Source organism: Nyctibius grandis, chromosome Z, assembly GCF_013368605.1.
Source record: "Nyctibius grandis isolate bNycGra1 chromosome Z, bNycGra1.pri, whole genome shotgun sequence".
Lineage (NCBI taxonomy): Eukaryota > Metazoa > Chordata > Aves > Nyctibiiformes > Nyctibiidae > Nyctibius > Nyctibius grandis.
In genome coordinates, this window is record NC_090695.1 from 89,210,305 (window position 1) to 89,436,228 (window position 225,924).

General features: G+C 38.5%; 1 protein-coding gene across 1 annotated transcript; it reads right to left on the reverse strand.

The window, feature by feature from the left end:
* Window positions 1-33,945: 33,945 nt before the first annotated feature.
* SHISA9 (shisa family member 9) lies at window positions 33,946-217,344 on the reverse strand. The gene is made up of 4 exons (XM_068423748.1): window positions 216,648-217,344; window positions 209,576-209,703; window positions 53,933-54,088; window positions 33,946-34,316 (listed from the first exon to the last, which is right to left on the reverse strand). Exons 1-4 carry the CDS (start codon window positions 217,262-217,264, stop codon window positions 33,946-33,948), a joined length of 1,272 nt encoding a protein of 423 aa, XP_068279849.1. The 5' UTR covers window positions 217,265-217,344.
* Between the last annotated feature and the right edge of the window lie 8,580 nt (window positions 217,345-225,924).

Sequence of the window (225,924 nt, forward strand, 5' to 3'; positions counted from 1 at the left end):
GAAGTATAGCATAACAGCAGTGACTGGGAGCTTGTAGGCATTCTTTAATATTAATTTGAAAAGACTCTCAGCAAAGCAGTGGAGGGTCAAGTTCCTACGAAGTGAGGATATGGTTGATGAGTGACAATCACCTATTCCAGATAATATTCAGAGCTGGTGTGAGAAACTTCTTAAATAGTAATTTTTAATGCCTGTGACCTCCTCATCTTCCTGCCACCAAAGACCTGTTTATTACTCATATAATGGTCTTGACAGTGATGGCTCAGTCCTCTAATTTCTTCTCCCTAATGGCACAAGCAAAAACTATCTTACATTGATGCTAAGAGATCTCCATGTGAAAGCAGAATTCTGCCCATGGGCTATTCAGTGCAGAGTTGAGAGCTTGGATCCTTTCTCAATGTCCATCGCATTCAGCACTCCAGTCAGGCAGTAAGCACAACATACTATTGCACTGTAGAAGGACCATCAGGATGACTTTTGAAAAATGAATGTGCAACAGATCATCGCGTATTGTCACAATCTTCCTACACCAATAGTATGTTCAGCAGGTAAGCCTGAAGTATCTGTTCTCACCCAATTTTCAGTCCCTATATAGAACTGCAGAAAGAGCTTCAAGAAGAACTAGGGGTTGCCTATAAGATACTATAAAGAAAGTTTATGTTTTTCACAACCCCATTTTTCTTACCCATCCATCCTTATTATGCTCAGCATTTTAGTGCCCAAACAACTTTGACAGTTCTGCTATTCCAATTCTCAGGTAAAATCCTGTGTTATAAAGTTTCCTATTTTCCTGCACAATAGAGGTGCTTATTTAAATGCAATTTTCACTGTTTTGTTTGTTTGTTTGTTTACCAAAGTTATTTATCATGGGTTAATTACCATATGTTATTACCACAGATTGATCTTGGATATTCTTTTAGAGGCAGTAACAAGCATAGCAATTTTAATCATCATAGAAAAGTGCTTCGGTAATAAGTAAATGTAATATTATGATAGATTATTCCAGTGAGTTATGCTTTCCTGTCTATCTAAAGTAAGACAAAAATGTAAAAAAAAAATTTAAAAAGTTTTAACAGGGTAAAACATCTGAAATATTTAGTATGATAACAGCTTAAACAAAAAAAAAATCACTCCATATTAGCAATCTTGCAAGACATGATTTATCTTAAAAGAATCCAAACAAGTGGGATGGAAATCTTGTTTTTTTTATTGGCTCTTAGGCTTTTGTGTTTCTATTATTTAGCACTTTCTGGTTTGTGGACTGAAGATTAATTAAAAGTAGATTTTGGTTAATATGAACTGTTGAACTTTACAAACAAAATGGAGGAATTGGTCTAGTTTCTTGTTAAATCTTTAATCTAGATGTAATAAGTTTTCAAGATTTGTTACCCATTACAGCAAATAAATGTCTGTGAAGAGTTTACATAGTTACAGAAGAAACTGGGCATTAGACCAATTTGCAACTCCTTCCAAGGGCACCTTTTAGGTTATAGGCTTTACATTCTTACTCACCACTGTGAAAAATAAGCTTTGGCATAGAATCTTCTTCCTCACTGTCTAAGGTGGGTGTTAGCAAATCTACTGAAATTCATTACTCCCAAGACTTTCTATAAAGGAACAGACAATGCTTGTGGAGAAGTAGAGGATATCCCCATGTTCTCTGTGAGAGTAGATCTGGACTGGCTTGGGAAATGCTGGGATTTTCCTGTTAGGATTATCTGGCAAGGGAAGAGAAACACAAAGGCAGCCGCAGAGTCACATTACCTCCTAGGGTTAATCCTGACCTAGTGCCTGACTCATCACTCCTTAGAATTTTGTTTAGAGATAGAAAGTCGGTCAGAACTTCTTGAAAAATATGTTCTTTCCTTGTTACCAAATCACTTCAATTAAGACTCCTTTTCTGTAGTAGCCAACTAACAATAGTTATCAGAAGGGCTGTCTCTGTTTAAGAAGAAAATTCTGCCTTTCTCTCCTAGCACTTTCAGGTCTGATATTACTCTGCCATGACATAAAATCTTCCATTTTCTGCTGGGTGAATAAAGCAAATTCTCCAACTTCCATCAGAACATTTGCATGAATGCTGGCATATCTAATGTTTGACACATTTGTTATAAACAAAGTAGCAGATGTTACCTTACCCACGTATATTAGTTCATTAGAGAGCATATTTATTTCATTTTAATTTTTAATGTTAACTCTTATGTACACTTTTGCTGCTAAGAGAAAAGCCAGCATGGCCTTAAAGCTAATGCTTTATGCTCCATATTATTTTTCATGTTGTATTAGATGTTGGGTTTTTTTTCATGAGGCAGCAGTGCTGCTTTTTCCTTAACTCGGAGCAAAATAGTGTCCTTGAATGTAATCTTCTTAAACTGGATTTGCTTACAACTTACAGTAATGAAATGTATTTCTATGTTTGTTTTATATATACAAAAAGAAAAGGTTCAGAAAGAGGAGCAGAAGAAGCAGAAGGAAGTTTTGAGCAGGAAGCTTGACTAGATAACCTCTTGAGGTGCCTTCCAGCTTCAATTATCCTATGGTCTATCTGAGGTGGCTTACAAATACTAATGCTACAGGGAGACAATGAGTTAATGATTCACTCTTGCATCAAAGCTTGATTCCAGTCATCCATGAAATGGGTTCATTGGTCTTAGCCTGAAGGCACAGCTTTGATCCTGCAAGCTTCTGTGCTGAGGTAGTCATCTGTAGGGCTTCACCAAATGCAACTAGTCACCCCTCTGCACCTACGGCAATCTGGACATTAAACTGTGCAAGTTGTTGCACTCATTTCACTTAGAGTTTCTATCTGACCTTAAGCGAGTTCTTGAGGAATCAACCATGTGTTATTAGGACACCTGACCCAAAACTGTCTTATGCCTAAGAAGAATTACTTGGTTTCTGGGCTTGGAAACCCAGTGATGTCCACAATCTGTTGGAAGAAGTTGTACCTATGAGGTTGCTGTTTAAATAAGCTCCCTTTGAAGTGCAGTGCACATACAGTAATAGAAACCCTGATTCTAGTGGATGAGGTCTAATTATGACCTCTAAATTATGAGGTCTAGCTGTATTTTATCTTTAAAATATCTTTATGAGCCATCCATGTACACTTTTATTGCTAGAAGAATCTATTAGGAACAAATTAGTAAATAATAAAAATCAGCTTCACCAGAACTTACCCATTCAGTGGGTTAAAAAGAAACCAAACACTGTATTTGTACTTTGTACAGTAAAGCAGTAATTTTTCCTCTGTAAACTAAATAGTTTTCAAAACATAAAATGGATGCTGCTTTCTGGCCATGGCAAGTGAATAATGGTTTGGCTGCAGTGGTTGAAATCATAGCTTGTTTCCCACCCTCACTCCTGCCTGTTTGTGGATTGTGTGTGCATGCACGCCCTTTTGATGTTTTTATATTTTCTAATGGTTCTCAAAAGAGATTCTGAAACTGAGATTGTAGACATAGGTGTGACTATGCCTTTCTATGTGGGTGGTATGCTCTTTTAACTGGAGTTAAATGGAGTTAACTAGGTAATGGTCAGAATCTTCCTTCTCTGCTCAGCAGCAAGAAAAATAACATGATGCAAAGAAGGAATTTTGTTGTGCTGCAGGGAGGTCAATTACTGTGGGAATCACTTGACTACACGTTTGTGTTTTAGTTAAAAATGAAATCTTGATTCAAAGCAATCAGCAAAGAAACAAAACTCAATTAAGCAGAGGACTGCAAAGTGGAGAAAGGATATAAATCTTCCAGTATCTCTTGCACCTGTAAATACATAAAATACAACAGATACTTTTGCAACTCATTGTGTAGACAGGGACTTCAGAGGCAAGGTAGCATTGTATATTGGGTGCAACAGAGAAATTCTGGGGTTAGAACTTCATGAAATGCAAAACAAAGTTACCATGGAAATGAGTTTATACATCACTTTTCAAAATAAAAAGGTTTAATTATTTCAGGACTATACTGATGGTTCTTCTCCAGGAGGTGCATCTTCTCCTACATCAGCATCAAGGACAAAAGAAAAAAAAACCCTTATCATTTGTATTTTTTATTTCACCTTTGATTGATTTAGACAGCTCTTGACCAAACTATTCTATAACATGAAAATATTTTAATATCCTGTAAAATGAAATTGAAATTCCACCAGAAAAATACTTATGAAGAAACAGGGGAATGTCTGTACTTCTAACTTGAAACTGAACAGTTTAATAGTTAGAAATGGAAATGCTCTGAGACGCTTTGACTAAAAAGGGAAAAATGGGTAATAGAAAGCTGTGGTTTTAATCTGTTGCCAGAGAGCTAAGAAAAACATAATTACCAATCTAGTCAGCAGTATTTGTAATAATAATTTCTACTTCCTTCTGTTTCTTTTGTAAAGCACGGAAGGAAAAACCCTGTACATACCTGCGAATGGTAAAAGATGTCTGAGAAGTTTTAGAAACTGTCAACAGTTTTTGTATGATAACTATAACTGCTTATTACCAATCTTTACCCAGGAACAGACTGTACTTGTTTTCCTCATTTAGTAATTTTGAAAACAGGCCTACAGTTTTACATACTATTTTGCATTAGAGTGTATGGTTCATCCTATTAATGTTCTCTCTTCTTTTAATTACAGTTTTACATTTTTATCTATATTCTAATTTCCATGGAATTAGACATGCTAATCCATCCTTTAATAATACGTTTACATTTTGCTTCTTTCAAGATGGAAGTAAATTTAGGTGCATTTTAATTTATCTTTCTGTTCTGCATTTTATGAAGTTTGCATTGCTGATTGATATATTTTTGAATATATACATATATCTGTACTTATATAGATGTGTATCATAACACGCGTACTGAGGATCAATGAAACCTCAGTGTAGTTTTAAAGATCCTCAGGCACTATTTCTTTCAGAATTAATTATGGCATCTGTGACTGCAGGGTAATAAAAAACATTAAATGGATGTCTTAGGAACTATTGGTAGTGTAGCCACTCCTGGAACTACTGGAATGTATTCCCTTACAGAAGGGAATTGAGTATGGGATAGGTCCCTGTGCCAGGGCCACAATCACCTGCTCAATTTTTGCCAGTATTGCAGGAATGTCTTTAGCCAGCTCCTTAGCCCTGTTTTTGTATACCTTTCTGCCCCAAGGAGATGCATACTAAGTTTAACGAAGGGTGATATTAATAGTTGTACATACTCAAACCTTCTGTCTTCCAGCCATCAGAAACCCCCTCAGCGTTAATCACTTTAATAGGAGTTACGAAGCCAACAGGGAAAACATATGGACATATATTAAATGTGTCCCTTAAAGAAACAGAATACAGGAGCTTCCATAGGAGGTCAGACCTGTTGTCTGTGTGTTCACTGTGGCCATAGTTGCCACAAAGTTCAAGAAAACTATTGTGAGCCACTGGGTAGTCAGCTCTCAGGATAATAGTGCTTTCTGTCCTGAGACTAATTATTTTATATCTGGAAGTATCAGGGCTTGTATCCCCTTATTTTCTGTTTAGTTGGCATGCCTCATTAGAAACAGAAACCATGTGTCAACTACATGATTGTTTCAGTTAATGTGCTCTCCCAGTGGGGTTTGTGCTGGTATGTTCTAGCTTTTTTTCCCATTAATTGCTTTAGAAATACCAATATGTAAGGTATTAAAACCTAATTCAGCAAGGTACTTAAGCAAGTACCACCTTACATTTATATGTAGTCACGCCTATTTCTGCCAGAGTGCTCGTAGGTTTAATATCTTGCTGTACCAAAGCTAAAATGCTTTAAAACCCCTTTTGTGATGAGGCTCATGTTTAGGACGCAGACATCTTCTTACGAGTGTTTCTGTGGCATTTCCTGGCATTATATACCATCTTTTGTGCCATAGGTTAACATGCCCATGTGCAAGTTGACAGATATGTGTGCACATCTCACCTTTCTTAGCTGACAGGTTGGCATCTCCTGTTAAGCTGCTGGTGTGAGTGTCCTCTATGGAAAGGTTGAGGTTGACTTGGAGCAGTAATGTCTTGAGCTGCAAAATTCCTCCGAGTATACGTCAGTACTTAGCTACCAGGGAAAAGTATGAGTGAACAAAGAGCTGCAGATTAGAGGACTGTTGTGCAAGGAATATGTTTTCATATTTTTCAGACTCTCCTTTTAGACACCTAGCACAGCAACAGGCATTTGCGATTTGAATGTGCCTTGTAACCATTGGTTAGGCTCACAGAAGTGTGTTATGCTGAATCTGGTCTCCAGGATCTAGCCCAGGAAAGTGTGCCAGGACATTAGGTTGCTAGTTAATATGGTTAAAGTGTGGGATTCAATTGCTCCCTAAGTACTGGATGTTTATTTCCCTTTTTAAGTTCCACTGGTGATCTACAGTCCCACCTTTAATTTGAAGCTTTGCTTTCTCATATTCATTTTCTGCATTTTGCAAGCTTGTGCAGTGAGGGGCTTTTGCATGTTTTTCTTTATTTTTAAAGAAAAATTGTGATAAGAATAGATGGAGGGCACCATTCTCTTCCACAAAGGAGCAGGCAGCGAGATAGTTCTTGACAATTAAAACTTAAGACATAGTATTACAGGCTATAAAAGATAATGACCCATTATAAAATGCTTCAGGATTTGAAGACTTCACCTTTTCCTTAAGCCTCACTAATTGTACAGAATCAGACCCATGAAGCTGAAGCAGATCATCTTCACAATGGACAGGCTCTCCATTGCGCACTGACACAAAGTGCCGTGGTCCGTCCAGCAAGGTTCATTGATGGTGAGGTGAAATCTGAAGTACCTTTGAGAAAAATGAGTAGAAAATTAAATGGGAACTAATCTGTGTGAGATGATTGGGTGGGCTTTATTCATTATCATGTAATTGAGCTTTCCATGGGTATTAACTTGGGCAAAGGCCCTTCCTGGTGAAATGCTAGTTTTGGATGAACTTCCCATTTGCTAAAAAAAGGTCAACCAAGTATTTGTCATGGATACGTTTTGCTCAAAAGGGACAGTAGCTGGAGAAGGAAACCTAGAGAGTTCAAAGCAATGTTGAAACTGTCTCTACAGGCAAGAATCTCTGAGATAGGATGTTGGTGCAAAGATTAGGACAAGAGTGATTACTTTGTTGTTTATATGAAAACTGGCACAACCACATGCTGATCCATACTAGGGTGTTACAGTTACTTGTTATCCCTCAGTCTTGTCAGTATTTTTCCTAACCTGTCTTCAAGTCTGTCCTTTTCCTACAGCATTTCCCTATTGTAACATGCCTATATTCTAGTGATCTTGCTATTACAACAACTTGTAACGAAAAGAGGTTAGGAGGCAGTCTGTCATCAGAAACCATACAGAAGATTTACTGTTACACTGAGGAAGGCAAAGAACATCCTCAAGCCATTTATTGCACTTACTGGAGTTTTAGTTAATCATTCTGGAAATGAAAGGCACCTATGCTGGTGTGGTATGAATCTTTTCTGGGGGTACTGTTGGAGTTCTTTCCTACAGCGATGTTCCATATGAGAGTATTTCAGATAGCAGAAGGATAACATGCAGGAACACTTTACAGTGGTATTTGACTTTTCACTGTGTTGCATTTCAAAAACTAGTACATTTAACTCATCACTGCGTGTTAAAGGCAAAATACCCATGTCTGAGGGCTACTGAAGTTGCTGGAATTGTATCGATATTGCCATGCTGGTTTTGTGTCAGGGCTTTAATTTTGAAGTTGTTCTATTGTTAGGCCCCCATTTGCACATAGCTCTGGATTTCTAGTGTAAGAAAAGAAAGTCTGGAGAGTCTTGCAGTGACACAAGGTTTTCAGGGCACCTGAGGAGTGGATTGTGTCCAGCAGTGACTGGCATCTGAGCTGGCCTGCGGAAGGGGGAGCGTATGAGAGTATCCACAAGCCACTTCAGAAAAGCAATGTTTTGTGCTTAGAAAAGGGAATTGACCTTAGTTAGGTGGATCACTTCAGCTCAAACTTTCTCCTGTCTATTGTATTATGCAGTCTGTAGTTTAAGAGCCACAAAGATATGCTAATATAAATTTCTACATGTTGTATTTGAATTTGTTTTTTCCTTTTAACTTTTGTGTTTATTACTGGAAATGCATGGTGGTGGGTAGGAGAGGGTTTGAGCACTGGAATGCAGCTTCTAGTATGCACACAGAATCACGTAAATGTTATGTTGGACCTTGGTTTTGGATAAGTAATGTTGTAAGTATGATTTGTTTCTTTATAAAGAGAGCTTGTCTTTTCTGAGAAAAAGTGACAACTGCTCTGAGTATTTGAAACAGAATCAACTAATCCTAATTTTGAAACAGACTGTACTGTAACTTGTAATAACCTCTAGATAGTACATTACTGATAAACGTAATATCCATAAACTATTCCCATTTCTCTGTGCACTCTGCATTTTTCTAGCAATTTTAGGAGTTATGAAAGGCATGAGGTTTTGATTACAACATTATGGTCAGACACACATCACCTCACACGCACTTGCACCTGTCTTCCTGGCAGAAGCATGCTTTGTTTTTCCAAGGGATTACATTAATATCTCAGGCTATCTCACTTTGCTTTTAAAATTATTATCTAAATCTAGTTTCCTGTTCCTTCATTATATTGTTCTGTCTTTGATCACATCTATATCTGGGGAAAATATGGAATAGGAAAGATAGCGATTTAATTAGTGGTGATGGCCAGAGGGTATAACTGTCATCACCAGAATGAATGAATGTCTGCTTTCCAGTTGTAGCAGCAGAACTAGCAAAATAGTATCACCCAATTCATCTACCTGTTATTACACTCTGGGAATTCCCATGTGTGTTGATCACGTACTTACTAGGTGATTGATTAATCTGCAGCAAGACTACTGAATCTTTTCACAAAGGTTTTCAGTTTTTCCATTTGCAGCTCTTCTGTTTTGTCACATCTTGTTTCCTCTAACTTGGACTCTAGAGAGATCTGTACAACATGCCTATGCAGATTAGCTTTGTTGACGCACAAGTCCCCTGTAACTGATGTGTCCTTCTTCCATTCTGACTAAACTGCTGAATTATTTTCAGTGAATTAAAAATGAGCTCTGCTGTTATTTTCTTTTCAATAGGGATGTACGTTTCTAATTTCCTGTTAGAGAAGTTGTTTATTAAAAAATCTGTCCATTCATTATTTGTGCTTATGAAGATGGAGCACCTTCATATGCGGAACATAATTAGCACTTGGAATTGTTTTGATCTAGTTTTCTCTAGGTAAACTCTTAACTAATAGAAGATTTCTACAGGTGAGAAAACTTCTCTTTTAGATGCTCGGCATCAAAGCCTAAGTGAATTTCATGATTCATCTAGGTTTTCAGTGCAGTCTAAATAATTTGAAATACCTTTCTCAAACAACACTTTTCATGCGAATTTTGCTTGGGGTTATTTGGGAAGGGGAGGTAGCATGAAATGCAAAATATTTCATGAATAAATTAAATAACTGAAGCATAGAACTTCTCCCTCAGTTTGAGGGCTTTATAGAAAAGTAACATGCTGGAAAAAATCCTCTTCTGGTTTCACATTAAGATATGGAGAACTGCTGCAAGCATCCAAGAAAGGGTTCTTGTGGAAATCTGTCATCTGTCTCTGGTCTTTTGAGGTGGTTGCATTGGTCGCTCTGAGGTAGCTCTTTCCATTGCTGGTCTGCCCATTATGCCATATTCCACCTCTTCAAAAACCTAGGAAACAGGACCTCTTTCCAGATGAGGGATCTAGATTAGCTTCGGTTTCACTAAGAATGCAGGTTAGGATGTGGTCCACATACTAGCAATGACAGACCCATTCGTTTGAAAACTGGATACATGTTTTATCTATTACTGGTAATAAAACAAATCTGAAGTAATAACGCTTTGAAAACCCAATTGCATTTTCAGCTGCTGCATTATAATGCTCTATTTACTTTTTCTCTAATGTTACTTTTTCATCTTGTTTATATGCGTGTGTAAATTAAGAATAGAAGAGATAATGAGTATAATGAAAGGATTTTGAAGAAATTGTAATGATCAGTCAGGTTCTGAACATGTGAAATCTCAAAAAATTCTCTTTTTAGAAGACAAATATTTCTCTGACTACTAGAGTACTCCATTCCCTATTCTCTGTGTTCCACCTCATTTCTAAAGAGTAGAACAATCTTCTTTGTGTTGCTCTTGCTCTGCTGAAAGTTGATACGAAGCCAGATCCTTTCAGAAGGGTTACATTCATATAATAAAAATATGTAGAGAGAGAAACACAAACTCCTGCTCCAGGCTAGCCATTTTGGCTCTGTAGAACACATTTGAACATGAAAAACTCTGTATCTTCTATTTAACCATCATCTTAATTTAATTTCACTTGACCTAAGGAGCTGACAGCGTTCATCTTCCATATTGATTAACCAGATGGCTAACACTTCTTCACATGATAGTAAGGTGACAGATTTATATCCAGAGAACAAGTACTGATGTGTTTAATTTGCTTGCAAATTGAACTGATAAAGGTACAGATTATTTAGACCAAAGTAGGAAGTTAATTCTCATTTACTAGTCATTCTTGCTCAGACCATTGATAGAGACTCCAGACAATTGACAGTTTGGTGGATTTTTAATTGCATTTCCATAGATAAAGTAAGTAGTTTCCACATGAAGTGCATACATACTTTATACTTATGTATATATAAAATATATACACAAAATACATACACACACTTTGTGTACTCTTAAGACTTTCTTCAGATTTGTTTTTACTGATAATTTAATAAATGAGACTGCTATCAGATTTCTTCTGAATCTAGGTTATTCTTCTCTCATTCTGTATCGCATCTTCATCAAAGAGGAACAGGCATCTCCACTGATAAATGTGTACCTCTGTCTACCTATGTAACTTTCAAAACTTTGGATTTGGAATTAAAAAGAGCACCATCTGATCTAGCTTCAGTTAACAGTTTGCAGAATGGTCTTCCTTCTCCTCGCAATACAGAAAGTCTCCTATAACATGGAAATTAGCAAATGCAACTGAAATGGAAAAGTCTTTGAAATGAAGAGAGAGTAAGAATTATAATCCTTAACATATGCATTATCACTCTCCCCTTCTGTTTAAGCCTCTTTGCTGCAATAATCAAAACCACAGTTGCTTAGTCACTGATAAATCTACATCATATATTAATTCCATTATTTTCCTGCAGGCCCTAGAAGTACCTTTTGACCATGATATGGCTTGTCCAGTGATTGACAAGTGTTCTGATAGCTCCGTTAGCAGCTTTCTTGCATCTTAGGGGCTGAATTGCTGGAGGTACAAGCTGTGCAGAGAGAAAATCAAGCCTTATCAGTGCTTCCCAAATTCTTGTTCAGGTTTTTCCTCTTGAGCCTCTGCCTGCCTTTACTGATTTAATTAATGCTTCTGTGTCCCTAGGTTACATACCTGCTGACTTTAAATCTGTTGCCATTTATCCATTATTAAAGTAACATTCTATGCCTGATGACTTGGCTGACAGCTATAGAACTACTGCCAAACTCCCATTCCCATCAGAGATTCTTGGAAACAAGGATGTTGAAGATTTTTTTTTTAATGAAAAGGGATAAAATTTATCTAATACTTTAAAATCTGACATCCTGAAGCTCTTTAGAAGCTAATTAACTTACATTGCATTGACTTGGATATTGTCATTTCTCCTTTCATTCATGTCAGTGTTGCATTGGAAAAAAAACTCTTCTAAGAGCCACTTGACTCTGCATTTAATGGTGAAGTTAAGGAAGGTAACCAATGGAACCAGTAATATCTTTAGCCTTAAACTTGTTTCTCTTGCTCTGGCCATCTTGCTTTGAAGTTTAAACTCATGTCTGTTCTCAAATAACTCCCTGTCCAGGGGATGACCATCTGTCAGAATAAAAGGGGACTTGCAGCAAAATCAAGAGGAAAGCATTACCATCTCTATGAGCTTCCTGACATTGGGGAGAATCCATTGTACAGTCTGATCTGTGAAAGGGAAAGATCATGTCCACTTCTAAATAAAAAAATCCTTTAGCTAGTGTATGTTATATTAAAACAAAGATGTACAATAGTTCTCGTTAACCTCCATGTAACTCAACAAGCTTAATGACTGTTTCCTCCACACAGTTTCCACTCTGCTTTGACTAGAATGGGTTTTTCGGTCTTTTTCAAATCACAGGTTAGATTTTCTAAGAGAAGTGGACCTCTGCATAATAGATTTAAAACTGTTAATGAGAGAGTTGCTTCTCTTAATTATCTCTTCCTGAGCTTGTAGAAGCAGCCCATAGGCCCTTAGAAGTTTGTAGATCACAAGTAGAAAAGCTCTAGACTAGGATCCTACGGGACTAGTAGGATTGGTTTAGGAGACAGTATGTCCCTTTCTGTTTCCATTTCTGTACGGCTTTCTTCAGTAGTTCTGTACTAACGTTTCTCCACTCCTCCATTTTTTTTGTCTTTTTGTAACTGTAAGCTTTAATTAAATTTACTTTTACTATTCTTATTTTACTATTTAAGTGCTTTTTCCCCTTGACCCTGTCTTTCTGTTGGACTGCTTCAGAATTATCTCCTTTGTTAAACATTTGCTATCTATAATGATTTAATAATAGATATTATTCTAGATGTATTCATTCAAACATTACTATTCTGTAGATGGCACAGGTGTTTCTGTTGAAATTTTTATGCCTGATTTGATTTAATCTTTTTAACAATGTTTGTCCAAGATTTAACATTTAAAATGAACCTCAGCATCTGAAAACTAAGTTTAGGATCCCATCTGCCATAAAATTTCTTGTTTTAAACATAGCAAGTTTTGAAAGCATTGAAATCCCAAAATTATGACTTTGCTCGGTAAGATTGGCGTCAATTCCTTTTTTTTTCTTTTAATGATCTTAGATGTTTTTAAGCTCCAATTGTAGTTGTATTTATAAGTAGCTTTTATATTTTTGGAAGATGACACTATGCAAATAATCTGCTGTGATCAAAATTGTAACATGTAGAGTCTGAAGTACACTGAATAATTCCTGCAAGTATTGATATAAAAATGTCTTTGGCTTCCTTTTCCCCCACTATATTTGAACAAGTTGTGAAACAGGATTTCATAAACTTCTAAATAAATGTTTATTGTCATTACAGAAAGAGGCCATGTCTAGGTTTGAATAATGCAAAATGCCATTTCAGTTGACATCTAACAGTGTACAGTGAATGAATCCACAGTTTGCCATACAAATAAACAAGCAAACAAGTACAACTGGAATTAAAAAAGTAGAAAAATAAAATTTTAAGTTGAGCCCAATGTATATTCTACTGTAAATCACAGAATCACAGAATGTTAGGGATTGGAAGGGACCTCGAAAGATCATCTAGTCCAATAGAATCCTTTGATTCTTTTCAAAAGTTTGCTTGTATTTCAAAAAGGTTGAAAGAAGTCTAGATGTATATGAGCCACTTTACTCTTTTATGAAAAGAGTACCCTGTTCAGGTGCTAAGCATGCACATGGAGACAGTTTCAGATATTAATACTGTTATGTCAGAAGCTGGAGTCAATTGTACGTTTATTCAGAAAAAATACTATAACCAAATATTGCCTAGGTGTCAAAACAAAACATTAATGGGCAAACGCCATTTAAGAATAATGTTTAAACTCAGGTTTTTACAAAATTTCAGATTCATCAGTCTTGATTAAACAGAGCAATGAACATCCAAGTTTTCCATATAATAACTTTTCTTTTTTAAATTTAGAAAATTAAAATAAAAATACTTTTAAAAGTTTAAGTGCCTGCAGGAGAAATATTTCAAAATTATTGAATAAGTTTTCTATTATAGTGAATCAAAAGTAATCACATTTCATAAAGCAAATGCCCGAGTCTGCCTTTTTTAAATGTGAATTCAGTTCTTTCTCTGGTGGAGGAGGTAGGAGAGTAGTGGGAAAACTGTGTCCAGCTCAGCTAGTCTCTGTAGAAATTTAACTGTGATACGGACTGACAAGATAGCCAATATATCCACTGTTCTGTGTCTGCCACTGCAATCTCCAATATGGTTTTCTTGGGATGGAGTAAAATTTTTCTTGCTCTTTCAGCTTAGTCTTTGCTGCTGTCCTTTGTTATTAACGTTGTCCTAATGTCTGTATTGAAGGAAAACAGCCTTGATTTGTCTAGAGTCCAAGCTCCAACTGTCTGCTCCATACACAGATGCTAATTTTGGAAGAAGACAAACTATCTTTTTCCTGTTTGTTTTCATTGATAGTAGTTTGCTACATCTATTCTGCGCTGCTCCTTTGTTTTTGCCATGTCAAGTCTCCCATCATCTTTGTACTGTCTACCAGAGAGGAGGTTGCTTTCTCATTTCAAGATGCCTCAGGCCAGATTTCCTATTGTCAGGGTTTCATGACAGTTTCAGTGCTGATTTTTGCCTGTCTTGAGAGTGTAGTGGATCAGGTCCCAGTATGATATAGGAATGCAGTTCAGGTGGATCACCTCACATATTGGTCTTTTTTCATTTTGAGCAAGTAACTTTTGAAAAGGTTTAGGCATAATCCTATTGCTTTAGTTTCAGAACCAGGGAATTACATGTTGAACATTGCTACTCGCTTGGGTTTGCTCCAAATCAAGGCAACACACTGACAATGGCAGATTAAATTCCCTTCTGTTCCTCATTACAATTTTCAGTTAATAATCAACATGCTGAAGATGTGGCAGGCCTGGTTGATGCCTTTTAGCGTGAGTGACCTAGGTATTAGATTTCCCTCAGCACAAAGGGATGCGGATTTGGGAGGGTTCTGCAATTGTCTGTCTTCCTAAAAATCACCAGTTCTTCTGATGCAGTTTGAAGCAATTCCAAGACTGTATTTAAAAAAGGCTTAGGGTTCCCCTGGCAATAATGCTGGGTGTCAAGGCTGAGGCACGTTGGCAGAATGTAATTGGGAAACAGTTTTCTTTCTGCATTGTATTTCACTATGGCTAGTGTCATAAATCTATTGGTTTAATAATCATTCCTGTTCATACACACAATAAAAGGAGGTGTATCTGACTTGATCATTTTCATTTTAAGTTTTCTGCTTTCCAGCTTCAGCTGCTTCTTTTATCTTCACTTTGTCTCTTCATTTATATTCAGGGGAACCTCGTTCAAATCCAGAAAGCAATTACACTGTGGTGTAACCATGAATAATATTGCTGCTTACACATATTTAAGATAGCCCATTTCTTGACAGAGAATGGTATTATGTAGATTGATACTGTCTATTTTTTTTAATACTCTCTGACTTGCTATTGATCTTTATAGACATTTATGAAGTATCAGTCTTCATTGCAACCTTCCATTAAAACTGGAGATCATATTTTATCCAATGATGTATATTCTGCTAGTGCTTACAAAGCTGGAGAGTACATGCAAGCTGCATAAAGTCACTTACAGAAAGATAAAGTATGGCAAGATAAAATCATGGAGAGCCCATCTATGGATAGCATGTGGAAGTGAAAACATTTTATTAAAGGCAACCTTTCATCCTTTAAAAACACAGAACTAATACTGAAATCAAGGGGAATATCATGTATAAAAGCTCATAGGCTAGTTAGATGGCTGTAAATCATTCTTAGGGGACTGTTATGGCAGGCTGCTTACTTTTATTATTAGTTACAGAAGACAAACAGAAAAAAAAAAATCTTTTATGACCCAAGCGAACATGATTTCATGAATTTCAGTTGAAGAAGCTCCATCCAGGATCAGAATGCAGCTTTTCTTTCTGTCCAGTAGCCATAAAAAAGTTTAAGAAAAATCTCATTCTAAAATGAAAGTTTCTTCCTTACACTTTTTTTTTTAGCAATATAGCCCTTACCATGCATCAGTTTTACAGAGAATGAAAAGACTGATTGTTTTGGATGTATTTATGTATGAAGAAGTTCCTTCTTTGGATTAATGCTATAGAAATAGTTTTCCCCAGTAAAGAAGTAAAGATGTATATTTCCAATCTGAAAATAGGTTTGTTTAGACTAAGAAGCTACCACTGAAAAGAAAAATTAATACAAATTGAAAATTATACAGAAACAGGAACAATGTGTCAACAAATTATGAAAATTTATGAAGATCTACTAGGTGAACCCAGATCAGCTTAAGTTGCTCAGGCCTTTCAGAACCCACCACTTGTTTACCAGTGACTGCTTTTGTTCAGAAAACTAGGATTAGCTATTGATAGAGCTTGAAAAAAGGCTCTTCGCTTTACTTTCCCTTTTTGCAGTCAGATGCTTGCTCTTCCTTTTCCTTATTTTTTTCCTTTTCAGAATTTTTATTGAATGGCATTTTATTAAAAAAAAGAAAAAAATGGAGAGAAAATGAATATTTAGTAATATTGATAAGTCTGCAGTTGTCTTACAACTTTGTAGTTTCATTTGCTTAGAAGATAGTGCCCTTAGAAAAGGGAATTGATACATGTAGACATTAAAATCACTTAATATGCAAGCTAGTATTTCCTACTATATATTACTCTAACACTTTGTGTAAATAATGAATAAAATTAATGCAACATCAGATAGTATGGTAGACCACAGAATAAAAAATTTTAGGTAGTTCTTCTTTTTGGTTAGAACAGTTATTGCAACACAAGCACCTTGCTACAGAAGTCAGTATTAGGCAAAACTACTCTACCAGAAACTGAGCTCAGCATGCAGACAGCAGTTTGTTGTATTGGGTCAAGTAATCCAGCAAATTCAGATGCTATCCTTTGATTTCAATAACTCCACATGTTTCAAAAAGGTATTTTCTCAGCTAGAGCCCAGTGCCATAAGATGCTTATGAACATGTTCAGCTTTAAGTCCAGAGCCTCTGCCCTTAACTATCAGATAACTGTCAGATATAAGGCATGTGCTTAAATACCTTGCTGAGTAAGAGTCATCAGGTGTGAGCTAATCCTTATGGAGGTCAGTAGGAAAGTATCCATAAGGATTACTTTTGGGCATGATGCTACCCCTTCTTGAAATAAATGCCTCTGAAGTGATCCTGCTGGTATCAGCGGTGAAGCATTTTACTAGTTTTGTCTAGAATTTACAATGATTTTAAAAATACTAATCCAATTTATACTTCTTTTAACAATCACTGTTTCTCTTCAAGAGTCAAGCTCATGCATATAAACTCTTTCGAATTATGATTACCAGCATTATTCAGCAAATATCACCACTTTCCCTGTGAAATAGCTGAATAATTGTTTTACATTTACATTCATAAATAATAAGTGACCAGTTCTGTAGTGTAATGAGATCAACAAGCTATCTCTACGTTGCAGAGTAACTTGTAGGGGTGCTTTTTATATTTTATATATAATTGTATTCAACCAGGTCTAGACAGTTTATAGAGTATTGTTGTCTATGAATGGTAATAATAATACAAAATAAGGAGAAATATGACATTTATTTGGCATATATAGGAGTTTCTATCACCAGTACAACTGAGAATAAAAGTCCTGTTTAATAATACTCTTTCAAAACACCTCACAACATACTACTAGTAGAGACCGTTACATTGGTTCACAAAACTCAAGACAATTATTTTCATACAAACAGCAACCAGGCAAAACAACATCAAAGAAAGCACTGGCAGCAGACAGAAAATTAGTGGCCAAAACTTATGTGAAGTTCTAGACTAGGTAGTGATTACTTTTTTCAGATGCACATTTGCAGTCACATCTGTAATTTGTATTATTTAAGACAAAGTATTTCACATTTAGAAGATAAAGTACCTGGGAGGAAACAGTTCATCCTAGAAAACAGTCAGTAATGTTTGTTTTAATTTTTTAGAAAAGGCTTTAAGGGATAAACCAAAAATAATTACAGCTACTGCTAATTTGAATTTCCTGATGTGGTCCTCATTTCCAAACAGCGAACTCACTGTGAAAAGAATTAACATGCTTGGGTTTTTTCTGTTGCAAATATGAGGTACTTGCAATTAGATTTTTAAACAGTTTAACTTCATCAATAAAAATGTATACAGGCATGCTTTATTAGTATGACTTTGGGCTATGCTTTTTACGTGCACATCTGTACTGTTGATATAAATTCAACTTACATTTATTTTATAGTGCTTTTCTCTGTAGTGGGCTAATAGCAGTAGCCTGGATCACTGGAGTTTCCCGAACTAGTAAAGTCGTCTCTTCTGTCAGCCTCACTAGTTTTCACAAATGTCTCTGCTGCAACCAAGGGTTTGATGTAGGCAGCAGCCCAGAACTCAAAACCAGCCCAAAAACACAAATACTTGCAGAATTAACCTTCAAAGGGTTACCCGCAGGGTGCATGTGGACAACTAACAAACCCCAAACTAAACATATTACTGACATGTACTGTTACATGTCATGTACATGTACAGTGGTTACAGTGGTAATTATTTTGAATTTTCACATATGTATTATGATCTTGGCTTAGGAAAATAGGAAGAGAAAGACTCTAGGCCACCTTTTTTCATCCTGTCCATTGCAGAGTGATGGCAACATTTCCTCAAATATAATTTAGAGCTGTTTTTAAATTACAGACGTAGCAGTGCATAAGGTTTTCTTATTTTTTTTCTGTTGCATCCCTGTAATCTTTCTCAGAGGAGTCTTTGCTTGAGTAGGTGAGTCCATCTTCTGTGCTATCACAAAAAGGGGAGGTTACACTTTAAGTTCTTCAGTTATGCTTGGAATGTATCTTTTGTGGGATTTGGTTTTGTGTAATTTCTACATGCCAGAGCTGTAGGGTTTTGTGTTTGTGACATTGTTACAGTCTGGCTAATTTATTCTCAAATCCTCCTCTTTCCATAATTTTCTTTTTGTCTGGGAAAGCCCGCTGATTTAACTAATGAATCTAGTACAGATTTCTGAACAGCTGCTAATAATAAGAAAATTGTCTTGATGGTTATCCTCGAGTCTGGAGAATGAGCATGCAAGCAAGTTGTTGGGTCTTTTTTTTACTTTCCAGGATGTTTGGCTGGTTTGGAGAGCTCTCATGTCAAATCCTTTTTATCTGTAATTACAAAGCATTATGATTTCATCTTGGTGCCAAGGGACAGTAAATGACTGTAGGGAATGCTGAAAGCCCATTTATTTATCTTAAGGCCAACTTTTGGTCACAGTGACATCATTGCCTAAATTCTCAGTGAATTTATCTGGAGCTTTAACCCTATGCCTGCTTCCCAGAACTGACTAGAGTTTGTATACGAGCTCTGCTGGGAGCAATTGGGAATATATTCCTTTCCTTTCTCTCTTAAATAGTATGGGCTAGACTGTTGTTCCAGGCAACTGACAGTCAAATGGCAGATAGATTATTTTTATCCCCACTGTTTAAATGAACTAATACCACAAAAAAGGAACTGATTCATCCTAAATGATATAGGAAGTCCATTTCAGACCGGGAAACAAAACCTGTATTTTTGGAAGCCCAATCTTACTTCTTGGTTCAAAACCTTTCTTACCTCCCTTCTGTACACTTCTAGTCTTTCAAATGCTTTCTTGGGATTCAGAGGCATGATTTATTCACACTGGAGCTGTAAGGTGACTTGTAGAGGCAGGTTCTTTCCTTACCTCTGAGATCACATCATCTGTGCAGGATGTTATATTGGAGATCAGGATTTTGGCCTTTTAAAGGCTGTATCTGATTGCCAGGTAAGGACAGGGAATGAAAGAGCTACTGTCAAATGTATGAATGAAGTTGATATTGGTAATACATAATAACGTAGTTAAAATAGTTTATGCCTCAGGATTCTTTGTTTCCAGACAGTCTGTAGTGTGTCCGAATATGTGCACTTTTAGCCACTGTGTAAGTCTGTCTAGGGAACATTTTGCACTGATTCACAATTGCAGCATAAAATCACTGAATTTTGGGGAAAACTCAGTTACCTTTATGCTGCTAGCTACAGCTTTCATCTGCTGCTGCTAAAAGAAATGTGAGACTAAATGCATTCCTAGGAGAATAGACTTTCTGTCCCATCTTTGCTGTGGGACTTGAAGAAAAAAATAATAGAAGAGTTGTAATGGACTTTCAAAGATCATCTAGTCCATCTTTCTTCTTCATAAAGGTTCAACAGTATCTAAATCATTCTTGACAGAATCAGTTCAATGTTTCTTTAAAATCATTTAGCAATGGAAACTCCTCAGCCTCTGTATATAATCCATTTCATTGCTTGTCATTCCATGCCGTTCAAAAGGTTTTTCTTCTAATACTTGACTAAATCATCCTTACACCAACTAGATTTTTTTCCCTGTCTCCAGTGAGGGTATATTATTTTCCTCTTTTCAGCAACTCTTTACATAGATGTAATTATGTCTCTCAGCAGCTGTCTTTTCTCTAGAATAAAAGGAAGAAATACTCTCTAAAATAACAAAGTATTATCTTGGCTTTTGCTCTCTTCTTTATCTATGTAATTTCTAATCATCTGACCATTGCTGTTTCTCATTTCTTGAGTTCATTTATAAATTTCTGCATGTTATTTCAGTTAAAGTCTTACCCATATGAGTAGAAGGATTATATGACATTAGAACTCAAAAATACTTTTTGCAGAAAAGTTTCCTAGTCCATCATTTCCTACCTCATGTTTTCGCGCCGTCATGTTAGTAGCACGTTGCAAATGCCGTTGCTCATCTACAGTGGTCTGAAATAGCTTGGATCATCAAGACCATTTGAATTTCAGTCACGTCTTACGAACACTTGAAGTCCAAAATTGTTCCTTTCTGCAAGTGTACTCTGTAGTCTGTCCTTTAAGTCATGACTGAAAATACTCATTGGTACTAAACCCCTGGAAAATCTTACTCAATGCAACGTTTGCATTTCCCTGATTGCTATTATTTGAGTATTGGAGTTGGCACCCATTTTACAGTAGTTCCATCTACACAAGTTGTGAGGGAAAAAGTAGTTTGGGGAGGGCTACAGAGATGCTGGAGTTATGTGAAGAATCTTCCCTTATTACGTGATGAAGTCCCCTTCTGTTCCCACTCAGTCTTTCCTTCTCTTTTCCCCTCATACTTCTGAAGTGAGTTTGTGATTTTTTTTCTTTCCTGGCATCATTTATTTACCCTGTGAAACGCGCTAAAGACAATATGAAAATTAGATCCCTCTCTTTATGTCTGACGCCCTTTCCTCACCAATGCTTTGATCCCCCTTGGCTTCACGTTTGCACTTTTCTCACAACTGCTGTGATCCAAATAGCAGAAGTCTAAAATTGCTGTTGGAGTCTCTGCCTTCTCCGATTAGGATAATGCTAAAGTCCATTGAGATAAATGATCAAAACCTGAATCTTTAAGGAGTGGCAGAAGGATGTCAGCCTTTTAGAGCACAGTGATGTCTTGGGGAGGAGAGGCCTGGCTGAATATAATTAGAATCCTGGGTGCAATTACTGACTTTGCTGTAGTGTAAATTGAGCAAGTCCTTGAAACTCATTCAGTGTTAGTTTCTGTCTGCTAGGTGATTCTACTTCAAATATAAGATCTTTGGAGAAGTGACTGTATTTCTAAAGTATACATAGTGCAAGCAGCTTCATACTGCCATCCAAAACATGATTTATTGTCAGTAACTGACAATATTGTGTCTTCTTAAAAAAAAAAAAAAAAATCCTCTGTGTTTATTAAATATCAACGGACCAGGGTCAACATCAATGTTTCTACATGTCAATCCTTCCCTGCATTGCCAGTGGTATAAGCAGAGAAGCTGCAAACTCAGAGAATAGCCCAGATTGGAACGGACCTTGAAAGGCCATCTGGTCCAGCCTTTCATGGGAAAGGGAGCCTAGATGAGATTATCTAGCACCCTGTCCATGCATGTCTTGAAAACATCCAGTGATGGGGACTCTAAGACATCCCTGGGGAGGTTGTTCCAGTAATTGATTGTTCTCACTGTAGAAAAATTTTTTCTTATATTGAGATGAAAACTCTCCCGGTGCAACTTGTACCCTGCTGCCCCTTGTCTTCTCCATGTGGCTCCTTATGAAGAGAGAGCCTCCATCCTCTTTGTACCCACCCATACAGTACTGGAATACTATGTTGAGGTCCCCCATGAGCCTTCCCTTCTCCAGGGATAAGAGACTGAATTCTTTCAGTATTCTGTCTCCACTAGCCATGAATTATTTTATCCTCTTTTCAGTGACTCTTTGTTACTAATTACATAATCTGTACATAATACCTCTCTTCAGTTGTCTGTTCTGTAGCATAAACAGCTGTAGTTTTTTCATTGTTTTCCTCACAGTTTGTTTTCTCTACACCTCTGCTTATTCGTACTGATTGTTTCAGTAATAACTGATTATAATAACCTTACTTACTTTTTCTCTTCCCTGGAACTCTCCAGCTGACCCTTATATCTCTGGAAGTGTGATGGCCAAGGCTTGGCACAGTATTCTAGCTGAGGCTTTATTACATCTGAGCAGACTGGGAAGATGTGATTTTCCTTTTCGGCCTGTCTGATTTTCTTGACTCATAGTCAGTTTGTATACTGCTATAATTCCCAGCCCCGTGTTTTGCAGATCTTCTGCCTGAGCTATTATTCCAAAACTTGTGTATCTATGCTATTATTCCTACCTATAATATATAACAACTGTATGTATATGATACTGTGCATTGGTCCTCAGTGCTCCATCCTCTCTCTTTCATACCACCATATTATATGGTGAACACTTCTTGATTCTTATTTTGCTTTCCTTTTTTAAGCTGACAGGAGTTACCTGTAAATGTAAAACTTTTCCTTACTGACTTAGACAATGAAATACAAATGTATTTTGATATTTTAAAGTAAACTGTTGAAGAACGTTGCTTGATTCCTCTTTGTGGTTTATTAGAGGCTTACTGATAACTATGCTCTTCAATTATGGTCATACTTTTTACAGTAGGCTAATTTTACCCACATTTCCCAAATTTCTTATGAAAAGGTGACTCAAGCCAGAATCAGAAGTCTATGATATCTCCTGCTACTTGCCATCTTTTTGATTGAAGACCTTACCATTAGAAATGAGCAGCTGACTTTTAAGATGTCACTGAGTGAATTCAGGACAGAAATCTGCACCTCTGATGAGGATGCTCCAGGAGATGCTTTCAATGCTCACCAACAGAGTGCCAGAAGTGCCTTCCCTGCTAGCACCTCAGTCTGAAGTTTTAGATGAGAAACCTATAAAACAGCTTTCTGGCAATTCTTTCTCCTATTGCTGAAAGAATGAGATGAAAACAGATGAGAGCAGAGGGCTCCTTTCTCTATCACAGCTTCAAGCCTTACATACAGGAATATGCACAAGGGGTGTTAGGATTCTGTGTGTATGTGAAATAGTCTCCCAAGGGAAACTGGCATGTCATACAGCTTGAGAGACTGTACAGCTTGAAAATAGTAGAAAACATGATATGGAATAGTATGCTAGGAGATAAGATGCTTTTTATTCCCATCTGTGCTTCAGGGGTTGAATTGGCAAATTCAAAACCCTTTACTAGGCAACAGAAAAGATCAAGAAATATAGTATATGCATAGCAGGGCTTTGGTAGGAGGTGGTGTATGTCCTACCTGGATAATAGAAACAGGACTGAGGATTAATGTAGAGCATGTACTTTCCAAGGGTTTTTTTCTAAGATCTCATGCTATGTCCGTTTCTGCAGAGTCGTTATGGACAATGTTTTTTTGACCTGTAGTTAAAATGCCTTTGAATAAAGTTCTCCAAGAGAAGAGAGCCCTGACACTGTATTATTTTTCTGGCATTTGTTATTGTGTAGCATATGGATATGTCCCTCTGTGAAGGTTGTGTTGTCTGTCTCAGCTGCTATTCCACATTGATAAAAATACTGGTTCTCTTCTCACTTGTACATATTAACAGCTTGAGTGTAAGTGAACATATATACCACAAGTTCTGGAGACTTATGATCTCCAAGAGGGAAAAAATACCTCTGTTTGTTATGGTGTCTCTCATGTGGTTCCCTTGTGCAACTGACAAAGGGGAAATTAGTGGATGGTGTAAAACTTCTATAGTTATTAATAGGTAGCACTATCAATTCTATATATTTTTTCTCACTGCAGCCTTAGGCATCTCTTAAGTTTTGTAACCTTTCTCTTGATCTAGTGGACATTTTTTATAATATTTTTCCTCATTTTTTTGCTTGTTGACGGGAATATGGCCATTCTGATAATAACAAACCCAAAATCTACCAGCCAAACAGAAACAACCTACAAAACCCCAAAGCCAATGCAGAGGGGAGAGGTAAAAATAACGTTACGTCTTTATAGTAATGCCCTCTGCTTAAACATATTAATGCAAGCTTGCTTCTGTTAATGTTTGCCTAGAGTTCTATAATGCCGACAGCATTAACAGGAGGTGTTGCACATGGTGCTGTCTTGCCTGTGGTTTTCTCTTTTTTTACTTCTTCTTTTCTCATATATATATATATGTATATGAGGTGCAATACATGTTCCTCCCATTTTCAGATAAGACAATAGAAAATAGTTTTCAAGGCTACTATTACTGTAATATTTTACAAAGAATAGCTATGCAGTTTTTTATCTTATCTTTTTCTGGAACTGTGACCCATCCTAAAAGGTTACTGTTGAAGAGTGAACAAATATAATAGAACATACTGGACAGTCATTGTCACATTCCTATTATCAAAAGAAACTTGTTTAAAATAGCAGAATAACTTTTGTAGTGTATACAGGAGCTTTTCAAAGAAGATAAAGAGTGTCTAAGGCAGGAGTTTCTAAGAAGCTAGGCAGGAAATCACAAGGGAATTGGAACTGGGCCTCAAAATTCAGTATATTTTGATGCTGTTTATAGAAAGTGATAAGTTTTATACCTGCACTTCGACTTTATGCAGGCTTCGGTATCCTAACGGCTGTAGTATCTGTCTTTCACAAGGACTTCGAATGTGCACATTGAAGCCAACCAACAGCCTGAGAGTGGCATCTTCCCTACTCGTTATGAACTGTGTCAGAGTTACAAGACGGCTAGGTAGATGAGATCCTGGCAGGATAATTGCATTTTGCTACAAGGCAATGTTGCAGCCATTAGTTTGTTGAACTGCAGTCTCAGCAGTGACTGACGCTGGAAGATCTGTGCAATCCTGTCGTGTATCTGCTGCATTTCCTTTCCCATACCATTTAACTGGTGTCAAATTGAAAAAAATCACTTGCAGTGGAGCCTAAAAAATTTTGCATATTGAAGATTGAATGTGTGTTTGTGGTTTTTGGTCTTCCACACACTGACAAGCCTGCCATTAACTCAGCAATACAGGATCAGGGCCTTTGCTATTAGAGTCATGCTGCACAATGTTGTGTCTCTCGCTGTGTTCAACAGGGTGCCTTTGTTATAAGCACTTTTAGTCTTGTGCTTTTTAGATGCATCTCTTAGAAGAGAAAAAAAAAAAACAAACTCATAAATCACTGTTAGTAAAAACCAGAACAGCTTGCTCTGCATAGGCAGACTTGTGCAGAGTCTTGTGCATAATAGTATACACAAGCTGTCTTGGCCTTAATGGATCCTGTCAAGTTGCTCTCTATCATTCTTAGTATTATCATTCCCCAAGCAGTAATGGTAAAATACATTACAGCCTTAAAGGACACTTTTCATCCCTAAAGTTTAGACTGTCTGGTCTTTAGAATGTCACATTCTTTAGTATTTCATTTTCAAAACCACTAAAGTAAATTAGGGATATAGATCTTATATTCAAAAGTGATATAAGGCCCCTAAAATGTAGTGAGGCAGTTAGGTGGATTTTCCAAATCAGTGTTACCTTTTGATGGTGTTGCAAACACAAGTGTTTTAGGGAGTCAGGCTCCAAAGGCCAAGCGACTGATGTAAAAAATCTTGTAAAGTGTGTGTGTGCATACACATGGGCACAGAGAAAGAAGGTTTTCTTCTGAGACTACTACATCAGTATGGAAGCTGAGAGCCCAAGTGAGGTGCTGGGTGTGAGGGGATGCTCGGGAAGACTGCAGGAGTTCACTGGAGAATGTCAGTTTTGAAAATACCATGCAGTTCTCCTGACCTCTTCAAATGGGTGGTGGAAAGTAGCCACCGAACCATGGCATATGGCAAAGCCAGTACTGATGCCACAGTATTCCAGTCTATCTTTATCTCTTTCAATTGCATGATTTTTTTTTCATCTCTAGTGTATAAGGGAGTCAACAGGATGTCTCTGTGCTCAGTAGTCAGTGCTGTCTCCTGTAGAGTGTGTATGAAAAATCTCTGAAGTATAACACTGCCTTGAAAAGAGAAAAGTAGGCATTGAGCTCTCTCCTTACCCCCATAAGGACAAAGCAAAACCTAGTTTCTCTTCACCTGTGGCAGGGAAAAATAGCACAATTATGATATTTTTGCAATGTTTCTGTTGCTTAAAGAAATAGTAAGTAGCAGGTAAAGTGCTCTTTCCCGAGGGGACCAATTACTGTGGGGAATTATCACAGAATCACAGAATGTTAGGGATTGGAAGGGACCTCGAAAGATCATCTAGTCCAATCCCCCTGCCGGGGCAGGATTGCCTAGACCATATCACACAGGAACGCGTCCAGGCGGGTTTTGAATGTCTCCAGAGAAGGAGACTCCACAACCTCTCTGGGCAGCCTGTTCCAGTGTTCAGTCACCCTTACAGTAAAGAAGTTTTTCCTCAAATATAAGTGGAACCTCCTGTGTTCCAGCTTGCACCCATTGCCCCTTGTCCTGTCAAGGGATGTCACTGAGAAGAGCCTGGCTCCATCCTCTTGACACTTGCCCTTTACATATTTATAAACATTAATGAGGTCACCCCTCAGTCTCCTCTTCTCTAAGCTAAAGAGACCCAGCTCCCTCAGCCTCTCCTCATAAGGGAGATGTTCCACTCCCTTAATCATCTTCGTGGCTCTGCGCTGGACTCTCTCTAGCAGTTCCCTGTCCTTCTTGAACTGAGGGGCCCAGAACTGGACACAATACTCCAGATGCGGCCTCACCAGGGCAGTGGTTTATAGGGGTTATATATATATATAGGTATATTAATATATATAGGTAATTATACTGCATATATTATATGCAGTAACATTGGCAAAATCTCTCAAATAATAACTACTGTGATCAAAATGTTAGTGTAAGCCCAAATACCAGAGAGTGAAAATCAGGCCAACAGCTGCATGCAGCAAAAAAGAACATGCTTCTGCTCAGGGAGTATTAGTGGCTCCACTAACACACCTACTGCTTGGTAGGACTTGTTTCCTTGACAAAGTAACCCTGCCAATGACCACTGCAAAGGCTTGTGATTATTCCCATTTTTGAGTTCTAGTTTGTAGCTAAACCTTAGACTGAGCAGCAGCACTGCCTGACATTCATTTAGTATTTCAATTTCAAAACCACTAAAGTAAATTAGGGATATAGATCTTATATTCAAAAGTGATATAAGGCCCCTAAAATGTAGTGAGGCAGTTAGGTGGATTTTCCAAATCAGTGTTACCTTTTGATGGTGTTGCAAACACAAGTGTTTTAGGGAGTCTGGAAATCTCTAAAGCATGAATTCCAATTTGGAATTCATTCATGAGGGATGCACACAGCGCTTGGTGTGCTGGTTCAGAACTCTGCCAGTGCAACATCAACCCCTATGAACAAGCAGCGATGTGTCTTACAGTTTAAATGCAGGTGAAGTTTCTAAGTGAAGGAAGCTAGTGTTGACTTAAACAGAGAAGGTGCAACTGTGTGTGTAACAGTGTGAGTGTATTGTTAAAGTCCTAGATAGACAAAAAAATGAATCCTGCCTTTACTTAAAAGAGAAAAAAAGCTTTTTGCAAAGTGATTTTGTTTCGGGATGCAAAATTGCCCTCAAGTTACCTGCAGAGAAAGATAAGTACAAAGAGCCTCTTCAGACATCTGTGAAGGACCAGACTTACTATAACATTGCTTCGTACACTTAGGTACAAGTAGCATCTCATTCTCTTCTCGTATGTGAAACCAGACCAGTGGTCATAGATTGGGGTTCTAGACCTGTCTCAGCCTCAGGTAAGCTTGAATCCACAGCTTCTCCTTCCCAGAAAGGGACCCTAAGCTCTGAAGGTGAAAAAATGCAATGAAACTGAAGAGAACACCTTGCTCTTGAAGCAACACCATTATCTTGCCAGAAGAGCAAACCTGGGATGAGAAGGGCCTGTCCAGGGAGCCCTGGCTTATTCAGGCATTGTTTATTTGGCAGATTCCGGCATAAGAAGAATCCCTAGAACTAGGGTCAGGATTGATTTTCTTCCAGTGTCAAAAAGTGTAATTTGTTGTCTCTGGTGACAAATACACATCCGTCTTATGTTTTGCTAACCTGGTAGAGCCAGCAGAGCTGACTGAGATGTGTCAAATTCTTCATGGTGCATCTTCTGCAGAAGTGTTTACTAACCAATCAGCTGCATTTGTCTGACAGTAGCTTTTATGCAGATACAGGATATAACCAGTATCCTAATTTGGTCCCGATTTTTATTAATGCAGCTGGATGGGGAGGAAAGGCCTGGTTTAATGCTCATGTTCCAGATTGAGTTGGCAGGTATGAGGAGACACATCTTACTTGCAGGCTGAGCAAATTTGAGTCTGGAAATCTCTAAAGCATGAATTCCAAGAATTGTTTTTTACAGCCACTTTTCAAATTAGAGCTGTATGTTGGTGTTTACATTGAAAGTTTTCCCCTGGGGTTTTAGCTGTAATAGCATTTGCTGGCTCTTTTTTTCCCATCTGTAGGCTGAGATTAATGTGCTATTGTGTCACATTTTTCAAATGAATTGATTTAGTAGTTTAGCATAAAACACTTGAAGTTTATCTTCCCTCATTAGTCACACTCATCTGCCGTTGCCCTCCTAAACATGGTCCTACACAATGTATACCAGGAGAGCCAGCTGGGCTGATTGTGCAGCTTGCTAGAGCAGAGCGCAAGTGCTACAAGAGGTGTGCTCTGTGAGTAATAACCCAAGCTGCCAATGACATATTCACATTGCACTGTCTCTTTCTTCGTGTCTTCTAATGTCATCCCTTGACATTAAGCCTGTCGTTGTGAAAACACTGCTTATGTCTTGGGCAAACACTAGAGAAAAGCTTGAGTTTGAATCCTAAGCTGTCAGGTTAGACTTCTGCGCTCTTCTATGAGCAACCTAGCAGGAACTGCAGAATATGGCATGAAGGATCATCTTGTACCTCTCTCCTCTCCAGGTGGGCAGCAGCTGGACAGAGTGCTCAGAACCTGATAGGAATGTAATGTAAATGTAATGCACATCTTGTAAACCGGGGTGGTGTCATGGCTCCAGGTGACTTTTGGAATAATGCCATTATATGCTACGTCTTCTGCCAAACTACAAGTAAATTGATAATTCTATCTGCAATTAGAAAACCTCAGATTTTGTTCTGCCAAACCAGTCTAATTTCTAGAGGATTAGTTACCATGAATTTTGTGAGTAGTTCCTGATATTTAATACAGCCAACAGCATTAATAACAGTTGTACCCCTTTAGGACTTTGTTATTGAACTAATATAGGTTTTTTCTAATTTCTTTTTTTTTTTTCGATTGGGATTTTAATGTATCCTGGAAGTTATTTCGTACTGATCCTGTAATGGTATTTTAGGAGCAATACATAGAGCAAGTTGCTGTATAACTTGAAATGAACAGAACTTTAATTTAGTCCTTTTTTGGCTAAAAACAGCTTTCATACCCAAGCTAGCATGGTATCTGTACTACTATATATGTATTATATTTATGCTGAAATAAACGATGAAAGTTATCTGAAGTCATATATAATCTATAGACACAATAATTTGAATTTCCCATTCATAAAAATAACAATACTCACTTTATAGTAACGTGTACTCATCCTATTTTCACATTATCAGCACTGGATGATATATGAGATGATATAATCTAACATAATAATGCTTTCTGTCATAACTGTTCTTAGCAAAGTAAAATTATCCATGCAAATAGAAAGATGCTATAATTACAGTAAAGACTATATTTATCACTGGAACCTTCGTGTATTCAAGCATAGAGATCAGGATTAAATAAAGCGTTCAGGATTGTGTACAAAAGAGATTTGTGGACTAGAGTTATTTATTTATTACCCAAAATTCAATAACCATTCTGTAAGAATAGAGCAAAGCATGAATCTTTTCCCAGATCTATTAAAATCTGAAGTCTGAGTCCTGGAGACACTTTGTAGCTAGTGTGGAATGTCATGAAACCCGATCCTCTATTTATATGAGTCACCACATCTTTAGTTTGTGTAAGCTGAGGATCATGCTTAAAAGATTTAGTCATGAGAATAGATATTTCCAGGGTAAAGGGGTCTAATTTAGACTCCATAGCTCTGTATATGGAACATCTTCATTTCTTGGCAATACACTTTTTTGTTTGCAGTGCAGTGCATCTGTGTTAATATCGAAGAGCCTTATGGAAGAAATGCTTATGGGAACTCAGTGCAGTTCTTGCTCATGGTGACAAAAGGTTCAGGCTAACACAAGACAAAAAAAACCAAACATGCAGAGACACAAAATCAGAGGCAGGGTTTTTTTCTGGAGATTTTTTTCATGTATCTGGAAGAACAAAAGCCTGTGCACAGGCACTTCTACTAGCGAAGCTGTTGTCCTTTTTGCCATCCATGATTCCAGTCAGGAATTTGCTGATAGAAACAACACCTGAATTAGATGTGTTGGTGATGGAGCTGTAACAGTAAGCTGTGTGTACCGTAGGTTAGGCTCGTATTCCAGTGGGCTCCCCAGGCTTCCCTATGGATCGCAGGGCTGCCCAGAATTTTTCTGGTGCTGTGGCCACACTCTGCATGTCTCTCCTGAGCCCCCTGGCAGAATGGGGTTGTTTCTGTAGTTGTGCGTGAGGCAGGGAAATGCTCCTGTAACAGAAGTGGGGCTTTTACGGGCTATCGGCACCCATAAAGGCCAATATGTGAAAATAAAATGAAAATGTCACTTTTCTACTGTTTAAAATTGTTAAATCCAGCCAATTCTGAATTGATATTTTCCCTCTGATGATGTGTCATGTCTTCCTAGGAACCATACATTGTCTAAAGAATTTGCACCAAGTCATGCACTAAGTTGATTCTGAAGCTAGGCATCCTGATTCTTCATTTCTTCTTCTGAAATTGATCCGATATCATTGCAGCAAAGCAAAGAGAAGCAGCTACCCAAACACTTCTCTTCTGAGGTTCTGTTCATTGTCAGGTTTATGAGCCATTAGCAGTACTAAAAGCCTGTAAAGGACTGTCTGTTCCAGCAGACTTGGTACACAGATGTTGTGTACAGGTTTTTCTGTAATGAATGCATAAAAATTTTGAAGTGATATACACCAGTGTTTCATCCATTCTTATTGGGTAGTTCCAGTCCTGGGATATGGCTGAAGCTTATTGCAAAACTCCTGTGCACTCATGAGGACCAGGATCTGGCCCTGTGCATGCTTACCTTTTTTTCTTTCCTCAAAACTGTAATTAACTGATTAAGTGACACAAGTTGTGTGTACTGCTTGAAGGCTTACAGGGCACGTGGAGCTTTGCAAGGCTTGCGTGCCTTGTGTGTATTATGTCACATTGCATGTGACAGGCATTGCACGTAGGTAATGGATGCAACACGAAGCTGCTTTCCAAAGAACCTCTTGTTGACAAGGCTACCAATGGCAGAGTCAGATCATCATCTGTGCTGAAACGAACCCCACTGGCTGCAGTGAGAGGCTCCAGAAGCTGAGCTAATACTCAAAAATTGGCCCAATTATACAAGTTTAGGAATGAGCCAGCAAGTTGGATTCACATAGAATCAGTTTTATTGCCAGGTAAGAAATTCATATTAATATAGTGAATACATATGTTTACAAATAAACATTCTTAAAAAAACAAACAAACATTTTATTGTAGGAAGTATTATTGGTATCGTAAACTCTGTAGTTAACAAGTATTAACACGGGTTTACTTTCAGAACATACATTTACTAAAATATTTCCACATGAAATATGCTCAAGTTACACGAAACCTGTGTGAATTAGAGTGCAGCTGTAATGTGTATCTAAAGCATATGGATTAACAGCAACATTCCATAAAGGGTCAAATTAAGTCAGCCAGTTGTGAAGGCAAAAAAGTTTAAAGGAATAAAAGTAAGATAGTGGAGAATCCGGGTTGTGTGCAAAGTATTTGTCCCGTGGGCTTAGTCCACTTCTGATAGCCTTAAAACATAAGATCATACAATTTAGCAGCACACTTATGGAGAGACGCCGGTGCTGTCAGGATGCAAATCAATCTTAATATAGCTAAAAAATGGTCTCTCCGTTTAACCACATTTCAAATTCTTAGCCCTTGCATCACTGACTAAGAAAAAGTGCTGCCGGTCAGTTGAGTACAGTAAGAAATGCCACTTCCAATTCTTCTTACAACGTAACAGTTCTCACTCCTCCCTGCATACTCCTCCAAAACTAATCTCCAGAAGAACTGACAGCCGGTGAGAACGCAACTGTAGTAAGACAGCTAGTCAGGATTTGGCCAAATGGCTTCTTTTGGGGGAAGGGCAGGAATTTAAGTGAAAGACTGCATGCGTGGCCTGCCATCAGGCCACCATCCCATCTCAGCTCTGTTTATATCTCTGTGGATGTGCCGAAGCCTTTAGAGGCCCAGGACTGCAAGTCTACTACCAGTACTGAATTCAAGAGTGGTTTTACTCGTACGAACAAGGCATCCTGCTCATCAGAACCACAGTCAAGACCACGAGTCCAATTGTTTGTTTAGTTTAAACCCAGATCTCTTTGACGTTTGAGGCTAGTCTGTTAGCCACCAAGTAGTCCACCAAGAGGGAACACCACTATAGGAAGCCAAACAGTAGAGACAATATACCATATAACATTTAGTTGAACTACAAAGAACTACCATGGCTAAAAGCAAACACAAAATGAGAGACTAGAGGGAAAAAGTTTAAATTGGGAAAATGGAGGGGCTAACTAAATAGTCTTGACTGTGCAACCACTGCATGGAGATGTCGTCCAAGTTTCCCTTCAGGACAAACAGAGGAGGCTGAGCAGGGCAGAACCCTTGTCATCCTTAGCAAAACATGAGGAAATAGCTTAAAGGAACAGAGGGGTCACTTTGAGAAACAAGACTGTCATTGAACAATAGTAATACAGTAAAGGCACCACCCACGCTTAATTTCAGTCTGAAGCAGTTGAAGATAGGCAAAACATTTAGGTGAAGAAAAAGTCCTGACAGTCTGCAAAGTGAGAATTTTTGTTACCATCTGCCTGAAAACAGGAGGACTGAGAGGGAATATTCTGATGCCCTTATTTTCCCCCAGCAGCTTTCTGTGTCATATGATATGTCTCTTCTTATTTTGGAGGTTCCCAAAAATTTCAAATCAAACGAAGTAAACTGAAATAAAATCTTCTGCTGTTTGTTATCATCCTGCAGAATTCTCTACCAGCCAGAAAGGTCCCATATTCTCTTAATCATAACAGTCTTCATAAATTCCTTGTGAAGGAGTCTTTTTCCCTTATTGTACATATATTTTTTGCGCTTTCTATAGGATGGTGGAAAGTACAATAATAGATGTTAGGGGTTGTACCAAGATGCTTGCTCTTGGCTTTTCATAGGTCTCGTGATTATTAATAGGTTTTATACAAAATTCCTCTCTGAAATAATATATTACAGTATATTGTTCTCCCTTTCTTCCTCTGTCTCAAGGCAGGAACATCGTGTAAATGTTTAAGCAGACATAAAGTTTCTCTAGATTGTGCTACTTCTCATCATGGATTTTAGTTTCAAGTAAAAAAATTTAGTCACAAGGGTTCGTGTTCCATTGTGAAATACAAATGGAGTTTATAATTCAACCTTCAGTGTGTATTGCTGAACGGTATTAACCCACTCTTCGGCCTACGGTTGGCTGAATACCAAGAGTGTCCAGGTGGAAGTTCCTTCCTTCTGTTTCCTTTTTTTTTTAATTTTATATTTTTAAATTTATTTTTTGCCTTTCAGATGAGTGTTTGTGTTATGTGTGTCTTTGTGTGTGGTTTTTAAAGGATTTCATTTAAAAAAAAAAAAAAAAGAAAACAAACTCAAACAGTTACTTCTGTCTTGCTGTTAGTTATGAAGTATGGCTGCGGGCCCAAATAATGCTGGCTCCGGGTTGTCAGTGGGTCGCTTAACGTTGGGTCTGCCATACCATGCTTCCCCTTGTTTGTGTACGCTTGCCGTCTAAGAGACTGGTCGTTGGGATCCCAGGTCTTGTAGTGGGAATTGTAACCTAATGGGTGTGTGTGGATCTTCGCAATTTTGGATTTCTGCCCGTTCTGTTTGGTTAGGCCACTGTCGATCGTGTAAGCTCTGTCTTCGTCTAGGCGCACTGGATGGAGTGGCAGGCTCCCCTTGGCAGCCAGTTCTGCAAGATGTCGGCGTTTGGTGTAGAAGTCATCGTTGACTTTGTCAGCTAGTTTGATTTAAAAGGGGGAGGGGACAAAAAAATCAGTTGGACACAAGAAATATGTTACACAGTTTACAGTAGGTCATGCACAGTTACATCTGTGGACCAGATGCAGTTACAAGTACATCAGTAGAAGAAATCCATGCTACCTCCCACCCGTTATTTTCTCTCTGTAGTATATTTTTTGATGCCATTTTGCGGCTTTTCATATATGTTGACAAAAATCTGTTACCCTTTAACAAAAGACTGTCCCTGCCCCAGATCACCCAGGTTTTGCTGATATTTGCCTTATGGGGACAGGTCCTGTGAATCTTACCGCTGCTCATCTCGCACAGCACAGGAAGCTTAGGAAGTGTTTAGAAGTATACAGACTGTCTTGCAAATATTGGGGCACCTTGGGATGCCCTGTTGTATGAGAACACCTCCCTTTAAATGCGAATGTTTAACCAAGCCAGTTGTAAGGTGTAGTGGTGTATGAGGTGGACCTTCTTTCTGTTGAATAATGCCTCAGGGCAAAATGAAGAATGGAATCTGTTCCTCTAAATTGTTGGAAGTTCACCAATGCTTTATGGGGCTGAAAATACTTTGGGTTGCTGAAGGTTAGGTATTTACCCTGTGATTTTACAGACAATGAAAATCCTAAATTCCAGATTCTGACATCGTTTTCTGGGGCCAGTGCCACTAAGAAATACAGCAACAGCCCTGCCAACAAATACTGCATTGCAGTTCTCAAATTAGGATTTTGCCCTCTGTGCTCTCCTGGACAAGTGTCTTCCTGTGCATGCTTTTACTCAAGTTTGATTGTTGTTATTGCTGGCCTCGCTTAGAAGTATAAACCATGCTCGGGAAACTAAAGGCATTCTGCAGCGGTCCAGCAACTCATTTAAAATTTGAGACTGGGTATCAGGGGTTTAAGGTGAGCTTAACTGAATTTCATTTTTTAAGATCTTGCCTTTTACATAAAGAGGATTTATTTACCCCCTTCAAAAATCTAGATTTTGATTTAAGATAGTGCTAAATATGTAGATCAACTGACACAGTGCTGTGTTAATCAGCAGTGGTGTGCATTGAATATATGGTTGTGCCAGCCTGGATTTGACTTTTGTTGTACCCTGGCTAGATCCGTCCATTCTCCTTGAAGCTATGCCATGTAAGGCTTCTCTGCAGAAGTCTTGTACATGTAGCTGTCTGTACAGCTCAGCTCCTCTTGCCTTCATGATGAGTAGGTTTTTAATCCCCTGTACTGTTTTTGTTTTCCCTCTTTTTCTCTCCCCCCAGTATTGCTAGGAGGCTTCTGTTGCACTCGGAATTTTCTCTTTCTAGTTTTGAACTGGATCTTTATGCAAGGTGGTGAAATTCCCATGAGCACCACATTAATCTTCAAGATCAGGCTTCAGTTCTGCATTGCCCTTGTCCTGGCCCCTCAACAGTGAGGAATATTACCAAAAGCAGTTGCTGTTTATTGCCTCATGACATTTATTGTATAATGACTGTGCGACTGGACTTTGCTCTTAGATCCTTAATTTTGTCATTAAAGAGGTATTTCCTCTTTGATGAACTGAAATTGTTCGTCTGTGCTGTAAAATTAGGCTTTGTATGTTTTACCCGTCTCCATCTGTCCCTTTTTTTTTTAATCAATGAGTGAATGCTTTTCTATAGCATACAGGTGTCTTCTGTTTTAAACAAATCACAGAATGTAGATAATGGCCTATTCTAATTTCAGTACAGGATGTGCAGTTGCAGTTGCTGATAGACCTGTAATGTGTTACAGAGAACCTGCTAAGTTCCACTTTGATTTTGGGGCAGTGTTTCATTTAGAGATCTGTCATCTGAATAATCAAGAAGTTGTACCTATTTCTCCTTGGAAGAGGTTTTTGCAGTTCTAAATGTGGCTTGTCCTTTTAATTTGTTAATAATCACTGAATGCCACAAAACAGTATTGTATACAAGTTGAATAAAAACAGGAGGGAAATGCAGTCTATATTGCTAATTTCTCATATTGTTATCAATAATTGAGAGAAACAATTGCAGAAAAGGCATTGTAAATATCCACACAAGTATTTATTTGTATGACTTTTTACATCAAAGGCACTGCAAGTCAGCAGGTTAGGGGACCAAGCTGCTATATCTTATGACTTAGACATAGTCTTATATATATATTATGTAATTTAAATTCAGCATAGTTAATTATGTCCAGCTCCTAATATAGATAAATTTGTCTGCCTGTTTCACATTTAAATTGGTTTAATTTGCATAGAAAAATTAAAATCTAAGCTAATCGCCTGTAAGGATAGAGTAAAATTGTAAGTTTGTACTTCTAATTTGATCTTAGTTAACCTGCAGCAAGTTGTCTTACATAACCAAGATCTTTGATGATCAATTACAAGGTAAATAATAATTTCTGTTTAGAAAAATAACAGTGGTGATGCAGTTATGTAAATAATGACCAAAAATTGCAGACATTTGCATTACCTGATTTTTCATGGCATTTTCCTCTTTTGTATGGCTAAGTGAAGAAGGCCACAACAAGCTCAAGCCTCTTCCTTAGTTTCTTTTTACTTTTTCTTGCTCACACCTTTTCCCACTGCCAGCAATGGTCCTGGATCTCTGAATTTTGTCAGACATCAGGAATGTTGTACTCAGATCTCCAAACACATCAAGATTGATGTCCTCACCGAAGAGTAAATTGTATTACTGTTGCATATAAACAACACTCCCACTGTAACAACTAAGTGAGGAAGAAATCGGCCTCACAAGGACTGTGCCGATGACACATCTGTGAGATTGATTTTGCTCTTGTTTATGCCATGTTATATGTAAAATTTTCAACTCTTTTGTTTCTTATGGAAGATCATACAGTAAGTGAAATGACTAATTCTGTAAATATGGATACATTAAAGTTTCTTTAACTAATTTAGTCCATAGTCCTTTTCTAGGAACTTCTCAACTGTTGTCTGGAAACTGGGCTTGAAGAGAACAAACCAGGCTTTGATCCGTAAATCCTCATCCGCAAAGTCAACCAGAAAGCTGGCAAACATATGATGAGTGGCTGACTGTGCGAGTTTTGTGTGGCAGTGACAGTGTGGGAGAGCTGCTGTTTGTATTTGTCCTGATCAAACAATGGTTTGCAGGGTTTTGCCTGAGCATTTCTTATGTATGCCTAGGAGTTAAATGTTAACAGTGAAAGCCAGCCTCTTTATCTAATGTTTTAACCTCTTTAAAACAGTCATCTTTCAGCATGCATGCTCAGGCTTAACACATGGGCACATGTACCAGAATTGGGTGGGGGAAAATGCCATTGTAGCAAATTTGTAGCAAAAAAAGCATTGAATAACCAAATTGTTCAGTTGTTCAAAAGGGATTTTGGCAAGTCTTGAAGCTGTCCTCATTCTTGCATACTGACTGGATTATAGGTTTTATAATACCAGTGTGCTATGCCCCAGTGTGAGTGACCTGAGGCTAGTATAGTAAAGAAACAGGGTTTTTTTTACTTCTGATTTTCAAAGCAGAAAAGATTCAGAAAGGTAATGTGAGCACGGTTTTGTAACAAATATTTTATCAAGAAAAGCATATTTTTAGTATCCTGATGCTAGTTACTTTAAAAATCAACTGTGAATCTCAGGAAGTTAATTTTTCTTCTTAACCAGCCCCTATAAATATTTTGTGGACTTTAAACACGTAAAGAGACATTTTGGACTTACAGGGTGGATTTATTATGTGATCTCAGGTACATGACTCAACTTTCCTCTGCCTTGGTTTCGCCAGCTGTAAAATGAGCTGTTAGCACATTGGAGGAGGTAGTTAAGTGTTATGAAGATTAATTGCTATTTGTAGAGTACACTGAGTTTTCAGATGAAAGGTGCTACAGAAGTGCCTTTTGCATTGGCTTCTGTATATAAACCAGTTAAATAGGATTTAAAGATATCACTGTCATGTTTGCAAAAGGAGTAAAGAATTAGAATTGCAAAATTGCCAAATAACAATAGTAAAAGAAGGGCTTTAATTCTGAGTGTTATTCCTTGTGTTCCCTCCCTCCAGTCTTGGATAATTATACAAATGTTCTCAGTTTCAATATTTTTGTAATGTTTTTACTCCTTTAAGGTAATGCACCCACAAACTTAGTTACTGTTGTAGCTATTCTTCTGGAAAAAATGTTGAAATATATTTTTTTTCCAACTTAAAGCATGTGCCTGGGAGGGGGTAGAACTTGGGCTTTTGTTCCTGCTGTGCATGAAATGAATAACTGAAAAAATATAGAAACAGTGTAAGGATCAAAAGCAGGACTTCTCCCTCCCAGCTGAGTGCCTTAACTGTTAAGCTGAAGAGATGCTTTCTCTTCCTTTGTCTTTCTAGACTAATAAATCTTGAATTTTCTTCTGTTCCACAGCACAAGTTCATCTGAATGTGAATCTGGGTGGGGACCATCCTAGCAGAAGCTGGGATGCACCTTGCTGGGTAGGGAATGTAGATTTAAATCTCACTGAGTTGGAGCAGTTGTACAACCATGAGCCTACCACCTAAAAGGTGAATCACTCCATTCCTTACTCTTACCTGAATTCAATGATGCCTTAAAGCGGCCACAACTGCCTGTTTTATTTTGATCTTGTCTTTGCCAGTATTGGTGTCAAATGTCTCAGATTGGGACATTTGCCCAATTGGGACTTGCCTTATTCCTTGAATTTTGATTTTGAAAGGAGATGGCTACCGAGCTGCTTGGGATAGCAAGGTCATGGGAATGCCTAGGAAAATGTCACTGAGTTTAGGCTCACTTAGATGAGGTGGCTGGAAAGGGCCTTTTGATGGTATGTTTTGATTCAATTTTCACCATTCTGCCTAAATCTGTCACTAACAGAGGCAAACTTTGTTCTTCTGCTGATTGATGACTGGCCGTGACCAAACTTGGAAGTTTCACATTTCTTCATAATCCACAGTTACATAACAAAAGCATGTAAACCAGTGAGTCACTTACGGACTAAATACCAGGGATGAAAACATGTTTTCTTTAAAGGCAGTGGCAAAAAATCCTTGTGGCTGTAATAGGGCCAGGATTTCAGTGCACTTATTTGAGTGTGTGTTATCTGTGCTGAGAGGTGACCCTAAAGCTATGTAATATTGTTCTGCTCCCTAAGTTAAGTAGTTTTCAAGAAGGCTGTGTAACCACTTTTGGCATAGAGAGTTGTGTGAACATGCATTAGCGTTGTGTAATGCTTTCTTTTTCTTGTAAAATATTGCAGTTACAAGCATTTTTGTGTAGAAAGTACAGCTAAATAAGGAGATCTTGGGTAATTCTGAAGCAGGTTTTTTTTTTTTCCCCTCTCTCTTCCTCATTGACAATCCTCTTATCTTTGTGGGTCCATAAAATGGCTCTGAATTCTTACACCACTTCTTACAGCTATGAGAGAAGTGTAGAAACCTGAAAGACAATTATGTCCTACAGCTTTTCTGAAAGTAGTCACCTAGGAGCAGGAAGAAACCTCTGAAATGAGAGGGGAGAATCTACAAAGGAGTGAGCCATTATAAAAGCCCTAAAGACATTAAAAAAAAAAAAAGCTTCACTGAGAGCTTGCAAGTCACAGTCAGAAGACACAAAAATATATAGGGAACCCTGTTTCTCAGTAGATGTTTCACAGAATTGTTATCTGAACATATTTTAAGAACTATTTTGTGAATCGCAGAGCTTTTTTCTAGCCACAAAGAGACTGTATTTCAAATATAGGTCTAGAGATACAGAAAGCAAGCCAATGGAAAGTGATAGGGGATAGCATAGCAATGAAATGACTACAATGACACACCAGATAGCAGCCAATAGCCACTAACTGCCTATTTGTAGGTATTTTCTATGTAACAGTAAAGCTATCCATATGTAATATTTAACAGTTTTTAACAAGGCTTTGCTTCTACAGCCGTGACTTTGCTGAGATGTTAGTGTAGTTACGTGAAGCTATGGGAACCTTACACTTCTCTCTCTAAGTAATGAAAGTGAAAACTCAAGGAAAGACAAAAGGGTAATGAATTCTGCCTCAAAGACAACACGAGAATTTTGCCCAGGGAAATACTGGGATGCTGCCTTTCGTGGTGCTGTTGTTGATCCTGTCTGAATGTGTGATTGCTTATTAATTTGCTTTTCTAAGCTGATGTCTAAGACAATATATTCAAAGGCTTCCAAGATATAAGCCAACTCTGAGAGTTTTTGCAGGAGTTCCTGAAAATCAAAGAAGTATCATTTCTAGACTAGCGCAAACTTTTTCTTGGATGAAGGGAAAAAACTATCATGGTCTGAGTTCAGGTTATGTGTCCCCAGATATGAATTGGATCCAATAAATTCACTGAAAAGTGTGTTCCATCCAGTAAAGCAAATAACTAAAGACTTGTATTTTGAATGAAGAGGTTCACCAGGCATCATGGAGCATAGAAGAATTTGCTTTGCGTAACATGAAGTCTATTGGAAAACAGAATACAGCTAGATGTTGCAAGTAGACACGATTCTGGTCGTATAATGCCAGCAGTGGGTAGGATGATGTGATAGATCTGTATGTGGCCAAGAGGAAGGAATGTAGCTACTTCATGGTTGGTCACTAGCTGTTCTTGTCTCACTTGTTCTTGTCTCTTGGAGTGGCTGTGTATAAGGTGGAGCAATTTTAAACTATATTAAATTTTAAGAAAGGGCGAAGGCCATTTAAAATAGTTTTTGGATCCCTCCTTCTCCATTCTTGTATTGCGCTCTGAGAATGCAGAATTCAGCCTGTGGGCTGCAATGCATTGATTTCTGTCCTAAATATTTGCCTTTCTTCCACCAAAAGTTCTAGCACCAGTTTGTCTTTATTTAAGACATTCTGAAAAGGAAGATAATATTTTATGTCTGTGAATTCTTTCTTATTATTTTTATTCCCTATTACTGATAGAGGTAAAGAAAAATACATAATGCATAGAACTACCCATAAATTACTTTCATAGTTTTGGTAGAACCTACTTTTTGTGGCTCTGTGTTATTCCTCTCCTGGCCCCCTTTACCACTTTATCTGTTTACTCATTTCTTATAGTGATCTGGAGAGAGATCAAGCATGAAATAACATATCAACCTTTTCTTCTGCAGACATTGTTTGAAAGGAGCTTGTCCACCTCCAGACATAAGACTGCATTTTGTTTTCTCAGTGAAATAAAATTCCACTTTCACGATATGAGACATGATGAAACATAAATATGTAGACCGAAACATTTCTTCTCTTCTATCGATTACTTTCATGACAGTTTCTGAAAGGCTGAAGAGGCCAGAATATTTCTGGGTTTTGAAAAGCACTAAGAATGGTTTAGACTAGGAATGTAATTAGACTTGGTAAGTAGAGCCTACAGTCCCAGCAATGTTCTCTTTACCCACTACAGGCAGCGAAGGCTGCTGCTTGGCTGGGAACGCTGAGACAGAATTTGATTAACTCCTCAGGCACCAGAAATCATGTGGTACCTCATGTACAGGGTTGCAGTTCCCTGGAACATAAGAGTAGCCACGTTTGTGAGCAGAAGCACACCTCTTCTGACAACGTGCCAAAAAAGCACAGCACTGCAAAGCCTATTTTTTCTTTTTCTTTTTATAAACATTTATTGTGTAAGTTCAGGCAGGTTTCTCTTTGGATATGTAAAACAGCTTTTCCGGTTGGGCTTTGCATACTTGTCTGCATTGATTTACATAGTATTAAATTGCAATATTTATGATTCAATTTTGCAAAGTACTGCAGCGATATCATGATTTGGTTTTGGTTGAAATATTCCAGACACACACACATTCTACCTAATGTAGAGACCAATGACATGCGGAATACTTGTATCTAACCAATGTAAGAAAAACAGAGCTTTTCTGATTTACCAGAATCAATAGGTTCTGTCAACCTGGAGACAAATGGTGGCTACATCATGTTACTGTAAATGTTTTCAGGAGACCTGAAATCTGTTGCATGCAGATAGACAAAGATCACACTACCTTTTTATATCCTCAAGTGATTTAACATTTTAAATTCAAGCATCAAGATGTTAAATTGCTGGTTCAGTATCGTGCAATGAATGATAAACTTGAGAAGGAAATAAGATTGCCAGTTCTATTCTTGAATCAATGGATGAAATTCTAAAAGAAGTCTAAGAGAATTATGTATTCAAATCTCTGACTTTGGAAATGCAGCCAGTGGCTGTCCTGTAGCTGTAAATCTGTTTTTTCATTTTTTTTTTTTCCCTAAAGACCGCTAAGCTCATGTCCTTTCATGGCATCTACAATAGCAAATAAATATGAAAAGTTCTGCTGCGAAATATTTATTTTGTTCTATCTCATTTAGGCATATTTACCAGTTTGAGTTTTACTGGAAACCTTATATATGTTAAGAAAACTTGCCTTTTGACATAGAAACTATCTAAGGAGTCATGCTGTCATGCTTAACTTCTGAATAAAGCATGACTGCAGCATAAACTGATTATAGGAAATGAGGGTTTGGCTTGCTTTCTAAAAATGCTGTCCGAAGCCAAAGAGGTTAACACTTAGGAGATTTCCTTAAAAGGCTTCTTCCATTTCTTCCTTCAGTAATCTTGCTAGCTTTTCACCGGGTAGTTCTTAATGCTTCTCAAGCAAATCAGTTAGGACAAATCTGGTTGTGTCAAAAGTTTGCAGCAACATTTTCATACATCAACAATAATGTGAAATTGTTTGTAACCTTTATGGTCAGTGAGGACCTTCAGTTTGTTTAAGGGCAGGGCTTTCTAACTGTTCCAGGAGCACTACTTCACTGTATTTCTGCAGAAAAATTGTGCAGTCCTGTGCAATAACAGACCCTGCTACTGCAGTCAGAGTAATTCAGGCAGTCCGCATACAGCACTGTGCCTTGTTCCTGGGAGCAGACCGCAGACCGGGTGGACTGTCCTGGCAGGCTGCACACTGAGTAGTATGTGGGTCACACTGGAAAAAATTTCACAGTATTCTGCAATGTGATTCAGCATCTAAAAATGTGTGCTTGTTTTTCCTTAAGGTGTCAATTTATCTTATTTAACGTTGACTGAAAAAGCTGTTATATTCCTGACCGCATTTATTTGTAATAACTGTTCTTAGCATGAACCTAATTTCATTTTTTTCACGCATCACTGTTGGCATTCTTCTGCGTGCTGAATTTCATTTTCAGTTTTAATACTTTTTATTTTAGATATTTTTGTTTCTTAGTGTACTGCTGGTTATAACTCTTAAACATATGTCTGAATCAGCTACAAATACTCCTAGTTGTGATGATATAGAAAGCTGCATGAGAACACAAAAGGCCCAGTTCAGGTCTCTGAATACATAATTAAGACATGGTTTCAGTGCTGAAATAAACCTGCGTTTTTCTGTCTTTCAGCTGGCGTCATACTAGATTTACACCATTATTTCTGAATACGGGGTGAGGCCTGAAGGCTTTTTGAATTGTACTGGTTAAATGAAAATAGTCCCAGTGATGTAATAACTATTTTTTGCAGCAGTTATTTTTATTTGGTCTGTTTCTTAACTGCTATAATTCTAAAGAATTTTTAGCAATCATTCTGGATTGAAATTAATTTTTTTTTCCCAAAATTAGCTGTGGCATAAGTTGTTTCTATTAGAAAGTTATCTTTTTCTATTCTTTTTGCCAGAAGGAATCCTTTTCAAGAGAAAATTATTGTTCAAGTGAAAAAAAAATTTGCAGTAATTCCATAGTGGTGCTTGTACACATCAGTTCTGTTTTTTTCTTCTTTCCTTCTCTTTCGGTCTCCATCCTATTAAACTGCATGGCATTTGTGTTATTAAAGTCTTGTGCATAATTGTCAGAGGTTTCCAAAACAGAGATGTGTGTCAAACTGAAAAGAAATAGTGTTTCCTGGCAATTGCCAAACTTGCACTGTCAGAAGAAAATCCGTTTCATAAGGTTTTCATACAGATTGGGCAAACCAAAAGGCAAAGCAGAACTAATGCCAGCTCTGAACAGAACCCTCTGAGTAGCCTTCACAGAAAGCAAAAGCATTTGTGACTGACAGACAGTCAAGGAAGAAAGAGTAATGAGGCTCGCTTCAATGAATATTTAATAATGCGCACACACACAAGACTTCTGCCATATCGGAGTGTTCAGCTCCCACGTCTACCTTTTTTTCCAGGAATTGTAATCATAATCATCACTCGTGAAAATGAGAACCCACAGCACGGAGCTGCAGATCTTCCTCCCCTCACTGTGGCAGTTCCCTTGCAAGGGAAGGTGAACATTTCGCAGGAGCACCTTCCATAGACTAGAAAGCTTTGCAGACTTTCCCACTATAAAAATTGCCTGTTGTACTTAATATTATCATTAGGATGGGACACACTGATTTTTTTGTGGTGATTTTTTTTTTATGCTGTAGTATCATAGCTACTACATATCAGATTATTTTTTTTTCAGCTTCTTTTTTCCTCTTATCCTTCTTCAAATAAGCTGTCAGGGGAACAACTTTTGCAAAAATTAACTGTGTGCATTACAAACCATGTTATTGCTCTTCCTCCCTCCGTGCCTCAAGCCCTTTGTTATTATAGTATGGATGTGTAGGAGTAAAGCAATGATCTCTGTGGCTTTTATCTGTGTAATTTCTCTTTTAAACACATTTACTGTCTTTAGAACATCCTTTGCAGAAACAAAATAGCAGACAGATAACTGCTGCTATTTATATTATATTGTTAATAAGGGATTCATTCCTATCAGTTGTCTTACTAGTTGTCATTGGTATTCATGGGTAATTCTGAAGAACATCACACTACTGCTGATGACATATATCCATGTACAAAGCTGAAGAGTATTAAAGCTTCTCTGCTTTTAGTTTTTGAATTTGGTTAGAACCAAAGAAAGTATTATTTGTTTACTTAAGTACCCTTGACTTGCAACAAAGTAATCCTCATAACTGCTTAAAATTACCAAGCCTAACCTGAATGCATGTTCAGGTCGCAAACATTGTAAATGCAACAGACTTGAATTAAATAGTTTAAAGCTCTGTTGTCTGCATGGAGGCAGATTCTGGTGTACTTGAAGAAATAATACTTTCATACAAAAATAACCCCAATGTGAATCAGTAGAATTATGAGAGATAAAGTATGAGTATAGGAATTGACGTTTCTCACAGAGTTTGCTTCCCAACCCCCAAATTCCTAAATTCACTCCTGAATTAAGCATATTGATTGTAGAGGGATTTCAGGATTGTGCTCTCTGGCTTCATTCCATTATTCTTGTTCTCTTTGGTTAGTTCTTGGGAAAATTTAAATCAAAGCCCTTCCTTAAAATCTGCTTTTCATTTTCACCTTTTGAGTTTTAAAAATAAAAAATCCTGGATCAATCATTATAACCTGATTTATGTTTGAATATTGTCATGATGAAAGACTACTTAATAAGTAAAAGTGGTCCCTGAAAGCCTCTACTTAGAGAAACTTTTAATTTAATTCAAAAAAATTCCCTTCAAGACTTTTCCCTGGAATTCATCCAAAGTTGACATTTTGAAATCATTTAGAGCTTCACTTCCATGTGCTGAGTTTAGAACACTTTCTAAGCACTGCAGGTATTTAAAAATGATGATGAACTCAAGACAGATTCTCAAAATCTCTGTTAATTTTTTGAAAAGCATCTAGGGAGGGCTTCAGATCATGAGTGAAGTCATGAGTTTTGATAATTTGGCACCTCTGAGAACAAATTGCAGGATATCACATTGAGCACCTGTATGAAACTCTTATTGCAAAAATATTGCCGTAAATTACCTGCACAGCTAATAGTCTGAGAGGGAAAAATTAGTGGAGTTTGTTCAAAACAACCAATGCAATTGATGTGCAGGCTCCACAGTTGGAACTGTAAAAGTCACACTTCAGATTAAATCTGGACTTTAGCTGGGATGCTACAGTGTTGCTATTTATCTGCAAGTATCCACAATTGTTTTCATACCTTTATCATCAACCTTTACTCTTAAATAATCAATAAAAAGTTTGCATTGCAGAATGAGAAGTATGTTTATATGTAGATATATGTTTATAGTGCAAAAAAAAGAAATAGAGAAGGATGTTTAAGAAGGATTGCAAGTGAAAATGCTTAACATTTTTAGACTTTGTCTTCCCGTGAGCTGAGCTTTGTTTTTTATTGGTTCACTTTTATTTAGTAGTATAGCCTAAGCGTAAAGTTTCACTCTACTCATGTCTTCACATGACTTAATGTATCAAAAATCTTGTGCATAATTCATTAACATATCATAGAAATAGGTTTGAATAACCCATGCTTGATTTAGATTTACTAGTTTCCTTCCTGTGGCCATCACTGATCTTAATAGATGGAAATAAAGCTGGCTATTGTAAGCTTGTTACCTCTGAAGACTGCAGTCTTCAAAGACAAAAGACAAGCAAAAGGCAGTGAAACAAACCTGACAGAGTAGCATTCTGTAGCGGTCATCTGGACTCATGTTACCACTATTTTAGGTGTGCCTGTTGTGTGTTATAAAAAGGAGAAAATGACTTTTTGTTTCATCTTGATTCGTTACCACATAATAAGGATTTTAAAAATCAACTAGTTTCCAGAGAACCAACCTAATTTTTAGTGGAAGTGTTTGAGTTCTCTATGATGTATAACTACAAATGGGTTGTGGAGTGGCATTTATAATCTGAACTTTTATTACTTTATTGGTGACTGTTTCATTTTCACTGTTTTAAAATACATGCTGGTAACAAGAAAAAAATGGCTGTTTCTCCATTGTAGGGAATCCTGTGTGGGGAACATGGGTGGCAAGAATATCAGTTTCAAGAACAAGAATTAAGGATGCATAAATTTAAATTTGCTATTTTGGCATGAAAAATAGGTTAAGAATTTAATAGATCCTTATAAACATTCTTCATCCACCATAAAACCAGATAGTGGACCAAATTCAGACAAAACAAATACACTAGGTGTGAATCCAACCCAGAAAACTAAAAATCCTGAGATAAACCTAAACTAAATGGACCTGAAGGTCAGATTTCCTTTCTTTCACAAGTTCAAAGTGTTGCTAAAGTCTTAAAAATGAGACAACGTAGATGGAAATGTTTAAGAACATCTTATTTTGGTGTTAAAACTGCTTCTTGTAAAAGGTCTATTTGCAGTTTCCTCCCAGCAGCCTAGATGCCGCTTCTGCCGAGACCAGCGTATCCCCAAAGAGTTACCTTTTCACAGCTCCGTTTGTTTGCTAAAGGATGGCATGGGCAATGACTGCTTGGACGTCTGATTTCTTACAGCAGAATTCCCCAGCCACGGAAAGAATATCACCCTCTAGATTTTATAGCAAAATGTTGTTTCTTTAAAAGGCTGTAAAAGAATGTCAGTGATGCAGCCGATCTTGCTCAAGATAGTGAGGGTTTTCACAAACAACGTATTTATAATTAAAATATGGCTACCTCACTGGAAGAAGAAATGAGTGTGCTGGGTGATAAAATAGGAAAGTATTTTGAGCAAGACTCCCCGCATTTTTTATTTGTCTTTGACAGAGTGTCTGCAGGTATCAGAAGCAAATTTGGTAAATAACAGAGAAAATAATTAAATGATTTAGTGGAAGCAAGAAAAGGTCTTGAAAGTCTGCACACGCTGGGCAGGGTGTGAAGTTTGGGGGGTCTCAGCAGAAGACATAGGTGGAACAAGTGACACTGGCACTTCATCTACTTGGGAAACGGGAAGGCTGAGGGAACTGTGCTAGCAGGGGGGTTGGTAATGTGAGGCTTGCTACTGAGTGCTTCTTGGCTTTTCTCCTGTGCCTGAAGGAGGAGCAAGGATTAAAGTATAAAAGATTTCCTTAACAAATGAACACTCAAAAGCTTCAAATTCTCCAGCCATACTGGGCTAAGTAAATAATAATAATAATAATAATAAAAAAAGATACCAAGCTTTTATATCATACTTCCTTGAGACAGATCTGTAGTTCCAGTGTTGAATCAGGCAGATTGCCTAGTCTAGCATTATCCATGACACTGAACATACTTCTAGATATATGAAATCATTAACTGGATATGACAAATGATGCATTAATCTGTACTTCCGTGTCTGTTTTCGTGGTGTTAAATCCAAGGAGCTACTCCCATGTCCCAGATTTTTTTAATCCATTTTTGTGCAACTGCTTATGAAAATAGTAGCTGAAAATTTCTTTACTCTCTGAAATGAAAGCACAATTTCTTTTTAAGCCTTCCAAAGAAACATGAATATTTACCTGTCAGTGTAACACTGTGGTTGGTATGGGAAAGTGAAGTAACACGAACATATTGTGTCCAATAACTCTGTAGTTCTACTTTTTCTAAAAGTTGACTGTATCAACCCCTGTGAATGCATGGGTAGGCCTTTTTCCCTGTTATGATTTTCCATTTTTCCAATTAGAGTATTTCTTTCCAGCCCTCCCTGCCTTTGTACAGAGGCCCCTGAGGCAGAGCACAATGAACTATAGGGAACGGTACAGAATATCATCTTCTGGTGAGGCAGGTATTGGATTCTTAGGGGGCAGTTGTGAAGTCACTTCTGTTCTCATAATGCAGATCTTATGAGTTACAATCATTTCTATGGAAATTGAAGACCTGAAGTTTAAGAAAAGACACCACCAAATTTCACATCAGACAAGAGGATGGTTCAAAGATAACACCTTAGAGTTAACCTTGTGGTGATCTTCCCCTTTGGATCCTTCTGTGTGTGTAGATGTAAAGGACAAACAAACTGGACAGTGTTCTCACATGCTTCACCTTTTTGAGGGAGATGTTGCCTTGTGCATTGGCACACTTGTGGCCACAATATTTTCTACATAGTAACAGTGACCTAAACAGGAGATATTTATTCTTTGAGTGTCGTATTTGCAGAATCTCACTTCGGAGTTTTGCAGTTGCAAGCAGAGCTGGAGCACTGTCTGACGTTTCCTTTGGGATCAAAGAACTGTGAAGCTTCAAGAAATGCTGGGAGCTGTAGACTCAGAGATGTGATGGTGAGTCTGCTGCCAATTATATCCTTCTTCTAGCTTCACTGTATCCAATCAATTAGATCTGATTTCATCCCGCAGGAGACTACAACTCCCGGTGTTACTGAAGGCTTTCTGTGTCTGAGTTTCAGGGAGGAATTCTGTCCACTGTATTTTTTTTTTTTTTTTAGGCAAAAATTTTAACTGGCTGAGTTGTCTTGTCTTAAGTCATGCCCAGTCAGTTCCTCAAAGGTTTGTATGTGTGTGTATGAGAGGGGAAGAATAAAGTTTATAAAAGAAATATAAAATCATGTTAAACTGTAGAAATACTTGTATTCTCAGTTTTCACATGTATGTCTGTGCATCTTTCCAGCAGCTGAGTGATCTTTCTCCCAGTCCTGCAGGGCTTTAGAAAGTTGGGTTTGGGGTATTTTTTAATTTTTTGCAAGAAGTTCTAAAGAAAGTTAGTCACTTTGCACTCCCTGAAACTCGGGAAAGAAAATTAACTGTTACTGAGCCAGGCTCACAGAACAATGTGAGTGACTGAATAAATGTAACTAATATCTCAGGATAGTGAGGTCGATTTGAGCTCTGGGAAACTCTTATTAAGCAACAGGATGGACTCCAACTCTTACAGCTTAGCAGAGTGGAATTTGAAGTTGGATTGTTCATGCTTTCTGAATGAGCATCCAAATGATATGTATAAAAATTTTTGATGAGCTACCTTTGTATGTCCTGGGACTTGAATTTCATTAAGGTGTTCAGATACAAGATCTTCATCCACTTGTAGCTTTAGGCATGTCGGGATTGCTTAAATGAGCAATAACCATTTAAGCATGTGTTGAAAACACGGTTGATGAACTGCAAATAAGAATAATTTATGCAGAAAAACCTCTTTCTGCACTTTTCACATAAATAATCAAATACTGTAAAAGCACCAAAGGAAACCAGGATCATGTTGTCTCAAGTGACCAAAAAATTGAAATATCTAAACACTGGGTGTTTTATTGCCACACAACACTCAGTGACCACTCTTGGTGGGCTTGGTCTTAGAGCTTGCTAACCCTTTTCCCTCAGATACAGTCTCTGACATTCCTTGGTCGGACAGATTTAGCACTGTTGAAAAAAGATACTGGCTCAAAAATGGACAAATAACAGATGAACAGAGTGCACCTGTCAGTCAGGCTAGAGATTCTAGGAGGTGGATTGCTTATCTATTCTTTCAGGAAGTGTGTGTTGCTCTGTCTTGTTTACAAGGGGTCCTCTACCTTCTGCTGATTATTCCCTGGTGGTGTATGTATTAAGGTAGAAGAGTAAAATTCTGGTGCAGAAAGGAAAAGAGTAAGTAAATCTTAACTCGCTATTACCTTGTTGTACTCTAAGCACTCATCTGAGAATGTAAAATAGGCACAGAATGTCCCCGTGTTATTCAGAGACGTAAATGCCAGCAGGCAATAAGAGGAAAAGATGAATTTGGTCAGTAGCCGCTGGCCAGTACTTAAGGAATTCTGGAGGCTGCAACAAATAAAGGAACTCCTAACAAGAAATGAGGAAAATATACTCTTCCATAGAGTGCATAAGGGTTTGGCTGTGCAGTTTGGACTGGTTCACATAAAAATATTTTGCTTTTTAAATAAAATACATCACATTGGCCTTTTCAGCTCTCTTCTCCCCTGTCGTCCTGAATCAGACACTCTGCAATGCACACGTTGCATTGCATACATGCATGAACAGTCCAACTTCAAATTGCACTCTGCTAAGCTATGTGATTTGGAGTCTAGGGTGTAGCTTTACAATAGCTTCCTAGGGATCAGCTTGGCCTCCGCACCAAGGTATTGGTCATTCTCATTCAGTAACAAAGTGCAAATTAATAGCAGTGGCATTGTTGTCTCTTGTTTTCCCAAGCACTTCAGTCTTAGGTACTGAATTTAATGCAGGTCCTGAACACAATCCAGAACAGAGATTACTGTGACTTGCTGTTTTTCCATGAACTGAATTTTCACAGCATCCAGTCACCGAGGGATGAGTAGCTCACTTCTAAAATTAGACAGCCAAATTTTTAGGACATCTGTAGTTCAGAAGAAAGCAGCTGTGTGGAAATTAATTTAATACTGCCTCTGGTAAAGCATCACTTTCTCAGTTATCTAAACTTCTTACCACTTATGGCTGCATTATGATGAGTGATATTAATGTACTATAGCTATAGTTGCTACAAAGCAATAGGAATGCTTCTTCCTCCAGCCCCCATTAAAGAAGAGAATTAAGCACAGTGGACTACACCCGAACAACGGGATCATGCAGCGTAAGAGGCACTTAAATGAAATATGGTTTACCTCAAATGCATTGAGAAATATAGAACACATCCCTTATTAAATTTCTGTTGTGGCAAATGAATCCACCCTCAAGCCACTATCAATGAATGCAAAGGGAAATGGACTACCCACACTCATTAACCTGCTATGGGGATCAGTAAATGCGACTCTGAACGTTAGCATATGAAAAATGCCGTTGCTCTGTGACATGAATAGCAGGTCACGGTGAACTCAGTCTATGTCTGTTTGTTCAAAAGATGATGTCAGGTTAAATTTATATTGGTGGGCCTGATGTAGGCCGGTTGCTATTTCCTCTCAGAGCTCTCATAGAGCCAATATGAACTCTGCAATGTGTGGTCTGGCTAGCTTGATGTCAGCGTGGTCACAAACCCAGGCCTGGCTGGCATCATGGAAAAAACTGCTTTGTGATCTTGGGATGTATTCAAGAGGTGCCTCGTGGGAGGAATCATGGCCTTGAGAGTCTGAGAGTAGTTAAAAACTGAGCGTATTTAACTGTTGCTCCGTATGTCCAGACAGAAGGTGTGAATGTGTAACAGTTTCAAAATCTCTATTGTTTTCTGCTGAAAAGTTTGGATAACAATGCAGCACTTTTGTACTCTTCTTGTGAAAATTCACCTGAATCTAAAACTTGGCTAATGTGGTCTAAGACCAGTAGATCTACAGGGTAAAAAGAGAAAGGGGATAGGAAGGATAGGGAAAAAGCCCAGGAACATGGTGCAATCCTCCTGGAGGACAATGTCCCTAAAAGTTATGTTTAATTTAGTTTAAGATTCTGAGAGGCATTTTACAACTTCTGGAGCTGAAGTGCACAGTCTTTCAAGGCTGATTTATCTGTATAGTTATAATCTAGGTGCTTTAAGAACTTGTACTCAAGACACCCAAGAAATATCTAAGTTCTAAGGGGTTAGTTAGAAAGGAGGAAAGGAGTTTCTTTTGAGTGTTTCATCTCTCGTTTTATTATGCTTAAGTACCTTTTAGCTTTGATGATTGGCTTGACCTAAATTGACGTCTGAAAAAGAAGCCTGATATCAGTGCATAAATCTGTGATAGTAACCACATCATTACACAGTATTACCTTTTGAAGAAGGAATTGTAAAGCTACTCTGTCTATATTCAAAATTCAGCAGAAAGTTATTAACCCTTGTCTTTATAAACAGATTAAAAAATGCCACTTGTGAGAAACAAAAATGGCAAGCTAAAGCAAAGCTAAACTATTTGGGATGAGACTGTGATGTACGTTTTGTTAGGGGTCTGCTATCCTGAAGTTCAGATAAAGGAATGTCAGCTTGTGATGAAATATTTTTCTGGCATGATGAATACTAGATTCTTAAGTCAGAATGTTCTCAGCTCTTCCGCTGTTTTTCTGAGCCAAATAGCTCCGTCTGGAAATAGGCAGTGTGATACTGCTCTAAATTCATGGGGAAATGATGTTAACATCCATATGTGTAAGCTGAACAAGGGTTAGTGAGAAGCTGCTTATGAATAGACCACACTAGTTCTTAATTTATTATTGTGTAGAAGGGGCCTGAAATGTAAGGTGATAAAGGCTTTCTGTCTTCACATGGTGTGCAGCAGATATTTATAGCCCCTGGAAAGTATTATCAACTTATGCTTCCAATATGAAAATTATGTTGAAATCTTTACCCACTATTGTCCTTTTCCCTCCCCACAATTGTTTCTTTGAGGATGTTCCCCCATTTGCTTAAAATAATAGTGTGTGACATTAGTCAGGCATAGAAAATAGCCACCACTGGGACCTTTATTAGGAGCTTTTATGATGCACTAATTGTTTGAAATCATAAGGCCTCAGAATATTCCTCCAGTGACCTACTAATGCACATCCTGCAGAAAATGTGAAAGCGCTTGTTTCGGAAGCGTACAGCATCTTCTCTTTTAGGAAGTATTTAGCAGGTGTCTAAATTATATGCTTTAAATTTGGAATGTATGTGATGTTTTTCTCTCTCATTTGTGCAGATAGGTGTGGAAAATACATACTGAGAAGCATAGGTAGGCATATTCAGGGCATAAAGAACTAGGGCTGAACACTATGCATACAACATAGATGAAACTTGCTGAAAAATGGTGTACAGTAGGTATGGTGTGGTTTTGTATGCATATATAGACACACATGCATTTGATCACCAATTTTTACATGTGATTTTCTTATCACTAATTGTAGCCCCCCGTTAATTTTTCATAAATTTCCAACTAACATTATATTCTATATGAAATTCTATCATGAAGTAGTCCAGATGAGCAAGACTTTGTTTTTAGTTTTGAAGCAGAATGTCAGCTGACGAACAGCAAATGCAACATACTGATCTAAAGGAGAAGTCATGCATCATGTTGCTTACTTACCGACTGCCTTTAGAGAGGCGTACTTGTTAAGCTCTTTGCCTGGGGGCTGTTGCTCATATGGGTTTGTGATCTGTCCCAGGCTGGGATATGAATGTTGATGTGCCATCTGAGGAAGGAGGGGAGATGTTGGCATGACATTATTCATCTGTGGTGGATCTGTGTTAAAGAAAATCAACAAGCATTAAGAAAAAATAGATCAATCTTAAGGTTTTAACATAATTACCCAGAGCAGATTAGACAGGATATGTCATGAGATTCAATGCAACAAAACACTATTTACTATGAAGTGGGAGTCTGAGTACAGCAAACCTGTACTTCAAACAGTTAATGTCATGATTAAAGGCTGACGAATGATTGTAGCAATACGTGCTAACTTTTGTATAAAAAAGATCTTTGAACTAAAAAATAGGTTTTCAAAACAATTGAACACCAACACAAAGACTGAATTTGCTGTAGCATTAGGATACAAACCAAAACGTGAAGTTTATTCCAAGGTGGCTTGAATACAGGGTGGTAGTATCACTCTGTGCAGTTAAGTAGCCAGACTAATTTAAATTGGCTCAGGCAGGATGCTGCATATATGCAGTTACACTGCTTTTAATACTAGAACCAGCTCAGTTATTTGCACAGCATTATGTTGTGTTCTGTAGACACGCCCCTCAGTGCAGAATGTGCAATTTTGGCTCATGACTATCATTAGGTAATTTCTTCAAAGTTCACACTTTGTCCTTATGTTTTCTCCTTTTCCCTGGCAGTAGGTATCACAGTATCATACCAAGATAACATTTTCTGTAGCACACATACCTAAAAGCAGGAGCTAATTACTGGTTATGTACAGTTTTATACCAGCACTCACCCCACATTCATTCTGTAGTTGATTTGTTCCTTTATAGTAGAGAATACAGCCTGGATACTTTTCTTTCTAAGATATACCATAATGTATTAGTTGTTTTTAATGTTTGATTCCAGCCTCTAAGAAGTTTGGTCAGAATTGTAGGCTGCACTCAATTTGCAAACCTAAATTTAACAGATTTCAACATGCTCAGCATATCTTTTTTGCTGAGTCTTTCTCCAGGCTGTGTATTTTGAGGTATTTGGAGCTGATTGTCAATCCTAGAAACCTTATCATGACTTCTGAAATCACAGATGAGTGCATTTTTCTTCTGCAATGAAACTGTGGTGCTGAATTGGTGACAATACAGTAACTCCCACAGCATCAAGCATAGGCTTATGACCATGTAGAAAGAAAGCTCGGCAGTTAGGGGAAGGAGGCTTATTATGATGGAGTGAGTGGACCCACCCCCCCACCAAGTGCCCACAGGATCTGGCAGGAGCCAAATATCCCTGCAGTTTGCCAGGATTTTAAGGGAATTGAGCCACTTGGCTGTCCACAGCTCATTGATGAAGCTGACTGCATGAGCAGGAGCTCTGAAGCCAGTTAGCAGATTTAGTGCTGGGAGAGAAAAGGAAAGCTAAGGCGTTTTTTTAACTTTCTTCTTCACCATTGCTGGTGCCTGGCGCAGTCTCTGCTGTTCAGACTGAGGCTGCCCCTACTTCTGCAAAGCAGTGTGATCACATCCTCCTGCCACACACATATAACCAGGTCGGGAGGGCACCTGGAGGCAACTCAAAAAAACAGTAGAAGTGCTACCATCTAATAACAGTGTGATTCTTCTTGCTGTTACTGGTTATTAATAGGGAACAAACTGGTTGTGGATAGTAGGTAGAGCTGAATGAGAAATTATTTTCCCATAACAAAAGAGTTTTTCAGTAAGTGTTTTTTTTCTTTTACCAAACAAAAGAAATCTGAAGTTGAACTTTTTTTGCAAATATTGTATCAGATCAGGAGAAACATTTTGTTATGATTTCAAAATTACATATATATATAAAACAAGTTGGCTCACTTTTTAAAAGAGAAATGTTATTTTGGATTGAAAACCAGAAACTTTTCTGCTCCAGAATTCCTCAAAATGTATGGGAACACTTTTTGAATTTTTTTATAGGTTTACCTTGAAAGGGTAAGTTTGTAAGAAAGTCAGCCTTTTCACAGAAACAGTTGTTATTTTAATGAATTACTATTTTCTAATAAATAAAAGCTCTCAGTAAGTTTCTGTTCAGCTATGGTACTGGCATGTCTGATGTAACTAAGTGGAGTGACTCTTCTGTTATAGCAAGAACTCATGAAACCCTATTCCCTTCCCATCCTATCTCTAGAGTACAGCTGAGGAAAGCCTCTTACTCTAATGGCTTGAACCATAAAATACCTGACCACTCTTTCCAAACCATCCATATCTTCCCAATGTCTCTCTTTTCTGGTTGCACCTACAAGTACACTTTTGAGGAGAAATGCTAGCACAGCTGTATTTCGGTAACAGCACAGCTCTAAAGATACCAGCATGGGTGGGACCTTTAATATAAGGAAGGTGTCAGCCTTTTACCACTACATTCACGGATTTTTTTCCTGAGTAGATCTAAATCAGCGCTTCATAGATGCTGCTACTACGAAGTTCCCTTGTGGCAATTCTTGTTATTCAGTCTGTCAAAACATCATGATTTCACTGTGATGAAACTATTGTGAGCACCAGTGTTTCTACGCTCACTGCCAAAGTGACTTGCAGCTGTGGAGACTCGCAAAAACAATGTAAATAAGGTGTGGTTAACCAGGACTGTTTTTCTACATCTGTCTCTTACTTAGACCTATGATTTTTACTCAGTCATCTCTTTAAACATAGTGAGGAGAGTTACCCCAGAAATGTACTGGGGAAAAGTAATTAGGTGTACTTGTTTTTCATCCAGGTGTTCAGTGTCAGATTGTGTTGTTACTAGGTTGTGGGTTACTCATGTTGCTGGGATTTGGTTCTTTGAGTGTTTATGAAGATGTAAAGAAGTACATTTTCCATTTCCAGATCATCTTTCACTTCTTTTTTTTTTTTGTCTTGTTAGAAGCCCAGAACTCTCTTGCATTATGAATTTCAAGCAAATTAATGACAGTCATTCTTTCACTGCTGCACTGACTGCGCAGTGCCCCTCACTCATACCCAGATGCTTACACAAGACTAAGTCATCACGTAGAAGACAGTTCAAATTACTCATTCAGTTGGCCATTTGCACAAAGTAAATTAAGCAAAAGGCCAAACTCTGGCAAAGTGCATTGAACTATATAGAAGAAAGATTCCTATTTATAAAGAGACTCCCATTGGAATGGACTCCTAGGGCCTAAAAGGAAAATCTCAGCTTGATGCATACATCTGTCTAAATCTGAATCATACTAAATTTTAGTCTAACTGGCCATAACTGGCGAATGTTGCATTTGTTTGCAAGCTCACTAAACGGTGTGTGATCTGATTCCTTATCTTTGGGTTTCTAAAAATATGTGAGCAAATGGGATACATTGTTTTCTCCACACATAGTTAATGTAATGATGATGGGTAAATTCACCTATATTTGGATGCTATTTAGGAAATGTTCACAATTGAAGTAACAACAGTGCAATGCAAATTCTGCAGCAGGCAGGGCGATGGGGAGTGTAAGTCTAACCACCGGGGAGAGTCCAGGCTTAGCCGTGAGCAACGAGGAGGTTTTAAACAGGACTTGCCTTGCCTACCCTGGGGCAATCCCCATTTATAACAAAAAAAGCTATTGGCCTCAGCAGTGTTGTCTTATACTTGTCAATACTGCTTCAGTCTCAGCAGTACTGAATAGGGATTCTCTCAGGAAACACAGAAATTTGTCTGCAACTACTTCACAAGATCTCACTGTGAAATTTGAGATTTTGACTTTTTTTACTGAAATTGGAAAAAATAGTAAGTGTTAAATTTTGGGGAGCAAATAATAATCTGTTGGACTCTTCAAAATATTTTGGGGTAAAAGGGATTGGTTTCAACTGGAAGAAAGTTTAACCAGAAAAATCCCTATCAGCTTTATCACTGACTTCTAGTGCCAAGTTAAATCCTTTATACTTATAAACCAGATATTCTGTGATAGGTATTTGCAAATAGCTGGCTTCACTGAATGGGGACAACTTTAACGTGAAAGCTGTGGCTGTGCTGATACATTACTTTTGGCAACCTCACACTGGTCCATTGTCCAGCATGGTATTCCATATAACCAGCTGCACTGTGTCACTGCCAGTTTATGTATTTATTTTTAAAAGACAGAGAATATGAACATCACAAACAGTCAAAAAACTGTTTGTGCTGCAGCTTCTAGCATGAATAGTCAGACCTGATTAGCAGTGGTGATATTGTAAAAAGTTGCAATATTCACAACCTATCTTATTTTGTGCTGAAGCAAGGAAATACAATGCCAGGCTGCTTCCTGACCTCCCAAGACTTTGAGGAGTCATTCTGGACGTAGTGTTAGTAGATTGTTCTCTGTCTTCCTACTACCAGCACAAAAGGAAGAGTTTGAAAAAGCACGCTGGAGTTTACCACATAAAAGCTAGATGTCTGCTGGGCAGAAAATGACACATTCAGGAAAAAATTAAAACAAAAAAGATCTTCAGATGCTGAAGAGTACTTTTGACTGTTATAAGAGGTCTAGATGTAGAAAAGCTTGTGGGAGGCAAACGGAGCAGAAAATAAGAACTGGAAGGAAGCTGCACCAAAACCAGTTTATAGCTAGAGAACGTGGGTTTTACACCCCAGCCACCAACAATGAGCCTTTGGAAATGGCTAAGGCATCGGCTTCTGGTCACAGTCTCAATAGTTGAAGACAACTGATCATTATGTTATCTGTTTATTATCTTGACCTGTATCTCAGCCTGTGCAATTAAAACTTGTATCCAGATGTCGCAGCTAACAGCTTACTGCATTTTTCAAATGAAAATTCTTTTTTTGGAGTGTTTCCACCCCTCCTTGATTGTGAATTTTGGAGTTGCTTTAGTGTGTATCACAGTGACAACAGTAATGTAACTGGTTGCTGTAGTTATGCTGCACTCTATCCGATTAAGATAGTGTCATATCTAATTTATGGACTTCATTCAGAAATCAAGGAATGGGCATCTCAGCAATTATTAAATACAAATAAGAACCCAAAGTGGAAACACCTGGTACAACATGGCCACATGTATGAATGTGGTAAAACAAGGCAAAAGCCCCAAAACTGTTTGGTTTGTTTTCTGCATTGTTTATAGAATATATTGTGCTGTTTACCTAGTTTGATTATTCTTGTCAATAAGCTGCCAGGTTTACGGGAAATACTCAGGGTTAGAGGAAGGGATGCTAGCAGGCTGCTACCAATAACCTTGTTTGCTGTTTGAGAGCCAACAACCTGCCATGAATGTCCCTTAAGGTCAGCCACTATCCTCCTCTTCAGCCATGGGAGAGTGAAATCTGTTCTGTAGAGGGGATCTGGGGATTCGTTCCTTTCCGTAGCATGAAGTCAACAATTCGGTGCTTTAAGACAGGGAAAATGAAAAACTCCATAGGCACAGAACGGAATCTATTAGTAAATGAGCAGTTACAGGCATGAGGAAAAGAACAAAAGAGACCGGCGACGCAGCAACAAAACAGGAGAGGATGGGGGAAGGGCAGGAAAGCAGAATGAGATTTTGCTATAAAAGCCACCTGCAGACACACATACAAAAGAAATGAGAACAAGACAGACAAAAGAAGACTGGGAAGTCAAGGGGGAAAAAAGGGAAAATGCGGAGCAAAATATAATAATGGCTGAGCATTTTCAGATACTCAAGATAAAAAGATATGCCCTGAACTAACCTAAATTGAAAACAACAGCTATGAAAACAGGATAGACCTGAGTGATTAGAGAATAGCAGTATAAAATTGTTCCCCTCCCATCCATAACTGCACTGCCACCAACATGCATGTTTGCCTCTTTGTTCTTGAGTGTATTATACTTAATCAGAAGACTAACTCATCCAACATTGTAAATCCATGCTCACATTCCTACAAGCTTCATCAACAGAAATTGCAGGTGCCTATTTCTGAAAAAATCCCAGATGTGATAAAACCTGTGGGATTTTAACAACTTGATTATGCCTGTAAGCTAATTCCTGTCAGATCAGGTCCTTCCTGGGTAATAAGACTGTTCTCTGTTCATGGGACTGAGACTCTGTTGGGGTGAAACTCAAATCCTTGGCCTATATACTTGCTCTTGCCTCTCTGTAGGTCGTGCGACTGCAGTTGAACTGACCCTCCATGAGGTTTTGTGTGTGTGTGCATTTTCCTACACCTATACAACTTGAAGTTTTTTCTCTCTTTGTAGGTATTGTATTGCCATTGTTGTTGTCTTTTTATTTACATTCTTTGACCCTTCCTTCAGATTTGCATTAAAAGTTGTGGTTTTAAAGGATATTCTTATTCACATCCAGAGCATCATTGCATGCAGGACCATACAGGGCATGTTCTGCAACAGCTGGTACATCAAAATCAGGCTGCACACCCATTAGATAATGCACTGTTTGTGCACGTATAGACATAAATGTAATATGTGTGGTCCACCCAGTTTAGTAGCCACTCTCTGTCCAGTACTAGATGTGTGACAGGAGGGTGCAAGAGCCCCAATGGTATTTATATGCATAATTGTCTCTGAAAGGTGTGTGCTTATCCCTTACTTTAAGGGTTATGCCCAAAAACAGCATTGCAAGTTACGCCCCAACTGTGCTCGCAATCCAGCTTCTGTACCATTCATTATTTTATATGCTTTTTTTTTACACTTTTCAAATATTTGTCTCTTTTCTGAAGTAAATAATTTCACTCCTTTCAATCTTTCTTCATCTGGCCATCTTTCCAAGCTTTAATCATTACTGCTGCCATTTCTTAACACTTGTAGCCTTGCAGTGCAGCTTCTGAGATGACGTTCTACCCTCAGCAACACGTGGAGTTGTGTTATCCTGTATATAATGGTATCGTAAGTCATCCTTATAAGTCTCTGTCCCTTATGATATGCAGACATTTTTATTTTCTCATCAGTGATGGACAAGTCATGTGAGCAGTCGTATTTTCCCTAAATGTGATAGCTCTGAGACAACACATGTTTTTCATGGCAATTTATGCTAGCCAGTTACTTGTTCTGTTTGCACCGTATCACAAAAACATTCTTGTAACACAGACAACCTACCCGTCTAATCACCATCACAAAAAGGATCTGGGATGAGTGGGATGGCATTTCATCCAGCAAAAAAAATGTTTCTATTTAATGGAAGTGACAGTCGACAGTGTAAATGCCTGTCATCAAACATACTGTCTTGTGCCTTCCTCTGTCCTATCAAGTAACTGTAGGAGTTAGTCGCATGTAGCATGGGACTAAGAGTAGAGACTCTTGGTTCTCCATGGTGCCACTGAATGCGAGTGTCTCTCCACATATTGACATCTAGTGCTGTATGTTTTCTATTCACTTCCTACATGATTAACCTCTTGGCCTGTTTCTGTCTTCCATGGTAGAGGTTGCATGGTCTTTCACATACGGTTAGCCCCAGTGGATTTCAGAGGAGAACCTTTTTTCCCCAAAATAGAAAAATGCTGGATGCAGGAACATCTTCAGATTCAAAAATGTGGTAAACTCCTTATGACACAATGGTGGTGTGGGCTGTGCTGACAGCATGGAGCATAGGCAAGTGAAGCGTATCCCCCGCTGCAAGCGTTTATGAATCAGCGGGGTTCATAGTGCTGACTGACACCAAAATGCCTATTGGTTCAAGTTGAAAACTGGCAAGAGATAGGAAGGCATGGTAACTCTTAGCACCTTGTTGATCTAATTTGAGACACTGATGAACAAGGTAATTGTGGATGCAGTCTTTATGAGAAAGCATTACAGTAGGGAGATTCATGAGCTGATGTTCAGAGACAATGTCACTCATCTGGACGTGGAGAAGAAGGTCAAGGAGCCAGATCACGTAATCCACGGTGCTCTGCCCTTGGTGTACATCTTGGGAGGAACTGACTTTCCTCTGGCACGAGAGGTAAAGTGCAGAGACGTGTCAGTGAGCTGTGTAGTCAGAGTGCTGTTGTTGCTTGAACAATGCCCAATGACTGTGTTTAAATGGCAAAATTGCCAAGTTTCCTTCCAGTGCATTGGAATTCTGTGCTGCTGTCAGATGAAGGCAATGCTATCTACACACACTCGAAAACAGATGGACTCTTCATTTTCAATACTTTTATCTGAAGTGCAGATGAGGACAGCACTAATTTTACAATACAAATCCTCCCCCCTCCACCCCTTTAATTTTCTATCTACATCCTTTAGGCACTTACCTATGTGAAAGTCAGAGATTATATTTCTTTGAATAATGATTTTGCGGAGGGTTGAAACATAAAAGAAGGAAAATCAGTAATATTGTGGCCAAAGAGGTATGGGGCTCCACTGCCATCTGAGTCCAGCCAGGGAAATGCACACAATGTTCCTGTAAAAGGGCCTTTTTCTTACTGAATGTGCTGCTGCCATTTTATGTTTAAATCTATGGGAATTATTTACATATATAAGAATCTTATACCTGTGAGCTCTTTTGAACTCTATGTGGCACGTTACAAATGGGGTAAGAGACAACTGCATCTTTGTGTTAAATTCAAGAGCTGGTAACTGAAGCTTCCCACTGTCATCTAGATAAAGTCTTCGATGCTGTGAGGTGCTGAATTCTCTGTGGTCACAGTGATTTAGGAGATGGGCCCTTCATCATGTTTCAGGTTTGGGCTCTTTGTTTATGGTTAGACTCCAAGTGTGTAGGAGCAAAGTTCTATGAAATCAGTTGGCTGGTTTACTGCCATCCAGGGAGGGCGGGAGTGGAATATCACTGGCTGGAAGCCTCTCTTCTGATTTTCTTTTCCCTTGGGCTCCATGCTGTACCGTCGCGCTCACATTCTTGTAATATTTTCTGGGCTCTTGGTTTGCAAAAGTGCTACAGTCTGAGGTTGGTTTTCCATGTAGACTTTTACTATGTGACACCATATCTCCTTTTATGAAGGTTATTTTTGTGTCCTCTGAAGGTTTGCTTTTTCTTCATAATTACTCACAACTTGACAGACTTCTAATCCTCTGATAGGATTTGTGACGTTGTAATCTTCTCTAGAGCAACCCATTGTGGCTTCACAAACAGAGGATTATAACCCTTAGAAGGCAATAAGCAGATGAACTCTTGAGATATCAAGACCCTGCTTTCATGTCAATTTCCAGTGCTTGAGTTGTGGGAGGGCAGGGAGCGGTGCTGTGTTCTTACTCCCACCCACGTTTCTGGTTTCCTTCATCTTCTTTTGCCTCAAGTAGCAGAGTTGAGAAATTAATTAAACCCACTAGTTATACACACTTTGAGCACTCCAAATATCCTTAGCTATGCAAATTAAGAAAAGACAAATTCAGCAAATTTGACTTACACAACAGATTTTTTTTTTGCCCAGAAGAATGTTCTTTACACTTTCCCATAAGGTATGAGTCGTTTTACAAATCAAACACTTCTGTACCTTTTCATAGAAATAAAAAGAAAGAGTCTGCTAAGATATACCAGCCAGCTCAGATTCTTTATCTGTTTTGTCTTTCAATGAAATTACTCCTCTTCCAACAATTACAATACTTAATGGGAATATGCCTGTTCTTCTGATATCTAGTATTACTTCTACATGTTTACATGCCTTACTTGTTTATTGTTTTCTCTTACCGTAATGGTTATTGATGACCAATAAGTGTAAATTTTTATGCAGCTTGAATATATTAAAAATTCATTTACTTCAGGCATTCCACTAGTTTGTCTGTTAGCTGTCCCAGTATACCAACTGTATAGAAGGAAAAGGCTAGACAGTATAAAAATTATAAAAGCAAACATGTTACTGACTTCATGTCTTTGTTATTTACTGTTCTGTCTAAGCAGTAACTTAGTGATCTCCTGCCTATAGCTTGTGGGTAACAAACTGCCTGCAGGATTCTCACGTTGATTATGGTCAAAGGTAATTGAAGAGTTAAGATTTAAGGCAGAGGAAGAGTTAAACTTGGAAGAAAGTTGCTCAGCATTGTTCCCCTTCAGTCAGCAAAGGCTGGGGACAATTTCACTAGCTAATCATCCAGCTAATGTGGGGTTTGAGAAATATTTTACTTAAATATGTATCTCACCTGAGCATATCCCAGTGGCATATTCTATCCTGATATACCTGACCCAGCAATGGTGAGGAGTGTGTTTTTTCCTTTCTGGCATAATTTAGTTTATTCTTTTAGAGTCTCTCTACAGAGGAAAATATATCAGTGTGCTACAGTGAAGCTGTTAATATCAAGTTATGGATCTCTTCTTTCCTGATCCGCATGTGCAAGTCTTATTAATGTCGGTGCCATTTTTGTTTTGTTAGTCTGTGTTAAGTAAACAAAAACTCAGAGAAAAAACTCAGGAGGTCGGTGAAGAGTTAGAATTCCGGTCTCAGAGAAATAGCCATAATTTGTTATCTTTTAGCATAGTGGAGAACAAAATTTGCTGATTACGGAGTAGGATGCATGTTATCTTGTTGCATAGAACCACAGAAATACAAATGACTGTTTTTTCAAAAGATTATCTCGTTTATCCCATACTCCTCTCAGGAAGGATTACCTATACTCTTGATAGATGTTAGTCATGTTTTTAAAAAGCCTCCAGTGAGGGACCTCACAGCCTACCTGCACAATCTGGTCCAGTTCTAATGCTATTCTAGTGCTATCCTCACCATTAGAGAACTTGTCCTATTATGTGTTTTACATTTCCTTTAAGGCAGTTTAAGTCCATTAGTTCTCTTATCCTCCGAGGGTATGGAGAGCAGATGATTACTACCCCTTGTGCTGCGGCATTTTATGTATTTTCAAGTCTCTGCGCTACATAATAGGAATGCTTTCAATCTGCTCATATAGAATGATTAGAGCTCTCAGAAATCCAGCCTTTCTGAACACATCTTTCTTGAGGTTTGGCATCTCATGTCATCTCATATGTCTCACATATTGCAGGATCTCTACTTATTTATGCACCCTAGCATACAATTTCTTCGCTGGCATCAGCATGGTGTTGTTGATCCTAAAGCCCAGAAATCCTTTTCTGTCACACTGCTCTTTACCATCTCATTGCTATCCTGTGTTTGTTTAGATGATTATTCATATGAATAGAACATTGCATCTCATTTAATAGGGATGCACCTTATTTTTTCACACAATTTTTCCAGCTTTTTAGGATCTTTTGAATTCTAATTCTGTCCTTTAAGGCATTTGAAACCCCTTCCAGCTTGGTGTTGTCCACAAATTTAGTAAGTGTATGTATGCTCTGTCCCATCATCCTCCTCATTAATGAAAATATTGCACAGTATTAGAGACAGAATAAATCCCTGTAGAATTCTGTTCAGTATATCCTTCCATTTCAAAAAATATGAATCATTTAGGACTATTCTCTGAATGCAGTTTTTAGACCATTTTGCACCTACCTTCTAGAAACAGCTTCTGAAATATTATTAAAAATCAAGATTTATTATATCTACAGCTTTCCCCCATCCAAAGGACCTGTTACATTCTCACAGAAGGAAATTGCTTAGGTTTAGTGCCATTTGTTCTTGACAAATTTTTATTAGTTGTTATTCATGACCACGTTTTGACTGGATGCTGTAAGTTGTTTGATGAATTAACTGTTGATTTCTATTCCTTCCTCCTTTCCTTTCCCCTGTCCCTTAGTTCATGAATTAAATTATTACTAAGTGATTTCAATTGTATTCATTCTCCTCTTTTAAGGCTCGACAGCACACATTTTTGACAGTTTTACAGAACTTCATCCATTGGGTGAGTTCTTAAAGATAACGGCACTTAGAGGACTCGAGTCCTTTGTCTAAGTGGGCAGGATGAATCCTTCTGGGCCATCAAGTAGAAACATGTTCTAATTTTTCCAAGTGCTCTTGAAACCTGCCCTTCCTGTCCTTGGGTATGACCCTTGCCTTTTCTGATGCTAATTTCGGTTAGTTTCTTGAAACTATTGCCTTTTTTAGTGAATACTGAGGTACTGTCTTCTAAAAGGGACAATTTGATTCTTTGAATCTTCAGATGTTAGCTTTTAATAACTAAAAATTAAACAAAAATAAAGTATTTTGGTGTTAATCAACATCAAGCACTATATGAGCGAGCATTTATGTGAGCCACAGTAATTTGGATTGGCCCTTTATGTAGAATAGCTTCACGCTGAGCTGCTTAGTTATGGTGTGTTCCACATTGTTATTTCAATAGTTGTTAGATTCAAATTATTTTCTATTTAGATAATGTTGTTTTATCCAAATATATGCACAAGAGTTTCAGAGGAAAAAATTAGGTGAGACAGAAGATCAGACAAATAGCTTCTTTTGAAAAAGAAAATGCTGTCTTTGGTGGGGAGAAATGGTATATTCTTAACTTTCTCTTATTTTTAGCCCATCTCATTTGCTTTAGGCCTCTGAAGTGAAACTTGAAATATAATAATGCAGGCAAAGTAGACTAAGTATATCTTACACGAGTAAATTGTAAGCTGATAAGTGTCCAACTCCTTTTCTTTAAAGTAAACCACTTCTAATCATGCAGCCTAGGAAAGAGGTTATCATGGTACTTTGCAGATAGGCGGTCTGTCCAAAGGTTATATATCCTGTTTACAGAGCTTGACATTCTCACCAGAAAAAAAACATACATTAAAACCTCTCTGATTTGAGAAGAGGCACGCGTTGTCAGCTTACAAGGTTCACTCGTCTTTTTAGTCATGGCATCATTACCCGTGTGCGGCAGATGTTTAGGTTATAACTCTTGCTACATACTTAGCACTGGCCACAAACCAGTTACTTGTTTGTAACTTTCTCATTACTCAAATTTTTCCTTCTGATGACATTTCAGCAAGAGGTGAAATAACTATTTGTTTCATGCTTAGGCACTAGAGACAAGAAAAATAGATTTTAAAAAATACTTTCCTTTTTGCACTTAAAATTGTGAATTTCAGCACCTATCCTGAGAAACGGGAAGAATATCTGTCCATTTTTTTCCCTGGAATTATCACCCAGGTATTGACTAGGGGAAGGGACTTATTCCTAGGTTTTTTATTTGATTTTAAATTGCAGTTTTGTAAGGAAATGAACACCATAGTACCAGATGCCATTTAATTTTAATATTCTAAATAATCTTAAGAATCATTCAAAAGTATACTAAATGACTTCCTCCATCCTCCCATTATTTGATCCTCTCTACTGATGATGTACATATAAACCTATTGAAGGGAGTGACAAGTAGATATCAGAGTGGAGGAAAGGAAGGAAAGAGAAAATCTTTCCATAATTAGGACATAAGCAGTCCTGTATCAACAGGAACAGTATTTTCTTTTTTAACATTTCAGTAATGTTCCCATTTTATTTGGAACCTTTAAACTTAAAAGGCAACTGTGATAGCTGCTGTCTCAACCCCTGTGTTATTTTAAGAACCTCTTATGTGTAATTTCTGTGATCAGTAACGTCCATGCACATACACTGACGTGCAGCATAAAGATGACCTAGTTCTATTTTTGCATTTTAATGGCCTTTTGTAGAGTGGTAACTCTACTGTTAAAGGGACAATGATGAATGTATGTTTCAATAAATGAGGAAATCCTATTGCTTTGAAGAATGAAATGTCAATGGCTTTTAAAAGACTTCAGCCAACTGAACAGAGGAGATTATCCATCCTATTACAACCTTTTTGCCAAAATGCAAATATTTTCTTCTAAATAGTCTTTACAGAAAGCAGTTATCAAAATAACTGCAGTAGGCTAGGCATAGGTCACTCTGTTCCTCTGAGAATAAGGCATAATGGGCAACATTATCATAGGTGAGTTGCTTAGTCAAGAATACTTTTCAAGATATGTAGCTGACATGAAGGGAAAGCTGGAAAAAGCCTCTACCTGTCCAGTGTTGGAAACCAGAATGGATCAGTCACGTAAGGCTGAGCACGTGAGCTTGTGTGAAGTGTTGTGCTATGAGCTGTAGATGCACTACGCTTCTCCTTTTTAGTGTGTATGTAGAGTAAAACTGTCGTTATCAGTGCTGCAAGTACTACAGCTGGGTCTGTTTTGTCGGATCAGTGTCCCAAGGGTGTGTGCTCATGGCTTATGCACCGTCCTCTTTCATCGTGCCATGCTAGAGGTAAATCTGACACCTGCAGTTCTTCCTGACAGAGAACTGTACTGTGTTGCCAGGTTTCTCTGAGAGTCTTTTTTTATTGCCTATTTCTGTTCTACGTTATCCTAAGTTAGGCCTTTTTCTGTGTCTTCTCCCTATAATCTGTACAGGGAATGACTACTTGCCTGTGTGGCATCTTCAGCCATGTCTTCAAGTTTATAGCTGTCTGTGCTACATTTCCCTGAAAAACATCTGCACTGCAGGTGTCTGTACTATCTCAGAGAGGCAGGATTAGGATATGGATCCCTGAAAATATCTCCAGCCTAACTCTTTGGTCTGCACCTTATGCCTGGAGAGCCAAGATAACTGGCTCTGGAGCCATCCTCATCCCCTGCTCTGTCTCAGTGCCCAGATGTGTCACTGGTGCTAGGTGAGGTCTCTGCCAGGCACCACAGGCATACTGGCCCAGGCAGAGGTATGCTGACTCCAGAACAGCCTCTGGCACCACCACTGGGACAGAATCCCAGGCTGGTGAGGGGCCAGCACAGCTGGAGGTAACTCTACAGTCTCTTCAGAAACATAGCTGTAGCCAAAAAGGCAAGACAGAGAGGGAAGAGTGTCAGTACTCCTGTCCTCTTCCTGCTGGCTTATCTGGGGGGCTGTTGCTCACCCCAGCTCAGTACAGATTACAAGCACCATCTCACTGCAACCCAGCACTCTCCATCACTGAAAGCATGTGCAGAAGAGCCTCTATGTCCTGGCTGCCAATACCGCCCATGCTGGAAAGGTGGCTGGGGAAGGCTGCCTGGGTCCCTCGTTCCATCCCAAATGTTTTATCTTGTTCCTTTTCTTGGCTGCATTTAAGGAGACTGTTACAAAAGGAGGAAGATGTACTGTTGTCTCCACATACCACACAGGTTGCTCCCCCTCCTCTGAGAAGGTAAAAAAGATATATCCCAGTACTTTTTGGTTCTGAAGAATGACAATGCCAAGCTAGCATGAAGCTGCAGGAATCAGAGTACTTCCATTGACGTAGTTGTGTCCAGAGTGGTCACACCAGACACATTTCCTGTCCACTTTCTTTTCTCCTCTGTTCTCACTTTCGCGTTTCTGGCTTGAGAAAACAAAGTTACAGGCACGCGCCACCCTTCTGTGGCATAACAACAAGAAAAAGAGAGAAGATGACTATTCTCTTCTAATTGCTGCTAAGTCAATTTAAAATAAAAGGTGTCCAACTTTTATGATTATAATATAAATTCCCACAGTGTGAGTCTACAGCAAAGAAACTGGCCTCTGTAAACTGATTGTTGGACATTTTATTTTCTTGTCTTTGGAATAAAAAAAAAAAATGAAGTCTCTCAGCTCCTAGGTTATTCCTTTTATGGCCTCTATTTGCTTACTATTCTATTCATTCTTTTCTCTTACTCATTACAAATTGGTGCATAGTATAATTCGTAAGTTGAGGCAAAAGTGTGAAAATATAGATCTGGTATTTTGAAAGCTATCTTATTTAGGGTGAGGTTTTGATCAATGCTCAGACTAGCCTTTACTTTGTTCCACTGAAACTGAGACTTTTCAAGAATAGCAGAATTGGGCAAATTTAGAACATTTCTGAAGCTCTGCCTGAACGTATTTTATGAACACCTACTTTAATGGAGTCAGGCCAATATTTGGAAACTGAATTGCCGTAATTTAGTGTATCTTCTGTAGTGATACCTCATCACTGTTTAATTTACAAATGTGGTGCTGATAAATTAGATTCACAGTACCTTTTATATCCTCAACACAGTGCACGTTGGTGGGTTTATTTGCGTCCTCATTGCCAGCGTGCCCTAACCTCACGCAGAAGCCCATACCTCACTGAGAACATCTCACCCCATTGATCTCTTTTGACCTTCCTGATGAGACCAACTTCTTATTAGTTTCTCTTTCAGGGCTGTGTTTTATAATGTGGTCACTGGAAACTGACTGAGATCAACAACCCGTTTCACAAAATCCACTGAATAAAAATGAATTGTTAGATTAATTCTCAGTCCCTTGCATGTGCTCATGGGTTATGTTTGTGCTGATTCCTCAAAGGTGGAGTGGTTGTTATGCCATGACAGTTCTCTGAGCTCTGGTTCTGTCTTTCATTAAACCATAGGACCATTATTTTGGGTCTGGTATATAACCGCTCTCACTGGTATCTGTATTCATGCAGTATTATCTTTCCTAAATGAGGCAGGGTACTAATGATTGACATTTCTGACTTCAGGATTTTACTTTATTTAGTTACAATCCAAATAAAAAGCTGTTGTCTCGCAGCCCTTTACCTTTCATCAAGGTAAGTTGGATGGGTTTACTGAATGTGAGAAACCTTTCAAAACTGCACCTTTTCCCTCTTGAAAAATTGATACTCAAACAGAAATACAGGGTGTTGGGTTTCAATGATTTGTTACAGTGCCACTACATCACATGTAAGTTCCTTTAAGAACCACGATTAGCTGATACAAAATGATGAATGGGGGACGGGGACAGTTTATTTAGCAATGATGCTAATTAACAGTGCTGTTGAACTCAAGTGCCTCTTGGCATGGGAACAGCATCCAGGACAGATTTTGAGTGCCTGCCCAATGCTACCTGCCTAAAGTAAAACGTGTCAGGAGGCAAGCTGAATAGGGGACACAATTTATGTCCCTTTCTAATATGACCTTTTTTGTCATTTCTGTTTCCTTATTAGCTGGACTGTTGTCACCCACTGGTCTTTCACAGTTCAGTTCTTCATCTCAAAAATAAAGTACAGGCCCAAAAGGAAAAGTAAAACTGATGCTTCTGTTCTCAGACATTTCTAGTTATAACCTATTACTCTGCATGCATTATTTTTAATGAATTGCGGAATGCCTCTTTAGCTTTCTTAGAATGTCTTCCAAGAACAAGGCTTTGTGGACTCCTGCCAGGCACACACACATGATTTGTATGCTGTCCTTTTCTTTTCTCGTTGGTAGCAAAACTGTTTTGGAACAGCTTTCCTACACTTCCTTCCATTATGCCTTGCTCTAAAACTTATAAAAGCCGAAGTATCAACCTTCTCTGCCTTAGTGTCAAATCCAGTCAGGTGCTGAGGGCCCCAGTTTTCTGTGGGCTTTCATTTATGATGGCTTAAATGAACAGCCCCTGGAAGAACTGGGTGAAATTCTAGGCACAGCAATATCAATAGGAGCTAGGCATGGGTTCAGGTTTTCATCACCAGACTGTTACCTGCGTGGAAGGCGCTGCTCGGGATCAAGAAGCTTCCTGTGCAGCTGACTGAAGCAATGAACTCTTTCAATGCTACGTAGATTATTATAAAAACTTTCCCATGCAATCTTTCTTATTTATTTATTCCTGATGTGTTAAGAATTTGCCAGGCAGAAAAAGGCATAGTCCTTGCCCCAAGAGGAGCCTGTTGGAAGCTCCGATATTTGGTTGCCTATGAACTTCCTCTGTGACCAAAGGCTATGTCCTTGTATTAATTCTGTCAGAACTATTGCTTCTCACAGTGTGTTACTGTAAATAATCTCTTTTTACAATAATGGATGATTACTCGAACTTCCCACAAAAACTCAATACGCTGTAAATGTCTTTCCCTTTGTCTTTATTATATTTTATCTCTGACTTTAATCAATGCTACTTCTGGAAAATTCTCTCTATTTACAGCCAGAAATACTGTGGTTAATGATTCCTTTCCAGTATAATTAAAGATAAATCACATAGCAATCATTTAATCTTCCTTTCTGTATCTTAATTATGGATTTTTGGACCATGTTCTAATCTTTTATGTAATATTTCCATGACCTATTAAACAACTGTCATGTTTCACCCAAGGGTGATTCTTGCTGATAGTTGTAGTGATCCCTTTACTTGATTGACGGAGTAAACTGTCTCTCTTTCTCTCTCTTTCCAAGAAGAAAACAAGTAGACGTGTAGTTAACAGTAGTTATGGACTCAGAGTCCAGTACCTCAGTTTTCAACTACACCACTATGGCCTTGTCTACTCATGGTGAAGTCACCAGAAGACTTGCAATGTAAACAGTGCATCTCGTGTATTTGTTGGAAACACTTCATATACTTCTGCCAGTGTTTTTTGCATTTGCAGATGGAGAATTGTTATAATACAACAACGTTTTTTCATTTTGATTAACTGGTCTATACAGACTTTATGGCAGCTAGCGTTTGGTCATTGCACTAGCCTGGCAGCATGGATTCATGTATGGGTAGAAAACTAGGTATTATCATGAGGCAGCTTAGTAGGAATGTTTCTGTTTTCAGTGGGGAGAAATGGTTGAAATGTATGATGATATCCTACAGCCTCGTTTTAGCAAATAGCTGGAAATAAAAATCAAGTTAGATGAAACTTTATAAGCAAGGAAACAGCAATAATGTCTGCAAGGCAGAGCAGTCTGCCATTCTAATACAGCACATTTAGTATTGAGCCCTTCCACATCCAGTACAATCCACACACAATGTAATTTTGTAGCCAGCAACTCAGATGCCTATATTGGAACTTGAGTTCTTAATGCACAGGAAGTATATGGACAAGTAACGCCCTGTTCGATTTCAGCATCAAGATCTTTTTCATTAAATTCCATATCTGGGAGAATCACTTATATCCACAGAGAACCACTAATGATTTGTTATATCCTCTAGTGCTTAGGTGAAATCATGTCAAAAAACCCCAAATAAGTGAAAAAACCCCTCTGAAACAGAATTTGCATTTTGTTAAATACCAGTTGTCCTTGCAATTTACAGTGAGCAACTGAATATAAAAAGTAGAGAACATTATATACACAGAAACAAGATATGGCATCAGAACAGCTTTTCTTCTGAATATTCCATCTGACTTATGTTGGGATTACTAAATGCTCATTAATCCTAAATCTTGCAGAAAATTGTAGGGGAAAACAAGCTTATGTACTTATACACTGTACATATTTCATTGAATGTTATGGGTATTAATGTTGCCATAGCCATGTAGAACCTGGAAACTAGAAGTGTGTCCAGCTTCTCTCCATATTTTTATTAGGAGAATAACATTTAAATAAATTAAATAACATTTGTTATTTGAAAGTTTGCAATGAAAGAAACTTGGGTGTGTTTCCATGCTGTAGCAAAATTCTGTGGTTTGCCTGCAATCAGGGTAAGATGGAGAAAGCTGTACAAGTCGAGACTTTTGTCCCATGAATAAATACCATAAGAATGCATCCTCTGTGTGTCAACAGTTATTGCATTTATTGAAATAAATTGCAAGATCTTTCACTCTTCAGATTGGAGACAGACCCAGAAGGCAGATAAATATGTGCTGAACTGCCAATTATGAATCTGTTTAGCTTTGGCAGGACTAAAAAATGTAATAAGAGTTTTCTGCCTGTTCTCCTTGAAATTCAATAAGAAGAGAATAAGGATTTTTCTGTTATGTTTTATATTTTTTTTTGTCATGAGTGGATGAGCACCCTTTGCTTAGCTAGTCCTTTTCATAAAATAATAGAGGCACCAAGGGCATTTCTATAATTTATTATATATGCATCAGTCCACTTGACTACAGATTGGTGAAAAAACCCAACCTTTATTACGATAAAGGGAATGTAAGTGGGGGACAATTTTGATGTTGTAGGTACTCTGTCTTGTAGATGTCTATGAGTATCTATTTGTTTTAGAATGTTATCTGTTGTCACTCCCTAGCGAGGTTTCCTTACAGAATAGTGCTTGTTCATGTTGATACTTGGACTTCCTACTGTGCATTTGAAACAAAGGCTTGCAAGATTTTGCTTAGCTAAAGACAGTTCCACTTAAGCCCGAAGCTGAGAAAGAGACAATGAAATAAACACCTATTTTCCAGAAGCATTTTTTTGCAAGTAAACTGTATGTACTATGCTTCAGGATATTAAAATACGAGGTTTTTCTATGGAGAGAAGGTGAAAACAGGTGCTGTGATTTGTAACGAGTGAGTTATTCTGCTAGCAGCAAGGTTGCTGACATTTTGTTCGTTTTATACCAGTTTGCTCGGGGAGCCACATTGCTCAGCCACTGAAGTAATCTAGTGTATAACGGGGTAACACAAACAGTATAAAGGGGGCAAAAAGCAGTATTTTTGCATGTTAAATCTGAACCTGTAAAATCTCAGTGCTGAGCAGGAGTACATTTGAGTTAGAAGGCCTCTGTGTACAAGTATCTCAGCAGGGACAGCTGTGTCTGGAAGAGCCCAGCACTGGTCCTTCTAAAGCCAAGCCAGCCTGTTCCCAGCTAGATCAGGTACTACACATAACCATGTTGTGCATGTAGACACATTATTCATGTGAAGTTCTAGCCTGATTGAGGGCAGGAAGGGACAAGAGCAGGCTTCCACCCATAATATTTTATTTTCCATATGGGACCCATTTGATAAAAAGCACTTGAGCACGATGTATTAAACACCTGAAGCCATCTCACACAGTGGCACTATGAAGGCACCTAAGTCTTTTTCTGGATGAAGACCACATATCCTCAGTCTAACCCCTGATGGTGGGTCATTTTCATCGTATGCAGTGGGGTTTCAAGAAAAACCCAGGTTTCAGCAATACTGCTTCCAGGAATTGCTGTTTTCAGGGTTTGGCCCCTTGCAGTTCAATCTGCAACCACATAAACTGATTATGCAGGGAAATAGCCAAGATTTGCATGAGGCACTGGAAAACATGTTATAAAATTTTCATATATCCTCCTCCAAATAGCTTTAGCTTCATACCTATTTTTAGGTAGAATTCAGTTAAGCCATATCAGAGCCAATATCAACAGCACCAAATGATATAGTTGTACATAGCCATACGTAACAGTAGCTTTAATAATCTAAATCATTGTATTGCTTTGGTATGTTATTGTGATTGTTTCCAACAACAGAATTGAGAGAGATGTGCTAAACCTCTAAAGTTTTGGCAATTATCGTACATTAGCAGCAGTTATATATGAACCAGACAACCACCCACTCCTACATTTGTAGCTGTGTAACACTAAATGTGTTTAAATGTGTTGATATATTGTAGCCAGTGATTGCGTATGTGCTTGGTTCACAGAAAATCTCAGTTCTGAGAGTGTAATGGATTTTACGTGAGAGCAACACTGTCAGTAGAAGACAGGGTTGAAGGCTCTGGATGCAGAAGTCCGTTGTTGCTTTGGCCTCTGTGGTCACTGTACACAGTGTTGATACTCCATGCGTCTTATCCGTAACTACAACATGAGGAGAATGATACTTTATAAAAGTGATTTGAAATAAACTATGACCACTTTTTTTGAGGAAGAAAGCCTGATATATTTATTATAGAAAAAGAGTAAACTTTCTAAGTAAAACTCATAGGAGTTTTGGCCGTGTAAGAAAGGCCAGCTTTGACCCTTGGTTAATCGATAGAGCAGGTGTAATGCAAGTTGCCTGTTCCAGTGGTTCGCTTACTATGCTAGAATATGATGCTACTAGGCTTACATATAGGAAATCTTTAAAATTTTAATTTTGGTGGAATACAGCTGTAAATACTGTATGAATGTTATAGTCATAGAAAGAATTAAAAACACACATGGAAAGAATTAAATATATATATAGCCTGGAAACATTAAGGTAGAATAAGTGGTTGCTTGGGAAGGTTAGCCACCCTCTCAAGAACAAGCCAGTTGAATCCTGGATTCAGTGTATGATTTTTTTTTTTTTTTTGAAAGGACCAAGGCTAGAAATGTTAATAAAAGGTAATAATTCTGAGCAAATACAAAGGAATATAATTTATGAATTGTTAAATTCTGAATTCACTGTTATTTTCAAAACACCTGAAGCTAAAGGAGTCTGTACAAAGACCTGAAGACCAGTGATAAAACTTAAGGCCCATGGCTCAACACTGATGAGTCTTGAATGAATTGTTCTGATTTCAAAACAAAGCGCAGGTAGAACAGCCTATTCAATGTCAACTAAATACAAGTATCGTGACCCTTATGTAAGTAAAAGATTGAGTCTTAATTCTAGCTATGCAAAATTATATCAAATTCAGTTCTGAATTCATGTTTTCCTGTAGTAGTATCAGTGAGGGGAAAAAAAAGCAGAAATAAATGCCAGTGGGCAATTCAATGATAATTGCTGCTGGCATTAATGACATTTATTATTCATGTTTTTTTCCTCACTCCTAAATAGCATAAATCATTAGCAATTTTTTTGTTTTTCAAGGATAAAATGAGGACTGAAAATGTAAATATTGTAAATTCATGTAAATACAATGTTTTTCTCTTGTCCAGAGTCTTTAGAAACAGACTATTTCAGAAGAGTCTTAAAGAATGCTGTTGTTTATCTCTTGGTTATTTTTAGTGTGAAATCCATTGGGCTCTAATCCTGGACACATTAAAGCCCATGGCATCAGGCCTGCGTCCCAAGAATGGGATGCTCTCGGAAGAGTGGATTTGCAGGGAGTCTCATGGAGACGGGCATCCAGCTCTCGTGGAATTTGTAATTTGGAGCCTCAGCTAAAGCTGGTCAGAAATGCTTTGACTGGAGAATGCTGATTTGTGAAGATCAAAGCATTACCCAGGGGCAATTTGGTTTTAACCAAAGGCTAATGAAAAATGGACAGGTTTTGAAAGTTCTATCAGTCTCTGTCAGCTTATCTGCCAGGCACCTCTGCTGCCTGCCCAGCGAGCTGATGGGAAAGCAAAAGCTCAGCCGCTCCCCAACTCCCTCATCTTCTGCAGCACATCTGACAAGCTGCCGGGGAGACGGCTCCAGCTCTTGGCTGTTGTGCAGCTTTCCTGGTGCACCAAAGCGGCACTGGGATTTTGGCTTTCCAGTTTGCAGATCCTCGGCAGTCAGCTGCCCAGCCCCACAGCTGTGTCCCATCCAGCAAGATGCAGGACAGCCAGAGCCCCAGTGCTGGTCTGGCCTTTTGCAGAGAGTCCAAAATCCTTAGTTTTCATCCAAACCAGAAGTAAACCAAATTATGAAATTTCAAAACCCTTCTGAGTGCAAAGCATAATCTCCTCTCATTACTTTGTTACTCTTAGTTGTAATTGTTGTGTTTTTTTTTTCTGGTACTAAACAACAACAAAGGGATGTGTATTCAGTCATTACTGAGCAATAATAAGTATCCAGAATTTCTCTGTCTTGCAGCTACCACCTTGAGACAACCCCCAAGTGCAGAACATACTCTCCTGGCAAATGCATAAGCAGAAAAAAATTCATATAAGCAAAGTTGCATAATCTTTTGAAAATCTAGTTGCACTGGAAGAGCATCCTTCAGCAACTGAAGTTTTAATAGGAAATAATTCAGCATTCTGCTGACCTTTACAAGTTTAGCCTTTATGTAGGAATGAACTGTTTGAAAAATGTTTCTAATTTAGTTGTCACAGACACCAGACTTGTGGCTGATATGTTTCATGAGCAGAGGCTTCATTTTGATTTTTTACAAGCACCAAGCTTGATCTTATACCGTCTCCCATAGTTCTCAGATGCCCAATCCTGTTTCCTCAGAAACAAAAGACTGCTTGAAAAAAAACTATGCACGTGACTAAGATAAGGAGGATAATAAAAAGGTAATCTTGGCGATTATTGCTGCTTACATATTCAAAACCAGACCCTGTCTCTGTTCCAAGAACCCGACTGTGCCAAGCTGGTTGATGAAGGAGGAAGGATACAGACTTACTGTTTATATGCATACATATATATGTGATTGAGAAGAATGTCTTTGATCTATATGCTTATAAGCAGCAATAGTGTAGACTGTTGCTTGCTATACAGACAAAGGTATGAGACATAATAAGAAAACATTTATGACTTACAGAGCTCAATAACAACAGCAGCCCATACTCCAGCTGTAGCTGGTCATTATGTAATGCCACTTGCTCACTGATTGGACTCCTTTCCAATCGAATTGAGCTCCTGATTCATAGCAGCTAGTAGGACGGAATATATTAAATTGTGACAGAGGAAGGAAACACGAGGAGTGACAGTGTCTGATACTGTAAGCCCTCAGACCAGCCAGGCCTACTTCAAGCAGAGAATAACGAAAAAAGAAAAATATGAAAGAAACTAAATATTTCAAGTGAAATTTTACTACTTGAATATGTGTGAGAGGGCATGTCAGGACTCCATTGTTATTAGAAACAAATAATGACAATAATCAGCAAGAAAAAATGTCGTGGAGAATATTCTAAAGTAGAAACTGATTTTCTGAATCTAGTTGTCTAGTTTTCCTTATTATCAGATCTTTTCCAAACAATGCTTGTGTAGGTGAGAAAGTACTCTGCCTATATAAAAAACTGTTTCTATGTATCATTAAAGACAAAGGCATAATTGGACCATTAAACCTCATTACTTTTCTGGAGCTAATGTAGCACTTCTTTTGTTGTGGACACACTGCCATGGTAGCAGAGGTTGTTTACAGCTAGACTTACACGTCGTGCAGGTAGTAGTTATGAAATATGCTATTATGCTTGTAGAAGAGTTACTGTAAGACGAGAGGAGTATCACTGAGTCGCCGAATGCTGCCCTTTGTAGGCAGCTCAAAGGTCATCTCTGTTCTCCTGTTACTTAGTGTAAAAATGCACCAAAGATGATGCACGAGGACTGAGATTCTCTCTTGTAAATGAGGCGAACACGTAGCCCATATGGAAAGTGGGGTTTGTTTATACACTGTATGAACGTTCTCAGCATATTTTGACTGGCGTCTTCTTAACCAAAGTGGCTTTTCTTTCACAGGCCTCCAGGTGTAATTTTCAGACGCATCATGGGCTCACATGCAGTTAGCGGTGAAGCAGTGTTTAGGTGGATGGTTGGATGTGAACTCGGTCCCTGTGGCACAGAGCAGCCCATGGGAAAGCCCAGGAGGGCTGGGACAGGCCAGCACATGGATGTGGTGCACTTTGGCAGAACTCTGCTCCCCAGAGCCAGAGGAAATGTAGGGGATTACCAGGCTCCTCCTAGCCCTGGGCTACAGGAGTCCAGAGCTGCTCAGATCTTTGTGTCCTGCTCCAAGTACAGCAGTGGCAGAAGGGCCTGTTCAAAGCTACGGACACGGGGAAGCACTTGCAGCACACCCAGTGCGTTGGGAGGGTGATTCAGCCTGCGGGAGCAAATTGTTTCAGTGATGCAAAGACTGGGTGGCTGAGTGGGAAGGGAGCCAGCTGGGCTTTTTCTTTAGCTAGCGTACACAAGAACATGAGTGTGAGAGTTATTTTGATGGGGTCAGAGTCACAGTAGCAACTATTATGCCTGTTGCAGTGGTGTGAATCTACGTTTTGCCCAATTTCCTTCCTCCACTTCTTTTTAAAAGGAATAACAAGAGAAGAATGGCAGAAAGGAAAGCCATGCAGTGCGGCTGTGGGTAATAAGGCATTGCTGCAAAGGAACCGCAGGAGGTTTTGCGAGGCCCCAGAGGAGAAGCTGCCCCGTCCTTTTCGGGTTCATTGCACGTACACTGAGTCCTCTGTCCCTGTCTGGCTGACCAGCTCCAGTGACTGCTGTGGAGAAGGGAAGGAAAGAAATGCAGCTTCTCTGCGCCTGCTGTGGGGGCTTTGGGAATGCCTGTAAAGAGCAAAAGACTCCTATGTTTGTCAGAGATCATATTTTTTGTCCTTACAAATAGCTGCAGGGGAGAATTGCATTTCTTTCTCCCACATGCTGTATATTTGAAGAAGTATCATATAAGAGCTGATGAAAAATACCATTTTATTTCATTTTTTTTCATTTAGTTTCTTTTTCCTGTTAGCTGCAGGTTTTTGCACCCAGAATTGCAAACATTCAGCTCTTTCTGAAATGACTTTTCTAAGAGAAAGAATGTAAAAAGGCTTCTGAGCATAAACTAAAGACTCTCTAATTAATACCTCAGAGAAATATTTTTATTTAATGGTTTCTTAATGCTAGTGTCCTAATATTACAGTGAAATATGTTGAATTCCCTGCTACTTCGACTTGACTGATGAAAAGAAAGGAAACATATTCTGTCACCTCCAGTAATCATCCCACCTAAAATGGAATTGTTTTCCATATTTACATAATGTGCTGGGAGTCTGCATACTCCCTAATTGTACCAAAGTTTATAACCAATTAATCTTTAACAAGTTTATCATCATCATGTTTTCATCCCAGGGATTTATCTTTATATCCCGTCCCTCCAAAACACTTAATGGTAAATTTAAGTATTGCTACACCAAAGAGTTTGTGCTGTTTCTATTAAGTATGCCTCTGATTTACAGGCAGTTGTAGACCTAAATGAATAACTGTTTCCATTCAAACAAAATGAGGGAACAGCTCTGTCTCTTTTTCACATGTCCCTTTTTGATACAAGTTGAAATAGTGTAGCCTGCCATCCAAGGCCTCTACTAAATTCAAATGTAGGAGTTTGATTGATTTGTTAGTAACTGTGCATAGAAAGCAAGAAGATGAATTACCCTGGGAAAAACAACTAGAGCTGCCAGCTCCAAGCTGCAGAGGAGTCGCTGGGGCAGCAGAGAATAGTCTTTCAAATGTTTTAATAAAAGGAGCAGGAGAAAAAGATCAGTAGCTGATTAATCGTGTTGCTAGTGTTTTCAGGGACACAGGTTAACAGAGAAACAAATGTTGGGAAAATATGTTTCAAGGGAAGGTCAACAGAAAAATCAGAGGAATGCACCCACTGACAATGTTGTGTAGAGATTTAGAAGGAAATAGGAAAGAAGAGCAGACGAGAGCGCAACTCATGAAGGATCAAATGACAACCACACAAATAATTATTTTAAAAGGTCATAGCAATAAAAGAAGGATAAAATGAACAAACAAATTAAAAAACTAGCTCCTTGATATTGTGCTTTCTTGTGAACAGCTATTGTAGGTGTTAGGGGGTTGCTTGTAAATGACGAAATGGCAGAGTCATCTGTGCCCTCAAGTAATCATGTGTACATTGAATAAATACTGAAAATCTACTCTGACGATGGACTTTGGAAATAATCTTTCATCTTTGACACTGGAATTTCCTAAGCCATTACTTGTCAGCTAACTTCTAGAGGCACCTTCTTCTGCATCCCTTCAGGCTCGTCTCCCCTGTTACAGAAACATGAACTGGGAATTTTGAAGGCAGCAAGATATTGCCAAATGCAGGCAGAAATGGCAGCCAGCCAGAGGGAAGAGACTCTTCAGCACATTATATATATTGAAAATTACCACACTATTACTGTCCAGCACCCCTGTGCAGTTGAGACTGTTCTGTTTCAGTGCAATAGCTGAAAAACACTAATTCTGTGTCTGACAGAACAGTCATAGTTTCATTTGAAACATTTAATGAGCTTCATGGTCTTATTGAAGAACAGGAGGGATTTTTTTTGTTGTCAGGATGATTTATTAGTAATTGTATCTATTAACATTTTTTAAATGTTCAATAATTCCTTCAATACACCTTGTAAATTAATCTTAATAAATATGCAGTAGGAATCAGCTTTCCCCGGTAATTGACATTTGATAGCACACAATAGCTATAATTTACGAAGATAACTTCTCAGAGTAGTTTAACTCTTAATTAGCCCTAGGGAAAGAGCTAACCCTACAGTCAGTTATTTGTTTTTAAAAAGTGAAATGTGAGAAAACACATGAATTTGCTTTTGCTGATTTCTGATAAGTTACATGTAGGAGAACAGCTAGCAAATGGAAAACAGAAAAGGATAAATATATTTTCACTTTAATCTACTGCATTTATCACCTCCAAATGCACAAGTACAACTTTATTTTTTTTTTTCCTTTCATGTGGTTTAAAAACATATCATTACTTAATTTTACTGCGTGGGCAGACTTGGATTAATGTGAATTAGAGAAGACAACATTCCCAGCAATTCTATTTCTCTAAGAGAATTACAGTGCTCTAGACCAATTTTTGGTGGAGACTCACACATGAGACTGACATATGATGACGGTGGTACCAGACTCTGAAAGGAAGCTGTGATTTTAGAGAGACAGATTCCTTCAGATATCTTGGCCTCATCCCCAATATGCCTTCAAGTCTGCTGATACTTGATCTTCACTTCCCAAAATCTCTTCTGTTGGTTCTGCAAAACTGATCCAGGGTAACCTCCAAAGAAAATTCGAGATCTCCAGGAAAGAGGCTATGTTCAGAAGTATGAATTGCTTGGAGTAACACAGATACTGAAGAAATTGTTCTAGCCACATGCAGTTACCCACTAATGCTGATCTTCAGAAATTTCATTCTAAGCACTCTTATTTCAACTTAACTCATTTAAACAGCCTATTGCAAAGCCTTTGTTCCTAGTGACATTTTAATTCTTACTAAAGAAACAGACTTATCATGTAATTACATCATTGCTATTAATTATTAGACCTCTCACTTTTCCTGTGATTGCTACTTTTTTGGGCATGCTGTTTTAAAAACAGTGACACATCAAACAAGAAGACACTTTGAATGAAGTGTATAGCAGCCAAATTCAGCTTTCAGATGTTACTGTCTTTTTCTAATATTACCAAGCCAAAATGCTTAAATTTATTTTATGTATGAAATTATATTTACTAGGCAAGCCCCCTTAACCAATAAGCTAAGTAAGAATTACTGTTAGTTTGCTTAATAACATGACTATTTTTTTGTTCAAATCTATTTCTAGTTCCTTTAGTTATCTTTGACGAGGTTGTACATCTTCCGCAGTAGTACTCCTGTATTTTGAGGCTGCACTTCCATTTTGGTGATTTTAGTTGTAATCTTCCTGCCTCTGCCCCGCCCCCCTCCCTGGTTCCTTGCTCCCCCTCTCTCCTTCCCTTCCCTTTTTTTCTTCGATTATTTTTCTGGCCATACTTCACCAGCTGTGCACAGCCATTCAATTTCTGAACTGTCCATTCTGTTTAAAAATAAATAAATGGCAGCACGTTCACTTTTGTCTCTTCTCAGCCTCATGTCAGTGAGATTCTCTTCTTGTTGCAATTACGCAGGAGTCCAAAATAAAGTTTTCAGCCTCACACCATTATAATCATTCCCTGCCCACACCAGTCGCTACTTTGATATAGCTACATGTGATTTAGGTTTTTCCCAGAAAGCATGAAGTACTGATTCCTTCTACGAGCTCATTTCAAGGTTCAGGGAAATTGCCTCACCCTTAGAGAACACAAGGATACATTCAAACAGTATGAGGCACATTTTCAAAGTGGTACTTAGGAATTACACATCTCATTAGCAAATAATTGAGATTCATCGGCACAACTCACTTGCTCCTTGGAAGATGTTCCCCTATAAAACCTATAATTTGCTGAAGTTAAAAGAGGGCAATCTATGTTAGAGTGCATCTTAATTTTCAGTGAAAGCCTATGTATGTGGAAGTTCTGAATTGGCTTTAATCCTGGGTAAATGCTCTGAGTCCCCTCTCACTGCTTCTTGCCCTGGCCTATTGGACATGGAGATGGCATGGATTCTCTCTCTTACAGCAAGAAGGCATATTGAGGAAAAGGTGTAGCTCTTATGCCCTGTACTCAACTGTACCTAAAATAATGCAAAAAGACTTCGTCCATTTTTGTTATCCTGTCTGGCCCATGACAGAAAATTAAGGAAAGGTTGGGGCTTGGAGGAGATAGGGAGCTTGCTACTGCATAAATTGAAAAACAAACAAAAAAACTGAGAAATTCTACGAGGAAATAAATATTCTTAAATATTAAAAAGGCTCACTGATTAGTCCCCCCTCACAAAACAGAGTTTTTCTGTGTCTGAGCTTCTGCTGTCATTGAGGTTCTTCTAAAGCTATCAGGGCCAAATACTCCCATCTCCAGTACCAGGTACAGTTCTGTTGACTTCTGTGGTTACTTCATATTAACCAGAATGCTAGAGGGCAAGATTTAGTTTACTGCATTTGTAACTAATGAAATGGTGTGAAATTTCCATTTTCCACCTGAGGCTGCTGAACACTGAAGCATAGGACTCTCCTGACGGAATCTGCTTGGTGCTCACACTGAGTGGGCTCACCTCATGGGCAGCAGTCCAAGGAATTTTAAATTCTGTTCTCACATTCAATCTGGACCATGCTTCTCTCATTTCAGTACAGCTAGGTATCAATTCCCATGCAACAGCTTGAATAGGTTCGTTGTCAATTCTTGTATCTGTTGTATCACCCGAGAGAAATCAGTTATGCATATTGCGTTAGAGTGTTATCTTGAACAGAGATGAGTTTCTAAGCTGATGTCGTTTTAAAGGAAAAAGCAGCAGCCTTGATTCTTGATACTATATACAGATATATTACAGAATGACGAAAAAGATATGCTAAACAAGATTTTTTTATTTTTCTTGGTGGGCTGAGTGACTATATGGGGGAGGTGTTCTATGAGTCTTTCCATTGGGAAAGGCTCCTAGGCTCATATCATTATACTTGCTTCTATACATCACTTGGTTCCAGCCAAACTGAAAAGATATATTCTCTGGAATGCCACGGGTGTGTTCTACCACAGTGTTCCTCCACCTAAGATCAGGGGTAATCTTGATTATGAAACTTAATATGTCAATGTGTGACCAACATCCTCCCTGCCCCGATTAATACATGTTGGGTAAAACCTCATTCTTTCTAGAATTTGACTTTATTGAGAATTAGTATAATGACAACAGAACAAAATCTCAGAATAGTCCATCTAAGGAGAAGCTTTATGTGGAATGCTAAATCCTTGTAACCCAAAAGATAAGAGCGCCCTGTATCTGTATGCAGCATCATGCCCTGATAAAAAAATGTAGTTCTTAGCAAGATAACCCTTTTTCTACTGTTGCTTGTAGCTTTGAAATACTGCTACCCAAACATAACTACATATTGGAAAAGGTGGTTTATACTTATAAATATACATGGGCATTTAAATCCTTAATCTGTATTCTCTAGAAAAAGAAAGATTATTTCTGTATACCTTTTCCCCAGTGGGGAGAGACAGCCCTTGCACTCCTTTGATATGAGTTGATAGGTACAGGTGTGCATGATGTAGCAAGCTGAGAAAAAAAAATCATAAAAATGATTTACAGCATCTATGAAGGGACATGGTGAACTGAGATTAACTTTGCATCAGCATATAAATTGATACACAGCAGAAAAGCATTTCATGGGGCTTGGCATGTATCTAAGTAAGTAGGACAGCCATCTCGAAGTATAAATAAATACAAAACAGTTGTATGTGAAAGAAGCATTTCAGAAACACTGAAATTTGCCCTATACCTACTCTTTTATGTCAGTGTTATTTTTTGCAACAGTAAGTACTGGAATTTATACAATCTCTTTATTAGAGATGTCTTAGAATTTCTTAAAGTGAGCATCTTCACAGAGAGAGGCAGCCACCCTATCTGGATAACTCTGACCATCTCTCTCTATTAGTATAACTCTCTCTGTTTTCCTTACCCTTTTATCTGATATATTATCTTTTAGGGGTAGGATGGACTATGAGAGGATAGAGAATTTACAAAAGAGTCCTGAAAAGGAAAATATCTTTTCAGCTTAAAACTTAGTTCAGTGTTTTCTAACAAAGTATTTATTAAGATACAGCATTAGACAGTATGCTAACTTTTTAAAATAAAAACCAAAACCTCTTGACTGTCAGAGAAAGAGAGAGTGAGGAAGTGTAGGTTTTTATGTGTGTGCCTATTCACAGACTGCAGAGGGGTAGGATGATAGCAACATGCTTAAACCAAGCCAGATTTAAAGAGAGTACAATAGTTTGATTCCATTTTGGAACAGGCAGTTTATAAACTTGCCACAGTATCCCTCCTCTTTATTCTTCCACTGATTTCTCTTACATTTCTTTTCTTTGTAAGCTATTTCTCTAATTTCTCTTTACTACATGTCAAAATGAAGGTCCTATGTTAAAAAGACATGGATTGTAACCATTCTCCTTCGTATGATAGTCTGTGTGCATGTTTCTAAGGCAGGTCCACATGCACCCCTTCAGAAAACCTCTTTCCTTCTGAACCACCTAACTACTTCTGAAATGAAGCTTAATTGCTTAAGTCTGGCTGATCCTTTATGTACTTGGATGGAAGGATGTGAAAATAGTGCTGCTTAAAAGCAAGAAGTGCCCCAGCTGACTGACCTTTGCTCCTGGTGAATCTATTCTACTCCTACCAGAAAAGGAGAAAAGCATGTTAGTTTTGCAGACCTAGTAGCCTTCCCAGTCATTTATTGATGACTCCTATACAGGGGTAGGTGAAGCTGTGAAGATGAAAACACATGAGACACAAAGTGCTATTTAAGAAGCGTTACTGGGCTAACAAGTGGGTTATGGCCCTAGTCCTCCTAGCAGTGAATGATCCACTGGTGCCATTCGTCCTGCTTGGCAGCCACTGCAGTGAAAGTTGTAATCTCCTCCAGAAGTGCATCTACTTAATCTCTGCTTCAACTCCTGCTTTTAAGTGGCACACTAAAGTCAGATATCTGCTATTCTAAAAAAGCAAAGATGTTTTAATTTTTAAACCACTGCTAAATAATTCATAAGTGCTTACTGAAAAAGTACTTGACCAGATCAGGAGACTATGAGCCATCCCCACCTATTCTGTGACTGCCTAAAAGTTACCATTGTAGCACAGGTTGGAAGGAGAGGAAAGCCCTGCTGCTCTTTTGAAATGTGTTACTGAGAAATATATATTGTATATTGGAGAGATGTATCTTAGTATCAAAGTACATATCTTGAGTATTAGCTCCCTGAGGTACATGAGTGGAGTTAGGAAAGAGTTTCTTGGATTTCACATTATTTTTTACACAGGTAGGGAGAAATGTTATCAGTTTCTCTGAGATGAATACGAAGAAACTAGGAACACTGAAAAAAATAGGTACTTAGGCTGTGCCAGTAGACAGAGGGTGGTTCACATTTTTGATAAGGCAATGATTCTGTGGGAGAGGGATTTACCTGCAGTGTGTTTGCACTCCTGATCTCTCCTTCAGCTTCAGCACTCCTCTGTCACCACTCCCTCTGAGTGTCCTGGAAACCCTCAAGCTCTGTGCTCCTGAGAGTAAATACCCCTTAATCACGTAGTAGTGTTTGTTGTCTAAGTGGATATTGGTTTTTGCATTTCTAGCAGAACTTATTTCTTAAGTTATGTTTAGGTCATCTTTTGATATAGAAGTTAACTCTACAAATGCTCCCAAGTAGTTGGACTTTTACAAAGAAATAACGCTTAATTAATATAACAGCCTACAATATGACAGTTTTTCTAGTTATAAAGCAGTTTCCCTTCTTTATTGGACAAATGGATGGACAGGAGAAACAGTATTGTGAGAGCTAAAGCTTTTTTTGCAGAATGTTTTATGCTTATATGTTTGAATTAATGGCTGTATTGGTTTTTATGATCGCCTCTATTTTTATCGGTTGAATTAGGAAAAGTATAAAATTATCACATGTTACTTTAAGGGTATTTCTTGTATTTTGTTGTCATTTTTTTCATAAATTCTGATACCACATTCTTAGCTGAGTCAAGTCCCAGGCTTAACTCAAGCAAATGCTTTATAAAACAGATGCGCAATGGCCATTGCTCTGTGACACTTGGATGATATGAAGTCACATGAAAGGTGCAGTCTGCTTTCCACTCTCGAGAATGAAAGTTCTTCTTACGGAACCATGTTTAGCCAGGATATGTCACAAATTAGACCTCAAGCTCATACTACAATATTAATTTTTTTAGTTAAAATAAAATGTTAAAATATTAAATGTTAAAACAAAATAAAATTAAATGCGAAGTTTAATGCAATTGGTAAATTGTGCTGATCCTTGTCCCAGGGATTTACTTTAATCTCCTCGTGTAAAAGAATGTCTACAGCAATGATAATATATGTGAGAAAAATAAGGAGCCCATCCACTGTTAGATCCAGATGAAGATACATAGAAATTTATCTCATATCTATGTTGCATTCCCTCTCTGCATTATCTTTAGTGTTTTTCCAGCTAACATAGAACCAACACTCCTTCTGCTCCAACAGACCCTGAATCTGAAAAATCCAGTTACCTTGTTAATCACATGCACTCCCTAAGGGTTTGTTAATAAAGGAGTCCTTTTGAATTGTGGTATTTTTAATGCATAAAATATGCTTCAAGTAACACATTAATATTTTCTTTTTTTTTCCTCATTTTTAAAGAAAAGTACAGAAGAACAAGGTGCCACAACATGTTATAGAATATATTGATGTTTTAGTGTGTTTTGATACTACCACAGCTGAAAAGGAAAAGAAGCTCAGATATAATGCTTGTTTCATTATGAGTTCCTCAGAAAAAAAAGAAAACCTGTATTTATAATTAAGGCAAAACTGTGACAAATTTAGTTCTTTTGAGAATTATTTTTTTTTTAGAAGACAAAAATTATCTCAGAGGAGAATTTTAATCTGATGCTCACAGTCATAGAGGATGGAGTAGTTTCACTGGCTGCGTAGGTCTAAAGACATGAAGCGGGCCAGAGTTGAAGGCAAAAGAGTTCATGCCAAAAACAAACATTTAATCCTGCAAATTCTTGTTGATTAGAGTACTTGTTGATAGTATTCTAGGAAATCTCAAGTATTCTTGTTGATTAGAGTACCCAGAGAGGTTGTGGAGTCTCCTTCTCTGGAGACATTCAAAACCCGCCTGGACGCGTTCCTGTGTGATATGGTCTAGGCAATCCTGCCCCGGCAGGGGGATTGGACTAGATGATCTTTCGAGGTCCCTTCCAATCCCTGACATTCTGTGATTCTGTGATTCTGTGATACTTCCCATGCATACCACTTTACCACCATAAGAGTTTCTTCTAGGGACCATGTACCGAAGGGTTTAATCATAGTGCTACTGCTTTCTGTGCTGTTCCAACGCAAGGGAGGCAAAGGAACAAATCCTTTTCTCAAGATTATCGGGGGCAGAAGTTACCTCCCTGGCCAGTCTGGTTGCATCCCAAAGGTGATGTGTAAAGCAGAGCAGCTTACCTGGTGTTCCCCCACCCCGAAAAGGACAAACACAAAATATCTACTAGGGATCTCTAGGAGGTGGAGTTAGGGAGGCAGAACACTCAGCTCTGCAAGGAAGGAAAAACGAACTACTTCAGTAAACCTGTATTTACTATAGTAAGAAATATTAATCAGAATTTTAAAAATTTACCAAAAGCTACCATCCAATTAAAAATAACCCACCTCTGTCACTAGTTTAGTGGATAATTATACAATTAGAAATGTTGGAAATGTCATTACTAGAATTAGATTAGGGAAATTTCACATAATAGAATAAGAGTCTCCCTGGTGACGGTGGCTGGGGGTATGTGGACGGGCAGTGAAATGCCCCGTCCCTGCCTCTGCGTCCCTCAGCACATTGCTGGCTGCCAGAGGAGAGCCCCAAGGGCAGTTCTGGGGTTACATCCCCAGACACATCACACGGCGTTACTCCAGGGCATAAATTGTATTTGCCAGCATGGATGTCTTGTGAGAAATAGTGCATTGGTACTCTACAAACCTGAGTCAAGTATTTTGCTATATTTAACCAACTAAATATAGAAGTAAAGTCAACTGGGAAATCTTAAACTCTGCTGTGGAGAGCAGAGCTATTAAGAAGCCACACAGCTGTGGTGTATAAAATGGTGATACACTCACCCATTGGACCTTTGTCTCATTTGCTCAGCTCCCAAATTTACAGTAAAACCACAGTGTTTCATCTGTTTTTTCATATGATCTTATTATTGAAATTATGTTCCTTGACAAATCTTCTATCGAACAAAAGTGTTCATCCATAGGATGAGGATAGCCTGGCCAGTGGCTCTGTGAGCATCTTCTATTCGTACGCCTCAGTCACAGAAATACAACACACTGTGAAAGACTGAGGAGGGCTCTTGCTGAGGGCTCTTGCTGAGGACTCAGGTTATTATTGATTTCCTTGATGACAGATGCAATCAAGATGTTTGTGCAATGCGTGTATTTGACTAATAAGAGCCACAGGGGTGTTTAAGTTGCCGTAGCAGAGAGACTTCATCTGCTTTACAAATTTCATAACATTGATACAGAATGTGCACAAACTGCTCCCCAAATGCTATTAGTTCCCAAGCATAGTTGTCATAAGTGGTGGTAGAAGACTTACAATCAACATGAATTACTAAGCCCTTATATTTTTATAGGAGACAGAAATAAATGGCAAATTTCCTCAGATTTGGTTTTGATGCCCATTTGAGGATGACATTTACCTAGTGGGCTATAGCCACCTAAATCTGAAACTCCTCCACTGAAAGAACTGTATATTAATTTCCGAATGGTTGTGTTTTGCATTCTTGCTTTTCTGAAGGATACATCAGATAATCAATGTGCTTGTAATAATTCTAATAGTGGTCCTCAGTATCCCTCAGAAAAGTTTGTTCAGCGTACACAGAAATTCTGAAACAAAATGTTCCAGTTTCACATCAATTTCTCATAAAGCAAATTCTCTGCTATCCCTGTTCAGCAATCCAAACTGGGCTTTTGGAGGGCTTGGTGGGAAATAAATCTGTTCTAAGCAAGTAGTTAATTGATATGTGTTGTAGTTTTCTTAAGCATTTCTTTCTATAGCTATATTCACATCTAGGTTTTTTGCGCTTGTTTATTCACCCTGAGCTGTGTGTTACGATTAACACACTGTCGCACTGTTGTGGTTTCACCCCAGCCGGCAGCGAAGCCCCACCCAGGCGCTCGCTTGCTCCCCCGGTGGGGTGGGGGTAAGAAAGCAGCACAGGGAAAAATCGGACTGTAGATGACATACTAACTTTGGACCTGGTTTTGGCCTCAGGAAAAGTCCAATCAGAAGTTGTCCACAAGAATTGCACTGTCCAGCACTGCTTCCTGTCTTTTATTTATTTTATCATTTCCTTTATGATTTTCCAGTACATGCAAATGCTGTGTGTGTTCCTATGGGAGCTTTATGTACTGCATAGCATCAGAAGTTCTTATACAAAATACCAGCAGGACCGAGCCTATCATGCTATCATTGTTTTATTTTGCTTTGTCGAGTCTTTTTCCTTTTTAAAAATAATTTTGCTTTCCTTTGTGGGATCAATTTTTTTTTTCTTTTACAGAGCTCTATCTAATGAGGTTATTTTTTGTGATGAGAATCCTGCTATGATAAGGAAGATAGCAGGAAATCAGCCTAACCCCAGTGAGCTCTGTTCATCCTTCCGTAATTGTGAACATCTGATTTTGTTTAGCTTCTCTACTTTGCAGTGCTCTTGCTGGCAATCCTATCAAGCCTTGATTCAACAGCCAATGGTTTTTTATTTGTTTCTTGGGAGTGTTTTGGGGGCTCTGGGTGCAGGTTATTGATGAGACTGAATTTTATTGCTCAGAAAACACTGACATTGCCCTTTGATAACTATTCTTTTGTCTTCTGTCTAGTGAATCATATGACACAGGTACTCTTGGCAGACAAAATGCTGTCACAGGTGGACTTGTGCTTAAACTAAAACGTTGATAAAATGTCTGGGTGAGTGACTAGATTGTTTTAAGCTGTTACACACAAAAAAAAGGGGGGTTCAAAAAGATTTCTAAACCCGGAGGGACTCATCGATACCCCTATTACATCATGCTTTCTAACATCAAGTGCCAAATTTACTGCTGCTCAGCAATCCAGATTTACGGTTCCTTCTCTCCATCAGCAAGAATGGAGAACCAGTCCCTCCCATTAGGCGGACAAATGAAAAGACTGTTAAACTGCATGGAAGTGATATATATATTTCCTTGTGTTTTGTGCATCTAGAGTGCACTGTGTCAAAGTGAGTAATGAGTGTAAGCAGAATGGTGTTATGGCAATAATGAAGATGGCCTCTAAGTTGGATGGTCAGTCAATGTGTTGGAATCATGACATTAACAAAGAGAAATGTTCCTATCTACACCTATTGCTTTATCTTTCTCTTTAGATCAATAAACTCACTCTAGTTGCTTTACTCTGCTTTGGACTGTACAATTAAATTGTGCCCTGTGCTTCTCTCTGTCTCCCAATGCAAAATGCAGAAGGTTCTCCATGTCATTACAGGAAATTCAGCCTCGTTTAATTCATAGGTGATTTGCATTGCCAGCACCCAGTCTCCGTGCCTTGCAACTCCATTCTTTTCATTCCTTTCTCCTTTTCAGAAGTTAGGGGGCTCATTTTCTACCTGAGTCTTGTGTAGCGACCTACACACCATCTTCCCTCACACAGAAAAAGAGATTGAGGCTCTCTACAATGTATTCTTCATCCTACTTCGATTTTTTGCTTTCCCTTGCTCCTTTTTCAGGCACTATAATCATCCATTTGTAACATAGAAAAGTTAGTGTCTCTGCTGAAGGCAGCTGTCCATCTTCTGCATATTACCCAGATAGTTTCTGATGCCTGCTTCATGCTGACTAATTTCTCTGCAAGAGATCCTGCATCTTTAAAGCAGAGATCAGAAGCTGCTGGTTACTTGTAATGATATTGCCAATAGAGTTAACTTCTAAGTGCAAATAAAGGGAAAAAAGAGGGGGAAGAAATGGTTGTCAGGCACTGAGTAGGATGAAACAGGTAGTTTTAGGAAAGATTTTTAAGGTAGCAATAGCACTAAGAGATGCAGATCTGTTGTAAACCTCCACATCTGTTGTTCTGAATTCTTTACTGAATTGCTAAAAATACTTTATAGCTGGTTGTATTTGGAAAGGTGATGCTACAATGTCCAATATTTTTGCCTCAATTTTTACATCAAATATATGGTATCCAACTTGCAGTATAAATCAAAAGTTTTTTTTTTTTTTTATCCACTAGTCATCCACGATCTGTAAACAAACTAGTTCTATCTGCCTCAATGGTTGCAGTAGTTTGTTGTGGCAGCCTGGAGTCCATGTCACTATGACTTCTGCAGTGCTAACTCCTGCAGGCAGATTTGGGGGCTTGTTGCACTCAAACAGGCACCTGAGGCCTGCTTACTCTGTTAGGAGGAATTTATATTCGTGTTCACTGACAATTGCATTGGGCTTCAGTGTAAAGTCCAATTTAAGTTGAAACTGCCTCACCCTCATCCCATCTCAAAAAAATGGAGAACGAGGGATACAAGGAAAGCAAAAAAGAAGGAGAGTCTCTACCCTCTGCTTCCTCCATCTCCAGAAGAAAGGAAGGGTGGGCAGTTCCCCACCTACTGCCTCACCTCTCATTTGGAAAAGCAACCAAAAGGATCAGAGCACACAGCTCTGACCATTGATACCAACCCTTTGTTCCCAGCTCTGGGAGAGGCAGAGGTGATGGCCAGGACTGTGCACAACACTCCAAGAGTTTCACCTGCTAGAACTGGGGTAGCAATAGCTGCAGCCGAGTCCTCACTAGCTTTTGTCAGCATGGTCCTTTCTCCTCTATGCTGGGGGTGCCATTACCCTGCCGCTGGCTGTGCCTTGCCCTTCCCAATCCAGCCTTCACTGCCTCTGTAAACAACCGAGCAAAGGCTGCTTCGTTCTGAGCACTGGCTCAGTTCCCCTCCCGAGGGAGCAACGGGAAGGCTCTCCCACAGACGTCTGTTGGAGTTCTTTAGCCCCTTTTACTACTGCCACTAGAAAAGATATCCTTAGTCTTTGCCATTCCAATGCTGCATGTGCTGTGGTAAATATCGTGGTATATTCTGTTGAGCAGTGCATGTTACGTTCACATGCTGACTATCATTTTTCATTGCCCTAAATCGTGTAAAGTCTTTGTGCCAGTACAAAATGGATGTCAGATACTGATCTAGCAGCATTTTGCACCCAGGGCTTGTTGTTTTATTGTGTGGTGGGCTAGTTTATCAACCTGTATCTAAAGTACCTTCTTCCCTGGAGAAAGATATTTAAAATCAGCTGCTTAGAGCATTAACTTCTTTCACTAATATAAATGATCAAAATGTGTAACTACTTGAGATATTTTATTTTGTAAAACGGTTAGCGTATGTGTACTGTGACTATTCACCTATAAAATTTCATATGCGTGTTTAATGATCACAAACAGGATTTGTTTACCTTAATATAATTTGGATTCTGCACTAAAATACTATCTTTTCCCCTTTTGTTTAACTCTTTCAGTACTGCACTTAGAATAATATTTCCCACTTTAATTCAGCCAGAGCTGGACTGCTCTCATTTACACAGTGGAAAAGAGGGAACTCAGATGAGGGCAGATTCTGGCCCAGAGAGTTACATAAATGCTGACGACATGAGTACCATCTCGTGTGAAATGGAACTTCTGTGTAACTTGTTGGGAATTAGTAGATGAGCAAAAAATAATTTTTTTTCTTTTCTCTGGTTTTACTTAATGCTTATGAAGCATTTTCTTGGCTCGTACAATGGCCTCAGGAAAAATGGCTATGTAGAAAAGATACGAAAAAATATCAAAGCTGTTAGTGCAATACAAAATATTTCTGGAAAAGGTTAAAATGTCCCATGTGGAATCATCTTCTTCTAATAAAAAATTTGGAGCACATCAACTTGGTGTTCCTGCACCTATTGTGCTATACTGCGGGAGTTTCATGTGCCTGACCAGAAAACACTGACATACATTCCTATTTAAATAATTTTTTCTGTCTCCATCTTCCTATTGTTCTAAGTAATATATTCTATACAAGATGAACTAAGTAACATACTTCTCAACTCTGACATTTTTCCTCTTATGGTTCAAAAATAAGTATAGACTGGTATTCCACAAAAGTACACACTGAATCATTCCCATTAATTAAGGATTGCTTTTACATCCACTTCAAATTATTTTAATAGTAGTCTTGAGATTATCTATTTTGCTAAGCTGAAATATGTGAGCAGCTGTGTTACTCCTACAGCTTTTGGCAAGTTGCAGGAATGCAGCACCTATGTGCAGCATCAGGGTCCTGTGAGAGCAGACGTAATTGCCCATCCACGCAGTTCTATTGCATACCTGGGGCCTGATTGTGCAATTAATATTCACATTAGTATTTGTTTTATTGTTACACTGTGATTCGCAGCAAGCAAATACTTCTGGCAGGTTGGTACGAGTAGCAGAGCTGGGTCTCTTGAGGCTTTTTTTCATTGAAGAGCCTGAAGTTGGTGGTATTAGTCATCTGCTTAGTCAAGCATGTGCCTGAACACCTTGGTAAACTGAAGCTGTAACATGGAGACAACCATAAAAGTCTGTGGCCTCCTGGCTGTAGATAAGAGTCTGAATACCAGCACAGTCTACCTGACCTTTGAATAGCTTCAGTATTAGCAAAAATGAGCTGCTGATAACTAACGAAAGATAACTAAGAGGAGATAGTCCTGTGTTGTAGTGGCTAAGATCCTTTTTCATACTGAAAGCAATGGTGACAATAGCAACAATGGCAACACTGCTTGGGCGGCTGCTTTCCCAGGTGTCCACAAAGAAAATGCCTTTTTTTTAGGATTGCCAGCATGCTGATGACATGAGTCATAGCAGCACTCATTTTGACAAGTGCAGCTCCTTTCAGGCGAATGCTACAGTATTTTCAAGAGCAGGTAGGGGCCTGATATCTTCTTAAGATAGCTTTCCATGTGCATCTCACTTTGTGTTCCAATCCAGCTGCTGGCTCCTAGCCACTTCTCTTGTCTCTGATCTTAATCTGAGTGAGCAGCAGGTAAAGCTACTGCAGCCGATCTCACCTTACCGTGCTAGCCAGGCTTGAGTAAATCCCGGTAGCTGACAAACCTGAGGTGATGGTACACAGAGGACTGGGCTCACTGCAGAAAGGATTTCAGCTGCTGATCATCTTTGAAGCCCACCTACAAATCTTTCGTAAAGCTTTCTTACTATATCTGAAGTTTTATATAATACACAAAACGTAATCACTGAAACGTGCTCGGTTTCTATGGTGACGGGTGCTGGTGGAGAACTCTGAGACAGATGAATTGGAGAACAAAAGAGCGCAGGAAGCCGAGAGCCCAAAGTTCACGGTGCAGATCTAATTTGTCTGAGTGACGTTTAAAGAATAGAATGAGGAACACTACAGGAGAAAGTAAAACAGATTTAACTAATAACGGGTCTCATCTGGTACTAGCATACTTAAGGTCGCCATGTTCCTTCCCGTGTTCGTTCATTTCTTTAATGTTAAAAATATTTGCACAGGCTTAAGGAAGCAATAGAGAAGTTGGCAGCTGAACTGGAACTGAACAGTCACTGGAAAGGGGTCTGAGTTTGAGGTCAGCATTGTCAGGTGCTAGTGGGAATATCTGTGGGTTCACTGGAAATTCTTAGAAGACAGAAGCCGGTATAAGAGAGGCATGGGATAGCATCAAGCAAAAAGACAGAACCATAAGGGAGGAGAGGTCAAGAAGCCTCATACCAAGTCTATTTAACATTTGATCTTCTGCTCTTCCCTCACGGCTCTTTTTGCCAGCATTTGACTGAATAAGGATCATAAACATAAAAAATAGGGCTGTTTGAGTAGCAGGGAAGCCAGAACCACTCTACATTTGCTAAGAAAATGGAAGAATCTTTAAGTGGGGAAAAAAAAAATCTGTATACATTTTCCATACGGTTGCAGTTACTGCCAGCAGTCATTCTAACTTTCTGTGGTTTGAGCAATGTTTCAAAATATTTGTTTCGCTTTCCTTGCCTGAAATCACTTTGTGTTTCCTATAGCACTACTGCTGTGATAGTCACTGCACTGTTTGGGAAGCATTATGTGCTTGACTAACTTCCCACTATTTAGGTTCAACAAAATGCATTTCCTCAAGGTCCGTACAGCAAGACTTAGAGCTACTGTAACAAAGCAAGGGGAGGATGGGCTTGAGCTCATTGACCACAGCTGACATTCTGCTGCAGTTACTGATAAAACTCTAGGAGGCAAATTGCAGCTTTATTGTGTCGATAAGCGCAAGAAGCATAGTAAATGGTGGCTTAACGAAATCAATTTCCTTGTCAAAGGTCAGTAGAGTTTGTAAGTGCGTCTGTTTAGAGAATAGCAGCCTAATCTGTCCATTTGATGATGTTTGTAACTCATTCAGAGCTAAAAGTTTACTATGTCCATTTTATGTGGAGGAAAGAGAGGAAAAATGTTAGGTTTTGGAATAAGGCATTGGGCTAGGAATAGAAAAGCTCGTGTATTTTGTTGTTAACTCTGCTGCTGAGCTTTTACACAGTATGCATTTGCAAACGTAAAGTTGTATCTTGTCTGAATCTCAGATTTGAATTGGAAGGAAAGGAAAAAAGAAAATGCATTCTTGCCCAGTAGTTCAGGACAAGTACAGTAGTCAAAGATTTACTGGATTTATTGCTGGTATTGATTCCCCTGTAATGGGAAGGGAGAGGGAGAAGGAATTCTTTGCACATCTTATATCCATGTGCTTCTCTATATGCACCATTTAAATATGTTGGAGCCATTTTGTTGACAACAGGAACAAATAGTTGAGACAGGAAGAAGAGAAGCCAGGAGTAATGCCTCCTGTTTTTTCACTGCTCTGATAGCAGCTTAGTCCCAGATCCAAGTTTGAGCTCAAGAATTCGTTTTTTTTTCTCTCTGACTGGTGTTCATGTGTCCTGGAAAGCAGCTCTACCAGTGTACCACACTGAATTTCCTTAAGGATTAGAATGGACTGCGCGCGTATTAGATTAGGTGCAATTTATCTAACTGCTTTTTCATTATTGTGTTGCAGCATGTTACAAAATGTAAAGGACAAGATTTAGCAAGTGTAACTTGTTGCAGTTTCAGAGTTCACTATTTTATTGGAGACTGCCAGCCCCTAAACATTTCTGTAATATGGCAAAGATGGGACCAGGAGATTAATGAAGTTTTAAAATCCCTTCCTAAGCATTTTGTAAACTCTAATATGATGTGACTCGGTAATTACTGGAAACCTCAGACAGACAACTGTTCAGACGGAAGAGTTATTAATAAACCTATTAACTTTGTAAGTGAAGTGAAGTGAGTGAAACTCTCAGGAGTTTCATTGATCCTTGCCTGTTTTTAATGGTTTCATGTCCCTCAAGAATGTTTTGTTTTGAAAAGATGCTGAGTCTGAATATGATCCTGACAGGGAAACCAAAATGTCTGTAGCTTCGCCTGAACAGATAGTTACATTTAGCAAGTGTTTCTATCTTACTGAGAGTCGCTATTTACTAACTAATCTCTCCTGGACAGAGGTATTGACTGGTGAGAGAATGTTGCTGCAGGAATGCTTATTTCTTTATTAAGAAATAAATATCAAGTCTACCAGCCTTCCAACATTTATATAGAACCATCTAGAATTCAGTGCCTTTAGAATTCAACTTGTGTGTCTCTCCAGGAGTGACAGAGGACTGTAGTCACGTAATACTCATTACAGGCTGCATTGTTAATTGTGAAAAGTTGTTACGATCATATTCCTGTCTTCCGTGTTGTGATACATCTTTCTGTTAGTTTTTACTGTCCTAAAAATATATTCAGGAATTCTTTCTCAAAGTGACAGAAGCTCTGAAATTAAAATGCTCACAAATTATTAATTTTTTGTAAAACTGAATAAAAATCAGTGTAGGTATTATACAAAAGGGATTAAGACTTTACAAACACAAAAGCTTCCCTTGAGATATACTCGTGAAAATGTTATTCATGTGGTAATCAGATAAGTATGTAATACGCCTTTTCTTCTCTCATCTCTGTATACCATCTTTTGTGACTTTTGTATTCCATTCTCAGGTTATTGATTAGTTGCTCAGATATAGCTACTTGGTTGGAGGTGGAGGAAAGGGGGTGGTTTTTTATTTTTTGTCTGTGAGTTTATACTCATTGCTTAGCTTTTTAACAGGTGGAGCTTTATTCAGGAATGTGTAGTTTGTGCGACATCATACTGTCTGAACAGTTTGCTATTAGTCATCCTTTGTAAACTGTTTATTAAACTGAGCATAAACAATAGCTTACACAGAATAAATATATAGAATAAGTAACTATTTTTAGATTGCTGTAAGCTCTTCTGAAGTCTTCATTTTACTGAAGTAACATTCTCTTTGTAAATTGATTTATTCAGAGCACAGTTCTGATACTGCTGTCAGTTAAAGCTGCATAAAAAAAATAGCAACTCAAGTAGTCAGAGAACTTACATTACTGTGAAAGGCAAATGTCAAAGGCGCTTATGAGCTACTGTCTTCATGACGCGATTCTGAAGCAATGGCTGAACATGCAAGATGCACAGATCTGGCTTGGTGCGGTGGAGTCAGCTGAGATAACTGAATTCCCCAGCTGACAGCCTCCCTCTTACACCAGCCCTTTCAGGGCAAGAGGAAAGAAGCCAACAGCTACAACAGGACTGAGCCATCCCCCTCCTTTTTCTCTCTTCTGTAGGACTGAGTAGCTGTGATGTTTGCTGTAACCAGGGAATTGCGGGTTTGTGCTTTTTATGCCATTTATACAGCTGATGAGTTTCTCACACATCTGTGCTTGGAGTTCATGTAATATACTGTCCACGTTTAACACCGGGTCCATGCACCATGAACATGCCAAAGGTAAACCTGCCACAGAGCAGCTGTAGTTGCTGAACACAGTACAAGTCAGAGCGGTCCTCAGTGAGTGGGTCTGTGCGGCCACCCTGACTCCACAGCTGATCTGCAGCAACCACAGGTGTCCATTGCAGACACCATTTCTGACATTGAGGGTTTCCTGCCTCACCTCCAGCTTGGTCTTGTAAGCCTTGTGTCTATCTGCCAGGCCCAGGAAGGTGTGTCAGCCACTGTAAGGTGTCTAAAATAATAGGAGATGCCTTTGCTTAGGAAAATGAATTCCACACTCTCTGTAAGAGCTGAGGAGTAGTTGTAGCTCTGACCTTCCAGTTTTCCTGTAAGGGGATGTGTTTCAGGAGTCAGACTTTCAGCCTTTTTTTTTTTCCCTCTGTTGTGGAGTCTCCTCGTTCTGTGGCTCTCTGACAAAAGGCAAAAACTACTGCAGCCATTTCACCAACTCACTTGTTCAGTACGCACCACAGGCCTGGCTGCAAAAGCCTTTCCTGCAAATATGTGACAGATACAGTGACTTAAACAGGTTTTAAAAGTGGTTATTCCTCTCTGTTTCACACTTGGGACAGTACAGATGGATTACCATGTAGAGTTTGAGCCTCCCCAGTAAACAAAAGGTGTTGACATAGTGGAATGAGTCCAGTGGAGGGCCACCAAAGTGGTCAGGGGCCTAGAGCACATGTACTGTGAGGAGAGCCTGAGGGAAGTGGGTTTGTTCAGCGTTAAGAAGAAAATACTAAGAGGAGGTCTTCAACTCCCTGATGGGAGGGTGGAGAGAAGGTGGAGCCAGACTCTTCAGAGGAGAAAATGATAGAGCAAGAGGCAATGAGCACAAGTTGGAACATGAGATATTCTGGTTAGGAAAAAAAATTTCACTGTTAGAGATGGTACTGTAAAAGGATGCCCAGAGAAGTTGTGAAATCTCTATCCTTGGAGGTAGCTCAAAATTTGACTGGACAAGGTCTTGAGCAACAGGATTTAAGTTTCTGCGCTTGCAGCCCAGAAGGCCAGCCATATCCTGGGCTGCATCAAAAGCAGCGTGGCCAGCAGGTCGAGGGAGGGGATTCTGCCCCTCTACTCTGCTCTCGTGAGACCCCCACCTGGAGTACTGTGTCCAGCTCTGGGGCCCACAACGTAAGAAGGACATGGAGCTATTGGAGCAAGTCAGAGGACGGCCACGAAGATGATCAGAGGGCTGGAGCACCTCTCCTATGAAGACAGGCTGAGAGAGTTAGGCTTGTTTAGCCTGGAGAAGGCTCCAGGGAGACCTTATAGCAGCCTTCCAGTACCTGAAGGGGGCTTACAGGAAAGCTGGAGAGGGACTTTTTATAAGGGCATGTAGTGATAGGATGAGGGGGAATGGTTTTAATCTGAAAGAGGGGAGATTTATATTAGATATTAGGAAGACATTCTTTACTATGAGGGTGGTGAGACAGTGGAACAGGTTGCCCAGAGAAGCTGTGGATGCCCCCTCTCTGGAAGTGTTTAAGGCCAGGTTGGATGAGGCTTTGAGCAACCTGGTCTAGTGGAAGGTGTCCCTACCCACGTCGGGGGGGTTGGAACTAGATGATCTTTAAGGTCCCTTCCAACCCAAACCATTCTATGATTTTATGATTCTATGATTTAAGTTCATCCTGCTTTGAGCACAGGGTTGGGCTTCTGAAGGTCATTCCGACCTGAATTATTCTGTAATTCTAAATACTGACCTGAATAAGAATAGGCCCATGCACGTGCTTCCTTTTTTTACCAAATCTGAGCCCAAAGCAGAATGCAATAGACCTTCAGGATCTATCAGAACTGGGTGCAGGACTGTTTTGACTATAAATTCTAATCACTTTTTTTAACTAAGTTTCCTGGGTAAACCACTGCATGACTCTCAAGCTTTTAGAGCTCCGAGTTGTCAGTGTTATTCAAATAAGAATGCTCTGCTAGAGCTCACTTGGGAAATTAAATAAGTATAACTGTGACGTGTGTATTGGCCCAGTAAACCTATTGTAATACCTTCAGAGACTCTCAGAAGGCAATTATATCATGTAGTATCCTCATGTGTGATGCTTGTACTCAAAGTTTTTGGGTGAATCAGTAATACAAGCCTCAGGACTTGCATTTAGTGGACTTCACAGTTTTACTACAGCTGTTACATTTCCATGGCTGTTTGCTATGCTTTTTGCAATGTTTCCATGAAGTTTTAATGAATGTTTTTATTTCATGCAGTTTAGTGCTGTCTTGTTCATGATGCAGTTCAATAAAAAAACTTCTGTTCCATTTAAAAATCCTAAGGAACTAATAGCAAAAATGTTCTGTCTAATTGTTGAACTGCAACATTTGTCCATTATAATGTTCTTGTACTGTTCCTGTCCCAAGTGTTAGACATTAACCATAGTATCAAATAATTTTATAAAGGTGGGATTCATTTTCCATTTCTTCTGTGGATGTTATCAAGGAACACTGCTACTTGTTGTCTCATACCATTGCTTTAAGCCTATTTGGGCACCTTCTTAATTTTGCCCCATTATTCTTTTTTGGAAAAATTTTGATCAAGTACTTTTGCTAGGATTTAATTTTAAAGAAAACTGACACAACCTCTTAAAAGCTCTAATGTTTAACTCACAATTCTGGAGGTAATTATGCAAGTCACATAAGATAGTATGAGTGCATAATACTACAGTGTATGGGATGAGTTGGCCACATTAGTCATATGAAGTAATGTCCATTCAGTGACTTCCTCCAGGGTACCTAATTTGATATAAACCCAAGAAATTTTATAATGAAAATCTTTTTCTATAAAATTAGATTCAAAAATAAAACACAGCTTGAGAAATGCAAAGGGAAATCTATACAAATACCACTGTTATTCAAGTATATGAGTCCTGACAACTCCTCTTTTTTTTTTTTCCAGAAGAACAGCAGTAAGTAACTGAGATCTGTCAAATGCTTTTGCGTGGTTCATTAGCTGTATTGCCTCCACATTTTCACATTTTTTAAACATTTTAAGTGCAGTCACTCATTCAGGTTTTGACAAATAGAGCTTTGCTTCTCATTTTAAGATGTGTCATTTACCAAGGAAAAACAGAATCCTGAGATTTCTGATCAGACTGAAGTTCTCACAAAGGTTTTGCAAATAATTTATTTGTCCTTTGGTTGGACAAATCCTTGAACAATCACACTTTCTGGGAAAGACGCCATCATTTCAACTGTTTGTCATTGCATGGCAATATTTTGACCTCCTCCCAGAAAAAGCTGCTTTTTTGAGTAGAAGACATTCAAGATAGCAACACTAACTAGTCTTCAAAGGGCATAAATATACATGTCCTGTTGGTTGGCCAGCTTCTTTTAAAAGTACCCAGAACTAACTCAGTTCTAGTTAAACTTCAGCTGTCACCATACTATATACAACCAGCTCTGGTTATACTTTTCACTTCTGAGTTTCAGTAGCGTGGCCAAATCAGGTCATGTTGCAGAAATTACTGCACTATGAAAATTCTTTAAAAGGTACAAGAGTATTTTGAAATAAATCTTTTGCCAACACTTGCTGTAGCTGACCAAGCTATAATATTAAATCCCATAGAAGTCCTATACAATAAATATACTAAGTGATGAAAATAAAATCTTATCATCAGCTAGCAATAAAAAATCGATTACATCACTGATTTCCAAGAGTAGATTATGCTTGCATTGGTTATTTCAAGCATTTTCCTTTTAAAATTAACTGGCCATTTCAAGCAACACTTTGTGCCTTATTTCCTGCCTCTTTTTTAGTCTTGTGAGATTGGAATTTTGGGTCTGCTTTTGGCTGAACGAGTGTTGGAGTTATGTGCAGCTCAGCAGCTCAGGGTTAGCCTCTGTCCAAGCCTTACGGCAGGGAGGAGGTTGCTTATTTGGATGGGGGACAGAGAACAAGGAAGCAGATTTGACCACATGTTCATCATTAAGCTAAGAACAGTGATGTGGTCACCATGCTCAAAGGAAAGTCATCGAAGTTCTCCTAAGTATTTTTCTCCTATGCCCATTCCTAAAATAAATCCATTCCTCTTTGCCACCCTCCAAATTTCAATTAGGATGCTCCAGTGTAGAGAATGGAAGTGATACCCTTGCTCTGTCTTGGACCTCTTCCAGCTCTAGGGAGAGAAAAGGAGCTGATCAGCTCCTGTGGTTTGGAAAATGCTGGCTTGAACATTTTCATTATTTGTTTGTTGCACAGGAACCACTGTGCTACAGTTATTGTAATGTCTTGATTTCTTGCTTCTAAACTCCTTCAGTACGTCTGCATCTTCTCAAACCTCTGCTCTATGCTGAAATGTCTCTCACACAGAGCAGTACAGAATGCTAAGAAATCTTCTGGAAAATAATTCTGAGATCTTTGCGAAATCCACATTCACAGGAATTGAACATTCCCAGCTGTTTCCTCCTACTACCAATACACTCTCACAGAACAGCAGAATATATTATTAAGGGCAAAGACTTTAGCTGTTTATTTTATCTGCTTCTTTGACGGGAAATCCAGAGATGTCCTATAAAAGTAAGGAACAGATGGGGAAGAATGTATGGCGATGTGCGGTTGTGGGTTATGGGTATTCCCTGTGATCTGTGAGTTTTGGAATGAGATTATACCTGCTGTGTGCACGTGAGCTAAACCCCCTCATGCTCAATATAATGTTCAGTTGGAAAATACATGGATATAATTGGACTATTACCCTACTTTTCCCAAGCATGGGTGTGCTTGCTGTTCTTGGCAGAACTGCTACCTCTATTTTAACCCTTGACTCTCCTTTCTCTCATGCTGTTGCACAGTCAGGGCTGGCTAAAATAAGAAACGATAGAAAAATCCCATTCATGATAAATGATAAGGTTTTGCTAACCTTTACTGCTATTTTTTGGTGGTGGTTGTTGTTGGAAAAACAGAAATCAGAGCCTAATCATCCCAGAGTATTTAGCAGCTGCACAGTCCAGTTCATCTGGCATATCAAAAACTGCATCTGAATCCAGTCTGAGAAACAGTATCAGTTGAAAAAAAGTCAACACTAGGAAAGGTTTCAATGTCAATATAAATACTTTTTCATAAACATCTGACTGTCTCTACTTCTGTACTTGTTTCCTAAGTTTTTCTAATGCAGACTAAAAGGTCTTTTGGGGGTAGGCATCTTGTCTTGTTTTGCTATCAGCCTACATTTTTCTCAATGAGTGCTTAGTATCTGGTTAGCTTATTTGAAAGTCCAGATGAAAGCTGAGCTGTTTGGAAAATCTGGATCTCATTTTGCAGAAAAGCATCTCAAGACTTTTTATCTTTTCAGCCAAAAGAAGTTAATGTCAAGCTTTTTCCAGATAAATGATCTCCTGATGTTAATGTTTCACTGCCTGGAATGTCTTTGGACAGCTGTAATATTTGTAGCAGTTCTTTTAAATCATCACTTCTGTCAATTTGAAAATGCTACGGTATAAAGTTTACAATCTTTTTCTTTTACAGTGCCACCCATTGTAAATGCTGCTGTACTAAGGAGTCATTCAATATGGCATTACATTATATGGTATCTCTTGTGACAATGGAAGTAGAATAACATCATAGCTGGTATATGTAATGTTGGCTTGAAATTTCTACGCAGATTGTGGTTGCAATGCAATTTGCATTCAACTTTTACCAAAAATGTTAAATGTTCTCCAGTCATTTTTGACATACTGCTTGATTTCAAAACAGAATTCTCAGAAATACAGTGCTTTGTACCTTCTAGATAAAGCAAAATCAAAAGCAATAAAGAATTACATTGTGTCAGATGACTACTAGCTGAGGTGAATTTGTACCTTTCTGGGTTTTGGAACATACCAGTATTCCAATAACATTTACTGTAGAACTTTGCAAAATCAACTGTGATACTTCAGATGAGCATGTGCTTTCACAATTGCATTTTTTGATGCTTCAGACTACCTCAGGGACTATCTTTGCATCTTTCTATCACCTAAAAGACTCTGCGTATTTGATGAAATTGATCTAATGTGTAACCTTATATAATTGCCAGCATCTGTGACTGTACAAGACTCTACTTTCTGTGCAGTCAGCCATGGCATACTGACTTTCAAAATGGTTGGTAGTAAATGGGAAGCTGTAATTGAAATTAATGGAAAGTTTGCTGCCTTTCAGTAGGAATTTGAGTAACAGTAATAATAATACAGCATATTGTTTGCATTTTAAACTTGCTGCCTAAAAAAGTTCTCTGTGTGGGTGATACAGGGTCTGGAAATAGTCAAAATGCTTTTAAACTGCATGGAAACAGAAGATACAAAGTGCTTGTTCCATTTTCTCTCTACCTCTCTGCTCACCTAAATGCACAGGCCCTGTTCCACAGACCCTGTCATTCGTGTGAAACTAAAAAGCTCTGTCAACATGGAAGTTCTCTGGACTGTCAATTCCTTTAACTAATCCAATTTCTACAGACAAAGCACCTGCTGTGCTTTTAGTAAGTGGTGTATTTGCTGATAGGAAGGGAGAAAGATATTGGTGGGGGGATCAGATCTGGGAGCTTCTGTAGGAATCAGAGCTCCATTCGCAAATAACTAGTAAAAGTAAATACAAACTAACAGCTAGTTGTGTTGTAAGAAGAGCCTTTGGATCTACTCAGTGAGATTCTGTTACAGTTATAACAGAAAACTGTATAATAAGAACTTGGCCTGAAAACATAATGGAGTTACTGATTCATCTCATGGGATAATCTTCCTTCAGTGGTTTGAGCAGATATTGCTCTATGTACTATTTTCAATCTTTTACTCATTCCCATTGAAATGAATAGAGCTTCTGCACCATTGATTTCAAAACCATTTCATGTAGCAGGAAGAATATATAACAATAGTAAAAAGTCTTTTGTAGCAAGAAAAATAGGTTGTTTGTGGTTACACATGACTCAGCAGAGCCCACATTTTGTAACTGTTCAGACAAAGTGCTCATTTGGCAGTTACTCCAGCTCCCAGTAAAGTCTTGGCCTCAGGCACCTTGCCATATGTTTGAGGTGGGGATGGCCCACTGGGAAACCCACAGCTTTCTTCAAGGCTTAAATACAGCAGGAGTTGCAACACTGCGATACAGATTAATTACTAACTTAAAATCACTAATTAACTTTATTGTTACTTAAAATTAATTTTATATTACGTAATCTAAAATAATCCCAGGATCCTAACTTTGATGCATTAACCAATGTCAAGAAAGAATAATAAATGGTCCACTCAAGAGTAAAATGTACGTACTAAAATGTTTTCAGCTTTCCATTGTGCAGGGCAGAGAGAGGCAGCAAGCTGAGCAGGAGAGGCATCTGCCCATCTGTCTTGTCTTCAACTAAAATATCTGAATTTCTTCCTCCCATCTGAGTGATGCCCCTCGCAGCCCTTCCTGGTCTTTACATGGTGACTTGCTCCTTCCCCACAGGGTGCCGTAGGTACTGCTCTCCCCCTGCAACCCTTCAGCATAAGTTATAAACCTTGATTCTGTCCACAGAGGCTGGCAGCCTCTTCACAGCGGGCTTTCTAAAAGGATTTCTTCCAACAACTGACTGGACTGGAATTAAGAAGAAAACAGATTACTGTCCTAGTATTTTCACCTTCTGCTGAACACAGATACCACCTGGTTCTGTTCACACTTTTGTATCCAGAAATATTTTGTTTGGTCTGATGTGCTCTTGTCTTTTATACTGTAGCCGTAGCATCCCTGATATGAGTAAACAGGCATTGCGGACAGATTTTTAAAAGTATCTAAGTGCCTAAAGAGGCAGAAAATCACCCTAGAATTTTGGCTTCATATTTAGGTGCCTAAATGTCTTTAAAAATCTGAAGTCTAAAGCTTCAATTTCTGAAATTGTACTTGTATGAGAATCCCAGCTCTTGTCCAGAAGAAACTCATCTAAAGAGGAGCAAGGGAGAGGAGAGATCAGTAGCACAGATATTCAGGCCTCATTTATACAAAAAAGACTGAAAGTTTTACAGAAGTACATCCTAAAGTTTAAAAATCCAAAAAGGAAAAGAAAAAACTTTAAAATGTATGCTTTTTAAAAAAAATCGTATTTTAAATTGATCTAGTGTTTTTTTTGCGGCTTAAATAATTTTTGAAACCTTGGCTTTGGCAACATTATGTTCTTCGATAAATAGCCAGCCTGAATCACTTACCCTCCTGCTGAAGTATATACAGACAATGGGAAGATTTTAGCACAAAGTAGCAGCTTCACGTCTGAATATCTCCATTTTTGGCAGCTTGTATCTCATTCTATTATTCAAGCATGGGGGAAGGATTAGAATGTAGAGTGTTGGGAGTTTTTTTTAGTTTGTTTAATTATTAGCTTAGAACCAAAAATAGCACGAGTCCTGATTTACTTTAACACTAAGGGTCCTATTCATAGAATATAAGCCACAACCATGAGAGAATTGCATAACTTAGGAACATAATAACTATAATTACTGGAACAGCAAAGGTCACTGGGTCCATCATCATTGTTTCTTAATTTCCCTTTTACTTTTATCCCTTTATACATATAGTCCTATTTTATCCATGCCTTCTTTAAACATCTTCTCTTGTTACAAGCATGAGTTAATTCACTGTCCCTGAATTAAGCAGCACACCAACTTTTCCTGAATGTCTCCATTTTTTTTCTAAATGCTATAACTTTTCAGTGCTTCCATCTTCTGCTTCACATTTTTGTTTGAATTTTTAATCAGTAGGGATCCACTGAGAGCAGTGGTGTTCTTGTCATCAGCTGTCCTTAAAGCAATGCTTCAGCTGTCTATGGAATTCTTCCGCTGTGGAAAAGCATTTACTCACCTTGCTCTTGACAATATTAATTTGGCTAATAAGAAATTGTGGTATTTTCATTCTACTCTTGCTTGTTCGAGGCTACATAGCTGTCACCTCTCTATTTTAAATCTAGTTTATTGTGGGGTCATGGGTCTTTCACAGCTTCCTGGAGGTTGGCTGCTGCTTTCACTTAAGAAACAAACCTCGTCTCTAATACAGTACCCTGTTATAATATGGAGCACTGTCTGCAGTACACTAAAGCAGATTATCCATGAGACAAGTTAGGAATGCTCTCACAAAAGACCATTACCCAGGCAGCTTAGAGCTTCCTCTCCTGTACAAGATCAGATTTTGAAATATTTGTCTACTAAGCTCAAAGGAATGCTACCAAATCAATGCAAAACTATCTAGGGGAGCTATTTGATTTGCATCCTCGCTTATCGCAGTGCTGCACTACAATCAGTGGAGTTTCTAAACTCACTTGTGTGATTGTTCCCTTTCATCAGATAGGGCACTGAGACGCAGGACGTTAAAGAACTTCTATTGAACCATATCAAGGATCTGCATCTATGCCGTGAATCAAACATAAGTCTTCTAAATCCCGTATCAGCAACCTCAGCATAAGGTGCACCTCTCGGAAAAAGTCAGGTCGCATGGCATTCAGGATTTCTCAGAATTTGAAGGGGACTAGTTTTGGGAGATGTTTGTCTACTTCTGTTTTAAAAATTCGTGTCTTCCCAACATGTTTCATCATAGCATGTCACAGAAACAATAAGACCAACTGGCAAAGTAACATTAGTCTAGGATAAAGTGTCAAAACAGGGATTTCTTTCAAACCAGGAACCTCCTAGGGGTAAACAGACTTACAACAACAGGGCTAAAAGGAAGCAGGTCAGATTATTTTGACTTATGCTCCAACTTGAATTATAACTCTGGTAATAATACTATGTCATCTTTCTTAACAGTTCTGTTTATCTGGTAAACTCACAACACAATTCCCTTTTATTTTACCAGTACTTTGAATGTAAATTCTGTATTCAACCTGAAGGATTTTTTGAAACATTATCATACTTGTCTTTCCAAAGAGCTTTGTGACTGGTGCAAGTTTTTATTCCTCCTGCGGGATTTTGTAGGAAGGATTCACATATTTTCAACATGCTCTAACATGTCAACCCTGCCCATTGCATTATCATATCAGGATCCTACACTCAATGAAATCGCTTGGGCACTGGTCATGATAGACCTGCCTTACACTTGTGTTCTGCTCCCTGCGGAGAAAGCTGAATTAGCCCAGCTGGAAAAATGTGCCCATGGGTCCCCCTTTGCCCTCTGCAGTGAAGATTTCTCTCCTGCTTATCCAATGCTGGTGAGATAGCTCACAGCCTCAGACAGTATTCAGTTAAAATCAGGGTGAGCTCCCCGATGTCCTGCTCAGGAAAGATCAGGGGACTCATAGTGGGTTTAAAGAAGCAGCAACATGGAAATATTGGAAGTCAGTCTTTTACTGGGCTTATAGCTTAGCAGCGATCATGGATCCTGAAACCTCAGTCTCTATTGAGTTTAAAAGTGTTTGTTTTAACCTATAAACCCCCTCAGGCTTAATAAATTAGAACTAACGTTTTTTCCTCACTGTCATCCCTTACCTGAGAACAGATGTTCAGAGTAAAACCACTTTCTGAATATAAATCCATTAATATTTTATATTTAAATGAATAATAAAAAATAAGAATAATATCTGTGGACATGAGCGATTAGTCAAAATGTTTTAAAATACATATGCATATTTTAATGTAAATTAGTACTAGCTATCGTGACCTGTTTGTCGCAGTCCAGACGGACTGCTTTTTGGTGGTCTCCAAAGCGAAATTTAGAAGTGTGGAATGGATTAGAAAAAACATGGAAGGCAAAAACTTCTACACACTGGTCAGTGAAGTTCTGTGGGCTATTGAGGAAAAAAGAAATGAAGTATAACTGTATACCTGAGGTGTTTTGAGAGAAAGGAAATAAGGCTTTTGAATGGTGCATGTTACAGATTAAGCTTGTTAATAATTAAATTCTCAGCAGTTGGTGCCTGCACATTCTGTGACTCCCTTTACCTGAAATACTTCACTTTCCAAGTGATAATATACTGGGCATTGAATAATTGATAACAAAATAACTGTTTTATAATTGAACTCGTAAGAAATTCATCTTTATTGGAAATTCTAGGAGTAAGCGGGTTTCCAAAATGCATTGAGTCACAATGTTTCCTTCAAAATATAGCCTAAAATCTGTGTGTATATAGCCATATGTATGCACAGTGACCATGACCTGAGGGCTTCGTTTAGCCTGTTCCTTGAATATCCAATTTAGGCTCTCTGTTTTTTACAGAGTTCAACATTGTGTAACTCTCTCATGGAGATATGTAGCATCTGTGTAAACAGGAGCTTGTATTGGTGCTGTGTAATAAATTGTCAAGTCTCTCTGCAAATGACTTTTCTGCCCCAGTGGGGTGTGTTACATAGGAAAAGTTATATCTGAGTAGTTGCAAGAGCCAAAAAGACAAAATCAATATGAAAAAGTCAAAAAAAACCTGTTGTAAAGGAGACATTTGGTTTCTGTCACAAAGGAATTAATTCCCTTTGAAAGGTACTCCGTTGCTAATTAATTCACGTGCTCCTAATGTGTGATTTCAGTTTAAAAGGCTAATCCCCTGGCATGAGTTCAAAGAGGTTTTTTTAAAAACAAAACATTTCAAATGCCTATGAAAATTCAAAGAAAATTGAAAGGTGTTAAAACTTAATGGAATGTATTATTTCCCCAAAAGTATATCTAGAAAGGATTTGTGTGAATGGGTGTGTGTATACATACATATGTAAATGCCTTTTTATGTTTATGACAATAACTGAATGAGCTGATCTACAATAAGCAAGATGTTAATGAAGATTTCTTAGTATTTAGCCTTACAAAGCCTTCAAGGAGAGATAAAAAAAAAAAATCTTAAGTTACAAAAAAAAGCATACCAAACTCTGAACTTTCAAGCAGTTATACACAGAATTCCTGTGATCCTCCAGTGTGGTCAGGGAATTCCCTTTAGAGATACTTGAACGGGCCTCCCCAGAACACAGCCTCTGAGAAACGGACTTGAAGTGCGAGAAACATGGAATGACAACAGAACAACAGAGAGGCTAGCGCTTTAGCTAGGAGAACTAAATGCAGCTAAACAGTTTTATCTATAGATGAAGCGATTTCATTCCAAATGTTGATCTTTCAACAATAAATATCTTTTTTTTCACATTTTTTTTTAGTTTTGAAGATTCCAAAGAACAGAATGAATTAGAAAAGTCAATTTCAATAAACATATAGACATTTTTAAATGGAACTTTTAATTTTTTATATAAAGTGACACAAAACTTGTATTTCTTAATTTGGAAATGCATAGAAAAGTCAGATGATGCTAGCCACCCAGCTGTTTTCAGAAAGCTGCATTCTTTTGAGAAAACGCAATAAATTCTCCCAGACCTATTGCATGCTGCAGTGCTTAAATATATTTATTTTCTGCTCTATTATTTATTACTTTTCTCCTTCCTCACACTCTCCTGCCAACTTAATTTATCTTTATTCAAGATAACTGCAAATGGTGGCAAGGAGTATTTGTTTGAGGACAAACACTTTTGCAAGATAATGAAACTACCTCCTGACCTTCAGTTAGGAAGAAGCACTGTGGAAATAATAGTGTGAGGAGAACCCCCAAAAGAATTAACCACAAGATCCCCTTCCAAGAGCTAGCACAAGCCTTGGGATGAGAAGGCAGGTAGCTGGAAGACCTGCTAGTCATGGATATATTCCCTGCTCATCAGCAATTTCAAATCTTAGAAATGCTACAGCTAGTACAGTTTAGGAAAAGGCTGCATTAAAAAACCACCAAGTTCTTTACATCCAAACATGGACTACAGTTTTAAAGTCTGTCTATGAAGTTTGAAGTCTTGAAGGTTTACTTAATGTTTGTCAAGGATTTTTTATCCTTGTATGAATATTCCTTATATAACTAAAAAAACACAAAAAAACACACCTCTCAATGTGAGCAACAACCTGAATTTTGCTGGTTAGCAGCTGCATCTGAGCTCCATGTATGCAGGGAGCCTCTGAATATGCCCTTATTACATTGCCATTCTCACAAAGTGTTGAAAGAGGATACAATAATAGGTCAGGACAGAGAGAATATCAGAAAATCCCAAATAGATTTTTCATGTAGCTTATTGGAATCAAATATATCCTGGGGCAATGAGAAAGAAAGTTTTCAGTCCAAAATAGAACTTTTAAGATTTTTTTCATCCTTTTCATAAAGCATCTGAAAGTCTGAGGAAAAGTAAGGGAAAGGAGGATGAAGTAGGAAAATACCTTGAGGGATTAATGTTCATGTCTCAAATAACACTTTCATATTTTGCAGCTTTCAAGCTTTCTGGTTTGTTTTATTTTTTTGTTCTGGGAATAACACATTTGTTTCCCATAATGCAGAGTGTTGAGTACGTGAGGTGGGCACTGTCCTAGCTGTGGTCTGACGAGTGCTGACTAAAGGAGAAAAATCATTCCTTTCAATCCCCTGGTGACACTCCCATTAATGCAGGTTGGGGGCACTGTGGGCCTTCACTGCTGCAAGGGCACACGCTGGCTCACACTCAGCCTCCTGTCACCAGAGCTTCGTGAGAGGCTTGTCTGAAGGTGCAAGACTTCACATGTGTCCTTGCTGCAGTTCGTGAGGTTCTTTTTGGTCCAGTCCTCCAGCCCAATCCTGTCTGAATGGCAGCCCTGCCCTCAAGCATCCTGACTTTACCTTATGTTAGTCAGTACTCCTCAAAGAGTTTCCCTAAACTATAGAGAAAACTTACGAGAAATATCTGGTAGAGGCCTCATTAATATTATTTGGTTTTCTGTCTAGCAGCAAAGGGTTGAGGTGCAGCAGTGCCATTTTAAACAGTCTTTACCTTTGTTTTAACTGTTGAGGTGTTCTGTTTTCTTTGTGATTCTGTACTCTAATGTCACACGGATTTCTTGTTTCCTTATCCTCTCTCTTTTCCAATCTAGTAGCATATTTTTTCATGGATATTTTGTTATTTAGTTCTGTGCTGTTTATCATGTCTTATGTTCAACTTTGGTCATTTATGAATCTTAATAGTAGCTAAAAATCACAGCCTATACCCAGAAGTGTTCACATGCCATTTTCTATTTTCTACATACAAGCCTTAACTGACACGTGCAAATCAAGACTCTAGACACAAATGCCTATTTTCACAAAGAAAATTGATGCATGTTTCATTCTATGAGTGACTAAATATGGGGCAAAGACTGAAGATGCATAATTTTGGACAATTAGGTTCAAAATATATCACGTGGTTTATTCTTAACAGCTTCTGATTTTTTTTAACTAATTGCTCTTGCTCTGATTCGTATCTGCAGAGCTGTGTGTGTGTGTAGCTCAGCTCAGACTTCACAAACTGAGCAGTCAGCAGTCAGCAATTAGTCAAAGTCTGAGAAGGTTGCTCGTATTATTATTTCTGTTACAACCGTCACTTCGGGCTGTACACAAAGCTATGACTAAATGGCTTTCTTGGAAATGCTTCTTAGAAGCGTAAGGCTGAAAACATTCTTCTGGTTCAGAATAAGCTTGGTAGTCTATTGGTGAAAAGGCAAGAACAATTTATCAATAGTATAAATATCAAGCTGGTTTAGGCATAATAAGGATGCACTGACTGTGACCAGCAAGTATAGGACGACTTACCTTATAAGTGTTTATAATACCATCTTCACTTTGATAATTATCACTCAATAAGACATTTCTGCTTCAGAAAAGGCTACAGGCAAAGATGTTAAAAGATCATTAAGGTTGCAAAACTAAGCATGCAGAAATTAAGAAGTGCCTTTTATCCAGTTAGTATGAAAACGTTATAAGGTAATCTTTAATTACACAATCACATGTTGTATTTTCTATGTTCTCATAGTGCTGCCGATTCATTCAGCTTTTCAGGTGAAGATGGGGTAAAATATATCTACTAATTAAATAGCAGAGAATCTGGGAGTGGAGGAAGGAATCTGTTAACCCGTTCAGTGCTGCGTTATCTCAGTAAGCCTGAGTTTGGCCTGACTGCTGGGAGGAAAGCAAATTCTCTTTTTTTCTTGTTCCTGAAGGGTCTTGTTAAGTAGGGCCCTTTACAGCCCTCTTGTGTTATACATAATACTTGAGAAATGTAGCAGACTGTTAAAGACTAGAAAGTGAAATCACGGCAGCGAAGTCTGAGTGTGCCTTTAGGAAGGGTGAGTCCTGTGGAGTGACTCGTGCTTTACCTGCTGGGAAGGGAGAGCTCGGCCACCACCCCTGCGGGGGTGGCACAGCAGGTTTGTGGCAGAGGGGTTGTACGGATTAATAGTGCTGATGTCTGGGAAACTTTTGCTGAGTAACACAAGTGGGGCTGGTATATTTGACATAAGCCAGTGTTCCTCCTAAAACATAAAAATCTCTGTTTAAGATACTGGACATTCTTAAGGAGACAAGCAGTCTGGTTTTCCTATGCCTCTTTCTTAGAAATGGATGAATATATTTCTTCAGTGGAATTTTCACATTGACCGAGAGTTGGTATGACTCTAACATGAATTAGAGAACTGGCTTGAATTATATCAGATTTCTATATCAGTCTGAGTAGTTAACATTCCTAAAAGTAATAAGCAATTGAAACAGAAGTCAAACGGGAAAGAATTAGAGGCAAGGGAACCATCCAGTGTGTAGTACGTTTTTTAAGTTTTCCTTTTCTCTCTTAAGGACTGTTTTTTCCATCCTGTCTCAGGGAATGGAAATCTTTAGGTACAATAATCATGTAAAATACTCTTGTGAACTTTTGGGGCTTGTAGACAGGTAACACTCACTTCCCTTACTACATTCAGGCAGTTGCCTTTGGGATGAAAGCTGACCTGAAGCATATATAACACTAGAAGACGTGGAAAAGACATGCCCTAGGATACCAAGTCACATCCTCACTTCCTCATAAAGTACATGGGATCTCAAATGCTCCTCTCTAAGATGTGGCAAAGATAAATGGTAGATTAATGCCTACAAATGTATCAATGATTTGGTTAGAGTTTAAACTTCTTTATTATAATCAGTAAAATATTTTTGTGACAGTTTCTGATATAAAGCAACATTATTGAGAATACTTTGCTTGTATATGAAAAATTTTAAAATCTTTGTTTATGATAAATGGTGTTATTTTTCTTTTCTCACATCTGACAATATAATACAATAATGCCAAGCATGACTCATACATTGCAGTGATTCAGCAAGCTTAGAAAGTCAAAAAGTAGATATAGCTGACTTGAAAGTCAGAGACTGAGCAGTCAGAGCTATATAATTTGGCTGCATAAAAAATAAAGCAATTTCAGTGAAACTGTTATGTATTGTGTACATTTACACAAAAGTACATATAGGTTGACCAAAAATAATATACCAGGGCCTCATATTGCATTTATTAAAGTCAATGACATAACTTCTAGTAACTTAAATGCAAGTAGGACTTAACTCTAGCTTCATATAATATTCCAAACGTTGAATAATGTGAACAGTTATACCTGATCTTTCTTGAGAATCAAGACGTCTGCAAGCAAAAACTTATAAAAATCAAGAGGATTAAAAGGGAGAATAGGCTAATTTTTCCACAGAAAATCTAGTCTGGTTAATCGGGTGACATCAGAAATGGCTACTTTTTAGGCAGTCAGCTGATCACCAGTCCAACTGCGTGTCTTCACCTTCTTCATAACAAATCCTGTCAAAATACTTTCATATTTTGGCTTCAAAAGATGTAGTCGGATTTGGAGAGTAGATGCACAGGGGTCCATTTAAGGAGTAATAAAATAACAAGGCATGGCCTTATTAAAGGGGGCCAGCCAAGGAGAGAAATATAAAGGTCTCTGAGGCTGGGAATGACAGGAGGAGGAGGAGGAAACAATGAAAAGAACTAAATGGAGAGAGGCAGATTGAAATAAGATGGCAGTTACTGAAAACACATCATCCATGTCCTTCAAACGATGTTCCCTGTGATCCAAGTGCCTGGAAAGATCTAAATACCCATTTTTTGCCACTGGGCAAATTCAGATGCTGAGCATTTCCACTTCTGACTCCTCCAAAAAGTTTGGAACAGCATGGATGAGATCTTCAGTGAGTGTAAGTCATCTTTGCTCCATTAGCGTATAACATATGGAGTTACTGAAGTGGAAACAGTTCACACTAGCTGAAATTCTGGCCCTGTAACTCTTAATTTATATAATATATGTAAGTCATAGCCAAATCCCTTGTTCATTTGTTAGGCTAGCTTACTATTTTCTACAAAAATATCCATGAAACTATACTTTCCAAAGTTACATATGTATTCTTTATATACGTCAAAATGTTGAAATGTTAAAAAATCCTCTGGTATTACCAAAATTATTTTTTTACTTTTCAATGTCTTCATTATCTTATCTTTAGTTAGCTTTATAAGACCCAGTGTCTAAGTGTGGGTGATGGTAAAGGCATTATGTGGTAGGCAATGGCCTAAAAGCACATGTTGTGTGTTGCACAACCGAATAGCTTGATGCTTTAATGAGGTTTGGTTTTCATCTCTAACTAGCAGGGATGAAGATTTGCCTATGATGAGAGGACCCTGTGACATCTTAGTTTCCAGTTTCAGATTTTTAGACCTTTGTATCTGAACTTTCCAAGATTTGGTTCTGTCATGAACTCAAATCTACGTAGGCTAATCTGAGCTATCAGTAACTTTGGTTTGAAAATGTTGGGGTCTTTATTTTGTTGTGTGAGCATTTAATGCCTTTTGCTCTTGTCTGGACTAAAATACCATAAAAATACATGATTTGTTTTATTGTTGCCTTTCAGCTCTGCCAATTCTATTCTTAGCTGTAGCCTAAAGTAGTATGACAGTCAACAGAAAAAACAAGTGTTATGTAGATGTTGGCTACCCCCTAAAAGATATTCTTATATGGGCAAGAAATTAATCTGAAGGATCAGTATCCATTTTATCAGGGGTATTTTCCCTATTTCAATGCTAGAACAGGTGATTCTTCATGTCTATGTTGTTGTTTTCCTCCTTTTAGAACTGATGTTTGATACTTTTTTTTTATTTATCAAGGGATCCCACCTGGGAAAACCTTAAAATGTTCCAACATGTATCACATAATTTTTATGCCATATCCTTGTCTCACCTGTCAGCCCTGATGTTCGTAATACATCAGCTCCCACCCTCTCCTGTACCAGTAACATGAGCTTGATAACTCATCTGTTACGTTTTTACAGATCTTCAGGCTTAGCATGAGTGTCCTATCAGCATTGACAGCTAATTGTTGTCTGCCTTCATATCCCTTCCTAAAGCCTTTTTTCCCATATGATGACAGAAAATTTTGAGTGACTATGCAGCTGGTATGTTTTGACCTCTCCTTTTCTTTTCACCAAATATTGTCTCACTGTTATATTGGACTCGCCATTTGTTTCCTGAATCCATCTGTTGCCTCTTTCTTACGCCTAGACGGTATTATCTGTGACAGCTCCCGCTCATGATTGTGTAGGTGCTACAGCAATACAATGTACAGATCAACAATAATAGCATTCTTATCTCTCTTCTTTTGATAGAAGCAGTTTCATCAGAAAATGTGCCTCATTTAGTTACGCTGTCTTACTTAAGGGAGAAAGAATTAGAAGCTGTAAAATCAGCAGACGAAAGCAGCCCAAACACATAACTTCAGTGCTTTGATCAAGCAGACAGAAACCCCAGGCTGGGAAAGTTTCCCAGTTCAAAATAACAATATTCACTGGCTACCCATGTATTCATAGCTACCAATGAGGTATGGACAGAAACTGTCAATGTACATTGCATTCTGTTCTCAAGATTTCTTGTAGGAAGATTGTTCTGCCTCTTCCCCCATAGTACATTATCATGACTGAATAAGCAAGAAAAGAAAGTGGTATCTGCCCTCTGCAAGGGATGTACTCTTTACTGCAAGCTGATTTATTAGGGCTTGAGCTTGAAACTGTTCAACATTTAGCTTAGCCTCTATGAGGCAGGACGGTGTCCCTCACGTACTGAGAGCTTACAATGGGTTTGCTAACCATGCGTATGCAGATGGTACATCTTTGTGCACAGATTTCATCCTAGTAGCTGTCTCCGTATTTACACTTTGAGAAGTTTGCTCCTGTTATCTCTGTATCTGTATCCTGGCAGAGGACTGTTTCCATGTTAGATGCTATCAGCATTCCTTCACTACATCCACTATTAGGCCTACTGGTGTTTATTTACAAAATAGAGGAATGATGTGTTTAATGAAATGCAAAAAATAATGCATCTCCGAGTACATCTCCTACCTAAAGAAGGAGTTAACCAAAGTGAAATCAGTTCAGGCTTTCAGATTTATCAGAGCATGACCATAGCTACAGTTGATAGCTCAAAGTGTTTGTGTCGGATGCAGATGCTGCCCTGATCTAAACAAATGCAGGTAAACAAACTACACAGGACACTACAAAGACACAGCTCTGTCCCATGGGCAGGAGCATACTGAATTGGGTGGTAAGAACACAAATTATTATCCTTATCTGACAGCCAGGTGCATCTCCGAAGGGAAGAGTTGTGTTCAGTCTGTGTATTCCTGATGGGGCTGCATGTTAGTTTGTAGCCCTCAGGTAACTTCAGAGGCTCTGGCAGGAGATATCTGAGGTCTTTGTTAACAGGATACCCTAATTTTCTTCTTTTGCTATGCAAAAACTGCTGTATTTTCTAATTGACAAAAACACTTAATGAAGTTCAGTACTTTGTGCTAAACACTCTAATTTCTTTTTTGCATATTCAGCCACTTCAAAGGTCTTTTCTAAACTTCAAAGACTACCTTTTGAAGTCTTTTAAATTGTGAGCCAGCTAAAAGGATTTACATCCTCCGTTCAAGGAGCATTTAAGTAAATACTTTCACTGGAATACATTTTTTGTATTTCACAGGTGTCCCCCCACCAAGAATGAAAGATGTCCCTGCCCACAGCAGGGGGGCTGGAACTAGATGACACTTAAAGGTCTGTTCTAACCCAAACCATTCTGTGATTCTGTGATTGTATGGTAAGAAGCTTGCTGTACTGAAAATTCCTGTACTGCTCCTTGACAGAGAGACATGTTTCAGTAAAATAGCTATTAGCATATGGCTATTAAATATTTACTATAATACTACATAAAATAAAAATGTGAAAGAAAAAGGAAGAGGGACCCAGACTCCTTCTGACACTGAGAATATTATTTTCTTAATTCCAGTGAAATTTATGATAGTGCAAACAGATGTTTTGGGTGAAGTGCTACTGCCAGCAAAGCCTGTCAATGTTTTGCCAACCTGATGGTAATTATAACTTGCAGTTTCTGTCAACATCGGTTTAGAGGTAGGCTGTAATCCGTAGGCCACAGGGAAACTGTGGATATGCCTCTTCTCCTTCCACTATGCTCCTCCACCAGCCACAAGAATTTCTCAGCAGGAACAATCTTCCTCCTTTTGGCCATATCCTGGATTGGCAGAATAGGACAAAAGGTATCCAGAAGGACTCCTATATCTGGGACTGTACTTCCAAGTTAATTAATCTCAGAACTATAATTATAGCCCAAGAAGAGTGCCGAGGCAGGTGTTCTCAAGCATTTCAAGACAGTTTGTTTTCACTAGTTTATTTCTAGTCTTTGCCACTGTGTGAAATCATGAAAAGGCTAAATGTTAGTCTGGCATCTGCTAGTTTACATTTTCTGAAAATGTACTGCTCTCTATACGAATCCCAGTATTCTGTGAATTTCATATGTTTTTCTGGTATTCTGATTAGACAGTCGGTTGGAATTTTTTGGTTTAAAAGATTTTTTGGGTCAAAAAATTGATTTTTAAATCAAATCAAAAGATCTCCAAAACTGAGTTAGCTTTGACAAGAAAACAATATAGGAAATGGAAAAAGTCCAGCAAATTATAAAAAATATAATTTGAAAAGCAAGAGTTCATGATTTCATTTCATAATTTCATGTTCTGTATGAATTGTTCAATGGTCCATCTTCTCTATTTAAAGACACGTCAACAGAAACGGTGAATTAATGTGCCCAGCTATTGGCATGCAATCGCATATGACAGTTAAATATCAAGTTATGGTTTTTAAACCACTAAGCTCATCAGGTACTTAGAACTAACTGATAAAGTATCTTAAGCTTTTTCCTAATTTATCTTCAGCATTGTTTCATCATCTAAAGTGCTAAGAGGAAAGACACCTCTTGTCTCTGGTTAAGAATTCATTGGTTTTGCCTTGCAGTTTTGTCTTGCTATTCCCCTTGCACTTTGGCTAGACTCTGGAAGAGACCATCAATTTACCCCTTCTGATTATCATTTAAGTTAATAATTATCTGAGACTTCATCTCTCTATGCTTTCTTTTCTGCTAGGAACAGATTTAGCAAGAAGAGTAGAAGACATCTTTGACTTCCAAATCACAACTTTGCAGTCACAAGAGGCTTGTGTTTCTGGGAGGCCAGAAATAGTGTCTTTCTAAAGTAGTGTCCCAGCTCAGTTGCTAGTTGATTGAACTAGCCACACTCCCTCAAAATGCAAATTCTAAAGCTGCCTTCATAGTTTAGAAATATAATTTTAGGCATCCTAAATAAAAATGATACAACTTTCAAAGATGCTGAGTGCAGCTCCCATTTTATTTCCCTGGGATTCGTAAAATGTAATTAGGCCACTGACATAGTAGGATCCTTGAATGTGAATGCATTTTATTTTTCTAGGTTAGACTATTTTGGCCTATTGTTTATTTCATACCCAAGGCTGATCTACTTTTTATATGTGTTACAAGGAAATAGGTTTCCTCCAGTCCCCTTTAAACATGTTGTTTCATAAATATTATCAGTGTTCAATCTCAGCTGTAAATAACGACTCTCATTTTGAGGTAGACCATAGCTTAATTGGTAAAACTGCTTGTCTTACTTACACCCTGTGTTCTCTGCTGAGTTATTTAGAGTGCTTTCTATACAAAATGCATTATTCAAAACATGATTTGTGCTCTTGACTTGCAGACTTCACATACATTACAGAAGCTTGTCTGTTCATTGTTTTACTTTGTTTTCCTTCCATATTCCAGCACCTATATCTCTTAATATTTATATTCTTCAAAAAAGTGTTCTGTTCAGAATTTCTTCACCCTTACAAAAAGGTAATCTAAAGCACATATCAGGGAGAAGGACAGAGACAGCATAAATACACTTCAAGATGATAAAACTCCCTCTGCTGTCCTTTCCAAGTCATTGAATTATAATGGCATCAACAAGAGTTTTTCTCATCTTTCTGCCTTTCTGGTTTTCAGCAGTTGAAAACGTCCTCTTTAAGTAAACGAGCAGACGCAAAGGCTCATACGCTGTGTGGAATCTTTCTTTACCTGGCATATTGCTAGGAAACTACTATGTTAAAATAAAACAAAGTTATAAAAATCCCATTGGAAGGAATGAAAAGGCAGGTGGTATCGTTCCCTAGGAGCATGCCAATATACTGCATCAAGCTGTTCTTGACATCTGTGATTGCTGTGTGCTCACCAGGAGAGTGGGCAATACTGTTGTAAGCTGCAAATGGGAAGAATGAAGATTCCTGGACTTTCAGCCATACCTGTTCTCACTCAAAAGCACAGATGAGATACTATTATAAGGTAATGATAATTATAAGAGAAGCTCATTAATTATTTAAGTTCTTAATTAATCAGGAAGCAACATGAAGTTCTATCAGCAGATGCTAAGAAACATGTCTTTGGCTGTTTAACTTCCTAGATGAACGCCTTGTTCAGGCAGTGTCTGCATTGCACCACTCTTCTCCTGTTGCATAACAGTCCACAGCTGTCCCGCTGTGATCTGCTCCGGCTGTTTGAGATTGCTTTTTGTCACTTCACCTTGCTGACAACCCTGTTCCACGCTCCCTAGCAGTACGATTGCCACTCTTGGAAAGTGCTGGTGCTTGGGATGGTTCTTAGCTACATGTTGCCTTTTACGTAGTGCTCTGTAGCTGCGTTACAGTTTTATGAGTTTCTCTTTTTTCAGTCTTCCATTAACAAGAAATTGTAACAGAACTGTCTTTAATGCTCAATGTGTATAGTAGGTAGCCCCAGGAATAATCTGCACAGGTCTGAATTTTAGCACTCTCCAAATGCTGGCTTGCTCCAGTGACCAGGGATCTAGGAGTCTTTTGAAATATTTTATCTAAAAAGTATCTTTCCTAAAGTCCTGGAAGGCTTGGAAGAAAAGCTTTTCATGTTATAACAGATGGAGAAAAAGGAAGAACATTCATTGAATTAGTTTGAAGGAAAAGTTTAGCTTTAGTCTGAGCTTCAGGAGAGAATTCCATTACTGATATGTTCCCAGCTGATTGGCAATCTCAGCTGTGTTTCTTTCCATCAGAACCATAAAGCTGTCATTTATATTTTTACAGGTACTTAAGATGTTATGTGGTTAAACTGTGCACAATAATTCACCTTCAGTTGCAGTCATTTTCTCTCCCATAACAAGAGTTTCATAAATCACTCCTAACAAAGTAAATAAATCTCTCAGTTCCCACCATGCACCATTATTAAATTTCAATCCTTCCTTAAAAATAAAGATGAATGCATTTAGTAACTGCAAATAACTAGAACTGCCATCCTTTAAAATATTATCTCCTGGTATAGAATTTGAACTAGAGAAATGCATTTACTTTTAAGAATTTGAACATTAATCATCTGGCAGAAGTGGCATACTGTATACATGAAAGTTGGCAGGGGAGTGGAGCTGTATTTGACACCTCTAGGGAACATCAACAGTAGCCTACAAAAGTAAGAGAGAAATATGATGAAGCATCATACTGAAATATGAAAGCGCTCATGATATATACCCCAGTGCTGACAGCCATTCTGTGCCCTTGAGAATCTTTAGCAACAGAAGTGTTCAATCATTTGCATTAGTTTGGCCGTCAATTTTTGTACTGTAAACACTTGCACAATTTCATTTTCACTTTTTCATTTTTGTTCATGTTCTTGTCTATGTACAGTGAAATGGTCATCCTAAGTAGATGTTGAATTCTTTTTTTAGAACTGCTTATGATAGTTCAGCTGTGGGTTTTTCTGGGGGCAAAGGGTTTGGTATTTTTAGGTTTTTCTCTTTTTTGTTTGTTATTCTTTTCTCTAAGGTTTATTAAATTTTTAAGATTAACTTTTAAGAATATCTGCTTCTACATCAAAATTTTGATCTAGGACAGGAAACCTGTAGTATTTCATTGTCATTTTATGAAGCATAAAACTTTGTGTGGTAGATGATCATAGGTGAAACAAAAAAATCACAGTACTTTAAAATTTAAAACATCCTCTTGATTTGAAGATTAATCCTACTGACCCTGTTTTGAGGATAAAAAACACTGTTTTTTTTATGGCTTCTTCAAATTAGTAGTTTTTCATAAATTTAAAAAATTATGCTATGGTAGAAAAGAGGATTTCAACTGAAATGAACTCGGAGACACCAAGACAAGAGTACAGCGCTCTGATCCAGTCCTTAGTATGCAAGAAAGTTGATGTAGAAGATCAGCTGCTCAGAGTAATAGCATGTTGCACACATTTTGAGAGGTAAATGACTGCTAAAAGTGATGGCACCAGCAAATCAGCCTCACTGTATTTAACAGCTACTTTGATAGACTAAATGATGTTTACAATTGTCTGTCCGTGGGGGAACTGTGCTTCTCAAAAGTGAACGACATGATCTTAAAATATAGCCCATCAAGACATAGGAGAGATGTGCTTGCTTTAAGCAAGTGGTATATTTACACAGTTGTATTTAAAATTTGGTCCAGAAATCAGTGACAAGCATCTGTATCTTACCAGCAGTGATCACAGCACCTACTAAAACCTGCATTCAGGACACCTTCAGCAAGCAGCATCTGAAATATCAGCAACAAGTTTCATGTGCGGGGCTTTTTGTTGTGCAGTGAAAGCCTCACCTTCATTGACATCCAAGCCCTCAACGGTGCAAGCACTTGCAGACAAAACTAACTGTATGTACATTAATAACTTTTCTGACCTCAGGGGAACTGTTTGCATACATACATGTACACAGTATATGTATTTCACAGAATTGGGTGAAACTTTTTGGGTTTTCTGTGTGATTTTTTTTTTCTATATAGTTGCCTAAAACGGCATTTCGCTTTACAGTAAAACACATAGCATATAATGTCCTTTTAATGTGTTAGGTAATCAAACATGAAACTAACCATGGAAGTTAAAAAAACAACTGGCTTTGTTTTAATCAAAACTGATATTTCTTTATTTCCTTTTCCCAGTTTAATTATAAGGATTATATGCTGTGTGTCTGATTTGCAACTGCAAGAGAAAATTCTTCATAATTTGAGTTACGCTTCTTTAAGGATTAATACAACCAAGCTAAACTCAGAGTCTATGCACTGACTGGCATAAATATTTATTTTTCTGTCACCAAAAAAGAAAAAAATCTTTGATAATTCTATTTCAATTTTTTTAACATTTACAATGTATCGAATAGGGTTAAAGGGCTTGCTGCAACAAGAATCAATGGTGCCTAAGAGGTATGTTACATATAGTGATCCACACTATAACTTAAGTTCCAGATCTCTACAAATATTGTAGTTATACCTCTGTGAAGCTGAAAATGCAAGCAGCTTCTTTGTCACAGCCTAATTGGATAGAAAAAGCTTTCCACTGAAAATTTTCAGCATACAATTGCTATTGTATGTATTTTTGTTTGTATGATGCAGCTGTGTATGGCACATGCTGTTATCGTCTACTACACAGATAACACTATGGAAAGACCTGGAAATGGGACAAGAAAAGCTTTTCTCATACTTGGTTAAGCTTGCCAAAAATTGCCATGTTGTGAGTTTTCTTTCTTTTTCTGACAAAAAGAAAATTCATGTCACTGCAGTTGTGGTATGTGACAGAAATAGCCTAAGGTAAACAAATACACAGACTAATTTTACTCTTTCCTGAGTTTTTACAAAATAGCAATAGCATGGCTCCCTTGCAGTTAACACAAAACCATTCTGACAACTCCATTACTCAATAATTTAATACCTTCTATAGCAGGTGATGTAGTCTTGTGCCTTTTCTTGATCTCAGCTTTTACAGGTTTAATCATTTCCACTCGATAACCAAAAGAGACCATATATATAAATACTGTCCACCACTACCTGATGACATTAATGAAACAAATTTTTGCCTGTTTCCCATGTCAAATGCTTGAGAACAGCATGCACGCTCCTTATACCCACTTAAGCACTTAACAGAATGTTCATGTATCGATTTTCGAGTGTCTTTTAAACCACTCAAATGAGTTACATACGAGCATGGGAGCATTTGTGAGCTGTCCAAATGGGCATTGATCCTACGTAATGACCTTGCTTCCACAAGGATCATTCTCTTTATTCCTTTCCTTCTATTTTTTCTCTTTGGTTTGTCTAGCCAGCATATAGCATATTACATTAAGATTCAGTCCCCTATCACCAGGTGTGTCTTAAACATTTTTGTCGTAATAAAAGAAAGAAAATGACATTTCACACACTTGTCCTGAGTTCGTCATTAACCTCATTGTAGCATTATTTCTCATTCAAATCAATGTAAATGAGAACACAGAGTTTTTCTTTATAAAGGATCTTTCACTATGAATACATAAACTGCTCAGTGAACCTCACAAAGCATGGGATCAGACTGCTGGAAAGAGAAAAGCTTTCCTACTCAGCCCATGCAAAAAACTTACAGGATGCTTCATCTTTTGAGGTTTAGCAAAGGTTAACACTTCAGCATTGCCTCTTAAAGTATCCTGCACGTACTCTGCATTGTGAAACAGTTTCTTGAAAACTATGGAATAGCTCCAAAAGGTTTCTCTGTATTGTGCCAGCTTCACTCAAGTATGTCTGGGTGTGATTGGTCTTAAATGCTCCGTTAGTATGGCAGTAGTCATTGCCTCCCAGGGGAGTCACTGGGGAGGGTGGCCTTTCTGCTGCCTGCAAGTTCCTGCTTCTGCATTCTGCCTTCTCACTGCTTCGGCTTCCTGTGTTCCTGCCTTACTTTATAGCAAGACAAATAAATACTTACTGGCAAGAAAGCAGCACAGATTTGCCTTCTAAAAAGGGTCAGAAAGCCATTAGGTGACCAAGCCCGTATGATTTAAGCAGTAGTCCAGAGTACAGCGTGAAATCTTTGACACAGCCCTATCTCATGAAGTCGTGTCGATGGCTGGTGATTTCAATCCAGTCTCACAAACGAGCATGCTGTTTAGCAGAAGTGCTGCAGTTATTCTGATATATAGAAGAGACTCACAAGTTGCATTTTTCAGTGACTCTCAGTTTTTGCTGTCTGAGAGCTGTGGTTTTGTCTTGTTAGTTAAATCCACATTTAGTTGCAAGGGCAAAATATTGATTGAGTTTAATACAATTGTCAACACAGAGTTTCACCTACAAAATTACAGGCCTCTGTTAAAAATCAGTCCTGCCCCAACCACAATTCATATCAATAGTCATCGAACGTGACTGTACTTCCATCTTTTCCTGCTGTTATTCAAAGGCTAAGAAATGCATAGAAAGATTTAAAAAGATCTTTTGTTCTACAAGTTTACTACGGGGCATAAGTTAAAAACATGTCTAGACAGGGACACGTAAGAAAAATTAAATGAAATTAATTTACTGCAGTATTCATACGTTTATTTGAAGTATCCCTTTCTGCGATAGTCTCATCAGAAACAAATTATCTGAAAGTGAATTCATTTTGCTTTGGTCAACTAAAGCTATTTCTGAATTACAGTATCCACATGAACTCAAGGCTGTATTGAAGATACTTTAAATTTACATCTGTACTTAAATAATTCTGCTTTGCTTTTCTGCTTATCTTTCCCCATGTAGACATGGCATCACAGCTGACAGAACAGAACCCAAAGGGGCTGACCTTGACAGTGTGATGTAAAGCCTCTCTGTGTAGTTTGTCGCTTGGTACTCCCTGTTCCTTTCACCTCCGCTGAATCACAATGATGTACTTTGTAACAGGAGCTGATACGGATCATTTATAACTGGGACTGGTTTTATACATGTAAGACTGTAATATTATGACATTTATTAAATGATAAAGACATTTATTAAAACTCAAAAAACAGGCTGGGTTTTTCCTGGTTTTTTTTGGCGGAGTGGTTTTTTTTTATTGTTCAGGCTTTTATGGAGCTGTATTTCTTTCGATGGATGGATGCCTAGATAGATAGGCATCCTGGCCTTAGGGACCCAGGAACTGTCTGTCTTCCTATGTTCCTGTGATATAGTTTGTATCTTAAAATTAAATCATCTTTAGGTTTTAAGAATGTTTGGAAAATGTCTTAAGGTTGCTACATTTACAAGATAAGAGGTCATAAAAATAGTTACTAATTCAAACTGTGAGAACAGCAGCAAAGAAACCAGGGAGCAGGGAAGCAAACCATACTTAGCTGTGAAAGGGATTTTTTGCTGACCTTGCTAAAGATTAGGGAAGGCACTTCTCCTCCGATGGAATTCCAGTGGAGAGAGGACACATCTCTCAGTGCAGGAGGAGTGTCAAGGCAGGTGTCAACCCAGGGAATCGGGCTTTTTCTCTTGTAGGCTGTATCCGTGAGTATGCAGAGAATATGCAAAGCAACAAAGCAAAAGCCTCCCCATTCTACAGTGCTATGCCTGTGGCTTTCCAATTACTTACATCTACATGCAACGCTTGCAGGCTTGAATGCACCTGTGCTGTCCTTTCCTCTAAGATGATAATGTCCAGTTGTAATAGAAATAACTCTTCAACTACATAAGTCTGAGTTAAGTAATGGGAGCACACGGTGGAGAAGGCAAGGGGATATGAAAACTAGCAAGTCAGTCATGCCTGTCAGTTTGGTGTCCTTGTTCTTTTCTTTATTTTGGTTCATAAAACATCATGTTTCACAAAATACAATTTGTACTTTGTTCTTCTGTGCTGTCTTTCATCCAAGGGATCTCAGAGCACTTTACACACATTATTAATTAGGCCCCAAAACAATTAAGGTAATTAAGGATTTATTATTGTACAGATGCATGAGTTGAAATAGTGTCTGAGACATGGCCTCGTTTACATTAAACGCCCCTTGGACTGCTCTATCAGCATAAAATGTCCTTAAAATAGTTGCAAATTAGATTCTTAGGAATGTTAGTGCTGCTTTATCCCTCAGATGAATGTAATGAGCTAGCTTGTCCGCAGGCCAGTTTATGTACCTGATCTTACACTGTGAACTGGCAGTGCAGAACCTGTTCTGGTTTAACTTCACATATGGACATCTGTGAAGAGCCTGTTGTATAGGATATCCCGTGTTGCTCCCAACGCCATTTACGTCAACAGCTCCCTAGTGCAGAATGTATAACTTACACATTTAATCACTGTCATGATTTCCCGCTGAATCTGTATTTCCTATTTACAGTGCAGAGTTTCAAGAGGAGGCAGGAAAAGTGTCCCTGTCCTGATCTGTGTATGGTCTGAACTGCTGAAAGTGGCTTAGGTACAGTTGATTGACTTTGCATTACAGTGAAGTAGAATCGAAGTGTCTGTTGTCTCAGAATATGGGTGATAATTTCCATTTGAAAAATGCTCATTTCTTCTGTTTTTATTATCTGCTCTTGCCTTTAGTTTTAATTACTGAAATTCTGCCTAAGTTCCCCTCTAGGTACTTCTGTTCTTCATTTAGTTTGTCCCTAAATTCATCTGTCAAGCATGGATTTCCCTCTTAAACTTCCCCCCCCTCCTCTTTCTTGCTGTTCCCTTAGCAAGTTTGAAGCAAGAAAGAAAACTATATTGCTTTTTTTATACACAACATAACAAATACTATGCTAGGAAATTCCCTTGCAGTCTGCCTCTGCCCTGACCCCCAGGACTCCTTGCTGTAGGGACAGCAGGATTTTGCCCCTGCTTCTCACTAACACAGCTTAACTGAAGCCATACCTTCCCACATCTTCGTTATCCCAAAGCTCCCAAAGGAGGTACAGTACACTGCTTTTTCAGCATAAAGGTGGTAAGTAAAACAGAAGTCTGACAGCAACAACTTTCCTAAGAAATCTTTGTAGTATAAAAAAGGGAGTGGTTTGCCTGGCTAGTCTGATGGGTGGCTCCACTTCCTCTCCTGTGGACAGTAATCTAGCAATTTTTCAAAAAAAAGCATTTTTTCCTAATCAGACAAGTAAATTCTGTGCGTGAAAAACTGTGGATAATAACCTGGGCAACACGTTTCAAATGAAGAACTGAAGGTGAATCCAAGTGCAAAGTTTCCTTTGTTTGAACTTACTGGGCATGTTTCCCTCACAGAGTGGTGCTCAGTTTCAAAATCCCCACATCTTTGGAGATACCTCTGAGTATTAGCTCACACTCCAAAAGCAACCTGACTATATATTAGTGTGGCACTGTGTAAAGGTATATAAATTCTGTTTTGCACTGTGGCTGATTAGTTCATAATGTCAGTCTCCTACAACTCCTAGTCTCAGGGTTTGTGTTGTCAGTACCGATTCAGGGTCTTTTCTCTGTGGCACAGACATCCCTAGAGGTTTCTTCCTCTACAGAGGAATTCTTGGTGTCAGATGCTGTTTAGAACTGCATATAATGTCTCTTTGCTTTTCCATTTACACTGATGATGTCAGGGTAGTTTTTTTAGTTAATCAAGGTGCCTTCTGCAGTTACTGCAGTAGCAGAATAAAAAATACAAGTAGTGTTTATTGCCAGTTGATCTTCTCCCTCAGCAAGAAGGCTATGAATTTAAAAGACATACAGTTTAAATGTGGAGGACATTCTGTGCAAACTTCAAGGTTGATTTGAATTTTGGGGATAAACCACCTGACAGCTTCCGTTTCATATTGTGCTATTTTAGCTTTTAGTAAGTATAACATCAGTAAGGAACACACATACAGCTGATACACAAACTAGTAGATCTTTGCCTCTACTTAATTTGTCCTGACAAGAAGTTGCTGCTGTTCAGTTTAGTTTAGGAGTGAAATAACCTGGTATTGATCCAAGTGTATACATAAGAGAGTTTCAGCTTCTAAATAGGAGGTGTTTCACATTTTCTTCCCTATGACCAAGAATTTAGACATGAACTTAGACATTTATGTACCACAAATACTCTATGGCATTTAAATGAAACCATCTCTCTCATCACTGCATTAACATGGCAGGAACATGAAAATAAGATTGGATAGGACTTTCTGGATTATCATATCCAGTTGTTTCTTTCTCAGGCAACTATGGTATAAATGGCTCACATTTGCTTTAAGGCCAATTGCTTTCCTTACGCCAATAGAGATATTGGTTCAGGCACGCACTCCTTTCGTGATGAGAAACCTATTATTTGTCAACCTCTATATATGCAAAGCCAGTCTACACCAATTTGTACTTGTACCAACCTTGTTCATTAGCCCAAATAGCTCTTCTGCTTGATGTTTCCCTCCAATGTACTTATGCCAAAAGCAGTTTTGCTTCTTGTTCAGCTGTCATTTTGCTTGGGTTGCCACACCAGCCCCTTTTAATCTTATGCTGTAAAATAGATTTTTCTTTTTCTCCTTAACCTCTCTCATAGTTCTTCTCTACACTTACTGTGCTTTGAATTAGTATATCTTGCTTGCACAGGACCAGATGACCAGAGCTGTATCAAGTAGTAACTAGGAAGCCTTTTTGGTGCCTTGGATCACAGCATGAATACATCATAGGTCATCAAATAGTCCTTAGATTTTAGCAGAACTTTATATTAGTCCCCAGGTACCAGCATTCTGTTTTATACTGGCAGAATCCATCTGACCTTTGTTATTTCAGTCCTCAAGATCACTCTTCTTCTTGCATGATACTGCTATCTCTCATATGGCATCTGCTTCTCACCTTTTGTCATCTGCAGGTTCAGTTAGCACACTCCTAATTTTTGTTATATTTTTGTTGATGAAAAGATCAAATAAGCTCAGCTCTTGCACTGGTCCTTGAGGAATTCTCCGTGTAAAGTCCCTGCAGCCTGATAGTTACTTTCAGGATGACTGTGCTGGTTTTGCAGGGATAAAATTTATAGAATCAATTTTCTGTTACATTTTGTTTCAGTTTGTGGCCAGCTGTGGTATGGTGATCAAGGCCATTAGCAGTAAGCCAGGGCAGCTGCCCCAGGCTGGCCCACAGCTGTATTCTATATCATTAATGTCAGGTTCACTATAAAGGGGAAAGCTGCTGGGGATGGGGGGCTCTTTGCTCTGCTCTCCTCTCCCTCCTTGTCCTCTCTTTTCTCAACGGTTGCTATCTGTGGAGAGCCTTGCCACCACTCTATGAGTTAAGTATAATTTTATGTCTTCTGTATTAGTATTGATATTGGTTTTCTTATTTTATTAAATCTGTTTAAATTTCAACCCACGAGTCACAGAACCACAGAATCTTCCTCCTTTTCCCAATTTCCTTTCCCGGTTGCGGAGGGGAGATAGGGTGATAGAACTGGTTATTTTTTAGCCCTGGGTGTGGGCGAAAAGGAGACAATGACCTGCAGTTCTTATCCACTCTTCGTTTCTAACAGGTCCTGTGCAGTACCCGTGTGACCTGGGGACGTAATTACTATTTAATACTTCTTTTGTATTCAAAGTGCCTGAAATGCTCTTAAGGGTGCTTTTATCGTATGCTGCCAGGTGTGTGTTACAAGTCCCTCAGATTGCTGTGAGGGCATATGAGGGCACAAGGGCTATTACTGAGAAAATGTCCTTGGGGGAGCGAACAGAACATGGCAGGATCAGTATCCACATTGCCTGTTTGGTGGATTTCAGAGCAAAATACCATAGCAGCTGTGCCAGGGTGTCCTCTCACAGAAAACCAGTTGGTCACTTCAGAAAGGAACCCGGGAATGAATTAGCACGAGCATGGTGATGGTAGTCAAGGAATTCAGGTCCTGGCTCAAAGAGGGAGTAAGGCAGACTGGCAATGCAGAAGTGACTGTACTTGCACCATTTTCCTGACACATGCAGGTCAGATGATGCCTGGACCACTTGAACACTCTGTAATTCAATGAAACCTGACCAGCTTGATAATTCAGAAGTTTATCTGATGCCATTACAGCTTTTAGATCTTGAACAAATTATCTAAAATATAATACTTTGGGAGCTACTTATTCTTTTGCTCATTGCTAGCTAGGTGTTTTGTATCGGCTATTTCTTCTAAGGAGTAAAAGGAGACACTTCTGAAAAGCCAACAGGACCATGATAATTTATTTTAAATTTTAGGCAAAAGTATTTTTTTCTTTGTAAATGAATATTTTAAATCTATGCACACCAAAATTCTTGTACTGTTGTTTTCAATTAGAAATAATAAAGTTAAAGAAGCAACCTCAATTAAACTCTACAGGTAAGGAAAGAAATTATTTTCAGCTGAGCAAGAATGAAAATTAAATGTTGCATTGAATGTTTAAAGTGTACAGTGAGAATCCTCAATATGCATTTTAATTTGCATTTATTATCAGAGTTCCTCTGAGTGAAATCCCAGTTGCTTATGAAAAGCTGAGGTTTTAAAACTGTCTAGTGGCCATAGTCTAAGGAAGAAGGTCAAAGAAGTCTATTACTGAGAGAATAATTAAGGGTCTGGTCCTCAGCTTGGCTAATTTGATGCAGTTCCTCTGAGGTTAATGGAGCTTGACTGATTTACATGAGCTGATAACTTACCTTCAGCTCCAAGTTTTCAGTGAGTAAAATAGTTCCCTTCCCCTTTAAAAGTAGAACTACAATTATTTGCTAAGAACTATCTTATATCCATTTAGGAAGTGCTCCACAGTGAGGGAACAAATGCACAAAGGAACTTACTGATGTAAATCACCTACAGGGCACCAAGCAAGAGGGAATGACAACAGAGATAAAGGTGAAGGTCTGCCAAGTTTAGGGAATCTGTAGAGTGCACTTCTTGTGCACTTGCTTGTGATGAGTAACAGTGCAAACTATACAGACCTGCTGTTAATCCCATATGTGTACCTTATGTAAGTAGATTGACTGTCATTGTGCTATTGTGATATACAGTGGTCATATAAACTAAATGCAGATAATGTCTATGCACAATTTCTCCAATATCAATGGAAAAAACAATGTCTCATGGAAAGATCAACAGCTCCTAAAACATGGATATTCAAACATACTGCACTACGTTATTCCAAATATCACGATACTTAACATCTCATTTGCTGAAAAATACTCGAGTTCTTAATAATGTATGGGATTACCATAAATCCACCAACAGGTAGTATCTGTAACAGCTGCTGAATGAAATGAAAAGTAGGATAACTTGGATAGAAGCGTGCATTTGGAAAGGATTTAAAAGAACAAACGGTCTCAGTGTTTTCCGCTGCTTTTTGATGGGAGGTTAGCTTCGAGTTCAGTAAGAAGCATTCAGAGCTCAGGAGCAAGTTACTCTTTCTTAACAATGACAGACAAATCTAGATGAATAAATAACGGTCTTCTATGAGAACAGATGGATGCTTTTGTGATCAAAACATCAGACAGTTTTCTCTGCTGTCTTTGCTATACACTTAATAAATGTGAACAGACTATTCACTTAACTTTCCTATATCCGAATTTCCCAACAGTAATTAGCAAATAACATTTGCTTGAAAACACTTGTTTGTTTTGAAAGTGGAAACAATTACAGGCTTGTTTAATTTTAGTACATTCAACATGCTCAAACAAGACAGAAGTATCTGCTGTAGATGGGCATGACAAATGTCAGTCTGGTTGTCAGGGTGCTTAGCTGGTGTCCAGGTTAGAGAGCGACCTAAGCCGTTTAAAGTGCAACACAGAGCAACTAGAACTGCTGCTTCAGTTCCGACAAGCGAGTATTAACCCTTAGCAGGAGGAGTATTGCATCTACTACAGAGGTCCTTTTCCTCCCCTGCACACTGCAAACACATCACTCCAAGAAAAGCATTGTCATGGTCATTGTTTTCCCTGAAGGGTGCTGACCAGGACAGGACTGAGACCTATTCCAGTGTACTCTGGAGAAAGCATGAACTCTGATCAGTCTCGACTTTCCCAAGTTTACCCAAATCCAAATTTTCTGCAGATCAGTTTGTGTACAAAATAAAACTAAGGGAATCTAGAGTACAATCAAGGATAACTGAATAACCAAGCAAAGCTGGGAACTTTTTAAAAAGATTTGTTTCCACATTTTATTCATTTTAGTCCTAGCAGAATAACATGTCTACATAAGAGTGAACTAAATGCTATTTTGGCTAATGCACTTTCAGAGAAACATAATATTACATTTAAAGCATTGTTTTGCTTTTAAAGTTTGGATCAAGAAAAAAACCAGCCATATCATATTCTGAATTTGAAGCACAGAAAGATAGAAAACCAGCTTGTAATTGAAATTGATAAAAGAACCGTAGAGAGAATTCAGACAGAGCTCCCACAGTACTGTTTTTCGGGAAACACTGATAATTGAGATTAACTTGGGTGGAGTAATTCTTTGGATTATACAAGGGGTGCAAATGATGCTTTCCTCCAATGGCAAACATGTAATTTATGAAAACTGCAATACTTTCATGCAGAGTCTCAAAGTGGAAAAAAGCACAAATGTGCAGTGTTGTTTTGGGAAATTACAGACTGGCAATAGGATAATCTGATCTAAATGGAACACGAGTTTCTGCAAGCGTTATTTCAAGTGAGATTGCTCGAGGACTGAGAAGTTTCACGATTGTCAAAGAATGTGTTTAATAGGTTTCTTCATACATTTTTCTTAAAAGTAGTATTTTTTTATTTATTAGCTATATCTGTATTTATTTACTAGGTATAGCAAGAGAAAGGCGGGTCTGTGGGCTACAGCCCTACTCGCTTCAGTCAGAGGCACAGACTTGCCCACACATAGATGAAATAGTATAGCTGTGCACATCAGAGTTGCCAATATCTCTACACTCCCACATGTGCTGGCAAACTGCTTTTTTTTTTTGGTTAGGATTTTGAAAGCCTTACGGGAACTGGGTTGTACTCTGTGGGCTTCCAACTAACAATATATGGGAATCAGACAGGTCTGTAGGATTTTATTTTGGGGGAGAAAAACACTAAATTCTTGTCCACTACATATGGACAAAAATAACCTCAGAAGCCACTGGCCCAATGCACAGACTGAGCAATCATTGAGAAATTCAGTGTTATGTGTATTGCACACTCTGAAATTAGAGATAATGGCTATTAGTAACATCTAAAGCTTTTCAACTCTGTCTCTATAAGAAGGTGAAACAGGCCAATATAGTCCATGAATAGAAGAAAAATATTATTGCAAAAATCTTATACTCAGGTCCATTCTACAAGAAATGAGTGATTAAATGTCAGGATCCTGTGTTTCTGATGATGGCAAGAAGGAAAATACCTGAGCAATGGTTAAAAAAATGCTCGTTTAAAAGAGAATGCTCTGATTTTCTACTATGACAGCTCAATAGCCTCTAACTGATGCAACAGAAAGCACTCACACAGACTTACACCAAAAACACACACGTACACAGACACCATGCTGCCTGCTGCAGAAAGCAGTGTCTTCCTAGAAAAAAAAAAAAAGGAATAAAAAGATTATAAAATACCAACACTTAAATATCACCACTCTTGTTACTGTTTCAAATTCTTATTAGTTCCTTGAATATCACAGTCTCGTCTTAGGCAATGTTCTTCATAGCACCAAGTAATATGTTGATGTATCAGGGTATATGTGATTGCAGACCCAGAGTGACTCTTCCTCCTCCCAGATGCAAAGCAAACTTACTGTTTCTCAGGACAAATTTCATTTTCAAAATAATGGTCTCCTCTCCTTAGCATGTGTAAGTGGAAAGAGTTCTGGTGGGAAAAAACTGTTTGGTCCCATTAATTATGTTTTATTGCATACCATATTCAAGAAACAGTTTTCTGGACAACTTTGATCACTCAGGCTTGTGATAATGGTTCCTCCCACCTCTAGAGTCCTCGTGGAGTTTTATTCTCAGGCATAACATTTTTTCAAGAGAATGTCCTTTTACATCAAGTTTCAGAACTTTTGTTCCACTGTATTTCTGAAAGCTCTGACTTCCCTTCCTCTAAACAGGTATCTATCGTTGCCAGATGGTTTAAATACTAGGATATTGTTTAGTTTGCAGAGCCCAGTTTTTTAGCTTAGTAATAGCACAAGGGGCAGCTCTAACAGAGACTGCTGTCAGGTCAATACAGGTATTTTTAGAATCACGTTAACTCAGTCCAGCTCTTAGCCTCATCTACACCATGTGAGTTAGCCTGGTTAGGTATAGTGGTTCCAATTGGGTCACTTAGAGTAAGTATCCTGACAAATGCTTAACTGGAAAGGCTCTAGTGTGCTTGAACTCTCTCTTTTGCTAGATATTCCTTCAAAATATCATCAGCTTTTAGAGTTTTTATCAACGAATCTCTATATGCACCATCTTAATTATAGACCATTTCTCTTCTTTTTTTTTTTTGCTTCATTTGAATGCAAATCCTGTTCCTCACTGCTGAACAATGGAAATGTCCACGGCCCTCACTTTCTCAGATCAGGGTTCAGATTTCAGGAATCAAAAGAGAAGAGCTGTGCCAAGTCTGAAGAAAATTAGACTGCTTAAAATGCTTTTGAATTGTAATAGTGCACATGCAATGTGATGTTATTAGTACTGTGCAGTAATTAGGAAACACACTGTGTGTGTATGCTGTGCCCTACTATATGCAACAATATGTCAGCTATTAACTGGATACTGTTTTCATTTATGAAAAAACCTGTATGCTGAAATAATCTCCAAATACATTGAAAGAAAACAACTGAATTTGTAACTACTCTTATTAAGCCCTCAAAAGGAGCACTTCTGATAGACAGTGCTGGCAACAGATCTGCTTCAGGTGGAACTAGGTCAGTAAGAAATTGTAAGTCAATAGTTGAAATAATTGAATAATTTAAATCAGAAGACAATAATTGAAAGATTCGGTCTTCTAAATCCATGTACTGTAAGAGTGTCTACGTGACTGTGAAATGACAAAGGCAGATCCTCCTTTCTGACAGATATGAGACCAGAAATGATACCTTCCAAAAGACAGAGAGATTTGGAAGGTATTTTCTTAATGAATGTCAGTATAAACAGATGACTAAGTTTCCTATCCTTAGGCATACCTCACACACCATGAGATTTATACTTGTATTTACTGGAGAGGTACTGCTTGTTAATTTTGGCTGGACAAGCCTGTTTTCTACCCATTTTGGGGGGCTTGTGTATCCTCTGGGTTCCTAGCTAAGTTGTTAATTCATATATCAGGAAGGAAGTTGAAAAGAATGCTAATGGAATTCGGTTTTTCTTGGTTTGATCCTCACATTTTATGAATGTACATATAGTAAAAACATTTTTCTTATTGTCTCTGTATTTGCGGAAGGAGAAATAATAATGAGCCGAAGTGGAAAATAGTCCTTGTATTTTATAATCAACATCTAACTTGGTGCTGTATTCCTCTAAGGATTAAAGGGTGGACTTTGCTCCTGCAATGTCAATAGGAATCATTCTGTAGAACGTGGTGAGCCCTAGATCAGACCCTAAAAGGGAAGCAAATCTCACCCAAAGGTTCAGAATCAGTTACAAAGAGCATGAAGAAGCAGCCTCCTACCTTGCACGCTTATTTACTGAAAGTGTAGAAATTAATTATTTTCTTAGTAGCATGTTGACAATTAAGAATATGGACAATATAAAAATGGTGAATTGGGGAACTTGTTGATTTCTGAGTGTCATTAACAACTCATGATCATATGTTGTGTTTCCTCTGCCCTTCGGTGACATGCTTGCTTTTCTGCTAAATTGGCTCCAGAGAGCCAAGATCAAAATGTTTAACTGGTTTGTATGGCCCAGGGGGCTGCCAATATTTGTAATCATATGGGGCCAAATCCTTCTGTATGTTGATCACTAACCATTAACAAATTGTTACAACAGATGAACCCGTGCAGTAAATATCTTGGACATCGGTACTATAAGACAGATAGATAACAGTGTTTAAAACACAAATCTTTTAAGCTAAAATAAAATGTTACCAAGTTTATATTCAACATTTGTTTTCCATAATAAATGGAACAAAATTCCTTTCCCATACAAGGAATTCCTGCCTCAAACTTAAAAATATCAAGTTATAGTAGTGGGAATATAGCATGTGCTGCTGGCATATTGTGATTATATTCAATTAAAGCTTTTTTCTCCACTTTCCAGACCATAGTAAAAAGAAATTTGTTCTATTTTTGTCAGCACTGCAGATGGAACAGTCAAAGTGAATTCATTTTCACTGATTTTCACAGTCATCTGTAAATAAGATTTATTAAAGTAATTAAATGAGGATTTTGTAATTTGTACAGCATTTAATTCAGAATTTGGAAGTGTTAAAAGTACTAATATATTTAGGATTGATTTGTCTTTGGATTATGTAAGACTTGCAGATACTGCTGTGTCCTAATGGAATCATAATCAATTATGAACTATTGAGTTCGTGCTCATTGTTGTAAAGTATACATTGGAGAGAAGACCTGTGACATTGCCATTGGGAGAAAAACAATCTTAAAATGTCGGCACGTGTGGGAATGCCGCATTGAAGGACTAGCCTAGTCCATTCATTGAAGGACTAGCCTACATCTTACTGCAGGCAAATCCTCTAGTGCTATTTCAACTAAGACTGAATCAGAGGAATCTGACCATTGACATTTCTTACTCTACATTCTTTTTCATTTCATTCTGCCACACAAATTTTCCTGTCACAACAACCAGACTATACTATGCTAATTGCCTCAAAGGTTTACCTCCCAGTCTTCTCATCTTCACGTTCGCTCATCTCCCTGGTGTTCCCCATGGAGCCCAACACAGGGCAGCAGCTGCTGCTCCCCAGCCTCCACCAAAGCCCCCTGCCAGCTGCTGCTCTCTCCACCCTCCCAAGGCTGCCAGGGCTGGGCCAACTCTTGCAGCTGCTCAGATTCTCACCACATTACAGCCCGCTGCTGATGTGGCCGCATCTCAAGAGATGCGGCTCAGGAAGCTGCCTTCTTTCTTTTTGTCAACCTTTTGTCTTTTTACTGTTCATAGGAACTCCAGCCAGCTCCTTTTAACAGTCTCTTCTAACCTGGTGTGTCAGCACCAAATGTGTGGCTAATTCGAAGACATTTTTGATGCTTTCAGAAATAAAGGAGTGTTTCTTTTGTAAAAACATGCATTTTTCTTCCTTTTCCATGCCTGAGCGGGATTTTTGTTTGTAAAATACAACGTAATTCTTTACAAGGGAGGTAAGATTTTGCTGATCTTAGTTACCCAACTGCTCTGTCTTCTGCATGGAAGAATGAGATAGAAGGGTTATGGAAGTCACATGCGCTGGTTATTACATGAAAACCAAAATTTTTTTCATTTTTCTGTCCTGACTGATGATGTCAGTTTTCAAGTGCAAAAGTTACAAAGGGTGCTGCCCAGAAATGCTGGGCTGCCACATCTGGCTGATGGCACTGGGAAGTTCGGGGAACTGCTCAGTTAAATGTCTGGTAATGTCAGAATCTCCAAACACTTTCTGTTAAGGAATCCCTCATTCTTATATGTTTCTTACTGTTGTTTCAAAATCTTCTGTATGAACTGGAAAATTAATCTTATTATTTCACCAGAAGAACAATGTTTACTTTATGTCTTCTCATTTAAACACTGAGAAAAATCAAGATCTATCTCTTGCTAAGCTGCTGTGACAGAATTCTCTAGAGGGGTTACTCCTCTCCAATAGGCAAGTGAGAAACCCCAGCGCTCAGCCCCTCTTTCTGACCGGGCGGCTGTGGAATGAGATGGAAAAACAGTATGCTCTATTGCAGCCTGCTCTGTGTCTGTTGGAGGTGACTGCCGGTCACGCAGGTGATACAAATCAGTGCTCAACTTTTTCCCCAGGCTGTGGCAGCCTCCTGCATCTGTGCTACAGGCAGCAAACCTCAGCTGCGTTTTGAAGTCCTGCCTCTGATGTGCTCTTGCAGTAGGACTGCTTGGTTGCATCCATTTCTGCCAGCCTTGTGCAAGAGACTTTCCATTGCCAGAACTGTTCTTTGGGCAGGGGGAGGTTGATTCAGTTTGGATTTCTTGGGGGTTGTGTTTTTATTTTTTCCTTTGATCCATTATGTTGTTCCCTGTAAGTAGATCCGCCTAACATCAACTGGAATAAATATTGACTGGAGACTGTGGGTCCTCTGAAAAAAAACCCTGCTGCTTATAGAGTGACTGATTGGCATAAAAATATTATCTAAAGTTATTTAGTAACAAATGAAGAGGACTATTGCTAATTCTTCCCTATACATCATTCAAATCTGGAAGCATCTTGCTCAGTAATTATGATTGATCTCTTTTTTGCCCTTTCAGTAATATTTGCTTAAAGTTATCTTTCTTTCTGCCTTTCTCTGACCATCTCACCCTTCTATATCTTTCCTTGACTCCTCATCTCATGCTGTTTCAAACTCAAGATTGTCAGTGATTAAAATGTCTGCCACATTTATACTGAACTTAGGCAAATTGAAAATAAAGTTTTAGAAGGAGAAAATCAGAAGACTTTCTTCTTCGCATTCATGTAATGGGCATGCAAGTAGAGAATACTATTGGCAAATTTCTGTTTATGAAGTAATAGCTAAAGTAATAGTGAGATTGTTCTATCAGCAATGATTTTACACATCCTGCAGTCTCCATTGCTGAAGAACAGAGGAAGCTGCACAGTTTTTTTAAAAAAGAAATTTTAAATATATGGAGTAGAAGTGCTGAAAAGGCACTTGGAGCCACATGGAACAATTGCTTCCCTGCCGAAAAAAATATTGGCTACTTTGCTACTCATTATTTCACAGATTGCCTTATAACCATGGTTAAGAGAATGGGACCTGTGAATAATGTATATTTTTTTAATGCTGTAATTGTTTCATGTTGATTTTCATTTTACTGTCTATGCAGCCTCTTTAGAAATGGCATATTTGCACGAGCAACTGCATCTGATCAGTAGCTTTGCCTAAAGATCTGGGTGGGATAGTCCCGACTAATGTAGCTTAGCTGCTCTTCCTGTAGCATCCAGACTTCTGACTATGCATAGTAGTGCTCTTGGTGTATGCATGTATCAGAACTATTGAATATTTTTGAGATCTGTGTATTTTCCATTATTGATCACAGCAACATAAAATCTAGCATAATATTTTACACTCTTTTGTAAACACAAAGGATTTTCATTCCATTCTTGTGATTAGTGGGTTTGGAGTTGTTCTACGTATTATTTAATATAATGATGAAATTTGTTTATTTTATTTCCCTGATAAGAAGATATTAAGCATTCAAGCCTTTATAAAAAAAAGTATGTTTGATGTATTTGAATGTCAGTATGAGTGACATTTAAATTTAGTGCTGTGAATATTTTCTGTTATCCCTTTCAGTTTTCTATGTTCTGCCAGCTGGTAACACTCCCTCTAAGGTGGGTTCTCACCCAAAACCTGGCCTTCAGGGCTTCGGAGCACTTCCTGAGGACTTACCTCATTCACTTTTGGCTGGCAACCATTTTTTAGTCTGGTTATTCTTTCTCATTTAGATTTTTTTTTTTCAAGCGTATTGGAAAATATTTTGTTAAGATCTCGCGGTTTTGTTTTATACAATTGGAAAAAAAGAAGGTAATTTCTGAAGGTAAAAGAATTATGAAGGTGAAAAAAAGGAGGTAAATTATGTCTGGTCTAATTCTCTTCCTCCTGGGACCTACAGAAAAGCCCACCATCACCAGCACTAACCCCATCAGCTTCCCTGGGCTTTGATCTTAGGCCAAATTTCAAAAAGAGCAAGCTGTAAACTGATGAACTGAGGCTATGGATAGATAAGGCTGTGGGTACCTGTAAACTGATGAACTGAGGCTATGGATAGATAAGGCTGTGGGTAGCCTTTCCTGGAGGTGTGTAAAGAAGGCAGGGCTTACTTCAGCCTAGTTCACTGTATAGGCATGAAGTAGTACTTTATCAGTGCAATAGCAATACAATACTGTGTGGATTTCATGCAAAGATTGCATTCCTGATTACCCAAGAAAGCCAATTTCTATCAAAATTCAGATCATTATCAGGCAGTATATTGTGATGCATATAGAAAAGTTCCTTTCTTCCTCTTATATTAGCATCTGCCTGTTTATTAGCCCCGAACTCAAAAACTGGATTTTCTTTCCATAAGCTATAATTGTGTGCATTATTAACTAAAAATTTCCCTACTCGTTCTCAAAAATTTTATCAGAACATAATAACTACGGTTTCTTAAGTAATTTTCTTGCTGCCATTTCACTGTAACAATACAGGCTGAGCTTTATGAGGAGGGTTACAAAATAACAAGAGAAGCATGCAACACAGGTTAAAATTTGGGGCAGTTTCAAAGCAATCGTTTTAGACATTTCGCATGTAGTTCCAAAAAAAAGGCTCCAGTTCCAAATCCAAGTTTTAAGGGCTCCATCTCACTCTGTTGTCTAGGGAAAGAGCCCATACCTACAGCCAAGCTGGGTATTTAAAGTTGCTCAGTGGTTTTAAATTGTAAACAAAATGACTCACTTTCCTTCAATATGACTTAGAATGTGTGTCTTTATTTTAAAAATAATCACACTGTGATAAAGCTGCGACATTAATTACCACATTGGGTATATAAAATGCCAATTTATTTACACAAAATTTCCTCCTTAATCATAGAATGGTTGCTAGATGTGCAAACTAGGACAGCGCTTACTTATGTGTAAACTGGAAAAGGCGTGCCTTTTCTACAGGATAATTAAACATCGAACCCATCATGAAAATGACCAAAGCACGTGTCATTTCTACTGTAAAACAAATAGGAGAGGCTGTATTAACTTCCCCTGCTACAAGTGTCCCTTCTCCAGTAATGTTAAAACACAGAAAATCTTTAATATTTTTAACTCTACAATAAAAAAATTATTTTTGAGTGAAGACAAGGTCTGTGAAGCCAAGTCATTTTCCTCTGTAATGACACACACATAACTGTTTGTAGAGCATACTAAAATTATAAGAGCACAAGCCTTTGACCATTTTCCATTCATGTTTCCATCATCATCACAATATGAACATATCTGAGCTTAGGGGAATATGCTGTATGAAGTACCAATTATTTTAATTGCCAAACACAGTATTTGTTTTATTTTCCTATGTTTGCTGTTCCCAAAGATAAAACAAGTTAGGATTCTAAGTATATTCCCAAATTTAAATTTTCTAAGAAATACTAATGTGAGGATCTAAAAAGTGTCCAGAGAAGTACCCAATTACATGGAATGTTATATAAAATTTAGAGGATAGGGGCTGCAGCTGACTACTCCTCAGATTTCCTATATTTTTTGGTTTCAGACCTGCCAGAAATATATATTTGATGGTATTTTAGGTCCCTTCCTTGATCCTAAAATGGAAAAATGAATTGTGGGAGTGGGAAGAAAAATGAAAAAATTGGATCAACTGCCAGAATTTGAAGACCACACCGAAGTTTTTGTTTAAGCCCACTTCAAGTGTGGGGCTACCATGCTGGTCAGTTATTTTAGAGAGATTCATTCTTCCCTAATTAGAACTGGCATTCTGGTGCCAGGAATTACACCGTTTCTTCAGAAACTGAGCATGTGTGGGTTCGGCTCCTGTCAAGGACAATTTTTAGCATTCAGATAGTGTGGTGCCCTAGAAATAACTACGATAGACAGACAGAAAGGATGAGTGAGGTTAGCATACTAGTCACACTTACAATACTGAGTCATATGTATATATTTATTTCACTGTTGATTGCCAAAGGCAATGCAAGGGTTTGAGACTGGGTCATGTTGCACAAAGGACATCTGCAATATTGCTCTAAGAACTACACTGGCTTGTCAAAGCCAAAATATGAGATATAAAAAGAACAAACCTCCAACTTTAGAAACAGAGGTACAATGGTAGTGCTGAGCTTTCTAATGACAAGGAATTAATTTGACTCTTATTTCAGATTGGATTACATTAAACTTGAAGTGTGTATAAGCTGTCCAGTGTTGATTCCTCTAAAATAGATTAAATGATCTGTCTTTCAGTCACAAGCTCCTCAAACAGGGACAGTCTTTTTTGTGTGTTTTGGAAACCATCTAGTGAACAGTTTGCATTCAAAGTGGAAATGATAAAATGAGTGAGAAAATCCCAGAAATTCTGCTGGGGAGGTGCTTGAAAGGATTAAAAAAATGAATAAATACTCTAATGCTCCTCCAACAGCATGCAGCTATGCCAGTACTCAGGATGGGTTTAGCGGAGGTTGTTTAAAGGCTGGCAAAATCCTGATTTAATAATGACTTGCAATGATTTCATGGAATTTCTTTGTAGCTCTTAGTAAGAGTTAAATTAGCTATCCACTTTACTCTGGGGCATCTGTAAAGGAGGCTGGAGACATAAATATTGATTATTGTCAGCCAATGCAAATTCTTATTTGAATCAGTCTATTTGGGTAAGAAGGAAAAATTGTATAATAACATTTTTTTTTCACAAGAAGAGGCAGCTGAGACACCCTCTATTAGTGAAGCATTCATTATCCATTCCCTTTGCAGCAGCTATTTTTCCTTGCTCTGCTCAAAAGCATTTCCAATCTGTTGTTATTACTTATCCTAATACCAGAAGAAGTATTGTCAGAGCAATTAGGAGTCCCAAGCCATTTTGAAGGCTCATTGCATTTGATTTTGTAATGTCTTCCCCAAGAGTTTGCCATCCAGCTACAGTTTACTATCCACTAAAACTTAGTGGAAGAAATGGAACTGCTCACAAAGAAACCTCCAGGCAACGAAAGAATCATGCGATTCTCCATGCAGCTGTTTGATAAGATGAAGTTTCTTGAAGATACCAAATATTTAGTGCATTGTGCAAAATCACGTGCTGACTTGCCTGGTGTACTTCTTGGAGGTAATCTCAGAGAGAGCATTGCTGCCTTACAGATTAATTCCAAGATGTGTTCCAGTGTAAGAAGTGGCAGACAACATGCCACAGCCTTTTTGTTTCAAAGGGCTGCTGCAGTGCAACCTACCCCCTAGTACCATTGCTTTTCTATATGCTTTTCAATATGTTTTTGCTCACTTGCCCAATTCTGGTAGCAGCATCCCATTGCAATCCTTATTTCATTCGATACTACAGAAATGGGCAAGGCTTTCAACGCAGATACCTGCACCGATACCGAATCATCGCAACACTTTTATTCAACTCATCTATTCATACCCCCGGTTCCCTGCAATCAGAACTCTTTTGCTCCTTCAAAATTAATCCACTAGCACATAACTCATTTCAGAAGGAGAACCCACTTAATTTTCAATTAAACTTCTTGCATATTACAAACAAAACACTTGTGTGTTGAGGCGCCAGATCACAGCGTGCATCACCCGCGCGTCGCTCTCACCCAGGCTCTGCCCCAGCGCAGGCAGCGGGCGCAGCGGGTCCCCACGGCAACCGCACCGACCGTCGCCATGGAAACGCGCTGAAACACGGGGGAAAAAGGCGCAGTTTTTCCACTTGTAAAAATACTTTAACATTGCTGAAATGCAGCATAAGAAAATAAAAAGAAAAGGCAATATTGAAAATCATTGCCGCTTCTGCCAAATAACACGCAGGATGGATGGCTGCGGAGATAGTGGCTTTGTCTTCACTGTTTCATTTGTCAGGGAAATGGCTTCATGATTATCTTTTCTTCTACTTGTACGACAGGATAAAAATAGTGCACGTATCTAATGCATATGTGTAAAATTTACGAGTACAAAAATGTGCGTGTACGTCACAGTGAGAATAGCGTATCCATAAATACTTGTATATAATATGCTAAGTCTCATGGTTTCAATTTAGTCTAAGCAATTGAAAAAAGTGAATGCATGAGATAGAGTGATTTATTTCTTTATATATAATGTGTTTCTCTTTGTCTATTTCTGCATGTGTTTGAATGCATGTATATATGTGGTTATTTCAATAGTCTATTTTAAAGGGGTTATGGGTTTAAAACAACAGTAATCTCAAAATATGACTTGCGTTTTGCAACGTGGAACATATTTATATTCCATTTTGCTATTATAATTTCCACATGGCTATTTCTTGTCTTCATGTTCTTGGATAGGTGCTGTTCTTCCACAGCAGATAAAAAAGAGACATTAAAGAGTCTGTCATAGCAGAAGGGAAGGCTTTCACGGACAGCATATTAGTAAGGATCTTGAACGAACTAAGGAGTATCACGTTTGCCTCTCCTCCAGGGGACAGAGGGCATGAGAGATAAATAGGCCCTATCGAGCGTAACAGAGAGAGATGGCCTCGCAGCTTTTGTCGGTTGTGTCATGCTTTCTCTTCCTGAGGACCTGGACCCACAGCTGGTTTGTCAAAGGTACATTGTCAAGTATGTGTTAGAGCGATTAGGTAGGAAGTTGGAAACGTTAGACTAAAATTACAGACCACTTAAATCCTAACCTGTAATTGAATTTCACTATACCTCAGTGGTTTTGGCAGTCAGAACACAGAGGGCATAATTTGAAGGTAGTTTGTAAATGAGAGTAAGAGGCTGTTTTACACTAACACACCATGCAAATCTCCAGGCTGACTGCAAGACCTGGCGGGCGGTGCATGTAGCAGCACTAGGTGTTGCAGCAATGGTTTGAACCACCACGGTGCAGCTTGGGGTGTAACGGCAATTCGACTGACCCTCTTTCAGCCTGCTAAAACTGCTGAACTCCGTTGCTGTATGGAAAGTTCCCTTTCAAAAGTGACTTATTTTTAAATTTTGGTGAAAGAAATCAATGCAACCATATCTGAGACTCATGGCCATAAATAAAATGTATCAACTCACACTTTTGAAGATCTGTTCTAACTGTTTCTATTCTCTCATAACTCCAAAATGTCCTTGGTTTAATACTTCAAATACAGCTGCATGTAGCTGGGAATGGGCTGTTACAGCTTATACATATTTCATAAAGAAATACAAAGTTCTGAACTTTTGAAAACTTCCTACCCTGCTGAGCGTAGTTTTCTTCTACATAACCATTGTTGTCACTTTATCTTCTCCTCTTTTTTTTATTCATTTGTATTTTCTTCTTCTTGCTAGTTAGTATTTGTGTGTTCAGATGGAATTCAAATAATATTTTCCTGTTGCTTTCAAAATACATGATCCATTTTCCTATCATTTTAGCTATAGCACTACATAAATGGATTTATTCAGACCAATCAGGCTGCAAATAATCAGGAAGGATTAAAGGGTGTTTGGACGTGAAAATACTACTCAACAAATGCCATGAACAGCTACAAGCCACATTTCCTTAGCTTTTTGCCTTTTTTTTTTTTTGTGTATGTGTGTGTGCTTCAAAATTAGAGTGGATTTGAGTGAATTAGGTAAATTTAGGGAAGGGCTATTGCTATTCTTCCTATTGTGGTCTCTCTGCGCGTTATCAGATAGTACCCTTGACCTTGGTTTGACATGAACCTCCTTTGTTTCTCTAAGTTCACAATAGTACATTTTTATACTAAATGTTCAGAACAGTTTATTGGGATATGTGCAAGTTTTTTAACAAATAATTATTATACACATCTGTTATAGAAAATGTCTTTCCTATACTATGCAAAAATTATTTCCACGCCATTAGTGTCAGTAAAAAGACAGAGGATAAAGTTGTGTCTCAAACTGGATGTCCTGACAGCATTTCAAAATATATTTGGGGTTTCTTAATGGTACATGCATATATTCTGAAAACCAAAAGGATTTGTGGCTCTCATTTTTGTAGGCACATTCAGCTCTCTCATTTGTGTTAGATGATGATTGTTATTAAATGCAACGCTTCATATTTGTCTGGTAGTAGAATCTAAACTGATCTCGTAACACTTCATCCTGTGCCTTGACCTCTTAGGACTGGTCCACACAAGTTTTCTCACTGATTCCAGCAGAAGAAAGGTCAAGGGCCATAGTGCATGATTATAGAAATATTTTGTAGTTATCCAGATTCCAAATGCTAGATATTAAGCAGAAACCAAAGCTTTACTAAAACAAAGCAGCACTCTTCTTGTATGGGAGTACCAGTGAACTGTACCAGCAAAGACACATCTCCCTGTGGATGTAGCTGTGTTTGCATGGATGGTTACACTCATGAATGATGACTTTACTGTATCTGTACAGAGTCACCATATACAAGTAAAACAATCCTTACCCCTAAAATTATAGTTTTGTTCTTTTTAGCTGTTAACTTTTGAGCACATTTTTGTCTCATCACTGGACTGCAATAACAGTACAATCCCTGTCACTTTCAGACTGGAACCACATTTGATTGCAGGCATTCAGGAATATTTACACCCGCTTGTAATCCTTTGGAGGATATTTAACCTTACTATGTGACACCACTTATTAACAATAATTAGTGTTTAGGTTTTATCTTCACAGGCGGTATACCCCATAAAGTCATTAACTGAGTACCTCTTTTGAACTAAATCATTCATAAGTATGGAAAGCGATTGTAACCAGTGATTTTTTTTTTTTTTTAACTCAACTGTTTCAGAACTCTAAAATACAGCATACAGACCAGGCAACCTTAGAGATGTTATCAGAAAAGTGCTACAGTTTTAGGTTGATACTAAAAGTCTGTTTAGCACCTTTTTCACCAAGCAGTAGTGCAGTGTTTATGTATGGAATCCTGGCTTCAAAAATCTACATCAACTTTTGAAATCTGAATAAATTCCAGAAATATATATATATAATATGATATATCATAAAGTAGATAACAATATATTATGTGTGTGTGTATATATATGTGTGTGTGTATATACACGATTTTAGTTTGTTACAGGGGGCCACCATACATCATCCACGTGAAATCTGTATAAATCACCATAATTCTGCTAGAGCTTGTGAAGTCCCTGAGTCTGGCAGTGAAATGTTGTGGGTCACTGCAGGGTTTTTCCTTCAGTACTTTGGCATTTGAGCTGGCTGTGACGATGCGGAGCCAAGAGTTAGTGCTGGTGAAAGGAAGGAAATCAATGCGACTCCTTTCTCTCTAGCCTATGCAAAATACTATCCAAGGTGAAGGTAGCCTGTGCAAGAAGTGCTGCCTTCCGCTGTTGCCCCGGCTCACATGGACGCACAACTGAGTCTATAACCTCAGAAGAGGCACTTTGGAAATTCAGGGAGTTAATTCTTTCCAGCAGCACTGCTTGGCACACACGAGCACTCAGTAACAAGAAAGCAATTGCACAGCCCTCTTCAGACTATAACTGTATCCAGCTCTGAAAATACTATTTTGAGCTTTGCTTCCCCTTTCCCAACTGGACTCAGAATGGTACGACACTTTATTTCAGCTAGCGATAACCTCAGGATGGGCTGTATTTCCTTCTGGGGCTAGTGAGACAGCCTTACTATGTCTGCTTAGAACATTTGTTTAAAAAAGATGTTAATTAAAGTTTATCCTCTCTAGTGGGAGCTGTTCAGCTCTATCCCAGACAAACCAGCAGTATGGACATGCGACAGGTGTGCCAGAGATTTAAGTGCTCTAAAGTTCTTGGAGAAATTCCAGGGCACAAGCCTGTGTTATCTGTTTAAGATGAGCTCCAGGATTTTCTCAGACTTAAAAGCTAAGCAGACAGTGAGCCTTCAAGTTCAGACTCAAGAAAATTAGAACTTGCTGGGTACTCACGTGCTTGAGCAGGCCAAGGGAACAAAGCAGCCACCAGCAGTGCCTGGGCTCACAGCCCACAGGTATGCTTCCAGATGTCGGTAAGAAAGTCAAGGAGGCAGAGCATGGTAACGCTGTAGCTGCTCCAGAGCCTACTATTTTCAGAGCAGCACAGACTTAGCGGAAGCGCCGCACTGGCCCCGAGGCTGTTGCTTTCCTGAGAGAAGATCTATGATGCTATACCTCGATAATTTGTGAAAACTCTGCCTTTTGCAGTGGCAAAACAGTGCTCAAAGCAAAACCGTTGCATTTCATGTGGCTCAACACAAAAATGTCCTCAAGCACATAGCGTAGCAATGGGTAACTTGGATTGCAAGAACCCTGCGTTATTTTTCATTTGTAATGTCTAATTCAGCTTACTACAAAGCTGGACTTCAGATAATGATGACACTTGAGGTGTATTGATTTTGTTCAACCATTTTGCCCCCTGTCTGGCTGTAAAAGTATAGATGTCCAAATAATACAGTGGCTGCTAAAATATTTGTGACATCTGTACTTTAAATAAGTATTGCAACCATATGAGACAGTAGACTAGCTACTTCTTTGGTGTGATTTTTCGCATATCTGCAATTCACACATAAGTGAAGGTGGCTCTGTGGTACATAACTGTAACAAGTGCTTTTAAGTACATTAGAAAATCTCACCATGGCAACATCTTTCTGCTCATCGTATTTATAGTGAGAAAAGGAAAACAAGCGAAAATAATATTAACCCTGAAACCTTTCTGAAATTTAGAGGTTGAACGAGCATCCTAAGTCAAGGTTCTTTTTTCGTAGCTGTCTGTAAAGATCCTTGAACATGGTACCTGAGAAATAGTAATTGAAGGTAGAAATAGAAAGTTTTCTTCTTTTGATTTCAGCTTTATATGAAACTACCAAATATCTGGTTTTTGTTTGGGTCCCTGTGACCAAATACAACTTGATTTTAATAGAAGAAAGTTAGAAAAAAATGGCACATTTGCTTAGCTCCTCTGAGACCTAACCACACTGGACATGATGCAGAAGCCCAGGTGCAGTCAGAGAAAGAGATACCAGTTTGGAAATTACCCCTCAAACATCTTCTTGTCACCCTGTACTCTGGCATCATGTAAACCTGGCTCAAAATGGATTGGCAGTATCTTGTAGGGGCTTTACATGCCTTTAAGGAGTGGCAGTGTTTTCTCTATTCTCTTGCTACCTCATTTCTGCAGCCTTTTGAAGTCTTGGAAATGCCTGGGTAAATTGGGAGGAATATTTGTAAAAAAGTGCGTTAGGGTGCCTGCACTAGACAACTGCACTTTAAGTGCTCCTCTTGGTATCATCTAGTGGGCTACAGCTGAAGAGATCTTCCGGATAACATGATTCAGAATAACTTCAATTACCTCTGTTCTTCCATTTTCCCTGCCCCTCTCCCTGTAGTCTCCACAGCCCTGTGTTATAGGAACACTATTCAAGCAGTGTGAAAGAGGAGTGCAGGCTCAGCGAAAGGCTCAGATAAAGCTAAATGCAGCTACAATGTCTCCGGCCATCGTTTCTCAGGTAAAAAATGAAATTGGACAGATTCTCAGAGAATTTATCGCCTACAAATTCCTTGAAACTGTGGATAAATCTGTGGATGGTCTGAATATCTAAACAAACCGTACCACTTTGACACTTAGGTGCGGATATAGGGTCTAGAGTTTAACCACCTACTTTAGAAATTATTTGATTTATTTCTTATTTCACTCTAGTTCATTCCCATTCATCTAACTTTTTTAAAGCAAGTTCTTTGTTTATGTTCAATATAAATAGGGAAGGAAACTAAGGGAAATATAAAGAGATTCTGAATTAAACCCAAAAAATCCAACTATTTTTAATCCTTCATGAATTTTTCATTACTACTTCCCACAAAACACCTCCTGCCTTCTCCAAATGTTCTATAAAGTGCTGCCATTCTTGGTAGATAAAAGCAGTATAAAATAATTGTATTAACTAAAATTCCTTCTTTGTTTTTCTCAAACAACTGCTGTGTAGTGACTTTCTATCCAGTGTCTTCTGCAGTGGGAATAGGTTCTTTAACTGTCAGGAGAGTAAAAGCAGTTAGCTATGCTTACAAATCTGTATGGGAACTTGAGCACAAAGACAAACTCTAAGGGCCCTTTCGCTCATTTACACAGAGAATTACAGCATAGAAAGTTCACTCAATCACTTCTGTTACTGTTTCTAGGGGGGAAAAATGGTACAAAGCAAGTAGGAGATGCTTGTTCTTTACACTGTGCCTGTCAACTTTCTAGCCATGGCAACCTGAGTAAATTGGAGTAGGGAAGAGTGTGGAGGAGAGGCCGTAAGACCTGGATGGAATTGTAGTATTCTAGATATCTCAGGCTGAAAAAAAAAGTCTAAAATCTAGCAGAGATGGAATTTACTAAATACTGAGTTTAGAACTGGTGGGAAAACTTGTCAATGTTTGGCTTTGTTTCTTTCAAAGATGTTTTCCCATATAAAATCAGGTGCTCTCATAGACCTTATCTTTCAGTCGTTTTGATTTGACAGAGGCAAAGATTTCACCAGTTTCCCATTTCACCAGTTCCCCATGAGACTTTTCAGAACAGAACAAACAGTAAACTTTCCAGACTGTCTTTTAATTCTGTACTGTTATTTTGAACCTAGCACAACAGATTCCTGATCTATGAACTATTTCAATCTAGTAAGTTTTGATAATATACACTGTGGCGTACACCTGGGAGCAAAATTTTTTCTGCTTGTACAGACATCCCAAATCTTATTCTATGAGGCTGCCTTAGGTAGGAATGGGACAGCACAGGTACATGCTTATAGGTTGAATCACATGCTGGAGGTGCCCAATCTGAAAGCTGACATGATACACAGGCATCCCACCACACAGGTATCCCACCACACAGGTCACCTGAATTGCAAGGACCACTTTATCAAATAAATATTCTCTGGCTGCTGTGCTGCACTTAAACCTTTCTCCTACTTCAGGATTAAATGCACAAGATGCAGCCAGTGGTGAGGCAGTCATTTGTGCCCACCATTTAGGTCCTGGCAGAAGAAAGAGGCAGCCAATGCAGTGAGCATGAGGTCGGGACCACATAAGTTTATTTTGGAAATAATGAGTAATACTTATCAAATCAGTTCGTGCGGGGGTAACGTGTAACGACCTTGAAGAGTGATCAAAACTGTGTTAGGCATTCAACAGAGATGGCCTTACTCAAAGAATGTTTAAGTGTAAAACGACACTCGCCTTTAATACTCGATTTTTCTTAGTCCAGGGCTCTGATACATCAGAAATAAAGTCCTTGATAAGCATAGGTTGCCCTTGACTACTAAAACCAAAAACCTCAAGCTGCCTAATACCATAGCATGGGGAAAAGTGAGTGAGAAAATGTTTTTGTTCTGGGTGTCTTCTAGGCTATAGAGAAAGTGCATATTTTGCCAATCTGATGCTCAGGGTGATCAGCAAAGCCTAATTGTTTGCTTAAGCAGCCTTTGGAGCAGGGAGAGCTAAATAGAGCTATAAATTGGCAGGGCTGGCCAATGCAGTTGAACAGCAAAAAGACTTTCAAAGAGGCAGTTTTGCTCCCAAGTGCTTATTGTCAGCTCTTTGAGTTAAACAGATTTTAACAACCCCAACAAAAACTCCACAGGGGAGCTTTTTACAAACAGAAAACAAAGGAGCCTTGCTCCAGCTACATCAAAGCTTCCAGTCCTTTATAACCTCTGGTGGCATTTTGTTTCATCCAAGGCACCTAACTCAATGCTAATGTCAGTTTTCCTGCCTACCAATGAACCATTTTTCTGGAGTTTCCTGATCTAGCTTTCAGCTGACTTCAGAGAAGAAACAGGATTGCCTTAGGCAAAGCTACAACCGTCCCCCTTACCACGCCGTGGTTGCCCCCATGAAAGGTGCCCGAGAACACCGTGCTGTCATGAAGTTTTAAAGCCTTTGGTGCCTCTGGATTTGTTCACGTTGAAGCCATCCTACTGAGGAGATTTCTCTTGTTATACCAGCCTCCTTCTCTTGTGCAGGCTGGGAGAACTGAGAGGCAGATTTTGGGCTGGTGAGTCTGAAGATAAGCTGATAAAATTTATTTTCTTCTTTTTTCAATTCCATTTTTATACCCTAGCCCAATGCAAATAAGGGATAGTAATAAGAGATTTGACTTTATAAAAAGTTCATGGTAGTGAAATTTCAGGCACGTTTAAGAGCAAACAGCATTACTTTGCATTTAGTGTGGGGGTTTTAATGCAATTTTGTTTAGAATATAATGAAATTTAACACTGCAGTTAAAAAGGGGATGTTCGTATAGCTCTGGATAATTAACAACAGAGTAGGATGCAGCCTCATCTGAATAACAGACAGAACCATCTCATGGCTGCTCCACTTTGACATGACACAAAGGAGTACACGCTGCACTGGTATATCCATACCTAATGGAAAAAAATTGCACTGGTTTATAAAAAACAAGAAAAGAAGATTTAATCAGGGTGGAGAAATGAAATATATGGTTGTGCGTGAAACATTATAGGTACAGTTGAGATTTCAGTTGTATGAAACCAAGTGAAAGTTCTGAATCATCAAAACCCACATTACAGACCATCCAAAAGTTATAATTTTTTTCTTTCAAAATGTGTGTTTATAGACAAAAGACATTATGAAATGAGAATAATTATTTTCTCAAATCTTTGTTATACTGTACATATTTGAGAGGGAGCACTGAAAAGGAGAAAATGGCAAGGCTCGTCTCAACACAATATAACAGTCTCAAATTCACTGGAGTCATCCTGATGCCTATATTATCACTTCAGTTTCCCTGATCGCTTTAATTACCCAAGTAGTCCCATCAGTACGACATCTACTTCCAAACACATTGTGTTCCCTCCTCCTACCCTGCAGATCCCCTCCTTGCTGCTGGAGTGCTATGTTCAACTCAGCACGGCAGAGATTTCCAGCGCTGGTTGGATCGAGCTTTGAGTAGACAGTAAATATGAAGTGACAAAAAGCTGTAACGCAGAGTGTTGTATCTGTCTCAGTACCGCACTCTGATGGGAATACATAAGAATATGTCTGTAATATTTCACTTTTATTAACAAAATCTTTAGAGTTTCCAGGTATTTTGGATATGTCAGTTTTTGGGTTCCTAACTTGAAATCCCTCAGAGCGACATGAATTTTAGAAATTTATGAGAAAAAAAAAGGGGGGGTTCAAAGTGCTTCAGGTTGAGGACACCTACTTTTTTTAATCTTAAGCCAATACTATCTCTTCCTTGTAAGATGCATGTAAGAGCATACAGTTCTTCTCCTGAGTCAGAATCTGTACTTCTGTACTCAAATAGATGGTGGGAGTTGGTTAAGAACGTGTACTAGGAAGAACTAGTGCTACACCGCTGTTTTCAAGATAAGCACTTCTATTTGCTTTTGCCTGAAAGCAAGACTCCTCTCTTTGCTGAAGTCTTTCTGCAGTTAACTAAATTTCTTTCAGGCCAGCAACTATCTTCAGGCTTTAACAGGCTGATAGGAGGAGGTAAAGAGAAAGAAGAATTCATCCTGTAGCATCCCTAACCCAGGGAACAAGTGGATCAGCTGAGCGGGGGGAAAGATATGTAAGGAAGAAGCTTATAGGTAAATGATGCAGTGGGATTTGAAAATTAAGGAAACTGAAGAGGATCCATCTGGATTGAGTGAAGGATGGGAAAAAGAAATACGGAAAACCTATTTTAGGGAATTAACATAACTAGGCCACTGCCTAAGCCCTGGCCTGAGATTAGGTAAGGGAACGGGATGTGGAAAATTACTGGACATTACATGAGAAATTGCTGAACATGATTGATACGAGTGTCAGAAGATGACTAAAGTTACAGACAGTGCTGTGCAGGATGGCTGGGTTTCACAGGTGGTTAAGGGGGAGTTTTGTGAGAAATGGAACAGAAGGCCCAACTTCACAGATAAATGGGGAGGTGTTCTGGAGACCTTTGGGGGAGTAACATCTTGCAAGGCACCAAAGTAACTGCATCACTGGGACGCCAAAAGGCCAAGTTTACTTAGGTAATGGTATCAGAATTGGCAAATTTGGGGTGGATGCAGCAAAACTGGGAGCAACGGGGAAAAAAGTAATTAGGTGGGTGTTGTGGAGGAGATGAGGGCAGAGGAGGTGGGTGGTGAAAAGGCGGGAAGTGAAAAAGGGATATTAAGGTACACAAACCATAGGTTCGGTGCAGTCTGCGGTATCTGTTGGGCAGCCATGCACTTGACTACCGTAGCTGCAGCAAGACAATAAACCAAACCCACCCCTCTGACCATATCACACAAGCAAAACCTGCTTCTGCACCAGTGGGAGTGAGGCAAGAAACCTAGTTTCCTGGGGTGCCATGGGACCACCCCACCAGATCAAATGGCCATCCTGGTATCATCATGTCAATGGCCAGTCCGGGCCTGCCAGCATCTGCTGCTGCCCATCACTCCCTAACAACAACATGACTGACCAAAATAAAAGTACTTCTGCGTTTAACCTGCAAAATCATCATTAACTTAAAAAAAATTCACTGAAACCTGTTGTCAGCGGCAAAATGGTTTTGCAAAGGTGATTTTTTTTTTTTGGCATAGAAGAAATATGTGAACATTTAGAATTCTTTCCCGAAGACAGAATTGCGCCCTTACTGCCCGCAGGATATGTAGTTTTTATCAAGAATAAAAATAATTGTAACCATTGATTAAAAAATGTAAAAAGCCCCCACAAAGGAAAATTGTTTCACATGACTGTTAAAAGAGACCTATGGAGCTTGAAAGAAACAGTCACATTTTTCATGGTTCACTAAATTCACTGTTCTCTAGTCCTCTTACTTGCATGGCCTTTTCAGACAATATTTTGGTACCTTTAATAAACTGTGCAGCTGTGAAGATCTCATCCCTTTCTTTGGTATTCTCATCTCTGTACCTCTTGTTTTCTTAAGTCAAATGAAGGATTGCATAATCCTCAATAGTGGAACAGACTTAAAAATATCACCTGGGATCATCCTGCTTTTCATTGTGTCTGTGTAGGCTGAAGAATTCTGCCTTTGACATTGTATGTAAAGATTTATTTCTGTCATCAACTGGAGCATGCCATATATACAGATTCCTCTTGAAACCTCCATGGCTGGTCACATTTTTAACAATATCTCAGACTGTGAAGTACCTGACACATCAACCAGATACTTGTGTTTAATGAAAAATTATTTTTTATACTGTCATGTTAAAACTCGAAGGTTCAGATTCCAGCTGCTTCTGAGTACCACTTTTTCCCTCATAAAGAATCTGGTCAAATTAAGTATTTGTTTCTCGGGAGGGGGCGGAGGGGAGCGAGCACAAGTGCAAACATGTTCGTTTTTGCTGTTACATCGAGCCCTCCTTAATTATGTGAAAATTGACAGTTGTCACAATTCAGACTAATATTATTCAGTGTATAAATGACATAAAAGAAAAGTGTAAACTTCCTATGGTGGTGATTGCAAGGTTGCACGGAAAGGACGCAGTTAGTCATGCAGCCTCTTCCAGGCACAAGAAGTACTTCACACAAGTTTCTCCCCAGGGTTGCTGGCAGAGGGGCAGGTGGCAATGTTCATGGGGGACTGACATAGCAGGGAGCTGCAGTACTGCTGGGCAGCCTGTGTTCCTGGTATCCCAAAATTAAATAGCAGCAATGGAACTTGAATCCTGCTCCCATCCCCACTGTTCCCTACCCCTCCAATGCATTTGGCAGAAAGGTGACTGGGTTTCTGTAAGCTCATTTCTACAGTTTTGCTCTTAGCATTACTAGACAGTAATCATCAATTTTCAGAGGAATTTTAAATATTACAGAATATTCCTGTAGGTTATGTGTTTATGTGCTCTTTTCTGCTCTTTTTGCCATAAAGAATGAGTTGTTTCGACTGTGGTGAGAAGAATTTAGGTCTGGTTCAGAGTTTCACTGCATATCATTTGTGTTCCCAGCAGTTTTGCTTCAAGGTACTGTCCAAGTCTTCTTGTCTGTGCTGGAACAGCAGATGAGGAAAAAGATGTGGGTGTGTTAGATTTAGGATACCTGTAAACCTTCACGTGCCACAGCTGTAGAAAACATGCCTTTTAGTAGGTAGTAGTTTTTGTAAGTACAGATGAAGTGTTTTGCAGCTGGAAAACGGCAAATACCAGTGTTGCCATGGAAAATATTTGAAAGACTTCCTCTACACTATTGTTCTGGACAGCCGTATCGAAATGTTGAATTCAAAACACGGGAAATGCAGAGAGGGCATTCCAACAGAACAGGCACAAGAAGTCTATTCTGTGAGAGGCAGTTTAACAGTTTAGCTCATTTAGCTCAACAAAAAGAAGGCTGAGAGGAGATATGATTACTCTTAGAAAATATATCTGCAAAGTAAATACCACAGAGGAAGAAGGGACAGCACAAAACCAGTTATTTGTAAACTGACAACAGATAAATTAGAAGCAGATTTCTAGCTAGCAGAGAAGTTAGGTTGTGGAACAGTCTCACAGTAGTGTCAGAGACAGACACATGTTTAGATGGACTTAAGGAGTACTGAAGGTCCAGCGGCATGCGGGCACTGACTCATCCCATTTGTTTCAGTCTCAGCTTGCTGTAAAACCATGCTGACTCCATGGTTTCAACTGGGTTTTAACCACAGCACCGTTTTTATCAAATGGCTTGTATTCCAGTTTTGAAGTTCATTAATGCTAAATTTCTTTGAAGTGAATAGGAGAAAAGTTTCTCACTTTGCTGTCTGAACGGCAAGTATTGGATCAGAAGTGCATGTCCCATCTTTTAGAAAGAAGAAAACTTCATGTAGTTGGAACTTTAAAATTTGGCACTAGAGAATCTGATTTTTTTTGAAAGCTAACAGGGGAAGGTGTTCGTGTTTTAATTTCTAGCTTAGGCTTATAGCCAAGCTTTAAACCTGTGAAAATAAAGGAAAGTAACAAAATATGTGACAAAGCTGCAGTGGTTACAGTACCATAATTCTATAGAAAATGTGTTCCATTACATTCATGAAAATGAAATATGTATTTTCCTTGCAATATAGATGTTTTCCATTACCTTATTTTCTCAGTAATCAAGATAGGCACACAGTGCAAGCTCTGAGTGAAATGCGTGATTAGAGACCATTTAAGATACATATTTCACTTCAGAGAAAAACATGGATAATTAACTATATACCAAATTCAGTATTGTGTTTAAGAAATGTGTTATTTCTAATGAGACAATTTCTTATACTACCAGAGACACTCTGGTAGTTTCATTAGTGAAAAAAGTTCTGAGTGTTAATAATTAAAGCATACTAATAAAAATATGAGTCACAAAGTAAAGAAAAACTGAAGGGCTGTGACAAACAACAAAACCTGATGTCACCACCTATTCTTCTGAGGTATCAAATACACTGTCATAACTACATGTAGAAACACTTCAAAGTTTGCAAAATCATTTTTTAAAAATTGGAAAATGCCAAAATTTAAGATTGTCTATGTAGCTGTACTTGTATTCTTCACGCATATGCATTTCATAATCTCTCAGCACTTTTTCCCTAGGACCCTTGCCTTTTTAAGTGCCAAGGGTGAACAATTCTCACAAAAAGCTGTTCAGCTCCTTCAGATACACTTTTTATGCTCTGTGTGGCACCAGTCTTATTTGTTTCTCACTGTTCAAACTGTCTCAGAAGAGAAATAGTTCCTGCATAGACTTTTCTGTCTCATTTATCACTACTGTCTTTGAGGGCTTCACAATGACTAATGAATTTAACTTCACAAACTCTTGCAAGATAAGGGCTGGCATTTAGTTGAGGCACAGAGAGATGAAGGTCAAAAGTATCCCCTAACTTGGAGGTGTGCTATTGAGATGCTCTGAACATGGTGTTTGAACAATAAAGATCTTTATGTTCAAATTACAAATCAGTATTCATCTCAGTTGCAATAAATAGTGCTCAGCATTCCTGTCAATCAGAACCTAGGCTCAAGACAGACACCTAGAAAATAAGAAATGAATGGCTATGAAAAATTTGGTTTAAGTGCCTCGCTTAATAAGAGGAGGACAGGAAACCTTTGACAGATGTAGAGCTATAACGTGATTTTCTCAGGCAGCATTTAACATTCAGGACGTGTTTTCTTTTCCAGCAACTCCCCTGCCTCATCTTCAAAGATCACTGCCTCCAAGTTCAAGAATGGTCCATTTCTGTGTGCAGGAAATCAAGCAAAGACAGCAGGAGGCCTGCATGGATGAATAAGGAGCTCCTGACTAAACTCAACCATAAAGGAAATGCATGAAAGATATAGAAGCAGAGACAGGTAACCCAGGAGGAAAATAGAGACACTGTCCAAGCTTGCAGGAATGCGGTTAGGAAAGCCAAAGCCCACCTAGAGTTGAATCTGATGAGTGACATGAAGAGCAACCAGAAAGGCTTCTACAAGTATATCAGCATGGAAGGAAAACAAGAGAAAACATGAGCCCACTGCTGAATGGGGCCAGGGCCCTGGTGACAAAGGACATGGAAAAGCCTGGTGTACTCAACAACCTTCTTTGCCTCAGTCTTTACTGGTAAGACCATCCTTTGGGAATCCCAGGTCCCTGAGACCACTGGGAAAGTCTGGTGCAAGGAAGACTCACCCTTGGTAGAAGAGGATCAGGTTAGGGAGCATTTAAACAAATCGGATGTGCACAAGTCCATGGGACCTGACAGGCTGTACCTATGAGTGATGAGGGAGCGGCTGATGTCATTGCAAGGCCACTATCCATTATCTTTGAAAGACCGTGGTGATCAGGAGAGGTTCCCAAGGACTGGAAGAAAGTCAATGTCACTTCTCTCTTCAAGAAGGACGATCCAGGGAACTACAGGCTAGTTAGCCTCACCATGATCCATGGGAAGGTAATGGAGCAAGTCCTCCTGGAAACCACTTCCAAGGCTTGCCCTGTCCCTCCAAAAACTTTCTTCCTCGGTTTCTGCTTCCTTATCCACTTCTATTGTATCTCTGTCAGCTCACTTTTCAAGACTCCAGTTTAAACTCATCTCTGTCATTCACTTTAATGCAGACCTCACTGGCTGATACAATACGTTCCTCCATCCTCCTTCTCTGAGCTCTTTCCCCTGTCCAGTAACTGTCTCCCAAATTAGTTTCCTTCCCTCGGGTTCCCACTTTTCTCCATCCCCACTGCCACTTCCTATGCCCTTCTCCCACCTATTTGCTGAGCTAAACTGAATGTTTTTTAAAGGCTGAACTGCTCTGAGACTTTCTCTAGCAAAAAATCAATAGCTTGAAGCAGACAGCACAGAAAATACAACTCACATAGTTGAAGTTTCTCAGTGTTTGCAACTGACAACATCCTCTTACAAAGCAGTGTTAAGCAACCTTAGTAAGAGGCAGCCGTACTAAGATGCCAACAGCATACCTCTTTAAAAATGTCCAGGATTCCTAAATGCTGTCCCAAACAGCTCATGCCCATTATAGCATAAAATAGCATGTACACTAACCATCCATTAAAGCATCTGATAGAAAAGCAGGAATTTTTCCAGGAAATGCATGAAAATACTTAATGAATATGTGTCTTGGTTTCAGCTGGGATAGAGCTAGTTTTCTTCTTAGTAGCTAGAACAGCGTTGTGTTTTGGATCCAGTATGGGTTTGGTATGAGAAAAATGTTGATAATATACTGATGTGTTTAGTTGTTGCTAAGAAACCAAGGACTCTTCAACTTCCCATGCTTTGCTAGTGTGCAGGTGCACAAGAAGCTGGGAGGGAGCACAGCCAGAGCAACAGACCCAAACTGGCCAATGTGATATTCCATATCATGCAACGTCGTGCTCAGTATATAGATGAGGGTTGGCCGGGAAGCTCGCTCTCTTGTGGGATTGCAGTTTTGGGGTTTCTCTACTCCAGGATCACTAGCCAGGGATGGGCTGGGCATTGGTCAGCGGGTGGTGAGCAGCTGCACTGTGCATCGTTTGTTTGTATACTCTATTAATTTTTTTTTTTTCAATTATTAAATTGGTTTTATCTCAACCCACAAATCTCTCTACCTTTCCGATTCTCTCCCCCATTCCCCAGGGGGCGGGGAGGGGAGAGTGAGCAAGCAGCTGTGTGGTATTTAGCTGCCTGCTGGGTCAAACCACAACAATATGTTAAGTATTCAAAAACTTAAACTATAATATGCATCATTAAGCTTCTCTAATTCTAATGAACAAGATATTGAAAACCAAAATGTGCAAACAAATACTGCTCAAAAATTAATAACATAGAGTGACATTTTGCCTGCAGAAGCACAGACAAATCCCACTCATGTCAGTGCATAGTTCCTAGAGGCCATTATTCGCAGCTCATGTCTGCAACCATAAAGCTGCATTAACATCTATTTGTTTGAAGAAAATTAACTACCAACCTAAAGAATATGAATTACTCTATTAAAATTTTTAGAGAATGTTTGTGAAAGCAATAAATGAATTCAAGAAAAATTATAAAGCCACTATTATTTTTTGAAAAGGATCAATAAATTTATTCCATGGTACTGTTCACATGTACACACATATTTTACATAAATAATAAATGTTGTGTTAGTGGCAAAAGAAGATTTTTAGGATGTTGTTCAATGGCTGACAAGGATGAAGTCAACTGAAACTTATTTTTAACGAGAGGATAAATCTTGTTTGAAGGCTTTATAAAGGAACCTTATAAATTTAGACCAAAAGCCTGGATTTATTTTATGTACTCTAGACCTCACTTTGGCCTCTGATCACAGGAAAACTGGTGTAAATCTGGAATACCTCCTTTGAAACCAACTAAGGCCTTCAGAATTTATGCTCCTAAATCCAAGGGAAGAATTTAACTCAAGGGCCCAAAGCCAGCTTTATTGAGCAAGAGACATTTGGTCTGGCTGCAGGGGCGGAGAGGCTGTGGCAGCTGGCCAGCTTTTCTCCCCAAGAAGTGATGTCAGGCTAGTCAGTAGATCCCTTTGGGCATCAGACATCATGGGAAATAGCCAGACTCTTCTGAATGGGAACTGTTAGACAGAGCCAGCTGGCATCTCATTCAGAAGGCTCAGAGGAGATGGCCACCACCTATAAGTGCCTTACTGGTTGTTGGCCTCTTGTTTCAGGGCTACTGTGACTTGCTCTCAATCCTCATTCTTTTTGTAACACAATATAATTTAATTTATGACCACAAAAAGTGCAACAAGAAAGGGAAAAGATGAAAAATATTATGCTAAATACAACCAGCCATATACTTGAAAATGTAAACATCAAACTATTCCCTAGATATGTAATTACAGGCAGCTTCAAAGAGAGAAAGGCACATTTTTAGCAAATACATCGTATTTTGTATATGCTGCTTGTGCCTGAAGGACAGTCTGGTTTTCTACAGGAGCACAGCAAACTGCTTTTAAAGGGATCATCAACCAGAGTTTGTGGCTGATCACTCGGTGCTCCCATGAGACATACAGAGGCATGACATGGAAAAGAAAATAAAAATACAGAAGCAAATGTTGCACACCTCCAGCATGCTCCTCTTTCCTTCCCAAGACCCTGAATGATGGTGTACCAAGCCACACACCGGGGTGGTGGGTAACATGAGGAACCATCCTCTGACACGTTCCCCCTTCCCAGCTCTATGAAATCAGTGCTGGAAAAAACATCAGGAGGAAATACTTCTGCTCCTACTCCATGCTGTCAGTACCATACAGGGAGCTAGAAAGGCTGTGCTGGAAGGCTGATTTAATAGCACCAACTGTTAATAAATGCCCTTAACAGGCTCCCACCCACTGCTGCAGTCCCCTCTCCTGGGAACTGCACTGGGCTGCTGTAAATGTCTTCTCCTTCAGCCTCTGCTCTGAATCAGATCGCAAAGTCCTGTCCCTGGAGAGAGACACATGCATAAGCCCTGGCCCCTGTGAACCCCCATGTCTCCTTCCATGCATTTGAACTACACTGCCAGAACCAGCACATTCCCCTTTGCAGGGTGCAGAGTTAAATGAGGTGTCCACTCCTCCTACTGAGCCCACTGAACACTGCCGAGTGGCCGCTCTCCATGGAAGCTCCGGTATTTGCAGCATGAAATTTCCTTTCAAAATCTGACTCGTTCCCTCCTTCTAATGGCCTTAATCCTCTCCCTTTGGAAGGGAAAGGCATTCTGTAAGGTGGGCTGTTACGATTTCCTTCATCAGTTTGTAAAACCTTTAGCATATCATTATGAGCAGACCCGGTCTGTTTTTCAGAGCTCTGGTAGAGGAAAAGTAAACAGGAGGGCAATGGCTGTTCTGCTGTCCCAGTTTGCTGCCTTGGGCAACTGCCTGCTTTGGCTGTTCCATGTGAGAACCACCTAAGAGCAAGCACTGATGAAAAGTTTCCTGAATAAATACCCAGGCAATTTTTTAAGCAGTTTTATTTTCTAAAACATTTTTCACCTCAAATAAAAAAGCCCAAGAAGATCAATACTGACTAAGGTCTGAAATGTTTGACTTGTGTGCTCTTTCTTAACAGCTTTCACTTTCTGAAACATGTTAGCCTGTTTGTGGGGAAGAGCAGCTCCTTCTTCTGTTGCTATTCTTTGTACCAGCTAAAAAGACACCTTGGCCAAAAGATGCCGAGAAGTAGATCTAGTAGATTCTTTGTGGGTGGAAAGAATATTTTTGTAGTTCCAATTCACAAGTTAAGAGATTTCTCACTTAACTTTTCTAAACTTTTCACTTAGATAAATGGGAAAAAAGCCAGAATGCCAGTAAGGATACAACAAAAAAATCTGGTAGCGTAAGGATGAGCTGAAACCAACTCTCATTTGCACTCCAGTGTTCATCTTTGGACAACACAAAGGAAAATCAGAAACAGAGCCTGAGGATGCCTCTGTAAGTAATTTAAACTCATGTTTAAATCTCCCTTGTCTGTGGCAGACCTTTTTACTGCTGGCATGTAGTTTCTGGTGTCCTAATTCCTAAATATTCATGTTTTGCATTTATTATCTCCAGCCCTCTGGAATGATGTTTGTTTCAGATTGAGTGTGGGGTTTTCTGTGGCTGCATTTGATTCGTCCAGTGCTTGAAAGCAAAGGGACTAACTTCAAATCAGTGAAATTATTTTCTTGGATTGTGAAAGGGAAACAATAAAAATTCACTTCTTATATGTTAGTAAGACTTCCTCAGTCATTTTACTTTAAAAGGTTTTCATTTAGCAAATGGAGTTTGACAAGAATCAAATCCTCAGCATAATGTAGCACTTTTCTCTTCTGAATATTTGTTTCCATTAAATGACTGACCCTCATTTTATTCCATTTTTTGTGGGAAACAGTAGAGCAACATCAACATTTTATGGTCCTGAGAAGGGAATCAGATTATTTTTTATTATTCCCACAAGACATTAGTTGTACAAAGGACCTGTCCTGGTTTGGCCCAAACCAGGCCGATTTTCCTTTCAGTGATTTTTACTTTCAGCTAAGTCTCCTCTAAGTAACTGCATTTTCTGAAACTAACTGCATGTTTTTGCAGACAGTGTCTGCTTCCAGGACTGATAACGCTCGAAGTTTGTAGTTATCACTGAGGCACCGGTAGGGATGTTGTGCAGAAAGGCTCTTGCTGTACTTATTCTTGAGAGAAACCAAGGTCACTGCTGAATTCCTCATTGCTTACGAGTGAAGAGCCGAAGGGGGGTCGCAGCTGCAGAGGGGAGCGGACAGGGCAGGTGACCCAAAATTGACCAACGAGGGTATTCCATCCCATACACATCATTCTCGGTATAAAGGGGGGGGATCACGAGGGTCTCGCTCTCTTTCTGCTATGGCCGGTGTCCAAGGAGGACTCCGTCTGTTTTCCTGCTGCCCCCGATCCCGATCCGTGCGTTCCTGAATCCAGCTCTCGACCGTCGCTAGGCCCAGGCTGGGCCTTCCCGGAGCCTGCCCTGCAGTGCCGGGGGTGACGTGGCTGACTTCAGGGGAGCTCAGTCTTGGTTTTGTATATATATTTGTATATATTTGATTATTTCTATTATTATTATTATACTTTTTTTTCATTATTATAGTTTATTAAAACTGTTTTAATTTTCCAACCCAGAAGTCTCTCTCCCTTTTCCCTTTCCCTTTCCCTCTGGGGGGAGGGGGGGGGGATAACAGAGGGCATCTGCCGCAGGTTTAATCGCCAGCCCAAGGGTAAGTTTTACTAGTAGATAAAATTAGTAACTACAAATAAACTGCAGGGCTGAAAGGCAGAACACTGTAGAGGTGATGAGTGAAAAAAACTAACGCTATATGAGAGAATTCAGTGCTAGCCGTATTAGAAATTCATCTTGCTGAAATATAGATTTTTTAAAAAAACATTCAGCATGAATTAATGTCAATCTATATGTAATAGTTGGCCAAAAATCTCTGCTCTGTTTTACAAGTGCATTGTCACGTAAACAGAAAAACATACAGTAAAGAAATATAACAACATAGGAAAACAGAAGACTCTTACAGTAACACATAAACATAAATTTCTTCATTCCATATGCCTAAATGTAAAGTGATTTTTATGTAATATTTGCTATTTAGCAACTTTTTTGTTGATTTAGTGATCAGTTGATTATTTCCCAGTAGCTGAAAGGCTAACACTCATCAGACAATTCATGAGTTGGAAAATACAGTCTTGTTCTTCCCTTATGCCACATGGTGTTTGATAGCCAGGGTCCCTTCTATGAGAATTTAATGAAGAAATATTTCAAAGCAATTGTTTTGCTCTTCAGGTTTTTCAGCCTTTCTTTATGCTGATGAGTGAAGCCTTAACTCGTAACAGCCCCTGTAGTCACTGCAATGACTCCCATTGGCTATAACAGGCCGCAGACAAGGGCCCACATGCGCAGCGTTGAGCTGGGGATGGAGAAACCCTGTTGCTTCAACTGCAGCTTAGGGGACACAATGCATACAGGGACACTTTCTTGCATTCAGTTAGAAAGGGTACAGTATGTACTTCCTTAGTGCCTAGACAACTCTATCATCTGCTTTATCTTACAGAACAGTGGAGGAATAATAATGTTCTGAGCGTGGGGGGGTGAGAAGCAGCAGAGCTGTGCCAGGGCTGTAAGTGCTTCTGGTTCTTTCTCAAAGACCCATGCTAGGCAAGGAATGGGTTATTTGACCCCATCCCTTCTTATGTCCTGCAGGTAAAACAAATACATTTCTCTACCAAACTATAAATTAACACCAAACTCTAGATTAAGAATAAGAAAACAGTGATTCATATGACTAAAACATGAGTTGATCTTGTCCACATTCCTCATACTCCTGCTTTACATTGTTTTACTGCATTTGCTTAATAGCACTCCCTAGTACTTAAAAAATCTACAAGGGATAAGATATATACACCTATTATTATGCTAAAGAGGCAAAACAGCATAGTAGCAAAAAGTGTAAGAGATTCTGTTATTTGCCTTTTTGAAAATAAGCCTAATGTAATGCAATGCATGAACTGCCTTTTAGAACAGCCGGAGTCCTCTGCTCTACTAATTCTCCTTTTGTGAGGAACTGGATTTAAGACACAGTTTTTGAGAAAGAGCTACTGTCAGAAAGAGTTGTTCTTCAGTTAGATTAACATGGGAATGTGTCCAGTTATTTCTACCATAAAACAGTCTTCTCTGGCATATGTCCTTTGAACCGGTTAAACTTCAATCCCAACAACACAGGAACTAAAATGAAATACATTTTTCCATTTTTCTTTTTTGTTCTTAAAGGGAAAAATACAGAAAATATTTAAAATACAACATACTCCTACAGATATAAATTTACAGATTCTTTAAAACTTTGAGAAAAATATACAAAAATTACACCTATATATGCTCTAATTTTGTCAAATATGTATGTTTCAAGCATAAGTTCTCAGTTTCCAAATCTTCCCATTACTCAGAATGGGAATATTGAGTCTATGCTGGTGGCAGATTGTTCCTTGGATAAAGACTCTAAAGGTCAGATAAAACAGCCCAAACAGCTGGGATATTACCTTACTTCTACACTGCAGATTTGTTTTCATATAACTCTTACAAATATATTTTAAGTCATACTGATTTTTTTTCTCCTGTTGCACTTTGGTTTTGTCAATCTACTCACTTACAGGATCTCTCAAATTTCAACAAAATGAGTCTAATTTAAAGCCATGGCCCCAGCTGTCTGTCATGATGGGAGGGTGGGGAGAGCACTTCCTGTGGGGTCTGGGCGAAGGGCTGTAATGGTTTCCTCAGTCCATAGCAGTGTATGGACTGAGGAAAGAGAAGCAGCTATCATCAAAATTCATCTCTGGTAGGGTATTATCTTATATTTGTTTTTACTTTAGTAGTTTAGTACTGTAGCACCTGTGCCGAAGCACAATCCTTATGTCCAAGTGTTTTCTGAGTTTTACACCTATATTTAGTTCTGAAAAGTCTAGAAAACTATAAAGTTTCTTGTATTCATTGTTCGGGTTTTTTTTAAGACACTGAAAATGTCATATTAACATAAGCACATTAACTCTGCTATTAACATACAGAAAATCACAGTTTGAGAAATGCTTGTTATCAGGACTTGCTTGAGACCAATAGTTAGGTCTCCTACGAAAGATGCATATTTCAGCAAAGTGAATATATGTTCCAAATGGGGGGGAGAGGAGACAAGAAAGGGAGAGTTTTTAAACCAAATAAATACAGTAAATTAGACACAGTCTGGAGTATGCTATTGCAAGAATTGGAAGTGTGTGTATAGTTTCTTTAAAGTCTAGTTCTAAGATACTGTTATTATGATGTTACTTAATGCCTATACTATTTAAAATGTATTTGTTCTAAGCAAGTGCTTCAAAGCTTCATATGTTTCTGCTTCATGGACATGTTCTAGATTTGCTATGTGCACTTCTGTGTGCAACTATAATGGTAGGGGAAAAATGCATATATCAATAAAGTGCAGAGAACTACTATGAATTAAAAATGTATTAAAAATTGAAAACCTCAAAGGTCAGTATCTGTTGCTTGATAAAACACAAAAAAAAAAATTAAACTAATGATTGATTGTATGTAACTTCAAAAATCTAATTCCTGAAGACAGAAAAAGCAATGAACACACAGTCAATGGCATTACTTTCTGTGGCAGCTGTGGTATTGATTTCTAGCCATCAGTCAAAGTGGTGAAAGCCGAGCCAAAGAATCTGTGATCATTATTTTTCCCAAACTTCTATATCGTAGTTAGTCTGTCAACTCCAGGGTATGCTCCAAAGTTGCGTATTGTAATATACATTCTTCAATTGTCAAGCTGTACCAATAGCTTTATTTTCTAATACTCATTTTTATTTTTCTTTAATTGTGAGACATTTAATCAGGAGATGTCTCCATCTCATCTCATTTTCTCCATCTCACTGAAGTTATAAAATAACTCCTAGGTGAAATGTAAAGAGGTGTAACAGAGAATTTTCCAAATTTGGGTTTTTTTTCCTCAACAACAAAGTTACTTTAAGTAAAACAAAGGAATTCTTGACAAAAGATAGGATCTGATTGACTGTTTCTGCCTTTATAAAGCCTGTGGGGTTTTTGTTTGTTTGCTTGTTTTATAGGTGGTTTTAGAGCTTGCAGTTTTTAGACAGTAGTTATGTTGGCCAAGAGCGTCTAGGAGCTATTATTTCAACAGGCAATGAAAACTTACGCTAGACGAGCCGATTAGATTTGCATTAGCTACCAGGTAATGGTATGAGGTTTTAGAGGTGCTTTGAAAAGACAGATTTATTGTAATATGATTTCTCTGAGAGTTGCTATAAAATATCAGTATGACAGAAGAGTAAAAGGAAAAAAATATCTAAAGTTGAAAAGAAATAAAAAAGATCTGGATGCAGCTGTAGCTTTTCTATTACATTACAATCATAAAGAAAATTTTAATGGCCATCAATGAATTGCAGGTCTGATACTATTTCTAAGTTTGTTTTCCATCTGTAAATTTTGGCTTCAGTGGTTTTTTTGCCCTTGAAATCATCCACAATGCCATCTCCAGTAATTACAGTCAAAACTACCACTGTCAACCACAGAGAATTAAATTCACTCAATGGCTGGGGAATGCTTCTAACGATTGTTTCTAATGCTTCTAAGTGACAGAATGTTATATCCCTACTGATTTTAAAGTAGTGCAAATAACTAATGTGCTATTGGTTAAAAGAACTAATAAAAATTAATTTCTAACTGGTAAATATTTATTTTTTGAAAAAATCGCTTTTTTGTTGCTTTCTCATTCACTATACTGACTTAATCTCTGTAGATTACTTTACATTCTGATGTAAACTATATGAGACCGAAGTATGACGAGGGACCTTGAGACTGGAACAATGCTTCTCTCTATGATCAATTGTATAAAATCGATCAATAAGCAAAAATTGCTCATTTCTGTAAAAATCATTCATTGTTTTACATGAGTTGAACAGGCACTGTAAGTTTAGTTGTCACTAGAAAAGGTTTGGTATTTGAAAAAGCAACACATCCATATATGGTACTAGATACTACCAAAGCTGCAATAAAAATTAGTAAGACTACAAACCCGGTGATTCAGGATTCTGAGTTACTCAGCTGCTCTGAGCTGGTGGCTCCGGGTCTCACACAGGCATATGTTTACTATTGCAGTATGGGAAGACCAGTCCAAATGCTTTCTTCCCCAAAAGCTACATCACAAAATTTTGGCCTGCAGATCTGTTTAATCCAGCTCTTTCCCAAAGTTGTAGAATAAACTTCCACAGAAATCTAATCTCTACCAGTTCTGGCAGATTCAATGATACCCGAGTGAGGCAATCGATCAAATACCAGAAACAGCAGAGGGGGAGAAAGCCCCCTGTAACCAGTAAGAAAGCTTTTCTTTGTTCATCAGAGCGTAAATCTCTAGCTTCAATATAGCTAAAATAATTTTATATTTATCAGTGTTTTTTAAATTCTTATGTTTTACCTGCATATGATGATGATCAACCAGAAATCACAAAGCACAGATCACAGCAAGGAGAGAAGTTTAAGGTCACCAGGCACAAGAACAGTGGCCAACACCATAACTGAAGGCCTTCAGATTAAAAATTAAATACATTTGTAAATCCCCTTTCCCAACAATCAGCAACATACAACCATGCAGTCTGTGGCATACAAATTTTGAAAGTCTGAGGCAACACCTGTGATTTGCCCTGAATTATCTTATACATTTAACAGTGAACTCCAAGTTTAGTTCTCTATGTAGTGGTGTCAAAGTCCTCAGAGCAGATACTTTCTCCAGTCAAAAAGCTGAAAGGAGGAGCCAATCTGTTTGAAAGCTGGGCTTTATCAAGCTTTGAATAGCATGGGACTTCCTTTCCTAGGATAGTCTGACAGCCTTTAAATTTTTATTTAAAATTTTGATAACTTTTTGTGAAAATGCTGATGTTAAAGAGATTGCAGTTGTCAAATTAGAAACATGTTTGCTTTGCACAGTTTTAGGTGTTTGCCAGAACAGGTTTAAACCTGCCTTTTTTCCCTCCGGCTAGTGGAACCCCTGGGCCAATTTTTTGCTGTCATATGCTATTTTGCTAAATCCGTTGTAGATATGTCACTTAGCCATATGTATGAGCGGTACCTGATGGTCCACAAGTAGATAGAACATGGGGAATTATTGCACTCGCTGCAAACCAGCCACACTCGAATTTTCACTTGGTTGTTCTATGCTAATGTAGTGTTAATTGTCACTTAAAGCCATCAGTGAAAGTTTGGCTCTTAGAAAAACAAGGGCAAAATTATTGCTGGCTTCAGCAGAGCTGAGTTTTCAGGCAAAATGAGTAGAAGTCCAGTCCAGTGGTGACGTTGATGCCCTTGGGGACTGCTTGGGAATAGTGTGAAGAACTCTAAATGGCTCTGTCTAAAAAAAACATGCTGCTTTCTCTCCTATGTCTGTCCCTCAGTATGTTCTTTGTTATCATCTGTGAATCACCAAACATCCTTTGTGACGTTTATACAGTATAGTTATAAATAACTCTAACACTTGCATGTTAAACAGAAGGTGAGTTACAAAGTGCTGCTCAATCTGACAGCTGTTACTACAGCATAGCCAGAATAGGTTACTTGCAAGTTTATTTTAATTATAGATAGGCCTACACTGAAATACTATAGTTGCCTGTTTTGTACTGGGACTGCAAAATAGTGGTAAATAATAGCATGAGCTATGTTTGGCTTTGTAAAAGAAAGTGCTGGTCTTCACATGGGTAACTTGTTTTCGAGTATCTAATTTTCACCTGGTTCTTTTCAGCAGGTTTGTGATCAAGTGAATCCACTTACAGAATTGGTTAGACTTCTATTCAAAATGTATAGAATATTCAGAAAGACCCATTCAAAATATGATGAACCAAAGTCCAGCCTTTACAAGGAGAAATTCGCCCATCAGTCTAGGACCAGTGACTGTACTTAAGTACTAATCCTAGCAAGTTTTTCTTTGAGGGTAAAACTGCCATCACAAGAACAGTTCTGCATTTGTCCTTCGAATGCTTCTTTTGTGATACAATGAGTCACATCTATGGAAATAAACAATGAAACGCATCAAAACTATGTAATTCAATACTGTAGAAATTGCCTTGTGGAAATAAGGAACGGTCCACAGATCTTGTTTTATGGATTAAACAGGTGAATTGGAAGAACGTGGCTCTCTGGTGGGCTTCCCAATGTTAAGAAGACAACTTCCAAAAATACTAATTTGGAGAACTCTTATGCAAATCCTATGAAGTCTCTTACATCACCTGAATGATTTAGAATGTTACACAATATGGATCATAACTCTGGCCATGTATAGTGACAGTTTTATAAGACTAAGTTTTGAACAGTCTTTGGATTTTGATCTCTAGAAGATCCTTGCAGTAAATATTGGAACCTTTGTAGCAGTCAGAAAAAGTTATATTGATCTTTCATGAATATGTAATTGTAATAACCTATCAGAATAATAGGTACTCCAAAAATAATAATGAAAGACAACTTTAGTATATGCACTGTAATATCTTGCACTCTGCGTTTCCTCAGATGGGTTACTGACAGAGAATCTCCGGTTTGATGTTAAATGGTAAACCTTAATAAAAGTGCTTCACTTACCTGAGGTGATGTGACCTTCTAACTGAAAATTACACAATAGTAGTTTCAGATGCTATTTTCAGTGTCTCTCTATTTGGACAAATTTTGTCATGAAGTAATTCTTACAGTTGAATAGCATAGCAAGGTCACATATATGTTCTGTATTCAAACTTCAAGCTCTAGTAAGTTCATTGCAATAGCTTAACTTGTATATTAATGTTCTTATGGAAAGCCTTGTCAGTTCTGTCAGTCTCTCAACACCACTATAGCCCATCAGGGCTGACTTGTTCATCTTATGGCCTCTGCTGCTTTGTAGGAATGGTCATTATAAATCACCCTCTGCCCAAATGTAGCTACAGATGGAATCAATTACTTACTGCTTCCCTGCTCTGAGAATGATCATCAATGCAATATAGCTAAGCAATACTAATCTCTAGCAACCATCTGGAGCCATTAAGACAAACTATCTCCTTGCCCAGGGGAGGCAAAAGTTTTGGAAGCCCTTGAGGCACATGGCCTCTCTGAGAGTTGCCTACAGTTACAACCAGCTGACAAAAAAGCCAAGAACAAGAATGAGGTCCTCAGCAGAGCTTGTATTACTTATCACTTTTATGAAGAGCTGAATGGGATTTTTGTGGTAGAATGTAAGTGCCAAACCTAGTTTTTGGTGAAAACAAACAATGCCGTTGAAGGTAATAGCAACTCCACGATCAGCAGAAGAAACAAAGAGCTCACGAAAAGCCTGGGTATGATCCTGGATGGACATAAGAGGACCAAAGAAATGTTGAAGACCACCAGATGGGTGCAAAAGCTGGGTTTTTAGATTTGCTTATTAAAAGATACAATTTAGTATTACATACTCTGATAAATCTCTGGGTGTCTTGGGATCCAAACTGTATTTTATATGGCAGGGATGGTAGCTATGAGCCCACCTAAATCCTGACGGATCCAAGTCTCTCCAAATGAGAGGAATGCATGCCAAAGCAAATCTGCTCAGAATCACAATTTTACTGCACTGTTTTGAGGATTTTCTACTCATTGCAGAGAGTTGTAATTCTTTCTTTTTAAAATTGTAGCTGTTTGCAGTAAGGTAGCATTAGAGTGCTCTCAGTAAAAACTCTGCCTCTGCTATCAAACTGGCAATCAAGCCTGATCCAGAGCCTGAAGAAAAGATGCATGTCTGTTGAGTTCAATGGACTTGCTTTTGAATCCATAGATAAAAGTATTCTTATATCTTTTACATCAATTTAAGCTTTCTCCTTAAATAAAGCAAAATCCTTATTATTTCTCATATTGAGAACATTTAAAACAAGTAATTGTTCCTTAAAAGGATGGGGATTTTTAAACCTTATTCACATCTGGCAAGTGCTTGCAAAGTCTAGCAACTTTATATAATTGAATGCTGACATGTGAAACCACCCTTATTTTCATATTTGTTTGCAGGACAGTGTCTGAATCTTATTTTTGGTACTACAAGATTTGTTTTTACCTGAAAAGCTTAATACAGGAGACCTGGAAACTGTATTGTTCTCTTGACTATAAACTTCACCTCACAAGGAATATGTTTTGTTACAGCTCGTCATTTCCTTGGAAACTTCTCTGACACCAGTCTCTTTACAAGCAGAAGCAGGAATTTCCTATCTCTCAGAAGAGAAAGGGCTGAGGTAGGATCTCTTTTCTTTCATAAATGGAAGATTGCATGAGTGTGTCTTAGCCAAAGAATTCTTGTTTAGCTCTACATTTGATGAAGTACTTCAAATACATGGCTAACATGAAGTGTTTGAGTCAGGCTGTTGGAATCAAAGGAACTATGAAAACCTTAAAATGCTGTAAATGTGCATCTGCCTCACAAAATGTGTTTAAAGAATTATTTTATTTTAATATTTCACTGTTTTTTGGTAAAAGCATTCAAATACATTCTTCAAATAATCAGAAAATTTCATATATATATATGTCAGTGTTTTAAATATACAGCCCTGAAGAAGGTGGAAGGCCTCTCCATATATGTCTCTGAGAATTATAAACTGAAAGAGAGGTGTAGCAAAAGCAAGTGAACCTTTATAAACCCCTTTAGCTGATTTACCTCTTTTTCTCTGGAAGCAGATGCATTTAGCTTTACGAGGTACAATTCTAGCTGCTTGGTATACAGGTTAAGACTTTTGCTAAGCAGGTTTATTGTTGGTTTACACTGTGTCAATAAATACATGAAAAAGAGCAAGATTCATTCATAAGGGGAGTGGAAATTACAGGAAGTCATACAAAGGGCGGTATAATCTCCCACCTCATGCTTTTCATTTGTTTCATTTTAAGGGTGTTGTCTTAAAAAAAAAATTTAATACGGCTCAACATTTTATTTAAAAAATATTAAAAAGGGAAGAAGTGTGTGTGCGGCGGGGGAAGCTTGCTGTTGTAGACAATGGCTGATGGAGCACACAGCTTCTTGACAGGAGTTGATTCATGTCTGGCCAGTTTGTGTTGCCAGTAGGGAAGTGGTCCAGCTCCATCTAAACCTGCCTTTAGAAATTACTGATGCACAGACCTTATGCTGGCCATCAGCACAAGCCAGTAGTGAAAACCATCTCAACGCCTACTTTTCTTTTTCACACAGAATTTGAGATTAATAGGAGTTTTGTCCAAGTGAGGTACAGCTACTCCAATAGATTAAGAGCAGGCACTGACTGCCACCTCTGTTTGTTGCCTTTAAACTGATCTCTTCTTTGTTTAGAAGTTCAAAGAAGATTTTGCAGATACTAGCAGGTAGGAGAGAGAGAAAGTATTTAGTTTCAGGATCTGATTGGGTTTTAGGCTACTTTTTGTGCTCTCACTCTACATGATGCAATTCTCTTCAGGTGTCCCTTCATGCTAAAGCATGACATCTATTAACTGGAGTGAAATAATGCAGGCATTTAAATGCAAGTGATTAATCTGGCCCTGGTCAAACCTTGTGAAATGCTGAGCACTAAAACCAATAGGAAGAAAGGGTGGTTGGCACTTTCAGGCCTAGTACCTGTATCTTTTCCTAAGCAATTCCTTCCTGCTTTACATGTTAACTCAGTGATGTATTTCACTCTTAATTGAGGGAAATTGTTTATTATGCATAAAAAAATATAAAATTGCATATGTTGGTAGATAGGTAATGGCAACTATGTTTGGGGTTTTTTTTAAGTATTACCATAAGACCTATCTTGGGCCAAGGCTGAGAGATTGAAAACTTACTGGCACCTTTTCTTTCAGCAAATTGAACTCAGAATTTGGAACCTTGGTATTAGGTGTTTCCAAGTAATTGATAAATGAGTATCAAAATCCCTTTTCTTGGCAATCAAGAAATGTAGAGGCAATTATTGTCTTTTTAAAGACATAACAATAATGGACTGTTTGCTCATGATTACAGTGTCAAGGTCATCAGAATCTGAAAGGAAATCATATACTGCCTCTGCTCTGCTGTCTCCACTGTTCTAACTATTACTTCAGGTTTATAATGTTCTATATATTCCTTTGAGAAACCTCTACATCTCTTTGAAAAAAAGATCTTTAAGCCTGATAAGACCTTGAACTGCTTGCAAATCTAATGCAGCATTGGATTATCTCTTTTGTCTCCTTTTTGCTGATTGGAAAGAATTATTTGTCCCTGAATGCCAAGGACAGTTCTGCAAAATTGGCTGAACAAATGAACCAATAACCCTAACCTGTATGCTTATCCTCAGTGTAAGAAAAGAATACAGAGAAAAATAGCTCTCTGTGTGTGTATAGAGACAGGGAGAGATGAAAAAAAAAATATTTTTTTTTTACTTGGAAATTTTCTTTGACATTTTTGAATAAGTAATACTCAAAGAGAAAAAGCAAAAATGTTGCCTTGAAAATAAAAAAAAAAGCAATTTAAATGCCAAATCCTAGTCATAAAATCTTAGTGCTCTGGAGGCTGGATGGCTGACCTTCAAAGAAGCCATGATGCAGTAAATCGATGTGAGGAGAGAAGGGACTGAAGCAGGTTGGAGGAGGCATGTTCAACACTGTGGTCACGTCTCTGTGATTTGTCGTGATTGCCAGCCCCAGAGGGCAATGGAAGCCACACAATACTCTAGTGTTGGTAGAGTAATCTAGCAGCACCAGCTGCTCCAGAATGGGAGATGTGCTGCTCCTGAGCCTGATTCATTTGGCCCAATGTGCATGCATGCCTTGAGAGGCTGTGTACCAGAAACCCACAAAACTTGCACACAAAATTCTTAAGAGATTAAAATTAACTTGGGATAATTTTAGGCTATTGTAGTTATACTTTGTTGGTTGAAATCTGCTTGGACCTCCTTTCTGCTTAAGTGTGAATCCTTCAGATAATCAGACTAGAGCAGAAAATTAAACAGGGCCTCTTTCTCAGCCACAGCATTAGCACACAGTTGTCTGTACTGTTCACTGGTTTGCACAGTCTCTGCAGATTTGGCGTGGGCCAACAGCACCGACCCACATGTCTGGGCATGGCCTCAGTGACAGCAAGGCCACAGACTGTTCCCCACAAGCAGTTTGGATGGTGCCACACTATCTGAGATGTGAGAATAGTTAGCTGCGTGGACATGTGCTCTGCCATACTGTTTGACCTCAAGCCAGAAAATTATTCTTGGTTCATTCTGTTTACTAGTATAGTTGTAGGCTTAAGGGTCTCGTCAGTGCTGAAAAATCTGACTTTCCTATTTGGCAGCTTGTCTGCATTATCCTGCCTCGCTTCCTCTACCACTTCAAACCACAGTGAAATCCTGTTTATCAGTTACTGGTTCATACAATATTTTTTAGAAACTGGAACCTGAACATTTTAGTGCACTCTGTGTGAAATTCTTCTGCCTGTTGAGACCAATCATTCTGTACCACAGGTAGGGTGGTTCTCCCTGTTCCACTGGTGTGCCAGGAGGGGAAAGCATGAAAAGCATCACCAGATATTGGGCATAACTCCAAGTCTTAAAATCCTAGAGACCAAGGACTGAAACTTGTATTCAGTGCCCAGGAGCAACACAAGTGAAAAGAGTTTCAATCCTGAGCTCAGAGAAAGAACAGGCTGTAAGTCTAAGGGCTAAAGCATGGAATATCTTCCCTATGCATCAAGAAGTTTCACATTTGAATTAGAATCTTCTCCAGGGCACGACACAGAGCTGAGCTTTACAGATATGGTTTTAGGGTGTCAATAAGAAGAGGGAATCCCAGAACCAGAGAAGTAAAACAAAATAAGTAATATTTCTGAAATCATTCATTATGATCACGTAGGAAATCTGTTTTTTAAATAAGAAGTATGGCTGCTCAATATTGTGTAAGACCCATTATGTGCTTTCATAAATCTGTCACAAATTGATTCTCCTTAATTTAATTTTTCAATTAAATTATTTATGCTTTCATTTAGCATTGCAAGAAACAAGTGAAAAATAGATTATATTTAAAAATTCAATTAAAAAAAAGCAGTCAAGTGCTTCATTCTGAAGATTCATGTTTTTATTTTGGAGGAATGGGATTTTGTTTTTTTAATTTAATTGTCAAATTCCAGAACTATCCTAAAACTACGTAAAGCTGTCTTCATTTCTTGACTTAAGTGCATGGAAAAAATTAACTTCCGTTCTGTGTATTGATTCTTTGTTCTGAAAACAGCAGATTAATATTTCATATTATTTAGTTTATATATACTGTAATTAAGACTGATAGACTGTAATCAGTCTGCTTCAAATCATCTTCTAAAGTGTCTCATAAATTAGATTGAATCCTGTTTACTTTTCTTTCCTAATACTGATATGAAAAAATAATTGTATTTACAAAGCAATATATCTGAATCCACCTGTCACGACACATTTAATAAAAGACAGAAAATCTATGGGCAGGAACACTATTTTCTTTGTAATCTATTATGTTCTTGTTTCCTCCCAAAGATATGCACAAAGTAAGTGAAATGCCCAAAGGTTAGGTGAAATTTAGCTTGTACCAGTAGATCCAGCTTGTGATCCAAGCTAAATTATCCTCAGCTTTGTTTGAAAAGCTATAGTTTTCCCTCACTAGTACTGCATGCTATTGGGTGGTAGCATAATGCTGTACCCGTTAGATTGAGGATGAGATTCTAACAGACCTTTTAATGCTATGTAGCAGTACGTATATGGAAGTTGCTATAGTTCCTAAATATAGATGATATAAGGGTATTGCGAACACTAGAGTGGAAAAGGACAAACCCTGTACTGATGATGCTAATCAATGTCAAATTTCAGCTGTTAGGCAAGAGCTGAGACTCCCACAAGTTGTGTAGTCATCTGCCTTTGCAAACAAAGAAAAAGTCGTGCAGGGGTAACCACAGCGTGAGCAAACCCCTCAGGGGTAAATATTCCAAAGGCATATAGTGCTTTAGCCAGTGAAGTCACTGATAATCAGACAGGTATGGCTGATTATAGATAACCATTTAGCAAAGGCTGCTTGCGACTTTCGGAACATTTAGCTCAAAATAGTGGCTGAAAACTGCGGAGAGCTCACTGCGTATATTTTACGAATACAACAATTAAATACTTGCAAATTTTACTATATGTCAAATATACGCACCCTACACTGGAAACATGCCTCTTTCAATTTTTCCCTTGTAGGAAATTTCTGTCACAAAACGTTTTATTCAGCACTTAAACTATTGTACAAAGTTATTTTTCACCATAAGACAATGTTGAACTCAAATATATTTTTGTCACCTTTAGTCTTTATAGAACATTGTACAGACCATGTACATACCCCATTTTGTTATTAAAACCACCATTCAAAATAACAGGTTTTTATTTGTTATAAAGAATTCTGTTCATCTAACTAATAGACACCTATACGCTCCAGAAAGATGGTTTTCCTGTGTGTTTTCATGGGGGATGTAGACTTGTAGAATGTAGATTTTAGAATGGGATGGCTGACGTGACACCTCCTGTACTCTCTTCTCCAGAGTTCCTTTTACAGCACATTTTTCACCCAATATACCTTTGTTCTCTTGATTCCTTTGTAAGTTTTAAGAATCCTTTGCCCTAATGTGGCCAGTTTGCAAATGGCAGTAACTAGTTTTGTCTCTGTATCAGGTGCTAAGTATATGTAGTGTTTTATACTTGTTCTTGATGGAAAAAAAATGATAAATTATTACATCTATGTTGTATGAGCTATGTTTGTAACAGTTTTTTTCCTACACTTCTTTAATCACAGCTTAAATTCAGTTAAGTGAACAGAATTCTTCTGGTGAAAACTGAATACTGTAGGGAGGCAGGCTTGATGTTTTTAATCAGGCTGCAGTAAGACTACATTTTTATCCTCAATTAGTATGTGTAACTATTTCCTTAAAAACAAGGATTATGCTATTTGCATAAATGAAGAACACATGAAGGATCACTTAGACATCCATTCAGCACTGCAATGAACTAAGGAAACTACACTTTGTATGTCTGACATATGAGAGAGAGATATGCATTTGAAAAAGAACTTCTCGGCACTTAGACCGATAGCACTTGAGAAAAAATTGCCAGATGTTGAAAGTAGAAAAAGTAAAAATTAGTCATTACACTTAAACTACAGTATTATATTTGCTTATGTTGCTTTACATTTGTTAAAAATAACTAATAATATACAATTATGCAAAGCTTTCTAGTGGAATGTACAGTGTAATTCTAGAAAAGAAAGTCTTGTTACAAAGCCAACCTGACTTTTCAGTAGGTGTGTGAGGTATGCTTATACCACTGGGCACATCTGAATCATCATTCTTAAAATGCTAAGTGGCTTGGTTGTTCCACCACTTTAACTCCATCTATATATTAATATCTATCTGGAGATTCACAACCTCTTTACCAGTGAGTTTCCCTGGAGATGCTGACAAATATTACCTAAGAAGAAAGTGAGTGATTTATCATATCATCCTAGATTTTCAGATAGTAGGAAGTCAAGTCTACAATAAGACTACCTCATGCTAAAAGGAGTACAGGAGCATGCACAGAGCACTAAATTGCACTGTGAGGTCAGCATATCTTAAAGGCATCAGACTTGCTAAGCAGTATGTCCACCTCTACTTTTCTCCTGAGATTTCCAAGGCAGCTACCTGCATGCCTGAAGTGCAATGCGTCCTTCATTACAGGGAGCCAGGGGAATAGGTGCCCCTCATTTGTACACCACTTTATGCAGTGGCTTGAATGAGTTTGACTTCACTATAAAACTGTCAAAACCTCAGAAGTCAAAAATATTGAGAGGGCTAATCAAACTATGCAAGTAAAATGTGTGCAGCAAATAAATAAAAGACATTAATTGTTTGGGGTTTTTTTTCCCATTTTAAAGTTCAAAATGTAAGGCATTGCTTTGTCAAGAAATTCCCTTGTTTACCTTTGCCTTTATAATCTGTGACAGTAATAACCATCCTTGTCTCATCTCACATGGCTGAGAATACCAGCTGAGTATAAATCCAAACCTGCCTGCAAGCACTGAGTTCCAGAGAAGTTCACACTCAGCTTTGACCCAAACCCTGGAGATAAAGCTCACCTCCATAGAGGATTATTTTTGGTCTGAGTTTACAGACCAGCTGCTCACATCATGTAAAATATTTGCAATAGATGCCTAGGCAAAAAGTCAACAGACTCCAAATTTCTGGAAGCCCAAATATCAGTACTAGCATGGTATCAGTTAGTGAGTTAAACTAGGATTATCTTGAAAGGCTTAACAGAAATACTGAACACCACCAGCAAATGTTCAGGACAGAAACAGCAAGATCTGTCCTGTAGCACGTAAGGTATTGTAAGCTCTTGGAAAGGTGCTAGAGTGTCTGACAAATAGAGTTTCAGATTTCCAGCTGTTTAGAATTATTTAGACAAAAAGTGATCTTCATATCCTTGCTTTCCATTCCAGAATTATGGGATGCCTCTGAATATTCAATGTATTTGAATCAGAAAATTGGATTATTTGGTTTATGAAATAAAATTAATGGTCAGCTGGCATATAATTAATCAATTATTTTATGTTAGTCTACATGAATTTGGAAATGCAAACTCCTGAAAATAGGCTTTAGGCAATAATTTTTAATAGAAAAGCAGCAGACTTTAAGCTCAGAATTTTTCCCTAATACTTCCATTACTGTGTGCTCTTTGAACTTTGTCTAATTTTCATAACTTGCACCATTTTCTTCATGGAAGCAATAACTAGAAAATAATGCACACCTGTTCATAGGAATATTCATGTGAATATTTAAACAAGTTTGTGTCCATGTTCTTTTCTTTCAGTTTTTGCCTTCTGCAAGTATTCCAGTGAATAAGGTCAACATTAGGAATGTTGATTAAAATAATTGTTTTTAAGAGGGTTAGTACTTTTTTTTTGCATTTTTTATTGTACTGTACATTTACAGTAGAAACTGTAATAATTTTGTCAAAGAGCAGTGGCAAGTTATATGCCACAGGTACAAGAATAGTAATGCAGGCTTCATGTTTTTGAGTCCAACAAGACAAATAATTATTATGATTATTTGTTGATTATTGCCTGTTGAGAGCAACTAAAATGAAATGAGGCAAGACCAACTATACAAAAGAACACTTTATGTGTAAAGTTGAATTCCCAAAGCAAATGCTTAGTTATTGGTAGCCTTTCTGAATACACCACTATGCATGGCCTCAGGTTCCCCTTCAAGTTAAAGCTGCATAAAGCTGGTTTGAGGGTTTGGTGCGTTGAGGTTTTTTTTTTCTAGACAAGGCCAATAAGGCTTGGCAGTGGGACCTGGCATCGCTAAGGAACAGGGTTTTCCTGACTTGCCCAATAGGAGAGAGGTCTGTGTTGGCACTGATCTCCTAGTACTCATTCTCAATGCCACAAAAAGAAATGCATTACATAGCTCAGTTACGATACATTCAGTACCACTTTACATCTCTTACCTCCTCATTTTGGATCGGTTTTGGTTGGCAGGCACTTCTGTTTTTTAAGTGGGAAATGGCTGTATGATTTTTCTATCTTTCACCATATCTAAAACTGTTGGGTCCCACTGTACACTTTACTATTGGAATAAGAAGTATATTTAGAGCAAGCAGTTTAGCGAGGCTGTGTCATAGGCTCTGCAGGATTGGTGGCAGCTGGCCCAAATTAGAGAAATCCCACACCCAACCCTGACTTAAACTGCAGAGACCAATACACAGCTCCCCTTGTCTAGAATGGAGAAAGTCCAAAAAGCCGTCAGTCACCTTCCCCCTGCTCTTAGTCATGAACAGTGAAGATCTGGACTATATTCCTTTACAGAACTTTTTCCACTAGTGCCATGCCAGGTTTGTATTCAAAGGGCATTTCACTTCAGATTCAGTGGTATAGGCTTTAATATTTTACTTCAAAAGAGTTTGCAGTGTATAAACATTAATGCATTCATTAATAGAAATCATAATACAATGCAAATACAATTAGTTTAAAGTCAGTTTATGTTTAATGACATACCAGTTATCAAAGCTCAATTATTCTAATTAAAATTTTATTCAATAAGGCTCATTTTATTCAGTAAGTGTTTGCTCAGCACTTTACAGGATGAGTCCCAAAGACTAACAGTGATTTAGATTGTTTTTTTAAACTGAGTTTCTTATTCACACATCCTCAGAAAAGAAATGGGATGTTATTTATTTGCTTTTTATAAAGTACGTCAATAATTTTCGCACAACAGTAGCAAAATACCTCCATTATAGCAGGCTGTGAAATTAACTGACTTATGGTTATCATATATTTGGTAATACGCTGCTTCCATCCCTCTTCAGTCAGTGAGGTGTTTCTTGCTACAAACAGGTTTGTAGCAAATTCGTGAGATACGGATGGGATAAATAGTCAGGGTGGGTGGAAAACTGGCTGGAGTGGTAGGATCAAAGTCATGTGACCAGTGGTGCTAAATCCAGTTGGCAGCCGGTAGCTAGTGGGGTCCCTCAGGGATTAGCAGTGGGACCAATGTTATTTAATGTCCTCAATAATGACCTGGAGAATGGGATGAAGTACACTTTCAGCAACTATGTGCATGGCACCAAATTGGGGGGAGCAGTGAATACACTGCAGGACGGGGCTGCTCCTCAGAGGGACCCGGACAGGCTGGAGAAATGGGCTAGGCAGAACTTCATGAAATTCAACAAGAGAAAGTATGAGGTCTTGCATCTGTGAAGGAATTTCATGCAACAGTGCAAGCTGCAAGGAAGCTGCTCTACAGAAAAGTGGTTAAATATTGCAACAGGTTTCTCAGCAGAATCTCTGTCCTCAGGTGTTCAAGACTTGGCTGGACATGGCCCTGAGCAACCTGATCTATTTAGACTTGTTTTGAGCATGCAGTTGAACTAGATATCCTCTGAACGTCCCTTCCACCCTAAATTTTGATTCTATGGCTATATATTGCTTATTGTATAATGCACCTTGTATGCATGAAGACTTTGAAGAATGAAGCATTTTTAAAATTTATATTACTTTAGGTAATTATTATGCAGAGGTCTGTAAGACGGCTACCACAATGTCATTTTATTTAATTTTTTCGCTGAGAGTTAGAGAACTCTTCCCACTCTGAAAAAGGACTGTTTCATTGACTTCAGCTCCAAGGCAGTGACTCAAACACATTTTATAACTTCTCTGATTTCTCACTAAACTCACTGATCAGTGTGTTTGTGCAACTTCTAGGAGATAAAAAGACAGCATAACCTTAACTGTGTGAGAAGTATGTGAAAGAGATAAGGAAAGGTTCTAAAAGCCACTGTCCTTAAAAAGGGGCTTATCATTTTAAAGAATATGAGCAATAGCAATGTAGAGATCCTCCTTTAAAATAACAAGTAATGAAATCCTGAAATAACCGACTTCATGGCAAAGGTTGGTACTGTAACCCTCCATATGTTATTATGCACCACAATATAGAAATAAAGGTCGTCTTGAAACAAGGGACCTGTAGCAAATTGTCCGCTACTTTTCTTTCCTCTCTGGTAATATTGGATCCCCATTTGCAGTTCTTTTTTGAAACTCACTTGTGAATATTCTAAATTGATACTGAGCAACCTTTCTAATTCAACCAACTTGTACTTCCCTTCCATGTGATATATAAACATGATCTGTTTATATAGGTGCATCTTAAGTCCAGCCTGGGAAGGCTCGGGTTTTTTTCCTCACAAAAGAATAATGGATTTAAAGTTAATGACAACTGGCAGACAAAAGTCCTATGGGATAGTTCTGGCAGTCAGGGATTACTGAGTTATGGGGATGTTCTGGCCACACACCTGCTTTCTCAGAAATGCCATCTCCAGCTGCAGGAGCACAGTGACACAAAACAATGGGAGAGGACCTGAAACTGTGCCTGCAGAATCCATGTATTCCAGGAAAAATAATAAAAGTACTCAAATTAGCGTACCATGAAATGGGAGCTGACTAACAGGATTACCAGCTCAGCATTACTAGAAAGCATAAAGTCAGTTATAAAAATGTTAGGAACTGAAGTCACACCTTCTAACTTTTTCCCATAGGCTATTAAATAGTTTATTTATTTTACATAGTGCCTGTACAAAGTTGTTAAATAACAACCAGTGGTCTCAGTCTGTGCAGTTAGCTAATGTGCCTGGATTGCGTATTTTAGTGGTATTATAGGCATTTTCTGCAGCAAGGAGAGTCTGTGGAAAAGGGAGAACTGGAAAGCCAACTTAAAATAGATTGGTTTTAGTAACAAGAACCTTAGGAACACTGCAAAAGATAGTGTCTTGTATTCACAGGACAGGCACATGGTGTTAAGAAGACTTCCAGCTTGTCAGAAAGTGAACACAGAAGAGTAGTGGCAGTGCCTAGACGGCTACAATGGCCATTTTTATTCTTCAGAGTCTGTAGTACTTTACAGGGTATGCTGAGACAGCCTCACCATGCTAAATGTGCTTTCTGCAGTCCTACACTGGGACAATTTTCTCATGGATAAGTCTGAGTCTTTAAGAGCTTTTCTATGTCAGGCTGGTTCCTTTTGTTCTGTCTATAAAGGCTGGAGAAAAAGAATCTTGTGCTGGCCAAAGCGAAAAATAGCATTTTTACAATCAGGGTTGAAAAATGCGGGAGACAATTTTATGTAGCACCTCTAAAAGATAACAGAGAGGCTATTAGCAGCAAGAAGAGAAGTGTCTTATTTTTAAATATATATGTAGTTTCAAAGTGCCCTTCCTTTGCTTCACTCTGCAGTTTGAAAAATCTTTTCTAAAATGGTATGTTTTGACCATGGCTTGGTAACTTCTCTGAAATCTAGTTAGGTTCATCTTTTGAAGTCTAAGTAGGATTATTGTTATATAAATTTATATATATATATGTGTGTGTGTGTGTACACATCATTATAGTACATTATTTAGTGATATATTTTATATAGCTAATACAAACAGTATCAAGTAACTATATATATACAGAAAAATACTGTAATATTCAAGGACTTTTCTTTTTGAGACAAGCAGGTTTAATTCTTTCATATCAATAAATAAAATGTGAGGAATAATGATACCTGACTACATTTCAAGGTCATTGAATGTATTCTTTTTTCCACTTTTATTGTCTCTGCTGGTGGCAAAAGAACTTAATTGCAGGCAGCTTTTCTGACAGCAAATGCAGCAGGTTTGTAATTTTGTTTTTGTCAAGGAGCTGCATCTTGTAGCCTGACTATGTGCAGAACAAAGGAGGCTTTCAGTTCTCTGGTCTTGAATTAGTCTGAATCCTGGCATAAGTAATGAATGGCTTATTGGGCTTCCTCTAATCCATCAGATGATTGCATTTAATGTTCTGCTATTAATCTGCTCAATTAATTACAATCAGTATCTTTATGAAATTTGCTGTTAGAAAAGCCTTATGGAAAGAAGATCCTCTCTCACCATTCACGTTCTATGGTGATAATGGCAATGCTATGAATGATGGTATGAACATAAGTTCAAAAGTTACCAACATTTATAAAAATGCCATTAGAAAGGCTTGTCTGACAGGAAAAAAAAAGCGGGGAAAGGAACTTATTGTTTTTATTTAGAAAACACCATTGTGTAAAACATCATAATGGAAAGGCTGAATATCTGCTTTCCACAGTGCAGTCATTGAGATGCTGTGTTCCTTCCAGGGTTCCCTGATTTGCCTGCATAGGCTGAAAGAAAAGACAAAAAAGAATCAAAAAGACCATGTTTGCATCTTCCAAGATAAAAGGAAGCAAGGCAAACAGTTCTTTCTCTCCACGGGCTCCACAGCAAGGGGACCATTTACTTATTTTCAGTGTGTTCTGTGAAAGCTTCTGATGGGCAAAGCGTTGTCACACTGGAGCATATAGCCCTCATAGTTGTTTCTCAGGCTTGCATTACCATTACTGGTACTCTGTTGGCCATAAATGAAAGGTCATTGGCCATGAAAGAAAAATCACTTTGTTTCCCATTCATTCTTTTATGCCTTTTGGATTGAAACCTCATTTCTATTGACCACTATTTTGATGATTGTTAATGGTTTTCAGTTAGAAAAACAAGGTTATTTTGGGGTTTTATAGCACTACCTTTCCCGTGCCTGCCTTCACAGAGCTCCTAGGAGACTCAAGAAAACCGTGGCATAGTAGACAATTTATGCATATTGAAAGATTTCTAAGCCAATATCAGAAGACTGGGGGGGGGGAGGGCGGGGAGGAATCAGCCCAAGCCTCACATTTCTCTTGTTTGTCACTCATGTTGTTGAGGAAGAAACTATTCAAGGCACAGAATTAAAACAGCTATTTAAAATCCCTGCAAGGGCAAGAAAACGTGTTGTTTCATTTGGCTATAGCCGTCAGTCAAGTACTCATTGTAAAATAGTGGTTCACATTACTAAAACAATGGAGAGATTAAATTTTTATTATGTGTATTAGGCTGACAAAACAGAAAAGATGGACGTAAAATGAACTGATTAAATTAAAACCTTTGATTAGCTCTTCTAGGAAGAATTACTTGCCTAGTCTATTATGTGTGTATGCATACGTGAAGAACACGGGATTAATGTACAATTACTTTATCACTACGGAACTTCTGTTGGTATATTGAAATATGTGAATGGATGTGCTTTGTTTAATTCTGAGCTATTGGGAAATCAGCAAGAAAGGAAATCAGATGTCCTTAAAGGAATTAAGAGCCCTTAAGAAAATAGCCATTAATTTAGGGGTGCCCACTTCCTGGCTCAAATCTGACCAGCAGGCTTATTTCTCTCATATTTCAAACTCAGAAGGACACTAAATTGTTGAAAACAAACCTTGTGTCTACAGAAGAAATGGGAGCTGCCTGCAGCTAAAAGTGGAGGGATGCCAACAAAAGAGCTTGTTCACAGCCCCAAGCTGTAGCCGGCTGCCCTGGTATTCTTCCAGTCCCATTTTGTGAAGCCACACTGAGGACTAGGTGACAGGAACCAATCTAGCTTTAACTACATATACAGGGGGTTTTTTGCTAAGTTATTTTAAAGTCATAAAGCCCTTCAGTCTGACTCAGAAGACAGCCGTGAAGCAGCGATGCTATTGTAATTGGTGGGAAGGAGGAGGGTAATACTCCTCAATAAAGAAGCAGGAAAAGGAAAATGGCTAGGGGTTAAAGTGAGCACACTCTGAGTGGTGTTATTGCTGAAAGTGTTGTCTGGTGACATCACAGCCACAAAGAACAGAAGGCTACAACTTGCCTGAACCACAGGCTTCCTGGGATATACCTGAGGCATGTGGGTCACCGAGGTCTTCATGAGCCAGGCACACAAACCATGCATAATTTTAATATTTTTGCCATGTCTCTTTCTTGTGTTAAGGGATGGTGCATTGCTTCAAAGGAGCTACTGTGGATTACCGTAATCATAGGGTAGTAGACGAGAGTATGGTGTATAGCAAATATGGCAGTCGTGAGACAGCTGGAGCTGGGTTGGAAAACCTTGAGTTTTGCTTGTCCTAAAAGCAATAGGACTGCAGGATGCATGAGGGGACAGTTTTGAGGGACTCGCTAGAGACCCATGGCACCACTCACTGCATTCTCATGGCAGGACGATGGGAACAGGGTGATTGCATAGCCTTGTGATCCAGAGTAAAGATGGAATGACCCAGCAGCAGAAGCAGGGCCTGGCAGCTGGAGGGAGAACGCACATAGAAGCAGGGCGGTACCAGGGCTGCTAGTCACCCCTAAACCATCACAACGGAACACTCTCTTCTTCTCGTGTAATAAAATAATTTGCACAGCTAATGATTCTCTCTATCATGCCTTTAGTAAAAGAGCAATACAAAACCTGTGGGTGTACTATAAATGGAAGGCAGGCTACCCCCTCATAGTCCTCAACAAAATCTACACAAAAGCAAAAGTTCTGTTTAGCTTTGCAGGAGGAGCTGGAGGAGAAGTACTAGTGTTTCACAAGGTGAGCAGGATGGCGTTCTTAAACCCAACGTAAATATGTTCTTCTTACTCCAAAAGTCTTGGTTTTGGCTTCCAGCTCAACTTCTCTCCTAACTAGACCTACTTCATACTGAATAGCTTTTTGATATGGGCATCACTGGCACCTACTGAACACGGGATACCTTCATACTCCCATGTGAACCAGCAGCAGTTCCCATATTAATAAGTGCTTATTTATTGAAAAGCACTGGACAGAAATGCAAGAGCTTTGGGTGGAGACATTCAGCTTGTGGATTATGTTCACTCTTGCCATGTAATATGGAATTAGACACGCTGAAATATTTTGGTTACGTTGCCTCATAAAGTTAACTCACAACAATGTTTTCCTGAAATGTTAGTAATCCGTGGAGCTTTTTTTTTTAAGCTGTGAAGTATCAGTTACTGTGAAGTAGGGAATCTGTTAACTAATCTTAGAGTTGTATGTCTGAGGTTCATTTGACTATTGATTTTTAGATATGGACTTCTTATAGACTTTGTGAAAAGCCTGTTAATCATTTGAGAAACATTTGTGCCTCTTCACTTTTATAATTCTTCTGATATCTCATATTGAAAACACTAGCATGACCACTGTTGATAGAAACAATTAATTGATAGTAATGTCACTGATGTAGTAAACTACAGCCATAAATTTGTTCAGAAGTACATGGTATATGACCTTAAACTGCTTATTTGATGTTCCCATTTATGTAATTGTCTTGCTATGTAAAACTGGTATAAAAATTGTTCTGGAAATATTTTTAAATCTACTGATCATTCATGAAATGCAATTATTCACTTATTTTAACTCAATTCATTATACCATATACTGTATTTTAAGTATATGTTGGAATAATAGGTTATTTGTTATATGTATTTATGTCTACAAAAATCAGGATTGGTATAGTGCAAATGGTAAGATTTTGAGACTCGAGGCACACACTTCCTAATTGTGTCTGAAACAGTCAGCATAGGTCTTGCTGTGTATGTTGCTGACTTGTTCAGTTCTCTAATGAAGTTGTGTTTAAAGATGTCAGAATTGTGCCCAGTAGGGTCTAGTATCTCTCCAAAACTAGGACATTTCTAATACATTAAGAAATAGAAAATAATGAATACTGTTTTCCTAAAGTTCACCCTCAAAACAAAGAGCTAAAAGAATCATGCACCATATGCTACCTTGAACATTGCTTATGCTTTACATTTCCAAACAGTACATGATGCACAATGAAACTACTGTTCAGGCACTTAACAGGCATAGGATTAAACAGAATTCATGTTAGGAAGCAAAGTAATAACAATTAGCACATTTCCTAGACAGGAGCAACCCAGATAAGGAGGTCATTCCTCAAGGGAATGGGGAGAAAAAAAGAAAATTGTGGCTACGTGATACAAAGGTAACAAAAGTTACTTTGCTCTATGTAGCTGGTGTGTAATTTTGGATAGTTGCCCAAAATTGGCATTGGCTGTAGTCCGTTTTTTTAAAGCTTGAAGCAGCATTGTGGGATTGCAAAGTTATTTGATATTGAATTCAGACAGCAGGAGAGAAAAGAAAACTAAGGGCAAGAGAAACTGTAAGTAAAAAATAGATTACACCTATCAATATCATCTTAGACATTCCACATACAGCTTTTTTTGTGAATTCACTGCACATTCATCCTATGCCCTGAAAAAGTCAAAAAGCCATTTCACCAGATTTTTAGAAAGTACGTGGAGCATACACAGTGTTTTTACATGATATATTACACTGAGTAGAGCATATGCTTTGGAAGAAAGAAAAATACAAGAGTCTGAGATCAGAAAATGTATTTTTAGTTTTGTCTAATATTGAGGGCTTGGGTAATTTTGTATTTTTTCATTGTAGCTGTGTAGAATGCAAGAGGGATGGATTAACACTGTCCTTTCAGGAGGCTGATTATTTTCACATAGAAAGGACTACTGCTTGTGCTACTCATTTTCCCACAGTATTAGCAAACAATGGAAAACAGAAAATGGAACAGTCATCTTCTATGTCTTTTTCTTACTGTGAGAGCAGGCTCTTAGGAAACTGTAAAATAGTCATATAGTTGAATTTCAGAAACACCTGACCACGCCAGGGCCCACAAACTGAAGTACTTCAAAAACAGTTTCAACATAAAAATAAAATCTATTATTTAAATGTTCAGTGGACCTTCAAAGTAGTCCACCAAGTGTCTAAACCAAACAACAAAAATCTTGTTCATTGGTAATGTGAAGTGAAGTTTCTGATACTTGCATAAGACTTAGTATACGTGGTAACGTTTAGTCATGTTGCGTAATAACCTTTTCCACAAGTGACATTCAGCAGTATGATACCAAAACTCTTACAAAATTTTATTTCTTTAACAGAGAATAGTTTATTTGGCAGAGGTGACAAGTGCTTATAGTAGCTTGTATCTAGTTATTAGTCCCTAAGCCGTGTAAAGGTAAACTTAATGAATTGCAAAAAAAAAAAAAAAGAAAAGAAAAAAGCCAGAAGCAGTCCTATTTATTCATTCCTTTCTAACAATTTAATTTGTTTCTGTAAAAGTCTGCTTTACTTTGTTCATCTTCTATTAATCTCTGTTTATCTTGGTCAATAAATGAATGGTATAGTCCCCCATATTTAAATGTCAGAGGCAAGGTAGATTTTAAATCATGTCCTATACCAAAAAAGGTCACATGGATTTTAAAGTTTGATATAATTGAGAGTATCTGACTGAACTGTTGAATAAACCTTTTTTTCACACGTGTATACTAATAGCTTCAAGCAACAGTGAATAATTGCCTTTACGGGTTTAGTGATTTTGTGATTGGCGTTCTGATAGAATACTAACCTAAGGGGCTTTTGTGTTTTGAGACACATTTTTCAGTGACAAGGATAGTTGACACATTACTACTAGGTATTTTCAGTATTTGGTCTGTATTTCATGGAGATGCTCATCTGAAAAATGTTATTTTGTCTCTGTGTTTTTAAATTAACTTGTAGATTGTTCAACAAAGCAGGTGTAAACAGTTTTGTTTCTCTCTAAAAGTAGTGCTAGGTCTGGTTACTAGCACTTCAAATGTTATATATTAGTGACATCATTTACCATAACAAAAAAACTGCACCCCCTGAAATAAAAAGACTTCCTAAACAAAGGTCACCTTTCTATCTGTAAATATATTTACAGGAAAGATGTCAGACTACAGTTCTCTGTTCATACCAGTATCAGCAGAGACTAAACAGCAATGCAACCTTCTCTCCTGTTCACAGTCTGCACAATACCCCTGCAATTATGAATGGATACGTTTAAGAGCTATGGCAATTACTTTGTAAAGTGAAGTGTGCCCAAGAAGATTGGTGAAAATATCTGTAAAAGCAGGAAAGGGAGCCTATGGCAGAAGCAGAGGACTGACCAGGGACAGGCCTTTAGAAATCACTGCTGCCTGCATTCTGCCCTCCTCCTCTCTGAAAACCCTCCGCAATACCATGTGAGTTATGACAGTGATGCGGGCATCAAGTAGATATTATATTAGTTCCTTTTATTTAGAAAGCTGGAAATATCTGACTCAAGACAGCTGCCTTGACTGTTTGGACTTTAATAGATTCCCTGATCAGGTGGAAAGCTGCAAAGAAAATGAGATTCAGTAACTCGCAGTGGTGCAAGAGGATGTCAGTTGCGTATAAGGGATGTGCACAGATAATGTTTTTACAGCACTGACTGTCTCAGGCTTGATCAAAAGTTGCTAATCTTAATACACCTCTTTTCCTTGACTTCAATGAGCTTTGGATTGGGCCCTTTGAGAGCAGATATAAGCTAAAAATATTGCAGTGCCAAGACTGTGTAAAGTCAGTAGAGAAATATGATCAAATTTATCATTATAATACTCAGCAGTTTGTAAACTCATTAACATTTGCAGAGAACATGCTGTTTTACCTGTGACCTATAAATTCTGGAAAGCTCAGGAGAATTGCCACTCTGAGGAATGTTGATGGCAAAGATATTTTGGGGGAAGTATGATGAAGCCAAGTGGCATAGTTTAATTGAAGTTGCTATTGTCATAAAAGCTTCATGGGATGCAAATGACAAGTCACTATGCATCTAAACAATTACAGAGATTGCACAGAGTGAGGTTAAGGTTCATGAAATTATATAGGAAAATGGGAGTCGGTTAGGTTAGCAAGACACTGCCCACAAATTAAAACACATTTTGTGCAGTAGGGACCATTTACAGCAATAAGAGGATGGATGATACTAATGTCCCCCATTGCAGCTATGCTAAATGTTGTTTCAAACCTGCAAGTATTGAGGGCAAAAGGTATAAATTCTGGGTTAGATCAGTAATATCAGCTGCACACAGGGATCACATGTGGGCACTAGAAAGAATATTGGAGGACAAAAAAAAAAGATATAACAGGCATGAAAACATTTAGAGACTGAATAGAGAATTGTGAATATTTAGCTATGGCAGAATGCATTGGAGAGTCAGCAGCCATTGTCTCATGAGAAAGAAGAACATATATAGTGTTTGAAATCTTTTTATATGAAAAGAGCCTTTCCGTTAAGAATTTTTTTTAAATTATATGGTTTTGCCAAGATCAAGCTAAAATATTATGGATCAAAGTAAGACTGACAGTTTCCTGCCGGTTGTATATAGACCTGTGGGAGCTACATGTAACTGTGGTTTGCTGCAGAGGTTATGTCAACATGGTTTTTGAAGTGCAGAATTTGTGCAGGCAAAATCCAAAAATAAGACACCCCAAATTAATGCCAACAATAATTGTGCCATATCAAACTGCCACATATTCACGACTTGTTTGTGTTATGCTACGTATATGCTACATTTTCTATAGAACTACTGAAAACTCTCAAACATTATTTTACTCTCAAGAGACAGAGTATTAATCTGTTTATATCAGGCTGGCAAACACTGTTTGGAGAAGATCAAAGTTTATGAATATCAGAATAGATCTCAGAATAATTTTCCAAAAGGCATGTGAGTTGATCAGTCATGCACAGATATTCAGGAAATTAACTGATGTCCTGAATCTCGCTGCCGTATACGCAATAGGAATTTACTTGTGTGCGTACCTTTATCTATAGAATGAAAAATAAAATAGCTTTGAAAATGTAGCCCTGTCTCTCTTAACTCAGCTTTTGGCTTCACTGCTGAAACTTCCAAATGTGCAGCTGGGGGAGGGGTCAAACAGGAATTTCTGATGTAGACATTTGTCTGGTAGGAACTAGATGGAACTGCCAGCTTGTTACACATGGACCATTGAACACCAAGCAAATACTACTCTCTCCCTCCTGCCCATTTTCAGTGTCTGTGGATTTCCTCATATAGTTACTTATCCTGTTAGCTTAAGGGAAAAGCTCTAATTGCATTCACATGAAAGCAAAATCTTCAGTATATACTGTTTCCATTAGTAGTATTCTCCTTTTTCCTACTATCAGTTAGATTTCAACAGAACTCTCAGGATTATAAGCATATTTTACACTTCTAGTTTGTATTAATATATTATACCAAAGCAAGTAAAGAAAAAATTAAACAAGCATTTATCATTAAAAAAAAAAATTGTCACTAAAATACAACCCTTAGTACAGAAGGATAGCAGCAGTTTGGCTTCACAGCCCAGATGCTGAGTATAGGAGTTGCTGGGTAAAATTATAGGACTTGTATTATATGGGAGGTGTCTGTGTAGCTCATAGATCCAATAGAACTCATTTCTTCTTTAAAAGCTATGAATCCACACAGTCCATGCAGCTAAGAGGTGGTCAGAGATGGAGGTTGGCCAAAGCGAGTGTATCGCTAGGGGATCACAGTTTTGCCCATTTGCTTTTCCCTTTTTTTTTGCCCACAGCAAGGGAACTTAGATACCACTGAGACTGCTTTAGCCCAAAGCGTGTTGTAACAATGGTGAGAGAGAAGAGAAAGCAGGGGCACTCCACCTTACCAAATAGCCCAGCTACTCTGTCAGTCTGTCACAGAATTAGTTCCCCCAAGTAACGATTCCATCTGAAATTCAATCAATAAAGCTAACATGCTTCTATTTAAAAGACCTTTATTTTTCTTCCGTAAGACCAAATGTGTTCATAAATTAAATGTTTGCTAGTAAACACTGTCACCTCTGTTTCTAGCAAGTCTGTCTACTGAAGAGAACAGGTTAGTGACACCATTAAGAAACTGGCAAACTCCTTTCTTTCCAGAATATTTAATGCTCGAAGGATTAAAAATTAGTGACAGATAGTTTATGCTACAAACTTACAAACTGGCCACTATTATACTTGCTACAACTGTGTTTAAACTGGGGATCCAGGTGTGACAAGCTGCACATTCTATTTAATCACCATCCCTCAAGGCTTTTTGGTTTTTAACAACTATGTTTTTGTCAATGCCTACGTCCACTTCAATAGAAGGAGCTTTTTGTACACTCAGATTTTATAATTGATATTTGAACCACCATTGCTAACTAAGCTGATTTCTTTAGTGAATTGCATAAAAATTAACAAATTAGCCTGGGTAGTCATTTTACATTTTTTAATATTGTAATAGTCTTATTTGGAGCATTATAGATATTAGAAAACTTAGGGTTCTTGCATTTTCCCCCTAAAATGAGCTCCTGATTAGTACCAATTCTTAATTTTTTCAAAGTGCTTTTTTTTAATGATTGTGTTAACCTGGAGTTGCAGGGAAACTGGGAAGTGTTCTCTAGTCAGCAACTATGATCCTGGCAGAGTGCCAGGATGTTTGTGACCTCTAGAAATCCTTAAGGTTTTGATCAGCATTTCCTTATCCTCAATACTCTGTTGTTTCTGTTTTAAATTACATCTCAGTGTACCCAGGGTATGTAATAACGTTAATGTAAGTGATACAACAGATTGTTACAAGCATCCTTGGATTATGGGATGGGAATATCTTGATTATGTAAACAATGATAGTGTTTATTGTATTATATTTCTGAAATTATTATAGTATTATGCTGATACAAATTATACTGTCACATCTCAAGTGTATTTATTTAAAACATAGTGGAATTCAAAGACTGTCAAAGACAATGAAAGACAATACCTGACTTTCCCCAGTTTTGTATCACGATCAGTATGCTTTTGTAACTTTCACATTATTTTGCCCAAATTCCTAAGATCCAAAGATACAAATTTCTTGACTTTTCTGTGCCTGTAGAGTTAATCGTTACCATAATTATAAAGCATTGTAAATAATGGGTGAAAAGATCATGCGGCTGCTACTAAAATACATTTGTTTGCTTCAGAATGTGCAATGAGTTAGTTCAAGGAATCTTGTAATAGTAACTATGGATAATATTAGAAAATGCATCTCTCAGAAGGCACTTTTTGTTTATATAACCATATAAAGATGTTTAATAACAAACAGGTTCTTCCCCCACTAGTACTTAAAGGCAAGGCAATAGCAAAATAAGGATTGCTTACACAGCTGAGGAAAAAATACATTCTCTTACTCTCCGTTTACCCTTTTGATCCAATGTCAATGATGCACTGAGAATATAATGTGCTATACATGTTACATATTACGTAGCACATGTAGGGGGTATCTATATTAATGTATGTTGCTATGTATACTGTAGCAGCTTACACATACTTTGTACATAAGTGGCCTAAATTAAAAAATTTGATGGGGAGAGAAGAGGAATGTCATATTCCATTGTAGAACATATATAGAGTTGCAGTATCTTGAAGTGATAAGAGTGCTAAAGTATTTAAGAAAACAATTATTTGTTTAAGAAAACCACATTTGTTATTCTAAGCTGAGTAGCACAACTTCAAGCTTAGAAAAATCCGTAACATTTTTTCAGCTAGAGTTAGTGTTGAAACCGAGACAACTGTATACTGTCTTTTCCCGTATCACCTTTATGGATCCTTATGCTGCAATGACACTTCAACAGTGAGTTATTTTCTTCCATGCATTTGTAAGTGTTTTCATTGATTTTTAATTAATTATGACCTTTAAACAAATACTTTTTTTTCTATAAGTTACAGAGCATGACATAAATTTACATATTGATGATCACTTCCAGAAACTGATGTCAGGTATTAGCTATTTCATTTTATCTCTTCTGGCAGAATTTATCTAGAATACTTGCCTTGTCACTAACTGTGGCATATCTTCATTACAACTGTCAGGCACTGAAAAGGAGAATCACAAACATGAAGGCAAGAAAAGCTTTGATGGGCAAGAAAGAGCTCAAGTGAGAGAGAGAGAGAAAATGAGCTGAAACAATGGTGTCATCCACTAGATATTCCTCGGGGTGTGGAGAATGAGACTTTGCCTGGCCTGCTTTTGAGTCACAGCAGGGTGAATCATTAAGTTATTATTACTGTTTGGTTTTCAGGCTCATTTTTGCTTACTCACTTTCTGATATTACTTATGTGTGGCTTAAAAAGAAAAATATCATATGGTTATCATCCACACATCTACCAAATGAGTTAAGTTGATGAAGTGCCAAATGGTCAGTCCAGGTAAATTTTCCCATGCGAGTAATGGTTGTTCTGCAGACATAGTTCTCTGTTCTGAAAGTTCAGTGAGCTATGTAGCCAGGTCCTGGTGTTACACACTACCTAGTTCTGAAATTTTGAATCCTTTTTGAAAAAAGAATCTGTGGAGCATTTTAAGTCAAACCCACTCTCTCGGTGTGCTTTCTGACATCTTCCTTGTGAAGTGAGGCTCTTCTTTGTCATCTTCCTTTGACAGCTTCTCTCATCCCATGCGTTCAATACATCCACTCTCAGCAAGTTGCCTTTTCATCTGGCATTTCTTTATGTTAAGGCTATGCTGATCCTCATTCGTGAATTGGATCAGCCAGGCTTGCTGATATTGTATACTGTAGTTTGCCAAACCTAGTTTGCTCTGACTGGTAGTGATAGCAGTGGATACAACTTGAGACAGCTGTGGCAGCAGCAGTCTGCGCTATCCAGTTGTAGGTATCTAACCATAAATACGATAATGTTGTATTGCTGGACCACAGCCAGCTCTGCACTGACTTCTGCAACACCTTTCTACAATATGAAGCACAAAGATAATCTGATGCTCAGAGGCACTCAGCTCGCATGCAGCCAGACTGAAAAACCTCAGGTTTGCTTTATATGGACATAGTTCCAGCTGTAAGGCCTCACCATTTTTCATATGGAGGGTGCATCAGGAATTGTTTCAATGCAAGAAGCAGCGTGTGCTTGTTTTAGTCCTGTGTATGATGTAAAAAAGCACTCCGTGTCTTAATCAGAGGAAAGCTGGTGAGAATGACAGAGTTAGGAGCTGTCACTGTTGTCAAATCCACAAGACAGAGCAAGCAGTCTACATACCACTTGCAATTATCTCACACAGGTCATGTCTAGTGGAATCTGTGGCTGCAAGTTACTATGAGAATATTTCAAAAGGATTCTTCAGATGACAGAGTATTGATCATGACATACTGACTGCCAGGATTCAGCCATGCCTGTGATGTTGGACTATGACATGCATATGTTCTAGTTTTAATTTACTGTGATGATAATTAGGATAAAATTATTCCTCTTCTGTTAATTCCCTCAAAGCTGAAAAGACTTGTCAGTAACGATATGAGAAGAGTATTTTTAAAGTTACTAGGCTCATGCTCACCAACTTCGAGGGTGCACTGATCTCAAACTCTGTATATGCTACAGCTATATGAGGAAAGTAAACCCACTTCTACATACATAGATTTCACACAGGGAAATATGCACTTAGGACTTCTCCCTTTGTAATCTGCTAGTTAGCCTCAGATTGCTTAACACCAGTGACTTTCCATCCTTGAAGCTATGCAATATCTTCTTTCCCAAGAGTGTTGCAAGCCACAGAGGAGGATTAATGCCGCTTTTGAACTGCATTAACTATTGTGTGGATTTTCCACTTGGAAGCTTCTAGCATACACTTAATATCATGTAAAGTAGAAATAAGAATAATTAGCAATTAATAAATCATCTGCCAAGTTTTGAGCTTATATTTTCCTCTATGGTCTGATCTTCTGACATATCCTGACTCCCTTCAGACTCTCCTATACAATTAATTTAGACACTACAAACCAGGCATCATTCTGATAGATAACTTCTTTGATCCACAGGGAAGGGGATGTGCCACAGATTATCCTTTTTTTCTCGTTTTCCTGGCATTCCCAACCTTTGATGACTAGATCTCCCTATTTGATGATTACAGACTCTCAGAGCAGCATCTCAATACTTATTTGATTTATGGATCCAAATTTTGTGCCAACAATGCCCTGTAGCATTTTATTGCACTCAGTAAATAACTCTAGATTTATTGTTCTTAGAAGAGAAAAAGGCTAATGTAATTTTTTTGGTCTAGCTATCTGTTACTCCCTCTAGTAACTCTTAACCCATTTGCCCCTTCTGGTGTTACTGAGATCTCAAGGACGAGATGTTTCTACAGCTGTTAGGAAAATAAATGGCTGAACAGAGACAAAAGGCTGAAGTATAAACTCTATAGTTGTTTGCTTGGTTTGTTCTGTTTGCTGATCAGTCAGTATATGTATACCAGAATGGATAACTCTGAAAAAGATAGAGAATATTATTCTTTGTCCAGACAAAATCAAGAAATGCAAGAGGAACCTGAGGTACTGCGTATGGGTTATTGAGATGCAAAGGGGTTGGAGTGGAGTGGCACAATCCTTCCTCTTCCTGAAGAATGGGCATGAGAGATGGTAAAGAGGAAAGGGGAACATTTGTGTTATTCCAGTGGACAATTTCAGCAGAGTAAAGCACTAAGTTACAGAGACCAGATTTTCATGGATCACTTGTCTTCCTTTCTAAAAATGTTTGGGTGATTTTGATGCTTAAAAAAATCTGAAAATCTTTTCCTATGCATAGAGCATGTAGGTGATTCACACTTTGCAGTGTAACTCTAGCTCTATGTCTCTGGTTCCAGAGACAACTTCATCTATGTCTCTACATTTGTAGAAATGGTGTCACCTAGGAAATAAGGTGTAGCTTGCAAATAAATATTTCAAACCAGATTTTCACAAGTAAATGTTAATGGCTCTAAAATGCTAGTTTATGACAATATAAAGTGTGTCATTTGTATGTGCTTGAAAAGAATCCTGCAGCACTGGTGTTTTTTCTCTATTGTGATTTGCTTACTCTGAGAGGAAATAAGCCTAATCTATTTGCATATAGTTATTTAGACCTCTCTATAAGAGGTGTAAGATCACCACCTCTGAATCACATCCACTACTATTTTGTAATTTATGACTGAAAGTATTTAATCTTCAGTGCCCTGTGGATAAGACGAAATCCTAGTAGACATTTGCCGTACTTTTCTGTGTTGTGGTATTCTTTCATATGCTGTCCAGAATGGCTGACCACAGACTTTCTAAACCAACAAAAACTAGCATCATCAAACAGTATTTGTGGTCACGGAGAACGAGCTTGTTACAGGCAGCAGAAGAGACAGCAATAAGAAGCACAAGGTCTAGTATGCATGGAGAATATGTTAGAGAAAACAATAAAGCAGTTCAGAAGTGATAAGGAATGATCAGATTAGCCCTGGAAGAGCAACTGTCTACATGGGAAAGGTTGGGTTTTTTTCCTGGCTAGTGCTGTAGAGTGTAAAAGGTGAACTAACACAGTGAGAACAAACTTTTTAGGGTAAAAAACAGATCTGTGTTTGAGACAGTTTATTGTAGACAGTTTATTGTATATTTATTAATATACCTAAGGAAACATTAAAATCCACATTGTAATCATCTGGGAATTATTATCAATGTAGTTTTGTATCATGGTTCCAGAGATTTTTTTCAACTATTTTTTCTAATATAAAAATCAACAACAAAGCTCTTTCATAAATATTAAACACATTCAGTTCCCTTCTTGAATTTATCTTATGATAATAAAACTGGAGTCAGAGCCGGTGTGTATATTTCAAGGAAAGTTATGATATAAAGCAGAGAACATAGAACTAAGGTACTGAAAATAGTTTATGATTGAAATTGCAGATTGAAATTCGTAAAAATATCTCTCACTGAATAGCATATCACAATTGCCTCGTAATACTGGGATGTGTATTCATAAGCTTTTTAATGTATGCAGCCAACCTCTTCTACTTTATTTTGTAACCACTGTACTGATTCTGCTTGGCAAAGTTGGTATGACTGATTGAAAATGAAGAGGGAAGTAATTTTACAGAATGTTAAATTTCTGATAAGAGCATTTTAACGTCTAAAATATAGTATCAAAAGTTTCACACAGCCAGAGTGATAAAAAATGTATATGTTTAGCTGTGGATATATCAGTTTGCAATAGTTAATGCTTGCACCTGAATGCACGGACAGAAACTGATGTATTAATGAATTTATGTTTTCGTCATTTGTGTTACAAATCTATGATTTCTGAGACAAAATATGAGGGTGGGAGTTAATGGATTTAGAGAGGTGATTAAGCTGTAAGTCAACAGTTAAAAACGATATTGTTTTGGCATGGAAAAAGCAAGTGTGGTTTGTCTGTGCTATGGTGTTGGCAAACCAACGGTGAAAGCAAAAGGTACTTTTTGTTTGCCTTTCAATGAGATGACTCATGCCATATTAAGAAATGAAAAAGGTATCTCAGTCTCTATCCTCTTCATTTTAAGGAGCTAAAATCTGGCAGAATACAATCATAAAAAGGTTGTGTTGTTGGTTTTGGTTTTTTAAAAACTTGATTCCTATTAGTTTGGCATTGTTTCCCATATCAGCTTTTGACATCGAGAATCCCAGTGACATGAAAGATTGCAACAACTATGAAGCATTGATGATTGATCTTGCTGACAGTTGTGGTTGATAGCGGGAATATTTTGCACTGGAAGTTATTTAACATTGAGAATACTAATATTCAGTGTGCCTGTCCAAAGACAAAATACAATTTTAGATATTAAATTAAGTAGTATATAACAGGAATAGCACCTCATTAATAAAATTTAGTAAGTAAAACTTAGATTGCAAAGTGCCAAAACAGTAGAGGATGCTTATTCTTCTAAGCATTGCCTTTGTTTTCAGGTGAGTATGTGATGACAGGACATATCAATATCTAATAACAAACATTGGTAGAACTAAACCCTTATTAAATAGTTATGCTGATAGTACGGAAGTAAAAGTAGAATCACGAGCGAAAGACATAACTGTTTTCCAAAGCCAAACCACATTTAGATATTGAACTTTTCATCTTGTAGATGGTGAATACATCCCTATACTATTGGGCAACATTTCAAAGTACTTTAATCTGCACCTCAATGACAGCAAAATGAGTCTCATCCTTTATATGTGCTTTTCAAGTCTGCTGTTGTGACTCAAAGCTGCCTATATAACAGTCTAGTACAGCAGTGCTCTCTTCTGTCATGACAATAATTTTTATTTTATTAAATAATCATTCAGCCTTTTAAACTACATTATAAATTGTAAAAATATATTCTAAATAATTTTTATTACGATAATTTTAATTATTGCTGCTGAAGGATAATGTCAGTGATTAACTGTATTTCTCCCAAATACATTTTACGTTGATGAATATTTTTATTAACATATGTCAAATTTATCTGAATTAAAAGCTGACTAGAAGTAAATGATAGGATGCAAGGCAGTAATCTGATCTAATTGTTCTTATTGTACAATAAATGAAGAAAGAGCAAAAACTTCGTTGTTCAGTCCTAATGGAAATGGCTATATGGAGAAGAGCTTATGAAGACCTACCCAGTATGGTTCAAAACATATCCCACTGACTAAAATTGCAAGTAGAATGCATAACATTCTCACAGAGCTTCCAATAAAATAATATCTAACAAGAAATATTTTAGAATAAAGAAGAGACCCACTGAACATACGTAATGATATTAAGTTCACAGTTTTATTTGATTATAGACCCAGGATGCAAACCCTCAGTCCTTGTTCATGCAAAATTTTGTGTTTACTATTTGCTTTAGCTTTTTTTTTTTTTTTCCAGATTAAGCCAACAGGATGATTCCAAAGGCATAGGAATTAATTGTATGGTAGGAGCATTGCTAGAGTTCTGACATATTACACTTGGTAAAGACTGGTGCAGTTATTAATAAAAAGCTATTGTGTATGATATATATTAAAATTTTCAAAATCGTCCTGTTTTTTAAAAAAAAATAATTGATGAAATGTACAACAGTCAATAACAAATGAGATATTTCATTTGTTTTACTTTTTGTCTTTCCTAGACAAACTCAGAAGCTCTCATTCTCAGGTTGCAATTAACTTCCTTGAAAATACTCATTGATGTCTCAAGAAGTTTCATAGCATCTTCTCATAAATCAGCATCATGCATCTGAATTAAAATCTGAATGTAAAGCAGAAACTTTTTTTGTATTAATGATTATGAGGCTAAACACACATTCAGAACTGATTAAACATTACTGTCTTACAGTGACTGAGTTGCAAAAGAAATGCATCTTCAGACTCTAAGTTTATCTGGGAAAATTTATTTCCAGTATGGAAGCTTTGGAGCTCTGGAATGCATTGCTATAGCTGTAATTATATTAACAAAAACTCTATCTGCAATTTGCTAATGCTTTGAAGTTCTACTGGTAGCATAGTTTCAGTTGAAGTCAGTATCTAGAAATTAATTTAAAGTGGTTTAAAAAGTGGTCTCAAGATAGCTGTGACAAAGCAGTTTGCAGGTTTTACCCTCAAACAGAAATTATATTTAAAAAATACAATATTTTTTCTGGCATGGCTGGTGATGGTGGCATGAGCTTTTTCTTGGATGATTAGTTTTGTAAAGTGTATAATTTAAATGTGGAATTTGTCCTCCTTCTTGTATATTACAATCAAAATGTAATAAGTAGCCTCCTTCCAGGGCTAACTTAAGTCTACTAGCTTTTAGCTCAGGAATTTAATCTAAATTATCAGATTTTTTGGAATAGTGTTAAAGTGCTTCCTGGATAGATCATAGAAACCCCAGTAAAATGAGTTTTTGCATACTGGCAGCGTATGACTAAGTAAAGACTGAGGCTTTAAAGGGAAACAAATTCCCAATACTTACTAATTACCGTCCCTTCCCTCTGTCATAGCACTGTAGTTCCTTGTGAACTAGGTACCTCCTCCAATTAAGCCCACCATTTTATTCTCCCTCATTCACTGTCTCAGAGCACTCCATCAGCAGTACTTCTTCACTTCTCCTTCTGTCACTGTGCTAAAACTATCTTTTTCTTGGCTGGAAACTTATTTGTGTTGTCCGTCTTTCCACTCAAAAAACATAACTGGAGCCCCATCTGTACAGCTCAGCTTTTCTGACTGTACTTTGTCCTTCTAAGTGAGGAGGCAAACAGCCTGTTACAGTTTATGAAGAACATAGTCCAGTTCCTCTGGGCTAGACCCATGCATATAGCCAGGCCTAAAAAAAAGCATTTTGCTGTAATCAAGCAACCAATGAGGCCAAACATAATTATTTGCTCAGTCCTTTGGATTTTGCAGCCCTCTGTCTGAACAAGGTTTTTAGTAGAGTTTCAAGGCCCATATCACCAGAAGCATATTGCTACAGTAATACCTGCACGTTCTCAATGACTACTTCTTCAATATTATGCAATTCATTGGCCAAGAGTTACTGTGTACGTAAATTAGTTATCATGTTTTATATACTTCAAGAGCTTTGCATTTCAATGAATAGTACTTCTCTTTACTAAAGTTTCTTAATATGCCTGTATGCTTATTTCCAATGAGTAACAGTAGGAATTATGCTGAGGCAATGCGATACAATGAATTATCCGATACAAACATGTTTATGTATGTTAAACATAAAAATAATTAGTTTGCCAAAGACCACTGTATTCAACAACAACAACAAAACGCATATTCACTAGGATGAAAGAGACTGCAAAAAATCCCTGCAAATTCTAACTGTATTTTCACGGTGTCAAACTAGTGTCAGTTTCTCTCACCGGAAAACAGAGGCTGAGCTTCTGTTTACAGAAATGGGGGAAAGCACAGGAATACGCAACACAGAACACTTGTTCTAATATGCGAGAACTTCAAAAAATACCCTCATATTTAAATGCTTACTGTCTGAACACAGAAACAAAGAAATAACAGAAGTTAATTTATCATAAGGCACCAGTTACAGAAATGTCTTTGCTTTGTTTCAGCATTAGTGTTTGTAGTCAGTAAGTATCCAGGGCAACTGACAATCAAATGCAACAGCAAACACATTATTCCCTTGCATATATTTAAGAAGATAAAAAGTCATTTTAATCACATGTGCCGCAGATCTTGGCCAGTATTAAAATTGGCCATTTGATACAGTGCAACACTTTCTTCTTTGAGTGGTGTATTTACAATTCACTTCTTTTTTTTTAATGTTAAATTCAAAGTGAAGAAATAATCCACACATGTCAAACTAACTAAAAGCTAGCATTTTTCATCTTAAAACCTCCGTAATCTAGAATTGGCCTTCCTTTAAAGTCACCTTTATCTTGGGAATCTGCATAATGCTTTAAATATACTAGTGTAAGGCTAGTTACTATTGAGGACAGAGTAATGGAGCTTTTACTGATCATTAGGAAAAGTGACTGTGGATAGCACTAACTTAAGTATTTGTTTCACTCTGCTGTCATAGATTATGAATTAGAAATAACAGCAGTAATCACCTTTCAGAAATGAGGATGTAACTACAAAGCCTCCTAACTCCTACTGCACCAGTGTTATAATCCCAACAAGTTAAATAAATTGCTTATTTCTAACACAATAAGTAGGAAGGAAAAAAAAAAGACGAAAAAAGATGATCTTGAATGCTACTGCCTTCTTAAGATTCATGGAAGTCAGAGCTGAACAAATAACTCAAATTCTGCTGGAAGGTTTCCTTTTTGTTTTATGTTTTTCATATAACTTTTAAATGTCCTCTTTTTTTAATTTTATTTTATTTATCATTCCATGTTAGAAAACCTGAATGCTATGATTCTTTGTAGATATCTGCTGCATGTTGACAAAGCACCACTACATTCTAATGTGTATGAATGAAGGGAAATAACAGAAAAGTAATCCTAAGTAAAGCCACAGTACTGGAACAAAATTATGACAACTAACAACCACTAAGGATGAAATAGCTTTTACTAAAAAGCATCTAGGTTTTCTGGATTCACTTTGGCAAAGAAAAACACTTGTGTTTTTCCAGAACCTCCAATATGACTGTTCTTTTCTGAATATCAGAAAAGAAGGGACAAGAAACTGAGTAAACTGCCAGATGCTACAGCAGCTGTGCTAGCTGTATGCAACTTAGAAAATCTTTGTCCTCTGATAACAAACAGTCCAGAAACAAAAAAAACCTCATTTTCAGTGTCAGAGATCATGTGAAGTTTGTCATTGTCATTTTGACAGAGCTTCCCTTCATAAAACACTTTCAGAATGGACTGGCAGCATCAGCAAAATGTTTTCAAGAGGGCAGAAAGACCAAATGAACACTCAAATTAGAACATTTTAAATAATGTCTGGCCTTCAATAGTTTGTCTCCAGTATTCTGAAAGACACAATATGGAAAGGGGTACATAATGCCTAAGAAATTCCTCCTGCCCTCTTCATGTCTATGTACCAATGTGAAAAGTACATCAGCCTCAAATTTTTAAGTCTCATTTTGAGATGGCTAGTAGATAGAAAGTGGTAACTTAGAAAGGAAAAATACATATCAAAGTGCCTGATGCTATAATTTAGTACCATTTCATTTTCTCTGTATAAGTAAAGATCTGGAATAGAATTTCTACAAAAGCTCTAATTCGCTCTGGTTTATTTGCTTGTAAAGATATCCAAAAAAGCCTGTCACTTTTCCAGCACTAGTAGTAGGTAATGCTGCACTGCCATAATTTCTGCAAGTAATATACACTTTTGTAGTGTTTCAGAATTCCGCTATAAAATTTCAAATTGCTAAGATGGACTTGGAAAATTTTTCTTAATCATTTTGCTTTATAAAGATTTTTTCTGCACCATAAATGCACATGCTCTCAACAGACTTTAATCTTTTGTGATGTCCTGGCTAATTCCAGCAGGTCATTTAGTCATGTTTTAGATAAGTTTATGAGGGAATATAATGGCAACAAATATAGAATAATGATCTGCTTGCTATGAAGTAAGTGTATGTAATACCAGTTATAGAATGCCTTGAGTAATTTCACCACTTGAAGGTCTGCATTGAACAATCTAAAATGATTAACTTAATCCATAAAGTTGATTAAAGACTGAAACAGTTACCTCTGGAGCTGCTTGCTTCTGAGGTTTCCATCTGCAGCAGGAATGCCCGAGCTGCATGTGAAGCGGTCTTGGGACTGCCCCTATTCATTACCCAATGGATTAAGATAGCTCCAAAGTAGCAGTAGGGCTTCTATGTTGTAAATTGCAGTGGTGCAAGAGCTGTTTCACATACAATTCTTCCATCTGTGCCAGAGGGCCAAATTCTGAGACAGAGGTGTTATGGATGTCTGGGGTCATCATAAGCCAAGATCCTAAAGTACTATTAAATGTATTTTTTTTTCTTCCTTGATGCAGTAACTATGTGGCTCTGAGTTGCATGAGTTATGCAAGAGTTTATAGAAGCAAGGCTTAAATCTGAATTCAAATCCAAGAAACAATGAGTTTAAAGACCTGCTGTGTTATGTCATATATTATAGTATACAAAGAGTTTTAAGCAAAATATCTCAGTGTGATGATTACAAAAATCTAGGTACAATCAATGCAGTAAGAATCTCTTTACTTTCTGGTTCCTTCATTAACTGCGATTCTGAATAAACATTTCCAATATGGGAGAAAATAAGGATCACACCCTAACTTCATTACCATTTGGCATCTTTCTTCTTGAAAACACGGTTACAGGAAGGATCGGAGATCTGCAAAGAGCTAATACACGGAGCAAAGAGAGTTACAGTGCATATTTCCATCCTCCTTAGACCTTCAGAAGTTCACCACCTCAGCTCCAAGGGCCTAGAGCACCTTTGATTGAGAGAGAAGCATAAGTTCCCCTCCAGAAGTGGTGTGGTGCTATACAATTAGGGATGTAATGCTGCAGTAGGTATGTACTTCCCCCTCTGCAGTGTAGAACTGCACAGGCCCAGGTGGAAGTACTTTGCTGGAGAGCAGTGCAGACAGATTAGATGTCACACTTCACTATATGTGGTATCTTTATTAGAGGTCACAGCTTTAATTCTCTCCTATTACTCTGTTACCATGTGCATAAAAATTGCAGTCAGCCTCACACAAGTATCAGGAGTGCATGCAGCATACGGATTTGCTCTTTCTCCCATTGTTTTACACCCTTTCCCAAAAAGAACGCAGTAAAATCTCACAATAACTGCACAGTGCAGTCCAAATTAAACTCATTCTTTGTCCAAATATAAGTGAATTTTCTGCTTTCTGTAGTTACAGAAAGATAAGGAAAAGACTAGTGCATATACTTTAAATGTTTCAAAATCCAAATACCAATGCAGTAAAAGTATATTTGTGGTAAAACACACATCTACATTGATCTACAGCGCAGAATAAAGCCATCCACTGCCTAACAATCTAAACCTTCCAGAATGATACCCTTTCCTTTTATAAATACATTGAACTTGAATTTGTAACTATATTATCTACAATTACTATGCATGTATATATATTTCTATATGTATATATATTTAAGATATGGATGAATATAAATACATATCCAAATTAAAATTGCAGTGGAACTGTTCATCACAAAAGGAAAATGTATCTGAGCTTGAGAAAGATCTGTACTGTGGTCTAACACAAGACTGAGAAATAAATTGCCTAGGACTTCAGAACCACTTGAAATGTCACCATATTTCCTCTGAAGCTCCAAGGTGCACTTTTTCCTTGCCTTCAATAACACAAACATGCCATAGCAGATACAGAATAAAAATATTATTTAAAACTTAAAAATAATAGTCTTCCTCTCATCTTTCCCTTACAGAGAAAAAAAAATGAGAAAGTGCAAATCACATACAACTTGATGCTCTCTAGGAAAGCATTTAACTATTTTACTAGTGGAGATGATGTAACAGCCTAATGAGACTGCTTTCTGATTAGGTGTTACAGCCCTATGAAACATCTTGTTAAATCTTGCTGTAAAACTAACTGTTTGTATTTTGGTATAACAAAACATAGAATAAGGCACAGCTTGGTGAGTTGAGCAAAAACACCAGGTAGAAGGAGACAAAGATACAAACCAATATTAATCAACCAAGACAACTAAATAAAAATAAATATAATAACGAATTTTCCTATTCAAAACAGCTTTTGCACTAGGAAATCCTAAATATTTCTAATTCTGAAAAAAAGAATATTTCTAAATTGCAAGAACCCATGTACTGTCAGTCCTCATTTGACATCCAGCAATATTTGTTTCGTAATGCTCATTTTAGTGCCAGCATTCCAGGTATTGATAAAGTTATAATGCGACTTACGTAAATTATTTGGAGGAGGTCTCGTCTCCATGTTTTCATAATGTTGTACGTGTACTACAATGTTTAGGTCTCTTTCCATATGATCTGTCGTACAAGGAGCTTGAGGTCTCATAACATCAGCAAGAGCCCTGAAAACGAAACAAAATCAGAATGAACCTGCAAAATCTGTAAGGCATTACCAATATATTCCAAGTTTCTTTTAGTATGAGATGCAGCCCGTCATAATGTCTGCCGGAGAAACCAGCTCCATTGACAGCAAAATCAGGGAATCAGATTCATTGTGAGACTTTGCACCTAAGGCTCTTTTTAGGTTGTCTTAGACAGTGTGCTAGCAGTAATACAGAGAAACATTAAGTTCTTTAGCTGTCTTGGCTTTGTAGGAACATAATTTAAGCTTATTGAGACTTGTAGAGTTTTGCCATTGCATGTGCTCAGTAACATTGCCATCTTGGTTAAGCTGAGCACCTCAGCACCTAGCTGTCTATAGCTTTCACAAACTAGTTATCTTCACACCTAGATTACCAGCAGGGCCTGTCAAAGTAAATTCTCACACGTGCATTTGCACAGAGCACCACACAATGCAGTGGTCTTGGCCATTTTCATTCAAAAATTTCACCAAAGTTGAAAGGTCACATGATTTTCATGTAGAAATCCAGTAGGCATATTGCTCTTCATGATCAGGGATTTAAGCTTTTCCCATCCAGAAGGGGAGATCAAAAATGTCTTTTCTAACTTCTGTGAGTGTCCTAGTCATTAAGATGGAGCAAAGCTTGCATACAAACACTCCTTACTGCTTTGGAGCCAGTTCAGAAACAGGATGAAAGCTTTATGCTAGGAAAGAGGGAGCAAGCAAAAGCATCCCTAACAGGCCAGGCCCAACCTGGTGCTGGTTGTGGACTTTTTCTGCAGAGCTGCAGGCAGTAACTGTATCTGAAAGAGAGAGAGATTCATCCCGCTTTGGTGTATTTTCTAAGGACTAGCTTCACTGCCGAGTGTCCTGCTGAGTGTAAGTCATTCTTAGGCATACAGACAGGCAAACACACCTGTATCAGCCCTGTGGATCCAGAGTTAGTGACTGAGTTTTAAGCTCTGAAACTCTCAGCATGGCAACATCTAACTCTGTCTGTGATTCCGGGCTATGGAGTTTTACCATTGACTTCTGGAGGAGCAGGATTAGCCCTTAGGTCTATGCCATATAGCTACCTGCTGAACTATTGTGCCATACAAAATAACAGGCCCACCTGCAGAAGCTGTTGCCTTAGGCAAAGGAAAGCTATGGTGTGTGTTACTAGTGTCTTCAGAGTTCATGCAAGTCTTTTCTATTCAGGTCAATGCATCACTGACCATTATTTGCCTCCTTTTTTGCTAGTTTTAATTTTTAGACCCCTTAAGCTACTTTTTTTAAGGGAATGGATGCATTTTCTGGGCACTGTGCCCAGTTTAGTTTAATTTTCTGCAAAATTACATACAGTGTCCCAGATACTGCATCAAGAACACTAGTTTATAAACTAATAAATAAATAAAAATAAGCACATTCACTGGTGAAAGCCATGGCAAGTGCCATCTAGCTCCTCCACTGTACTTCTGTGACATGATGATTTCTTGATCAATAAGCACTGTACTTTTAAATATTAAAAGGTAGTTTCATTTAAGTTACATACAGAGAGGAAACCTGAGCTAGATCTTGCTTTCAGATTGCAGGAACATTGCTTTGGTACACAGCTGAAAGATACTGGTGTTTCATTGTGTTTATGGCTAGCATTATGTTATTAAAATATTAGTTACAGTTGTGATCAACATGTTACAGAACACTCTGTTGATACTGTAAAAGGTCAGAAGACAGTAACCAAGTGATTAATGGTATCAGAGCAATGCTCCCATTTGAAGCAATGCTTATACAGCAGAAATAGCAGAGCTGGCCTACATAGCAGAATAATAAAAATTCAATAGAAGAGAACTCACGAAGGTATGTAGAAAATGATGCAGAAGGAAAGCATTATATTGCAAAACATAGTTTAAAATAAGTGGGGACCAAAACCATTAATATCTAGTCAATTTATGCAAGTATGTCTCTATACAAAGGAAATTATTGACATCAATATTAATTCTAATTCCAGAGGTAGGTGGACACCTTTCTGGGAAGGGAAGAAAGGCAAATGGAAGTTCCTAACTTCTCTGTGGGAGTTAAAACTGTGAGATCTTGTAATACACGGATTAGTATTTCCCAACTTTTTGAGAGCGGGTTTTCAGAAATACTTTCCTCATTGCCCTTAATCTGATGGTAAATATTGTTCACTGTAGACTTTAAATAACACCCCATATGATAGCAGATTAACTACTGCCTGTCTGTGAAAATGCCAACTAAGTTTTCAAGGTTTTCTAGCTTTTTCTAGATTTTTTCAAAGGGGTTTTAAGGAATTAGCTGTCCAACTCCCACTATATTATGAAAAAAGGAACTACTCACCATCAAGTTCTGTTTTTAACAACACAGCACCTATGCTTATACTGTGTTAGCCAAAGCTGTACAATCTTCTCAGGGCAGAACAGCTCATATAACAAAGAGCTTGTCCTTATCTTCCACTGATGTCAGGGAGAGTTAAAAATGTGCAGCAGCTTGTATCACAAAGGAAATCCTGTACCTGTATTTTGTTCTTTTAGGGATTTGCCCATATAATGAAATGGATAAAGGGAGGTTTGTGGCCCAGTACGTGACAAAACCCTTGAATAGACGTTTGCTTCAAAAAATTCCACATAGGCCAACAGACTGTTATAATACCTTCATGCATTGGTCTCACCTGAATATCATCATACAGATTTTGTGCATTATCTGAAGAAATTGTTAGAGTGGGTCCCATTGCAAAATTATATATACATAAAGGGTCTTTATCTACACCTTTGTTATATTGAATGATTTTTTTAAGGAAAAGCAAAATACAAGATAACCTTCTAATCAGGTAGCAATATCATTAGGTCTTGTGTATCAATATTGATCACAGTATTACAAAAGTGGATAAATGTTACCTACATAGGAGTTCATGGCCCAGAACTACCCAAGTATCACAAAACTTCAGCATTTCTCTTGCCATAAGATTTTTCTCTTTGGATATGTAATACTATTTTCGAGTGTTATAAAGCATGTGGAGCCAGGCATTTCCCTTATGGGCACAAGCTTGAAGAAGCTGAAACACAGGTTATTTCATGAAAGGTCACTTGTCATATTTTGCCTCCAAAACTGGGTCAAAACCCATAAGGGAAATAATTTCACACATAGGATCAGAATTTTGGCAAGTCAGACTATTTTTGGCCCCAGGTACATGCCTTTTGAATGATCAACAAAAGACTCAACTCATGAGCTCAGCACATTGTGAAGAAAGAAAGAAGAGCTCAGATGGTTCACAATATCTGGAAGGCTGCTAGCATTCTGTCAGAAGCACTGCTTCAAAAAAAAACAGGAGCTATAGCCTACGAGCATGATTGTAAATATTGTCCTTTCAATTCTTGGTTTGTTTGCACATTCTCCACAAGGATTAGGGAAGAAGACAAAGGTGTGGTTTTATTTACAGAAAAATCTCCTCCATGAAACAGAAGTAAAGCTTTTCCCTTTTCTGTTCATTTTCAAGGGAGAATTCTCCACTTTAACTGATGGAGCCTGAAGTCCCATTGATGTAGTCTTAAGCAGCAAGAACATGCTGCCCTCATATGCCTAGCAGAGCTTCTAGGTCTGCTTCAGGAGGCAGATCAATTCCGCTTCTTTTTAGGCACAGTACTGCCACGTTCATTTCCTTTGCCATATCTGATAACATACACCATGTTATTCCCTTATTCTCTTAGAAAGCAGGAGGGTAAAGGAAGAGTTACTCTGGATACTACTGTTACTGCTTAGTTCTCGGACACCGTAGCTGAAGGGAATATTTATCTCCTTTTAATGTCAAGTAACAAATTTTAAAATGAGGAGAAGGATATAAACAAAACATTATCATATGATGTCTGAAGCGAAATATGCCATGTAGAGTTAATACTGTACTCCCTTCTCCATTTTCATCTTCCAGATTTACAGTTCCATGCCAACAGTAAGAGTGTTTTACTGAAAAGCACTGATCTAACAAGAAAGAAAATGTCAACAGTGCCACACTTGGCCTTTTTTCTCAAAACATTGTACCACTCTTAACACACACCAGCGTCTTACTTCAACAGCAGACTGACTGCAAGACGAAATAATGCAAGGAATTAATAAGTGTGGCACAGTTTTGCTTCCTATTTATAAGTGTGTCAGGTCTCTGTTCATATTTTTAAATATTTTTAGTAAATCAAAAATGGAAATATATAAATTACATCAGCTGTATTCTATTCACTTTTTTAAAAATCAGCCCTCATAAAAAAAGGATCAGTTTACATTATGCATTGTCTTTTTTGATATGCAGTATCATCCCTTCCATAGGTGAATTTGTTCATAGGAATGAAAAGGGTTCAAGTGTTTCATGTAGCCATTGGCTAGGGAAGGGAAAGGAGACAACCTTAGCTAAGGAAACAGGTGACAAATCGGCCTCTATGTGTTTCTTGCTGCCAACCAAAATGGAGTAACACTTAGTACTTTTGGTTTGGCCTACCGAACACTCTCAATGCATTATAATTTTGCTTATTAATAAGGGTCAGTACAGAAAAAAATGTAAGAATATTCTTTTTTGGGTTTGTTTTTGTGATATTGTAGTGATGTGTGTTATAAAAGAAGGTGAATATGAATATAGGCTACATATTATTTTAATTGTTGGTACTATTAACTGTTTAAACAGATAAATTATTTCTTTCTTAAGCATTGCAGCCTTTTTTTCAGAACATTAGTAGTGTAAAATGAGCTAGGATGGAATATTTTAGCTAAATACACATTCGAGGACAAAGAGGTTACTCCAATTCTTCACTCAATTAACAGATTTTTAGATTGCCGAAGGGATTTACAAATCTAATTCTTTTTCAAATTAATGGTAAGCCCACTCCACAGCTGTAATGGGAGTATGAGAACTTCTCAAAAAAAAAGCTATAGTGCTGCTTTTTCAGAACATGACTAGCTATTATGTGTACTGAGTGGGTGACTGTTTTTCCATGTGATCATGACTTTCCAAGTTTCTGTATAATCCTGACTTGAACATTTTAATGGCAAGAAAAGCACAAGATCTCAGACACTGTTAAGTAATCAGGGTAACAGACGACCTTTTCTAAGAACCACTTCAGAAACCTAATCTTTATGCATACATGACTGAAGGATTTCAGAACGATTTTCCAATCCCCTATAATTCTATTTCCATAAACTAAGACAGAATATCCTTTCAGAACACTTCACACTTGTACTTTAGATAGCAAGTATTTCTACTAGTAGAAATAGGACCTATTTAAGCCATATAGAAGCAGGGGTGGCTAAAACTTCACTCTGTCCTGGTTTTTGTAACTGTTACGAGCCCTGCCTTTTTGCCTGCATGAAGACACTACAGAAAGAGGCTGAAGCAAGGGAGAGCTTTTTCCAAACAAGCTCTGTAGTTTAAGAACAAGATTTTAAAAAGAAATTGGGACCCATGTATTCTTTTTCTCAATTTAGTAATTGAGAATATTCAAAATGTCTAAAGCATTACTATACCTTGCTCAACAAAAAACACCTCTGCAGAAGTATCACTGACACACGATGTTGACTAAAATTTTTGCAATGTGCTTTGTTCCTTGGTAGTAAAAGCGTATCCATATCAGCCAGTTTATAAATAGCAAATAATTGCTAGCGAACTGGTGATGCATTTGCAGGAGTATTTTTGTGGCTTTCTCTGTGCATTTCAGGATAAGCAGTTAATCAAAAAGTCATGCAGAAACTTCAGTAAAAAATAAGGCTTCAGGTGCTGAGTTGATCTCTTGGACTCTCTTTCATAGGATGACTCTTCATCTAAGCTTTAAAGATTGTGACCTACACCATTACCAGTGAGGGCAAGAGGAAGCTTTCTGCCACATTGCACGTCCAGTAGAAAGTACCCTTTTAATTGCATTTCATTACTAAAGTTGCCCAATATGCTGGAATCTATTTAGACTCTTTAACAGAACTGCTTGCCTTTTTTAAATGCCTTTCCCCCATCTGCTTTACTTTCACGTGCCTGGGATTAGCATAAAGAATCAGGCAGACTGCAAACTTGACAAATGTGTTATGCCTTGGTTTTGAACTGCTGTGACAATCTGGGTTTGGAATATGTTGTTAAAGCCATTGGGCTCTGTCCTGAGTTGCCCACCTGCCTATCCACCACTAGGCAGCCAGTATGTGGAGTAGATGGTACACAGCATGCCTAACTCTAGGTGGGGGAGGTTCTCTTTGATATAACTCAGCCATTACACCATGGATACAGAGTATAACACACACATATATGGATGAGACAAGACTTTCATATTCCCTTTTTTACCTCTCAATAGTAACTGAAAAAATGTTAAGAAATTCTACAATAGCTTTTCCTTTTTGTGTCTCCCTCTTCCCTTCCACACCAGCTCGTTTTCACAGCTTAGAAATTTTACAAATAGCTCACATGCTTGCAAGGGCTGGGGGAGTAGGGAAGGTCCTGCCAAAACCATTTTGCAGCTGGAGAGGGAGGGTGAGATGACATTTGTTTACATCCTTCAGTTGAGAAGTAAAAACATTTTCCAAGCTTTGAAACAGTTGGAAGAGTGAACCCATCAGGCTTTCTATAATTCAGTGTTGCTGGTTTCAGGATTTTTTGTTTTCCTATTCATGCACAGCATATCTGGGAACACTTGCTGGATCTTGTTGGGGAGAGGGTCAGACACTGCAGATAAAAATGGACTACTGTCTGTGCAGACTCCACAATTATTTCTAGTCTTCCTCAGTATGCATATACTTTGATAACCTGGGCTCAGGAAACCATAGGAGCTCTGCTGTCCAAAGTTGGTCTCTCTCAGTTGCCTTGCAGGGGAATGCAGCCTGCCTGGCAGGAGTTGTTTGTTTAACAGAACACATGGGCTCCTCTCTCCTTCTTAGGGGCAGAGGGGAGAGGTAGAGGGGAAGGGGACCCTGCTGCCTGGCACTCAGCCTTACCTGGACATGTGCTCCCGATGGGGTCTGTGCGCCTTCTCCAGCCCTAGTTTGGTGAAGATCCCCACCAGCACCATGACTGCCACAACACCGCAGATGATGTAGACAATGAGGTTGGTTTTATCCCTGGTAGGGTCGTGCAGAGGGTCGTCTATGCGGGAAGGAGGCTTCCCAGTGTTCATCCACAACGGCGTCTCATAGTTTGTGCAGGTGCTTTGATCCAGCCTTGTCTTCTTGAACTTGCAGCAAAACCTGAAGCCACAAGTGCCGCAGCAGAAGATGAACTCCCCCGAGCTGCAGTTAAAGGGGGGGTCCCACTGCCCCATCACGTCAAAGTAGCCCCTGCAGAAGTCCGGGGTGGGGGGTGGCTCGGAGGGGTCTAGCTGTTCCCCAAGGCTGGAGTGGTTTCCACCTGAGAGCACCACGAAGCTCCCTAGCTGCTGTCCAGCTTTCTCCTGAGCCCGACACACCAGCGTGAGAAGGTCCGCCACCAAGTAGCCGAAAAGCAGCCGAATAAAGCCTTCCATTCTGCCTGTCAGCCCCGGCTCAGCGATGCTGCTGCCGCCGCCGCCGCCGCCGCTCGAGCTGTTTGATGCTGCGCTGCGCCAGGAGCTGAACATACAGGGGCTCCGTCAGGGGCCGGGCGCCCGCTCAGCCCGCGCTCGCCTTCAGCACCACGGACAGCCCCGCGCGGGTCGGGCCGGGCCGAGCCGAGCCGGGCCGGGCGGGGGCCGCCGCCCCCCGGGCACTGTCCGCAGCCCGTCGCCGCGGCGCTCCGGAGGAGCGCGCGCGCGGCACTTGTGGAGTGGAGTGCGCGGGAGGAGGGGGAGGAGGAGGAGTACCGAGGGGTGGAGGTGGCGGCGGGCGTGCGGGGCACCGCGCTGCGCGGCGGGCTGGGGAGAAGGGGCTGGCGAGAGGGGCGTGGAGGGGGCCACGAGGCGGGAGGGCTGAGGCGAGGGTGCTGCAGGGGCGGGATGGAGGAGAGAGGGCGAGCGAGGAGCCTCCCCGCGCCGCCTGGTGCCAGCGTGCAGGCGCCGGGGGCACCCACCTTCCGCTCCCCCGCGGAGCCCGGCGCGGTCTCTCGCACAACTCCCTCAGCCAGCCACGGCGCCCGCCGAGCCCCGCCTGGAGCCGGGCGAGCCCGCGGGAGGCGACAGCTGCCAGAGCAGAGTGCAGGCGGCTGGACGGACTCGCCACGGCATCCAGCCGGCGGGGAAGGGCAGCCGCCAAAGGGGAAATCCGCCTTGGCGGGCAGCGTGCGGGTGAGAGCGGGGGCGAGGCAGCCCGGCGAGCCCAGCCCGTCCTCTGAGGCGCCTGAGGGAGGCTGCGCGCCAGAGACCTGGGGCTGCCCGCCGGCCTACCTGCCTGCCCCCCCGCCCCGGGCACCCCTCTGCAGAGCCGCCCCCCGCAGCCCCTCTGAGGAGCCGGCGGCCTCCTCCTCCCGAGCAGCCCCTCTGTGGGGCTCTCCCCCCTCCCATCAGCTCCGCCGCGGAGCCGGCCCCCACCTCACCCCCCTCAGCCCCGTGTGGGGCCGGCCCCGCTCCCCGCCGTCCCTTACATAAGAGACTTCCCGCCCAGGCGGGCGCTCCCCACAGGTGCGTCTCCAAAAGCGCGGGAGCGCCTCCTCGTCCGCGCGCCGCGCTGAGGGGGGTAACGGCCAGCGCGCGCCGGCCCGGGCGCCCGGCCAGGGCGGGGGAGACGAAGCGGGGGGCACTGGGCGGCCTGAAGCCCACACAGGCACCCCGCGGGGCCAGGCCGAGGTGCGCACCTCGGGGAAGCCGGTGGCAGCCCCGAGGGCGGAAGGCAGAGCGGCACACTCCCGATGAGTAGAGCGCTCCTTCTCCCGGTGCCTGCTCTCCTCCCAGGCTACGGCCCTGCGGAGATCCACTTACCTGAGAGGCAAAGGCAGCTCCTCCCGGCGGAGCGGTGTCCATGGGGCCGCACCGCCGCCAAACCGTGGGCGTGAGCGGGCGCTGCCCTCACCCCGGCGCGCCGTGCACAGGTACGGTGTTACTTGTACTGCATGCTTCAGAGCGGGGCTACGTTTATGTCTGCTAAGCATGAGCTGCCCTTGCACATCATTTATTTAAAAATCTTGTTATAATGTCCGTCAGGCTGGTTCCAGAGGACACAGTGGGTTGTTTGCAAGACACAGCAATAAAATAACTTCCCCCAAACAGAGAACTGACTCTGGGAAAGACTTTTTAGTGATTCACTCCCCATCCCTGTTATTTAACTCTCTCATCTCCATCTTTTGGTTTGGCAGTAACCTGAGCAAGTAGCGATAATATTATCCTGAATACTATGCTGCCACCAAATGTAGGAAATAAGCCCATTATGGCGTGATTTAACAGTGTGGGCTGGTGCTTAAAGCATCTTCCCTTTTCCACGGGGGCATGTCTGTGATAGCCTTTCTGCGGCCTTGCGGGCTACTGTTGTCTCTGGGGAAGAGCGGCTGGTGTGCTGGGGCTCTGCGATGGCACATTACTGTTCCTCTCCCACCTGCCCTTGCAAGGGGGCTACACTGCTGCTGCTCTTCAGGAACTTCTGCCAACTCTGTGTGGAGTTGTTAAGCGGTAAATAAACAGAAAGGTGAGGCAGAGGACAAAGCAGACGTTTGGAATTGGAGAGGGCTGTAGTTAGCTAATTGCGATCCTTTGCCTTCTCTTAAAAATAGACTCTAAGTACAGTGATGATTCCACTGAACAGTTTGACAGTAAGCCTTGCATCCTTGTCCAGGAGGTAGGTTAGAAAGCCCCTTTATTTCTCAGCAGAGAAAAACTATCAGTCCCAGCAAAAACCAGCCTTTTTGGTTTTTAATATTTAATTTCTAAAACCTCCACACCTCATCAACATCCCCTTTCAAGTCTCCTCTGAAATCATATCATTCCTCCCTTGTGTATACTTCTCCCTGCTATTATTTATTATTTAACACTTTGTGATGCAGTTTGTGCTGAAAATACCACACAAAATGAATCTGTTCCATACTTATTATTGCATCTAGAGACATTTAAGGTCCAGTCCTGTCAGGCGCTTAAGATTATGCAAGTTTCCCTGTTGATCTGACTGCTAAAAAGCTGCTTAAATATTTTGCATGATTAGTGCTATGCATGTGCAGAAATAATAACATCAAAAAATGATTTATTTTATGGGCTATTAATCCTGACTAACTATCGTATAAGTTTCTTGTTTCGCTGAGTTCCTGGGGTTTTCCTTAAGAATTTCCCTATAGCAAAAAGCCCAAAGGATTTAGGCTAGAATCTAACATTTGCAGGATTCAGGTCCATGCAATCAGAATCTGACCCTAAGTGGCATGCACTTGGAACGAGAGCCCAGAACTGGGAAAAACACAGGGGTGATTAAAGCTCCTTGAAAAAAAATGTTTCCTGTGTCACCATAAGACTTTGGATCAGACCCATAGAACCCAGAACCCGTAAATCGTGTTACCCTAATTAATCAGAAGTTACTCTAGTTGTTACCCTCTCTATGCCTTTTAGTCGTATTAGCAATGACGTTATTTCAGCTGTACCATGTCTTAGAATTCTAATAATGAACTAGAGTTGTTCTAGATTAGGGCATGAACCCTTTTTTACTAGACCTGTGGTAGTGTGTTTTAATAGCTTCATAGCATGTAGTTGTGAGAACACCTGCATGATCAAAATGTAAAACCATTAAGTATAATAATGGAAACAAGAAAACTAGTTGAGAGAAACGGGTATTACACACAGTACTGAGGCACTTCTTGGGTCATTATGTGATTTTATAAAGCTTTTCTCAATGCAATCAGTCAATGAACTTCTGATTTATTTCAGTTGTCTTTATCAAGTTGAGAAACACAAATGAATTCCCAGTTCAGCACTATCGCCTTCCACTTTCAAGACTTCTCTTTATGACATTGCTTTAAGGTAAGTAATAATTACCTACTTTTCTACAGTTTTATCCCATAAGGAATGTATTTTGCCTCTGAAACCACTGAGAAGATGAATGTTTCAACTAGAACCAACAGAGTTGTCTTTACTAAAGCGTATATCCATTAAGTGAAATACTTAATTTTAGGCACAGATCTTATACAAAATTAAGTATTCCTATTATATATTCCTCTAATTTCTTTTAGTTGTTTTCACTGAGACTTTCACAGGTGGATCAATGGCAGTGCTTGTCGTTCAGCTTTAAGGTAGAATATAGGCTTTTTTTCTGGTAAATCCTGTAGCAATGTATAGCCATGTTTCAGTGGAAGTTATACAAAAGCATACACACTCATAATCTATGTATGTATGTACACATCATATATGTTCAAATCTGTGTTTAATTGTATATACTCTTAGAACTGATTCCTGCAGATTTTTTATGTAAATAAGAGAGTCTGAGTCTTGAGAAGTGGTGCAAAAAGATGCTGACAGCAGGTTCTAGTGGTATCTTTTTGTTGTAGTGTTTACTTAAATCAGCAAATTATCTCTAACCTGCTAAATATAATCTAATGTTAATAACATATTTAGGATATCTGCTCCCTAATGCATATATAGGAGATTATTGCAGAGTACAATAAGGTCAAACATATCTTTAATACAAAATGCTGGCACCTGAGAGTATAGTTTTCAGAATGGATTATTTGATCTGTGTATTTATATAGGCAAGTAACATTACAGTAAAATGTAAAGAAGCTGCAAAAGGAATACTTCTGTATGATATGGAAATGATATAAATATAGGGTCAGTTGTGACTGAATACTTGGTAAAAGGACAACTCACAATTGTCTTGGGGGGGGAGTGGAATTAGTCTGCCGTTCATTCCCACACACCTGACAGAAAGGTGGCCTCTTTAAAGTCAATTTTGTAATTTATATACACCTTGGACTCTTAAATAAGATTTTCCAGTTTAACAAATTCTCCCTGTGAATATAGTGATTGTTATTTAAAAAGAAAAAATAACAAAATTTAAAAGGAAATTGCATGTAATTTCTACGCAAACTAGAACAGTTGAAGTGAGCCTTGATAATATGATGAAGAAACAGATAATTTAGATGGCTGAACAATAGGATCGCTTTCCTACATAAACAATGCAAGTATTTCAACACATAAAATGACCGTAAGTGAGAAAGAGCAGATATCTCATAATACCCAATTATCTCACTTGTTTCTGTCATAATGTTTAGCTCAATTTAAAAAAACACTTGCACAGCAAGATCAGAAATAGATCCTCCAGGCAAAGTCTGAACGTGGGTCCAGTTTTCAGTCTTTTCATCTCATTGCAAAGGATTTTTTTAGTATTAGGTCTGTTGGTTATCATTAATTACTTATTGACAGCTGTATGCAGAGGACAAAGTCTTGACTCACTAGCGTTAACACGAATATTACCATTAACTTCAATGGAGTGAAGATACCACTCTAAGGATCAAGATTTAATAAGTTCATTCTCATTGAGATGTTCTTTATAGGACATAAAATTCCATTTGTTTCAATGGGGTCATTTATAATGCTAGTGTTATTCATAATCAAAGCAAAACCAAAATCTAACATTAAAGGATACAGAAGAAGTTAAAGACAAAAATAACAAAGATAAGGGCCACATTCTGATGCCTATTATGTGAGAGAATGTAGAAATATTTAAGGAAATAATATTTTCACGTACAGCGCACCTTTAAGCTCCAGTGCAGACAGTGATATATTGCTCAAAACGTATTCAAACAGAGCTCTGGTCTCTATGTCCATCAATACATTGAAGCCCAAAGGAGGCATGGTCTGCTGGCAGAGTGATAAGGAGAGCTCTCTAGCACATATGCTGCGGGAAGCTGCCCGCACTGCTAGGGAAGCCAATAAAAATCAGCTGCATACTCAACAATCCTCATTTCTACCTTCCTGCCTACATCCATCCTAAGCAACTTTTCTGTGCACTGACAGTGTAAGAGGATGAAGGCTACTTCTTGCTGACTTCATGACCTTTCACTACAGTTGCATTCCTCTGGGACAAGAGAAGAGTCATCTCTATACCATGGACAGATAAAATTATCTTGGCAGCTGGCATACAGCTGTGGAGTTCATTCCCTGGTGATATTGGAACAATTACAAATCTCAGCTCCTTAAGAATAAAATGTAAAATCCCTTATTTTCACTTATCTGTTCCACAATAATAATAATAATAACAAAGCCATCCCTCCTAGGATGTGAGAAGAAACTAGAGATCCTTCACTGTGATTACTCTTGTAAAGGTGTTCTGATACCATGGTGATGAACACAGTATAATTGCCAAGATAGATGATGGATCCAGCTGGCACTTCTCCCTCCTCCCCCACACATCATGGTGCTCACCACAACAGGTTCATGATTTTGTCCTAAAAATCTGTTGAGTCTTGTTGGTCTTCACGAATTTACTTGTAGAAACTGCAAAATGCTCTCATCACTTTGATTTAGTCTAGACTGTATGAGAGGTGCATGATTCTTTCAGAAATTACACCCATATGGTATATTATTCTCTTGATAAAAAACTCTACTAAAACCCTAGCTGATAAATAAATGTGAGTTCTCCTTCTTGGCAACAAAATATTTTACGTACCTATCTGTTTGCTCAGTCGTCTTAGGCAAGTTTTACCCAGAATGGCGGTATTATGTTTGTTCAGGTGAGATTTATTGTTCAGGAGCTCAAACAGAAAGTCCTCTAAGTTAACTTGTAGCTTGCACTTTTTCTGTTTACATAGGATTTATACAAGGATGATGAAGTTTGTTGTTTTTTTTTTTTTATCTAGAAGATGATATAAATACTTGCTAGACTAGGCTATGTAAGAAATATCCAGAAATATTGCAGTTCTCTTTTCTTCAAGAAAGGAAAAGTGTGAAAAATAATAGCAATCTCATTGGTTCACAAAACCTTTCTGAAGATATTACTCAACTCTAAGTTTCAAATAGTAAGCACTATTTCCAAATCATTAACAGCTGCTTTGTGCAAGAATGCCATTGCACCTTACACTGCTTTGTGTCCTTGCTGGCAGCAACATTATAAGTTAAAGTCTGAGTGCGTATGGACCAGGTGCTAATCTTTCACATTCAGAAGTAGAACGAGGTATTCTCAGAAGTGGAAGAACTGCTGTTGCGGGGAAACCAGATGCCAGTTTCCAATGTTTATAAATCTGTTATTCTGTATATTAGTTAAGCATAAAACGTTTTTCATTGATAAATTAATTTTGAATGGATTTTAGCTACTTAAATACTTTATCTGTGTACATACCTGGATGCTTCCAAAATAATTATACTTAAAAAGCTGGGAGAATTTTAGTAGATTAAATGGGACCAGGGCTCCTTTCAGCCAGGGTGAATTTTGCTCTTTATTTTCTTGAGTTGCAGAAATCTGATTAACCAAAGTTTATCCAGAAGCAAATTAGTGCTAAAGTGTAAAAATCAGAGCTTTGAGACTACTAGCATAGCCTTATGCTAGCTTTTTTCATCCAAAGAGTCCAATTAAGCAAACCTGGCAGAAGCCTTAAAAGCAAGTATTCTCTGCTGGTTGTTAGTAAAAAATTGATCACTCTTTTTGTTAAGACAAAGGGTGCCTGTTTGCCCAAGGAGTAGCTGAAGGGGAAAAAAGAGAGTGCAACACCAGAACTACCCAGATTTCTTCTGGCTTTGGAAGCCAAGAGGAAAGAGTGGAAATTCTATCACCAGTCTGTTTATGATATCGTTTCTGGCTGACAAGAAGGTAACAGATGCTTCTTTAGGTCAGGGCTTCCCAGCCTGTTCCTAGACAAGCTTCCCATCCTTATTTATGGTAGATGAACTTCAAGTATTGTAGCATATCAAGTGCATGAACAGACCATGTACAGATCTCTCGATGCCTTAAAATTCACAGTAGGAGGATCCCTACTACAGTTTAGCAATATTGGCTTATAAAACCTGCACTGGGAAAGAAATTTAGCCCTACACAGTCAGTTCAGTCCCAAATAAATTCTCAAAAGAAGGCTTAGGGCAGACAAAAGTTATGCAATCTTTATGTTGATTCACTGCAGATTCCTTCTCCTTCTTGCTAGATGAATGAAAATACGCTTTGAAAATATGCATAAATAACTTGTTTATATGGCTATACATTTTATATTTAACAATATTTAAACTTGACTATAGCTTGCCTGAAAATAAATATGTAAATCAACCTGGTTTCCAGTTAAGTTTGACCTTCTCTTGAGCCAAATTAGCCTTGAAGATTTCTAGAGAAGCAAACAGAATAGTTGCTTTCCCACAGCCTGTTCCAGCAAGGAATGGCTCCATCTAGGTAAGCTTGGAAGTATAATCATGAATGCTATTTTGCCAAAAGTTCAGCACTGCCACATTCTCACCAATTCAGAATTCTTTAATACTTTTTGCAGAAATAATCAAACAATATGGTGGCAGATGAAACTAGGTTAGAATTGCTTGAGAACTGATGAAGGTAAAAAGGTACTGTCATTTTGGAATCAGGAATAAAATAAATTTGTCATATACAGAAGTAAATATTGTAGTGAAGTGCAGCTTGTTGATACAGTATTACATCACATTTTGTATGACAAATAGGCATAGTACATCAAGATCTTCGCCCAATGAATCACATTCATCAATCACACTTTTTATATATTATATACGTATTTTGTGTGTATATATATATAGTACATACATAGATATGTTTTTTCCCAAAAGCCAGTTACTCTGTTCCAAATGTCTTTTGGAGAAGAATCTCAAATGCAGATTCAGATACCTAAGCTCTCGCTATAGGACACAAAGAGAGCTAGATGCCTCAGAAGGATGAACCTAAAAGTCTGCATACTAAGAGGAAAACATGACAAACCTACAGTGAAGTGCTGATCACAGAGGTCTGTCTCACCCAGTGCTCTTCTATGGAGGTTAAATAGCTGCCAGAAGATAGCAAGCAGGTGCCTCTTCTTTATCAATTAAAGAATCTGGACTCTGAATCCTACTTTCATCTTCTCAGCATAAGAACTTGTCCCTGGTTTCTTTCTGTTGTTTTTGTTTTGTTTACTTAAGAGAAACCATTAATAAGAGATGAAAAAACTACTTCAGATTACTATGAGGAAGGACAGAAAAAGAAATAAGAGGTTCTTTGGTGAGCAGAATATCATCTCAACTACAGTTGTCACGGAAAGTCGAAATGTGAATCATTTGGACTTCACTTTTCTCTTCGAAACTGAAGTGGTAGGACAAGTATGAGTACTACACCAACACTACATATACCCCATTGGCTCTCCAGTCAGTGATTACTTGTTCACATTCAAGGCCTTTCTTCAAGGTTGTCACTGGAGTACAAT

Bases quoted from the DNA above. Each gene is read 5' to 3' on its own strand.
- SHISA9 (XM_068423748.1), bottom strand. From the start codon at position 217,264: ATGTTCAGCTCCTGGCGCAGCGCAGCATCAAACAGCTCGAGCGGCGGC. The intron at 209,704-216,647 runs GTAAGGCTGAGT...TTTCGTTTTCAG, and splicing joins CATCGGGAGCACATGTCCAG to GGCTCTTGCTGATGTTATGA. The intron at 54,089-209,575 runs GTAAGTCGCATT...TCTTTAACACAG, and splicing joins ACCTCCTCCAAATAATTTAC to ATCCACCACAGATGAATAAT.